The sequence below is a fragment of the Leptosomus discolor genome, chromosome 4 (assembly GCF_034619465.1).
Source record: "Leptosomus discolor isolate bLepDis1 chromosome 4, bLepDis1.hap2, whole genome shotgun sequence".
In the NCBI taxonomy this organism is placed as follows: Eukaryota; Metazoa; Chordata; class Aves; order Leptosomiformes; family Leptosomidae; genus Leptosomus; species Leptosomus discolor.
The window spans coordinates 15,141,716-15,430,073 of NC_141394.1; the positions used below are offsets into that span (position 1 = coordinate 15,141,716).

The 288,358-nt window shown below is 42.3% G+C and overlaps 3 protein-coding genes across 7 annotated transcripts in view; 2 read left to right on the forward strand and 1 right to left on the reverse strand.

Annotated features, from left to right (window-relative positions):
• Positions 1-83,994: 83,994 nt before the first annotated feature.
• Positions 83,995-209,513, forward strand: WDFY3 (WD repeat and FYVE domain containing 3). 3 transcript variants are annotated; one of them, XM_086464756.1, is made up of 66 exons: positions 84,010-84,189; positions 91,159-91,282; positions 100,586-100,695; positions 101,754-101,915; positions 103,744-103,936; positions 109,821-110,007; positions 112,841-113,007; positions 115,897-116,364; positions 117,779-117,877; positions 121,505-121,698; positions 123,838-124,295; positions 126,348-126,431; positions 131,258-131,435; positions 134,067-134,281; positions 135,950-136,062; positions 138,210-138,441; positions 141,133-141,233; positions 142,282-142,500; positions 145,905-146,086; positions 147,639-147,870; positions 153,116-153,276; positions 154,342-154,453; positions 154,856-155,046; positions 156,554-156,706; positions 159,166-159,239; positions 159,342-159,503; positions 160,890-160,984; positions 162,706-162,826; positions 164,409-164,626; positions 167,299-167,534; positions 168,770-168,904; positions 170,821-171,000; positions 172,499-172,540; positions 173,004-173,237; positions 175,179-175,278; positions 176,812-176,972; positions 177,518-177,747; positions 178,607-178,716; positions 179,559-179,741; positions 181,245-181,402; positions 182,862-182,939; positions 183,881-184,108; positions 184,939-184,992; positions 187,328-187,496; positions 187,711-187,874; positions 188,569-188,717; positions 188,987-189,107; positions 189,477-189,562; positions 189,921-190,001; positions 190,542-190,596; positions 190,936-191,055; positions 191,859-191,976; positions 193,096-193,202; positions 193,961-194,114; positions 196,209-196,300; positions 196,635-196,847; positions 199,607-199,754; positions 200,770-200,924; positions 201,367-201,525; positions 203,126-203,305; positions 204,389-204,571; positions 205,403-205,499; positions 206,518-206,847; positions 207,911-208,022; positions 208,355-208,552; positions 209,374-209,513. In XM_086464756.1, exons 1-66 carry the CDS (start codon positions 84,010-84,012, stop codon positions 209,492-209,494), a joined length of 10,626 nt encoding a protein of 3,541 aa, XP_086320882.1. In that variant the 3' UTR covers positions 209,495-209,513. The 3 variants fall into 3 exon arrangements, with proteins under 3 accessions (XP_086320884.1, XP_086320882.1, XP_086320883.1); XM_086464758.1 differs by lacking the exon at positions 172,499-172,540 and having other exon boundaries at positions 83,995-84,189; XM_086464757.1 differs by lacking the exons at positions 126,348-126,431; positions 172,499-172,540.
• A 14,994-nt stretch (positions 209,514-224,507) lies between these two features.
• Positions 224,508-235,903, reverse strand: PPM1K (protein phosphatase, Mg2+/Mn2+ dependent 1K). The gene is made up of 6 exons (XM_009954372.2): positions 235,464-235,903; positions 234,792-234,892; positions 226,972-227,137; positions 226,298-226,442; positions 225,103-225,237; positions 224,508-224,639 (listed from the first exon to the last, which is right to left on the reverse strand). The coding sequence occupies exons 1-6, from the start codon at positions 235,901-235,903 to the stop codon at positions 224,508-224,510; spliced, it is 1,119 nt and encodes a 372-aa protein (XP_009952674.2).
• A 42,219-nt stretch (positions 235,904-278,122) lies between these two features.
• The window catches only part of LRBA (LPS responsive beige-like anchor protein), a 421,265-nt gene continuing 411,029 nt past the window's right edge, over positions 278,123-288,358 (forward strand). For all 3 annotated transcript variants that reach the window (XM_086464075.1, XM_086464077.1, XM_086464076.1), the window contains exon 1: positions 278,123-278,353. In XM_086464075.1, the coding sequence (XP_086320201.1) occupies positions 278,123-278,353 (231 nt within the window). The remainder of the gene's footprint in view (positions 278,354-288,358) is intronic.

Consider the following 288,358-nt stretch of genomic DNA (forward strand, 5'->3'; position numbering starts at 1 on the left):
GGGGGTATTCCCTTCTTTTTAAAAAGCACTTTGAGGTCCTAAGTAAAAAGTGAAGTTTAAGTGCTGTTTTATTAACGTGTTACTCAGCAAAGGCAGAAACTTTTATCTCATGAATGTGAGATAAAAGAGTGCAAGACAGGATGCATGGTTCTTCTGCTGTGCGTTATTTATTAAGAAGATCCTCAAGCAAGCTTGGGGAACCACAGAGGTGTTTGAATGGAGAATTTTTATAGAAAGCAGCTATTCTGTAGACTTAGTGGGGCATATGAGGAAAGCTGATGTTCTGTAATTCTAAATCCTAGCTGTTTTCTACTTTTTTTTCACCATGTGACATATCTTGATGCAAATAAAAATCTAAAGTTTTTTTTGAAATGACGAAGATGACTCCTGTACAAACAGAAAGCACAAATGCAAATTTTGTTTCATTTTACTGTAACTTGATAAAATTTAATTTTTTCAACTAGTTGTAAATAAGTTTCTCTTGTAGTGAACGTACCAATGCCACATATGCGTGTGTGTGTGCGTATATGTAATATTAAAAGATGTTTATGTATATATATATATATAAGATTAAAATTTTAAATAGTTGGTGCTACTTGAGGATAAAACCAAGGAGAAAATCACTAGGGTGTACGAGGAGAAAATCACTAGGGTGGGTGATAAGCTGTATCTGTAAAATTCAGACTGCTTTTTGTTGAACACCATGCAGCTGAAAACACCGTGCATGTTGTTTTGCACTTAGGCCATGGTAGCATGTCTACAGCTTGCGTATGGAAAAGCGTCCCTGTACATGGCTGTGAAACGAAATCCAGGTCTGATGTAATTCCTGTTGATGTCAGGTGTTTGACAGAAGTAAATGACGTCTGACCTGGAGATTGCAGTACTGTATTGAAGGAACACTCCAAGAGGCGAAAAATGTTGCCAGCTGCTTGTCAGTCAGTGGCTATGTGTCTTGGCTTATTAATTGGAGGGACTGAGTTTCAGCCCTTCCACCAGAAGGGCAGCATAGCCTGAGGTTAAAAGGTAGCACAGCCAGGGAGCTGGGCATGTGGAAAGGCGCTTTGAAAAGAAGGGAGCGGAAAATGTGAGGGCAACCAAAGTAGCATACCTGGAAAACTAACTTTTAGATGAGGCTTTGGTTTTGTACAGGACTCCAGTAGGTGCTTATGAAAAAACACAGCCATACTGGAGTTGGTATATCTTTATCCTGGGTATTAAAAAAAAAATTTAAAAATTTAAAAATCGTATATAGTCTCTCTCTATATAAAAATATAATTGTTATTTCAGAAACTTGAACTTTTTAGAGTAATTTTATAGCATGTATAATAAGGAAGTTAAAATATATTTTAGGATTTAATACAACAGAGCATTTGAAATTAATTGCTATCTATTTGCACAACAGAAAGTTCAACACTGCAATTCTGCTGTTCAATGTTAAAATGAAGAAGGGATCACTTGTGAACTCACAATTCTCTGGGTAGAGAAATAGCTCCCTGCTGGCTTAGGCTTGGTGTAAATAAAGCTCAGCAGGACCTGTCACTGTGAAGTGACAACTATGCTTGCTTACTATGAAGTGCATTTACCCCACTTGTTACTTCCGTTAGTTTAAGCATCGCAATGTGATCAACAGAAAAGTTTAACTTTTCACACTACTGATTCTTTTCACTTGCACTTTTGTTCCCGGTTGCTATAATTACCCATTGGGCAAAAAAAAATGTATATTATGTAAATATTGTAAATGGTATAAGCATATAATATCTGTTTTAGTTTGACTGTTTCAATCTTTCATTGAAGCAGGTGTTGTAAAAAAACCTAAAATAAAACTGGGACAGAAATCCTCCTATCTTGTATTTTCTATAGCATGCATGGTGGGTGGAGATTTCTTAACGAGAATTTGTATTCCTTTATATTATTCCCTAAAGTCATGTTCTTAATAGCAAAGCCTGCTATTAATTTCCTACCTTTTGCCCCTCAAAGACTTCAGGCCCTCCTTGGCTGTTGCTGTTCCCGGCCACCACTGGTCCCTCTTGCTTCCGCTCCAGGTATCTGCAAAGAACTGGCAGAGACGGGAGGGTGCAGCTACGCCAAGACTAAAGCTCCTGCTCAGGGAGGACTCAGTGACTCCTCTTCCCACCCTGCCACATTCTGCCTTTGGAAATACGAGTAATCTTTCAGTTTCTTGGTGCCAGGGGTTGTGAAATTCTTGTTTTGGAACCCCACTTTCTGTTTGTTATTGCTGGTGCTGTTGGCACAGGCCCGTCAATATTTACCCTGAGTGAGGTGGTTGGGGCAGCAGCTGGCAGATGCCTCTCCCCTGCTTTCCTGTTCCTTCCCTTTTAAGTCTTGGATCCGAGGCCCTTCACCTCCTGCAGCCTCAAACAAGCCAGGTAATGAATGGATCTCATTTCTAAATTACACAGATAACTGTAACATCTGTTAAACATGCCCCATCAGCAAATCATGTCTATGCTGTGCACCTCCTCAGGCTTTACAAAACTACTGGAGAAGCACAGAAGAAGCTTTCCCATGGCCTGCATCCACTTCTTCTGATGCTTTTCTGAGGAAAGGAAGCGGAAAGCTAGTGGTGAGTTTTCTTCTACTAGACAGGTAATGTTTTGGACTCTTACTTGCACAGAAACAGGAAATTTTTACTTTCAACAGGCAAAACCCTTTCAAGGCATGCTCGCTGAGGCAGTTGGAAGGAGCTCCTTTCAGGGATACTGATAGCAGTGGACTGGCCTGAGAGCCAAAGTAATCCCTGTTTGTGCAGTTGCAGCAGAGGAATTAGTGACTTTTTTTTTTTTTAATGTTGACTTCAGTTGTCCTACATAACATTTAAGCCACACTAGGCACAGTCCCTTTGGCCAGCTTGTACTAACCTGCACATAGCTAACTTACAATTGCTCTTTCTCATGCAAAAAGTTTCCCAATTATAAAATGGGTATTCAATACCATGGTTTGGCAATTTCAAATTGCATAAACTTAGACGTAAGTCTAGTATCTGACAGGATTCCAGAAACAGGTGGTAACATAAGTGTTACCCATAAACATAGAATCATAAAACCATTTAGGTTGGAAAAGACCCTTGATATCATCAAGTTCAACTGTTAACCTAATGCTGCCAAGTCCACCACTAACCACTGAATACTACAGACACTATGATTTGTTCATTGTGTACATGTTGCACCCTGACTTCCCAATACTGATGCTTGTTCTGAGAATTACAGACACGTTTTGATCTCTAAAGTAACAGGTGAGAAAGACTGATATTATTAGGATTTTGTTAGCACAGGCATATCCTTTGCAAGTAAGTATGAAAAGGCAACATATTCTCATAGGGAAGTCAAGGTATAAAGCTTCAGCCCCATTTGTCACCAGTTCACTTGCAATGGCCTAAGTTGAGGTGCTTCCTCAAGTGATTGCTGCTCCCATGCAAAGTGACCAGACCAGCTGCCCCCAGTTCAGCAGGGACTCAAGTTTTGAACGAGTCCCACGTGCAGCTTTCAGAGCAAGAGGATAAGTTTCCGCTTCTGCTGTTAGGACCCTGCGCTTTGATCACAGGAAATTAAATACTTGTGCTATCTGGCAGGAATCGCACACACCTCTTAAAGAAAACATAGTGAGAGCTCTAATTGCCCAATAGTGGCTTGTATTAACTACCTAACTGTGGCTATTCATGGGGTTTGTATGTACCTGAGGGGCGTGGGTAGCTCTGTGTACTTTGACCTTGTTTCTTGTGTAACAAACCATCATACCCACCAAATGTAGGCTATACCAAGATGGTGAGAAGCAAGTTCTGCCAGACTCCATGCTGTGCCATGTCCAGCTACACCAAAACAAGTTTCTGACTTAGGTGGAAGCTCTGCAAAACTACAGGCCAGGTCCTTTCTTCCTGCAGCAACTAATTTGCAGGCAAGCCTCTGGACAGTTAACGCATATTTATTTTGAAGAAGAAAATCAATGTGAAAACCAACATGGCTGAATTTAATCTGATTGTGCCTAGTTTGGTACAGCCTTTTCTTTGTACAGGTAACCAGTGGGCAGACTCCATCCCCTTGTGCCTTCTGCCCCTCGCTACAAGGCAAAGCGCTGTGGTGGGGAGGAGAGGCTGAGCCCTGGGACATAGGGAGGTTCCTGGGCGGTGCAGAGAACATGTGAGAGGGGATGGCTTGGGCTGTGCAGATATGAACCAGGATCTCTGTGCCACGTGGAGTCTCTCAAGGCACAGTGGCTATTGAGGCAGTGGTTTCTCGGCCAACTGACAGCAAACCTTGAGGACTTCTTGCCGAAGGATCTTCTGGATGCATAATATTTACATGGGGATTGAGGCTAATCTGGACAACACTGAGGTTTGTTAAATAGATAATACTGGTATGTGGCCTAGGATGAGCTGAAAATTACAGGAGGCCAGAAGAGTACTTGGAGTATCCTAAATAACTGTCCTGGCATTATGTTTTTGTTGCCGTCTGCTTATGGTCAGTGTTGGACACAGGACATTCAGGTGAAATTTTGGTCAGACTGAGTACAGCCCTTTTTTCATTGACCTTCCTTTTCCTGTCTAACTGTTGGTCTCCCCTTTTAGGCTCAGTTTGTAAGACTCAAACATCCCTAATTGGGTCAGGCTAAATACAAGTGTGTGTCACCCTGCGTACAGCCTTGCTTTGTGGACCAAAGCGCGCAGGTTTATGGATAGCACTCCTTCCGTGATACATGGACATCATTCCCACTGAACTTGTTTTTTCCAACTTTTAAACAAAACAGGCCATGTAGTCCAAAGAAACAGATGTTACTTTTTCCACAAGCATTTCATCAAGTATCTATGCAGAGCAGCAGGACCTAAAATCACGCTTGGGCTCAGCACACTCCTGCCAGCAGGGCCAGGCAGGCCATGAGAGGACTCCACTGTCCACTTGTCGTCATTTGAGCCTATCCAGCCGGCAACAAAAGCACCACCCAGTCGCTCACTCACCCCTACCCAGTCCCCTAAGGGATGGGGAGGAGAAAATACAACCAAAAAGCCTTAAGGGTCAAGACACAGGACAGGGAGGGCTCACTCACCAGTTATGGTCACCAGCAAATGACAGACTCAACTTGGGGATACATTTAATACAAAACAACCACCACCATCAAGGATAACAAAAGATACAACCAAATCTTAAATGCAACACACCTCACCCCCACCCCTCCGATCTTCCCGGGCTCAGCTCTGCTCCCTCTTCCCCCCCAGCAGCGCAGGGGGGCAGGGAATGGGGGTCACAGCCCGGCCGGCACAAGGTGTCCCCGCTGCTCCTTCCCCCTCAGGGAGAGGGGCCCTCGCAGCCCTCCCCTGCCCCACCGCGGGGTCCCTCTCCCGGCAGACATTCCTCCTCCCGCTGCCCCAACGCGAGTCCTTCCCGCGGGGCCGCAGCTCCCCAGAACCCCCCAGCGCGGGTCCCTCCCGGCGCTGCCGCCCTCCCACCGACGGGCGGCTCCAGCGCGGCCGCAGTCGCGGCTGCTCCGGGCCCGGTCCCTGCTCCTCCGGCCCGGGGCCCTCCGCGGGCTGCAGGGCGACCTCTGGGCCACCGCTGGGCTCCAGGGGCTGCAGGGGCTCAGCCGCCACCCCCCCGCGGGCCGCAGGGGAACCCCTGCCCCGGCACAGCTCCCCCTCTCCTGCCTCACTGACCGGGGTGTCCGCAGGGATGTCTCACATCCCCCTTCGCTCACCAACACAAATTGAACAAAGAGACGCAGTCAGCAGTGTGCCCAGGTGGCCAAGAAGGCCAACAGCATCCTGGCCTGTATCAGCAATAGCATGGCCAGCAGGAGTGGGGAGGTGACCGTGCCCCTGTACTCGGCACTGGTGAGGCCGCACCTCGAGTGCTGTGTGCAGTTTTGGGCCCGTCACTACAAGAAAGACATTGAGGTGCTGGTGCCTGTCCAGGGACAGGCAATGAAGCTGGTGAAGGGTCTAGAGGACAAGTCCTGTGAGGAGCAGCTGAGGGAACTGAGGTTGTTTAGTCTGGAGAAGAGAAGGCTGAGGGGAGACCTTATCACTGTGACTATCTGAAAGGAGGTTGTAGCGAGGTGGGTAACAAGTTACTCCCAAGTAACAAGTGACAGGATGAGAGGAAACAGCCTCAAGTTGCACCAGGGGAGGTTTAGATTGGACATTAGGAAGAATTTCTTCACTGAAAGTGTTATCAAGCTTCGGAACAGACTGTCCAGGGAAGTGGTTAAGTCACCGTCCCTGGAGGTATTTAAAAGACATGTCAACGTGGCACTTGGGTATGTGGTTTAGTGGTGGGCTCAGCAGTGTTAGGTTTATGGTTGAACCGAATGATCTTAAAGGTCTTTTCCAACATAAATGGTTCTGTGATTCTATGATTAGAGAGGACAAGACTGCCAACTTAACTAAAATAGTAATGTGGTCACAATTTGGAAAAAAATTTGGCAAGCCTGGACTGTGAAAGTAGCTTCGGTGAGAGACACCACAGCTGGATGGCCAGAGCTGTGAGGTGGAGCCCTGCTGAGTACAGCAAAACCAGTGCCCCTGCTGCACCTCCACCAGAGCTTTGGTGGCCAGCTTCTCAAACAACTCCTCCTGTTCACACAGAGGGATGTTTATGAAGTTTGTAATCGCAAATGCTTGAGCTCTTCGGCAAAAGGACATCTTTGACTTTATGGGGATTAAGTGCAGAGGTTAATGGAAATGTGAAGATTTCAGGAACCAAAACTCTTCTAATATACCCCATGATTTTACAAGGCACAAATTAGTACCACTGCAGGTAACTCCTGCAATGACTGACAAAAGCAATACTATGACCTGCCATGCTTCCAGCCACCCATTTCTCTTCCTCCTCATCCTCCCTTCAGCTTCAGCCTCTACTTCCAGCCTTCTTGCAAATGGACACACCTGGAAGGACCAGCTGTTCAGAGACAGCTGCTGCAGAGCACTGACCCCTTGCAGAGAGCACCTCCCTGCCCCACTAGCAGGGTGCTCAACGTACGACAAAATTCATGTTTCTAGTAGATGACGTGGTTATGGTCACAGAAAAGATGATTTATTGCACTGAAGCCTCTTGAGGTTTCAGTAGCCAAAAAATCAAGAACAAGAACATCAGGGAACACCACAGAGAATATGCAGGGTGTGAGCCCACCTCTGCAGAGCACTGCGGCTTCCAGGCAGACAAAGGACCCTCACCTGCCAGGGGACATGGCAACGCTGAGGGCTGGGACTGCACAACCAAGGGTGGCCTTAAAAGCTTCCTGCTGCTCAGTGCTGAAAAGAGCTACAGCCCTTCAGCTGAGGCAATCTTAGATTATGATCGCCCTGATGGATAAAAAAAACCCCTTGTATAACCAGCTTGAAAATAGAGAAGCTGTAACAGTCTGGAAAGTTGTGGCATCTGTCATCCCAGCCAGTCTCCTATTAATACCAACAGGAGCAAGGACCACACAGTGAGACAGCTGACCACGCGGCTGAGCTGCAGAGCATAGGAATGAGTACTCTAGCCAGTGTTCTGTGCTGCCCATTGCAAAGCTTGCCCTGAGTAACTTGTGATTTTGTTTTACTCCACATTTTCTTACTGATTTGTTGCTTTGAGTTAAGAGTTAAGATTGAACCAGTTTGCCACAGCATGTCCTGCTACCATTTATTTTTTCTGGGTTGAGACTTCAGGAGAAACCCAAGACAACAAGGTACGCCATTAAAACATGCAGTGTTCTGGAAACCCTAATTCAGTAGTGCAGAGTAAGCCACTAAAAGCCAGTCAGCAGTTTCCAGCATTATGATCTGTTTCCGTGGTCTGAAAAGAGGTGACGCTGACAGTCTGCGCATTAGCAGGCATCCTTAGACTGACACTTGTATCGCTGCTGCTATTTCATTTCCTCACACCCTTCTCCTGCACACCATGTGCTGGAGCCACTGACTTCCAGCCCTAGGACCCTCAGCTAATTTTCGCTGTCAGTACTATGCATGTTGATCTTGAAAAAACTGCTTCTTGCGTAGCTGCCTTTCGACCCTGAGACCTGGACAGAACAAGGTTTCACCCAGATTTTTCCCCTTACATTTTTGTAGTTGCCCACAAGGTTTTTGCCTTGCTTAAGCAAAGGAAGAGGCACAAAAAGACTGGTGAAAGGGGATGTGCTGACATGAATTGCCCATTTAACTGCCCACTGTCCTTCAGACATGCAAACCTGCAGTACGAACTCTGCTGTAATTCCTGGACAATGTGCAGTGCACTGCACTTCGTTGTGGTGCTCAGACATGTGTGGTATCCCTTCCCTGCTTCACGTGTCATGACTTCACACAACTGTAGCCTGTGGTGCAAGCTGCGGTGAACGTAGGGTCGCCTGCCAGACCAGACGGGAAGACCAAACCGGAACAGTGTGGCCATGGCAGGGATGGAAGCGGGAGGTGGGGGTTAGTAAGGGGAGACAACATCTAGTTTGGTTTTCCATAAGGAAAATACTTGTAAGTTTTTAATAGTTTTAAGCCCTTCAGAGTGTCCAGTTTGTGCCTTGGTTAGATGTGGGAAGCACTGCTCCTCATCAGCAGGGCTGCTCTGAGTGCTATGGGTGCTGTATGCATGAGATGACTCGTTCATAAACCCTCTGGCAGCAAGTAGCTTTGCTGAGCAGTTGCTTAGAACAATTTATTTTTTCTGATGCAGATTTCCAAACCAAATTTAAAGAAATAGTTGCTTTCTGGATAGAGGACACACATATGGAGTTGAATAAATATCCAAGGCTAAGTTCCTTCACAGAAGACAAAACTCCTGGTACGGGATGGTCCCCACCTGAGGCCTGTTGCTGTTTGTTAGATGACCACTCAGTTTTGCTTCGTTGATGTGAGCAGCAATAAGCACCTGGGCTGTGCTTTAAAAGAGGAGCTTCCCTATCACCCAAATTTGACCAGGAGGGGAGGTGCTAACATATCAGTCTTTCAGGGATTTCAAGGGCTTGCTTCAGGAACTCCAAGCACTAGGTTTTCAAAACATTGGGTATGCTGGCATTTGAAGGCAGCTGAAATGCAGGTTGAAGGCATGTCTTTTGCTGTACTTCTAAGAGTGTGTTTAATCCTCCCCTGTCAGAAGATATGCTGTATAAAACTTGTGGCTGGTTCAATTACATGCTATTAATTTTATTCCCAGACCTGATGTGGAACAGCTGCAAACATCAACAAAGTGAGCCACATGTCAATTTTTTTGTTAATGCCCAATGTCTTGAAGCCAGATGTTTGAGCAGCAGCAGAGGGGGAAAAGTTCAATTTGCTTGGAGGGATATAAGCCTTTTGTCATGGGCTGAGGCTGGGCCAGCCACTAACAAATGACAGACGCTCTCTATTAACCCCTCTCCCCTCCCAAAAGGGAAAAGGAGAGAGAACAAAGGCGAGAGACTTTATGGTTTGGAAAAGAAAACGAAAACAGCTTTAATGAAACAGTACAATAAAAGAAATGATAATAATAAGAATAAGGAAATATATACACGCTATGTACAAATACATACAAATATATACAAATAGATACAAAACCAATACCGAACCCAACTCCCCCCCACCCTGATGACAATACGTCACCACCACGCTGCAGGGCTGGCACTGGGGCAATCCCAGGCTGGACTCGGCAGCAGACAGGAACGGGATGCAGGAGCTGGACTCAGGCACTGAATTCAGGGATGCACAGATCGGGATCAATGACGGAAGAACAGAGTCCTCCTCAGATGTCGGCCATCAAAGAAGAGAGATTGACCCTCGTGATCCCTCAGCTTTATACTGAATATGACGTATATGGGATGGAATACTCTGTTGGTCAGGTTTGGGTCACCTGTCTGGTTCACTCCTCCCTCCAGCTGTGACCTTTTACGTGCTTGTGACCCTTTTCGCTCCCGGCACCCCAACATGGAGTACAAGATTTAGCCGTGACCTTGGTCGCCATAAGAACAAGTATAAGCAAGGGCCTCTCTGCATCCCATTCCTTGGTACGAACTGTAAACACCAGGCCTTATCACTGCTGGGAGCAGTCGCTGTCTGGAAAAACATGCTGCTGTTTCAGAAAGTGCCATTAGTTAGAAGAGACTTAATTGAAAAGTTAAAGCACTAAACCAGAATTAGTTCTGGTTTATCCCAAACCAGGACACCTTTGTATCGTGGGATCTTCTTTGAGCCATCATTTGCAGTGTTCTTGAGTGCTTTCCTCAAAACGAACTGGAGAACCTGGAAGCTGAAGAATGACTATCACATGGAGGAAGCCAAAGCAGATAAAAAGGGCTGACCAAGTATGCTGGCTTCAGCAGATATGCAGACCATCTGGGCTGGAGGGTCCACACCCAAAAAGAAATGAGCCTTGCTGAAGTTCAGCTTCTCCACCCAGGTCAGCAGGAGAGCACCTGAAGAGCAGCACAAAGGAATTCCAGCAGTAAGTCAGCTTCATTGAGGCCCAACTTAAATGCCTCTGTGCAAATGCAGGTAGCACCAGGAACAAACAAGAGGAGCTGGAGACGCGCGCACGCCTGCAGGGCTGTGATCTTATTGGCATCACAGAGACGTGGTGGGATGGCTCCTGTGACTGGAGCGTTGGAATGGAAGAGTACAGGCTCTTCAGGAAGGACAGGCAGGGGAGACCAGGAGGGGGTGTCGCCCTCTATGTCAATGACCAGCTGGAGTGCACGGAGCTCTGCCTGGGGGTGGGTGAGGAGTGATCGAGAGCTTATGTGTCAGGATTAAAGGGAGGGCAGGGGTAGGTGACATGATAGTGGGGGTCTGCTAGGCTGCCCGACCAGGAAGACTGAGCAGATGAAGGCCTCTGTAGACAGATAGGAGCAGCCTCACATTCACAAGCCCTGGTCCTCATGGGGGACTTCAGCCATCACAATACCTGTTGGAGGGACAACACAGCAGGGCACAAGCAGTCCAGGAGGTTCCTGGAATGTGTTGATGATAACTTCCTTCTCCAAGTGGTAGAGCAGCCAACGAGGAGAGGAGCTATGCTGACCTTGTTCTCACCAACAAGGAGGGGCTGGTGGGGAATGTGAAGCTCCAGAGCAGCCTTGGCTGCAGTGACCATGAGTTGTCAGAGTTCAAGATCCTTGGGGCGGTGAGGACCACGCACAGCAAGCTTGCTAGCCTGGACTTCAGGAGAGCAGACTTTGGCCTCCTCAGGGAACTGCTTGGTCGAGTACGGTGCGACACAGCCCTGGAGGGAAGAGGGGCCCAAGATAGCTGGTCAATATTCAAGGATCACCTTCTCCAAGCTCAGGAGCAATGCATCTCAATGAAGACAAAGTCAGGCAAAAACACCAGGAGGCCTGCATGGATGAACAAGGAGCTCCTGGACAAACTCAAACAAAAAAGGGAAGCCTACAGAGGGTGGAAGCAAGGACAGGCAGCCTGGGAGGAATACAGAGAAAGTGCCCAGGTGGCCAGAGATCTAGTTAGAAAAGCCAAGGCCCTGAGAGAATTAAACCTGGCCAGGGACTTCAAGGGCAACAAGAATCATAGAGTGGTATGGGTTGGAAGGGACCTTGAAGATCATCTAGTTCCAACTTGTTGCCCTTAATGTCCCTGGACAGATTTAATATTGACCAGCTATCTTGGGCCCCTCTTCCCTCCAGGGCTGTATCCCATGGTACTCTACCATGCAGCATAAAAACTTCTATAGGTACGTCAGTGACAAAAGGAAGTCTAGACACAGGGTGGCCCTCTCTGGAAAGAAACTAGAGACCTGGTTACTCAGGATATGGAGAAGGCTGAGGTACTCAACAACTTTTTTGCCTCAGTCTTCACTGGCAAGTGCTCCAACCACACCAACCAAGTCACAGAAGGCAAAGGCAGGGGCTGGCAGGATGAAGAACCACTCACTGTAGGAGAGGGTCAGGTTCAAGAGCGTCTAAAGAATACGAAGGTGCACAAGTGCATGGGACCTGATGAGATGCATCCGTGGGAACCGGAGGATGAAGTGGCTAAGCCACTATCTGTCATATTTGAGAAGTCATGGCAGTCTGGCAAAGTTCCTGCTGATTGGAAAAGAGGAAACATAACCCTCATGTTGAAAAAGGTAAAAAAGGAAGACCCAGGGAATTACAGGCCAGTCAGTCTCACCTCTGTGCCCGGCAAGATCATGGAGCAGATCCTCCTGTAAACTATGCTAGGGCACATGGAAAATTAGGAGGTGATTGATGATGGTCAACATGGGTTCACCAAGAGCAAATCACCTGATTAAGTTGGTGGCCTTCTGTGACGGGGTTACAGTGATGGTGGATGAGGGAAGAGCAACCAACATCATCTACTTCGACTTGTGCAAAGCATTCGACACTGTCCCGCATGGCATCCTTGTCTCTAAACTGAAGAGACATGGATTTGATGAATGGACCACTCGGTGGATCAAGAATTGGCTGGGTGATCACACTGAAAGAGTCACGGTCAATGGGTCGGTGTCCGAGTGGAGACTCATGACGTGTGGCATTCCTCAAGGGCTGGTATTGGGACTGGTGCTGTTCAATATCTTTGTCGGCAACATGGGCAGTGGGATTGAGTGCACCCTCAGCGAGTTTGCTGATGACACCAAGCTGTGTGGTGCGGTGGACACACTGGAGGGAAGGGAGGCCGTCCAGAGGGACCTTGACAGGCTGAAGAGGTGGGCTTGTGCAAACCTCAGGAAGTTCAAGAAGGCCAAGTGCAAGGTCCTGCACCTGGGTCAGGGCAATCCCAAGTACAGAGACAGGCTGGGCAATGAGTGGATTGAGAGCAGCCCTGTGGAAAAGGACTTGTGGGTGCTGGTGGATGAAAAACTGAACATGAGCCAGCAGTGTGCGCTCGCAGCCCAGAAAGCCCATTGCATCCTGGGCTGCATCAAAAGAAGCGTGGCCAGCAGGTCAAGGGAGGTGATTCTGCCGCTCTACTTCATTCTTGTGAGACCCCACCTGCAGTGCTGCATTCAGCTCTGGGGCCCTCAGCACAAGAAAGACATAGACCTGGTCGAGTGTGTCCACAGGAGGGCCACGAGGATGATCAAGGGGGCTGGAGCACCTCCCCTATGAGGACAGGCTGAGAGAGCTGGGGCTGTTCAGCCTGGAGAAGAGAAGGCTCTGGGGAGACCTTATAGCAGCCTTCCAGTACTTAAAGGGGGCCTGCAGGAAAGGTGGGGAGGGACTCTCTACCAGGGAGTGTAGTGATAGGACAAGGGGTAATGTTTTCAAGCTGAAAGAGGGTAGATTCAGATTAGATAATAGGAATAAATTATTTACTGTGAGGGTGGTGAGACAGTGGAACAGGTTGCCCAGAGAAGCTGTGGCTGCCCCCTCCCTAGAAGTGTCCAAGGCCAGGTTGGGTCGGGCTTTGAGCAACCTGGTCTAGTGGAAAGCATTTCTGCCCATGGCAGGGGGTGTGGAACTAGATGATCTTTAAGGTCCCTTCCAACCCAAACCATTCTGTGATTCTCTGATTAGGTGTTTCAGAATGAGGGAGGAGGTGGTGCAGCCAGGTACAGAAAACTTTCTTTACATCCTAGAGACCCTTACATTTCTGGTCAGAATACACTGTCTTTTACTACTGTGAGTTACAGTGAGGTACTTGCTGCTGAAGAGAGAGAACAAATTCCTCTCTCTTGAGAGAAAAGCAAGGGCCATAATTCCCTCCCCACACACAGAAGAGGGGCAGAGGTGAAGCTATCATCCCTCCATGTCTACTCCAGCATACAGCAATGGAAGAGTAGTTGCCCAGCTCAGGGTTTGGTCTCCTTGCTGTATTTGAGAGCACCTCTGTGCTATGTAACCCTCCTTCTCTCCCATGGTGGATGTTTGTAGCAAAAACCTTTGATGCGGAGATCGTCTGAGGAGGAAAATGTATGTTTAGTTATCCTAAAGGGCAAGGCATTCACCTCCAAAGCTGCAGGTCTCAGTCCCAACTCCCAGTGCTGTTTCTGTGCTGGGAAGAAAACATATCTTCCCACTTCCTTCTGGAGAGAGTTAGCATTGACATATGCTGCATGCCAAGCACCTCCAGAGGAGAGGACATGGGAGGCCGTGGATGCTGGCTTGGTGTATTTGGATGGGCATGTATCTTCAGGCTAATCCTCAGGCTGAAGGAGATCCATATTTTGAATAGTCCCAGAATCAGAAATTAGAGAACTAGGGGAGCTTTAATTTGAAAGTGTGTGGGCATTTATGTTTTAAAAAACCTTCAGGGTTAGTTAGCAGAGCATAAATCTGGATTTGGGTATTGAAATACCCTACGACCTTCGTGTTTGTCTGAGCAAAGTTAACTTTAAAGTATTTCAAAAATATGGCTTCCGAAACATGCAGCAAAGGCTGCTAACTCTAGTTTTCACATCAGCTGGAATAGGCTTAATCAAAACACATCACGTTGATCTGAAAGCCTTTGGTTTACCTTGATGGATTTTCCCCTCAGGGCTTTTGTACCTAGACACTTGAGCAAAGTGACCAAATTGCCCCCATGCAATCTGTATTACTTCAAGGCTAAATACACTTAGTAAATAGAAAGGAAAAATTTAGGTTTTCAACTTGGGCTTAAAGCAGTCTGATGCCCTGTTATTAAACAGCTCTTCCCACACTTGAATGACCTCCTCTCTCCAGCAAAGACATATTACCAAACCAGTCCCAAGCTAGCTAATTTCAGCCTCAAACAAAACCTAGGGAGGCCACTCGGTGAAGTGAGTGGAGGTGAGGGGAGGTTTTTCCTTCAGCTTGAAGCATCTTCACCTCTTCTAATGCCAGATGTACTTTCAAAAGTAAATTTGACCTTAACCTGCTCTGTTGTAAACCAAAAAATTGTGGTCATTACACAACCAAAGTGATTTCACATTGCAAAAACACATGTCTACAAACATTTCCTATGCAAAGAGAAACAGGAGGCATAGCTATAAAAGAAACCCAGAGACTGACATTCATACAGCTCTTAAGGCCAAGAATGTCACTGAGTGTTGACAGAAGCCTTCACTGAACTAAACATGAAACCAAAAGATCTTTACTAATCTAATAAATCACTGTAGGACTCAGTAGATAACCCTGCTTCTGCTAGGGTGGCATCAAAAAGAGTGCTAGTCCGTAGGTGTTTGTGTATTTGACCTCACTTCAAACCAAAGACAAGGTCCTCTGAAGTTTTGGCTAGGAAAACAACATGGTAATTGCCTTCTATGTTCTAAATGATTCTTCAACATTGAGGTTATCATATTTATCTCATCTGATATAAAGCAAATGTAATACTGCCTCTTTTGAACAGAGACTTCTGCTGCTTGTGAGCTTTTTTCCACAAAGACCCACGTACAGCAGGACAACAGAATGGCCTGTCTGCTGCAGGTGGTGTTGTCTTTACCACCAGATCACAAATGTAAATCTCTAGGAGAAAGCTTAAATGCTTATTTATTTATTTATTTACAGTCTGGAGAAAATCACCGCAAAAGTTCAGACAAGAGCATTTGTCAGAATCAGACAAGGCCCCTCTGTGTACTTCATGGTTGCTTTTTAATTCATGCAGAGATTTGGCATGGCTTTAACACAAGAATGATTTATTCACAGTGGCTCAATAACACTAACTTCAGACAAATTCTTCTGTTTCATGGTTATTCAGTTTGGTGTTGTGGCTGGAGCATGTGTAATACCAGTGTGTGGAAAATGGTCCCAATTACCTGATAATTTGAATGCTCTAGGCTAAAAACTTTCAAAACTTCCTTGTAAGCTAGATTCAATTGACAGCGTTTTTGTCCAGTGTCTTCCACTCCTGCCCCTTCCTTCTTTGAAGGGCTCATTTAAAAACAAACAAACAAAAAGGAAAGCTGTTCAAGAAATGAAGGGTTTTTTCTTAATTTCCTCACTCAGAAGCTATCTGGTTTTGTAGCCAGAAATTACTTCCAATCTACACACATACTCCTATGCTTGAACACTTCCACAGGTGAGCATTTATGTTCAGTTGTAATTGTGATGCCCAAGTATGACTGCTCACTGGAGACCCAGTCTGCGTTTTTGTCCATCAAGGCAGTGAGGAAAACCAGCTGACCCCCTTTGCTACTGCCTTTGAGCTTGCTGCTGTTACACTAGTAAGTTTGAGTAAGCAGCGATTGCAAATCACCAACATCGTGGCGAAAGCCATCAACATAGTTAATGCATTTCTAGGTTTAAAAGCTTGAGGACTTGCAATGGCTTGGAAGTTGTGTGATGAGACATGAGCAAAAGCATAAAAGAAGGCTGCAGTGATTTTTGTTTTCATGCCATTTCCAGACAAATTTCTGGAAATGTATTCCAAGGTATTTGGAATATGGTGGAACACATTCCACCATATACTTCCAAGGTATTTGGAAGTGAGGATTTTGAAAACCTCCCTGGAAGAATTTTAAGAGGTAGGAAGCCAAGCAACATAACTAAGCAATGATTTTTTTTTTTTTTTTTTGGTGATGTAGTCCTTCAGTGTTAAAATTTAAGGCACCCACCACAAGGGTGCAATGGTAAGGCAGGCTTTGCTGTTAAGTGCTCTTGTTCTAAGGAGTCAGATGATGATCTTTACATCAGTATACTGAAGGAAATAATTTAAACATAATTAACTTGAGCTAACACTGAAACTCTTGGGAACATGATGGTGTTCAATGCAAGGGGTTTTTTAACTTGCTCTTTATCAGGGATGTGATATTACTGTTTGAATTAAGACAAGTTTTAATTAAACTTGACCTAAGTGAGAATACAGTTGGGTTAATAATATTACGTTTGCTCAGACTGTAGTTCTAGTATACTCTTAGAGTGGAGAAGGACTAAAATAGCAACTTTTTTTTATAAATGCTGTGCCACTTCTCCACTGCTTATGCCTGGTTCTCACATTCTTGTTTCAGTAATTGTTTTTTTGAGAAAATGAATTATAAATCAACCTTATCAGCATTAAGCTTTGTTCTTTACCTAACAACTAGTAAATGAGTTATTTTATACTTGTGTACGCCTTTTCAGAAATGCTGTAAAGATAGAAAGATCGCTGTCTGTTGGGTTTTTTTATTAATATTTTTTATTTAAAAACAAACACACAAAACACTAAAGCAAAAATCCCTACAGCAAGATTTTGAGAGACAAGTTAAGGAGAAACTTAGAAATGAAGTGCATTCACATGGATCCTGAGAGACTGACAGCTGAATGCAATATTTTGAAAAGCAGTACTTTCACCTGGGTCTAACAAATTAGAATATGTTTTGGTAGTTCAAATGAAACCTGTCTCCTTTTGTCTGACTGAAAGGACCAAGCTAGATGCTATACACCTCCCCTCAGTGTCTTTAGAGTATGGCCCTTAATTCCACAAAACCCAGGCTAGTTTTTTTGAATGCTGCCTGTTTTTCAAGAAGAGAGGAGAGGAGGGAGTTAGGTTGTGTCGCTGCCTCCAGAAGAAGCTTCTTGCAGCTTCAGAGCAGATACCAATTCCCTCCTCCTACGTGCAGTCAGCTCACCCCTTGCTTTGCAAATGGCTGCTGGTGGCAATAGGACATCTGGAAACCATGTGAAAGCTGCAGATGGTGGAAATGTGGTACGTGGGAAGCATGTGAATTGCTCAGTAAGCCTCTAGGAACAGTGATGGAAACTCCTACGTGGTAGAGATCTTCCTTGGGTGTCTCAGGAAGGAGTTTATCATCACAGTGCAAGCTAGAGCTTACACTCGTGCAAAAAATATTAACGTTATTTCTGGATAGGGAGATTGAATCACCCTTCAATTTTAGGTAAATCTGATGGGCAGTTTGTGTGACAGAGAAATGGGAAGAGAATAGCATTTGTAGATCACATAATACAATCCCCTACAGCAGGGACAACTATACCATCAAGTCCTGTTGACACTACAATTGCACGGTGAATCTAGAAGCTATTTTATTACTGGAAAATTGTCACAGAAATGTGATTCTTTTCTCAGAGTATTAGGAGGTATGTGAGCCAATATGATTTGAGGTTTTTGTTTTGTCTTGTCTTCTCTCAGTCTTTAGACAATTATGGAGGAAAAGACAAATCCTGTAACTTAAAATTATGTTGTTTTTTTTCCCCAACTAATATTTTCCATTTAATGTTGCATCATTTATAAAGGTTGAAGTCCGCTAAATTAATCCAATACTGCCAGTCTACCACAGATTCAGTTCTCAGTATGAATTGTGCGGTGAACTCAGGATGTTCTATGCTTTGCTCCTGGTAAATTTGCTTCATTTTTTCCTTTGCACTAGTTGATCTAGTAGAATCTGGACCAAAGATGCCTTCCATGGGAGTCTTACCCTCAAACTTGCAATAGCTATATTTGAGAACCAGCTGTGATTCCCAGGCCAGGGGAGTGAGAAGATAAGCATCTGTAACTGGCGAGTCTGTATCACAGAGGCTGGAGTTCAGCACGTTTTCTCCTGCAGTCCTTATCTCTGACCAAAAGTGACTCATTTTGGTAATAATTCAATATTGTGTCACAAATCATAGAAAAGGCTAGATCAAAGACCTCCTTATGAGGGATAACTGAGGCTTTGGGTAGCCAAAAGTTTGACAGCTCTTGAAGATGCTGAAGAGAACAGAATTACTGCAGCAACTGTTTCTGCAAGCATTGTCTCTTACCTCTCTGGCTTTGACAAGAGGAGCTAAGCAGGGCAGCCTCCTTCACCTAAAAAGGTGGTTTGTGGTTTTCCTTCAAATAGGGAAGAAAAATCTCCTTGCATGATCTCTTACTAGGCGAGAGAAGGAACAGCTGAAGTGTTGTCTGCACATGTCCCTCTCTGTAACATTTAGAAGCAATTGAATATCACACGTATTATTTTCCTTATAGATACCACTCCTTTACCTTGATTTACTTCTTGTAGCATTTGCTGGAAAACGTAATGTTTTAGACATATGTGGTGAATATTCCTATTAACCAGCTAAGAGAGGTTTTTCAAGCTCTATTGGACACTTTCCAGTTCCCAGAACACAGATTTTGCAGGAACAGCCCTCTCTTTGCTCCGTTGTGATAGTCAGCATTTTCTGCTGATGATTTGACAAAAGTATGTCCCCACACCATTGAGATCAGTGCCTGAAAGCGGAAATAAAATCAGTTGCAGGGTTTGCAGTTTATCTCTTCAGAGGGGACAAGAGGAAATGATGGGGAGAGAAAGCTAATCTGTTGAGAGAAAAGATCTGTACTCCAAATGAGGGAACACCAGCAGAAGGAGTTTGTGGGAAGGGACTGTTTTCCAGAAGCCGTCTCCTTTGAGAGAGAAGGGTGGCTCATGCAGTGACAGCAAGCGTGTAATAACACTCAGGACTGTCTTCCATCAGAGGCTCATCAAATTCCAAAGAGTCCAGCACTTGGTTTCTTACTGCTGACAATATACAAAACTATCTAGTGTTTTGGGAAAGAAAGGATCACATAATGGAAGAGAAGGAAGCAGGGTAATATGTGAAAGGGTTAAAATGAATATGCAAGCTAGTTTGTGTGCTTTTTGATCAGTTGATTTAAGGGACAAAAAAGAAAAAAACAACAACAAAAAAAGAAGTAAGCTTAAAATCATGCAGGGAAACTGCTGCCTTTCATACCCAAGTCTTATTTTCAGACATGTTATCCATTAGCAATAAAATAAATCCACGTGTTAGCTACAAACATCATTGGAGTGAACACATATCTGGCAAGGTAGTGTTCAAACCCTCTCCTGTCTGACTGGCCCATGTGTCTGGCTTGAACTTCAGAAGTGGATTGCATCAAGCCACGACCACTGCTTCTGCCTCAGCAGGTACAGTTATAGACTTTGTGGCTGGGGCTCCAGTTCATTTTCAGAAGCGTGCATTTTACATCTGGTAGCGACAATTGGGTGTTGAGAGAAGAACCCATTTTTTTAGGCAGTGTTTATGTATGAAAACTTAAAATAAAGAGCATAAGGAAGCTGACAGCCAAGTAGTGAGCTGGTGGTAGTTTTCCCATGGGACATTCGTGCATGGCTTCTACCAGAGTTTCTGGTTAAGCATTCATTTTGCCTATCAAAAACCCTTTATTGCAAAAGATGGTTGGCCAAAATGATGGAACTACACAAAGCCAGGAGTCACTTCTTTCCTCTCACGACTCAAGGTAAATTGTCATTTTTCACATGTTTGAAGTAGCCTATGCTAAGGTACCAATGCAATGTTGCTAACAGATAATTACCAGTACCAGTCTCTGTAAATCAGTGGAAAGCTAAGTCACGTTAGATCTATTTCTTAACCCTGCAATAGAGGTTCTGCAATGCACACGTACACTGACTGACCATTGTAGGCCAAGAGCTAGAATATTCTGGGAAACTAATTGGAGTTGTAAGGAAACTGCATGATATTGTGGTAACATGGGCCCAGAGGCGAATACATCCAGCCATTTGAAAAGGACCAGGTAACTTCTGATTATAGATAGCATGAACTGTGTTTTGTTATCCTTGAGACCACACAAATATACCAAGGCTGTAGTATACCTCTACTACCATTTCAGCTCTCTGCATACTTGATGTCATGCTTATTCGAACCTGATGGTTTTCCACTTTTCTCAATAGGCAGACTCCTAAAGAATGAACAAGTGGAGATGTGGACCCTGTATACTGGGTTTAAGCGTACAGACAAGTTATGGATTGTTTCCAGTCATGTTTCACGTGGCTTGCTCAGAAGTAGCCCTTAGCCACCTAGCAATCTACTACAGAAAATTCTCATCATCTACTTTTGGAATAGCCAAAAGTTTGGCTAATAAGAAATCTCTTTGGATCACCTAGCCGGTGTGATACAATTATTCTACTTGGAGATAGAGGACACACAGAAAATGCTTTTATGTTTGAAATTAAATGCCCTTCCCAGACTGTAACTTAAAGGGAGACTAACAATGTAAATTGCTGCTAACAAGGCTGCCACGGGCACTGACAGGATTTTTTGTTGTTTCTTAAAACTAGTTGTATATGACATGGCGAATAATATTAGAAGAGCTTCAAGTTGCCTGGTTTGTTCATGAGCAAGGGACTGTCAAAGAAATTACTCCTCTACAGTAAGCTATGCACACATCTAAAAGCTCCAGCCTTCCTCCATGTACCCAAGAGCAATTCTAATAATGTTGAAGAGCAAGGCACTCCAAGTTCTTCCAGTGCAACATTAGTTGTAGAAGGATCTAGCTCCATTTTGAATGAAAATGTAGGGGGTTTTAGGAACAAATATGTACAAAGTGGCTGTAAATACATTAAGGCTAGCAATTAAATGGAAGAAGTATCTTACTATAGAAACAATAAGTTTTTGGAAAAGCCTTTCTGAAGTGACGTCAAGCTTTATATAGCTCATGTAGTAACTCTTCCTTTTTTCCACAGAACTTTGGTAATTTAGCCAAAGGGTTAACCTGGCTTGTTGTTTTCAAAGGTCATGGTAAATAATAATAAACAGGAAGTAATAATAAACACTTTTAACTAACATGTTTGTTAATTACCTGTCCACTCTTAGAAAGCTGGAATAAAAGCAGTCCCCTTGTGATTTAGGAAATGAGGCTGTTCTGAATTTATTTAGTCTCATGATTTTCTGTACTTACTGAAGTCCGTGCCATGGCAGACTCAGGCTATCTGCAGGTATGCGTAACAGAGACCTTCACTGGCAAAAGTTTTGTTTGGCTGCATCAGTTGCTCACTGGAAGAGAGAAAGCATTAGAGTTGCATCGTGATAAATCAGATACCTTAGTTGAAGTGGGAAAGTACACGTTAAGTCAGCTACGAGAAAGCTCTTTTAGTTATAGCTTTACAAAGCCCCTTTTCTTTGCTTGTAAGCATGTTCGCTCTCTTTGCTCTGCAGAACTGTACAAGAAACCCTTTGGAAGACTCTCTGGTCCTTAGATTATTCTGTGAGCTTGAAGCTGTTCTTGGGTTAGAGTATCTTCCTGGGAAATTGACGGTGGTGTGGGAGTTCGTTTATCTGCAAGAGTGAATTGCATGTCTGAGGTTTTGTGACCACTTTGTTCCAAAAATGACGTGCTTAAAAATAAATAAGGTATGTAACCCACTTTACTCAGTTTTCTTCCAGTGGGAAGCTGACCAGCGGACCTCTGATTTTTCCTATGCCTTAGTCAAGGGACTAACAAACTTAAGTTCACAGAAAGAACTGGTTTTATTACTGCTACATCCAAAATAACGCGATGTATGGGGTTTTATTTGATCAGGTATTTCAATCTTTCCAAGCTACCATTATGTCTTTCTGTGAAAGCCTGTAAAAATAAAAATATCTTAGACGAAAATAACACTCCCTCATTCTAACACCATGGAGTGTCTCAGTACATATTTGGCACATCCTCTGAGGCTGTTTCAACAACAATCTGAAATAGGCTGCTGTAAAAGGCGAATCATAAAAATAAGTGGTGTTTAGTGTCTTGTCCGATATCCTCTGAGGTTTCTGGAGTGTACTGACAACGTATAATCTACAATGCTCACAGAGTAAAATAGTGGGCATTAGAGGTTGTGCAGTGACTGTCAAGGTCCAAGTCAGTTCTGCAGAAGAACACATGGGTTCATAAGATTTCAAGTTTCTTACGATACACAGTAGTAAAATGTATACATATAGGATTTGTAGTAGAAGGGCATTTTGCAATCTCTTGGTGTGAATATGCATACCTTTATCAAAATAAACAAGGTGTATGTTATTCTCTGATCTAAGGGACTTTGTTTAAAACCATCTTTGCTAGAGTCACCTGCCTTAAAGACTACATTAATACTTAAAGATATTTCTTTTTTTGGGCAAACCACCGCAAAATGTGGTTTTTCAGCCTGTTTATTTGGAGATTCAACGTATGCTCTTGCAAGATTGCCATTCATACGCCATGCAGAATGGTAACATGACAACCAGAGGTCTGGAAGACTGAACCCACAGCATTGGCATCACTGCAGGTGAAGCATATCACCAAGATAACCTTATTTATTTATTTATTTATTTATTTATTTATTTATTTATAATTTCTCCAGAGGCACCAGATGGCAGCATTTTCCCTTGGTCTGAGTGTGATCTTATTCTCTCGGATTCACTCCTGGGATCATCAGCCTCTGAGGCTGCATAAGCCGCAATGACCTCAACTGAACTGCACCTTCTCTGTCACCACCTGCTCTTTTTTCCACTTTCATTGGACGTGCGGAGTCACATTCAGGTGGCCTGAATGCAATCCTGGCCCTTGAAACTGTGGTTTGCCTTTTGCCTGTGCAGGTCTGAGAGTCTGTAAGAATCATTAGCATAGACGCATGTAAAAATTTAGACCCAGTGAAAACACACCAGCCTCTGTCCTGCTTCTTCCCCTCATCCTCATGTTCTTGCTTATAAATCCAATGCTGTTGTATCAGTGGTTTGTCATAGAAGAAAAAAAAAAACCACATTATGTTCAGCTGTAATGAACTATTCATAAATTACACACCTTTGAACTCTGAACCAGCCAGCACCGGGATGCAAATGTTTATTTACATGAACTATGAGACTAACATCAACAGACAGCAGAAGAAAGGCTGTTTATCCAAAATGGGGCTGGACTGCTGGGCCCCAGAGGGTGAAGGAGGAGTAGCCCTGGCTGCTGCTTTCTCCAGCTGTTACTCCATTGGGTTGCTGGTGTTTCTGCTGTGGTGACTCTGTTAATGCTTTACATATGCTATGAGCTCAGCGGTAGAATATTTGTGGATTATTTAATCTATTAACTTCTGACAAGCAGCTCATTATTTTTCTGAAGACCATATGTGACTAGGGATATATTTTTTTTAATTATTCAAATTTCAGCCAAATTGAACATGAGTGTCACAGGACAGGGACACTAGACCACCCACAACTCCACCCTTCCTCTTATTTAATACCAAAAGCTATCTATAAACAAGCAGGAAGGAGGGAGGGAAAAAGCACTTCTCAAAAGAAGTCATAAGAATCTTGTATGATGAAAACATTGGGCTGCATAAATTTGGAAAACTGCTATTTTTTTCTCTTAAAAAATATTCTAATGAAGAAAAGGTTAAAATTACCTCATTTTTCTTTCACATTCTTGTAGTGATTTCTTTCCAGTTCTGATTTTGCCTGTACTTTGGTGTTAGCTAATATGTGCAAACAGGACAGAGGTAGCTTTACTGCCCAAGATGTACAAAATAAATGCAATAGAAGTATGCGAGCATCTCGCCTGAAAGCTGAATGGCATTGCACCACTGAAAGACAATTGGATTGATTTCACCTTACCTTCTAATAAAGGAGGCAAAGAATTTTAAATATATCTCCACGGTTTTTAATGATTGATGCAATCCCTCGTGCACAGTTGCTTTTGCAAAGTGGAAGAAAAATTAACTGTAAATACTTTCTTTTCCCTAACTATAGCACTTGTAATTACTAACTAGCACTGTCTGGGAGAAAGGTAAGCAGGTACCAGTGATGAGCTTTGCAGGAGGAGAGAAGTTGAGAAGGTAAAGAGCGTCTGGTGTTACTCAGTATGGATCGTTACAGCTTGCCATTATTTATTTTGGAACTGTGACAACTGAACAAAACATGGGGTCTATAAATAGGAATGCAATGAGCATTAACTGCACAAGAAGAAAAAAGCAATATAACTTGGCACGCAGCAAAACTTGTAACTGGCATACAGCTATCTGTGCAACTCCCACTGGCATCCTGGAGGATTTTTGTGATTTCCAACTAAGTTTACCTCTACCAATACAGAATTAGGAAGAGCACCATCTCTGTAAGCTTTGATTCTTACTCAGTAGAGCTGGCTAAGATAGATCTTGTTAATCCTTTGCATATGAAAGATGCAAGTATCCTCCTACACATAAATTACAGAGAGAAGATTTGTTTGTTTTGTAAAGTGTAACTGCTATGTACCATTCAGAGACTGCATCTTGCACAGCAAGGGAAATAACAGTAGGAACAAGCTGAAATCAGTGCTTCCCCTTGCTGCAGTCCAGAATGAAAATTCACTAAAGGGGGCCAAATTCTGCCTAATAGCAGGCACTGCATTTTTGCTACTAGACTGGCATGGCTTACTAAGGAGAATGTACCTGTAAAAATTCAGGCATGCAAAGAAACGGCCATGTTAGCTTTGAATGGACTGAGATACAGACCTTGATTGTTTTGTAGCTCAAACACACTCTCCACCGATGTTGAGCTTAGCCTTCACTCCAGGGGCAAATTATTTCAGCCTGGTATGTGACAGAATGTTACTCAACACACATACTTTTCCTTCTGTGTATACATTACTCCACCATGTATACAAAACATGGTGAGTGCCCTCAAAAGGTATCCCCTGAAAGCAAATCTATAGTTCCATATTTTGACCCTACTCATTTTCCCTTCCTGTTCTTGTAACATTTCTCGTATGGCCTTAGCTGTAGACAACAGTATTTCTTTTCCATAGCAGATAGTGACAATTACTTCTGTTACCGTATGATGTGGAAAGAAAAGGCTGCAAAGAGCAGTTGGGTAGAGAGAAAGTGGTTGGGTAAGAGTTTTTTAAAATGCTCTGGGTCCAAAAAGTGGGGGAATGCAGGCATTTTGTTAGGAGGGACAAAAGAAGATACACATGGCATAAAATTTAAGTATTTTTCCAGGGACACAAGAATACCAACTGTCTAAGAGCTTCTGCCACTGATCATGTTACAATTGCTGTGATAGGAGTACGGCTGACAATACTGTGCATGATTTCTCTCTTGGTCCCTATTCTTCACTGACTACCCTGCACAGAAAATAATACAGGTACTGCAAAGAGCCAGTCAGCCCCATTCCAACACAAACTATAGCCTGGGCTGTTCTGAGTTGGGTCAAATCTTGCTCCTGTTAATACAGTGAATTTAGGGATGTCTGAAGACACCTTTAGCAAGTAAATGCAGCATTCTACTGTGTAGGCAAGGAGGTTATAAACTTGTCCTTGCTTATTTTTTCAGTTGAGAAGCAGGGTTTGCTTGTTTGGAGTTAGACTTTTGTGTTCGGTGGGTGCTCCTTAACAGCTGAACTACACTTACCCTCATACCAGACATCCATAAGTCTTACGCAAAGGCTTCTTCCACCTGAACTGGCATGGGATGATTTCCACTGCCAGCTGAATAGCAGCACATCAGCCAGCAAAAGCACTAAGTGGGTTTACATGTTTGATGCTAATGGCCAGAGAAGGAAGACTGGATAAATGGTGTTTACTCCATTTGTCCTGAAGTACAACAGAGTACACAGCTTCATTTAATAAGGCCCCCTAGCAGAAGCGACAGGCAATGGTCCTGGTTCCTGGTGCTTGTGACCATTTGCCCATGAAACACACAGGTCTTGGATGGGTTGTGCATTGTTTATTGCAGCTTTTACCCCTGCAGCCAGATTTTCCAAACTGCTATTCAGTCTTTTCAGCGAAGACTTCAGAAGGGATTTTGTAAATGAAAAAATACACCAAACAAAACTGCTGGGGGATGAATGGCTGTTAGCAGCTGATTTCTTGAAGGAGTTAAATTGATAACTGGCTGGAAAAAGGCAGAGGGGTATCTGGACACACATGTGTGGACACACCTTTGCACCGGTCCCCAGGAGTCTCTGAGTGGATGAAGCTTGCCCCAGGGTTGCAGCAAACCCTTGCCCTGTGTGCCCAGCATGTGGCTAAACTGACGCTTTGTCCTGCTGACAAAAGGAGTCCTTTGGCTGTTGGGAATTTAACTGGACTTCTGGCTTAATTAAGGAAAGAGTAACTATTTATGAGTTTAAACATTTGGATCGTACGATGAGAATGATCAGCCAGCACAGATATGCAAGTTGTGGTCGATACTAGGGATATCCAGTGGACTTCCCCTAGATGTACACTTGACAAAAAGCTAAGGGAAAGCACCTCAACCCCAACTCGAAGGTGGCTTCTTTGCTCCTGCATTGACCTGCGTTTCCTTCCCCTCATCCCACATGCAAGCTCCTGGCTGGGACGGCTTCTCCTCTTGGCAGCGCGTAGCGTATTAGCTGCTCGGGCCTGTGGTGTCGGGGCTGGCGGCGAAGAGGGAGGGGAGACCGGCTTTCGGTGCCAGAGGAGCGGGATTTCTGTCAGAGAAGGGGAGAAACCAAACCCACCAAGTGTCTGCCTGGACAAGCAACCGCTCTAAAAAGTGAGATAATTGTAAAAAGCCCCAGAACTAAGAAGGGGCCTGTGTGCCTGTCGAGCCGACCTGGTCTGGGTGAGGAGAGTAGCCTCTCGGCGCGCTGCCTTCCCGCTGAGGGGAGGGGGCTGCGGGGCCGGTGCCTGAGGCCGGTGCTCCCGCGGCCCGCCATTACGGACCGGCTCTCCTCAGGCGGCCTCGCCGGGCCGCGGGAGCGGCGGCGACCGCAGCCAGCCGGGAGGAGGAGGAGGAGCGGAGGGAGGAGGCAGCGCTGGCAGCCGGGCGGGGAGGGGGCATTCGGTGCCGCGGAGGAGGAGGACTAAGATGGCCACCAGCCGCCGCGGGGAGCGGCCCCGCTCCCTCCGCCCCGCCTCGCGCGGCCCCCTCGGCCCGGCCCGGCCTTGATGGGGCCGGAACGACCCCAGCGCCCGGACGCTGCAGCGGCGGCGGCGCCTCCCGCCGAAGCCCGCCCGGGCCGCAGCGGGGGAGCCGCCCTCCCGGCCCGGCCCGCACCGCCCGGCCGCGGCCACCCCGTCGCGTAACCCCCCCCCCCCGCTCCCGCTGAGCCGTGCCCGCAGAAAGGAGCGGAGAGAGAAGAGGAGACGAGAGGAGAGACCGCCCGCTGCCCCCACCCCGGCCCGGCGGGACGGGTCGGGCACAGCGGCACCGACGGAGACCCCTGCCGCCTCCCGGTGAGTGCCTGGCGGCCCTGCCCGCCGCTCCCCGGGACCCAGCGCTTTGTTGCACCGCCGCCAGGCCCGGCCGCACCGTGGGGAGACCCGCCGCCGCCCCCCGGGCCCGGCGCGGCGGGTTCCGTCCCCCGTCCCTGCCGGGCTACTGGCCCCCCTCGGCTCGGCTCGGCCCGGCCGCAGGCCGCGGCGGCCGCCCCGCTCCCCGGGGATGCCGTGCGGGCGGCCGCCTCCCTCCGCCGCCGGGTTGGAGGAGGGGGCGGCGGCGCAGGTGCCTCGGGTGATGGATCATTGTCTCTGCGCGGGCAACCCCTCCTGTTTTTTAATGGTTTATTTCAGCGGCCGCTCTCTGGCTGCAGCCCCTGGGGCAGGGCTGCTCGCCGGGCTGAGGGGGCCGGGCAGGGGCTGTGCCGGGGCCCCGGACTGGCGTGGTCGCGGCGGGGGAAGTCCGGAGGGTCCGTCGGAGCCCCGCGGGCGCTGCGGCGGCGCTGGGCCGCTCCGGCGGCCTTTGTTGTGGCCGGGGAGGGCGGTTTTCCCGCGGGAGCCCCGGGCCCGGCGGGGGTGCGGGAGGGCGCCCGCCGGCCCCAGCCCTTGGGTGCGGGAGGTGGCCGCCCGCCGCCCCCGGCCAGCGCGGGGAACGACCCTGGCTCGCAGGCGGGTCGCTTTTTTCCCCTTTATTTTATTTTAATTTTTTTTATGTAGTTAGTTATTTTGGCGGCAGTCCTCGAGCTGTCGACCCTGTGGTGCGGCAGGGACGTTCCAGTTAAAGTACCCGGCGGGTTTGTTCCCGGGGACAGGGAGGTTGTGGCTCCCGTGGGGACCGGAGCATGGTGTCGGGGGATTTGCGGAGGTGCTGAAGTACCTCCTGCTTGTCTTAAACGTGTTTTTTGCCCTGCAGTTTTGAGAGGTGATCTGCATAGATGGAGAGGTTTGCATAGAGGCCAGTCAGTAGTGCTGTGTGCTCAGACCCTGTGTGATGTTCACCTTGAAAGATTAGGACCATAATTTCTAGCTGTGCTTACGTATGCCTGCATAGAGAGAGATTTATGGAAGAAATAGTGCAGAGGGGTAAATGTGTATATTTTGACCTGTAGTTTCGTGAATAATCTTGGCTAACTAGAGTGACTGCCAAGATTTCAGTGTAGACCTGTGAGTCTTGGCCTTATTTTAAAGACTGAATTTTTGGTTACTTGGCAGTCTAGGTTTTTGATAAGGTCTGTGTATGTCCATGTATTGGACCATGAAATTTTACTGTGGAAAACAAATGGTAGATTTCCTGTTAAGAAAATTAATTTTTGCATGTTGTAGCAAACAAATTATCAGCAAAGTCATAAAGTGTGCCAGAGCTGTGTTGCTGCCTGGTGCCTCTGCATGCCCCTATGCCCAGTTATGTCCATACAGCTGTGTGATGTTCTTGAGCTCACAGACTCCCATGGATTCAGGCTGGTTCTGCATAGAGCCAGCTTGATTGCATCCTTGGCACGTTTTGGTGACAAGCTAGCAGTATGTTGAAGTAGGCTCTGTGAACAAACTGTGCCGTTTGTGTGAACTGGCTTTTCTGCAGTATTTTGCTTGTCCTGTGCAGCGTTGGTAGACTTGCAGCATTTGCAAACATGAAACTTGCTATGTGAATTGTTCAATTGCAGTAAGCCAAACAAATCCAAATATGCTTTTAGGTTATAGGCAGTCATGTTTATGAAGCAGAATGCACTGGGTGCTGGAAATTTGCATCTATGTTAATATGGCATTGTGCCTTTGCTTCATGATCCTGGTCAAGAAGTGCTGGCAATTTAACTTTGACTGCATGTTTGGACTTCGAGTGGATGTCTCCTCACTGTGTGGTGTGGGTCTGTTGAGCTCAGCTGGAGCCAGCTCTGGAATACTCAACACCGTTGCTAGCAATGTGTTTTGGGTAGAAGAACGCCTCAAATATCAATAGTGGTAGACTAGAGATCAGTAAATGGTATTTTTCAGTTTGGTATGTGTTTGCTAGGAATGGAACATGTTTGGTTGCTTTTCCAATTTGCTGGGCAGTTTTAGGCGGCTAGACTTGGAATTAATATGTAGTATGTTTTGGGTTATATGGGTTACAATTATATTGCAACTCTTAGCCGGCTGATTATCTATTTGATTCAGATTGAAGCAAGTTAAGCAGAATGCTGTTGTGATTTTTAGTATCTTCACCCATTTAAAAATGTATTGTAACATTTCTATATTAAGGTTTAAGTAAGGGTTAGTATGTCCAGTTGATCGTTTGTTTATTTGCAGTTCAGAGCATCAGGATCAGCTACTTGATAGTATTGGGTGGTATACGTACTATGGGAAAGGAACTCTCATTTCTTTCTTTCAAAACAGTAATGGAAAGATGCTAAGTAACAAAATTAATATAATTCTTAATATTTTCAATCTGGAAATAACTAATTCAGAAGGCTACATTATCTTGTTGCATCTTGCTACAGAATCAACTGAGAAGGTATGCTAACAGCCGTCTGGGTGGGTATGAAAACCTAGCACTGGTTCACTGGAGCTAAACTGCCAGAAGTACACAAGGCAAGCAGGTCTTCAGGACGTGCTGATGTGTGTTGCTGTTAGAGGAATTCAGCAACACGTTTCCCATCTTTACTTTAAAGTCTTTAACTATTTCATAGTTTTCTGCAAGTGTTCAGTTGGATTTTTTTAGCACATGGAAAACTTCTGGGATGCTTCATGTGCAGACCATGGTGTGAGTGTGGGCCAATGTTCTGCTTACCCATTGAAACGCTCAGGGCTGTCATGAGATTATTTGGAAACTTCTGTGTCGGAACATGGGTGTTTCACTTCCCAAATGTTGATGTTAACTGTTTTGTAGCGTTGTGTAGTGGGGATTTACTTGGGTTTCTGAAGACGTGCTAAGCTGAAGAATGTAAAGAAAAGCAAGGAGTTCTCTCTCTGATGGTTAAATTGCTGAAGCACAAATCTGCTGACGCTGATTAGCAGTTTCGCTCATGTTTGTAAGTGATTTTAAGTTCCTGTTGCAAAATAGTGGAAATACTGTTTCAGCAGTGGCCTTTGACTTGCAGGACTTCTTGCTATAAGGAAGTCTTCTATCATTTGTCTAAAATAAACAGATTTTGGAGAGGGCGGAAATGGTATGCTGTGAGAACCCATACATCTTAGTCACAATTTACCCCCTAGTGCTTGCTTTTCTGATAATTAGAACTGTGGAAGTCTTTTCTTATGCTGCGTTACTGGAATGAAACTTGTGTTTTGAAATTGGAAATAGAATCTTTTGTTGGTCCGTAGTACAATTTTTGGGTATGTGAGTAGGGGGAAAACAAATGATTTCTTCATGGCTTTAATACTGAAGCTTTTAACTTCACTGGTTTCCTCCTTGATTCTTTAGTTGTTGTTTTTGTTGGTGGTAGTGTTGCTAATCGCAGTAGTACAGCATTTAAAATGTCCAAGTTGTGACAAATACTTATACTATTAGTTTCTTTGAGTTATTGGCGATGCTCATTGCTTTTAAAAATACCTTTTTGGTTACTTATGTGTCCTGAGGGACCTACAATTGAGTTATAACCATAAGCCTTCACACACCCTTCAGGGTTGAAGGGACTAAGGCACGCTGACGTAAGATTGTCACATCTCCTGGAACAGCTCACTTCTTTGACTTTGTAATTTGGTTTACAGTTTTCATCTTGTAATAAACAGTTTCAGTCTTGCAGAGCTCCTGTTATCTTCTATTGGAGATTTTACATCCTGCTGCTGGGCTGTTCACAACTTGTCCAGGCTGTGGAGGAGAAGACAGGACGTAATTACAAGGCCCCTGTGCACATTTGTTTTAACCAGCTGCCCACGGACAGTTAGGAAGTGTTGCCATATCCTGTATTCCTGTTTGCACTCTCATTGCCAAAGCTTCTGATGTTTTGCACAAAATTCTGCTAGTGGCTTGTAACATTTTAGCTAAAGTCATTGGGGCGGATGCGAGAGCAGCATCGCAGCTCAGGTAATAGCGCTGCAAACTTTGCAAGGCTGAATGTGCATTATTGGTGATCCAGCCTCAAGAGCATCCGCTTGGCAAGCAACCCGTGTTTCGTGATGCAGTAGTGCAAGCTTTTGCTTGTTGGTCGCATCCCTGGTCTTCTGTGATGTTACGGGTAAGTGCGTACAGCACCTTCCTTTTTTTGACAGTGAAGGATAGCACTGTACCTACAGACTCTTTGTGTTTGAGTCGCCTATCTGGTGATTGGGGTGGTTATTTAAACAAAGTTAGATGATCTGTAGCACAGTTTTTGCATATCTTGCTCGATCCTTATGCTAATACCATATCAGAGCTTAACATGTGAAGGAGTAGGAAATACCGTGTAAAACTGTTGGGTTAGAATTGTGTAGCAATTTCTGACTCAAAGTGGCTTGTTTAAACCCTCTATGTTGATTTGATACTCACCTGTAATTAAAAGGAATTTTTGTATGAATGGTGAAGGAGGAACAACCTTTAGCCAATTTGATCATAGTATACATGCCTATAAAGCATTTAAATACGTAACTGTAAGGGTAGCAGGAGCTCAGCTTTTCTGCTTGGTCTTTAAGGTGGCTGAGGGATATTGGGGAATTGTTGGTTGTTCCCCTTGCCCAGCTCAACATACCTCCTTTTTCACGAGGGTTAGTCAGAAGGTACCAAAGATTGCTAGTTGCTCGACTGAGATGGGGTTTCACACATTGGGTACCTTTTTCTTCCTCTCTCCCTCTAGAAGTTGCTATAAAAAGGGACTTGATGACTGCCGTGAGGACTAGATAGCGGCAGCCTGATGAAGAGGCTGTGGCTTTGGTCTCAGGTGCTGGTGTCACTGTTGGGGGAACTGGGTTAAACCTGCTAGGAGCTCTTGGCTGGTACCAAGGCTTTCAAAACACGTGTGAAGAGCAGCTTTGTTCAGTATCTGCAAAGAAGGAAGAATAGGTCTTGTTCCTTTTCTGTTTGCTTTGCTCTAAATGTGCAGGAAGAATTTTTTTTTTCTTTCCCTTAAGTCTTTTGTGAGTGAAGATGACATCTTTTGTGGTTTTTATTCCCATGAACAGCTCTGGGGCAAAATTTTCTCGTTTCTGTTCTATGTGGAAATGTGCAATTGACATAATTTTTGACCATTGTGCTGATGTTTCTGGAATTTTGGATAACAGCAGGGAATCTTTTTGGCTTTTATATGCTGTGGTGTTTTTTTTTTTCTCTCCCTACCTGTTGAGCAAAGCTGTGAGTCTGGAAGTAGAACTGTCTGTATTGAGATTTGGGAAAAAAATTGTTTGACATATCTTTGGAACTGGATTATTCTGGTGAGAGCTACATGTCATCTTTTGGGATCTTTCCCTTTTGAGGGAAAACAGTTTTGATCACTTTGCTAGTTGTGGTGTTTCATCAATGTCCTGTGATAGATTTCTGCCTGTCTTAAGCATGTGACTTCTAATGCTTCTGTCATATTACAGAATGGGAAGAGATTTGCAGAACTTACTGTAGTACATGTAAAAAAAGTATCTTCCAAAATTTCAAAAGCGATAGAAGTGTTATGCTATGAAAGAGGGAATTGTGTGGAAGAAATGAGTAATAGTAAGGGATGTTGAATGGTACACAGAGATGCATAGCTTCATATTTTTGGGTAAACTTTAAGAAATGTAGAAGAAAGATAAGATGGATGCATCTGAATTATAATCAGATATGCATTAAAAGAATGCTTAGTACTTAACACCTTCATGGAAATATTGTTGTTTCCATGTCATGCATTTTATTTTAATACTACAAGGAAAACGCTTTGAGCAGGTTGTCTAGCTTAGTGTACAGACAATAACAAATTTGAAAACACATTGAAGAAGTGGATTTTCCAGATGGCTTGTTTCATCCCTTTCTCTCTTACTGTAGAGAAATTGTGTATTATACTGAAAGTATGTAAGAGTTAAACTTTTACTCTTTCAGGTTGTGTGGGTATTCATCAGTTACATGCCTAACTTAAGCTTCTTATTCCAGTTCTAAGATACTTACCTTAGAGAAGTCAGACCCTTTATAGTTGGCATTTGCCTACTTTTTTCCAGCAACTTTTTCTACAAAATTCCTAGTTGGTGAAGGAAGTTATTCCCTGTCTTGAATCATCCATTTTCTTTCTAATGGCCGTGCCAGTTTTGGTTTTGGATGTGTATTTGAGGCTTTCTAGTGAAGGGTTTCAGAGTAGGGGGAGTTACCAAAATCCATGCTTAACTTAAAGTAGCTGTGTCAAATAAGCAAATGGAGCAAAACCTTTAGAGCTGACAGCTCGGTAGTGTTGAGGTAGACATGTGGCTAGAAAGGGAAGATATTCCTGCATGTTCTTTAGATGTTTTTTTGAGTCCTTCATTTTTGAAACAGTCTGACTTCAGTGAGAATGGGGATCAGGAGCTCTTGAGAGAAATGTTCATCTGGTCGCTACTGGTTTTGTCAGAGGTATCACCATGCATTGGGTATTAGAGGGTAGCTCTACCTGGATTGTCTTGCTGTTACTTTTCTCAGTATCATTCTGCCAGGTGGAGTGTGGGTGCTAGTGAACCATGTTTTATGTTCTTACATTGCCAGATGATTTATTATTTTCAAATGAAGACATGGTAAAAATCTCAGTATAATTCAAAGCAGGGTGGTTTGGTTTGTGTAAACTAATCAAATGTTACTTCAGAAGGTGGATTGTATTTGAATGCCATGGTGATAAGTAGTGCTGCTTGCTGCCCTGAGCTCTTGCTGAGAATGAAAATCTTAACTCACAGATGAGCTATAATAGAAAGAGAGGGTTTGTACATCAGGGGCTTCCTAAAGTTTGTGTTTGGTTACTTGGCACTGTAAGTATATCCTTGTTTGTATAATTTGAGATTAGGGGAATAGAAAGAGAAATTGCAGGGCTAGGAACATGCTTGGGGTGTCCAGAAGGTACGCTGCTAAAACGGTAAAAATCCACACAGAGACAATGCATGTGTTTTTTCCATCAAAAATATAACAAAATATCAGCTTGGCTTGGTAACAAAACTTGTAAAACAGTTTTCAAGTGCTTGGATTATGGACAATCCTGAAAGGAAGAAACACTGTTCAGAGTGCCTTAGGGAGGGTAAAGATTGTTAAGAAAGTTAATGAGATAAAAGCGCACTTGGCATGATCAGCCTCAGCTTTTGTCTGAGCTTTATTAGACTGGCGTGGTGTATTGGCCTTGGAGTTATTCATAGTAGGTAGACTGTACTAGTGGAAGCTTTTTTTTTTTTTTTTTTGATTTGTCTGGATGATACGGAGGCTTCAGTAGCAATAATAGTTTAAGTCGTTCCTGCACCCGAACTGTGGAGAGCAGGGGGCAAGTGTTGTATAGAATTACTGTAGCAAGCTCAGAAATGATCCTTAATTTTTGAAAAAAAGGAACAAAGCAGTTGTCTGAGGACAACCAAAGGACTAATGGGAACCAAGAGCTGGGAATTCCCAGCTCCATCAGGTTTAATGCTGTAAGCCCACGTTATCTGTTAAAGTGGAAGAAACTTACAGGACTTTGGGATTTCCCGTGCATGTTTGTTTTAATGCCAGAAGCTTTTGAATGCCCATTGAATGGGAGAGGGTGGGCTTTAGTGCTCTGACTTTGGAACAGGAGAGAAGAGTGCTTTCACTGCAGGCTGATGATAATAGGACTGTTATCTACTGGTTTTTGCACTAAGATTCACCACTTCATAGCATTCGGGGTGCCATTGATGGTCTTAGGACTTGTCTCTGCAGTTACATTCTTGCCAAGACTTCCAAGGACCTCCATAAAACTCCATTAGATGTTCATGTGAGAGCCAGGGATGAGATCAAGGCCTTGCTTTGTATTTGCATGGGTGCACAGAGTACAGAATGTATTGCATGGCAGAGTGACAGACAAAGCAGATGAGTGTGTTTCTTAATGTGAAAGTTGAGCCTTTTGATGTTCTCAGGATTGCTAACCTAAGAGTTGAAATGTCACGGTGCAGACTGTGAGACAGTGCAGACTGATCTCAGCTGTGAGATTGAGTCAAGTTATTGCTTTTAAAGCATTAAAAGCATGAAATAAATGGATTTTCTTTTTGATTTTTGAGCCTTGAGCATGCAGTTGTCAAATTTTTCCCACAACCGTGGAAGCTACATTATTTTCAGAATCTTCACATGGCAAAGTGCTCAGAGTTGAAATGCCACAAATATGATGAGATTGAGAAGGATGTGGTCAGAGCTGGCAATACTCTTGTCATCACTGTTTTCCTGTCTAATAAAGTGACTGAAGAGGAGTGAAATTAATTTTATTTGGGAGTTTCTTTACACTTGCAGAAGAAAGGATGCATCTTTGAACAGGCAGAAGTAAACATTCTTTATAAGCAGTCATGTGGAATAGGCATAGAAACAGCTTTGGTATTGCATCGCAAATTAAATGCTAATACTTGAGTCAGTAGCAGTTGAGCAGTGAGCCACAACAGAAATGTAAAAACAAAGTCTCTGTGGATATGATCTAAGAGGATGCTAATTTGCTTGTTAATTAGGTTTGCAAAAGTTTCTTTTTCACAGTTCTGAGCGGTGAAGCTAAGCTAGTGAAGAATATTTAATTTATGTTTTGAGTGGGTCATGAAGTAACTAGGGAGTATCTCTTCAAGCTTTTCATTATTAGAGAATGTAAAGGCACAGTAGCAGCATTTCTTGCTTTGACCATAGTAATTTCTGGAGACAGAAATATTTTGCTTTCAGTTTCTTACCAGGAACATAATCATGTTCCTAGCAGTGTTTCACTGGGGAGAGGAGGGGTAGGGGGAATAAAATGCTCCTTTGCTCTCTGCTTGAAATCCCTTGCAATTTCACTGGTCATGTCCCAGTACTTAGGGAGATGGGAGTCTGGATATGCTGTATTAGTAGCTGGACTTTTTTTTCCTAGTTACTTGTAGGAATAGGAATAGCCTACTGGTCAGTTAAACCACCTAAAGCTATGTAACCTATTTTTGTTTCAGTAAAGCACATATGTGAATATATATGCTTCAAATACACACTATGTTCTGAATGTTTGTGGGATTTTTTGTTTGTTTGTTTGTTTTAAATGAAGCAGAGGTGGTATGTGTATATGGCAAATAATGTACTTGTAAAAAAGTTTTTTTTTTTGTCTAGCTATAAGTGTCTTTAAATTGTGATCATTCTTTATGAAAGGAGATTGATATAATTGATGTTTCCCTGAAATAGCTCAGATTGAGTAGAGAATATACCAAGGTGAGGGTTTAGGCGCAGGCAGAATAAATTTGAAAGATGAAAACTCTCCTCCTCTTTCCTCTCCATCCTCTTTTCCATCATCCTTTGATGAATGAAGTTGAACTGGCAGCCTGAGAGTGAATAAACGTTTCAAATGAAAACGTAATAGCACAACACATGAGAATAAACTTATCTAAATAGTTTGGTGGGTTTTTTTTTTTTTTGCTGTCTTTGAATACTGATCTTTATTATTTGTGTGTTAGTTGAGAGCATGGAGTTCAGAGGCCTGACTTACTACAGGAAGGGATAAGAGCTGGTTAGTGTGGGATCAGCTTTTCATGGGCTTTAAGCAGCAAATGAAAACATCAGAATCTTTCAGGTGCACTGTGAGGCACCATGGCAGTTAGGCCGAGGGTGATGTTCTTTCTTTTCTTTTTTTTTTGATGTGGTACTGAAAATAGCAAGATAATTTGTTATTTGATGGGTTATGAAAGTGCTGGATATTTTACTGTAACTGTTTTTCACCATTTGGGTTATAACTGGTCTATTGCTTAGGCTTCTGCTGCGTTTGTTCCTGGAGTGGTAGGCAGCAGTGACTGGTGACAGAGGCCATGAGATCCTGGCAGTGGCTAATGTAAACCCCGTTGGAAAGTTAGCACAGCACATGGAAGGCTTTTAGCTCTGCTGAGGAGAAAGCAGGCTGCTTTTGTGAATTTAAACAAATTAATTATAAACAATGTGGCCTTTGATGCTTTTACTTTGCTCAGGGTGTACCTTCAGAGAAAGGAGCCTGTAGTTAATCAGGGGGAGGGGTGCAGGAGCTTTATCAGGAACACCCTGACTCAACTAAAAGTTTAGTATTAACTTGGAACATAGAAAGAACATTGTTCAGAAGTCATACTTCCTTGTTAAAGCATTAAATAATGTTTGGAAAAAAGTCTTTGAGTAATCCAGGTTTTTAGAAGAAATGTATTTTGGGATTAATGGATGATCTTGATATTTAAAAAAAAAAAAAAAAGGCAGTAGGTACACAGTGTGATGCTTTATTGTTAATGTATGAAGACTCCCTGAGTAGTTTTTGGTATAAGTTTCTCAGGAAGATAGCTTTGTGTACATGAATGGAAAAAAGAGCCTTGATGAAGACTTTGATTATTTGTCTGTTATTTTCTCATTAATCCGAGTATTGCTGCTGTTTCTTTAGACTGGGCAAGGGGTATTTGTCTGCAGATGCCTTGAAGAATTTTGTAGAATCGTTTTGCCAAGAATACTTGAGCTTTTTCTTTTCCCCTTCTTGTTAATGACTACTTACGTGACCGTGGCCAGTTAGCCAGTTAACAAGTAAAATCTACCAATAAAAAGTTAAAACAGCAAAACAGATCCCCTTCCCCTTCCTGCCTCCTCTGGTTGCTTTGGTAACAACAATTAAGTAGGAAAAGAATGAAAAATGAGTCTGGCAAACAAGACGTGAGGATTTTGTTTTGACCAGGTCACTGTGACTTGCTGAGTGTTGGGGCAAAAAGTACGGTTTCTGTGGCCCTCCAGGTACCGTTAGAATAAATGCTTAGGCTGAACTGTGTCAGGAGGGAAGACACATCTTACTGCTATACTGCTCAGAAGTGCACGTTTCTAGGCTTTGCATGTTAGGGCAATAATATAGGGTGGTATGTGGAGCAAGGGCCTTGCTGTCACTCGTGGCCTATCGGGCAGCTGTGAGTCTCATGCTGGCCAGCCCCAGAAGATTCAAGGCTGGAGGAAGAGCAGGTTTTGTGGCTGATAGGTGAAATCCCTTGTCTGTCAGGGAAACTGCTGCCTAAGTAACTGGTCTCCTCAACACCTATGGGGCTTTATAGTTGTGTTTATAATCATTCTTTGGAAGTATCACGGAATGTTAGTATGGCAGCATTTGTTGTGTCCAATGGAGGAATAATGCTCTTCCTTAATTGTAGCAAACTCAGTAAAAGCGGTAGTGAATTTCCTTATGTGAGTTTCTTGTAATTTATCCTTGCAGCTTTCTGCTTCCCATTTTCAGTGTCTTCCTCTTTTATTTATGAACTGACAATAAATGCCAGGACACATCCGTATATGCTTCTGTGTATTGTGTTAATGCCTTTCCTTATTTCTCAAAGAAAGGAAGTGGTGTTCTTGCTCTCTCTTTCTTTTCTCATTGCTATGCATAAGTATTTTGATGTTAGTAACTAAGCTTCAGTCTTCTTTACACCATTTGTAGTGAGTGTTCCTGAGATGGAATTCCTAAGACCTAACAGAGTATTTTGAACAGGACTGGGAAGAAGAAGATGGCAAGACTTCATTGGGAGCTGGAGGCTTGTCCTAAAAATGCAGTACTGTCTCAAAATTTATACCTCTTAATAGGTTATTCTTATTTTCTGCTGTTTGTTGTGCAAGATCTTGTTGATTCACCTTGAAGAATAGCTAGCCTAATCTAATTTTTTTTTTTTTTTTTTTTTTTTTTTTGTATAAAAAGGGGTGGAAAAGGAGGAGGAGAGAAAGAGAAAGGGACCGAGAACATGGATGTTTCAGAGCAGGGTCTGAAAAATGTGTATACTGGAACAGTATAATTACAGTGCCTGACATCTTTTCACTCTCTGTGGTGTCCTTTCTGACTTAAAAACAACTGTCCTTTGAAAAATCTGCTACTTCAGTGGTGACCTTTGGGTGATTGTAATGGTTTTTACAGTAAGAAATTATTATCCTTCCACATAAGCAGTGCCATGTCACTGCATTGGCTGCAACATCTTTTAGTTGAATGGAAGTGTCTCTTTTAGAAAGAAGTCCCATGTAATCAATGGCTCTGAGTTAGGGGCAAGTCTTATGTGGTTAGTAATCTGTTCTCCTGGCCAACTATCACTTTCCTAAGAGATTTTTATTTCCAAACTGAAAGTGAGTTTGCTTACCTTCCAGTTCCTGTTGTAGTACCATTACTGACTAGGTCAAAGAGCCCTGTGTTGTGTAAATATGGTCTGCATATGGAGAAGATAACCCAGTCTCTTTTTAACTTTCTCTTGACCTTCAGTAGTAAATTTAGCTTTCAGTGATAAATGAAATATATTTAAGTGATTAGTAGTCATTATTTGTATTCTGGCCACCTTCTTGAGCTTAAGATCTTTTAAAAAGAGTGACCTTTAGATGTCTCAGGGTAGTCTGTCGGCACACGGAGTAATATTTCTTGCCTGCTTTGAAAGCTTCCCCTCCTTCCCCACCCATCTCCCCCAACTCGGAGTTGCCTCCTGCTGCATCCAAGGTTCAAGTAACTCGTGTTGCCATGGGCTTGGTGATTGATCCTTTTGGAATTTGTGCTTTATGTACTCCGATCCCTTCTTCCCTCTCTGGTTCCTAGCATGTAACTGTGCATTTGACTGTACTAAAATGTCTTCTGTTAGTATATTGGTTGTATTAGCTGGTGTACTTTTAATGTGATTAAAGTGAAGTTGCTGAGCTGAAGGTATCAGTTTAATGATGCTGAGCAGCACATGCCAGCTTTGGTAGTGAATGAGTATATTCATGTGAGGAGACCACATTTATCTCAAAATGATCAATTTAATAATGTGGGTGAGATAGCAAATATAAATGTCTTTGGGAAAGATGTCTGGAGAATCTGAACTAATATAGCTTGTCTAAACAATATTATCGTCGTCAGTTACAATTCAGACTCGAAATGGTAGAAACTTTGTTACCCCGTGGGTGAGGGCTTGGAGGGAGTTGCTTTTTTGGATTTTTTTTTTTTTGGTTGGTTGTTTTTTTGGGGGGGGTGGGGTGGTGTTGTTATTGTTGTTTTGGTGTGTCGTTTTTTTTGTGGTCGTGTATTTTGTTTTGTTGTTGGGCATTTTGTTTTGTTTTTTCCCCAATAGTTTAAGCATGTCAGATGGTTTCAGAATATGAGGTCCTTCCAGTACTAAACTAATTTTTGTTTTTGGCTTCCCCTGTGCTGGTTGTGTTGTCAACAGGGCAGGGAGATAAAGTTAGAGACAGAACAGTGCAATTTGTGCCACAGTAGTTCTTGGAAGACCATTTATCTTCCGAGCTTTCTAGAGAAACTATCCTAGTGGATCTACAAGCCTGAGAAAAGTGCGTTGCAGTCATCATGCAGTACTCTTTTTCTCATCGTCTTTCAGTTTAGGAAATAGCAGTAGTCAGTCTCAGCTGGATGTAGGCAGAGCTTTTCGCCCTGCTCTTTAGTTGAAGAAAAGAGTTCGGGGATTTGGGGAAGGAGTATTTCTTTTCCGCCTCTGACGCTGTTTGCTCTTCAGTCACCCTGAGCTTTTATTCCTACTCTTTGTTTCCTTCCTTCCTTCATCTCACCGGTTAGTGATGCCCTGCCCCCTTGTTACCAGTCCCTTTTGGGCACCTCTTGCTGTATGGTAGAGTAATTGTTCTTGCTTTGGATGTCACCACTGGTTGATAGAGGAGGAGGTGCTGTCTGAATGTACGCTCTACATTATCAACAGCATTATAAGTTTTTCAGCCTCTTCCAAGTGGTATGCTGGCAAGTCTGGACAAGCAGATGGAAGGAATGTGTCAGCTCGCCAGGAGTAAGAGAACCCAGGTTAGTGACCCATCTCTGCTTCACAGTTAGTGTTTCTCTTGCAGTGTCTGTTCCTGCAAGTCTGACACATGTGCTACTGTTACTCCTGGGAGTGCTCTAAATGAAACAAATGTATTATTTCACTTTCCTTTTTTGGTTTGTTTTGATATTCAGCTCTTGCAAAAAGTTCCGCTTGTAATGAAGCCAAAATATTGCTTAGAAAAAGATTGTGACAGTGAATTCCTCTGGTGTTCTCATGGAAATGCTTCAGAGCAGGGGAGAAATCACAAATAGCAGCATAGGGCTGATACACTCAGACCCTTCTCAAAAACCTCCCCTGCCTTTTTTTTTTTTTTTTTTTTTATTTAAAATATGGAGATCTTGGTAATTATCACTGAAAATCAAAGGGAGAATACGCTGAAGACTAAATAGTGGGTTTTTTTTTTCTTAATTGCTTCTGATAATTTCAGTTCATCTAAATCCAGGATATCATTGACATTCCAAATACTGTTGCTTTTTTTAGTCTTAAGTCTTTTACTGTTATTTTTCTTTCAGTGTATACATGCACAGGTAATTTGGGATCGGCGTAACTGTTTCTGATTCAGAGAATCTGGATTGAGTCCCTTTTGTCCATAGGATTGGTGATCAGTGAGTTAAAGAACTTCAGTTTTATACAAGATACCTAAATCCTAATTTTGTTACTTTGTGTTGGTTTCTTAAATCATCTTGACTGGGATGATGTGAGTTTTAAGTTTGTTTGTTTTGCTGGGCAGAGAGTAGTGGTTGGGACTTGACAAGCTTAGGAAGTGGTATGTTTGTGTTTGTGTTCTTTTTAGGCCAAAACACAGTAAGCTTTGGGATTTCCTAGAGTATGCTACTGACAAAGCAGGCAAAAGGTTTTTGACGGTTTAAAGGGAGAAACAAATGACAATTATTTTCATTGCTTTATGCTATTGCTGCTTTAGTTTTTTTTGACCTCTTCCCAAACTGAGCTTTAGGGTTATAAAGCAGGAATAATCAGATTTGAACATATGCGTTTGAGCTCCTGGTGGTTTAAGTAAATACGTGTTCAAGACATGTGTGTCCGCAAAACTGTTGTCTGTCTTCCATTTTGCGTCTCCTTCGTGTCTGCTGGATAGCTCCTTTTTTTTTCCTCCTGCATCCAGACCTCACCTGCTCAATTTTGTCATTTTTTCCACATCACTGATAATTACTTTGTTTATCATTACTCTGCTTTATTTTCCACCTTTTCTCTTTCCTTCTCCTTTGTTCCTTTCTCTCTTCCCCCTTTGAAGAAAGAGATATTTTTAATTTAATTGGGAAGATTTTTCGGGACCCAGAATAAGTCTCAATTATATTTGCAAAGCCTAAACACAAATTACCTGCATGTAAAAACCCTAGTGGTTAGGATGTGTTTTGCAGTGAGTCTAAGTTAGTTGTCTGGCCATGCTTCATTGAAAAAAAGGTCATTACAGACTTGAAGTATTTGATAGTTGGGTGACTGAGGTAAAAGAAGTTGCTCATCACCTGAACCACACAGAGGGCAGAGTTCATCTCTCCTAAGTGTGTGGAGTCAGCTGTCCAAAATCAAGATGGATGTGTAGGATGCCCTCATAGCCTTGGGAGGAAATAATTGCCTTTTGCGGGTGCTTGATTTCCATTACCTTAGATAGTGGTTTGAATATCATACTTCCAGAGAGCTGTTTAATCAGAAATCATCAACTATAGAGCAACCCTAGTCACATAAAAAGTGAGTCATTTAAGCTGATTATCTTTTAGATGTGTAAATTTACTAATAAGACACATTTTTAATGTAAAACATTTCCTTGTGCATTAGAAAGTGGGTAGCACAGTTAGTAGCATTGGAAGTTTAGCTGTGAGCTTTCTGACTTGCCTGGTTTTTTAGCATTTAAGTATCTGTCTCGTCAGTAACTTTGTGAACAGTGCCAGATTTTGCATGTTGGAGTCCTGGAGCACTTTATGCTTGCGGCTTTTCTCCTTCTCCTCCTTCCTTAGCACCAAAACCAAAAAGAATTGGGGGGTGTGGGTGGGATTGTCAGATCTTCTTGTCTTCTTCACAAGGAAGGGTGCCACACTCTTGGTCCACAGTAGCTGTTCCAGTTGCACTTGGATTAGTGTATAGTGGTGTCTTAAGAGTGGGCTGGAGTTGCTTTACTCTTTGAACAGGTTGAGTCCTGAACATGAGAATTGTTCACTGTGTTTGCCAGAGAGTCAGGAGGGGGAGTGAGGGGAGTGCTGCTGAAGTTTGGTGTAAGGGGCACTTGGTGCAGAGCAGGTCGTTAATCAAAACTCTGAGTTGTTGCAGAAGCATTAGGAAAGGTGGTAAGTGGCTTATTTAATTCAGCTCTGAGGCATTACGGATAAAGCTATGCTGCTTTGTAGCGTGTTCACAATAAGGGGCTTTAAGGATTGGATTATTGCCATCTGCAGCGAACCCTAGTATGAAAAAAAAAAAAAAAAAAAAGAAAACAAGTGGGGTTTGAAGCATGCTACTTTCCTGTTATGGTGGTTGCTACTGAAATGCTGCTGTGACCTGGCCACTGCTTCTGAAATTGTAACTGGTCAAGACAGTCTACTACAGATGTAGTGACAGCAAGAGGGTAGTGTGGCAGAACAGCATCTGTATCATTTTTCTGAGGCAAGTTCAGGGCTGATGAGTTAAGTGGAAAAGAGTGGGCCTTTCTGTAATTGCTGGTCCCTGAATATCTCGGATATACAGAATCAGTGTGTGTTGTGGCCAGCATGTTCATTTGCACAGGCTTTCAGCTTAGCAGCTTCTCTCTTTCCCTTGACTAGAGCTGGTTCCATTCTCGTCTGTCTCCTTACCCAGGAGTTCACAGACTGGAGTGGTGGCTTTCGGGGAATACAGGTTAGGTGTCTCCCTTTCTTCTTAAATTGATGTGCTTCCACTGCAATACAGATCCTGGTATTTCAGCTTCTCTTCAAGGGGAACTGCTGATTCCTGCAATTGCTGCTGCAAGTGGTCCATGCTGAGCACAGTGCATAATACTTGGAGTTGTAGGGGTGTGTAGAAGAGTGAATGTTTGTCCTGTCCTTGCACAATCAGTGAATTTTGCAATGGTCTGGACAGTAGCTAGAAAATAACAATATGGCATAAAATGGCCAAAACAGCTATCTTGGCATCATTGTTGTGTTTCTTTATTTTTTCTGAAGTGCCACAAGGCCTCTGAGTTTGATCTGGAAGGCTTTCAAGGTTTGGCATCAATGACATGTACTTCCACATCCAAAGAAATTCAGGCATATTGCTACATCATGTCTTCGCTGACTCTGCAATGGAGTAGCATTGGGCTGTGAGCCCAAGTCATGGTGGGAACGTATAAACCTTCTGACCCAGAGGTAAGAAGGACCAAATGGACAAGACTTACAGCAGAAAAGAGATAATCACAGAGAAATGCAAATTTTAGATGAGAAGCTAAAACTTTTATTCTTTTGGTCAAAGTCCTTAATGAGCAGACTATAATTAGGCTAGAATTATCTTTATGGATTCAATGCTGGCAAGCTAAGATTCAACTGTCTCTTAATCAGCATGCAGCATCTTCGCGGTCTTTCATGCTTGAGTCAAACCTCACTTTCACTCTTTGTGCAGTGCCACAGCGTACAGGTCTGCACAATGCGTAACCACGCAGGAAACCCTCTTTCCTGCTCGCTCTTCAGTGATGTGTCGTTCCTCGTAAGTTGATTTGTCTTTATTTCTCTTGTGAATATTTTGCCAGTTCTTCTGTGAGTATCTGTGAGTATCTGTAAAATATCCAATTGTAGAATTAGAATTGTGTTAATGTTTGGGATTTTTGGGTAGTTTATGATTCTGGTTCAAATGTGGTGATAGCCACAGAATTCACAAAGTTCTGCACCAACAGGAGAGGTCACATTTCATGCAACTTAGCCTTGGAGCTTTCTCCAACACAAATGACTTCTGAGAGCAGGGCTGGAAAAGCCAAGTGATAAATTCTTGTGGCTTGGCACTGGCGTTAGGACATACTGGTTTTAGGGGAAATAAAATGTTTTTAGTAAGGGTTAACATAGAATTTAATGTTTTATGTTTCAATAAGCTAAAAAGTGATGTTTGAAAGTACAGAAGGCCTTCTCTTTAGTAGGATTTAACACATGGTATTTCGTTTACTAGCTGCTGTGTGCTAAAAGGACTTTTTTGATGCTTATTTGTTTTCCTAATGAGGATAAGGGTGGACATTGTATAACTTCTCAGGCACAGTGATTATGCAACTGATCCTGTTATTGTGGGGCCGAAGTCCTTCCTAGTCCCAGAGCACCAGCTGCTTGTGTTCTGGTTGCTGCTTTTTTTCCCCTTTTCTCTCTTCCCCCATGCTTCATTTGTGAGCAAGTTATTTTCTTTCCTGTGTTCTTGTTTCCTTCTCTCTCCAATGCCAGTGAGACAGTGGCTCATTTGGATTTATTCTTCAATTCAGTGTGCTGCAAAATCAAACTGCCCTTGTATATCATGTGAAGTATAAAATGTAGAGGGGAATGAATTTTTTCATGAGAAGTAGAATTGCTTGATGCTTTATGGGTATATAAGAAAAGGCATTTGCTTGGATCTGAATGAAATGTTAATGCAGATGGCCTTTGTTGAAGCTAAGGTCAAAAGTTAGGAGTGCATGTTCTCATGGTATTAGAAGCATGTAAAAAGCAGTTTGGTTTTATTTTTTTTTCTTCCTTCAAAGGGAGCGCCTGAGAGAAATTTTATTTCTCTCCCCTTACCACCCCCCCTGTCCTGCCTCAGGGATCACAAAAAAAAAATATAGTACTTCTGTGTATAAGATGAGGTAGTTGTAAATCTCCTGCTTTTACAGCCAAGTGATCTCACTTCAGTGTAATAAAGGCAGTCGATATATTGTAAAAATGCTGTGCATCTTGCCCTATTCACACTCATTTTTGGTTCACAGTTTTATGTCATGCTGTTTCCATTTCAGATTACATGGCTTCCCATGAGCCTAAGTGACTGTAGAGAGGCTGTTTTGGTCTGTGATAGACATTCGGAAACCTGCCTGTACAATACTGAGTGATGGGACAAGAGATAACAGACTTTTAGACTGTGACGCTGTCGCTGTACTCTGCTTACAGGTGAACTGAGTATGGTATATACGTGTCCCAATAGAGGAGAAATAATAGTTGATTTGTGATACCACACATTTGCTACACTGCTTGTGTTTCCACATCGTGTGATCTGTATCAGTCATAAATAAGCTCTAGTGCTTATTGTCCTATATCAGGAAATAAATTAGGGATAAAGATTTAAGATCCTTATTTAGTTTGTAAGTCTTATGCTAAACAAGTAATAGGGATGCAAATGATGCGTTTTCTTGCTCACTGTCTCTGTACTGCAGATCAGGTATTAGGGGAGATGGCAAGTTGTTTTAGGATTTCTAGAAGTGCTATCATTTGTAAGAAATTGTGGTGCTTTTGGTCTGGGCTATTTTTGTTGGAAATTCTTTCTTCCATGACAATGTGCCTCAGTCTGCTTTAGCTAGACCAGGTGTACGGAAGACATTCTCTTTTGCAGCCAAAAGACTGGATGTGTAATGTGTGTACTTCAATCCTGTCTAACTCATACCTCTGTCCCCTGAATTTCTCATGGCAGGAACATTGAGTTCTGGCTTTGAAGACACTTTTCAAGTATAGCCTCGCCAGCTATGCATGTTCAATCCATTTTTGACAGCCACATTTGTCACTGAATTATTTGATTATTTCCGTTGTTGGTGAAGACTCTGCTAGAGTTTGTACCTCAGCCCTGTAGTTCTGGCACTGGTACTACAAATGCGATTGTACTTTTTCAGAGCTCCTGTTACTGGGGAAGCCCAGAAAGCAATGGTGAAGAGGGAAGGATTGCAAAGATTTTTCTGGAAAAATACTCCAAAACCAACAAAACAGCTAGTTATCATGGCTAGCTGTTTGTTATCATGGTGGTGCAGATGCCCTGGTCTAACGTAGAGTTCCCAAAAGTAATGCTTGTGTAAGGCCCATACCTTCATGCAGAATTTTGAAATTGCTCTGCAGACCTTCTGAGGTGTTCTGTGGTCCTAATCCCAGCGTTCTTCTCACTGACCTCAGAACTTCTCCAAGCCAGATTTCTGTGGCTTTTGGAAACTGTCATCTCTGGCTATGAAATGGATGTGGGGGTTTTGGTTTGGTTTGTTTTTTGTTTTTTTTTTTTTTTTTTTGAGTAATGGAAGGAATTTGGAAGTCAGTCTGTAATTTACTGGCTTGTAAAGGTCAGAGAAGAGCTGCCTTAAAATACTTTGTTTGGAAAACATCAGGTTATGACCCTGCATAAAGCATCTTTGTGTCCGAGTTGTGTATGCGGCATTTCCAGCTACCAGAACAAACACTTGAAGGGCAGTGACATGGAAGTCAATACACATGGTTTAACCTGGACTTGAGAAGTATTTCAGGTGCTTTTTGAAATGCAAACCTGTTAGTTCAGGAATTTGCTCAAGAACTTATTTGAATTCCAAAATAATAATGATTCGTTAAAAACATACAATCGTGTGATTTATAAGGAATCTATCCTTGTCCTGTCTGCTGCAGGAAAAAAGGTGATTATTTGAATCAGCATGTTCCTGAAGTGTTTATTGTTTGCCTTCTTTTCTCTGCTTTGTACATGTGGTTCTTGCAATTGATTCATCCGGCATTAAGCAATATGATACTTGCAAAGGATTTAACAAATTTTTTTTTAGTAGTTTCAATGAATACATGCATAACTTAGTGTGTGACTCTGGTTGTAGTGGTGTGTTTGACAACATCTGATATGGATTAGTAACTTAAAAGGCTTTTTTTTTTCCTTATTACTGGTTTCCAAAATAGTAACCAGTTGAGCTAGAAATCTTAGAAATTGAACAATTTAAGAGAAAGATGTTTCTTTGCTGCTTTGAGGAAAACTTTTTTTTCTTTCCTTTTTGAATCTGATGGTTTCTCTTCCAAGTTGCAGTTGCCCTTTTCTTTTTGAGCCTTAGTGCGCTGTTGAGTTTGGTTATCGAAGTGTTTATTTTCTGTTGAAGGCAATGGAAGATGATGGTAATTCTACACGTGGTGGTTGCAGGTAAGGGTTGTTACCAATTTACAGTCATGGACATGAATGCACTGGACATGAACAGCAGCTCAAGTTCAGTAATTTCTTGAAGAATTTCTTGATCAGTTTGTAATGTCTCTCCTATTAAGTGCTGTTTGGATTTTCTACATAACTACTAAGGACATATCCATGAAATGTTAATTCCCTTAAAAAGAATTCAAACTAATCTGTCCATCGCAGCTTTAAATCTTAATTGTGTTACCTGGTAAGCAGAGACTTGAGAAGAATTTTAATCGGGTGGTACCTGATCACACTATTTAAGGGCTATTTACACTTCAAATCTTGATCAGGAGGAGAATCGAGGTGGTGATGTTTTATTGTAAAAAAGGCAAAGTATTACTGCTGAAATTGGTCTCTTTAAAGAAACTAATTCCAGCTTGAGATCTCCTGACAGACCTGGGTTGCAATATGAAAATCTGTGGCATTTGGAAGTTGAAAAGCATGCAGGTCTAGCATCATGGTTAAGCTTTCAAAAAAAAAAAAAAAAGTAAGTGAAGTCCCTATAAACTAGGAAGGTGGGGACATAAATAAGTTTAATCACTTGTCTTGTGTGGTGTTTCCTGATTCTGTGATACTTTTCTTGAGCTCTGTTTAAGTAAATCTCAGTTTATAAATGTGATTATTCTGTTACCTTGCAGTGTTCAGCAGTGCTCCTCATTTCGTCATAATGAACCTAAAGACTTCTGATTGTGTTGTGAAAAGGCTGATTCCTTAAAATAACATTGTGTGAACTTTGGTTTATTATGATTATTTTAATGATGTGGGCAGCAAGCCAAATGTGACATTTCCTTACAGAATTCTTAGGAATCTACAATCATCAAATAATGATTAGCTAGTGTCTTTAATGATATTTTCAAACTAATTTTTTTTTCCTGAAAAATCAAACAGAAATAAAGAACAGTTTAAATAGCGTTAACAGACAGCTTTTATACCTCACCAGTTTTTAGCTTTCTTTTTACTTCATGTTCACTTATTTCTTATGTAGTAGAACAGTAATGAAATTTTATAGTATTGGGTTGGTTTTTGTTTTGTTGTTGTTGGGTTTTTTTTTTCGTTATGGATTTTTTTTTTTATGCTTTGGTTATGGCACAAATAATTTTAGCTAGAATCATGTTTTCTCTGACTTACTGTGATATTTCTAGTGCAGAATTTTGAAGTACTTTTACTTTGCAATAGCAAAAATAATTGTGACTAACTTAGATTACTTATAGTATAAAACTGGTAGGATTTTTTAATTTGGCAGATAGTCTGGTCGGAGAGTAAAGGAAGAAATTGTAAAAGAATGATATTGTTGGTGGCTCACAGGCAGAGGAAGAAGAGATTCTTCAAATTGTATTTGGGGCAAGTTGAGTAAGAATGTGTTAAGGGGAAGGAAGGATCAAGCTGTATCATCAAGTAGCTGCTATATTCCTCTTCCCAAATATTGTCTTCTCTTCCTAATTATTGTCCCCTCTACCTCCATGAGCAAAAAACCAAAACCAAATCAAACACGCCTCCCCCCAAAGACAAAAGTCCAGCCGGAAGCTTAAAATTCACACATGTGTAAACTCAATAACTACAAATCTGTTAGAAATATTTACTAGTAAAGGTATGATTCTGTGCCCATGGTAACAGGGAGAACTGGATAACTGTGGAAAATAAGGTAAAATTTATGATCTGTTGATACTTTTCTCTTAAGATATTTCTTTATGGTTGACCATAAAAAGACCACTCAAATAGTGAGGTTACTGGATGCATGAAAGGGCATTGCAATTTCATGTTGGCAAGTGACATTTCTTTGACTTAAGTCATTCAGTGTCTTTTAACACAGAGGGAAAAAAATATTAAAACTTACCCATTTGAAATGGTTTGGATCTGAAACTTGCTTCCTACTGAGTCTTTTTACAGGTCTTGCACTTGGAAGGGAAGGCTTTAAGTCACCCATTTTTTATGTGTGAAGACTTCACATCTGAAGTCTTGGCAGGACAAGTTCTCTTTGTGTGGAATACATGCTTGGACAGAAAGAAAACATTGAAAGCTAGATCTGTTATCTGCGTTCTTCTGCATTGAATTCCTTAGGATTGCTAAGCAATACATCAAGTCACACTGTTAATTGGAGGATAAAAATGGGTATTATTTAGTGGTCTGAATATGATTCAAGTTAATGATGATCAGGAGTGTGTATAGATATCTTTGTTGGCTTGTGATCTCTCCTCCTGATCTTACACCTCAGAAGAAAGGAAAGGAAAAAGCGATGAATGAACTGAGGGATTAAGGGATTGTCTGAGGAGACACTGGGAAAAGGTTGTTTGAATTTTGAATGTGAATTTAACAGCATGAGATCCACTGTGTGGAAATATTTTAAATATGCACACGATGAAAATTTAGCTGTGATGCCTGAACAAATTAAAGCCCATGAGCTGAGCATTCTGTTGAGCTTTCCAGTTGCACAGTAAAGTCGTTTTAAGAAACTTAGACAAGCATGTTTCAAGTGCAGAGTGCTACTTTCTGGAAAAGGAGAAAGAAGTACATGATCATAATTTTTGCAGATGACTTCAAGAATGACAATGACTCCATTTAGACACTTACTTCTTTTCTGAACTTGAGCTGCCATACCTTAGTTTCCCATTGGTTCAAGAAAAAGGAAATATCAATTTGTCTGGTATATTAAGTGCCAGTGATGAGCTGCATGGGGAGGTCTGACCAAATGGCTGTGGCAGCTAGTCTTCTGTTCAACTTGAGGGTCACTAAATGAAAAGATGACATTTTACTTTGGACACTTTTTGATTTCATGTTGCAAGGCTGGAAGAGTTATTGGGATATTCAGTATTGTTTTAGTCTGTTAGTATTTGTTGGGATTTTTTTGAACTTTTATTTCTAGCGCTTGTATTAAGCCGGTCAAGACAGGAAAAGTTTGATTCAAAATGAGATCCCTGGTAGCTGCCAGGAAAAGCTGTGAGGACTTGGCAGGCAGTCTGCAGACCAAGCTCTCCTAGGAACATGGAATGTAATCTTGGAGAAATTTAGAAGGTCTCTCTCTTATCAGGATGGTGGTAGTAGTTCAATGGATTTCTTTATTTCCAGGTGGTTGCTGGAATAAGACATCACCTTCATTATTTACCATCAGAAGCTGATAAACTGTGCAGTAAAATAAACATTTGTGGAAACTGTTGTCTTAATGTTCCTTTTCTAACATGCCTTGCTACTTCAGTTAAGTTAGGAATTACTTGGACTTGAAGAGAGCTGTCCAAGTATATGTTAGCCTCATACTCACAGAGTACGAACGACGGGTTACAGATGGGAGTTTGAGGAGCTAAGTAAAATGACTCTTCTGTGAGATGAGAATCAAAATTTTACAGCATTCTTCTGAGAGGTGAAGGTTGGTAAATTGCAGTGAAATGGCTAGCACCACAACAGCTGAAAGAAACATTTTATAGCTGTGCATGTGCTTTGGAAAAAGACTGGGTGCTGAAGATTCCTGGTGTAGCATGTGATAGAATAAATAAGTAAACTTTTATTATTAGGATTTATGTATATCATCACCTTCAACTTGTTCGGTTGCAGTGTTGAACAGCATCTTTAGAATATTCGTAAACATTTAAATATATACAGATATGTACTTTTGGTGGTCAGGCTGCTTATTGCCTTAACTCCTTCTGAGCTGGCAAAATTCTCTAGCAAAAAGAGATGTGACCCAGAGACTTTCTGAGAACAGAAACATTTACTTTAGTAGAGAGGAAACAATTTCTTGGAATCCATGAGCTTCAAGGCTTCAAGTCCAAGGTTGCTGACCAGAAAAGAGTTCCTGTAGAACAGAAATAGCTAGCTGGAAACCCAGAAATGAAACCTCCTCTGCAAATCTGTTTCTTCTGATCCCTGGGGATACCTGGACACCAGCTATGCAGCCTCAAAACGGTGTGCTTAGCCCAGGGCAGGACGACTGGTGGGAAATGTATGCAGCATGGCTGGCCCGTTGCCCGGAGGGCTGCTTCTTATTTGCCTGCTGCCCTAATTTTCCTTTCACTCAACGCACGCTGAGCAAGTGGCTTGGTGCTGCACATGTTGTGAAGCTTTGTTCTAGGCTTTTGGTTGAGGACATTGTTGAGGAGATGTGTGTAGACTAGAGCTGCTGGCCAGGAAGCACAGCTATCTCTCCATTATCTGTGGGGCGATTTCTCCATGTCGCAGCTGGACAAAACCCACAGATTCACAGGTGCAAGAGCTAACTTGATGCAAGGTCAGCTCATGCCCTTATGAAAATGTTACCTGAAGTACAGCACCATGCAAATAGCTGTGCTGTTATCAAAGGCAGCTCACCAGGGCAGCTGCTTTTGGGCAGTACTCTGGACCCAACTTGACTCCAGGCAGGACCACCAAAATGTTGCCATGCCATGATTCTCTGTGATCCTTGTTACGGAACTGTTGTTAGCGCAGGTCAAAATGTTGCCCTGACAGTGGGGGTGCTGGAGAAAAGCTTGTCACAGGACTCGTGCTGCATGGCAGCTGAAACAGCTCTTGAGGAACCTGCTTGGATCTTCTAGGGCTCGATGCGAGTCAAATACAAAAGATTCTGCTAGTCAGAGGTCTGTGTGCTTGGGAAGGCCTGTCCTCTGCCCAACATGTCCTATAGTATGTCTTCATTCTGTTCTTTTCCTCCTGTTTTTAATTTACTGCAGACTTAATGACTGTTATTCTGGCCCCCAAGCAGATGTCTGGAGAGAGAATTATGACCACTGGTGGAAAGGTAACCTTCCCTGTTGTAAGCAGAATAGGCAGGAAGCTGAAGGCTGTTGATCAGAGTTAAAAGAGTCCATATAGCTGAGAGATTTGGGAAAGCAGAGTCTTAAGTCAACTGACTTTGCACATTAAATGTTGGAACAGGATGCTGGGATTAAGACTCGCTATATGTATGACAGTGGGGAAAAGAACCTCCCAAGATCTCTCAGGCTGGAAGAAACCTCGTCAGGCCTGTATTCCAATCTGCTGCTAACAGCTGCACCAGCTGTGAGATAGGACCAAGTTCCACTGGTCTTGATCCTGTTGTGTCTTGAAAACCTCCAAGTCAGAACTCAGCACACCTCTCTGGGACCCGTTCCAGTGCTAGTCTGTCCTCAGTGGGGGGAAAAAGCTTCACTTTATATGCAGTCTCAACCTCTCTTCTATCAATTTATGCCTGTTGTCTCTCATGCTCCCGCCATGCAGTGCTGTGAAAAGCCTGGCTTTATCTTTGGTTTGCCAATAGCCTGTGGCACCTTTTAATATAGGTCAGCCTTCAATCCTTGTTAGGAAATTGTCACTTTGTGATTAATTAAAGTAAATAAAAATTAATATGAGCTTGGAATGAATGACAGGATAGCACAGTGGTATATTGATTATGTTATGCAATATAACATCAGTGAATGCAGCTATATTGAGCAAACTAGCATGCAGACACTAATTAAGAGAGAAAAATCTTTATTTACTTTCGAGTGTATTATTTGGAACAACTTACACACTTCTCTTCATAAAAGAAACAAATAACCATCCCCACCATCCCCAAGGCAATTGAACATAGTACTTAAAATTGTGTTGCAAGCCTCCAAATATCATCAAGGTAGCTGATCTGTTCTTAGGAATGCCAAAGCATCTGTCCTCCAGGGAGGTATCTCACCTTTGGATTTCAGAATTTTAAATACCGGTGATTTAGATAATAAGGGTTTGTCTCTATCCAGAGTGTTTTATTCATTCCTGTGGAGAGCTAAAGGACTAGCAAGGCATTAGCTTCCCAACATAGACAGAGAACCCCTCTCTATTTCCCTAGTTTTTGTTTCCGATTTGATGAAGCAAAATGCTACATTTGTTCATGAAGCTTTATTTTATTCTTTCATAAATAAAATAATAGCTTGTATAAACAATACAAACTCACTATTTGAATGTGTGTTTGACTGATCTGATTCAGGATCCAGTCTTTTGATATTTGATCAACTTATAAAGTATGTACATGGTCGCTAATCTTTGTTTTGGAAAAGATGACCACTATAGAAAGCTTGACTATCCTTTTGGAAACGCACAGGGGTAAGATAAGAGGCACTGGACACAAGCAGCAACAAGGAACATGACAACTAGGATAAAAGTTTACAGCATGAAGGTAGTCAAACACTGGAGTTGGTTTCTTGAAGTAGTGGGATTTCTACCCTTGGGGATGCTCAGAACTCACCTAGACCTCTGAGCAACCTGATCTAAGCTGACCCTGTGCTGAACAAAAGTTACATGGCCTTCATAGATGCCTTCCAGCCTATATCATTCTGTACTTACATGTAAACAACATCCAATATTTCTATGACAGGAATCATAGTGCTGTAAGATTAAGACCCAGTTACTTAATTTGAAAACCCCTATGTAAAAAGATAATGCTTCTTATCAAGCAATTTAATTAATGAAATTTTATGTCACAGATGACCTGCAAGTCAGTTCAGCATATGTATGTACAGAGCATCTTAAGTTTAACGCTGACAGATTGTGACTTATTTCTACAAGAAGCACATTTCTTTGCTGTTAAGAGCAGAAGACTGTTTATGGGTGATTATGGATTAATGTGTCCTTGGCAAAGACTTTTGTAAATTGAGGATTGAGTACAGTAGATGAGAATATTCTGAAGACAACTTGAAATAAATTTTACTAATCTATTTAGATGTGCATGGTTTTGATGGTTCATTTGGAGGAGGAATTAGCATTTATTTCCATTTGGAGCATCAACTTATAATAGTAGATATTATCAAACCATGCAAATTTAATTAGGAAGTAATTAAAGAATGAAGTAACATCAAGTGTGTATGACAATTTTCTTGTTCCCTTTTCAGTCTAATTTTGGCCTTGACTTAACATAAATGCACAGTTTATCAAGCACTTCTTCCCAGTGGCATAGAAATCAGGGGTTGTGTTAAGTCTTCCTGACTATTCCAAATGACTGTGGTAACACTGAAGCAAGACTTGGGCTCTCCAACAGAACTTGCCTGCAGTAAATGAGACTGGATTTATTTCCTTGAATTTCGTTGTCTTTTTAGAAAGCTTGAATTATTGGTGTTAAACTTTCCTTGCTTTTAAATTGTACCCAGTGTCCCTTTGCTGTTTAGTGTGAAGGCATCTACATTTTGAGGGTTGGCATAGGACACGGCACATTGTCTCACAGAATGGGGTATCTTCCTTTTTTTTTTTTTTTTTTTTTTTTCTTCTGCTCTCTAAACATGGTTAGTTGTTGGGAATGTAAGCTAAAGCATTTACATTGTTTTAGCCTGGGTATGATTGGGATCGCCCGCTCAAACAGCATGTCTGTCATTATGTGTGAGAAGTAGAGGTTTCATCTGGTTACAGTGCTTGTATGTTCTTATGTGCATTTCTGGAGCTTGGAGACAGGACACCATCTGTGCAGAATTTTGTGCCCTGAATTGTGCTTTCTTAAATAGTCATAAAGCGGACACATTTGTAATTTAGATCACTATATATAAGGTCTTCCACCTCCAGAAAGTTGTGTTTAAAGTGTGGTAGTGTTTCCTCCCTGCCCCCAGCTGGTATCTTTCCAGTGTTGCTTGCTTTCCAAGCTGTGTTACACGTGCTCTTGGGGACAGCGAGAGCAGAGTTATGGATGGTCATATTCCGTTTTAAGTTGAAGATGGATGGAGTAATGGTTCATGAAAATCTTTTAAGCAGTCTGTGGTGACAAGTGTCGGTAGACTTCTATGTATCATTTTTGCTGTTTTCTACTGTGAACCTCCAGGGCTGATCTATGAGAAAGTGAAGTGTGTGCCTTAATGCATTTCCTTCTTCATCTTTCTTGAGCATGAGGAGGTTAATGGAGTCTTCACTTGGAAGTAGCTATTCATTTGGAAGTATGATCAGAATGCCAATAGTGGATTTAAAAACAAAAAGCAAAAGAATCCAGTAATACCTGTGAGGAGAAGAAAGTACCCAGGTTCTTGGAGTTGTGGACTTTATTGAAGAAGACAGATATGGTAGTTTTGCTTGTCCCTGCATTCAGGTTTATGATGCTAGAGCTAGGTTTAGTAAAAGTGGCAAATAAGAAACAGTAAAGAAAGAGAGCTTTGGAGGGAGCCAGAAGCTGAAGTGCTCTATCTGTTGGTTTTTGTTTGTTTCTTTTGCAAATGAGGTTGACCCTTTTGTGGGCTTTTAAGGTCTTTGTCAAAGGGAAACATCTGGCTTTTTCAACCTGATCCTGCTGTTAAAATAGCTGGAGGTGATTAGACAAGGTATTGTGCCCACATTTGTATTCTGTTTCTCAAATTCTATATACAGCAGAAATGTGTTGTCACCTAACTTACTTCTTGTCATTGTACAGTGTAAATTCAGATACCGGCTCCTGTTGGTGTATGGTCCTGACCTCTTGCCTTATCTGGCTGAAGAAGGACTTTGACTTCACATCCCTTGTAGTGCACCAGTGATCTAGAGAATGTGTACTAAGTACATAACTCTACTAGAAAAGGCAAGAATTGGACTTGGGTCAAGTAATGTTTGTGATCCTTTTGATTTCTTTGAGTTAGAAGCAGGATTTTCTCTCTATCATCTCTATCAGATGTGGAGTAAGTACTGGCACTCAATTACTGTAATTCCTAGCGACAACTGTTTTCGGCTTCAACATCAATACTTTGTTCAGCTCCCACTGGTGTGTTTTGTTTGTAGGTAATGTGTTCCTTGACTTCTCTCTGATATAGCGTGTAAGTGAGTTTTGTAACTTTGCAAAACATGGAAACAGGTAGGAAAATGGCTGGTTAGGTCTGAATAGTTGTCTGTTGAATACCTGTGGTGTGTAGGACAGAAGAAACCTGACGCTACTTTAGGGCTTTCATTTTTTTTGTATTCTGATGGTACCAGTATATTATGTGTAAACTTTGTAAATACAGTTTATCCACAGAGGAGTACTTGCAAAATATCTTAAACGAGGGAAACACAGCTAAGTTGGAAGTCAGCAGAGCATTTGTATTTCTTTTTCAGAAATGAGATGTACAAAAAAACCAGATTTTATGTTTTATTTTATCAATTTGTTTATTTGCAGGAACCAAGTGGTTTGTGATGTGGAGATTTGTTATTCAGAGCTTTTTTGTGGGATGTCTGGTGAGGGTAGCAGTCAAATTCTATTTGATTTGTTAAACTCTAGAAACAGTGCCTATAAGTACTAAGGTATTTAGTCAAAATAAAGATAGAGACCTAACTAAAACTCTTGGTGGAATACCTAGGGGGATGCAGGAGTGCAAATGTTTTATGTTACAGCAAGCAAATTATTTAAATGACAAGGACAAAGAAGTAATGGCAGCTAAGAGAAATTATTCAAATCATACATACATGCATATTATTAGAAATTGATTTAAACTTATCAGCATCAGTTCTGAAGAAGAATGTTTCAATAAGCAGCAAAGTTCAGTTGACTGTGCCCTTTATCTTAACAAAGAGATGTTTATAATAAAAAGTGCATTTATTTTTAAATATATGCTGACCCAATGTATTATGCAGTTAAAAAAACCAAAAGCTTTTATTCATCTGATAGAAGAATAGTTTTTTATAATCTTCTGTAATTATACAAACTAACTAAATAAACTCTTCAAGAAATGCCAGTAGATTGGGACTTGTCTGAAAAAGAAAATGTGTGTTAAACTTGATTGTAACTGCCGTGAAGTGTCACTTAGGTTTTTATTGGTCGTGCTCAAGCTGGCCACCCTAATATTATGTTTTGAAAAAATAGTTGCTAATGACATGTTCTAACTCCTTGAACCTAAGGAAGCCCTTCAGTGCAGCAGGGAGCTTTATGTAAGACATGGGCGAGAGTGCTTTTGGTGACCGAAACTTGTTTTCTGAATGACACTTGATTTCTGGAAAATAATAGATGTGGCTGCTGCCAGAGTTCAGTGGTGGGTCGTGAAAATGAAGTGACTCAGAGGTGGGAGCCGGCAGCATGGCTTCTCAGTTGTGCTGGCGTCTGCTGAATCACATGCTGCCTGTATGTACATCAGTGCAGATGTATTCTGGTGGATGAGAAATCCTGAAGCTATTTGTTTTGCACAGCAAGTGGAAACATGGCAACTCTGTTATATTTGTTACTTGTCATTTAATTTTTCATGAGGTAATTGCCACTTGATATGCTTTTCAAATAGTCATGAGAAGACACCTAATATGAAATGGGTAGTTTGGTTCTTTGCTAAGCTTCTCTTCTATTGTGGGTTTCAGCAGCCTCTGAATAGTGTGGGATCTGCAAATGGGAAAGCCATTAGCCAGAGTGCAAGGTGCTGTGTGTCTTCTCACTGCATGTCTGGAAAGGTGCAGTTTAATTCAGGGTGAACTTATATTCCTTTCTGCACCCTTTCAGCTGACAGAGATGGGTAAGGAAGCCTGTAGGCAGCGCAGCCATGGAGTCCCCTATGTGCCTGTGTTCCACCAGGAGGTCCATTGTCTCTGTGGAGGGTCAGGAACCTAGTTCAGGTGGAGAGAGGGTAAACGCCCTAAGAAATCTTCTAGGAAAGGTAAATATGAGTCTTGATTGTTAGGAAAACATAGATCCTTTCCTCAAGCACGAAGAGGAAGGGTTTTGTTTTCAGCATTTAACACGCCAATATAGTTCCAAGAGGTGTTTCTCTGTTACAATGGAGACTCGATTAAGTGTGAGGTAACCAACCTTATTGCCATCCCTTTCGCACTGACCAGAAAGGGTTGTCCTTTCTCAGGACTTGCAGCATGGTTTTTTGTCTGAGCGTAGCGTAGTTGGAGGATGCACTAGCTGCCATTTCTGCTTGGGATGCTTCACTAGGCTGGGGGATGCAAGGAGACTGGTGTCTTGGGTGCTTCCAAAGCTTTGGTGTTTGTGACCAGTGGGTTAAAAACGAAGCTATTTTGTTACTTAGTTTAGTTATATTTGTTTGGAGGATGTCACTCTCTTGGGATATTTAAGGTTGAAAACTTCTTCCTTTTTCTCATTGTTATAGTATAAATGGGGTGTACTGTTGGCTTTGCAGCCACTTGATAACTCAGCTGATGACCACAGGGACAATTTAAGCTTGGGCAATATTAAAGATTGATTGATGTAAGTGAAGTGGGAGTCATTTGGTTTTGGCACCAAGAAAGCCATTTAGTTCTTGTTACCTATGTTTAAACACCTCCTCCTGCCCCCCCGCATTAATTGGTTTTGAGACTGCAATTCAAAACTTAGATAAACTGGATGGTTCAGGTCCCAAAAGACCCAGTTGGAGGCATGGTTCCTTGATGCTCCCACAACATTCTTTTTTCATGCACCTAGTTTCTGTTAAACCAGGTAAATAATGCATATGAAAGAGGTTTGCAAGCTGTCTTCAGGGTTTCACTTCCTAATGGTGTTTTTTACGATTTTAGCTGGAGAAGATGCTGATACTACCCTTTGATTTCTGCTCAAGTAAGCTTGAGGTTTTGAGTGCTTGTAGTGTAACTGGTCATTTGAGCTTTGCAAATAGAGTAAGTGTTAATTAAGTTTGGCTTAATTGCAGTCTGATCTGATTTGGAGTCCGTACCTGAGACTTCCATTGTCTGTATTTAAAAATAAAATTCTATTGTTTTGAACCCAAGAGGTTGTTGGTGATGTAATAAAGTTCTTAATAGAGTGCAATGCAGTTGAAGGTAGCAGAAACTGCAATTCCCTGATTGTGTTTAGTTTTACTGCTAAGCTGGTCCCAGTAACTGTTCCTAAGACATAAGGACTGTTTGTTTATCCTCGTAGTTTAAATGTTTACTTACTTCTGTAGAGGTAAAAATAAAATGTGCTCACCCTACTTCTTGCATTTCTGAGTTTCCAGGTGCAGTTTCTACTGTTTCACACACTATGCACACAAGCAGTATTTGGTACTGCCTGCTGACTCCTTATTTTTCCCCATGAGCAGATGCATGATGATGAGGTGAAAGTGAGGGGAGATGAGATGGATAGTAGCGGATGATGAAGGCTTTCCACAAGCACGTCATGTTGAATAAGGCGAGGATACTTTAGGGTGGTTCTCTGGACTTGATGGGTCTGTGTGGCAGCGTGGGCCTGCGGTATGTTGCCCAGGCCTGGTATGAAACTGGATTTTGGCACTGGCAACTGCATCTAAGGTACCACATAAATCATCGGCATGAGGCTGGATTCTAGGATATCTGCTGGTCTGAGTTTATCTAGATTATTTTAGTTACATTGACCACTCTAGGTGGGTTGCTGGAGCTGATCTCCTAAGAAAATAATTGTAAGCGGATGCTGAGCGGCCTGTGGGTAGGAGATGTAGGTGAGTTGAAGTAGCGAAGATGCTGTTGAGAATGCTAGTGGGGTGAGCACATGAAGTGCCTGAGTGGATGGATCCCTCTGGAAATTGAACTCCGTAGCCTGTCATCTTGTGTACTGGGGGACATTGGTATATTTTTCTCGTTTGTTGCTCAGATGCCTTTACCAAGTTCCTAGGTTAAACTAGGAGTATTCTTTCTAAAAGCAGGCTTAGCTCAACAGGCAAGTGTTCTTAGTCTTATGATGAAACAAACACAGTTTCAAAACTTCTGAGTGTCTCAAATGGCATACTTTGTTAATTGACTTCCCTTCCCTGTCCTAGGACTAGCAGGGGGTTTGTGTGGTCATGGAGGATGGAGTGAGAAGAGGACTTCTTGCTGTAGCTGTTAATGCTGAACCCTTGCACTTGCCAGCAAGTTACTTAAGTTGTTAGTGCATGCAACAACGTTGTAATAAAATGTTTTATTGGTATTAAGTGCTGCAACATCTCTCTGAGCAAGTTTGTTGCATTACTGCCCATCTCTCTCACAAAGCCTTTCTAAGATGCTTGATGCTGTGCTGCTTTTTTTGAGCTGCGTCAATTTCCTTCCCTAAAATCTTCCCTGCTCCTCTTAGTGTATAGAACACTGACAGCGTTTGTTGTTTTATTATTATTATGAAGTTTTCCCAGTTGCTTTAGGAGTGTTTGTACTGTGCAGTGCACCATAGTGTAGGAACACCTGAACTACTAGTGCCAAATGGGGCTCATGGGCAGTCGGAGGTAAAATAATGGTCTGCCATCTCATGGCTAATTAAACAAGGTGCAGCGTTTCAGCAAGGTACCTAGTTGTTTGCTGGGTCCAGCAGTGAATAGTGCTGGTTCTGCTGCCTCTGCCAGCTGCCTTGGGTTAGCTGGAGAATCTCTTGGTGACGGGTTCATGGGGTTATGCTGAAGTGAGCTCAGATTTGGTGCCCCTTATTGGCTTTTCTGTGTCCACTTGCAAATTCCAAGTTAAGCATTCTATAACTCTGAAAGAAGAGGAAGAAAAACTAGAGCCAGAGAAAGCCAGATGCATTCAGTAGCTGGGTTGGGGTCAACACAGCTTAGTTCTTATTCCTCTGTTGTAATGATGAGAAATCACTTAGTTCCTCAGAGGTATACTCTTGCTGATCACAGGCTGTCATGCATTAATTACTGGGCTTGCACTTTATAGTGACTCTTTTAGCAGTTCATGTGCTGTCAGTGAGTATCATTTAATTGGGAAGATAATGCTTATTTAAGCTTAATGCTCTGAGTCCATTTCTAGTTTGCTACAGCTTTTCTGTGAGCTATTTAAAGGCTTTCTTAGGTTTGTGAAAGTCCAGTTGTCACAGGAGTGACTGATCTTCCATTTCAAAGTGACAAAGCTTTGGGATTTTATTGTCACATTTATATTCTAACCTTTTCACCTTTTACTTTACCTAGTGGAAGAACAGCTTTGGTGTTGAAGAACAACCTCGGAAAGGAATGGGCCCTGTTCTCTTGAAGCTGTTTGCCCTGATCCCAGGAATGCTGTAGAGGTTAGTGATGTGGATGCTTAAGAGCTTTAGTAGAAATTCCATTTTGATTTGTAATTTGCACACTCTTTGATAAATTCTATGTGAAGCAGTTCATTTGCCTGTCACAGAAAAAAGTTAATTCAGATGCTGTCAGAACGTGGTCAGTTTAAAATTGCTCTACCCAAACAAAATTTAGGTTTTTGTTTATCTGTGTAGATGCTGTAACAATACATAGCTGGGTGGTCAGAGAAAGTTGTGTGGTGAGATGCATTCTCAGAGTCAAGCTGCATTAAACTTGGAGGTTTTAATTGGTAGGTTTAAAAAAAAGATGAGTGATCATAATATATGATTATTTTTTGAGTTTTTCAAGTCTCATTTTTACTTTGGGAGAACAATACTCCTGCTCTTCAGTGGAATGACAGGCTGGGAGAGGTCCATTCTGTATCCACACAAAAGTAATATTTTCTCTACTTTTGCCTGTAGTGACTTGTATTTTGCTTTGATATCCTGGTTTCTTTGGATTATGTACAAGCTGGGTAGACTGCTTGCTCTGAGTGTTTTTCCCAATAGCTTTATAGTCCTGCTACAAATATTATGGCCTACATAAGGCTTTCTCTTGCAAGTAGAATATTCAATCTGGTTTGCTTTCACATTTTTTGTAAAGCTAAAGAGGATTAAGTGGGTTTATCACCCGATGGATTTCTCCTTAACCGGTGAAGTCAAAAAAGCTTGTATAGATTCAAATTCAATAATGCTTTGTTTTGCTGATGAAAAATGACTGTAGTAAGTAAAATTTGATGCAGCAGGGGTGGGGGAGGAAGAGGTAGGCATGTTCAAGTGCTCCTAAGCAAAGAAGGGAATTTCCATAGGCACAGTTGAGTTAAAATCTATTAAACTTGTCTAGTTACGGTAAAGAATTTCTAATTTTTGTTAGCTTGCTTTAAAAGCATAGCTGTGTGTGGTGTGGGTACTGAAGAGTAATGTCCAAGCTTTGCTAGGACACCGTTTAACTTACAGACCCTTTTGTAGCAAAAACGAAAAAAATACAGTGGAAAAAAAGCTGCAGCACGTCACAGACACAAAGTAAAGAGGGGACTCAGTGGAAAAAGACCTGTTGGTACAAGGAAATGCTAGTTGGCATTGCTCTTTGAGGTGTGTAGAGCTTAACAACTGTTCTTGTAAATGGTGCCGTTTCTTATGGAGAGCTTTAGTTATTCATGTTCTCATATGTTCTCACCATCTTTATCTTATCTGGTATAAAACTGAGAGTTGTGAAATGTTCAAGGGGAGGTATTTCTTCTAATTTAAAAAAAGCACACAGAAAGACAAAAACCCCAAAATGCATCCTTCTGTAGGAAATCCTGCATTCAAACATCAGTGCTTTTATTCTAGCTCTGTGCTGCTTCTTTAGTCTCCGATGTTTTATTCGTTAACAAAAAACCCAATCTGTCCACAGTAGGATCTGATAGAAGTATGCCTTTTTTTTACTTTCATAGAAGATGCCTTGCTCCCTTCAGCCTATTGTGTTTGGATTTTATTTTTTTAAAAACATTTTCTACTTTATGGAGAATAAAAAAAAGATGAAAGGCTCATCTCCTCTCTCATTAGTCTCCCTCTTGACTTAGTAAAAGCAGTTAGTTTCAAGCAGACTGTTTATTTGTGGATCTGTGAAGACTGTCTTATTAGTATCATGATCTGCTCTTCAGAGACTTCTGTAGGAAATACTTCCTTGGCACTTTATCCATCCTGTTCTTCCGGTTCTAAGGACATGCAAGAACTGGCAGACCTTATTAGCTTGCGTTTAGCACCACTGTGGTTATATTCCTTTCAGACCTGAGCCTTCTGAATTTGATTCGGTCAGGCTCTCTGTTGGGCCATGCTGAGTTTCTTTCCAGCTGGGGCATGACTTACCTGCAGCTATATGGATAATAGTAAAAGTAGTGATGCAGTTTATAAACACATATAAAATAATGAGATAAGGGGAGACAGACAACCAACATGAATTTGTCAGGGAGAAAATGATACCGGGATGATTAGTTTCTTTCCTTGACAGGTGAATTGGATTACTGCGTAAGGGAGGGGAGGGATAGAAGTGATACAACTTGAAGTGCATAGGGTTTTGAAGGATGTTCTTTTAAATGTGATAAATGTAGTGTTTTTTTTTTTTTTAAAATGGGATCTTCTTTAAGTCACTGTACTACAGGACCAAAATTTATTTAAAATGGTTCAGTGGAGCAATTAACAGGGATTCAAGATCGCCTGGAAAGGCATTTGCAGTAGGCTTCCTTACTAGCTTGCCATGCCTGGATTTGTCAATAATGGCATCTGTGATTTAGGTGATGGAGCAGAGCCTACTTAGAGAATGTGCAGATGATGTCAGTTTGGTAGTAGATGGTATGGGCACCACAAAGGGTTTATATTAAGGTGTTTGACTTTTTAATTGGGGTAAGCTAAGTGTTTGCATGTGTTCATTTGACCTGACTCACCCAATGTTTGTTTGTTATACCACAGTAACTCAGTCAGTGTATGTAACCGAAGTATGTTGAGCTTACTGAGTTGGATGGCCTTTTCCAACACTCTTTTGTTTGTGGTACTTTTCTGTTCTTTAGCAAAATTACAGCACTGAAACCTGGTACTTGAATGGAAGTGATTGATACCTTAAAAAATGATGTTTTGAGGTCTTGGGACACCACTGAGTCATGCATGTGGAAGGTAAGCAATGCTCTTGGAAAGTCTCAGGATTTTTCTCTCCTGCCAGAGGGAAGCAGAAGGTTGGGCATTGTGAAGTAGGCAGCTGCTCTCACAGGCTTCTGGCAGTGCCACCTCCCTTCCTTTCCGCCCATGGCATAGCAACTGATCCAGTTAGGCAGCTGACACCAGGGCTGCCTCCCTCTGTTTGGTCTCCATAATGCAGCTAAAGCAGCTTGTGTGGACTCTGAAAGCAGGCTGCTCCTGCAGCCCCTCTTCTCTTTTTGCCTTTCTGTGTGCACAGTCCAAAACATACGCTGCTGTCGGAGTGGTTGTTTGAGGTTCAGGAAGGATGGAGGGGTGGTTGCTGGAGGAGTTATCAGGGCTTCCCGTAGCAACTCAAGCCTTTTTTCTTGCAGGATGTTGCCCTAATGTGGTTTTTTTTTTTTTTTATTTCTTTAGGCTGCCACAGAGAGAAAATGTACAAGTAGGGAGGAGTGACGGTATTTTTGAAGAGCTTTTGTAGAATAAGATATGAAATGTAGAAATAATTGTCATCTGAGATGGTAGAGAAATCTGGCATACTGCTTTGTTTTAACCTCGCTGTGATAGAAAGGTATGTTTGTGTGCCATGCTTTTGCATACACAATGCACTTCCCACAGTTGTCAGGTTATTGTGAAAGATTAGTTTGCTGGCTCCCTTAGAGGTAAACACCAATATTTCACACAGGGTCAATAATTTTTGCTAGCGGCCGATTATCGCCCTTTGGCATGTTCTCGTCTGTTGGTGATGCCATAGTCTCTTATGGATATGAAACATAGTGAGGGGAAAAAATTATCTCCATTGAGGTTGATTCTGTGGAGATGCTGCTCTCTGGTTCGGTCATCCCTACTGCTGTTTTTCTGACTTCTTGGAATATGGCTATGGTATCCTAGCAAAGGTTTTTTTAGCAAAATACAGATTCAGTTGATAATAGTTACACCTTAGCAGCGGACACTTGGTGCACTAGTGGTGTGATTGGAATAGCAAGAATACTGTGAATGTTTGGTGCCCCATCTTAAGGCCCAAATAAAGGGTGTTGGAAGAGCTACTGCTGATAAATGATAGCCTGTGAAAGGCAAGCCTTAGGCAGTCTCTTGGAAAGACTTTAGGTCCCATGAATCGAAACAAACTGGAGGCACAGTAAACCTGGTTTTAGAGCTTTCTCTTGATTGAATATAAGTTCAAAAAGCTGCCTGGGAGAAATCTCAAAGGCATGTTCCTGTAGATTCAGGAATAACTGTTCAAAGTGCTGAAAGACAAAACTCTGATGTGCAGCAATTTTTATAAGTGAGGAAATAACAATGGAGAAGTGGACTGCCATCTGGCTGTATTGCAGCAAGAGTTTGTTAGAAATAGTGTTTACTCTTCAGTGTTGCTGAAAAGGTCGTCTTTTTTTTTTTTAAAAAAAAAAAAAGACGACAATAAAGTCACCCCTGTAATACCTGTATGAGAAGTGCTAGCAAGAGACTACTACTTTCTACTTTGCTCCATGGTTCAGGATGATGAAACTTTTTCTTGTGGCAGAGGTGCGTATCTTACTCCATCTTCTATTTAGTCATCTAATATGGAAGCTTTGCACAAATACTCTTTCTGATACGGGTTGCACAGCTACCGTGAGAGGCCCTGTACCTTACACTGAAGTGCATCTTTGCTAAGGTGACTTGGTTGCTTCTGTGCCATTTGTCAGAGGTGAACTGGTCACTGTTTTGAATGATGCTGGCTCTTGAACTCAGTAACCAGAGTGAAGTCAACTCTGTGACCATGCGGTTACTTTTCAGCGTGCAGGATATGCTCTTATGTCAAAGGCTCCTGTTATCTGGGTGGGTTGTGGGAATGTGTATGTCTGTTCATATGCATGTATGTAATACATAACAGTGCTCGAGTAACTCTTTACTTCAGGTACATGAATATTGCTACCCCTGTGAGCTCTGTGTAAATCACTCAGCTTTTAGACCATCCTTTCTTTGTTCGAGTAACAGCTGTTACCAAACAAGTGGATGTAAAAAGCCCAAGCACCTTCCTCTTTCTCTAACTCCTTGTTCCCAGATTGAGCAACCTGGCCTGTGTACTTGAGGGAACATCTACAAATTCTGACAGACAAGAAATCGAATTAAAGAAAGGAATGTATGGTAAAAATGTGAAGGAATATATGGAGATATAAGAGAAGAATTGCCTTTGCTGTGGTACTATTGTTGCAATTAAGTCCTAGCATTAAGCATTTATTTACATAATTTTTAATGTGTTTTTCTTTGGCTACGTATTGCTGGGTTTCACTCGGTTTATTGCATCGGGTTTGTCTTAAGAGTAGTTATCCTCATTCTGTGCACTGCTTACTGTCAAAGCGTAAAAGGGACACAGAACTAGAGAAAAGGGATAGCGCTGAAAAGTCATGTCTTCTCACTTGAGGAGAGCAAGTTCTGTCCCTGGGTTCTTTGTATACAGAAATGACCAAGCACTGTGCAGGATGTCCAAGTGAGTCCATAAACTTTCACAGACGCACTGCGGAAGCTAGCACTTGTAATAAATAACTAGTAAGTAATTTCTGTAGCTGTAAAGGACATAATGATATTGCAGTGCATTTGATATACAATTACTATCTTTTTTTTTTTTTGGATGATTTTTTTTTCCTCCAGCAAGGAAGGATATTTCCTTAGTGTGTGTATTGTGTGTATGTGTAGATGAATCCAAGGGGAGAATGGGTATAAACTCTGCCTCAGTAGTTGTGTTTTTAATATGTGGATGTTCAGACTTTTTTCTGGGATGAATTTAGTTAAAAAGCAGTGACCACTGTAGTCATTTGAGCATCCTTCTGTGGCACTGCGAAAACTTTTTTCAGATAGCTGCAGCTTCAACCCTAACTTGTTTTCTGTACCTTTGGTTATTGCTGGAGAAAGGGGCTATTATAGTGGTGAGACATAACATGCGAGTAACCATAGTTATTGATAATGGATTTCCTTGGGAAATCCTACCACTTCTGAGTAGTTGCTGTTATTAAAACCCATGGTTGATCTGAACCAGCTGTTCTACATTGTATGGTGCTGTGCGTGAAAATAGCATTGCAAGCTAGAATAGTAAATGCTGTTAAAAAAAAAAAAAAAAGGCAGAAAATTTAAAGTTAATGCTAGGTTAATGCTAGGAATACTCACATTGCATCTGATCTAGATTGCGGTAAGAAGTGTCTCTTGTATGCCTTTGTATTTTTTGAGACTTATTAATTCTGTTATAACTGAAATTTAAACAAATTTACTTTTCTATGAGATAAGAAAAGCAGGAAAAATGTCGTCTTAGAAATTCATTTGTAAGCTGTGATACATCATTTTCATTCGCAGTGACTGTGTTGTAGACCAGATGTCTTTCTACTCGAGCGTACAGTTTTTCATCTCATTCTGCTGCTTGTGTGATTTTGATTTATCTTTGAAAAGCAGCTGTATCTGTTACTGTGGCCTGGGCATTGTAAAGCAGAAGGAGGAATCCCTTCCCTTCAGCTTCGCAGTTCCTCCCCTTCTCGCATCCCCGTGCTGGCTGGGAGGGACCAGTTGCGCCCCACAATCAAACCAGCCTGGGCACTGGTACAGCCGGCGCTGGGGGCTGGCGGCGCAAAGCTCGGGAGGGCCGCCTGACTGCCGGGAGGGTGTTTACTGATGATGGGCTGGCAGTGCCTTGTAGGCAGAGGAACTTGGCGTTTCCTCTCAGTGATATCTTACAAGGTGAGGATTTGAAAACTAAGATGCTTGCACTGAACTTCAAGAATTCGAGGTAGGATGAAACCTAAATGAGTACAAACTATTTGTATTGCTTTGCGTGATACTTTTACCCTCCTAGTCTAACATTTAATTACATGACTAGCTTTTGTGAGGTTGTGCTTCTTGTCAGACTCTGCTGGAGTTATAAAGAGAAACTGAACCAAATGACAAGCTGAGATTTAGTTAAAATATGGTGATATTTTGAATAAGTAATGTATCTGTGCGTAATTTTCTGAGTGTAGGATGTTGGCTGTATAGAAATAAATGAAAAATAGGTAGATTACATTTGTCTTGCATTTCTTCCTTAGGTGGAAGAAAATAATTGATTTTAGTTTGTTGTGTGTGTGGTTTTCAAAATACAGCTAATACAAGCCTGTTCTCAAGTGAGTTCTGCTGTGAAGCAAGCTTGTTATTGACTTCTATTAGACAATGTTCTTGGAAATGTAACAAAGTTGGAAAAGAAGCCATCATATTAAAATAGTAACTTGCCTATTTCTGAGTGCTATAGGCTTCATTTTTTTCTCTTTGAATAAGAGGAGCTCATTTTGGGGGGATTTCTAGCTGTCCTTTTTAATCTTACAGCATACTGCATGAAGTTCTGTCAAAAAAGCATTTATTCACTGTGAACTATAACTTTTTGACTAGAACATGAGTAATGAAGAGGAAAACAAAAATTAGTTTTGAAAGTAATTATGGTAAATAATACATACACCAAACCTGTTACTGGCAATAAAAAGTAAGCTAAATAAGCATGGATTTTTGAAAATGTCACGTTTGTCACTGTATGAGCGACAGAAACTTAACGTCCAAGAAAATCTATGCCCACTCCAGTCATTTAATAATTGTGCCAGTGAACACCAGAAAAAAATTTTCAGCAGTGCTAAATACTTGATTGAAGAACTGGTGAGAACTGGAAGAATGTATTCGCTTGAGTAGTTAATATTGCTTTAAAAGTCTGCAGTTTTACTCTTGTTTGTAGATTTGTGTTTGTAGGTTTTTTGGTTCGGGGTGTTTTGGTTTTTTTTTTCCTTTTCTCTCTGTTTAATCCTTTACCTGACACGTTCACTGCTGGGGGACAGGAGTCTTGTGGCTCTGATGGAGTACTTGTAAATCAGAAGAGCTGTATCCTGCCTTGGTTTGTACCAGTCTTCCTCTGCAAGCCCGGTAGCCCTCTTGACAGATTTTACCTGGCCATCTGGGAGCAGCGGTGTCTCGTGCATGTTAGTGGGGAGCTAGAGCTGTTTTCTCTAAGGAAAGAGTCACAATCAGCTGTTTTGTCTTTACTCTTCACTCCGTGCAAGTCTCCTGAGATGCTGCCGTGATTTGAGCCTACCCAGCTGGCAACAAAAGCACCACGCAGTTACTCGCTCACTCCCTACCCTATCCCTTGAGGGATGGGGAGGAGAAAATGTAACCAAAAGGGCTTGAGGCTCAAGACAAAGGACAGGGAGGCCTCACTCACCAGTTATGGTCACCAGCAAAAGACAGACTCAACTTGGGGACAACAACATCAATTTAATACAAAACAACTACCACCATCAAGGATAACAAAAGATACAACCAGGTCTTAAATACAACACACCTTCACCCCCCCCCCCCCCAACCCCTCCGGTCTTCCCGGGCTCAGCTCTGCTCCCTCTTCCCCCCCAGCAGCGCAGGGGCAGGGAATGGGGGTCACAGCCCGGCCGGCACAAGGGGTCTCCGCTGCTCCTTCCCCCTCAGGGAGAGGGGCCCTCGCAGCCCTCCCCTGCCCCACCGCGGGGTCCCTCTCCCGGCAGACATTCCTCCTCCCGCTGCCCCAACGCGAGTCCTTCCCGCGGGGCCGCAGCTCCCCAGAACCCCCCAGCGCGGGTCCCTCCCGGCGCTGCCGCCCTCCCACCGACGGGCGGCTCCAGCGCGGCCGCAGTCGCGGCTGCTCCGGGCCCGGTCCCTGCTCCTCCGGCCCGGGGCCCTCCGCGGGCTGCAGGGCGACCTCTGGGCCACCGCTGGGCTCCAGGGGCTGCAGGGGCTCAGCCGCCACCCCCCCGCGGGCCGCAGGGGAACCCCTGCCCCGGCACAGCTCCCCCTCTCCTGCCTCACTGACCGGGATGTCCGCAGGGGTGTCTCTCTCCCACCCCCCTTCTCTCACCCACTCACCAACACAAACCAATAAAACAAAGACAGCAGTCAGCCGCTTCTTTCACTCTTACACAGTTATTCGCAGAGGCGCCATTGGCCTGGCCTTGGCCAGAGGCGGGTCCGAAATTGGAGCCGGGGGAGCTTCTGGAAGCCTCTTACAGGAGCCACCCCTGTAGCCCCCTCCCCCACTGCCAAAACTGCGCCAAAATTCTGCCAGACGCCAAACTACCACAGGTGTGTCTCCATGTGCAATGTGGGGCGGCTGTTTCCAAAGCCAGGGCTGGGAGCCCAAGGTGAAGCCTAGCTCTGTGTGAAGTTTTTCAGGGCACAACCTTTGAAGGTTGAAGACGAGAGACTAAGAGTGGAATTGCTTTTATCTGCCATTTGTGACCATTATCCTCGGAGAATCTTCTGCTGCCCAACAGAGGTGGTGGGGAAGGAGGAGCAGAAGAGAGGGAAAGTGAGGAGAAAAGACAGTTTCCAGTCATTACAATACTCGCCTAGTTACATGAAACAGGAATCTTTACTGTTTTTCCCAGTGGCAGTGCATCTGCTGGAGCAACGAAGCTGGTGAAGAGTCTAGAGCACAAGTCCTATGAGAAGCAGCTGAGGGAATTGGGATTGCTTAGTCTGGAGAAAAGGAGGCTGAGGGGAGACCTTATTGCTCTCTACAACTACCTGAAAGGAGGTTGTAGTGAGGTGAGTGTTGGTCTCTTCTCTCGAGTAACAGGTAATAGGACAAGAGGAAACAGCCTCAAGTTTCACCAGGGAAGGTTTAGATTGGGTATTATGAAAAATTTCTTCCCTGAAAGGGTTGTCAAGCATTGGAACAGGCTGCCCAGGGAAGTGGTGGAATCCTCATCCCTGGAGGTATTTAAAAGATGTGTAGATGTGGCATTTAGGGACATGGTTTAGTAGTGGACTTCGTGCTGGACTCGATGATCCTAAAGGTCTTTTCCAACCTGAATGATTCTGTGCTGTATGGTATGCAGTGCTTGGTTCCAGTGGAGCTCAGTGGATGTCTTTGGACTGTCTTAGTTTCAGTGTAAAAAAAGTCAGTTCAAGAGTTGTCCATTAAATGCCATTGTCCACGTACCCAGCTCCCCCATGGTGTTTATAGAAGCACCTCTGCCTCGGGATGTGTAGGGAGTGGTCAAGTCCAGTAGGTTCCTGTTGGGTGCAAAGACACAGGACAATAATGCGGAACTGTGAAGAGATCCATTATTGTCTAAAAGGCAGTAGTGATGTGTGTGCATTTCTATTCCTTTTCCATACATCTCTGGACTGAACTGCTAATTGTAGGGTCTTGGGCTCTTTCGTTTTGTTTTGCACTTAGGAATACTATGAATATGCAACTTAAAAGGTTGTGATCATTCACCCTTATTTACTTCCTATTGCTTCAGAAATAAACAAGCATTTGTGCCTAGGGTTTAATGATGATTTTAATGCTGATATGCTGCTGTTTCTGTTGCAGTCTTTCTGACTAGATGGTAGCAGAGAGAGGAATTTTATTACGTCAGCCAAGCATGTGCTGGTAGGATCATTTTGTTGTTTTTCTTATCCAGATTGTTAGAAACAAGGACAGCTGTATGGAGACAAATTTTACAGGTAATGGGCTTCTCCTTACTACTTTTTCATATGTAAATTTCCTAAAGGCAGAAGAAATTTTCTTCTTTTGAATATATAAATGACTGTTTTACATGTCTGGAGGAAGTTCATGCTTTAGATTGTTGTTGGGAAGAAAAAACACTACCAACACAGCCACAAGAAATGGGGACCCGCATTGCGTAACACCACTCTCCTTTTAAAAAAATCTGGTGGCTTTTTTTAGCTAAATATCAGAGCTGGGCTTAGACTCATTGTGGTCATTATCAAACAGGCTGTTTGGGACCACTGTGTTTAGTGCATGGCCTTGCTGCTGAGTGGTAACAGCCTGTCCCCTCTTCCAAGTCCACAGGTTTCCTTCCCCATCTTTGTCCCCCCGCCCCATTACTTGGAAAGGCAGACAGACCATAGCACTCTTCCCCATTTCTAATAACGGCTCATTGTTTCATTGTTGATTCTAGTAGAGTAACTTGTCTAGGAAGGCTTTTTTTACTTCCCTTGTTGCCTGCTAATGCAAGACCCACCCTCTGGAACAGTGTTTTTTTCCTATGCCTTTGTTGATGTCTGCATGCCAACCTAGCACAGGCGTATCTCTAGTTTACCTCTTCAGATCCCAGATTATTTTGCTTTTTTGTTTGTTTGTTCTTTTGTGTGTGTGTATATGTCCCTTTTTTTTTTTCCCAGGGGCTTCTTAGCAGCATTTCCTCTCCTGAATGGCACGGTTTAGTCATTGTCATGCAGTTCAGGTTGGCAAAGTAAAATTTCAGTTCTGCTCTATTCCCAACGGGCTGTAACTGGCATTCTGTTTGTCCAATTAATGCAAATGAGTTTATTCAGGCCTTTTGAAAACAACAAAAAAAAAAACCCAAGAAAAATGGCATTCAAAGATGCTAAAGATATTTTACTGTGGAACAGAGCAAGAACTCGTTAATTGGAATTTGCTTTCCAAAAATATTGAGGAAGCAAATAGCTTATTCTATTTTGGTTTGGTTTTTTTAACCAGTCGTTACCTGTCTTTAAAGTATTCAGCAAACCCTGACACTGAATAGATCCGTTGTTTTATAAGCTTTTGGTGTAATGTTCTGATTCTGAGTAATCTTGATTCCCTCATTTCAGTTGAATTGCTGAGGTGCAAGTGTTTCTGAGACGTTTCAATTCTTCCAGCATATGTTCAAAACCAGAACGATGTTTCTGTACTTGCTTTCCTCCAGTATGTTTTTCAGCTGTAGGTGTTAATAGCAGTGCAGGATAATTTGAGTTTGTTTTTTTGTTGGCTTGCCAGCTGGCAGGTGTGAATGGGGATCACTCACACCTGCAAGAGCATCAGGTTACAAAGTTCCAGATTAACACTAATCTGGTAAATTTTCGTTTCCAAAAGTAATCTGATGTGTTTATATGTGTGCAAACTGAAAAAATTGAAAACCAGAATTTTTGTCTCTCTTGGTCTGAAACTTAATTTACTAGGCACAATTTTCCTGTAAATGAGTGTCCCGAAAATACATGTCAGTGGAGAAACTTCTGCTATTTTTGTCATTATCTTTTGTGTCTGTGCTCCAGGCAACTTGGACTTTCCTTCTGCCTGTCAGGATTTTTGCGTTGCGTGCATTTTGTCTCCTCAGTTACCATGTTTCTCTGGTAAATAGCGTCCTTTGCGCTGCTTGAACGAGAGGAGGAATCGTATGCCCAGAACTAGTTCAGACTTTGTTGCAGTCCAGGCTGGATTGCCAGCTTGAGACTACACTGGAACAGGTCAAAGGAGTGGAAAAAATGCCATAGTAGTGTGATTGCACAAGCATGAGCAAATAGTTTCTTGGAGCCTGAATGTCTATGGATTAACCACCTGAACGTGCTAACGCAGGTCCCTCCTTTCTACCATAATACCTATATGGAGCTACTACTTTGATCTTTACTGTAACTGATGATTAGGGTTAATGAAACATGGTAAGATTTTTTTTTTTTTTTTTTTTTTTTTTTCTGGAGCAAGCGTTCCTCATCTAAAGCAGAAAGGCTTCTTTTACACATGAAGAGTTTTATTTGGTTCTCAGCACTGCAATGGCAATATATTTTGCCTTGCACAGATGGTTTAAAACCTTCTTCTGGCAGAAATATTACCTTTTTTTTTTCCAGCCTAAGGAGATGCCATGGAGCAAACAGTTTGAGGTATGGATTTTCATGGCTAGCAAGTCCGAACTGGTTTTTGGAGATCAAATCTGTGTTTATATGCAAATGAGGTGATTAAAGACTTTGCATTGAAATTCACAGGTGAAGCTGTGTAGAGCCCAGAAGTTAGATGTGGATTTTGGGTAGCCTTAGGGATGGATTGTATTTCTTATTCTTGGTTTATGAAGAGATGAAGGACCATCTAATCTGTTATAGGTACCTCAAAGATGAGGTTTTCTGCGCCTTGTAGTTGGACGTTGATACAATCTTTATTATATGCTGTTTGGCTTCTGAAATGTGAAAATCACTCATGAAATTTCACTGACCTTTTCCAAAAGCCACTTTTAAACAAGTAGTGGATGTATCTACTCAAGTGCTTGCAAAAGCAGAATTACCTTTTGGTTCTCAGGGTAGCGTGTGGTAGTTCAAGATGAAATGAGAATTTGTTCTTTCATTTTAGTTGAAAAAGATGTAGAGTAAAAAAAGCAGAAGCAGAAAACTTAAATGAATGTTTAGTCATTAGGTCAGTCTGGATAGCCTGTATTTGAGCTTTGTGGGCATTTGCAATTCTTTAGCTTGATTATCTGTTTATTACTGAGCTAAAAAATGGGTGTCCCTAAGTCTTGTTAAAGGCTTGCTTAAAAAAAAAGTGTTACTGAGAATTGTTTGTGCTGGAGACGGATCCTAATGTGTGCTAAAGATGTAGGAAGCAATTTTATCAGCATCCAGCCAAAAATCCCATTATAGATGATACGTGGACAGTTTTGCTCCTGCTAGGAAAAGGAGGCACACCTACTTGCTTTCTTGTGCGCCGTCTCTTTACTCTCTGTAAAACTACCTTGTAGCTCCTTCCTGTTTGATAAAGGTACGAGTTTTGAGCACCATCCCTAAATATCAATGGACAATGATTTTAATCACATCCTTTACCTCCACATGTGCATTGGTAGTCCTTTCATGCTAGGTAACTGTTGTTCCGTGCTGTTGCACTCAAAAATAAAGTTGAAGTGGGCTCTTCAGTCACAAAGGCATAATGGATGGTGGGTCTGCACTTGAGATCTTAAATTTGGCTGTGCTTTTCATGTATAGAAATAGAAGCGAAGAAAATTGATGCAACTTGAACTGTGGTTTGGAGAAGTACTACATATTTTTTTCAGCTGTGATAGGATTTGATATATTATTTTATGGGCTTTATGTTTTGGAGGTGGTGAAAGAAATGTTTGTATCTTGGAAATATTTTATTGAAGTACTGGAAGTAATTTTGGGAAATAAGAGTTTGTGGTTATTAAAGAATTAGAAAATACGATAGAGTTATCTTCTAGACATAAGCTATACACTAGGAAGTCAGGAAAAAATAGGCTATATGCAGAAGTAAAAGTCAGTACTTTATTATCTTATTTGAACAAACAGAAGTGCAAAAACTTGATATAACTGAAGTTCATTTTCATTTACGTTAGAACTAAATAACAAATACATGAATTATTATTCTTTAGCGAGATAACTTTCCTCCATCCCCGCAGCACAGGTCAAAAGTATCCCTGTTGTTTAATTGTCCTTCTTTTTCACTGTGTATAAAACATTAACCTTCAAGAGAGTACAAACCACAGGAAATCTACTCTATCAGCACTTGCTATTATGTGTCATTATCATGAATAATTTGTGGGAAATGGACCTAGAAAGAAGACTGATAGTCTGTGTTTTATATCTGTATCTTTGTCACTAACCAGTTACTTAAGTTTTTCATATTTGTGGAAGTACTGACATCGCTGCAAACAGAAATTCTTGGGGTGTTAAGGTCAGACTGAGCATAAGAATAGCATTGCTAATATTGCAAGTAACAAAGGAATTGTATCTTTAAATACTCATCTAATGTGTTCACTGGAACAGGAAAAACACCCTTAATTAGGATAGCAAGCCTACCCCCCCCTGCCGCCCCTTTTATTTAGAAATGTTAAAGCAAAATGTAGCTGCATTGAATTCTCTGGTTTGGACACTGCCTGTGAACTGACAGAGACACCTCTGTAAGCATCTCCTCAACCTGTAGAAACAGTATTTTATTAAGTTGCCTCTGCACCTTCCTTAATTTATAATACTTTGCTATACAAAAATCGGAGTGTGATGGTGTTTTACTGTTGAGAGGATTTCTCAATGAAACTGTTCCTGTTTTAACCAGATGACTAGCTGTTTAACAAGAGGAAAACTTAGCACAGGAATAGGCACTTTCATTACTGAGGCAGCACGCTGGCTTTGCTCCAGGCCCTGTCTTAGAGGAACCAGGTGATATTCCCCAAATGAGCAAGTGCTAGTTCAGCCCATCAGGGAGAGCTGATGGCTTCCTTTTCAGCAACACAGCTTCCTTGTCATGATTTTCTTTGTGTGCAAGTAGCTGCTTTTTGTTTGGTGGTGGTGGAACTGGAGGAAGTAGTCGTGTTCCTCACTTCCCCTACTGTTGATGTTTTTGCCTACAAAGAGAATTTATTATTGCTGTTCAGTTCTAAGGACAAATGGATGTGTGTCTAGCCTGTAACAGCTCTTTATTGTTTCTTTTGAAGGCCAGAAAAACGTCCTTTTTAATAGTGCATGTTGATCATCTTTGGAATGTTAGTATTAACTACATGGGTAGGGAATCTTAAAATCTGGAAAGAAACAACACATGTAGTGTGGAGGGAAATAACAGGTGTAGAATTTAGTGATCGTAATAGACTCCCATGATTCATTGTAGCAACAAGATTTACCTTAATTTTCATTTTCCTGAGATAGTTGGGGTGGAGGTGTGCGCTGGTGTCCCATTGTAATCTGAAAAGAAAGAAATTGATTCCTGTTTCACTGCTAAGCTGCTGATGTAATACCAATATAGTATCTGGAGAACCACTCATGACTGTAATTACAAAGCAGATAATTATCTAGCTGCTTATTTAAATAACACCTTTTTGGAACTAGATGCACAGCTTGGACCTATAATAGCTGTTGTGAAAATAAGTGTGTCTCACGCAGCTTCTGTCTGTCTACTTTTTTTTCTTAACAAATGTTGTCATAGCTCTAGTAGTGTTACCCATACATTATCATAACCTAACTTGTGTTAATGATTATGTATGTGTGTTATGTTTTTCTTGCAGTGTCTGTCTTTGAGCTTTGTAAGTTGTTGGTATTTTATGTTATGTAATTTATGATTATTTGTCTGAGAGCTTCCACTATCATTAGAAAATACTTTGAAATATTATTTTAAAGGGTAGAAGCTACCTCTTGCACTATCTGCAGAGAAGTTTCTTGAGAATCTTGTGGGTTCATCTTGTAGGATTCTCGTATGAATTTAACAGAAAAATGAAGAACTTGGTGAATGGGTTTATATCGGAACTGCTCAAATGGGTCAGCCTTGCTTATACTCATGGGAATATGTGCAGCCATCTGACAGCTTGTGGAAGAAAATGAAGGGGTTGTTTAAGTAAAGATGCTCATGTTGTGCCTTTACTGCTTGCTTCGTTTCTCTTCACATGGAGACTTTTCTACTTCTACCACTAGGAGAAAATAGCAATGTGTTTCACAAGAGCAACATTTTTATTGTTGCTGTGTTCGTCCATGTTTGTAATTTACTCATCAAATGTCTTATTTTAGTTTTGGTCCATGCAGAGCATGATGATATGCAACTGCCATTAATTTCACCTTTTTAGCTCAAGTAGAAGAAGATGGGTGCAGTGGGTCAAACTGCTTCAACCCTCCAGGTTAACCATGGGCCTGTCACTGTGAGGCTGTGGTATAGAGCTTCCGTTTGTTTAGTTTGCTCTTTCAAATTAACTTCTAACTTCTTACTCGGCTTAAAAAAAGCCAAAGACTCAGCAGCTGGACCATCCAACTCAAAGGTTCCCCATGAGGAGTGTGCCTACTTGGACCTGCTGGGGAAAGTAGCTCATCAGGGCCGTGCAATGTGACTGCACCAGGCTGTACAAGCAGGGAGAGAGGATGCGAGGCAGGGAAGAGCCTCCTCTCCTGGGAGCCAGCTTCTGTCCTTGCATGTTCCACAAAACTCCTCATGAGGTTTTTGGAGTTGCTCTCTAATTGTAGCCTTTGTGTACTTGGTGTCTAGCTTCAAGATTGCAAGCTGACACGGAGAAGGACATCAACTGGTCTCTAAGGGATACAATGGAAGCAAGCAGAAAGATTCAAGCATTACAAGATGCCACTTAGGATTAGCTACTAAAGTTTCTTAAACTAGATGTCCAGATTATTAGACACCACCAATTTTAGTGTGATTGTCTGTTTAGTGTGTGTGTATTGAGGGTGTTAACACACCCATGCTGTGGGGCAGATTTATGAAAATAGTTACAAATAATAATTGATTTATTAGCTGTGAGACACTCTGATCTGGCGTGATGAGCAGAACAGAAGAACACATGAGGAAATGCATCGCTCTCTGTGCAGAGCAGGCTTTCAGTCCAGGTTGCAGTAACCCAAGGTGTAGCATCACGCTCAGAGGGATGAAGTAACAAAATACTGAAAAGCTGCTCATGAATCAAGGGCTGTGTCCAGCCTGTCTGCTGAGAGAGGCAGGAGGCCCTTTGGGGGACTGTAGGAAGTGATGTGCCATTTAAGGCTGTACTGTAATGCAGGCACAGAGCCAGGCCAAGATCAAGCTCTACAAGCAATTACAAGACAGGTGTTCCCCAGCTTGTGAGTTTACTTCTCTCAAGGTTCTTTTGCTGTGCAGGGCACTTGATTGTCATGTGCTATAAGCAAGCAATTGTGAACAGGTGACTTGACTGTTACTGAAAATACTGGAATCCTTTCATTTTTAGTGTTAAGGAAACTGCCAGGCCTTAATGCTGAATTCAAGTTGTGTGGTGGTTACAGCTGACTGTGAAGACTGTGCAGATGCTTTCACTTAGTAGAATAGGAAAGTCCTTTCTTCTACGTATTTTTTGGTTTGTAGGAGAATGTTTAGATGTACTGCTTTCTCTTTTGCAGGTCTAAGGCTAAAGAAGAAAATCTCAGTCAAAATATTTATACAGGACATAGTAGCAACATACCACTCTCCCTTCACTTGGTGATCATGTATAATATTCTAGCGTACTATTTCTAATGTATCGTTCCTCTGAAAATTTTAGTTGGTCGTGGGTTGTTTGGATTTCGTTGGTTGGTTGGTTTTGGATTTATTTTGTTTTGTTTTGTTTGTTTGTTTTTAAATATTAGATAAGCTTAAACATCTCAATGTTTTCTTAGGATAAGTAAGTACTGGTGTTGAGATTCACAGTGAGGAAGCTTTTGCCTGTAAACCATGAATAATTCTTCTTGCATGTCTAAGATTTGGGCTTAATACTGAAGCTTCCAGAGCCCACAGCTATCTTCCTTGTATTTCCATAGATAATCTGTGCTATGGTAATCAGAAAAATTATCACTGTATTTGGACTGGCAAAAATAAATCACAGAAATTCTTTCAGATTTCGTGTACTATATGTTTCAGATGACGTTGCATGGAACCCATGCTAGCCTTTTTTCTAATAGGACAGAAACACAGTAGGACTCAACTCTGGAATAATTCCACAAGTAGTATCTACTCTGAAATTAATATATTGTGTACATTCAAGTTGATATACAGTGAAATTGAGGATAGTCTTTACATGATTCTGAAGACTGAGAATGAGCAGAAAATACTGCTAGAAAAAGCTTATCCAGAGAACAGATAATGTTGTTGAAGAAAAGCGGCATATATCCCAAAGATCTCCATGTGTAAGTGTCAGTGTTACTACTCTTGTCTTTGCTTTGTACAGTGCAACACGGACTCCATATCTGTGAAAAACATCAAGGAAGTGACCACTTTGTAGTAAAGAATATTTCCAAAGCATCATCTTCCAGGAAGATTTTCTTGAGTCTTGCAGGGATGTCTTTGGGACAGAAATCTGAAATACCATGGCTTTGTGGTGTTTTAGTGTGGTGTTTGGGTTTTGTGGGGTTTTTTTTTGGGGGGTGGGGAGTGGAGTTCCAACTGAATTAGGTACATACATGGAATATATCAATTTTGTAGTGTCTTTTGGTTACTTCCGGAAAAAACCCAAAATGAAATTAATTTGGATGTTATTTACACTATGTTATGTCCATTCTTCCCTCCTCTCTGCCCTGTCTTTTATGTTGAGGTTGAATACATGATTGCACTGGGGAATAGGCAGGAGGGTGCACAGCTGCGTTGAGAAAGTCAGGACTACTTTAATTGTTCCCTGCATTTGTCATCCTTCTGGATTAAAACTGTCACAGTGGAGGTAAATGGGTCGCATCTTGGAGAAGAAGCTATCCCAGTAGGCTCCTGTTACACTGGGAAAATAGCATGTAACGTTTGTTTGGGCTTCTCTGACTATAGGAAAATTGTCAAATCTAGAGCTACAACTGTGTGTCTGTGCCACTGCAAATTCCTGTTCTAGATGTGTGCTTAGGCTGAATAAAGCAACAGGATTTAAAAGAAAAATTGGCTGCTCCAGCAAAAGGCTACAGCAGTGGTGGATTCAATGACAACATGCATTTTGGGTGTTGGATTTAGAGTTCTCGGTGTTTTGTGAATCATAAAAAGAAATTTAAAATATTACCTTGAAAAGATTTTATGAAAAAGAAAATACAGAGTTTTTTTCCTGCTGCTTAGGCAGTGAAGTTTTGGCTCTTTGAGCTCAAGTGCGGTGTTCTGTTAGTTTACATGTTATTACAGCAAGAGAAGAGTTCACACACTGAAGAGGTTGGGAAAAGGTGTAGGTTTCTGGAGGAAACACATCCAGAAACTGCTGTTTCATTTTTAACTGCATCATGAATCATGCTGATTTGAAGTCTGTTACCTGCGTTATTTCTTAGGGTTAATACACTAAAAGACAACATCCAATTCTGTCCTTTTTTTTTTTTTTTCTTTTTTTTTTTTTTTCAAATGTGAAAAGCCGGTGCAAATTTCCAGCATGGGCTGACAGTTGCTGGCTTGTTACATTAGCTTAGCTTTTTTGATGACTTCTTGTTTCATAAATTGATTTTTTGCATTGTATCAAAGTGTTCATTAGTATCAGTTCCTAATTTTTCGTGCATGTTAGTAAAATGCTGTTTTATGAACACATTCCAGAAAGGTATTTCATTCTTGAGTTAGAGAGAGAATACTTTTCTTTTGTTAATGCTTCTTCCTAGTGGTTAATTATCTTCAGTTTTAGAAGTGTAGTCCTTGTTTGTAGCTGGTATTATTTTCCTGGCTTTAGCACTCAGCTACTGTCTTTCCTCACAAGTTAGTCACTGAGTTTGATTTCTTTGGTAATGGATATTTTCCCTCCGTTGCTCCAACCACAGCACCTTCAGGATCATCACTTCTCTGTTTAATAATTGACACTTCATTGTAACCTTTCTTTTTGATAGTTTAAATAATTAAGTTCTTTAAGTTTCTTGCTGTGAAGCATTTTCTACCCTTGAATAGTTTTTATAGCTGTTACTGACCTTCATTTTTCCAGTTGCCTTCAAGTGAGAGGAAGACATTACAATTCTAAGGAGTATTTAATTGTTGGTCTTCTTAACTTCATGTATGGAGCTGAAACGGTTTCCCTGTTTCCCCCTTACGCCTTCCCTTACTTGAACGTAGTTGTGAGAATAGTTCTTTTTGCTACAGCGTCCAATTGGCTACGTCTGGTGAAAGATTTATCTGCTCTGACCCTCTCAACTCCTGTGCAAGATCCTGCTTGATAGGTTGTAGTCTCACGTTCAGAAGATTTGGTCCATGTTGTTTTGAAGACTAATACAGGACTAAACACTGATGCTGTGTCATATCTGTGAGATGTTTTAAAACATGTGGGCACCAATGATAGGATAAAGCAGAACCTGGGCAAGATCAAGCAGGACTTCAGAGCCTTGGGGGCATAAGTGAAGGCAACAGAGGTCTAAGTGATCTTCTACTTTATCTTGCCAGTCAGAGATAGGGGTACAGGCAGAGGTCGACACATCATGCAGATCAACGCCTGACTTTGTGGCTGTCACAAGGGCTTCAGCTTCTGTGATCACAGGACGTTCTTTGATGAATACAGATTACTGGGGAGAGATGGGATCCACATACCTAGAAAAGGAAAGAGAATCTTTGCTGGCAGATTGGCTGACCTAGTGAATCATGCTTTAAACTAGCGAGCTTGGGGGATGTGGTCCAAAGGTGGGACACTTGTGTACTTAAAAGCAGCAGGGTGGATGAGTGCACCTACCAGAGCAGTGATGAATGTGCCCCAACCCTCCAAAAAAGTTCTATCAAAAAGGTGAGAGTTCCGACAGTCAGACTGAAATGCTTCTGTACCCATGCACGCAGCATGGGTAAGAACGAGGAGGAGCTGGAAAGCTGTCATCTGACCACTGTCCACTGAAATTTGGTGCGATGGATCATGTGATTGGAGCACTGCAATTGATGACTAGAAGCTGTTCAGGAGGGACAGGCAAGGAAGGAAAGGTAGGGTTGTTGCCCTCTACATTAAAAAATGGGTTGGTTGCACAGTGCTTTTTTTTGAAACAGCAATGCACAGGTTGAGAGCTTATGGGTGAAAGTTAGAGACCAAGCCAACAAAGGAAGCCTTGTGGCTGGTGTTTGCTACAGACCACATACCAAGGGGAGGATGTTGATGAAGTGTTCTTAGTTCAACTACAGGAAGCATCACGCTTGCAGGCCCTGATTCTGCTGGGGAACTTCAGCTACCCTGACATCCTCTGGAAAAGATGATCTTTAAAGGTCCCTTCCAATCCAAACCATTCTGTGATTCTAAAACAAGTGTTTTGTGCTTCAGGAGGGAGAAGACCAAAGTGTTCTTCTGCAGACCCTACAGCTGAGGTGTGAGAGGAACAATAGCTCCATTGGATAGCCTTGACTATTTGCAACAGGAAAGCCAGGAAAAAATTTAAGCATACCTCTGTATGATAAAGTCAATGTCTGAGAGAGTTTGAAGGTCTCGTTTGATTAGATTTTAAAGTACATAACTGGTACTGATTTTATTCTAGAATTATTTTGAGAATACCTTACAATACGTAGATAACAGTGCTGTAAATTCTGTGGAATGTGCACCAAAGAATCATAAAAATCATCTAGTAAAAAGTACTAAAGCGTTTTGCAGTGTTCAAAGCCTGGTCAGTCATGCTTTATGCGGAAGAGTATTGGATGTTTTCTTGTTTCAAGTTGTTGGCTTTAAATCGTCCAGACACACACTAATCAATGCCTAGCATATAAAATTAGCTAATGCTCTTAACTGCAGTGTGGTACTTATTGTGAGAGAGGGTGCTATATATTTAAAGGCTTTGATGGAAGTTGTACTCAGTAAGTTCATTTTCCTTTCTGAACAGGATACAAGGGAGCTTCCAGAAGTCAGTCAAAATGAATATGGTGAAGAGGATCATGGGCCGGCCACGGCAGGAGGAATGTAGCCCCCAGGATAACGCACTGGGCTTGATGCATCTGCGTCGCCTCTTCACAGAGCTCTGTCATCCTCCACGGCACATGACCCAGAAAGAACAAGAAGAAAAACTTTACATGATGTTGCCGGTGTTTAACAGGGTAAGCTAGAGAATCTGCAAGAGATGTTTTCTTTATTTGACTTGACTGCTCATATTTTGTATTTGCAAGTTCTTTGGTTCTAGCACCAACACTAACCAAGAGGCTTTTCTTCCATTGGCATCCTCTCAGTTTTCCCCTTCTTGCATAGTGTTGTGTTAGTGGATAAACCTGCCATTGGAGGTTTCCTTCTGTTATTGCTTTTTCTGAAGGGCAGTCCACAGTTGCATGTAGACTGTCACAGAGCTTTTCTGTTGAGCTTGCTGTTATTACAGTCATCTTATTTCCAACCTAAACTTACTTGTAGCAAGTTTATACCCACTTGTTTGTGTGACAACATTGTCCTTGAGTCTAAATAACTCTTCTCCCTTTTTCATGTTTGTTGTACTGATGCATATTTGGAGACAACAGTCATAATATCTCCTGTCAGACTTGGTTTTACTAGGCTACATGAGCTGAACAATTTTAATCTTCTCGTCTGATAAATTTTCTGTATTTTTATCGCCCTTTTAGCCTTTTTCCTATGTATTGAGTCTGAATCCCTCTTCTTAGACAAGGTGAATTTTTAACAAGCAATCCATAGGGAAGATGTAATATCCCCTTGTACGATGCCATTCTTGTGCTCAGGCACTAAGATTTTCTTTGCAGGCAGAGCTGTAATGACTATCACTGGAATTAATAGGAGCTAAATCCTCCTGCCGTCTTATGTCACTCAGTTACTTTGCCACTTCATTGTGAATAACAACTTTGATGGTAGTTTTAGGGTCTTGAAAGAGCAGTAGGTACAAATCTATCTGTCCTTTTTTTTCCTGCTGTGACATGAACCCTTGCTTCTGAAGCTCTTCTTGGGTGATGGATCTGTGCTTGAATAGCTCTACAGTGGAGAACTGGAATCATCCAAAAACTAAAATGCAAAAACTTAATAGGAAAATCAACTCAGCTTTCTCTTTTTTTGTTGAAAGTATGGTTTATGATGGTGTTAGACACTGAATTGCTAACATGCTGTGTAGGAAAGTTAATCCTAGTCAAGGCATACTATTAACAGGGTTTTCAGTCTAGGTAGCATGCTTCAGTGGATAGATCCCGTAAATGTCATTCTGTTGCCCTAGGTCTTATTCCTAGTCCTACTGGTAACCTGTTGTGTGAGTTTGGGAGAAGTAAGCTCCGTTCATCTGCTTCCTCTTTAATTTGTCTGTTTGGATTCTATGTCCTTTAGTTATGGACTTTCTTAATTTGTTTTTACAAATTAGCACAATGGAATTTTAATCTTGGTTTGAGCCCGTGAAGATTATTTTGATGTAGTGATGCTTAGAAATCTCCCTCTGGTGGTTACAAGTGGCTGAGGCTTCTAAAAGAGGGAACATACCCACTATAGCTGCTTCAGCACTTACTTTCTGGCCCTTGTGGTAGTTACTTGCAGTATCACTGTAACTATGGAAATCGCAGTTGTTGATATAACTGGGTTTAAGAAAAACTACTGCGGCGATGCACATCTTATTTCTGTACAGCAATTTTTCCTTAGACTTTGGTTAGACTTCAGAGATGAGAAAGAGCCGTTAACTTTTAATTTTTCTGTTGTTTCTCCCTCTTCTCTTTTCCCCCTTTCTTCCTACATTTATTTTTTTCTCCTTTACACCACTTGCTGTCTTTGTCCTATTTCTTGGTCCCTCCACTTGACCCTGTTGAAGCCTAGTTGTAGTTGCCTTGTGTCTTTGCACCATTTGTTCTCTCTCACTGTCCTTCATTCAGTTCATGTGTTGAGGCATTCTGAAAAAATTAATCGGAAGTCCCAAGTTTTCTTCTTACTCTGTCAAAATCAGCTCTTGCCTAACTAGTCTCAGGTACCATTTAAATTTCTTGAAAAGGTGAATGATTTCTGTTATTTCCATCTGTACGAACACATCTTGGCTACTCTTTTCTGCCAGATCACAGTTTTCCCCTTGTTTGTCATAGGTTTGTCCTTCCCCAGGTTCCTCATGCCTCTCTTCTTTACAGACTCCATCAAATTTTGTGGATGGGCTCTTTTTCTTTCTCTAAATTCTAGAGACTCTTTTGTTCTCCCAACTCCAGAGGTGAACTTGATGCTGAAGACACATTCTTCTGTGTTTGCCAAATGTTTTGCTTTTGGATCCTACCTATGGTTGTCTCTCTTCCTCTTCCCTCTTGTTCCCTTGTTTGGTTTTAACATCACTACCCTTATACTCTGTGACCTTCTTCGAGTTGTCCTTCTTGCTACAAATACAAGCTGTTGCCAGATGTTGTCACTTCGGTTTCCAACCTCTTTAAAATTTGAATTGTAGTTTGGCACATTGAGGGAAGCACACGTGTTGTTTGTGCTCTTTCACTTCCTTTCTTGCAGTCCTTGATAACCATTATCAGTTGTCAACAAACTGGTAGTGTAGGACAAACAAAACTGATTTCTCTTGATCAGTCAGGTCTCGTCTGTCCCCATTACAAGGGGATTTTTTTTTCCTTGCATTTCATATAAATGCGTTCTTGTCTTCCTGCGTTCAAGAGGCTGAGCAGTTGTGATGTCATCGATTTCTGCTTCCACAGTGTACCTTTTTAGGTTCCTGGTTAATGCCACATGCTTCTTTTGAGGCTTACATCTAGAGTCTGCTGTGGTTTCCTTGGCTTATCTGGTTTTGTGTCTTCTGGAGCGTCAGCTGTCTGTGGTACAGCTTGTATTGGAACAATCCTGCTAGCTTAGTAACTCTGAGAGTCAGAGTTAGACAAACTCTGAAATTGATTGTGATAATGTCCTGGTTTGGGATAAACCAGAACTAATTCCGTTTTAGTGATTTTATTTTTCAGTTAAGTTTCTTCTAAGTAACTGCACTTTCTGAAAATCAGCAGCATGTTTTTCCAGACAGCGACTGCTTCTAGCAGTGATAAGGCCTGATGTTTATAGTTTGTACCAAGGAATGGGATGCAGAGAGGCCCTTGCTTATACTTGTTCTTATAGCTACCAAGGTCACTGCTAAATCTTGTACTCCATGTTGGGGTGCCGGGAGTGAAAAGGGTCACAAGCACGTAAAAGGTCGCACCTGCAGGGAGGAGCGAACCGGACAGGTGACCCAAACCTGACCAACAGAGTATTCCATCCCATATACGTCATATTCAGTATAAAGCTGAGGGATCACGAGGGTCAATCTCTCTTCTTCGATGGCCGACATCTGAGGAGGACTCTGTCTGTTCTTCTGGTGTCAATCCCGATTTGTGCATCCCTGAGTCCAGCTCCTGCATCCCGTTCTGTCTGCTGCCGAGTCCAGCCTGGGACTGCCCCAGTGCCAGCCCTGCAGCGTGGTGGTGACGTATCGTCATCAGGGTGGGGGGGAGTTGGGTTTGGATTGATTTTGTATATATTTGTACATATTTCATTATTTCCTTATTCTTACTATTATATTTTCTTTTATTGTTATTGTTTCATTAAAGCTGTTTCATTTAAAGCTCTTTTCCAAACCGTAAAGTCTCTCTCCCTTGTTCTGTTTCCCTTCCCCTTCTGGGAGGGGAGAGGGGTTAATAGAGAGTGTCTGTCATTTGTTAGTGGCCGACCCAGCCTCAACCCTTGACAAATAAAAAATAGAACAGGAGAAATATTTAATTTTCAGAAGAGTCTTAATATGGGATTTTCAGTGGGAGATAGTAAATCGTAGAATGGTTTGGGTTGGAAGGGACCTTAAAGATCATCTATTTCCAACCTCCCTGCCAGGGGCAGGGACACCTTCCACTAGACCAGGTTGCTCAAAGCCCCATCCAACCTGGCCTTGGACACTTCCAGGGTGGGCATCCACAACTTCCCTGGGCAACCTGTGCCAGTGTCTCACCAGCCTTGCAGTAAAAAATTTGTTCTTGATATCTAAATCTCCCCTCTTTCAGCTTGAAACCATTACCCCTCCTCCTATCACCTCCTTATTTTCCATATGGCCTAGTGCAGTTTCCAGGAGGATCTGCTCCATGATCTTGCTGGGCACAGAGGTGAGACTGACCGGCCTGTAGTTCCTCGGGTCTTCCTTTTTCCCCTTTTTGAAAATGGGCGTCATGATTCCGCTTTTCCAGTCAGTTGGAGCTTAGCCGGACTGCTGCTCTAATTCTTGGTTCACTCTAAATTCTGAGATTGCTTTCCTTTGAGACCTGCTTTTGCTGACAGGAAACACTAAAACATTCCTAGAAGTTCCTTTTTAAAAATATTCTTGTTTCTCAAACATAGTCTTTAGCTGAAAATGTTTTAAGCTGTCAGTTAATATCTTGATTCAAATTCAGACTCTGAATCCCTCAGTTACTTTGTATAGTTTTCTGTATTCTGTTGAAAAAGTTTGAGTGAGATTGGATGCTTTTTTGTTACTGCCTTAAGCGAAGTCCATGATGGTGTTCCATTATCTATTACAAGATTGGGATGTCTGTGTTAGGAGGAGAAAACCCGAAATAAATTGTGGAGCCCAGATGAAGACTTCTGTACCTCACCTTGATGCGTACTTCAGAAAGTCTCTTGTATGGAGTAGTGAACTGTTGAAAGTGGGAGCTGCGTGTGTGTGGCTGGAAGCAAGGAGTGTGTGTGTGTGTAATACGGGAAACAGTTCTGGAAGAAGCGTGATTTTTACTGAATTCAGAGATCTACAGTGAAGAAAGTAAGTCTGCTTCCCATAGGTATTCAAGTGGCCAGCAACATGCAGCCAGCTAAATAACTGGTGTATCCAGGAGCTCTTTCAAGGCTTTCTTGCTTAACCATGTACGAGTTTTGGGTTTTGTTTTTTACCTTTTTTTTTTTTTCCCCCTCCTCTCTCTTCAGAGGTATCTGAAGTGTTGTGTGAAATGCAGGTCCATTTTCTTCCTGATATTTTGGGGGTTATTAGTCAGTAAATTCAGAGGAGCTAAAGCATTCTTAACTTTGGTTTATAGATACCAAACATATAGATATATGTTTGAGACGTGCTGTAGTTTAAACCGTCTTGGTGGTCCTGGTAACGAATGGGTTTACAGACCATTTCTGTTTCCTCATTGTTCAGGCAGGATTATGAAATGATGAATCACATAGTAATGAAAAGCTAAATCGGTGCATAATTAACAAAAGACTTGCCCTCTGGAAGAGTGCTCAAAAGGGTCCTTTCAGAGTTCAGTGCGTTCGCAGAAGCATTGCTCTGCTGGCGCGGTAGTAATGCTTTTGCAGTTATATGAAAAAAGTGAATGGAATTATGAAGAGTCTGGCTTTGAGTAAATGGTACATTGTTTACATTTTCTTGAAAGAGCCTTTCTTTTCATTATTAAAAAGATGACTTACTGATAAAATGTTTTATATGCTATTCCTGGTTTTTGCTACCACCTTTAGTCAAAAAGTATATCAATATCCAATGCAGATCCTTCTTCTACATAGTGCAAACTTGGTTAAGGGGCAGCTAATTAAAAGTGGTTCACCTCAGTCAACCTTTTACTGTAACTTTGAGCTGTCTGCGTTTCCTGGCATCTGCTGACAACTCCAGGCGAGCTCAGGACAGGTAATAGGGCTATTAGTTTTTCTGCTTTCCTTGGTCTGTGTGAAAGAGCTTTAAAGAGTTAATGATGGCAAGATGCTCTGCAGGTCTTGTGAAGGGTTTAGGGAAATTCGGATTGTCTGTATGGGGAATGTTGCCTCTCTCTAATCCAAATGAGGGGTGTTTTTCTTGGTCTGCCAAAACCAGTCACCTGCCTGTAATGTCTGGGCTCCTGATTGCTTTCTTTCTTGATAATGGTGGTTGAAATTTCCTGTATGAGAAATGCTTAAGTTTTTGGTGAAAAATATTTTTATTGTGAGGAAACTAAGCGTTCAATTTCAGTGCTGTATTTCTGGCTCTGTTTCGTCATGACTTTGCAATGCAAGGAGGCAGGAAAAATATTTTCGGCTGTTCTGTAATGTGCCAGAGCAACTGATACTAAGGGGAGCGAGAAGTCAAATTTAGACAAAGGTTATTCTGTCTTCTGCCTTTTAAGTTTTCTTCAGTAACTTTGGGGTTCCAAGGTAAGTCGGTGCTAAAATTATCTTGCATCCCTGTTGGCTGTAATGTGTATTTCACTGGATGTCCCTATACTTAAGAGTGACCTCAGTCAAGTATGTCAGCAGCTCAGCTGTAATAGCATAACTGGGTCACCCAGGGAGACAAAGGCGAAGCAGCTGTTGAGTCCAAATCATGTCTCATCCTCTTTCTGAGAGGCAAATGTAACATGTTGAACTAAAGTTTTGTTGAGAAAATACTGTAATCTTTTATGCTTCCTGGCTCATCGGTGACACATGAGGGAGAAAAAGACGAGTATTGAAGGCTGTTCAGGTGTTTAGCAGGCTATTCTGTTTTTCAGCACTGACACAAGTGGTGATACCAGAATTTGGGTTGCATGCTTTGCTTGATAATGAGTATCGTGGTGTTACTGTGACCATTTTAGTGCAAGGTTTACATCAGAAGTATGGATGGAGACCCCTTTTTGTGTGCAGTCTTGAATGAAAAATACATTACCTCAACAACTAGCTAATCCATTTTGAGATAATGTTGTGTTCCATAGCTTAGTGCAATACCACAGAGTTAACACATTTCTCCCTGTTAAATGTGATTCAGCAAATGATTTAATAACTAAATTAATGCTCAATCATGAAGAATAAGTTACTAGAATTAAGTGACAATTTATTAAAAAAATTCCCTAGTAACTACTGCTTATATGTTCAAGAGGATCTCAAGAGAGGAGAGTAAGGCCTTGGGATGCCAGCAATGTGGGAGGCTTCCTGGTATCGTCAGTTAATCGGCGGAAGACTTAACAGGGCAGTTCTACTTCCTAGTCCCTTCTAGAAGATTTTACACACATTGTTCTGTACATGAAGTTCACCCCTTTTGGATATTTAGGTCCATCAGATAGTAAAGGAGTTGCTCTTAAAAACAGAACTCCTGTTGGAGAATTTGCTCTGAATAAACTGAATGACTTTTTGATGCACCCATTTTTCTCTCGTTTTAGGTCTTTGGAAATGCTCCTCCAAGTACAATGACAGAAAAATTTTCTGACCTCCTGCAGTTTACTACTCAAGTGTCAAGATTGATGGTGACTGAAATTCGACGGAGAGCATCGAATAAGTCCACAGGTACCGCATGGGGCACATGTTTGGGCTTTGTGAGATGTGCATCATGAATTTCAGATCAGTCAGAATACTATGAGCTGCCATCCTCAGCAACTGTGCAGGCTCAGAGATTGAAGTCCTTGCAGCAAAAATGCATTGTCTTTGTTTCTTTGGGCTGAGAGGGAGGAGGAGGAGGAGGCTGCTAGAATTTTCCTCCCCGCGTTACACAGAAGGCAGAGTTCCACAAACTTGACAACACGTCAAAGAGAGGAGTGAGCTAAATTGCGTCACCTACTAGTAGAAGGAGGCCAAGAATGTGTGTGTGGACAGCTGCTGTATCTTGCCTGAGGTGCCTGTTGGTTGTGCGTTTTGTTCCTCGGGTATGTTAACATTCCAAAAACATGCATTTTACATTAGCTGTTGGCCTGGAAGCTAATAAGATGTGAAAGTACAATGAGTCTCACATTAGGACCAACACTGCCACCCATAGAAAAATGGTAGTGGACCCCTCTTTTGCTCTGTTTATTAAACATCGGGGTGAGATTTGGTTCTGATGAACCCTGAATGTGTCAGGAGCTGACGGTGTACTGGGAGTTGCGTAACTGAGGACAATGTGCCAAGAAGACATATTTCATTAGCTTTCTTCTTTGATTCGTCTTCTGAAGAGGAGTGCTTCTGAGAAGTATCAGCTTTTTTGTCTGCTAGATAATTTTAAGATCTGTGCTGGTTTCTCAGTTTGGATTTGGTGATAAATAAGGAAATAGCAGGCTGGAAAAGGCTCTACAAATTATTACACATGAAATCAGGAGTCACAAACTGTGCCAATTACAATTTCTTTCCGTTTTAAGTAGAGTGACTAACAGTGAAACATTCCAGATGGCTAAACAGATATCGTAGACAAAAACCTGTTCTCTATGGGTAAATGGGTGCAAAATGTCTTTTCTTTGGGTATTTGGGGAAATGAATGTCCAACAGCCATGCTGTCAGAATGGTGGTGTTTATTTGACCTTCTTTTCTGGGGAACATATGTTATGCCTGCTAGTCAGTTGGATTCTACTAAGAATGGCCATTTTTGTGTGTTTATTACTTAAGCAATCCAGTCGTCATCCTTGAAACCTCATAAGTCAGAGGTATGTTTTGTTGGTGGTGGGTTTTGGGGCTTTTCCTGTTTTCTACCCCACTTGGAAACTTAACCACAGTGACTTAAAAGATGGTTTGGTACTCTTCTAAGCTTTAACATAATGAGTACCAGTGTTTTTGTTAAAACAGAAAGCAGTCATTTTTCCTCTGTTATCAAGATTGCTGTATTACTTTGGTCAGTAAACCCTTTTTCAGACTTCACGTAAGAAGACCTGATAGGTCTGTGTTCTGCAACTGCGTTGTGACTCCTCATGGGACCAGGGAGTTGCAGTTTGCTTGCCAGAAATGACCAGGAGTAACAACTGGTACTCATTACATTAAAGCTTAGAAGAGTACCAAACCAACTTCTGTGTTAAACTGTTTAGAGCTAGATACACATTCCCTGTATACTGAAAAAAATAACAGCTATCCTTGGCTTTTTAGAATACACTTTATGTTAAAGAAATAATATTGTGTCTATGGATTGTGAAGGCTCTTGCATTTTTTTTTTTTTTAAACTTCCATTCTTTTTGTGTACCAAACAAAAAGATAGGGCGTATCTTAATGGCTAACATCATGTAATTATGTCTCCTAGCATGTTTTTCAAAGTGAAAAACTTCAGTAAGAACTACATGCAAGAAATGTCTCTGGTAATACCCAAGTGCAAATTCTTGATGGTATGAAGTTCTCCTTTTAAGTCAACAAAATTGCTGAGCTTGTTTTAGAGAGAAGCTTTCCATACAAATGTTATCAAAAGCCAACTTTAGATATTTAAAGAAAGGGAAGAATTTTTACAAGAACTTTCTATCTATAAAGAGATAAATGCATTGGCAGTATTTTACAGTTGGGAACATGGTATCATTAAATATGACCTGTTGGTGTGGTGTTTGGTTTTTGCTTTTTTCCCCCTCAATCTTATAATGGAGCACAGGGCAATTTTTTTCATCAGGCCTTGGAATATTTACACTAATAGCTATGTGAGTAATGCCTGCCATCGTGGAGGTATATCTCAGTTATTCTTGGCAGACTGTAGTAGTTTTCTCAGAACAGTGTTTTGTGATTCAGTAGTAACTGTGCCAGCACCCTATCTTAAGTAATCTCTGACCATTGCCGTTGCAGTTACGTGTTCAACTACAGAATCAGCTGTCTTATTTCTCTAGTATCGATGTAACCTTGGAGTAAGAAAAACGAAGCAGGTGAAGTTGAGTTAAATTATCTTGTACATTTAAGTCTTTGCTGTACAAAAGCAATAATTTTCAGGTGACAGCAATAACCATATCTATGAAGATTAGTGCATGGTTTCCCTTGCCCTGGGGTATCTAGTCTGTTTTGGAAGATGGTGGGATCATGGTTGAGATTGCTCTGTATACTTGAGATTTTTAGCTGCCAAATTTTCCACAAATAAATCCAATTTTGTTTCTGAATTGATCAAAAAGTTATGTTAGTACTATGCTAAAATATATATTTAAACATTCATTTCTAGCTTAGTAGCAGTTCCGAAATGAAGCTTTCCTTTGGAAACAAGTGCATCTGGCTCAAGACTGAAAAAGACACTTCTTAAAAAAGGGACAACTGAAATCTTGGTAGAATAAATGTCGCTACTAATGGCTACTTTGGCTAGTGATGCTGAAGGGGAAGCAACGCTTTTATTTTATGTATTTTTCAAAAGACATACCCTGGATACAACTGGTTCCACTGTGATTTTGCAAGTATTTCAACAGCATGTCCTAGAGTGTTTGGCACATCATCATCATTTAGACCCAATGCAAAGATAAGCATATAGCAGGGAAAGTTAGTTCAGGTGATCCCTCTGGTACAGACAGTGGGACTTGTGAGCCGTTTCAAGGTGTCTAGCCAGGCTGATGTGCGGTGGAGCATGATCCCCAAAGTCCTCTGTGTGGAGGTGGCTGGTGTGCAGGTAGGCAGGAGGTCCTGTGAGCTGAATAGCCTGCGACCTTTTGGTTTACCGTTTCAGTGAGTACCTGTACCTTGTACATGAGTAATCCCGACTGCTGAATAGTTTCACATTGCAAACTGAACGGTAAGTGTATAAAGCTGTCCTCCTCGGATCAAACCATGAACCTGCGTAACCTAGCGGTGGGTTCCCAGCTGCAGTCACAAACAAACAGAAAGCAAGAAACAAGGCAAGTACAGAGTACACCTCTCTCTTTCACTCTTAACAGCTTCTCGTATTTCAGCAGTTGAGGGTGTGCAAACCTATGGTTTGGTACCTACCTTGTAGTGGTTGTTGAATGTTTACTAAAATTGGTTTCTAACTCAGTCCTATTGTTGTCCCACAAGCAGGGTCCGGTACCCGGTGTGCAAAATTCCAATATACGCACAGAGTTGAGGTATTTTATTTCATTGATGTGCATTAATGGGTGTCTGTCCCAAGACAGCACACCTGGCCTCAGTTTTCCATAATTATACACTTAACTAATACATATTCACAGTTACTCCCTTCAGTGATTGGTTCTTTTTCCTCCCTTCTAACACAAATTAGTGTGCAGTCTCTATTGTGTTCTATTGTCCTTTTTGAGTAGGTGGTATAATTTGGGTAGGTGGTCAGTGAGTCAGTAGTCACAATCTCCCCTTGCTGGAATTACCTTTTACCTCCTCCTTCTCTGATCTTGGCAGTCCCAAGTAGTTCTTCATGGTTTGCTGGCCAGACTACAGTCCATCACCCTTTCTGACAGAGCCACATTGTCTGGTAACTAGTTCTAGTTACTGTTTTACCAAAGTAGGATTGGGACTATTCAACGGACTTTTAGCGGCTTCCTAGCTGCTTCAATCACATTTTACATTTCATTAATACCAACGATAACACTATGTTGTCTGCATCTCAGGCACACCAAGTGACATAACTGACAGCTCCCATTGTTTAGTGCATTAGGATATATAAACACTTGGTATCCCGGGGAGGTTCAGAATGATTCTCTTAGTGATGGGCAGTCCTGCAACCCAGAAGGTCCTTCCCCAGTCAGAATATGAATAAGTGGTTGTGGTGACAATCGATGAAACCTGTGCAGGAGAGGAAATTGAAGAATGAGAAAGCAGAACTGTTCATCACAGGGCTGCAACATTTTAACCTCCTTTCAAGGTCAATTGCAAAAGTTTGGGTTTTGTGTTGGTTTTTTTTTTTTTTAATTATTATTGTATGTGTGCTAGTCTGTGTACATCACTGTTTTATGCACCTTTTAAATTCAATTTAATTGGATCTTGTTCGTTAATTTCAGTCAACATTTCATTCCCTATTTACAACATTTTCTGCGTCTCAGTGTTTACTATTTAATGCTAAATTTATTTTTACCATACCTCTAGACTGTTCAGCTAATCCCTCCTACCCCAGAAACAACATTTTCAGTTACTGTTTAAGCCCTCTAAATGTTGTGATGGATTGGCTTTTTGTTTCTTTTGTTTTGTTTTGTTTCTTTGTTTGGGGTTTTGGTGGTATTTTCCCCCCCTTTCTTTCTCTTCCTCATAATTTCACTGATTTATTCAAACTGTTTCACCAGTGAAAAAGCTTTTAACCTCTTTAAGCGTTTTTCTAACAGATCTGCTGAAAGACTATCATTATGTCATCTTCAAACCACTTTGGGAGACCGAATTGATAAACCTTGATTGTCATAATGTTTTACCATTGCAGAAAACCACATCAGTGGTTTGTGTTTGGCCTCTGACAATGCCACCTTTATTCTTTTCAAAATTCCACTGATCCGCAAACTGTGCTTTTATTGTTAATTTTTATTGCACTTTACCTCTATCACATCAGTAGAACTAATTTTATGTTTATCTTAAATACACAAGTTAACGGTGTTTGTTCAAGTGCATCTTGCATTTTGGCTAAGTTATGGATGGTAGTTAAAGGAAGCTTCTTATCTTCTACTAGTAAGTAGCCTTTTGGACTCCTCCCATAGTGAAGTCTGAAGTTTTCCTGATCATGTTACTTGTAGTGTCTGCTTCTCTGAAGAGCTGAGGATCTTTCTTGCTAAAATAAGTGGACTTACGGGCTCCTTTCAGCCTTTTTTGTATGTTAGTTAACTTTTCTTCTCTTGAGAAGAGAGTATGTTGGAAATGATCTCACATGCTGTGACTACATGTGTCTTGGTTTTTTCCATTATGTATCTCTATCTATTTTTCCTGTCCTGTGGGTGGCTGCTTTACAAGGTGATTCTGTTTTGAATTTATTGAAATCGCTTTGAAAGGGAAGCAGTGTCCTATCAACAACGCGTCAGGAGTCAGTTCTGATCAATGACTGCTATATCTTGTTACTTTTTGTTAACCTTCAATTTATTTTTAATACTCTTTGGCAGATCTTATGCAAGGCAAGTGTAGTGCAATATAGTGCCTTCTCGAGATCCTAGAAAGCCTGTTCTTTTATTGGCTGGGTTAGTGAGGCTAAATGCTGGCACGGTTCAACTGTTTATCTTTGGGTGAGCAGCCCTCCATTTCTGCATACTGCAAAGGCATCAGACACTTCATATCTGTGGCTTGTGATGACAGCACTGCAGTGTTCCTGATGACTGAGGACTTTTGCCATCCCATTTTTGTTTGGGTTGATACTTCTGTCTTACTACCTAGGCAGTTGGGACAATTTGTATTCTTTCGGTATCTGACTGTGTTTCCAGGCACTGCCCGTGAGAAGTAGTAGAGACTTCTTGAAGGCTTGACAAGAGAAGGGGTCCTTGACTTCAGCTTGCTGCCCACCACCACCCTGACACACCCACCCATACACCACCCCCGCTCCCCCTGCCCCCTTTGGCAAATGCACAGATATTTTTTCACTAATATTCCACTCTAGGATAAGAGTAAGCTATACAAAAGTCTGATGACACTGTTATATGCTGTTTATGATACTAGAACAGCTAACTAAAAGCTTCTTGTACTGAATTTGTCCTTCATGCTATTGCTATAGGCAATAATGTTGCTTGTAATGCCCTGCTGCTTTTTGCAAGTAATCTGAATGTGTCTAATCCCATTGCTTTCCATCCGCTGCTTTTCTGAAGTCTGGGACACAAAGCACCTCTGTCATCTCTTATGTATGAAACAAATTCTGGTGTTTTATTCTACCAAGCCTCTATCTCATGTATACTGAATCCATACTGAAAAATCTGGCTACTGTGTACTAATTGTGTAAACTGCGTAATTGTGGTCATACTTATGGGTACGTGCTTTCACAGCTGTCAAGATATGTATGCTTATGTATTAATTTCTAGATTTTTCTTTACTAACTAGCATATCCCAATCGTAGATTTAGTGGTTTGTTCTGCAGAAGTCGAAGGGCTAAGTACATCTGGGTGGGGTACATAGAGGATGTTATGTTAAAAAGAGGACTTGAGCACTTCAAAACCGGGGAAGAGGTACAAGAAATAAATTAAGACTAGTGCTGATGGTAGAAATTAATCTTAAATGATAGTGCTATCAAATTTGCTCAGAGCAGATGACAAGAGAACTCTTCCTGCACATAAAATGCTGTCTGTGTTTTAGGTAGTGCTTAATTAAAACTGACAGTTTTGAAACTGCTATTTATAGAGTTCGACTGCTATGCCATTTAGGATGCCAGCTGCATGACAACTTTTTCAGAAGCATGTATTTAACCCCCGAGTCTCACTTTCAAAGATGGCTGAAAAAGCCCTGTTCCACAGGTGGCTTTTGGAGACTATGCCCAAAAGAGGCTGTGCACACCCTGTTTTGTACCAGTCATACCTGCTTACAGTCAGAGACAGATTGACCAGTTCTGTCTGTGGTCAGATAGAAAGAGAACAGACCCATTAAATAACACCTAACGCTTGGGTGGTGGGGTACTGTCATTGTAGAAGCAGCATGTGTTTTAGACACACTTGACACTCAGAATTTAGGAAAGTGGCTTTTGCCAGGAGTTCTGGCATATCGCGTATGCCTCTAGTGTAGAAACTATGGCTGTGACATGGCTGTTATGCTTTCTAAGTTGGTCTGCTTATACAGCCAGCCAAATGCAGCCAAACACCTGCATTTGCGTGAGTTTTAAAAATTGCCTTACATTTTACCTTGGTTTTTCAAGCTTTGTTTTAGCTGTTGGTCATGTGCGGGGATTTGGCAGGTGCCTCTCCTTACTTTGGCACCAAAATTGGAAAAGCCAGTGGTTTGTACAAAAATTTGTTACGTGAATAAGGCTGCAAAACAAAAATGTGGGAAAATATCCGTTACACAAATTAACCGAATCTGGTTTTTCACCTGAAATCCGTCTCTTCCTATCTTTTTTCTAGGATTATGACTATAAAAGGGTTTTGGGGCTTTAGGGAAAAGTACGTTCTCTTTGCACTGGAAGGGAATGAAACTGACAGCAGCATGGGTGTCATGAAATCCCTGAGTGAGACCTTTTTCCTTGTAAGAGAAAATCATAGAATCAGAGCGGTTTCTTGTCCGATCTCCTGCTCGCAGCCAAACCAGCTGTGAGATGGGACTAGGTTGCTCGATCCTGTCATGTCTTGAAAACCTCCTAAGGCTGGAGACAGAATAGCTTCGCTGGGCCCTGTTTCAGTGTATCTCTGTCCTTGGGGTGTGAGGAAATTGCTCCTCCTATGCAGTCTGAACCTCTCTTGATTTAAGCCTGTGGTCTCTTGCCCTCCAGCTATGCAGTGCTGTGAAGAGCCTGGCTCTGACTTCTTGTTAGCTCCCCCCACCATGGGCACCGAGGCTGCTGTTTGGTGCCCCTGAGGCTGTGCCCTCCTGGCTGAGCAAGCCCTGGTTCCTCAGCCTCTCCTCACATGGTTGGTGCTCCAGCCCCCAAACATCTCAGTGGCCCTCAGCTGAACTCCTGTTGATCATTGTTTTCACTGTATTGTGTTGGGACCGAAATGGGACATGGCATTCCACATGTGATCTAACAAGTGTTGTGCACAGGGGGGCAAGCACTTCACTTCATCTACCAGCTGTCCTCCTGTTGATAAAAGTGTTTCTTTACACCTCGATTTATGTTATCTTATTCACCAGCAGCTGATGGCTTTGACTCTGTATGGTGGTAGTCTCTTTTGGGAAAAGTTAATGTTAGGAATGTAAAGCAAACAACTGTAGATATCTTCTAGGATCATCTGCTTCACAGGTTTACTAGTCCAGCTCAGCTTACAGTCTGGTGCTTCAGAAAATTATCTTTTCAGTGTAGTAAATGCTAGAAGTTTGAGAAGTACTTTGCCATATAAAATGTGTTTACTTTAGAACAAACTCCTTCACAGGTATGTGCTGGGGAATCTTGACAATAGATGGAGCAAACAAACCAAGATTAAAATGGAGATTTCTCTTCAGTTGCCGATTTAGCCTTCTGTTAGTAATTCCATTGTAATTGCTTTTAAAAGCAATATTATGCACCTTCCTCTTCTATCCTAGTTGACACTAAAAGCACTGAAGATGATTGATATGCATATATTAATGAAAAATGGTTTTAGATTTTTCCCTTACGGGTAATGGACTGTCATCATGCTGGCATTATAGATTTCTTAACATAAGTGTGTATTCAAACATCAGTGAAATAGGATTGCATTTTCTGTTGATTAATTTATTGATGCTGATAATTTGTTTACTAGGCTGAATATTTATCTTTGACTCTCACTGATACGGAATAGCATCTGATTCCAGAAGTGGTCACTGAATCATAAGAATTGGCCATAAGTTGTTAGCGTTTTCATTTTCCAAAAAAAAAGTAGGGTAGGGGTGTGATAATTGCTGATCTTAGTCTTAATTTTACTTTTTATTCCTGTTTTTTATTCCTTTTGTCTTTCTGCACCTCTCCTTCCCTCCAGTCTTTTTGCATTATCCTCTGTATTGTTGTTTCAGTGCAGTGCTTTTTTTCAGAAATTGAGTATCAGCTTTTCCCACAGAGACCACTAAGCAATGGTGACTTTGTGTCTCTGGAAAAGAGTATGCGGTATTTGATAAAGCCAAAATACTCAAACAAAAGTTGCTGCATGTTACTGAAATCTGTCTGTTGGTTTAAAGGATGATGCGTGACCTAAAAACATACTTTTTGCAGCCTTGCTAGTGTCAAAGCCAAGTGCATGTGGAAGACTGGAATGTGTGTCTGGAGAGTATAGGCCTGAGCCTAGTTCTTTTTTTCAAGTAGTGCTGCAGAGGTGAATTCATGCTCAGAGCTTGGGACTGCTGAGAGGACGTGTTCCCTTCTGCAGACTACCAGACTGAATTCTTATTTGCACTTTTTGACTGCTTTCCCTACAGAGGCTGCAAGTCGTGCCATAGTCCAGTTTCTGGAGGTTAATCAGAGTGAAGAAGCAAGCAGAGGTTGGATGCTGCTCACCACAATCAATTTACTAGCTTCATCAGGACAGGTTAGTCTTAAACAGCAAGGCTAAAAATAAACTCTGGGGTGGGAGAGACAAAAGCTGTAAAATAAAGAACCGCATGAACACGCACTAAAAGATGTTGTAACTATTTTATGTTTTCTATGTTAAGATCCTTTTTCTGTTATACTGCCACAGAGCTCCAGCTCTAGCTCCTTGTGGTTTCAGTTGCCTAAAAAAAAATTAAAAAATCATTGTTTTGGAACTTTAATTTGTAATGTTCTTCTGATATCATATGCTCAACTTTTATTGTTCCACAAAGGCTTCTCTTGCATGGGGCTGCTTAGTGCCACATGAGATGCATGTCACATAACACCTAAATCACTTGGACTTAGAACTTGGGCTCCCCATTACAGGAGGGCAACAGCAGTTGTGAAAAACAAAGCCAGCAGCAGTGATGAGCGGGTGGTATCATGAATCTTTACTGCCTCTGGTTTTGGTGCTGCCCTCCCAGTCTCTGGCAATGGACTGGATAGCTGCGTAGTTTGTTCTTTCTGCTCTAATCTGCCATTATAATTAAGCACATCATCTTGTCTGTGTTTTGTATGTCATCATCCCCCACCTCAATTTGTCTTATCTTCCTGTTGATGCTTTCGTGTTTTCTACTACGTTGTTCTTTAGGCCTGCTTATACCTTCTTGCCAAGTGAGAGCAGAAGTTCAATGGTCCTCCTCCCACTTCCATTTCTACTGCCACAAAGAATAGATAGCTAATGAGGGCTTGGCTGGAGGTGTTGTAGTTGACTTGTAAGCTTCTGCTGCCAGAGTCTGTCAGTTTTTGTTTCTGTCCTGTGCAGTGACTGCTTCGAACTGTGGCTGTTAGATGCTGTTGTAAGTAAATCATGATCCTATTTTTAAGGTTACTGTTTAGGTAGGCATTCAAGAATAGATGATGAAATCTGTACTGCCATGTGGACACCTCACCAAAGGTGTGAGAAAGAAAAACCAGCATTTGAGTCAAATGCATTGTAGGAGCCTGACTTTTTGAATATAGTAATATACTGAACTGTTTGTTTTTTTTTTTTTTCTCTGTTTTATTTTTCCCCAGAAAACTGTGGACTGCATGACTACAATGTCAGTGCCTTCCACACTTGTTAAATGTCTGTATCTGTTTTTTGACCTTCCACATGTGCCTGAGGTAGTTGGAGGAGCACAGAATGAACTACCTCTCGCAGAGCGCCGAGCGCTACTACAGAAAGTCTTTGTACAGGTAAAAAAAGTAAAATACGTCTTGGAATTTGCAAGAGGAATGAAAATGCTTCATGTGAGAAAAGTCCAGAGACTTTTCACTTGAACCAGGTTTGCTTTTCCTTGATTCTTCACAAACTGATGTCTCAGAGTAAGATGGATTTTCCTGCAAGCACAGCTGAGTTTACATTTCCACTCCACCTGTGTTTTTGTCCATGGTAAATATCTCGTCCACAAAAATGCACACAACTCCTTTGTGCAGCTGCTTAAAAGGAGCAACATGTTGACTATTACTCTGTTTCAATCAACTGGTCCTAGCGTTTGGTATCTTTGGCTGTTACTGATTGAAATAGACATAGTAAAAACTATTAGTAATGATAATAATCTATGAATTAACACATGCTATTTTCCCTTTAATTGTGGAAATAAACCATAATATGGAAAAAAATAATTTAAATATGAGAACCATCTGAGCTTGCAGTTACTATTACAGTTATTTCCCAGGGAGACCAGGAACTCTATCTGACCTGCTCCTGCTTTCTGAAGTTTCAGTTGGAGATCTTGCAAAGAAATTCCTGTACGTTCTCCTGATGAAACTTTAGAAGAAGCTGACAGTTACTGTTGGAAAGAGGTCAATGGTCTTACTACCAGTTTCCATGTGCAAATTGGGTGCATCTCTGTGTAGGGTTATTTTAGCTACATATGCAAAACCATAGAGTTCTGTCAGCATTCACATCCTTCAGGGATTTGAAGGCAGTGCTAGGATTTAAAAGTATAATGTTTGAGAGACATTTTGGTACCTGCACTACAGAAATAAAGATGGGCCTTATTCCCACAATTACTAGCCACAATGTCTTCCCAGTAACAGTCGCTGTATGAGAACATACCCATTTGCCTCTTTTTTTAGTCTTAGTACTACAGGCTGTCTTCCAAAGCAGAAACTGCAACGTGCTGTAAGCTATCTTTCAGAAATTGCTTTACTGTGTTTCAGTCAGCAGAGTTAATAAATGATCAGTGTTACTACATAGGGCTCCCCCCAACGTACTACCATGCAGCTCTTTTCTGTCCCTCTTCAAAGGCTGTAAAGTGGTGCTTTCAAATGAGCTGGCTGGAATGGGTGAGGTTTCAGTTAGCTTCCAGACTTCCTTCTCCGGACACAATCAGCCTTGCAAAGTGTTCCTCCAGTTTTCTGAGAGGAAGCCTTAGCCTTTCCTCCACAAGACGCAAAATGGACTTCAGATGACCTCAAAATGTGCAGAAGAGGGAGTGCAAAGTAGTAACTTTGGTTGCGTGGCTGCATTTTGTCTTGTTTATGATAACCTGGAAATTCAGATCCAGGTGCCAGTTATCCAGGTAGGTCTACAGTGTTGCTGTAGCCTTTCTTGCCACGCTGTTTTGGCCATTTTCATTTAGCCAAGATCTAATGGATGCTGCTCTGCCAACAACCCATCAATAGCCTTCTTCCTGCATTAGGAAGGGATACAACAGTTTGCTTTGCCAAGCTTCTGCGCCCCACTGCAGCATTTAGATCTGTAAATTAGGTTAACTGGCAGATTTTCCAAAGATGGAATAACCTGGTATCCATGCAAGTATGCTGTGTCAGCCTAAGAGATTTAAACTCTACTGCTTTTGCTAGTCGTTTTAAACTGAACTGGGACTTGAAATCAGCATGTGTTGAATAACCTTGTCTTCAATTCAAATTACAGAAACAACATGCAAAGGGAAAACAGCACGTTACCTTTTTTAATGTGTATGCTAAATCAAAGAATGTTTTGCCTTTTACTAAGTCTAAGCAAAAATAGCAATGGTCAGCTTATTAATGCTAGATGTTTAATGGCTTATTATTTCAGATCCTAGTAAAATTGTGCAGTTTTGTGTCCCCGGCGGAAGAACTGGCTCAAAAGGATGATCTCCAGCTTCTATTCAGTGCAATAACCTCGTGGTGCCCTCCCTATAATCTGCCTTGGAGGAAGAGTGCAGGGGAAGTACTGATGACCATATCGCGTCATGGCCTTAGTGTCAATGTAGTGAAATACATTCATGGTATGTGTCTTTATCCAAGTTGGTGGGGGTTTTTTCTGTTCTTTTTTCATAGTTTTCTTAGTTAGGAAATGGGCATGAAAATAATAGATCAGTGAAAGCTTCCTGGCTTTTTGTTTGGAGCAACAAACAGGGGGAGCTTGAAGCCATGCTGCGTCAGGAAAACTATGACGTAGTGGCTATCACAGAAACGTGGTGGAATGCCTCACACGACTGGAGTGCCACAATCGACAGCTACAAGCTCTTCAGGAGGGATAGACAGGGAAGGAGAGGCGGTGGGGTGGCCCTGTATGTTAGGGACTGTTATGAATGCTTAGAATTGAAGTATAGTGACGATAGGGTTGGGAGTGCTTGGCTTAGGATAAGGAGCAAGGCCAATAAAGCTGATATTGCTGTGGGAGTCTGCTATAGACCTCCCAGTCAGAGCAGTGAGGTAGATGAAACATACTATAAGCTCTTGGGAGAAATCCCACTGTCACTTGCCGTTGTTCTTGTGGGGAACTTCAACTTCCCAGGTCTCTGCTGGAAATACAACACAGCAGAGAGGGAACAATCCAGGAGGTTCCTGGAATGTGTGGAGGGTAACTTCCTCACTCGGCTGGTAAGTAAACCGACCAGGGAAGGCACCCTGCTCGACCTCCTGTTTGTGAACAGAGAAGGTCTTGTGGAGGATATAGCAGTTGGAGGCAGTCTAGGGAACAGTGACCACAAAATTATTAAGTTCTCTATTCTTAGAGATATTAGGAGGGGGGGCAGCAAAGCTGCCACTTTGGACTTTTGAAGGGCAGACTTTTACTTGTTTAGGATGTTACTTGATAGAACCCCTTGGGAGTCAGTTTTGAAAGGTATAGAAGTCCAGGAAGGCTGGACACTGTTTAAGAAGGAAATCTTAAAGGCACAGGAACAGGCCATCCCCACATGCTGTAAGATGAGCCGACAGCAAAGAAGACCGACCTGGCTCAATAGGGAGATTTGTCTTAAAATCAGGGGAAAAAAGGAGAGTCTGTGGCCTCTGGAAGAAGGGACAGACCACTCATAATGAGTACAAGAATGTTGTTAGGTTATGCAGGGAGGCAATTAGAAGGTCCAAAGCCCAGCTAGAAGTTAATCTGGCTTTGGAGGTAAAGGGCAACAAGAAAAGTTGCTATAAATACATTAACAACAAAAGAAAGACCAGGGAGAGCCTCCATCCCCTACTAGTATTCCAGGGGGAAATATGGTAATAAGAGGCGAGGATAAGGCTGAGGTGCTTAATGCCTTCTTTGCCTCAGTCTTTAGTAATAGGACCACTTGTACCGGGGAAAGTCAGCCCCTCAAGCCAAGAGACAGGGCTCAGGATCAAAATGTCCCCCCCACAATCTAGGAGGAGATGGTCAGTGACCTGCTGCTCCACAGCAATGTGAAAGAATCTATGGGGCTGGATGGTGTACATCCTAGAGTGCTGAGAGAAGTGGCAGGGGTGCTCACCAAGCCACTGTCCATCATTTATCATCAGTCCTGTCTGACTGGGGAGGTCCCAGCAGGTGGAAATCAGCCAATATAACACCCATATATAAGAAGGGGTGGAAGGATGATCCGGGAAATTACAGGCCTGTCAGTTTGACATTAGTGCCAGGGAAGCTGATGGAGCAAATCATCCTGAGTTCCGTTATGCTGCACGTGCAGGACAACCAGGTGATCGGGCCCAGTCAGCATGGGTTTATGAAGGGCAGCTCATGTTTAACAAACCTGATCTCCTTCTATGACAGGGTGACCCACTTGTTGGATGAGGGAAAGGCTGTGGATGTCATCTACCTCGACTTTAGTAAGGCATTTGACACTGTTACCCACAGCGTTCTCCTAAAGAAATTGACTGCTCTTGGCTTGGATGGGCATCAGCTTTACTGGGTGAAAAACTTGCTGGACGGCCGAGTCCAGAGAGTTGTGGTCCATGGAGTTAAATCTGGTTGGCAGCCGGTCACGAGTGGTGTCCCCCAGGGCTCAGTACTGGGTCCACTCCTGTTTAACACCTTTATCAATGATTTGGATGAGGGGATGGAGTGCACCCTTGGTAAGTTTGCAGATGACACCAAGCTGGGTGGAAGTGTCGATCTCCGTGAGGGTAGGGAAGTTCCACAGAGGGATCTGGATAGGCTGGATTGCTGGGTCAAGGCTGATTCCAGGAGTTTCAATAAGACCAAGTGCTGGGTCCTGCGCTTTGGCCACAAAAACCTCCAGCAGTGCTACAGGCTTGAGGATGAGTGGCTGGAGAGCTGCCTGGCAGAGAGGGACCTGGGAGTGTTGACTGACAGCCAGCTGAACATGAGCCAGCAGTGTGCTCAGGTGGCCCAGAAGGCCAATGGCGTCCTGGTCTGTATCGGGAATAGCGTTGTCAGCAGGAGCAGGGAGGTGATCATGCCCCTGTACTTGGCTTCGGTGAGACTGCACCTCGAGTGCTGTGTCCAGCTTTGGGCCTCTGTCTACAAGAATGACTTAGAGGTGCTGGAGAGTGTACAGAGGCGGGCTGCCAAGCTAGTAAAGGATTTGAATCGTGTCTCATATGAGGAATGGATGAGGGATCTGGGGCTGTTTAGCCCGGAGAAGAGAAGGCTGAGGGGAGGCCTTATCGCTCTCTACAACTACCTGAAAGGAAGCTGTAGCGAGGCGGGGGTTGGTCTGTTCTCCCTAGTAACAAGCAATAGGACAAGGGGAAATGGCCTTAAGCTGCACCAGGGGAGGCTCAGGCTGGATATGAGGAAGAATTTCTTTACTGAAAGGGTTGTCAGGCATTGGAGCAGCCTGCCCAGGGAGGTGGTGGAGTCACCCTCCCTGGAGGTGTTTAAGAGACGGGTAGATGTCATGCTTAGGGACATGGTTTAGTGGTGTTGGTAGAGCTAGGACAAAGGTTGGTCTCCATGATCTTGAAGGTCTCTTCCAACTGAAACTGTTCTATGATTCTATGACATGTGAGTGTTTACTTACAGGTAAAATTTCAGAGCACTTGTGTAGCAAGAGAGATGTTTGTAGCTGAATCTGCCTCATCCATATTTCAATTTAACATTGGAGGATAGAGTTTCCCCTTATATTTTGGTGTAGAGTTTATGATGACCAAAAGGAAAGGCTTTCAGTTACTTCAGTAACTGCCTATATTGAAAAATATTCACTGGGAAGATGCATAAATTTGTTATTTTTACTGTGAGCATGAATTCTTAATGGGAGTTACTGGCTTTCAGTCCTGCGTTTGAATTGGCAGTAGCAGCCCCTTGTAAAGGTCCGTGGCAAGCTAGCGGTGCACTGCTTGCAGCTGCTTGGCTGGGTACCTCTCTAGCTGGCAGTAAAAGCGTAGACGTCTGAGGAAGCCACAGGAAAAGGAACCAGCTCCATGTGTTCTGCTGACGTAGTTTGAGCTATTAGAAGCCCATGAAAGCTGCTGCCCTGTAGTAAATACTGGTGCATTATGCAAACCACAGAGAGCTAATTTGAGTATGCTGCGAGAAGATTCTCCCAGACATCTTGCTTTTGCGGGAAGAGACTGTTATAAGCACCACTGATTTGCAATGTACTCTCCATTATCCAGGACATCAGGGGTGACATAGCCTGGTAACAGCAAAACCTGTGTAATACAGACACTAGGAAGCGCTTGAGGGAGCGTGGTGTATGGGCACAGAAACACTTGAGCACAAACCTCCCAAGTGGCGATTGATGGAACAGCCAACTGGCTTCTTCCCTTGTGGTCCAGCCCTATGGGGTCCCCAACCCAAGGACATTGTCCCTAGGGCCTGGCCTGGCCCAGGGACACTCTCTTTTGTGTGGCTGAGAGCCATGCCTATGCCCGAAGGAGGCGGTCTCTCAGTACCAGTGCTTCTAGGAAGCTTACATGTGCCAGTCCTAGAGCCTGTGTCACAACCCAGCTACACCCCAAAAATCTCTGCAGTTGGAAGAGCCTGGCTGCTAGATAGGTTTGCAGCCCCTATGTTTTCCCTGTTGACCGATTGACTACGTTGATGACCATTCAGCCAGCCTGTGTTTCTTCTGCCAGGTCCTTGTCTTCCCCACCTTGCCATGCAGCTTGCAGGTTAGAGTTTTGTGCATCCTGAAGGCCAAAATAAAGTAATCTCACAGGACTGGTCCAGCCTGTGAGCCACCAAATGACTGAAGCAGCCAGAATTAATTCCATTTTATCTCCTGTCCTTTTTTGAGACAAATACAATCCTGACTGTTTCAGGCATGGAAACTGTAGCTTACAGGGGTATTTGTGTAGCTGGTTACAGATTTTTGTAGCTAATATAAGAAGTACTTTATTCATCATGTATCTTTACAAGGGACTGGTTACAGTTTGCATAGCAAGGGTGGCTGTCAAGCTGGTTCATGACAAAGAAATTGTGAGAGCAAAGCAAGATAAAAACCAGTGTTGGAGAGGATATTAGCTGCCCAGGAATAGCTTTGCGTATGAAATACTTGTGTTGCGTTAATTTAAAACTTCACATGTGTTTAGGATGTAGGATTTGAGGTAGGAAATGCGGTAGAATATTTTCCAATGTTACATTTAGGGCTTTTAGGCTGTAGGACCACATAGAAGCATTTGTAGTTTTTAAACTGGAACGACTGTTGAAGTGAACTAACATCCTCACCATACATTTTAGCAGTGTACACTTACTGGAAAGAAAGAAGCCCACAGCTTCCTCACACCTTGGGAAGCAAGTAGTTACAAGGCTCCACAAAACCATTTTGACAGTTTATGAAATACGTCACCCTGCTCCCACATACCTCACAGAAAATTTCAGTCTGTGTTTTTTTCTTGTGTTAACAGCGTGTTTCTAATTCCAGTCAGAATGATCTGGATGTACAGTATTACTTGGAAGCACAGAATAGTCATCAGTTAAGTATTTTCAGATAGGACTTAAAAGAAAAGGTGATAGTTATTTTGCCTTCATCTGTGGCAGCCTTCTGGTGGGTTTTTGATGAGTGTAGAAGGTGTATGTGTATATGAGAAAACATTATGAAGTGCAACACAGAAAATAACTGAGTTTTGACTGTGTCATTTGGCATATTGCAACTACTACCATTATTGCTTCCTCGTAGGCTTGATCCACAGAGGAGCGAGGCTGGCATATCAAAAGATATTCTAGATTCTTTAAAAAGTGAAATGAAATCTTAAAAGAAAACCAGTCGGCATTCCCTCTTGCTTGTTGATTAAAAATGAACCTGACTTAAGAGTTAACAACATCTGTCAAGAGGCTTATCTTGTATTCAGGAAAAAAGTTAAGACATTTTATCATATGTAAAGGAGCATCCTTTCACTATCTCGTGCTTTGATTTGATCTCTGGGAATTTTTTTAATCAGTCTGGCTAGGAAGATTTGCAGTTCTGCCGCGTATGCTGTGAAGTTAAAATAGCAGGTAGTTGAAGGGAGTCTCTTTAAAATAGGAGTGCAACCTAAAATCTGATGATAGATTTGGGAAAGCTTTTTTGAACTGATGGAGTGTGAGGTGTATGCAGTATAAGACAAGCTGTCTCTCTTTGGTCAAGATTTATCAGGCAAGAAAGTGTGCCAGCCAAAGAAGTGCTAACCAGAGTAACAATAAGAAGACATGATGTAAAGGGTTATTTGTAGGGTTTTACCTAACATCAGTAACAGTTTAAGTCAGTACTTTGTATAACTTTGTGTTTTAAAAGAAAAAAAGATGTTTTAGAATTATTTATAGTTGAACCCTATTTATAGGGTTCAGTTCCAAAGCCACTTCGGGATCCTACTTGTCTTTGAATGCTCTGTGATATTAAATGTTATGTGATAAGAGATAGTTAAATAACAGTTACCTTATTGCCATGATTCTTGTACTAGTTATGCTTCTTGCTGATTGATTAATGTCAATAAAATCCTAAATTTCTTAATTGTGGTTCTTTTCAGAAAAGGAATGTTTGTCCACATGTGTTCAGAACATGCAGCAGTCTGATGACCTTTCTCCCCTAGAAATAGTTGAGATGTTTGCTGGACTTTCTTGTTTTCTCAAAGACTCCAGTGATGTATCCCAAACATTGTTGGATGATTTTAGGATATGGCAAGGATACAACTTCCTCTGTGACCTCCTCCTCAGGTATGCAAAAGTGCTTGAGGGAATACAGACAGATCAACGTGAGCTTTTTCTGAAAAGATTTCTTAATAAAGAATAGGCAAATAGGTTTGAACAAATAACTGATTATAGGTTATTATGAAATGAAGATATTAGAACCAATATATGGAATTATGTGCTTATCTCTGTTTATGAAACTAAATTGTTTAACTCTTTATTCATTGGTACTGATTTATTACTAAATGTTTCTGTATGTGCTAAGAAAGCTGGTACTAAAAATCTAGGAGGAATTCAGAAAATAAAATTTTGACAGCAACTAGTCAAATTTTTGGGTTTGATTGGTAGTTTGTTTTGTTTTACCATACTAGCGTAATGAAAAATCATGTACATAAATGTGGTGCATGCTATTTAGTATGGAAGGCATGCTGCTTAGTACTGAAGAGACATTTTTGTACATAAGCTCTAATACCAGAGTGCTGGAGGGAAGTCTCATGTTACTAGTGAATTGGTGTATATATGTATTTTTTTTAATTTGTGTTTTTTATTAAAGCTACTGCTAACCTGCATCACAAAATATGGTAATGAAAATGCCTGCCCAAACAAAACTTGAATGTGTGATCCATCCATGATTTTATTTCTTTCTGTGAAAGAAACTTCATTCTTTTCTTTCTCAGTCAGCAAATTAGTGTCTGCTGCATTATTTGTGTAAATTTTGTGGTCAGTCTGTGCTACTTTGTTTGGATGTGAAGTTCTGAAGAAGCATGCTTAGCTGTTGACATACACATGCATTTCATGAATCTAAGACGGAAACTGGGAAATGATGTCTATGAGTGTACACGTTCTGAAGCAAAGAGACTTGGAAACAGTGCTGTACTGGCTGTTGATGAGAAGCGTTAATGTTATCATCTCCGTCTTTCAAGCCATTCATTTTGGGTGCTAGGATACGGGGGTTTGGCACACAAATATTTGAACTAAATTTTCTACTGAAAAGTATGTTTTTAGGGTTTGTTTGTTTGTTTTGAAGGGATACCAGGCATAGACATGGCATTTGAAATTCTTAATCACAGTTAAAATTATTCCTAAATTATCTTCAGTGCCACAAAAGCTAAAACACCTGTTAAGGAATTGTTATTGTTCTTGTAGGGTAAATGGTGGGTTTGAGTATGTTACATTTATTCATTCAAAGCGATGTAATTCAAACTCAACTGTTTTCCAGAAACTGTCAGCTGTAGTTTAGGCGGAATTTGAGGGGAACACACTATCATTAGCAATTTCATTTTCAGGTACAAAAGCGATCCTCTGTAGGTCAAGTATTTTAAACAAACACTCTCTTAAGCTTACTCATTGTTTAAATCAAAGAATGGGGCATCCCTGAGAGAGGTAAAGGAAGACTAGAGGTTTCCATGTCTGATTGAAGGAGAAGGGCACCTTCAGTTGACATCAGTAAAGGTGAAAAGCATAGGAGTGCATTATCCTCACTTCTTCCTGGGGTGGGTCTAGAAAACTTGATAAGACTCTTGCAGAAATGCCTGGGATTAAGGTGAACAGTGCATGCCAACATGTGGTGTGATTGTTAGGATTTGTGTATTTTGGAGGAGATGGGTGATGGTTCAAAACATGACTGCTGGTTTTATTCCCATATCTTTTGCTGTTTCTTAAAAGTTCTGGTTTGTTTGATCTTCAAACCAAAACATAGTTTATTTAAAAAAGTTATCATCTTGGACAAGCCTATATATTGGTCGATGATGAACAACAGCAATGTATTCTCTATGGACATGTTTTGGCTCAAACCTACTGACAGAGACTTGTTCAGCTCTATGGCACTATTGTGAAGATGACTTTACGTGGGATTATGAAATATGGACACTGGGCACCAAGCTGCAAAAAAGAAAGGCTTTTGAGCTGGTAATGCAGAAGAGCGTATGGAGAAGGTGACTTAATAAGAAATTGAAGGAGTTGTGTGAGGACCAAAGGAGCAAGTGTATGATTCCACCTGATGATGTGAAAGGGCAGGACATGTGGAAGATTAGTAGAATGGCAGTAGGTGAGCTAAGTGTTTCTGTAATGGCTGTTTGAAGGAGGTTCAGTTGCACATCTGACTGAGAAGAAGATGGAGAATGAATGAGCTGCTTCTAAGGGCTCCCACAGAAAAATAAAGCTTGCATTGTGTGAGCGAACAGGAGATTGGTCCCCGGCTTTCTCCTGTGATGTATAGAGACTGTAGAGTTAGTAAGTAATTAAATATGGTTTAATTCTTGGTGAAGCAGAAGGAAAATTAGGATTGTTCTAGGATTTGGAGTTGGTTTTTAAGGTTTGGTCTGATGCTATATTGCTGGTGGAAAACAGTGGTTGGAATTCCCATTCTCTTGTGTTCAAAGGTAAAGGTCTGTAATTGTAATGAAGATGCTTCATTGTGTGCTTCTAAGTGTAAGGCTTCTACCGTTTTGTTAGCATAAAATATTAACTCAAAAGTGGCAGATATAATCTAGCAAGTTAATTATGGATTTATTTCATGACAGACTGTCTAGATATTTTCCTATCCAATAGCTTCATGTTTGTAAGAGGATTTAAAAAGTAATTTTCATGTCTGTGCTGCATTTTAGGAGACTATTGAGTTCAAGGTGAGGTGAATTTCTATGGAAAATAAATGTATGCTGTTATAAATCCAATAATGTTTGCCTGACTTAATGGTATGACATACCATACTTTTAAACTGGACATGTACAATACTGCAGGGACAGAGAAGTAAAAGTGTGGTCTCTAAATTAATAGAGTAAAATGGAAGAGATACCTTATTGAAGTGATTTGTGTTGAAATAAGCTAGTGTTGCTAACTTGGTCTATTGTATTTTCTTTAGATTGGAACAGGCAAAAGAGGCTGAATCTAAGGATGCTTTGAAGGACTTAGTTAATTTGATAACTTCCTTAACAACGTATGGTGTCAATGAATTAAAGCCAGCTGGTGTCACCACTGGAGTACCTTTCCTATTACCTGGATTTGCAGTCCCACAGCCTGCAGGCAAAGGTGAGTCTGCTTTCTTTCTCCCTCTGTTTGTGTTTTTTTAAATGTAAACAACAAAATACAGAGAAGCTGTATACTACACAAACCATTTGCAATTGTGTCTAGGTTATCTTACTAAGATTGCATATCAAACAAGTACTTAGTTCTGTTGGTCTCAAAGGTTCTATTTTGGGGTTGGCACCCAGACAAGAAAGTGTAGGCCTTTTGTCTTTGAAGACTAAAGGCCAAGTCAAACATATCTCACTGCAAAGCTGGCAGTTTCTATGTGGAGATTTTAAGAGATTATCATAATGGAGAGGGGCACTGATTCGATTTATGGTGTTCTAAGCAGCTCTTACTAAACTGATGTGAAAGGCTGATGTGCTGAGCTGATGGGTTGCTTTTTTTTTTTTTTTTTTTTGGCCAGATTTGCTTTCTGTTACCTTTTGTCAGTTTAGGCAAGTACAACTTGTGAGATGAAATCTGTTGTTTCATCGCCACTGATCAGAGTGGTGAAATCTGCGCTGTGCTCGCAATCACAGTCAGTTATGATATGGAGATAAGGTTGAGGAAGTCTGAGGAGAGAAAGGATTTTATAAAATTAAACTTATTTTTCATGACCTGTGTATAAACTTAAAATTTGGGTAAGTCTTGTATGTAACTAAGGAGTTTGAAATTTAATAGTGACTGTGGACTTGTTTGTTACTTGGACTCATTATGGTATTTAGTAATACCAGGGATACAAGAAAAATTTTTGTGATAGGGTTACATTTATGGATTTATACGCTAATGGATTTACTTTCACTGTTTCTCTTGTGTATCTAGATTCCTTGGACAATGAATTCCTTTCTCTGGTATTGAGAGGGTTCATTGTTCCTAGGAATTGTTTTCCCTTTGCACTAAATAGAGAAAGAAGGTGATAGTCACTCTCAGAGCTTAATTTCTCCATGTTTTGATAATAACATACTAAGTTTTGCTTAAACTAATCAGCTTTTCTGATACAATACTATGAGAAAACAGTGGCCTATTGCAATCTCCAAAAGAATTCTTTTATTTAATTTTCTGGTATTTGTCACGACATCTCTCTTTTACCTGCTTTTCATTATGTTGGCAAGTTGTCCTTTTATGAAGACCATATTAGCTCATTTTCTTAATTGCTTCTATTTAAATCCTTGTAGTTCTTGAACTCTAAAGAGCTGGTTAAGATTTGATTTCTTCAGGGGTCCTCATAATAATCAAAGCTAATTTATTAATCTGCTTGATTGCCTGGAACAACTGTTGATATTAAATTAGAATATAAATAGTTGTATCTGTCACTATGTATGTTCCTGTCACATTTAATAAGCTCTAAATCCCCTTTTCAACATTTTTCATTGTAAAGAAAGCATGTAAAAAACATCGTTTTAGAAACAAATGAATGTGACTTCTAATGTAACATTAATATTCTTCCAGTACGTGAAATTGTTCCTTGTTAGCTTTCAAGGAAGTTTCCTGTTGTCTTCTGAAGAAATACTGGCAGGGAAGGTGATATGGCTAGACATGAAGATAATTGAATTTACTTTTAAACTGGACAACTTAGTTTATAAACAATGAAGAGAGTAGCATTGTGCAGAGCATATGTAATAAATAAAGATTCTTTGTTTATGAAAGGGTTTTTGAATGAGGTTAATGGTTTGCTTATAGCTTGTTTGAAAATAAGATTTTATTGTTAGAGCATTCTAAATGCTTTGTTTAGAATGTTCCAAGTTCTACTCTTGATTGTTTATTTTTTTATATTAGTTTTACAATTAGTTTTCTGTATCATGCGATTTGTCCACTGTGACTTGTTCTGTTTCTACAGAAGTGAAAAAAGTTGGCTTTGAGGCATCTTTTTAGTAGAATAAGAATAATATCTGCCTATAGAAAATTCTGGGTGCTTTAGGGAGCACTTACAAATGATGCATTCTTTGGCTGAATGAATGAGATTTTATTCAACTTGAAGGCACTTAGAAGAAGAAATTTGATCGAGCTTTAAAAGATGTGAGGTCTTTGGGTGCCAATGTTATAGCTACCTTATGTTTTAATTCCCTAACCGGTAACAGCGCTGGACCCTACCAAAGCTTTCTTGTTCCCAGACCTGGTCCCAAAGCCAGCCCTGCACCACCTTCCGATGCTGGTATGGTTGTTCACGCCACTTAATCCAGACCTGAGCAAGAGCAGCCTCTCTATGGAAGGCAGGCAACTGCCGGCCTCATGCTGCCCTGTGGAGTTTCTCTACACGTAGCTCTCTTCTTCTCACAGGCTATTGCTGAAGAGTGGAAGCAAGAGGATGATTTGGAGGCCGTGCATGTTGTCTAGCTTTGAACCTGGCTGACAAGGATTTGTCAATACTTATTGCCCTGTTGGGTGAGGGGATACAGATGGCTGTTATTCTAAACTTAGCCTGCTGAATACTTGTAGAGGGCAAAGCTGCGTTCTCTGCCCTCTACAGATAATTCCATAGTTCTGCATTATGGAATACAGAACGTGTTATGTTGCTGTAATGAGTTTTCTTATGGCCTGGGTAGGTGACAGTCAGGCTTTATTTTGTCTCTAGAACTGTATCCCGTTGCATGTTTTAACAATAGGTCAGGTTACTTACCTATTTTTAAAAAATTATCTTTCATTTAGCTGCTTGCGTAAACCCTTACTTTCAAAGATGAAGACGCTGTCTTAATGAACAGTAGATTTTAAAATTTGCAACGTAAGTGATCATGCAGAGACTTTTTTGAAGAATCAGTTTTAATGAAAATTTTTATTTTGTGTGACATACACTGTTATTTTATTCACACTTATTAAAATGCATGGATCATTATTAAGTGTCCCCATTGTTTATGATGATTAAGAACTGTCTCTTTCTTTTTTCCTCCCATCCCACTTTGTTTCCTGATTTAGGTCATAGTGTGAGGAATATTCAAGCATTTTCAGTCCTCCAGAATGCATTTTTGAGAGCAAAAACCAACTATCTAGCACAAATCATCCTTGATGCCATCACGAATATTTATATGGCGGACAATGCCAACTACTTCATTTTGGAATCGCAGCACACATTGTCTCAGTTTGCAGAGAAAATTCCTAAACTTCCAGAAGTGCAGACCAAGTACTTTGAGATACTGGAATTTGTTGTCTTCAGCTTGAATTACATACCCTGTAAAGAACTGATCAGTGTGAGCATCCTTTTAAAATCCAGCACTTCTTTTCAGTGTAGCATCATTGCCATGAAGACGCTCCTTAAGTTCACCCGTCATGACTACATATTTAAAGATGTCTTCAGGGAAGTGGGACTTCTGGAGGTGATGGTAAATCTTCTTCATAAATATGCAGCCCTACTGAAAGATCCCACTCAGGCACTGAATGATCAAGGTAGTGTGTGCTCTTCCATTTTACTAATGCATGTCTTTTTTTGGCTGGGAATGGTGGAGGCTAACACTTAAGAGGTGGAATGAGAGAGTCTGAACATGTATCTCAAGGGTTGAGTTCTGCTGAGGGCTGCCGTGCCATCTTTAAAGCTCATTGGAATTGCTTTATTCTTAACATCCTGTGAGAAGCTCGAGGCAAGCTTTAATGAAAGATGCTCTATGAATACAAAATAGTAGGAGTTTATATTTTCCTTTTTAGACGTTGTTTCTTGATATATTAGTTTAGTATTTGTTACCTAACATGAAAAGAGCAAGTGAAAGAGCAATACACAGTATCTGTACTCTTCTTCATGAAAGGTACTTGTGCATTTCATTGTGTTTAGCCTTAGCTTTGAAAAAACTTAGAGTGCATATCTGAGCTCTGAATAGGAGTATGTATTAAAGTTTGCAGACTTTTTTGTAAGTTGGGTCTACTTATAGAGTGTTTAAAAAAAATATTAAAAAAATTTGTTATCTCCAGAATTGAATATCTAGGAGATAAGCTACATAGCTGCTTAGCCTGCGAAGCAGGTGCTGCCAAGTGCAATATGTGTACATACACACACAGAGAATTTTTTTTTTTTACATTCTTTATTCAAACTGCAATTGAGTTAGTGTGCATCAGTGACACTTATTTTTTAATCATAATTGTTGGATGTTTCACCTGGGTTTATTGTCTGAAACTTCATCAGTAAGCGGTAGCAGTTGGTTAGGCTTAGAAAGCTTTGTTGCCAGCAACTCCATTGAGAAACACATCAGTTCTCCTATTCTTCTATATAAACGGACCAAGCTGCCATCTGATTAGGGTGCTACCTGGGTACACATGCCGTTGTGTTGTGGCTGGCTTGCTTATTAGAGTAATTAAAAACAAATTTTCTTTTCTGGTGTTACTTAGTGTTTGAGGTGCCACTTTTGGTGTTGGTTCATCTGCTACACCTGTTGAATCATCAGCACATTTACTGTAATTACGTGAATGTAGTTTTGTGCTTTTGTGTGGATTTTCTCTTTTTAAGTACAGAATAGTGAACAACAGGATCTGTTCTCAAGTCTTCAACTATGGTGTGGTTTTGTGGCTTCAAGAAACAACAGTTGGGAATATGAAACTACACATACAGCTGCAGTGTTAGCCACTGAGCTCACAGTGCTCAAAAGCTTCTGTTTAAATTCTTGTCTTTATAAATTAACTTTTCAAATGACTCATAGTTAAGCTTTCCCAGGAATGCATGTGGAGACTAAATCTTAATTTTTTTTGGAATATGGTTAGGCTGTGTGTTCTCTGGGGAAGCAAAGCAAATAAAAGTGTTGGTGGAAAGTATCAAGAAGTATCTTAGAAAAGGGTGATTCTTTCTATCACTTTGGCTTCTGAAATTATTTTCTAGGGGAGTCAAGAAACAGTTCATTTGAGGACCAAAAGCAGCTGGCTTTATTGGTTATGGAGACCTTGACTGTACTACTACAAGGATCAAACACAAATGCAGGTAAGTAGAGACACCGCTGTCAAAATACTTATAAAAAATAACTCAAACAGTCACGCCTGAAAGCAGTCGTGAACTTCTGTCTTCAGGCAAGTGATCAGACATACTGGAATATACTTTTTCCCTTGCCAGGTTTTTCCAGAAAAAAGAATAGGCAGCGTAAACTAGAGTGCATAAAATAAAGGAGTGTTTCTTAAATAAAGAATGTTTCGTAAAATAAAAATACTCTTTCTTTTTAACTTGAGTTTCTTTGCTATTGTTTACCTGAAGGCAACCACCACACCCCATCACTCTCCAACAATACTATGATAATTTGTTGTAGGGCTTGTAACACAGGTTGTATGTCGAAAAATTTAAGCATGTAGTTAGACATGTAGTTTGCTGTTAACAGTGTCATGTCTACTTAAATAGGATTAATAATGCTTGCATCTTTAGTGAAAGGTGGCTTTTTATTTTCGAAGGCATATTCCCAGTCAGTGTGTATAAATAGGGCTCTGTTATGACTGTCCTTTTCTAAATGGGGCAGGTTTATATTATGCTTCATTAGCCAAGACTTGGTGACATCAAAATAGACAGTATAAGTATTTCATATTAGTAAACTCTGTCTCTTGGAGCTTGAAATAAGAGTGAGAGAGGTGGATAACTGTTTTTAAACCTTTTTTGTCTGTTCTGTTAGACAAAGAAGAAAATGAGGCAGGGGAGGGAAGACATAGACACCACCTTGAGGAACCAGGAAGTTTCTGGCCTTGGAGGCCATGAAACATCCTTATTTCAGCAGGTTTTTTTCCTTTTTCTCAATTCTGACTGGCATTTTTGCACTTTCTGGATTAGTTTTTGTTTTCATTTAAGTAGGAGATACTGCAATTGTGACAAATGCTTAAGAACGAAATCCTGAAAATTGTCCAGCTTTGTTGACAGCTCGCTGTTTAAACATGAGTTCCTGATCTAAAGATGTAAAGCTTGTAACTTGTTTCTTTTCTGCTTTTTCCTGGGCATCTTTTTAATTTAAATTTCAGCCCAGTGTTGGAGTAACCTCCTGTGTTGTCTATACCATTTCACTGTTGTGCTTGTTTTCAAGTTCTGTTGCATCTCAGCTTGTGGTTTCAAACCCCTTTCAAAGATAGCTTTTGAATTCTGCCCACTGAGTGTTTACAACATCTGCCAGCTTGGCTATGTCCACATGCTTGAGAACGAAGTTCTTCATTAGGAAAGGCATTATTCATGGCAGTCAAGAGAAACCCCAGTTGCATGCCCTTAGTCAACACAGAAAGGCACTGCAGCAAAGCAGAGGTTGCTCCAAGCTGATGTTTTCAATTAGTTGTACATTCAGTTTGTCATGATTGTGTTTTGACCATTTTGTCATATTGCTTATGAGAAAGCTGTGGATGACACTGCCAGAAGCTTTGCTGAAATTGGGATGTGTCTCCTTTGCCACTTCCCTTTTGTCCGCCAAACTACCTCTCCTGTCAGTGGAAAGGAAAAAACTATGATCTTTGATTTACTAGATGAGTCTGTTCAACGATGAACGAAGAAGTGAAGAATTAGGCTGAAATAAGGAAGTTTTAGAGAGGAATTGGTATAGATTACAGATTTATTGCATTAATCAATTACACACTTGTACATTTATCACTCAGCTTTGGTTTTGCCATGTAAGAAAAGGCAGAATTAGAAATGAGTCAGAAAGGAGTGGCACAAGGCTATGCGTGGGATCTTCCACATAAGGAGAAACTGAGGGCAAAAAAACCAAACCCCAAACCAAAAAATCTCAGGATTGTTTGATTTCTAAGGATGAATGAGAGGAGGTGGTGTTAAGTGTGATGATAACATCTCTGAAGGACTGGAACTGCCTCATATTTTAGAAGTGGCAGGTCTTGGTTCACAGGACTGGAGTGTATGTACCTGTGTGGTGTCAGGGTCTGTGGTACTTGAGCCTTGCTCCTGTGAGGTATGAATTATGATGTGACCATGGTACCGTCTACCTGACTCGTGTCAAGTCCTTGGCTCTGTTAAATGGTGTTCCTGACCTCACCTAGAAAGCTTGAAGCAGCCATCAGTACCTTATTGCTACTTCTTGGTACGGAGTTAATCTCTGAGTATCTACCAGAGAAACAACAGAGGATAGCGTAAAACACATCAGCACTGTGGGATAACACCACAGATATTGTTTCTGAGGACTCCTGGAGAGTTCAAGGGCCTCATTTCATCAGTAGCTCTTCAAGTTCAGGAGTATGACAGAGCTTTACAGGAGGAGTTAAGAAACCATTTCTCAAAGAAGTTATGGTTGCTGTCTGTGCAGCGTGACTGGGATGTGAGCCCTGTTGGCACTGTATCCAGAGGTTTTGGGTCATCATGGAGAGGCATAAATAGGCATTACGCAGCCTTGCGGTGCTTCAGACCACACTCAAAGCTGTTTTTTGATCCTAAAACAGTATCTCTGATAAGTTTTCCTGAATATTGCATAACTGATAACCGAATTTCAAAGAAATTTGGGTGTCCAGACCCAGACAGTTTCACTGGATAGTAGTGAATCTAGACTGAGTGGGAGAAGTATAAAATGTTACCTCAGTCTCTCTGAAAACAAGAGACCTGACCACTGAAGAGATGCACTTTGCCTGTAAAGGGATGCAACCAACTTAACTGTCTCAGAGTCTGAGGCCTCTCCTTTTGCCTGGTCCAAGTCCATATCTCATCTGAAGAATGTCAGAGAAAGCAGGATATGGATAGTGGGACTAAGGTGATATATAATAAACATTTTCCTGACTAGCTCACTGAACTTGGTCATTTAAACTGTTCTTTTAGTTTACAGTTACAAGGAAAATGATCCCTTTTGATGCAGTAATGCAGCATTGATGCATTTCCTTACTCTTGTTTTAATCTTCAGTAATTAATGTACTCTAGGTGCTTGCACTGTACTAAACACACATTGTAGGTGCCATATATATTACAGCTTGGTTTTTATGATGCTTTCAGAATTAATTTTCATTTAATTTTTAATTATATTGTACATGTTCTTCTAGGTATCCAGTAAGCTTGAGAACCAGTATTCGACTTAAGCTTTATCTCTACAGAGATAGGTCATGCCACAAGAAAACTTCTGCAGAGTCTTACAAATCTTGTGGATAGACCAAATCACTTCTCAACCAGTGCTCCTAGTTTGTTGACCTTGTCCGGAAGCAGCCTACTTATATTTTTGGCAATGAACTAAATGTAATATAAATGCTGTCCTTAACCAAAACAGCATATAGTCTTTGCTAAAGATGGAGGGTTTGCTATATTTTTTTCTGTTGTTTCATCCTGTGACTCTTTGAGCTCTAACATGAAAAGAATAACTGCTGTTGGGTAGTAGAATTATTGAGGAAATTCTTAGAACCGACATGTGTTGTTGTACTCAACATCTTTAGTGAAAAATATTGTCAGAAGAATATTGTTCAAGTTCTATTTTCATTTGTGGTAGGAGAGGAAAAATAGTAGCAAGTCATTAAACATCCCTAGGGCTAAAACCCTGCGATTCAATCTGTAGAAATGAAAATAAACACCTTTCACGTTTTGTTGTTGTCATTATTTGTAACTGATTGATTGTATTTTTCATGCTCCTTATGCATGTATCCCCCACCCCCCTTTTCTGAGTAGGTATTTTCAGGGAGTTTGGCGGTGCGAGATGTGTGCACAACATAGTAAAGTATCCCCAGTGCCGACAGCATGCTCTGATGATCATCCAGCAGTTGGTGTTATCACCTAGTGGAGAAGATGATATGGGCACTTTGTTGGGACTGATGCACTCAGCTCCACCTACGGAACTGCAGCTGAAAACAGACATCTTAAGGGTAAATGAAGTACTGCTCAAGACTCTTGCTCCTAAGCCACTGTTTTAAAAAAGAAAACACCAAGAAGGGAATTGGGTTGGGTTGGATGGATGGTATTTAGCTACTGAATGTAGGTTGTCTCTGGTGATAAAATGTGTACATTTGATGTATGTTTTTTACTTTCTTCTGTCTGCCCTTGGTAGGTTTCAGAATCAGAGATGAAAGCTAGTGAGTTGAGTATGTGTTTTTAGCGTCATCACTTGTAGTCAGCCTCAGTGAACAGGAAATGAGGTCATCTTCCCTGGTGGAGTATTATTCATTTAAAATTACTGAGAATACATGGGAGGAAAAAAGCAAGCATGTAACACATAAGTTTATTTTCAGTGCTGGCTTATGTTTTCCTGTGACAGACTTACTTTATTTTACCAATTTATTAGTTATAAATGCTGACTTAGGTAATATAAATGTAAATTGCGGTGACTGTAGTAGAAGATAAAGCCAAAGAACTTGCTTTCTTAAGCAAAATAGTGGAAAGGTAGGGAAGTAAGGCTGCGAGTGGAGGAGGAAGAGAGAAGACTCTCGTTTGCTTTCTATTGTGTTACGTTTTTTGGCTGCCAATCTATACCCACAATTTTTCAGAATAGCTAATATTATATTTGGAAATTGGCATGATCCTGTTATTTTAGGGCAGAAAAGCTGAGGCAAGTAGTAATAGGTAAATGAATCTTACCGGAGAGAACTCTGAGACATCTAGGTTCATCTCTGTTAAAAGGAGCTGTAATATCTCTCTGGCAGATAAGAAGCTTCATATTATTCCAAAAGACAGAAAGGAAAGCTAGTGATGAAATGGTTCATTTGACATGTTTTGTCTATCATGGTCTTCAGTCATTTTTGAGCATGTCTTGTTCACAATACTTAAGGGGAAATGATATTGCAGTTCCCCAATGGATTTAACATCCAAATTCGGGGTTTCTGTCCCTCCTCTGACGTGTTGTGTTTGTCTTCCATCAGTGCTGTTTTCAGAAGTTTTGGTTATGGAGCTGACAGCCCAGAATGGTGCAGTGATGTGTCTCTTACTGTTTATTCAGGTTTGTCAGGAAATAAGATACTGCCTTCAGAGGAATGACAGTCTAACTATTTCACTACCCATCTTCTGAGTGCTTTAAAAAAAAAAAAAAAAAAAGCATGATTCTGAAGAAGTAAGCTCTTGGTCATGACAAATTCCACCTGTCCCCTAGCCTGTTTTTCTATATCAATAACATTTTTCTGTTGTTTGTGATGTTTTGTGTAGAGAGACTTTTTCTTCTATATTACATTTTCTCACATGAGTCAAACTTCCTGTGACAGCTGTTGTTTGGTTTTGGTTGGGTGGATGGGCTTCCCCACCACCTGATTTCATGCATAAATGAGTATTGTTCTCTAGTACCTAGATTCATTTAGTTTCCTCTGTTTATACTATGGCTTTATATTTGTTCAGCAAGTAAGGTTTTAGCCATTTCTGTTTCTCTCTGTCAGGCTTATTTCTGAACAGCAACTCTTAAAATGAAGTTTCACTCGGTTAAGGCATTTATGGGTTTCATTATAGAGGAAGGCTAAAACTAAGTGGGCTTTTGGGGCTAATTCTTTGCTCACTGTTGTTATCCTTGAGTGCTGTTGTGGCTCTATAACTGCTGTATGCTTACACATTGTAGATTTCTGGGAGACCTGTCTTAGTGTGCTCCAAGGTTTAATTCTCATTGATACAGGCAGTCATTTGTCCACTCTTGTTTAAAATGGTGGAGTATGATGACAGAGTAGATTCCTTTCCAATAGCTATATTCTCTGCCTTATCACTAAGGGAATTACCTAGGGATTTTGGTTTTCATTCTAGGCTTGATCAAGTCTTTCTGTTGGCAGGTTTATTTATCTCCTTAATTTGTTATTTCTAAACTAGGGGCAATGCTTTACTTCTTTCCCACCCTTTTTATTTTGTAAGCTCTTGAGGATGAGGACTCCTGCAGCACGAAGTTGGTCTTTGGAGACTTCAGGCATTACCAAATTCTGAAAAATGACATGAGGATTTTGCTAGCATATCAAACACAGATGTTCTTACCTCTTTTCAAGCTGTTTGTAATGCCGCTGATATTTTTAATTCATTTTGATTATTTGTTTTGTCCATAGGCCCTACTCTCAGTGCTGAGAGAAAGTCACCGCACAAGAACTGTTTTCAGAAAAGTTGGTGGATTTGTGTATGTCACATCTTTACTCGTTGCTATGGAAAGATCTTTGTGCTCACCACCTAAGAATGGCTGGGAGAAAGTAAATCAGAATCAAGTGTTTGAACTGCTTCTCACTGTGTTCTGCACATTGACTGCAGCAATGCGCTACGAGCCAGCCAACTCTCATTTCTTCAAAACAGAAATCCAGTATGAAAAACTGGCAGATGCTGTTCGATTACTTGGCTGCTTCTCAGACTTGAGAAAAATAAGTCCGTTGAATGTCTTCCCTTCAAATACACAACTATTTCAAAGACTTTTGGAAGATGACCTAATATCCCTGGATTCTGTGTCGCCTACACTAAGACACTGCAGCAAACTTTTTATTTACCTCTACAAGGTGGCAACAGATTCTTTTGACAGGTATGAACTTTGACTTTTTTTCTTAATTTCCTCTTCCCACTCTACCTGTCCCCCCTGTTCTGGTGTTCCCAAAATAGTTTTCTTCAAATATGTTCATTGCAAGCTTTTGTATCTCCATTTAAATCTATTTCTTTGTTCCTTCACTCCAGTGAATGGAATATAAGGTGTCAAAGTCTAACCAAATACTGACTTAGCTTGTTGGTGTTCTCCAGGGCTTGCAGCATTCTCTCCGATGTTCAATGTTTTTGTCATGGCATCAATTAAGATAGAGATATCAGTTTATGGTTATATTTGATGTGTTGAAGCAACCTGTTGGTTGCTAGGCACACTGTCTGGTTGCTTTATCATACAGAACTGCTAGATTTTCATGCTTTTATTAAGTCAAATGAAAAATTGGTTGTTAAACATGTTTCCCTTGATATGGGACTTCAGATAATACCATGACGAGTTTAGAATATAGAATCAGTTAGATTGGAAAAGACTCTTTAACATCATTGAGTCCAGCTGTGAACCTGACACTGCCAAGTCCACCACTAAACCGTGTCCCCAAGTGCCAGGTCTACACATCTTTTAAATACCCCCAGGGATGGTGACTCAACCACTTCTCTGGGCAGACTGTTCCGATGCTTGACAACCCTTTCAGGGAAGAAATTCTTCTTCATGTCCAATCTAAACCTCCCCTGGTGCAACTTGAGGCTGTTTTCTCTCATCCTATCACTTGTTACTTGGGAAAAGAGACCAACACCCACCTCACTACAACCTCCTTTCAGGTAGTTGTAGAGAGTGATAAGGTCTCCCCTCAGCCTCCTTTTCTCCAGCCTAAGCATATCTAGACTAGGCATCTTGTTTTAGATGGATTGGCATGTTCTTTAAAGTTCTAGCTAGTCTGTAAACTATTGTTTTTTAAATTTAACTGGAAGACACTCTCAGAGTTAAATAACTAGAATTTAAATTATACTTGAGATTTTAAATGAACAGTAGAAGTTGATTCAAAATGACAACAAAACTTAGTGAAGTATCTGTTGAAGATTGGCTACCTTAAGTAGTCCTCGCCTGTAATTTGAGGTTCAAAAAAGTAAAATACAGACCTAAGCTTTGTATCTGGGACCTTGGAGCTTCTGTACCCCAGCTATTTAATGCATGTGACCCTGTTTTAATAAGATGGGCCACTAGTTAGTCAAACAAAGTGTGGCTGTGTATGTTGAGATAATACTACTAGAGCTGCCAGTTGGTCAGGTTTTCTTAAACTAGATGACTGGTAAAGTACAAACTTCATGGTTTTGTTAATGAACATTTTGCCTCCAAAGCAGCAAATATTAATCCTTTTCTCTGTTTTTTTTTTTTTCTTTTTTTAAAAAAAAACCACCACCAACCCCCCCCCCCCCAAAAAAAAAACAAAACCCCAAAAACTAAAAGCCAAGTACAGAAATCAATTTACTTGATCTTATTTTAAAGTAATATTAAGCATTCAGATAAGGGGAGGAAACTGTGTATTAAGAGTGTGTTGCACATACTGTAGAAGTTATAACACTGGCTAACAGTGGAGTATGAGGAATCAATGGGGTAAGTAAATCCCATGGTGGTGTTGCATAAGCTCCCTCATTAACTTCCTTTTTTTTTTTTTTTTACAGTCATCTTCAATGACTGCATACTTCCTTCTTTCTTAAATTTTCTGATCATCATTCTTTGTAAAGTTGATTTTATTTCTTACCAATGTGGTTATACTTAATTACTGATACTTTACTTTCTTCTCTCAATTTCTGCTGTTTAACATGGAAAGATGTTCTGTTTTGCTAATGTGGTCGTATCGATAAACCTCTGCAGAGTAATGAAGAAGCACTGCAGAGTCGTGCCATAAAATAAGTACATGCTTTGCATGTCTGTGTGTTTGCCTGATGCGTGTTGTTCAGTAGCGTCCTTTGTCATCCTTGTTGTTTCTGCAGATTGGGTCCTGGTAACGATTTTATTGGCGCTTTTGTAGAACTAACAAGCTTATGGTCTCTGGTTTCTTTTCTAACCTCTCTGTCCTACCCCTGTCTGTTTTGTCTGTAGTCGTGCAGAACAGATCCCTCCTTGCCTGACAAATGAGACTTCTCTCCCCTCTCCCTGGGGTACGCCAGCTTTGTCCAGGAAAAGGTACCGACCCTTCAAAGAGAAGCTGATCTTGCTTCTGATTTCTTTCTCACTGTTGTGTTTCTTAGTTTTGGGGGTGTGTGTGTGTGTTCTCTCAAGTTGTATTTTTTCCTGAGGTGTGCATTTCACTTGTGTGTTTACTGGATAGAATGAATGTAAAGGTATGTTTCATAGTGAATCCTAGGTCATGATGCTAATGGGTGAGATTAGAGAGATCTCCAGACTCCTGAGGCACTTAACTTTAAGTTCATGATTCAAAACCAAATAAGGTCTAGTATAAGAAATTATCTAAAGGAGGTATAAATAACATTTTCAGGAGCAGTTCAAAGAAGTCCAGACTATTCTAGTAGATTAATTGCTACAGCAGGATTTCTTTTTCCTTGACTAATTTTTCAGTACAAGGTACTTGCAGTAGGAAGGTGGATGGCTTGTTAAGGTGCTCATTTGTTAGTAATTGCACAGAATAAAAAATAAAGAACTTGTCAGTACTTGACTACCAAATGATGTAGAGGCATGCTAAATTAAAAGGTTTGGAAAGAAAGCGCAGTGGCACAATTTAGATATCCTAGCACTCACTTCCCCCCCCAAGCTACTAGTGTCTGGTAGATTATTTTTTCTTTTGGGGAAAAAAAAAAAGTTTACTGATTCAACAACAATGTCATTTACAGGCCTGTGTGAATAATGGGAAGGAGATTTTTCCTGGAGCCCCTAGGAAAAGGGGCAGCCATTCATTATCCGAGACGCAGATTAGGCAGAGATTTGCTTTTGAAGGCTAAAAAGACATTTGAAAGATGGTGGGTTATCTGAGGTGCAGGTGCCATGTATGGAAAAAGTGTTCATTCTTGCTTGGTATAAGCCTTAAAATACGGCATCAAGTTTCATGTTTGGAATGTGAAATATTTTGCAAAAGGAAGAAACCAAAGCTGCTTTTGGAAACTGCTTTGAAAGGAAATGTTTGTACTTGAGGAGGTTAGTAAAGAGAAGTCTTTTCCTGGCTTGCTGAGTGACGTCACCCAGGTCATACCTGGGTATTCTGCAGGGACTGGCTTGGACAAGGCTGCTTTCCCAACAATCCAGAACCACTTAGACTGTTGTTTCCTTTCTTTTCTAACAGTGAGGCATTTAGGAACAAAGGTAGCAGCTGCAGTTCACAGAGAAAAACCTTAGCTGCCAAACTCCTTTCCCTCACATTTGCTTTGAAGAGACTTGAAAGAAAACAGTATTTCCTTTGGAGGCTTTTTATAGCTTCAGCCCTGGTATTAACCCTCTAGCGTTATGGATTGCCCTTTCCTTTACTACATGTTGCGGTTCCCCCAGGTGTAACTGGCATGGCTGCTGAGATGCACCGAATTATCAAGCACACAGGTGTGCGAAGGCTTGCAGCAGAACACATGCAGTGCCTGCCAAACAGGACCTGATTCCAGAGTGTAATGAATAAAAGAGTGCTAGATGGGTAGTTGACACAGCCTGGTGATTAAAATATAAATATATGTATGTATGAATAGATATGTTAGGCTTCCTTTGTTTGGTTTTTTGTAGTACTGAAAATGCAAGCAGTTATTTGAAAACCATGTGGTATAAGGCGAGGTAAAGGTTGAATAGTTTAAAAAGTGTCCCTCTGGGGTGCTTTGGGCAATTCAGGGAAGCACCAGTATAGTAACGTGGGCACTTGCTGATGTGGATCTTCACAAACAAAAATGCCTTTGGGTGGTAACAAGTTGTGTAAGACTCAAAGCAAAAGTGGACAGAAAGAATGTTCATGCTGGCCTGGGTGACTTTTCAGATCCTTTCTGTAAAAGCATGTTTTCAAGTGGAAAAAAAAAAAGACAGGGCTAGGCTTTTCAAAAAGTCTGTTTGAGCAGCTGTCTGCTTTCTCACGGTTTTTCAGTGTCGTGTTTGTCATTCCTAGTGAATTCAGTGCCAGTAGCTAGGATCTTCCTACTTTCAAATAAGCAACTCGGGTTTTGCAGCCCAATATTATTTGATTTTCTTTTTTTCCTCTTTTAAATGTCAGATACAGTCAGATTCCGTTGAAGTTGACTCTTCTGAGAGAAGTGTTTGCTCTTCTCTTATTGTTTTCTGTCTCTTTTACTTTGCTTCCCCAGGATCTCCCTTGTTGCTGTGGCCTGGTTTTCTGCCTTTTGACTCGTAAGACAGGTGCCTGAGGGAAAGCCCTGTGTTGTTTGGCTGAAAGAGCAAGCAGACACTGTGGACGCAAATAATTGTTATAAACAAAAATAGTACAGTTCTGGTTTTGATGCAGACAGTCTAAAATGGTTCTGGGTATATACATATGCTAATATTCTCTCTCAGACATGTCTGCCACTTCTCAAAGCTGTATTTCCCTGAGGAGTGGTGCCCTCCAAGAGTTATCCTTTATGTAGAGAGTAGGTAGGACTCCTTTTGCATGTGCATTGGAATGGCAGTACATAGCTGTCCTCCCTGTTACCTGGAATGCATTGTTCTTCCACCTCTCCTGTACAGTTCGAATCGAGAGCTACAGCTTTGCCAGTTCTTTGATTGCTGTAAATTTTGGCAGAAAAAACTTGTCTTGACAGGATGTTCCCATAATTTTTTTTTTCTTTGAGAGGATGCTTTGGGCCTGACAGGGTGAAGTGGAGGATAGAATGACTTTAAAATACTTTTAGCCATTGTTTTTACAAAGTTTGGATGGCGATCAGTCTTGGGGAATGATATGCAGAGGGTTTACCCACAGTAAATCTTACTTCTTTCCAGATGAAAATGGTATTATATTTCTCATCAAGAGTCGTACTTAATTATGTAATTTAAGTTTGAATTTTTCATCAGTTTTATTTTATGTTAAATTAGACAAATCTCTGTGTCATCTTTGATAGACTGCCTTTTTCCATTGTCCACTTCTTCCTTTCTTCTCCCTTAAAAGGATCGTATAAAGAATGTATAAGCATGGCTAAATTAATTTATTGCAAGTTCTGCACTGACCCATAGACCTGTAACATTTGATGAATACTTTGGCAGGATTTTGTAGCATCTATTCTCTTTTGCCTGCCTGGAGAAATCTTTTTGAACTGGTTTTTTTTTTTCTTCATTGTTTTGATACAAGTACATCATATATGGAAAAACTAAATACGGATGGTATTTTGAAGTTATGTGAAAAACTTTCAATAATATATACTTGAAGGACATAGCTTTCACTTAGATTGCTAACAGAAAATCAAATTGCCAAGTCTTCACTGGCATACCCTTTTCAGATTGTGGTATGTGATGTTAAAGTCCAGGCCATTTGAAGGCCAGGATCACGTGCTTGTTCGTGAATCATGCTGAGCAGTGGCTTCCGTTTTTATTAGGCTCTCCCTGTACTACCATGTTATAATGTTAGAGTTTACCTAATTAGGTGAATGTGATAGTGCAGATCAGGATGCTTAGAAGTAAAATTTGTTCTTAAAAGTAGATGGATGGGGAGTAGAATTTCAATAGACTGAAGAGGATTCTTAAATACAAATGGATATTTAGTTTTTAAACTGTATCCTGTAAAACTTGCATTGAGATGTGCAAGGTGACATTGGAAAGAGATAGCGGTTTTCTTCTTCAGATAAAGAGCAGTGCTGTTAGGATACGTGAGAAGCAATTGCCTGTGTTTCAATCTCTGCATTAAGACAGAGATAAGGTTTGAAATAACATCTCTCTGTGATAGTATTACCGATTGTTCTGCTGTTTCTAATTCCATTTAATTTTAAAAGATACAACAAAGCTTTCCTCTACCTGGCAGATGTTTCAATCGGTAAGTCTGCTAGAGAAGTTTAGGGAATTGGTGGTTAGAGAATTTGTAAAAACACTAGAAAAATTGATTCGGGCAAATTTTTTTTTCTTAGTGTTTGGCTACAGTAGAATTGCCGTACTATTTCATGTTTGCTATAAGTATTAGCTGAATACTTACCAGTATTCATCACCACCGGTAATTTAAATCTTTCTTCAAAAATTCTCTTATATAGTTTGTTTTCTTTCTTCTTGCAAATAAGCATATATGATAGATATGGTGAGAATATGAGTGGTTTTGATTGGGGTTTTTGTTGGTTTTGTGCTGAGCATGAGCTTTTCGAGATAGCTTTTGCTTCTAAAGTACCATCTTGAAAACATACGTTCAGTAAGCTGCTCATGCTGTTTGTGTGTTGAATCTTGTGCTTAAAGAAGAATGATATCAAGCTGATACCTCCAAGAGTTTCAATGAGAAACGCGCAGGCAGCTCTCGGCACAAGTGTTTGCTTCTAAGTCAGTAGAAGCCTGTTTTCCCTGCATGAGACTAAATCAGCTTAATGTAAAATTAAATTGCTGTAGCAGTCATGGCAGGACTGAGAGCGTACAGACTGCTGGCATGAGTATACACCAAGACCAACTTTCTGTTCCTGTAGGCTAGTTAGAGATTGCTGAGAGTTTCGTGATAGCACATTTTATAATCAGTTTTTAATGAAAAGCAAGTGGGGAGAAATGTATTCAAAGCCAAATTCCTCCCCCAGCAGTGGTAGCTTGGGTGCTGCTGTCGTTGTGTGCTGCCACTGCAACTAGAAAGAAAAGGAGGAGGCAATAAAGGCAAGCTTTAAGTTCCTCAAACTGCATAGCACCTGGGGAAAAGACTTCTGAGTTCAAGCATAGTTGAGAAATTGAAAACAGTCCAGGTTGTCTTTGGGGAAACATGTCCAACAGGTTTGAGAATGGGAAAGCACTTAATCTGTCTAACTGAGGGAAGAGAAAAGAGAGGAGAGTAATGTCTGTAGGCCAGTTCATCTTTACAGCTGTTTGAAAAATGCATAATAGATGGGTGTTGTAACCATGGGATGTTTTCTGTCCTGCAGGCACGCATATCATTCTGTTTCAACGCCTCCTGTTTGCCCTCAGAAAAACATAGCTGATGTGAAACTCCAAACAGGACCCACATCTGTACAAAGCTCTGATGCAGTCATTATCCACCCTGGTGCTATGCTTGCAATGCTGGATCTTCTGGCCTCTGTTGGATCAGCTACACACCCAGAGGTAGGGAAGAAAGATCTGCTGTCTTAAGCTTGGAGAGTGACTGGGAAAGGGGTGACTATGGGAAATAGGAAAACAGGTGATGTCCCCTCATTTTGTTCTGAGAAACTAACACATTTCACAGACTGAGTTGAATAACTGGTGACATAGAGTTCTGATAGAAGTTGTTTTATTTCATAGGCTTTGTTTTGTTTGTCTCTTTCAAACTCCTGGCAAAAATGTAAATTTAAAGAAATGTCTGAAGTGGCCATTAGATGAGTTTCCAAGCACTGTGATTAATTAATGTTTTCCCTGATGTATCGGGTGTAATGTGTAATACAAGGAAGACGCGGAATTTGACATTATAGCTCAGTGTATACATGCTGTTTGAAATAGCTGGAATGTGTTCTAGATACAAAATTCTACTCCATCCTTTGTACAATTTCCAACCCAGAACCTCTACTGAGGGTTTGTATACAAAGGATTTGTTGACATTTTTTGAAGTTGCTTAAGTACTTTTTGTTTGAGATGTCTTCCCTGAAGAGCACTATGTATTTTAAAAAAAAAAAGTTCCAAAAGCTTACAGGAATTACTCGACTTGATTCCTCTTTCTTGTCCTCTATTGGTGATGAGTGTGGCAACTTTCTGTCTTCAGGGCATTAATCTGACAGTTATGTTGCATATATCTTAAATTTTGTTGAGATGATGATGGGGAACAGAATGAAGCTCCCATAATCCAAGGGGAAGTAGTTAGCGACCTGCTACATTACTTAGACACACACAAGTCTATGGGGCCAGATGGGATCCACCCAAGGGTACTGAGGGAGCTGGTGGAAGTGCTCACCAAGCCGCTTTCCATCATTTATCTGCAGTCTTGCCTAACTGGGGAGGTCCCAGTTGACTGGAAGTTAGCAAATGTGGCACCTGTCTACAAGAAGGGCCAGAAAGAGGGTTCGGGGAACTGCAGGCTTGTCAGTCTGACCTCAGTGCTGGGGAATGTTGTGGAGGAGATCATCTTGAGTGCCAACAAGTGGCATGTACGGAACAACCAGGTGATCAGCTCCAGTCAGCATGGGTTTATGAAAGGCAGGTCCTGTTTGACTAAACCTAATCTCCTTCTATGACAAGGTGACCTGCTTAGTGGATGAGGGAAGGGCCATGGACGTGCCTAGACTTTAGCAAAGCCTTTGACACCATTTCCCACAGCATTCTGTTGAAGAAACTGGCTGCTCACGGCTTAGATGGGTGTACTTTTCACTGAGAAAAAAACTGGCTGGATGATCAGGCCCAAAAAGTGGTGATGAATGGGGTTCAATCCAGTTGGTGGCCGGTCACAAGTGGTGTTCCCCAGGGCTTGGTATTGGAGCCAGTTCTGCTTAATATCTGTCAATGATCTGGTCAAGGAGATCAAGTTCACACTCAGTAAGTTTGCAGATGACCCCAAGTTGGATGGGAGTGTTGATCTGCTTGAGGGTAGGAAAGCTCTTCAGTGGGATCTGGATAGGCTGGAATAATGGGCCGAGGCCAAGTGCCAGGTCCTGCACTGGCGAGTCAACCACCCCATGCAGCACTACAGGCTTGGGGATGAGTGGCTGGAAAGCTGCCCAGCAGAAAAGGACCTAGGGTTGCTGGTCGGCAGCCGGCTGAACATGAGCCAGCAGTGTGCCCAGGTGGCCAAGAAGGCCAACAGCATCCTGGCCTGTATCAGCAATAGTGTGGCCAGCAGGAGCAGGGAGGTGATCGTGCCCCTGTACTTGGCACTGGTGAGGCTGCACCTTGAGTGCTGTGTGCAGTTTTGGGCCCCTCACTGCAAGAACGACATTGAGGTGCTGGAGCGTGTCCAGAGAAGGGCAAGGAAGCTGGTGAGGGGTCTGGAGAACAGGTCTTGTGAGGAGCAGCTGAGGGAATTGGGGTTGTTTAGTCTGGAGAAGAGGAGGCTGAGGGGAGACCTTATTGCTCTCTACAACTACCTGAAAGGAGGTTGTAGTGAGGTGAGTGTCGGTCTCTTCTCCCAAGTAACAAGCAATAGGACGAAAGGAAACCGCCTCAAGTTGCACCAGGCGTGGTTTAGATTGGATATTAGGAAAAATTTCTTCCCTGAAAGGGTTGTCAAGCATTGGAACAGGCTGTCGGGGGAAGTGGTGGAGTCACCATCCCTGAAGATGTGTAGCTGTGGTGCTTGGGGGCGTGGTTTAGTGGACTTGGCAGTGTTAGGTTTATAGCTGGACTCAATGATCTTAAAGGTCTTTTTCAACCTAAATGATTCTATGATTCTATGTTAAGTTACCAGGTATGGCTTAGCAGTTCCAAAAATAAAAGTTCTTAGTCTGTTCTAAGCCAGTAGAAGTTCTTAACTGGCTCACTGCTGCTGGTGAGGAGGAGAGGTTAGTTTAACCAACCCTACCTGAATTGGTTTTATTTACAGTGGTTGTGGTAATCCCTCGTATAACTTACTATCATTTTTCATAAAGAGATGGAAGTGTCACTTCACAAACTTGGATGCACGCACCCTCAACACACTTGCACGTACAGTATAGGATGTTTTGTGTATATATTGCTAATGGTAGTTTCCTTTTCATTATTATGCATAAGGGCTTTCTTTTATTTGCCTTCTTAGTTTGTGTCTTTTGAAGTGTGTGCTCTTCTTTTTTTCAGCATGCGCTGGATCTTCAGCTGGCAGTTGCTAATATCCTGCAATCTCTAGTGCACACAGAGAGAAACCAGCAAGTCATGTGCGAAGCTGGACTCCATGCACGACTTCTACAAAGATGCAGTGCTGCTCTGGCTGATGAGGACCACTCACTCCATCCGCCACTCCAAAGGATGTTTGAAAGGCTGGCCTCCCAGGCACTGCAGCCGATGGTGTTGAGGTCAGAAAGATCCCATTGAAGTCCAGTTGAGCTGAGCCGTGCTGCCTGCACTGTCGCTGGCTGGCTGTAAATGGCTCACATTGGTAGAGCACAGAAGTGACCTTGTGTGATAGTGATCACACAGGATCCCATTTTATTTCTCATCAAATTAGACTGTCAGCATTTAACCCTGGAGACGTTGGGAGTTGGCAGGCAGGGAAAGAGGGAGAAGCATGGAGTGGGGAAATCTGTTCGGTGTTTTTTCGAAGTGATTGTAGTGAAGTTGAATGCTTGCTTTCTTCCTGCAAATCTTGAGAGGCTATCAAAAATGCCATTCCTTGCTAGATCTTCAGGAAGAGGAGACATGAGGATGGGTTCCTTGACTTTTCTGTGCAATGTTAAATACCTCAGATTGGAAAAGCTTCAGGCGAGCAGTTTTATTTCATGTTTGTGTGAAGGAAATACAGGAATGCGATAGAAGAGGTGTCTGGAAAAATCTGGGCATGCATAGCTTTAAAAAGTTGATCTTTCTGCATATTAATGCAAGTTAAGTTTGTATGTCTATGCTAGTACTAGAAAAGTAAGCTTGAAAAGTTCTGAGCGTATTTTGAACCATTTGTTAAATACTCACACAGTTATATGATGGTTTGGATTGCTTGCTAGATTCTGGGGAGACCTTCTTGTGGACTTTCAATATATAAAGGGGGCTTATAAGAACGATGGAGAGGGACTTATTACCAGGGTCTGTAGTGACAGGACTAGGGGCAAGGGTTTTAAACTGAAAGAATGTGGATTTAGATGGGACATAAAGAAGACATTTTTTACAATGAGGGTGGTGTCTCATTGAGGCCCAGAGAAGCTGTGGATGCCCCATCATTGGAAGTGTTCAAGGTCAGGTTGGATGGCACTTTGAGCAACCCAATATAAGTGAAAGATGTCCCAACCCACAGCAGAGGGTTTGGACTAGATGATGTTTGAAGGTCCCTTCCAACCCAAATCATCCTGTGATTCATTCTGCGATGTCAGCTGGAATAAGGAACTTAATTGTATTATCTCCTATGGATTGCTGACTGGCTGACCTGCAGCCAGGACAGCTGCTTGGTTCACTTCAGTGGTATGTAGCCATGTCAGAAATGATCCTGCAAGGAGCATGCTCGCTGGTAGTTGCATCACAGGGACTTAAGCTTCCTTAAGCATAGATACCGATAGCCTAGGTAGCTGTAGGTATGGATACTGTAGTTATCTATAGATATGGATGTTAGTAGCTGTGAAACGATCTCCCAGCCAAATAGGACACACGAGTAAAACAAAGCTGAGGTCACTTACCTCAGCCTGTGGTCTGCCTTTCCAGAGGAGTTCAACTTCCTGAATGTGCATCAGCGAGTGCTCTGATTCAGCAGCCTCCTGCCAAGTCTTTGGAACTAAGCGAAGGGAACTGGGAGCTTTATCAAAATCGTTTGATTAGTTAAAATAATGTCAACTTTTGACAGCATGTGCTCAAAACTTAATAGTTTCGAATAGATCAAATGTGTTTCTTGTAATTATGCATTAGTTTGTTTATTTTCTTAGTTAAAAGTTATGTTTACAACAAGTAATTACTGTCTTTTTAAAAAACGGTATTAGATTTGGTGCCATTCTGGGGAAATAAATAGACAAAATGATTTGTAAATTTTTTGTTCTCTTTCTTAGGGAATTTTTACGCTTGGGAAATCCTTTGAATTGCGGAGCTTGGGACAAAAAGCTGTTGAAACAGTACCGAGTACACAAACCCAGCTCACTGAGTTTTGAACCGGAAATGAGAAGTAGGTGCTGAAGTGCCAGAAATTTACATAAAGAACACTTCACTGACATCCCCCAATTGCATACTTACATAAAATTTGTAGATAAGCATCTGTAAAAACCTAACTTTGCCCCAGCTTTGTATGAATGTGGAATCATTAGAACAGTTTGATTGGAAAAAGTTCTAAAAGCAGAGGGAATGTAGTACTTGTATTTAAAATATATCCAGTGAGATAATTGTATTTTTTTTTCTTTTAGGAAGAGTAAATATTACATATGATAGTAGTTTGCTTTTAAGTCTTGAGTAGATGCTGAGTTTGTAGATATTTAACAGTAAAACGAAAAATATTTTTCTCTGATACTTTCATGTGCATTTCACATGTCATGAAATCTATGTAGTGTCTCTCATCGGTTCAGTAAGGTGTCAGATAAAATAACTGAAGTTCCTACACTTAAGCGTAATTCCATTTATTTCAGTTAGACCCAAGAACATTGCTCATCATCAGCATCACTAGTAATGAGAAAGAAATAGAAAGAAAAAGAAAAAAAAAAAGCACAGAAAAAAAATCTGGCAGAAACTCAATCCAATAATGTTTTCTGTTATAAAGAGGTAAAATTTGGAGCTGGAACACTCACTCTTAATTATTTAAAGTTCAGCAGTCCCTTTTTAACCATTCATTAATTTTTCATGGTAGATATTTACAATGATTTTACTCATTGCTCACTTTGAATATATTTGGTTTTCTAGCATATTAGAATCGAAATCTTTAATAGTATGTGGTAAGCATGTGTTGAATTGTGGGTGCATAGTAATTTAAAATTTTTCAAGAAAAAAGGACAGACTTATATCAGCTTTAAAAAAAAGTGGGGGGAGCACACACACCTACACAACATCATGACAGCTCAGTTTCAGTTTTAGTTCTGGAATTAACACTGTGGGGAGGTATTCACAATGTATTTTGATAGGATATTCACTAGATGTTCCTAGATTATAGATACACACATGTATGCATATGCAGTGGAAACTCGTTATACCTTTGTGTGGCATCCTGTCATGGAAGTTCATCCATCTAATAGAATACTTCATATTCTATCGGCTATTGCACATCAGCTCCAATTTTCACATGGGACATTTACATCTGTTTTCCAGCCATTTAATGACTCAGTCTCATAAACTGCAGCGAATGTTTGTAACCGATGGATTCCTCCAGCTGATCCAAACCTCTCTTCCACATGCGCTCTTTCCTACTATTATCCTTCAGTTGTAGAGCTTGGGAATAGCTGTTCGTGTAGTATAGGAGAATGTCGGTAAATGGTAATACAAAGAAATTATTTATAAGTTTCCAAAGCATGTGATTTTTATTTCTACATGTCAGCTGAGTCGTTGTATGGCCAATTGTAACACATAGTTAAAAATACCTTAGTTGAAACATTTGAATTACTTAGAAAGAACTAGAAAGTATCCTGGATGGTACTGAATTAGGAACATTAAATAATGAAGTAAATTAACAAAATAAAATAACTGAATTTATGTTATGTTGTCAGGTTCAGTACATTTAAAAAGAGGAAAGATTCAACTTATCTCTCTGCAAGTGCTTTATTTATTTATTTACTTATTGATAGTAAAGCGTTATCATGGGGGAAAGTAAAGAATGAAAATTGCGAAAATGTGAGTCTGGAAAGTTTTTAACCTGAGAAGGCAAAGCTAGCTTCTGAATATCACAAGTTATGTTAAATTTTCTAAGTTAAGCTTACTGAGCCTTTCTGTTCATTGAGACCTCCTTTTAGCTCAGTTACTGCATCTGAAAAACATGAAGCAGAGTTTTTCCTGCCTGTTAAGTCAGCTGTCAGGAATATGTCTGAAACGGAGTCTCCAGGAAGGGGCACTTCCCCAGTGTTAGGTAATGAAGTGGCCTCTTGGCACAATTTTTTGGCTTTACCACAGACTTTCTGTAATACCTTGCACAAGATGCTCAACTCTGTGCCTCGGTTGAACATTTTTGTAAGGAGAGCAATACTTCCTAACTCGTGATCTTCTGAGAGGCTGCACTAGTCAATGACGATTGATAATTCAGCTATTGCATTGGAAGCAGTACTTGAGAAGTCCAGATAATAGCCTGAAAATGCCTCCCTTCTGCAATGCTGTGTTGTTTCTTGGCTTCTACTGTAGATAGCATGGTTACCTCAATGGAGGGTCTGGGTTCTGACAGCGTCTTCGGTGTGCATGAAGACAGCCACTATCGGATAAGCAAGAGCCTGCTCAAGCCAGCAGAAGGGAGCACAGTCCCCCTGACGAGAGTGAAGTGTTTGGTCTCCATGACAACACCACATGATATCAGGCTTCACGGATCATCAGTTACACCAGCATTCATTGAGTTTGACACGTCTCTTGAAGGGTTCGGGTAAGGTCCTACAGGGCTCTCAAATAACATGGGGCACAGTTCAGTGTTTTCTTACTTTCTTTTTCAAAGGAATATTTGTAATTTTTAATGGATTGTTTGCAAACCAGAAACCAATGAATTCTTTAAAGAAGAGAAAGGAATACTTCAAGCCACATAAATTTCAACTCTGTCATTCATTAATGCCTTGAAACCAAATGCTTGCTTGCCGTGTGAGCGTAAGTATGTATCTAAATGTTGGTAGTACCCCCAGTTCTGGATTTCACGTGCCTTTTAAAAGGAAGGAATGCCAAAGTACCCTTGCAGAAACCCATTAGTTGCTAGGATTTATGTGTGACATTTGGATGGTCCAAATGCTGTGAAACCCACTTAAAATTGCTGAAGAACTTGGAAATGCAGAAGTGGGTAAATTGGGAATACAAGTAAAGCAGAGAAGGCAGCTATGTGGAGTCCAAATAACTGCAAAAAAAATATTATTAACTGGAGGTGTAGTCTGAATATAATGCTTGTCTCATTTTTTTTCTTTTAGCACCCTGTATCACCTTCACTTACTGTTTTTCTCTCTCTAAATACCTAATGAGTGAAGCACTTTATGAGGATCATGTAATAGGATTTAACTTGACATTCAGAAGATGAAAACATGACCCTATTCTTAGCATCTGCTTAAGGAGAAAGTTTTGTCTTTTTGGTTATAAAAATATGATAGAAAAACTTCAAAATGCTCATTTTGTTCTGTGTTAAGGAGTAAATAACTCAAAAATTGCTATAAAAATTCAGACCAATAGAATAAGGAACAGGTATTCCTTAACTGCCTGCAGACTGGTCCATAGGCAGAGACTCACATATAGGCTGAAAGCCACTATCTCAGAGAGGGCAGTGTTGCAAGTACATGCAAGTCAGACAATTGTGAATGGCACCTTGAATGATAATTGTTCAGAATTTCCCAGAAGCTTGGTTAAAAGCTTAAAAACCTTGACTAGAAGCTTAATTTTAAAGGGTTTTAGTGACAGGAACTACCAAAACCAAAAACTGCCTTGAAGACAGAAAGAGTGTGACACTTTCTTGTATGAGATGAGTAGCTCCTCAATGGTTTATTTTTTCAGTCTCTCTTTTTAAAAGAATTCTGAGAAGAGGTAGAAATAGCCTGTTGTGCCTGGCTGTACCACAGTTTCATAAAACCAGAAACAGCTCCACCTGATAGAATCATTCATCTTGTTTTTTTCTTTCCAGACCTAGTATTTATACTACTGTGTTTCTTAAATCTGTTTTTGTTCTGACATGGCCTCCAACAGAGCCACTTGCATCTTAGTGTGCTTGTTCCAGTTTATTTGGGTTTACTGGTCTGAGAGCAGAGTCCAGCCTGGATATCTGGGAACTCTGCTGCTCTGCACTCTCTTTCCAGCTTTCTGAAGCAAGGATGAAGTGCCCGTTTTACATCTAGCCTCCATATCCAATATAGTTAGGGACAGACTTTTCTTCGAAAACAAGTGGTGCTCAAAGCTCTGTTCTACATCCTTCATAAGAGAAAATAAAATGTTTTGGACCTAAGGAGAACTTGAAATAAGCTAGCAAAATGAATTGTCGCTGTGGTTGCTCCAGCAGATTTGTAGGTGCTGGTAACATGTCCAAAAGTAATCCACATAATGCAGCTGTGACTTCTTGCAGTTTCAACAAGTGACCTAAGAAGGCTGCTATAATCAATTAAAAAAATATAAAACCTTTTTGTTCTGATTTAAATTTTCAAGGTGTTTCATGAACTCAACAGTTGGCAGACGCTTACAAGTTATCTGCTTTGAGAAAACATGCTTGTAACACCATTGACCATGGGGGATTCAGCCAGAGAAGAATATTTTCAAGTAGGAAGTAGTATATAATGAAATCTGTAATGAAAAGTAGTGACCAGAATCACAGACTGCTGTTGCTTTCAAGATGGGTTGCCAAGTTAACTCTTTGTAGCTTACGTGAGAACAAAGTAACTCCTAGCTCTATCAGGCAACTCAGCTGCAGTATACTTGAACTAGCCGGCTCGAGTGTAAGTGTCAGCAAAATTATGATTCTTCAACAAATGGAAGAGCCATCATTTTGTCTTCAGTAGGACAGTCTATATAAACTGGAAGCTCAACTCCTGTGGGGATTCACTCCACCTTGGGTAAGCTGGTCACTGAAACTGTCTGGGCTCTTAGAATCTTTTAACACCTAAGGGAGGTACCCCTTATATCTGTTTCCATTGTGTCCACAACATAGGTGGCTCTTCTAAGGACCGAACGTAGCTAATTTGACGAAATGTTGTGTTACTGTGAGAGCATTCATACTTAAAGTAAGAACACTGGAGTATGCAATTACCAGATCTTTTAAATAGTTAGCTAATCCAGTCTCTTTGAGAGTCCAAGACATCTCAAAAGTCTGCAGCAAGTTATGGTTGCCCACAAGGGAGCATCTTATGCTATGGAGCTACGTGGGCATAAGCCTCTGCACCTTTGCACCAAAGACGTACACTGCCAAAGCGCTTTGTACTGGAGATAATTTAGCCTCACAGGGAGAAATCTTGAGAATTCATTTCTACTTTTTGTTTAAGTCAAAGAGAGTGATGGTGTGCTTATGGTATATTTTCCTAGACTATATTTTGTTTGTAGTGAATTCTGGTTGTATTGGCTTTCATGAACTCTAGTGTGTTACTGGTCTTCTGTTTAACAGCTGCCTATTCTTGCCAAGTTTGGCTCCCCATAATGCACCTACAAATAATGCTGTTACAACAGGACTTATTGATGGTGCGGTTGTCAGTGGAATTGGAACTGGTAAGTACTTGAGTATGACCATTAGCAATGTATTGTATCTGACGTTTAGTTCTCTTATATTTCCTTGTTAGCCATGAAGTGATACTGTGGTGTTGGACGTTGTACATCATAATTGAGAACTTCTTGTGTCTTTTTGTGTGTGTGCATGTTTCTGTTGCTTTTTGCCCCCAAGTCAGTCAAAAGCAATATAAAACACAAATGTGTGACTGCTTTAAAATACAAGACTTTCAGCAGAAGGTTAAGTTGTACTCGAGAAGCATATGACAAATGAACCTGGATGCATTAAGGTAGTAGTTCGAAGAGCATAGGAAAGGTGGAATGAATTGTAGAGCTGCACTTGTGGCTCTGGTCTGCTGAATTCTCGACAGAATTTATTACAGGTGTGGTTACACACAGCATCGCAAAAATCCTATCTAAATTGTTTTCTCTCTCTTATGCTTGTTCACTGTAGGCTGTTCACCCTACAGGAACCTGGTGTGCTGCAGGGCTAACTGAACGTGATCACTTCATTAAAAAAGCTGTTGAGTTTAAAAGCTAAGTTGAAGGTTTACTGCAGTAAGACAGAATTAGTGTTAGACGGTACTTGAAGTACTTGAGATGGAATGGAGTCAGGTGTATGTGGTGGAGAGATCTTCAAGGAAGGTTTCTTTCGTGCGTCACACCTATGGAAGAAGCATCTCGTAATGGTATTAGCAGTTTCTGAGGGCCTGATCCATTTCCAGGTTTTTTTGGTCTAGGAAACTTAAACTGGGTTGTTCTGAACAAGCACAGCTTCAGAGTTGATTTTTACTTTTAGAATAGGAGGGAATAGCATGAAATTTTTACTTTACTTTGTTTCAAAAGAAACCCCTCTGAGCTAGCTTTATGTGGCTTTTCCTCCAAGCTTGAGTCAGAAATGAAAGAAATAACATTAAAGTCCCTGAAGGAAAAGTTTGAGAAAGCACAGCTGGTATCAACTGAGCTAATATTAAAAAAGGAACAGGAACAAGTAGGTATCCTAAGTACTAGCTACTGCAGCTATATAACGGGCTTTCATTTTTATTTTTAGGTGAAAGATTTTTCCCGCCGCCATCTGGTTTAAGTTATTCAACTTGGTTTTGTATTGAACATTTTAGTACGCCTCCTAATAACCATCCTGTGAGACTTCTTACTGTAGTGCGGCGTGCAAACTCCTCGGAGCAGCATTATGTATGCCTTGCCATCATCCTCTCAGCAAAAGACCGGTCACTGATTGTCTCAACTAAGGAAGAATTGCTTCAAAATTATGGTAAGAGTTGTGTCGTCTCATCAACTAATCCTGACAATATGATTGGTGTGTGACAGCAAGTTTATTTTGAACCTAGTATCTAGAAGAATTGTGTGTGATGGAACTTTAATTGCAGCTTCATCAGTTCCTAATGGGCTTTGATAATGGAAAAATGCAAAATGTAAACATTCATGTAGAAATTAAGGGGCTTTTATAGTTTCCAAAGAAGATTCGATATCTGCATATAATGAACATTTTTTTCCAAAACCTCAAGTATTATAGATTTGAAGGAGGGATTATGTCGTTGGTTTTGGAAGGTTTTTGCCTTTTATTTATCTTGTATCATTCATTTTAGACATCATGAGGTGCAAATGTTAACTATCTTTGCTTTGAAGAACTTTGGAAATAGTAGACTAACAGGTTGTGAAGTCTTTTTCCATCTGGATAGTCCCGACGGCTATTTGAAGGCAATCAGTCATTCAGTTCATGTTTTAGGTTTGTAGCTTCGTTCGGTATCTGGGATCAAAGGTGGAATTACAGGAGGTGCATTGAAGATCTAAGTGAAGCTGGAGAGGCCAGTGAATTTGCTAGAGAGGGATATCGGTGCAGTCAGGGGCTTCAGGCTTAGTCATCTCCTGTTTCCTGCCATGTTCTTCATCGGAGCCTCCAAAAATGGTTGGTTTTGACAGGCTGTTTATGCACCATGGCTGTGGAGGAGCTGAGAGGAGCAGGGCAGCCTTCTGCATGTGTTTCAGGCTTAGCTCTTCACCAGACTAATACGCTGGGTTACAAGTGGTTATCAAAAATCTGTTACTCCTTCTGTTCTTTCCTTTTGAGTAGTAGGCACTAATAAAGAATTTATACAACTGTCATTATTAAAAAAAAAAAAAAAAAAAACAAACAGCTAAGCAGACTGTTATAGAATATTCCTTATTTCCATGGTAAGCGGACTTTCCCATCATTAACTGCAGCAGTTTCTCTTAGTAGAAGTCGGGTTCAAAACCTAAAACTTGGGAGTTGTAGACCCATAGCATAAGGGAGGAGCTAAATCTCTTAAATTACAAAGATACTGACAGTATTTTCTTTCTCCAGAAGACCAAATTCTTATAAGAGAGACTTAAATAAGTTTATCTTCATATTATTTTATTTTGCCTGCACTGGAGCCATAGATCATATGGTTTTAGTTTGTTAAGCCCCTATTATCTAAGTCTTTAAAAGAGATTGGATTTGAAGAGGCTTTGTAAGAGAGGAACTGAAGGTCTCTGGCTACAAAGATTGGCTTTTAATTGAAGGGGATACTTTGCTTTACTGGAGTGCCATCCTGTCATAGCTAAGTCATAGTTGGTGGTGTACCATCAAGTGCTGAGCTGGTAAGTACGTGAAGAACTGAGATGGCAGGCCCACCAGCGCGGGGACTGGAAGTGCTGACAGTCTATTGTAAGAATAAGTGGGGTAGTTTAAGGATCCTGCTTGTGAGCGAGAATTGTGCTCAAAGGTGTTTGGCTGAGAAAAAGAACTTGAGATTATTTTTATATCTTAAAGTTAGTTCCAAGTACTCTGCTTTTATTATTTTCCTTGTGCTATTTCTAAAGAAATTAGTGTTCTCCCTGTGCAGACAGTCATTGAGGTAAGAGGATTAGTGGTTTCTTGTCCTTTAATGTGAAAGAATGAAGAGAGATCTGAAAAGCCCACATTTTCTGCTGAAGCATTCCCTAATGGAGAATTTTTGAGCTTTGTCTTTTTTTTGGGGGTGGGTGGGGGAGTGCTTTCAAGTACAATGTGGGTCATTCTGCCTTGCAATGGAGAAGCTAATGCACCTGGCAAGCTGATCATGTGTCTAGAAGGCAGGCATTCGTCTCCGACTCCTCTCCCTGTTGGTACAAGGGTGGCTGATGGATCTGCAGGTGCCTCACCCCATGGCAGCTGGTGCTCACACCAGGTCAGCGGCTTTACGACCCAGGTTCCACTGCTAATTCAGTGAAGGGAAGGCAAGGGTGACTCCCTGCAGTTACAGGACCGAAATGGAATGGACGAGCCATCATGAAGTCTTCGTTTTGACTTGGGCAGAAATGTCTAAGCCCTGAGCTACCCCTTCAGTAGCAGCTCTTCAGAAAATCAGTTTTCCTTAGAACTGCAAAAAGGGAAAAAGAGAAGCCACTGTGCTGAGGCTTGAGTTACGAGTACCCCTGGTCTGTGCTTGATGTGTGTCTCGCTAGCCAAATGTCGTATTTAAGACTTTTATTAAGGAAAAATGTCTTAGGCTCTCAATCTCATGTTTAACTTCACTTACGCTTTGTAATTTAGCATGATTCTGATGCAGACACTTTGAAAGGCAATCATTTTACTTGTATCTTCTTTTGTGTGTGACCTAATTGTTTAAGCGAGATAATGGCAAGCTTATACTGAGTGTCTGTGGCCAGGTGCTGGGGGCACAAGAGAGGGCTTCTGTGGGAAGAGGCCAGAGCTGCTCCATGACAGACATGTCTGGTTCTGGCCAGCTCTGCAGCAGACCCTCTTCAGGACACAACTGAGCCTGGCAGCTAGGCTGGTTGGCACCTCTGGGAAAACACATGTAAGAGAGGGTGAAACGCTGCATGGAGTGAGGAATAAGGGGGGAAAATGTGAGAAAAAGCACCCTGAAGACACAAAGGTGAGAGCAGAAAGAGGGGAAGGGGTGCTCCAGGCATCGGAGCAGGGATCCCGTGCAGCCCCTGCAAAGGACCACGCTGGAGCAGGTAGTGGGGCCTGTGGAGGAGACCACAGTGAAGCAGGGAGAAGTGAGAGGAGAAAGTCTGGGTCTTTCTCTCCACAGTGTGACAAAAATGAAAAATAGCTCTGTAGGTTTGGAGAGACGTCTGTGATTTCTTGCTGACTACTGCTGTAAAAACTTTTTAAGAAAAATGACAGAAGATCTTTCTGTGACTTGCATGGTGGCATGAGAAAGTTGGTAAAAAACTGAGCAAACTAGTAATTTCAGCTAAATTTTCAAAGGGAGGGTAGAAGGGAATAAGTAAAATGTAATTGTCAAAAGTATTGTGAGAATTTTCTTAGAGAAGAGTTAAGGCAAAGGAAGACGAGAAACCTGTTGTTGATACTACCAAAACTATACTAGTTTTTTAATGTGCAAATATTTAAGGATGTTCAGCCTGTCAAACTGACCAAACAATTTGGTCCAAATACTTTCCCAAAAATACTGATTTCATTCTTTCAGTTCTTGTATTTGAAAGTCTAAAGTCTTTGTTGTTAATCATATGACTTTGTTCATATATTGTTAATTGTATTTTTGTTAACTGTGTGCTTTCTAAAAATTTGGCTTTAATGTATTGCCGTAGGTTGTTTTGCATAAAGTCTGATGAGGTATTTGTCTGTTTTAAGCTTCTTATAACATTTCTACTGGTGCCCACTAACTGGTACTTTTCCTTTAGTCGATGACTTCAGTGAGGAATCATCATTTTATGAAATTCTTCCCTGTTGTGCCCGTTTCCGCTGTGGTGACCTCATTGTGGAAGGCCAGTGGCATCACCTAGTTCTGGTCATGAGTAAAGGCATGCTAAAGAACAGCACAGCTGCGCTTTACCTTGATGGACAGCTTGTTAACACTGTTAAGGTAAAATAAACCTTTAAATTCTTGGTTTTACTGGTTGGAATGATTTCTCTGTCTCTGCGCATATATATGCGCAAAAACCCACGCCAAACAACAAAACAAACCAACACACTCATCACTCAAAAAAAAAAAAAAAAAAAAGGCAACAACAAAACCCCCCCACAAAATCAGGAGCCTTGCAAAAAGGGGTCTTTGCTCCCTACACAGGTCAGAGCAAGCCTTAGTCCTGTTGAGAGAAGATAACAAATGCTTTCTCAGGCATGAGCAATAGTAACGCTAAAAAGCAAAGCAGACGTGTTGCACTGAATGTGAGGCAAGTGTGGTACCGCTACGCTGCTGACTAGATTAATTAGAAGGATCATAAAAAGCTGAAGACAGCTTATCCCAGGACCACGTAGCAGATCTAACTTCGAATAATAGGGAATTTAGAGTGAGACAGCTTTGCCAATTTATTCATGTTGTTACTTTCCCAACCTTCTTGCCACCCCAGAATAGCACCCTTTTATCAGTGATAGCCGTGGAGATGTCCAGTGTTGTTATCAGGAGATGTCCAGTGTTGTTATCAGGAGATGTCCAGTGTTGTTATTAGTTGATTGTAGATGAAACCCATTTAGTTGTAAAGGTCAATACATTGTTGTTAGGTGGAAGAAACTGGGAGGCCAAAAGCAGAGAGCAGTGAAGAGCACTGTGGACCTGTCCACCAAGCAAAAAGTATTCCTGACCTGTAACCAATAACCAAAGAGCATTTGGCACCTGGCAGGTGTGGGCCTTAAGGGACTAAGTGAAGCTGTGTGTGGGGTGTAAATTAGCTAGCATTACTGTACTGCTATAGGTAAAATAATATTTTGACTTTCAAAGCTTACCCTTCAGTATTCCTTCTGCAGAAAGAGGGCTACAGTAACTTTACTTGTTATGCTAATAGCTGTAATAGGTGAGCATGTATCTGGCCATCTATCTGGCCATATATGACTCCATTCAATAGCTGGTAAAAGGGTTTTTGCAAGGTACATAGAAAATGCCTGTGAGTTTGTTATTATCATTGTATATAGGCCAGCATCCTGCTCGTGTATTTGTTTTATTGCCATCTGAACGTCTTACCGAATTGAGTTCATCATGTTTGCACTTTAGCTCAAAACAGTCTAATTACCTAAGGCATGTTTTCACAGGCTTAAAAAGGACAAGAAAGGACGCAAGTTTATGAGATCGTGGTATTGCATTTGAAAAAATAACCGTCATAGAGCACCATGCTTTTAGAATCAGGATACAGCCTCGTTCTTTAGCATTTTTAAGCACAGAGCTCATATGTTTTGTGTCATCCTGTGTTTCTGTAAACACATTAATCTTTTGAAAGTCACTTCTGATCTTTGTATTTACCTTCTGGTTAATGTTATTCACTGACTTTTGCTGTATGGTGTCACAATACCATGCGTTACATAGCAATCATTTGATACATCCCCTGGTTTGCAAAATGCCTTCCCAAATTTCTGATCTTCCTGCTTTCTTTTGACAGTACCCATGCTCTGTCAATAACTTCACATGTTTTTCTCCCTTACAGCTTCACTATATTCATAGTAGTCCTAGTGGGTCTGGTTCTGCTAATCCTCCTGTAGTGAGCACTGTTTATGCCTACATCGGCACGCCACCCGCACAGCGTCAGCTCTCTTCGTTAGTGTGGCGTTTGGGCCCTACGCATTTCCTGGAGGAAGTCTTGCCTGCCCCAGGTATTAGCACCATTTATGAGCTGGGACCCAATTACGTCGGAAGCTTTCAAGCAGTCTATGTACCATGTAAGTACAATTCAAATGGCAGCTAGTAACTTGGCCCGGGTGCAGTGGAATCTTTTGCGTACATATCAGCAGAAGAGGTGAAAGGAGAGTATGCGGTAGCAGAGCAGGAAAGCTAGCTGTTCATAGGAAGAAAATTAGTAGCTGCTATTGAAGAGGATGATAGAAATCCAAATTACTGTTTTAACATACTTCTGGTAGTACTTGTACTGAGATGTAAGTGCTTGTATTCCTCACTTTGGTTTTAAACCAGTTAGAAATGCTTAAAGCTGTCATTATTCATACTGTATATTATATTTATCTGCAGAAGGTGAAATTGGAAAGGCATTTTAACTTGTCAGTTTCTAGTGATAGCACTCATTTGCAAATCTGCAATCTACTCTGTACTTTAAACACAGCTGTCTTGAAATGTCATTGTTTGTAGGGCCTAAATAGGTCAACTGAAAAAAAAAAAATCAGAGAGGGATTGTGGTGCTGCAGATAGTCTTTAAGCATTTGTTGCAAACAAATATGAGCAATTCAGGCCAGTCACTCTCACCTCTGTGGCTGGCAAGATCGTGGAGCGGATCCTCCTGGAAACTATGCTAGGGCACATGGAAAATAAGGAGGTGATTGGTGACGGCCAACATGGCTTCACTAAGGGCATATTGTGCCTGACAGATTTGGTGGCCTTCTATGATGGGGTTACAGCATTGGTGGATAAGGGAACAACAACTGAGGTGATCTACCTAGACTTGTGCAAAGCATTCAACACTGTCCCTCACAACATCCTTGTCTCTAAACTGGAGAGACATGGATTTGATGGATGGACCACTTGGTGGATCAGGAATTGCCTAGATGGTTACACACAGAGTCACAGCCACTGGTTCGATGTCACAGTGGAGACCAGTGATGAGTGGCATTCCTCAAGGGTCGATATTCAGATCAGTGCTTTTTAACATCTTTGTTGGCAACATGGACAGTGGGATTGAGTGCACCCTCAGCACATTTGCTGATGACACCAAGCTGTGTGGTGCAGGGGACACTCTGGAGGGAAGGGAAGCCATCCAGAGGGGCCTTGACAGGCTGGAAAGGTGGGCCCATGTGAACCTCATGAAGTTCAAGAAGGCCAAGTGCAAGGTCCTGCACCTGAGTCTGGGCAATCCCAAGCACAGAGACAGGTTGGGTGGATGAGTGGATCAAGAGCAGCCCTGTGGAAAAGGACTTGGGGGTGCTGGTGGATGAAAAACTGAACATGAGCCAGCAACAAGCCAATTGCATCCTGAGCTGCATCAAAAGAAGTGTGGCCAGCAGGTCGAGGGAGGTGATTCTTCCCCCTCTACTCTGCTCTGGTGACACCCCACCTTCAGTGCTGTGTTCAACTCTGGGGCCTCCAGCACAAGAAAGACATGGACCTGCTCAAGTGTGTCCAGAGGAGGGCCACAAAGATGATCAGGGGGCTGGAGCACCTCCCCGATGAGGACAGGCTGAGAGAGCTGGGGTTGCTCAGCCTGGAGAAGAGAAGGCTCCGGGGAGACCTTATAGCAGCCTTCCAGTACTTAAAGGGGGCCTGCAGGAAAGGTGGGGAGGGACTTTATATCAGGGAGTGTTGTGATAGGAGAAGGGGTAATGGTTTTAAGCTGAAAGAGGGGAGATTTAATTAGATATTGGGAAGAAATTTTTCACTGTGATGGTGGTGAGATACTGGCACAGGTTGCCCAGATAAGCTGTGGCTGCCCCCTCCCTGACAGTGTTCAAGGCCAAGTTGGGTGGAGCTTTGAGCAACCTGGTCTAGCAGAAGGTATCCCTGCCCATGGTGGGGGTTTTAGAACTAGATGATCTTTAAGATCCCTTCCAACCCAAACCATTCCGTGATTCTATGAATTCTATTACTTTTTTTAAGTGTTCTTGTTTGAAATCGAGGGAATGCAACACAAAAATGTGAATAGCTATCATGGTTTAAGCCCACCCAGCCGGCAACAAAGCACCACACAGCCACTTGCTCTCTCCTTCTGTCCCCCTCTTCAGTGGGATGGGGAGAAGACAATATAACCCAAAGGGTTATATAATGGGGGTCAAGACAGGACAGGGAGGGCTCACTCGCCAGTTATGTTCGTAGCCAAAACCCAGACTCGACTTGTCGAACAACGTAAATTTAATTTAAACACCACCACTACCACCAATTTACCAATCAAATCAGAGTAGGATAGTAAGAAATACAAAAAGATCTTAAAAACACCTTCCCCCAACCCTTCACTTCTTCCTGGGCTTACCCAATCTCTCTGCCTCCTCCCCTTCAGTGATGCAGGGGGACAGGGAATAGGGGTTGCAGTCAGTTCATCACACATTGTTTCTGCCACTTCTTCCTTCTCAGGGAGAGGGGCCCTTGCAGTCCTCCTCTGCTCCAGTGTGGTGTCCCTCCCACGGGAAATAGTTCTCCAGAAACTTCTCCAATGTGAGATCTTCCCATAGGGCTGCAGCTCTTCACAAGCTACTCCAGCATGGGTCCCTTCCATGGGGAGCAGTCCTCCCAGCAACAGACTGCTCCAGTGCAGGCTTCCCTTGGAGTCACGGCCTTCTTCAGGTGCAGTCACCTGCTCCTGCGTGGGGTCCTGCACACTGCAGGTGGGCATCTGCTCCACCGTTAACCTCCATGGGCTGCAGGAGTCAGCCTGCCATCTCACCATGGGCTGCAGGGGAGTCTCTGCTCTGGTGTACCTCCCTCTGTCCTTCCTCACTGGCTTGGGTGTCTGCATGGTTGTTTCTCTCACATCCCTCTCTTCTCCACTCTCAAATCAAAAAGCTACTTGAGCAACAGGTTTTCCCTCCTTAGATCTGTTTATTCGCAGAGGCGTTGATTGACTTAGCCTTGGCCAGAAGGGGGTCTGAATTGGAGCGGGGGGGAACTTCAAGAAACCTCTTAGAGGAGCCACCTCTGTAGCCCCCTCTGCTGATACCAAAACCCCTCAGACACAAACCCAACACAATAACCTTGTCAGAAATATGTGTCCATAGCCCTGTTTTTAAATATTCAGGTGACAGATTCTTCATTAGCTCTGGCAAGATGCACTGTCCCTAGCGAGATTTTTCTGTCCTGTAGAGCTCCCTGTGTTCCTGTGCAGTTAGAGTACCTCCTCACTAACACCAGTATTATGTCGGAAGATGCTCTTTGCTTTACCTGCCTATCACAGGGCTTTTCAGTGAAACATAAATAAGAATGGGGAACGTACCAAGTCATCTTGTCCTTTCCCTGTCTCTCCCTGTGAGGACCATAATGCTCTCTAGTTCTTCTGGAGAGAAACTGTCACCATCTGAAGGAATGGAGGCAGCAAGTGATGAAAGTGGTAGGAAAATAAAAGTATGTGCAAGCAGTGCACAGAGTCTTAGTTTTCGTGGTGAAAGTTTTCCCTAGAGTGGTGACAGACAGCCCCACTCATCCTCAAATGTAGATGATGTTCAGGCTGTGAAAGAACAAAAAGTTATGAAAAAGGAGGTAGCTTTCCTTGCCCATCTTGAGTGAAAAACTTTAGGGAATTGAATTTTGTCATGTACAGATCAGTGTCACGCTTTCACAGACAAACCTAGCAAGCAACTCTGAATTTAGGTATCTGCTAGTCAATTATGATTTCTCCTGGAAGGTGTTTTGACTGGCAGTGTGCAAGTTTTAAGTACCAAATTAGCCGAAGTAAATTCTGTGAATGTGAATTTGTTCGTTCACTTTTGAGAACTGAAGATCTTCCTGCCTTTATGCTGAGGACATGTTCACCAGGAAGCCCACAGTAACTTAAAAGAATTCCTTGTTTCTTATCATACCGACTTTTTCCAGTGCAGCCCTAAATTTCTCCTGCACGAGCTTTGCTCAGTTCATTGTATTTCAGGAGCAGTCTGCTCCAGAACAAAGGGCGTGTTTCTATTTGGGGCTAAGCTTCTGTTCACATCGTGTGCACTGTGCCAGCCTAAGGAGACTTGAGAGGCGGTGCAGCATGAGCTCTCATTCTTACTATTTTATCTTAGCCCGTCTTTCCAAAATGCTTGTTTTTCCTTGATGTAATGGCTATTTGTGGGAGTGTTGGAGAAGGGAAGAGCTCTTGGAGTCTTGCACTGTTGTCTTTTACAGGGGAATCATGTCTGACTTGCCATTTGCCTATGCAATGCTGCCTTTGGAATTTTTGACCCTGTTTTCAGTGAGCAGGAATGGCATCTTCTGAGAATTTGTCTCGTGTTCCAACAAAATGAAAAACCTGATACTCTTTAGATCTTGGAAAGACCCCTCACACTGCAGTTACTAGTTCAGGAGAAGGAATTCCTTTGTCTGCTCACTGAAATGGAGGAATGTTCTCAGGGCATCTGTGGGAGCAGAGGATCCAATGAGGATTTCGTTTATGGGGAAACCAAGACTTCTGAAACTCTTTCTTAAGTGAGACTTGACAGAGACTGACCCTGGTTCAACAAGTTATGTAGACACCCAGCTTCTCACTTGTGGTGAAGAGGCTTCGTGCCTTTTTAATTCCATCAATGAGTTTCACTGGAGTTGAAGACACCTTTTGACCTAGAATGATGATGCAGAAGTGAATCTCTACGTTGAGCTTTCAGGTGCTGAGATTTGCACTTGTTGTAGACAGCTGTCAGTCATAGTGTTTGAAGTGCCTCACAAGAGACATCAACTTTTGAAGCAGTAGATACAAAATATTAAAGATACAGTTATATATTCTCTTTGATGCCTGGGCCTTTTGGTCTCTATTCAATCTTGCATCTCTTGTACCATTCTCTAAGGCAATTTTCCTCGCAAACCATTGCAGAAAGCAAAGATGCAGATGTACCAAATACTTCTCTTTTCTTCTGATTGCTTTGTTTTTCTTCAGGTGGGAAGGGAAGTGAACAACCTTTAGGCTGTATCCAAATTGAGTACAGGAGTAATGTTGCCTTCCAAAAATTCAGATGAGGAAGCACCACATCTTCTATTGCTTGGCCAAGCCACAGGCTGTCAGTTGCCATTACAGATAAATACTGTAGACCTTCTTGAAAGAAAATTTTTTGCTGTATGTTACCCTTTTATCTTAAATAGATTTATTCCATGACTCGTATGCCATCAGATTACTCTTCAGTACAGCAAGCAAGCAAGTATGCAAAAACAGTATCACATCTCAGCTATTTGTAAAACCTTTCTTCTATACCTAGTCTACAATATAATTTGCTTAAAGTTTTTGCTCTTGAAACTGAAAAGAAAAGCAGTGCTATTACTGAAATGAACTTTTATTTTGTCCTTAAGGCAAAGATTCGAAGTCTGAAGGAATCAACCCGTCTCCAGTATCTTTGGTGCCAGAAGAGAAGGTCTCTTTTGGTCTGTATGCGCTGTCAGTTTCTTCATTTACAGTGGCAAAAATAAGAAAAGTTTACAACAAGTTGGATAGTAAAGCTATTGCCAAGCAGGTATGTTGGGAAATGAGTTGGTTAATGTGTACTGGTTTTCTGTTCCTTTCTTTTAACTTCTTTCAAGGCAATTTGCCCAATGCAACAAGGAGCAATAACATACTTGTCAGAAGAGTTGCCCATAATCACTTTCATGTTTTTTTTTTAAAAAAAAAAATAGAATTGGTGGAGATTGTACTCCTAGATTTTATTCACATTCTTGAAATTACTAGTAGTTATATATCTTAGCACCTTTTGGAGGTATTTTGGCTTTTTAATGTAGATGGCAGTTGTAATCCTGTTGAAAAACAGTCAAGATTATATCGTTGAGCAATATTTCTGCTGTTGCAGATGAACAAAGCTGATAGCTTAGTGCTGTGACTGCAATTCAGATTTGGAAACTAGAATATTGTTTTACATTTTTATTCAAAGTACATTAAAAGTCAGTGAATTATTTGTCCAAAGGGCCATCTGTGAAGAAAGTCTGAGACTGTTGGGGTTGTTTAGGCTGAAGAGAAGGCTCTATGGAGACCTTATTGCAGCCTTTCAACACATAGAGGGGCTTACAAGAACAATGGAGAGAGACTTTTTACCAGGGCCTGTAGTGACAGGACAAGCAGCAGTGGTTTTAAACTGAAAGAAGGTGGATTTAATGGGTATAAGGGTGAAACTTTTTACGTTGAGGGTGGTGAGACACTGAAGAGGTTGCCTAGAGAAGCTGTGAATGCCCCATTCCTGCAAGTGTTTGAGGCCAGGTTGGATGGGGCTTTGAGCAACCTGATTTAGTGGAAGATGACCCTGCCCACAGGAGGCGGATTGGACTAGATGATCTTTAAAGGTCCCTTTCAACCCAAACCATTTTATGATCCAGTGGGATTATTTTTATAGTTAGATTCATCTTCCTTAAACTTTGAAGACTGGAGGTTTCTCTTTAGTTTAGAGAATGTCTTAATGACTCTAGCATAGTACTGTTTTGTTATATGTTACTGACTCTTTATCACAGGAGGAAAATACACAAGTTATGTTCAGACTTGCATAAAAAACCCTCTTCCCTTTAGCCCCTGCTTTTTTCCTTGTTTTGTTCAGCTGGCGATTTCTTCTCATGAAAATGCCACACCTGTGAAGCTGCTACATAACTCAGCAGGGCATTTGAATGGACCAGCACGCTCCATTGGTGCAGCTTTGATAGGATATTTGGGTGCGTACTTGAGGCTTACTATGTTTAAGAATGGTTAATTACTTGTCAATGAGAATTTAGGTCTGGAAGATAAATCATGTAATTGATGAATGTTAATGATACATTGTTAAATTTTACGGACATACTATTATCTTTTCTTTTTCCTAACATGGGATGCTTGTTGCATTTTATATGAGTTATCATTGTGAAAATATACTTAATTACTGTATCTTAAGTCGTAAACTATTTTCCAGTGCAATATTTCCTTCACCTCCTCTTCTGAAGTGTCATAGTTGTTCTACTAATATTATTTTCATAATTCAGGCAATGCTAGAATGCAGATTACTTGCCTATATTCACAATGATTTCCTACAAGAATTAAATTTGATCTTATTTTAATTTACTTTCTCTGCCTATGCTCAGGAGTAAGAACATTTGTCCCCAAGCCTGTTGCCACTACACTGCAGTACATTGGTGGAGCTGCTGCTATTTTGGGACTTGTAGCCATGGCATCAGATGTAGAAGGGTTGTATGCAGCTGTGAAGGCCTTGGTCTGCGTGGTAAAGAGCAATCCACTAGCCAGCAAAGAAATGGAAAGAATCAGAGGTTATCAGGTATGTAAGAAACTTCTTAAAACAGAGTAGGCTGATTGAATTTCACTGTCTGTCCTAGCAGCTCCTGTGGAAGTTCCTTGTTATGTTGTGGTAACCTCAGTTTCTGTTCATAAGTTTACTGAGCTCTTGGCTAGTTAGCATAGGTGATTTATTTAGGATGGCTTTTAAAGGAAAGGGTGCAAAGTTTTGCTAAGCAGTTGTGCACGTTAAGCTGCTTTGCTCATACTGAGCCTTCATTAATAGCAAGGAAGAGCACAACTATGGCACTTAGATGACTCCTTTCCTGTGATTGTGAACCCACCCCTGCTAGCCTGTGAGCTTCTGTGTCCATGATCTGCCAGCAAAAGAGGAGGATAGGGACACATGAAGAAAACCAAACAAGTGGACTCCTAGAGTCATCATTTTGAGGAGACTGCCCAGACTTTATTGTTGGTGATGCTGTTTGCTTTCAAGCTGAAGACTTCTTAATTCTCCATCGGGATGAGGAAAATACAATTTATTATGCAGAAGGATTGGTTGACTGACTTGAGAAGATCTTCATGTGACCAATGCATTTTACATTTTTCATGAAGACTGCTTTCCTGAAACGGAAAGGTCACACTGTGGTTTGAGTGGCATATTTAAAAACCTTGTAATGCTAGTGGATAGTATAGTTACATCAAAAGATATTCCATGTAGCCTGTTGCAGACCTTGGCTTACTTTGACCAAACAAGTCTAGACAGTGTCCTCCTTGCACCATAAGCAGTCAGTGGATCATCACATATGACCTTATGTTCCACTTGTATTCCCCTCAGCGAATAGCATAGTTTGAGAGAGGTTCCCAGAAATCCCTATTTCTTTAGTAATGTTTCAAGGAGGATGGTGAAGCTGAACAGGCCAGTATGCTGAGAGTGTAACAAGTTTGCATCAGAAGACAGGAAATAGTAATAGTACATCTGGTAATCGGTTCTTTCCCAACCCAAATTATAAGAAATCAGAGCAGAAATGAGGACAGAAAGGATGACATCTACAGTTGTGCCTAGGGCAACAAAGAAAAAAGAAAGTCAGGCTTATTCAGATTTATCTTGTCATGGACACTTTTCTCCAGTGCCAGAATACCTCTTGTTCATGCATGCGATACTCTAGGTGTGCTCTATTTAAGTCTGCCATGTCCGCAGTTTCTGTCCAGGAACACAACTGTCTGAGAATGTGTCATGTGCTGTCTTAAACTGGGTCTGACTACCAGAGAGCTGAGAGGGGGAAGGGGGATGTGTGTGTGCCTAATCCTCAGGGATACTGTCTGCAGTGTAGAACAGATGTTTTCTGAGCTGAGGGTGTCCTAGATGTGCCCCTTTTCTAATCATCCATAATGCCACTTTCAAGCTTTTTCATCAAGAGTATCAACTATCAGACGTTCTTGAAGGGCCTTCTCAAAAGGGACACAGACAGTTCATCCATGCTTCTTTGTGCTTAGACAATGCTGTGTGTTCATAGGCTACTAATTCCTTTTCTATTTGGTTATTCAAGCTACTGGCAATGCTGTTAAAGAAGAAACGATCCCTTCTGAACAGCCACATACTCCATCTGACCTTTTCCTTGGTGGGAACTGTCGATAGTGGGCATGAGACGTCCATTATTCCAAATTCTGCTGCCTTCCAGGATCTGCTCTGTGATTTTGAAGTATGTAAAGCTGGACATAAAAGTGACGATGATGCTGGATAGTGATGAAGTCAGATGCCAATAGCATACCTTAAATATTGAACAACAGCAAAATAGGTTGTTATCCTGAGAACTTACTATTTCGTATATAGTATAGTAAAGCAACCGAGCAGCAAGATTATTGGTAACTTTTCCTGATGAAATGGCTTGACTCACTGTAGAAACAATGAATGGGTACCACAGATGTTTCTGCTTTTTGTTGTTCTAGAAGATACATTTTGTAGTTTTCTGTTCAGCAATTTCTTTTAACCCATGTGTTTTACTGCAGTACACATTTCAAGGCATGAGAGACATACTGAAAATAATAGTAGGAGTAAACTTTCAACATAGCACATAGGAATCCCTTTATCATACATCTCCTGCAAAGTTAATAGTAAGGCAGTTAAAATTCTGCTTGCGTGACCTATGAAATATCTAATTGTTGTGTTAAACTAAGGAAAGTAGAGAAGTTCAGAAGGAAATGCTAATGTAATGGGAGACTAATAAACAATGTGTAGAACTCATCATTAACTGTTTGCTCCTTTGGCATTGTCTGTACCTGACACAGACTAAGTAAAAGTATTCTGATTCACATACATGAAAATAAATAAATAAATAAAATTCTACTGCCACTAGCAATGCAGCTATAAGATACTGACTTAATAGCACAAGTCCATCTTGCACAGATGGCTTTATGGAGTTAACCATTTCCTGGTTTTTAGTTGTCTGAGTATTTGAAAGCACTCCTAGAAACTTTATTTAAGGGTCTTGTCTATGAAAAAACTCTTGCTGCTTACTATAGCCTTTATTTTAATAAAATCAACTGGCCTTGTTAACTTTGTTTTTTTTTTGTTTTTTTTCGAGAGCTTAAAGGTCTTTAATGCACCCAATCCCTCCCTTGCCATCAACAATACACTGTAATTATGGCACAAAGAGGAAATGAAAAGGACAGACCTGAGCCTCTTTTTTTTTTTTTTTTTTTTTTTTTTTTAAACCTTAGTGGGATTCTAATACAGAGGAAATTTGTCATCCACAGAAGTTTCCTCCCTTTTTTTGAGGCATAATGTTAAAACTAGGCATAAGTTTGTGCCATGTCTAAACATAAAATCTTCAGTAGCGTGTAGCTAGTTATTCCTTAACAAATTTGAATTACAGCAATGCTTCCTTTTGCTCACAAAATTAAGCATAGGCTTAATAGAAGTTATTACGTCTACAACAGGTAATGCTTGTGGTAGAAGTCTTAAGGTAAATTAAGGTTCAGCAGAGAAGAGTGAATCACAACCCATCTGCTTTTACAGTGAGGCGTGAATTCTGCTGAAGAATACTCTTTTTTGTTTCCCCCATAAAGGAACCAGCTGAAAAATTTCATCAATATAGTCATTCAAACAGCAACTACAGTACAAAAGATCCAATTCTGTAGTGTTTAGTGTCTGTCTTTTTTTTTTCCTCCCCTGAAGCCCAAGAACAACTGGAAAACTAATATACTTAAGAGACTGAAAAATAAAAAAAATGTGCAAGTAATAGGTCTGTAAGTCACTAAGAAGAAACTTTACAAAAGCTTGGTGTTTGTGGGTTTTTTTTAATTATTTATTTTATTTCTGTATTCAGAAATCAGTGACCGAGACATTTCACTTAAATTGGATAAATTAGATGTTCTTATTCTCATACTAAACAGGGAAAGGAAAAGATTTGTTCTGGTTGTTTTAGATGAGGAGATGAGAAGAAAAGCAAAAGATAGAAGGCTTTTCGTTTAAGCCAAGTTTTATACACCAGAGTACAAGTATTAATTATGCTTTGTTCAATAGCAAGCTAGTTTTAAGATTTGTAGCTATAACTGCAAGCTTTCTGGCTTTTGTATCTTTTATTACTTCTATTGATTGAACAATTGATTTTTTTTTTTTTTTTTTGGTAGAGGACATAAATAATTTTAAATGGTGTGCAGGAAATGCTGGGTAAAAATAAAATAAATTTAAAAAAAAAATCAAAATCAGAGAAGACCTTGAGCTTAAGCTTGACTGAAGATAGTAAGTTAATTTTACAAAGAGAAAATCCTCACTTAAGTCAAATAAACTTAACACAGCATTTCACATCAGCCTTGTAAACCTCAATAGCTCCTTTGGAGTCATTGCTCTTTAAAAAGAAATTCCAGATACCATGTAACTTTTTTGTCTAGAGCATCATATGCTTACAGAGAATATGTTTGGTACCAATGTGTGTTTCTTTAGTCTTCACTAGTATATTTAACACGTGTCTAAAGTTGAAGAGTAAGAAATTGAGAACCTTGCAATGCACTTTTCAGCGCAATGCTCAGGTGAATAGTCATATAGACAAACAGTTTTAATCTCTTCAAGCCTTTCATAACCTTTGGTATATGAATGCCAGTTTTTAATCTTAAAGTGGATTTGTTTACAAGACACATTGTTGTTTATTCTGTATTTCAGGTCTGGCTTCATGCACCGTATGAGCTTCATCTGTCATTATTTGAGCACTTCATTGAACTTCTCACTGAGTCAAGGTATGAGCCGATGCCAGCCTAGTAATGAGACTCACATCGTTAGGTAATATGTAGAAGGTGCTCCAATTTTAAATTGCAACCTCCTTTCTTTCCTTCTTCCAGTGAGGCGGCAAAGAACGCTAAGCTGATGAGAGAATTCCAACTCATCCCAAGACTGCTCTTGACTCTTCGAGATATGTCTCTGTCCCAGCCTACTATTGCTGTGATTAGTAATGTGCTGAGCTTTTTGCTTCAAGGCTTCCCTAGCAGCTACGACTTGCTCAGGTAGCCTCACCTGTGATAATTCTGGGTTTCCTGGTTTTATTATGTTGGTGATCTTGGTCAAAAATACTTAATGGTCACACTGCTGTAGAGTAAGTAACATGAAATGCTCATGTACTGAATTTTTTCCTCTAAGAACTAGACTGTACTAGACATATGCAATAATTGTTAATGCCTTGATTTGCATATTAAATTCCGTTTGTATCTAGGTTTGACTGATTAAAACTGGCTTGACATTCAGCACGTGAAAAGCAAAGATGCTGTATTGCAGCTCCCTTGTTCATGTGAAGCACGGGGCACTTTTCTTAAATACTGTTGAATATTACTTGAGATGGAGTATAATGATACTTCTGGTTAAAATGCAGAATTGGTTACTCTCCTACATGAAAAATTTAGTTCAAGATTTTTTTGTAATCATCACTGTGTAAAAGAAAATATTTAAGGCTGTCAGATATAGTACAATTAATTCTGACTGATGAAAGTTACATAAATAATTGCAATTTGTATGTACAGGAGTATTTGAAATGCTTTTAAATGAGTTCAGCTCCTTGATAACACAGTTTTTCTCATCTGCCATTTCATTATAATGGAAATGGATAAAATATTGCAGGGCTTGGGAATTCTTTGCATACTGAGTGGTCATGTTTCCAGCTTCTCATTTTAAGTACAATTAAAGGTATCAGAAGCATCAACCTGAACATCTTACCTGGCTTTATTTTAATTATACAGGACAAAAAAAATGATTCAAGAATAAAACTGTTGAATTTATGCTTAAATCGTTACAGAAGAGATTGCACAATGCCTGTCTGAGTGTTCCTTTTTCTCCTTCATGGAAGTAAAAATAAAAATATCGTATAACTTGGGAAAAGTTATACAAGCTAGGGACTGTTTCAAGTTAGTTCCAGAGGAAAGAGGAATATATTGCATCTTCTGTTTTGAGTAGCACATAGACATCTTGTCTTGGAAAACCGTGACCTTGTGTTACATCACCTCAAGCTATAGGCATAAATGTTACACCAGAGTCGAGTAATCACTAGTTTTGATGTAGTATTTGTTCAGCTTTAATGGTTTGAGAATAATGTTTTGCTATGCTTTTACTAGGACTTGGTGGTATCTCCCAGTTTCCTTTCTTGAATCCTAGCATTTTCAGGGTCCCTTACCTGCAGACTTGTCTGCAAAGATTCCATTAATTACTACGTGTTAATTTGGTTTTTGGCTAGTAACTTCAGATGGGGAGACAATTTTCTTCAATCTTCGGATGTGAGAAAGTTGACATTTTTGGGTGTCTCCCTCTCACTAGTGTTATGGTTCTATATTTAAGGCAAATTATTGATAGATGGGACTGCATCTGTCATATCAATGACTTATGTTTTTTCTGTATACATAAAGGTTTGGACAGTTCATCTCTTCCACTTTACCTACGTTTGCAGTCTGTGAGAAGTTTGTAGTCATGGAAATAAACAATGAAGAAAAGCTTGACAGTGGTAAGTGATGATGTGGCTTAGAAGCAGTAAAAGAGAAATGCTTTGTGATCTCTTCTGTGCTTAAATATGTAAAATGTAGAAATAGTATTAGCAATATTGTAAGTGGTACTTTAGTTTTTAGTATTGCATGCAAAGCAGTGCAAGACCCATGTACTCTTGTTTTTCTTCATTTAACACTGCATGGTTTTGTTCAGTTTCCTCCATTTGCTCCTTCAAATCAGCTGTGCATCTCTGCTTCTTTGTGGGGAAAGAAGACAGACAAAAATGGATTACTAGGTGCATCTGCCCTCCAGGGGTGGAGGAAGTGAAAGGATTAGCTAAGACAGCCTAGTTATTTTTTTAGGCTAAAAAAAAAAGTTTTGCTGTCCTTCAAGAATGCTTATGTTGCTGCTTTTTTTTTTTTTTGAGACCATTTCTACCCTTGTTTTCCTAAAGAAAAGTCTTATGCAGTTGCGTTTTCAATCAGTCTCCCTGAACAGAAATGTTTTAGCCTCATAGTGGATGTCACCCAAATAACTAGAAGGGAGTGCCCAAAGATCCTATGTTTCTATATCTCTTGGGAATATACTGGTGCACAGGGACAAGTGGGAGAGAAGTGTTTCTGCTTTACAGTTAGCTTTATTGGTCTCGATTCCCAAAGAACAAGGTTTAGGCAGTCTGCACATTCATCATTATCCCCCTGTGCCTCTCTTGTTCCTTCTGAGTACTTTTGCTGAGTCCTAAAGATGATTAAATTCAAGCTTTTTAGTGAAAAAGAGGGAGCGGGTATTGGAGAGAGAGCCAGGCTGGTGTTCTCACTGCAGGCCAGCACTGGTTTTTTTCCCAGGGTAACCGCAGCCTGAGCTGCTTTTTGCCTACCTGGGGGACTGAAGAACCCTGGGGAGAAATTCAGGCTGTGGCAAGAATGAAGAGAGAAGCTTTTGATGTGCAAAGCACATGAGATTTTTAGGTTACTGGTCTTCACCCGTTTTGCTGTATTTCTGCCATAGACAATGCTTTGTGTTTGTGTCTGTGACTAGTGCACAACACCTTGGCCCAGAAAGTGTCCGTTTATCTGTCTTCATTTTTGCACATCTCGCCTCAAGTTTTGATTTTCCTATTCTTAAATAGTTCTAAAAACATGATCCTTCTTTGACAGAGTAAGGTACAATAAGAGGGATTTGCAAAATACCTGTAAAGCCAGTCCTGAGCTGCATGTATTGACTTGTTTTGGAGAACTGATGATGAATTTGGGGATCTGTGGAAAAAAACCCTAATTTTTCTACTCATTTCTTAGATTTGGAGGGAGTTGGGAAGTTTTTTCCTTGGGATTCCCACCCCACCCCATTCCTCACAGAATGTGTCATGGAAAAAGTTTACCTAACTACCGGGTTTGGGGTTTGGGAGGAGGTGTTTGATTGATTGTTTTTATATCTCTACCTTCCAGGAGTGACTAGCTTAGCTAATTTGGACCACCTCAGTTTAGATAATTGTCTGAGAAGCTGTGATTCCCTTTTACCTGTTCTTCAATCTGACCAAACTCTGTGACGATAATGGGGCACCAGGCATTTCTCAGCAGCGTGTAGCAGGCTGCCTGCACTTGAGCATGGCTTCCTTGCAACCTGAGCAGCATCAGGTTGCATTTGCTTATGTATGAAATTTATGAATAGCCTTTAAAATGTCCACGTTCCAAAAGCCTAATTTTGCCTTTTTTTTCTTTTTTTTTTTTTTAATACGTTTAGGAACAGAGGATGATTTTGGAGGACTTGTTTCAGCTAATCTTATACTACTGCGGAACAGGCTTTTAGATATCCTTCTGAAACTTCTATACACATCTAAAGAAAAGACAACTGTTAATTTGCAGTAAGTACAAAATAAACTTGAGGTTGAGAAAGGATATAATTTTTTAGTTCAAAGGGGAGAATTATACAGCCCCCATTCAGTTCACTAGTTGAATTGGCTAATTTTTTTGGAACTTTTGAATGATTTATGCAGATGTCACTGAATTAGCTTTGGGTAGGCTAGCAGAAGCGGAATGCATGATTATTGAGTTGTCTGCTGTCTGCTAGCAAGAATGGTAGTACCAAGTGGATACTCATGTAACTAACACATATCTTTCAGCTATTGCATTAACTGTTTTTTGTTTTGAATCTTTGAAATAAAAAGTTTTAGAACCATGATTGACAGCGTTAGTAGAAACGTGTTTCAATGTAGGAACAACAGAAGTATGTATCAGCAGGAGAGGAAAATACATAGTAGATTTGCGGGGAGATTGCTTACTTCTTATTGTTACTTTAAGGAAGAAAAACAGTGTTTGTAAAATTGTTAATTTTAAAACTTTGAGGGGCAGAGGATCACAAGTGAGCAGAATGCAGTGGGAACAAATGTGGCTGGCTGGCTACTTTGGTTTTTGGTTTGTTTGTTTGTTTTTTTTGTCTGAGGTTTTGTTATCTGGAGAGCCAGTTCTTTAACCCTCTGCTCTCCTTGCATACTTCTTGGTGCTGTTTTCTCATAACTTCACATGTGGCTATAGAGAAAATAAAATCTGTCAAAAGAGAAAAATTGTGTTTTTAGAGAAGTGGGATAGTCAACTTCTCATTTGGTTAAGATCAAATGACTTTAGTAGGGATTATCATTGGCACTAAAATGCTCATTAGTTCCTTAAAATTGCAGGTAAGGGAACATGATGTTACAGTTTAATGAGGCACTAGAGTCACACGGTGAGTTGGAGAAGAGACTTAGAAACACTGTCAAGTTAAACCTTGACAAAATAAAACTTGAGCAACTGCTGGGTAGGCTGTCTTGAGTCCGTTGGAGGCATTTTGTGGACTTATTGCATATGTAGGTTATGTAGTGATTGACTAAGCATTGGTTGGCACATACCCCGAACCTGTTTGAGCTTTTCAGCAATGCTGCTTTTTTTTTTTTTTAAAAAAAAAAGGGGGGGGACACACACCATATTCTTTCAAATATTCACAAGCAACTCTTCCCTTAATTAAAAAACCAAACAAACAAACAATGAACAACCTTCACTTTTTAATACCAGTTTATTAAAAAGGCTTGTAAAAACTCTCTACTTGTTGTTTGGCTCAACAAAAAGTGTTTGGAAATGATAATTTATGGACAAGCGTTTCCATTCAGCATTCCACATTTGTTATCAAAAGCCGCAATTGAAGAAATCTCAATGGAAATCACAATGGAATAGTCCCAGGAGCTGTATTTAGTCTTCGCTTTCTGCTAAACAAATACACTGTGTGTGTTCCATTTAACAAGATGTGGTGAGCAACATTTCTTGTTTTATGACAAACTTAAGAACTCTTCCATATATTTGAATTTTCTCCAGTCTTGAAGTTTGCCCTGTAGTTGAGGACACTGATTTTAGCTGCTTAGTAGGAAACTAAATGCTGTAAATCGTGCCTTTTTTTTTTTCTTTCTCTTTAATTAGGGCTTGTGAAGAACTCGTCAAGACACTGGGTTTTGATTGGATTATGATGTTTATGGAGGAACATCTGCATTCCACCACGGTCACAGCAGCCATGCGAATTCTTGTGGTCCTGTTGAGTAATCAGTCCATCCTTATCAAATTTAAGGAGGGTCTCAGTGGTGGAGGCTGGCTCGATCAGACGGATTCTGTCTTGACCAATAAGATTGGTACTGTGCTAGGTACGAGATCTCAGCCCCCTCGTGACTGAAGGATTGCATGGGAGTGTGTGTGCATACATGCCAAGGTGGGGGTTGTTGTGTGAATGCTGTCCTTTCTGTTACTGTTGTCTGTGCTGTGATCAGCTGCCTCTGCACTTCTTTTTTTCTTACAACTAAGATTTCCTAGACAAGAGGGAGCAGTTACACAAAACTGCCCTTAGCTGACATTACACAGATTTCATTGTAGTTCACTATTACCTCATCATCTGCATGAAGCTTGTGTAGCTAATCGGATTTTTTTCCTGTTACCATCATGGTAAGGTGAAGTATGTCCTGTGGGCAGGCACATCTGAGGTGGATGCAGAGGTAGCATAGCATAGCACCTTATGTACACAGCTAATAAAGATTCCGTAAAATTTACTTGTTTCTTTACTTTTATTAGTTAGAGCTTCATGCAGTGTTATACCTGAGCTGCTTTGTCTAGTGAGTTCTGTGCCAATTAAATTTACCTGTTTGGTTTTTTGCTGTCTTGGGAATTTCTGTGTTCACTGTGTCATCTCAGCCTTTCTTTTCCTCTCCCTCTCCTGCATTCCTCTACATGCATGCATGGACACTTGCACTGTGTCTGTTATTAAAGACTTTCTTTGCAGGTTCTTAAGGCCTCGTTTATCTAGGTTATCAGACCTTTCCATTACCCTATGTGATCTAGAATTTGGTGAATAAGGCTTTAGTGCTACAGGATGCATTTTGAGCATCTCTAAGCTGTTCGAAATGCATGTCCAAGTGTCTGAAGTAATGGATGTCAATTCTATGTAGACAGGTGCAATGGGGATTTCCCATGGACCTGTTTTTTTTTTAGTCAAAATAAGATAGTGCTTCAGGTCCATTCAGACCCTGATGCAAACTCATTGACATTAAATGGAAGTCTTTCAAGAGCTTGAGTAGGCTTTAGATCAGGGCAGTGGTATTAACAGTACTTTAAACTTAATTGTTGTTCCTAAAATGACTGTATGAAGAACCACCTCTCTGTGTTGCAGCAGTATATGATCTGTTTCTGTGATAAAGATTTTTCCAAATTGGTTTATTATAAGGAAGTAATTGTGAAGTATTGTTGAAGTGATCTTACTTCAGGAAGAGGGCTTTTTGTGAAATGAAAATATAAAGTCCATTTTTTTTCGGCCTTGTCCTTTGAAATCTGTGAACGTATCTTATGCTATCTTGTTATTTTTTGCATAAATAAAATTGTCTATTAAGTCTGTCTATTTACAGTGGTTTCCCATAATATATTCCTCAGGACATTCAGCTAGGAACACATAATGGTTCTTTGAGTTATTAATGAATTAGGAAGGTTAAGGAAAACAGGTTTTCTGAAACCGTATTACATGTGTGAACATTTATTGTTAACATACTATATAGCATGTGTTGTTTGGCTAATTCTGACTAAGGTCCTGTATTTTATTTAAGAAAGAATTTTTGAACATGCATATGCCTTGCATATATGTGCCTTAAAATTCGAAAACCATTGGTATTTTAGGGAATTGACTGTTGTTTAGTCAGTATCCACTTTAAATGTCCAATAGCATAAAAATTTTCTTTAGTCTAAGTAATTTACAATTGCAGTTGGAGAGCATTTGTAGAGTTTTCCTATTTTTCTTATTATAGTATCACTTTAACTGAATCCAAGCTAGACTGTGACCAAACAGGTATTTTTAAGCTTGTGTCTCAGGAAATGATAGTGACAGATTATCTAATTTTCATACCCTGTATTTTATTAACAAATTACAACACATTGGTGCCAAGATTTCTCATGAAACCAAATATGAGCCATTTTTGTTCAAGATTATTGATGGAATTCCTGCAACTTTGTAGCATAGATTTCATTAATCTGATTCCTGGTAGAGGTTTTCTGTTTAAAAAGTCAATTTCTGGTGGAAAGAAGGTATTAGAGCCTCAGAAAAACAACCTGATCTCTGGCAGTGTCAGAAGAATGGCTCAGTGTGCTGATGCGGAGACAGAACAGGCAGTCTTCCTGCCTCCTTCCTCACTTGAAAATAAGTGCTTCTGCCTTCCCAGTGTATTTATTTTTTTTTTTTAATAGGAAAATGAAATACCTAGGTAGAAGCAAGGTCACAAAAGGTGAGTTTTGTGCCTCTGGTATGGCACTTATAAAATAAGAGCATTTACTGCTTCATACCAGCTGATTAATCGGTAACAAAATAGCTGAAACAAAGTGCCCCTGAGACACCTTTGGAAACAAATTAACCGCCCATTGACTTAAAGGGGCCATGGGATTGCTGCTGGTAATATAAATCTGTAGCTGAGATTAAGGTGGTACTTCCCTCTCAGCCAGCGAAGTATCTTTTTTCAGAAGCTTGGGTGTTTTAAAAGTCTGAAATGGTGGTCACTGTCAGAAAATAGATCTGTCTGTGTATGCAGTAGCATTAGGCAGCTGTATGGAGCGGTGTCATCTGTGTGGTACTGGAAGGCGATAGTTTCTTTTTTTATTGATTAAAAAAATTAGACCTCTCAAGCAGAATTGCACAATATGTGTGTGATGGTCTGTATGCACACATTCCTTTTTTACAGCGTTAATTTCTGAGGAGCTACCCTCTTGAGTTCACTGCTTGCGTACGAGTGAGCTTCACAGGCGCTTCCCTGTTAACGTTGGCTTTTTGTATTTTTTTTCATCTTAGGGTTCAATGTCGGCAGGAGCGCTGGTGGCAGATCATCGGTGCGGGAGATTAACCGGGATGCCTGTCACTTCCCGGGCTTTCCCATTCTGCAGTCCCTTCTCCCGAAGCACACTAATGTACCTGCGCTCTATTTCCTTCTCATGGCCCTTTTCCTGCAGCAGCCAGTCACTGAGCTGCCGGAAAACCTGCAGGTCAGTGCACCTGTCGTCAGCAGCCAGTGTAATCGGGGTTGCCAGGTAGGGATTATCTAGTAGGATGTAAATGTAATTCTGTCTGTCATGAAAGAAAATAATGGATTAACCAGGCTCCCTCCTTCTCTGCAGCTGACTCACAGTCACGATGTGATGTTTTGTGCTGAGCTGTTTGGGGTGGGAGGACAAGGTACCATGGGAGTATGTGGAAATTAGCCTTTTATGGCATAGCTGTCGCTGGTGTCTTTCTGGTCTGTTTTGGAGTCAAATGAGAAGCAGATCCCTGCTTCAAGCTGGCATGGTGTGGACATTGAAGGGGGTGTAATTTCTTGCTGCTCTCTTTGATTTTTTTTTTTTTTTTTTAAAAGAGTGAGGAGTTGCTGCATTAAAGAATGTTCACAAGCTTACAGACAAAACAAGGTAGCTTTTATTTCAGAGTCTCTGTGGTTTTGTAGGAAGGCATCTCAGTTATTGCTGGAAAACGTTTATTGTTCTTATTCTGAACAGATTGATTTTTGGACTTGTTTTAATTGTATGTAAATGAGTAGCTATTATGGTCTACAATGGAGTCCTAGGAAGCCTTAGTGTAGTGCTTTATGGAGAAAAGCCACACTCCAGATAGGCAAGGTGCCTGTTCAGAATGGATGCAGTGCTAACATTTGTTTATCAGTGGGAACTAGGAAGTGAAAATTTCAGACTGGAAGGTGTTCTTCCTGTTTTTTTCAAGCATAATTCTTGTCACCACATTTAGCACTGTGCTACAGTGAAGTAGAGGCACGAAGTTCACCTGCTGCTTACAGCATTGGAGTGTGGCACTGTTAAATTGAAACTAAATTCAACTACTTGAAGTATTTAGCAGTAACACTTTTAATGCTAGAGGTTGGCACTTCATCCTTTTTTATTTTTTAATTGATTTACTTTTTTGGACTTACTGGAAATTGTAAATTTGTGTTGGTTGGGGTTTTTTTGTGGGATAGCATGTGGGTTTTACTGCTGAGTAAACAGGTGATTGTGCAGCATTTGTGCTGACACGTCTCTTGTTTCAAAACACTTAAATACTTTGAGTTGCAGTTACATTAGCCCGTGGTTAGAAGGAGTTTTCTTCAGTGACACATGACCTTCATATGAAGCTTTTGGGGGTAAAGTTTGGAGGATGTGAAACAGTTAGTTTTTTAGATACTGCCAAATGAGCATATTGTAGGTATAATAAAAAGCAGTATCAAGTTGCACAGGAGAAAGGGACTATTTCATGTCTTCTTTCTTCTCTTTCACCTTTACAGTTTGATTTGGACTCTATTTGGACATTCATATTTGGAGTTCCTGCCTCCTGTGGCACCATTACCTCTTCAATACACAGTGTTTGCACAGAAGCTGCCTTCTTGTTATTGGGAATGCTGAGAAGCATGCTGAATTCTGTAAGCATAAAAGACTTTGCTCGTATTTGAAAATACAGAATTGTTCAAGTTTGCCATGTGGTAAAAAGCCAAATTAGAAAAGTTGAGGTTTTGTTAGTGTCACAATAAACCCAGCTGTGAGTTAAGCTCATACTCGGATGAAAACCGACATTGTCATAATGTCAGTGGGTTATTCTATCTTACTTTATTTTTCAGTATCTGTAGAAATATTAGTGGCAACAAAATTTTTACAGAAATTCTCGGATTTGTGTTTTGCTGCAATTAAAACAAAACAAGAAAGCAGGAAGACAAAATGCCGTTGGCAGAGATCGTTGAATTTCTTTCCTGATTAACATCATGGGGGAATGTTTGAGACTCTCTATCCCATCTGCTCAGAGCTATGCGAGTTGCAGATTTCGTGCATGAGCCTTCCACACTCAGAGAAGTCCCCTGGCTATTAATAGACACATGCTGGAGGAAATTAATTTACTGCCAGAAAAATGTGTTGTCTTCTCATCTTTGAATCTAACATCAAGAGTGGTGAAAGTTGGTTTCTCAGTGTGAAAATTGTGTATTTCCTTGGAGCCAGAGTGTGTTATCTGCTGAAAATTATCTCATTAAATGTTTGAAAAGCATCTCCTGTTTGATCATTGTGTGTTTGCAATATGCTCTGAGAAGCATTGCTTGCATGTCTCCCATGTTAACATGTTCAGAAGCATCTTCTGGATGCGTGTACTGGTTATGTGTTCGTGACCTGCTGCAGTACATGTTCCTGTTGTGACATGCGCTGTCTCTTGCTAGTGACCTGTTCTGTCGTGTGTCTGGTCCTCACCTGTTTGGACACATTTGTGACGTGCTCAGAGACATATGCTGTCTCTTGCCTTGCTGTCTTGTGCTTTGTCATCAGGTGTATGTTCTGATGTGCTGTCACATTTTGGGTTGACATGAGACAGGTCATGTTTACCAACATGTTTTGAATCATTACATGTTAGGATACATGTTTTGTCTTGATGGTCAGTCACGTGTTGTAAATGTGGTCAGTCTCCTGTTTGTGATGTGCTCGAACACATGGTCAGGCATAGGTTACTGTCATCTGTTAGGCTGCCGTGTGTTCATGCTGTGGTTTTATCACATGTTCAGTCATATGTCTGGTTACATTTCATCGTGTGGTTGCAACTTGTTCCAGCCTGTTTTATCATCACATGTCCTGTTGTAATGTTGGTCACGTTCAGCTGTATGTTTCTAATGTGTTTATGTTATGGTGACATGTTGCTATGTGTTCAGTCACATGTTTCTGATAGCTTGGGCGCATGTTCTCTTATCACATGTTCTGTGGTCACCTGTTGCAGGCACATGATTTGGACATGTGGTTTATGTGTTTGTTAGAAGTTGGTGGTTTCTTCAGTTGTCACACATTCTGGAGGCAAGATTAGCCATGTGTTTGGTGACATGTTCGGTCAGGTGTTCATCATATATATGGTGACATGCTCAGACATATGTTCTGTCACATTGGGTCGGGATTGCCCCATGTTGGGATGTGCTTGAACACATTTTCTGTCACTTGTTTGATCAGATATTAGGTCACATGTTCAGACACTGTGTCTTCAGTTGTGTGTTCAAAACACATGTTTGGACATCTGTTCTGACAAGTGCTCCAACATGCATTTGACATGTTCTGCATGTGTTTTTCACACTTGGTCATGTGCTTGGCCGCATGTTCAGTAACTGCTGCTTTGCTTGAAAGAGTGCTTGTCCGCAAGGTTGGTCACATTGGCCCCATCTTTGATTATGTGTCACGATCACATGTTTCATTGCACATTTGACAATGTGTTTGAATATTTGACCCTTCAGCTTCTCTTCCTGCAGCTCCTTTCTGAAATGAGCGTTCTTCAATTAGTGCCATCTGTGCTAATGTGCTGTTCGTTTTTTCAACCCAGCCTTGGCAGTCGGAGGAAGAAGGCTCTTGGCTTCGAGAATATCCAGTCACCTTGATGCAGTTCTTTCGATATTTGTATCACAATGTGCCAGACCTCATTTCCTTGTGGATGAGTCCAGAGTTCCTGTGTGCACTGGCAGCAACAGTGTTTCCTTTCAACATACGACCTTACTCCGAGATGGTAGGAACTCCAACTCGTTAGCTGTTTTTGGTTTTCCCTGAAAGTAAATTTTTTGAGGATTTATCAATTAACAGTCATACAAAGATAAAGCTCTACTTAGCCTGCAGAAAGAGGTTATTGTAAAGGCTGGGCTGGACCTTTTGTACTTGGGATTTGGAATGGAGAGAAGTGCATGTTCAACTGAAGGGCAGTTGCTGTGCAGTGACCTCTGAAACTGCGTTTTAGGGGGAATGTACACAGTTTATTTCTAGTGGACCATTATTTTCAGTCATATGAATAATGTTAGCTGAGATTTACAAAAGCAAAAGAAACAGAGTTGGCCTATGCTTTCAGTGCCCTGCTCTGGACGATGTGATAAAATTTAAAACTTCTTTTTCCTCCTGCTTCCCATTTCTTCTTTTGTGGCTTAACCACAAAATGGTGTTCTTGTATTACCTGGAACTACTGAGTTCAAGCCAGGAGAGGGTGTGAATTCAACTTTACTTGCATTGCTGCCTGAAGTATTCTTTGAGCTTAGTGTCATTTACAGATTATACTGTTTCTAGAATAAGAATGGAAAGGAAACAGGGTTGGCCAAGTTCTAAAAGTAATTTTATGAAGAACGTGGAAGGATAGTTAGGCTACGGGTTGGCAGATGTTAGAACTAGGGAGGGTATGATAAAATACTTAAGGAAATACTGATGGCATGGTATCTTTTTGTTGTCAATAAAAGTGAGAGATCAATTTTTAAAGGTGCATGCTGATGAGTCTTTCATAAAGATAGTTTATTTTGCTTTTAAGTTAAACTTGGACTTGAAGTAGATGCTAGCAGCTCACTCTCAGGAAAAAAAGTGCCGAATATAAACTGGTAGTGCTGATTGGGCATTCATCTGTATAGAGTTTTTGGACGAGCCTTTTGTCTCTGAACAGGTCTTATTTTGACCACTAGGTCCCTTGAAACTTTGTGTAGCTGTCTGACAATTTGAGCTCTTCACTGTTTGGGGGCTCTCGTGACTCCAAATTGGTTTACTCCTCCAGCATGCCTCTGCCCGCATGTGTAGAACTAATCAATCCTTTGTGAAATAGATTAGTAACAGCCAGGTTCCCGAAACAAAACACTAGCACCCAAATTCAGCCTTGAGAGAAAATTCTTAAGCTTTCTTTCTGATCTTTCAGCCTCTCTGAGATTGCCATTAAAAGCAGAAGGAGTACACATTCAGGCTTCTCTTAATTTCTTAGGAAAACTCTCCTACTGAAGCAGACCAAATGTTTAAAACATTTAGTTACTTCACGTGTAAGCTGTGATGCAGTAAGCCTGTTGAGGGAAATCATAGTCTCCTCTTTCATTTGGAGAGGAGGGCGTTACATAAAAAGTCAGCCTTTTGGATTTGATTGCTTTCTTTTCTTTTTGAAAGCTTTTTATTTTGCTTTTGTTACAATCTTCTTTAAGAGCGAGCCCCTCAGATGTTCTGGTTCATCAGAAGCAAGAAAGCTGTAGAGACTTTTTTTTTTTTTTTAGAGATTTTGGGAAACTCTTGCCTGTAACTGCACTCTGATGAAGGTATCATATTAAAAAAAACAAAAGGCTCAGTTCCTTTTTTGTTTGCTGTCATGTAAGCTTGATAACCTTTCTTAGTTGGCTTCTATCTTGATTTTATTTTAACTGTTAATAACTTTTTCAAAACTCTTTTTTGCAATGAGAAAATTTATTTTTGCAAAGTATCTAGAAATTGCCCAAGTACTTCTTGTTGGTAAGTGAATGTGAAATATGATCTCTATCTCATGTAACTCATACCAGTCTTCACTAATTGTTGTCTGCCTTGGGAATCTTAAACTAGAATTTGGATGTTTCTCCTGTTGTATATTAAGGAACCGATCCTGAACATAATAACCTTTTTAAAAGGCTTCTTAAGAAGCAAAATGTGAAGTGAATAGCCTTGGAAAGACAAGTAAAGAATAGACTAGTGAAAAGACAGCAGTTAATTTGCTGATCTCTTAGAATTTTAACATGCTGGTTTTCACAGGTCACTGATCTTGATGATGAAGTTGGGTCCCCAGCTGAAGAATTTAAAGCCTTTGCAGCTGATTCTGGCATGAACAGGAGCCAATCAGAATACTGCAATGTTGGCACCAAGACATACCTAACCAACCATCCTGCCAAGAAGTTTGTGTTTGACTTCATGCGTGTGCTGATAATTGATAACTTATGTCTCACACCAGCCAGCAAACAGACTCCACTGGTGGATCTTCTGCTAGAGGTACACTTTCTTTGGATTTTTGGTTGGGTTTTTTTGTTGTGGTTTTTTTTTTTTTATCATTTGAACTTCCTGTGACACTTTATCCCCTAAAATGTTTTCTTCTACTTAGCTTCCTAAGTTAGAGGAGTGATGACCTGGAATTCAGTAGAATCCTGTAAATTGTCATGAAATAAGGGCGGGGGGAGGGGGAGGAACATTCGTGTCTCATAAACAGTAGTTTGCTGACTTTTCTTTAACAGCTTGGAAAACTGTTGCTAAGAAAGCAAATGCAGAGGCATTACCTCAGCCTTCCTTTGAGGATATCATCTGGACTTCTCCCTGCGCCCCCCCCCCCAGCATTTGTGTATATTGGTGACCATCTCAGGTGCTTGAGCTGACAGTCTGCGTGCTGGTTACCTGGCTTTTTTCTCGCTGTGCTCTATTCTCCCCTCCACAGCCCTACTACTGCTTTTGCTTGTTGCTCTTTAGTTTTCATTTGGTCAGTCAAATGGCTCTGTTAGTTGCTGAGCACATCGTGTCAATGTTTTATTTCTATTTTGTCCTCTCTTTAGAGCAGCCATAATGTTGTTTTAACATCTTAGCCCATAACTCCTTTTGTCTGAAAACACAGATAGTGGATCACAGCACTAGATGTTCAGTAGTGCAGCATGAGAAGTTGTAGCTTTCTTCATGTTTTATTTTTGTGGAGTATGATTCATTTGTTAAACACCTTTCAGACCATGACAGCTGTATTGGCTTTGTTGAAAATATAAAATCCCTGCAAATCCCTGCAGAAATATTAAGGTTTCTGTTTTATTCATACTAGATAAAAAGAACTGGCAGGACATATGCTATAAAAATTCACAAAATAACTGTGTTATCTTCCTGTAAATTATCTTCTAAAGTTTATGACACCTGCAGAAAGCATCCTTCTGTTAGTGGTGAGGGAGGGAATGAGGAGTTCAATTACTGTTTAACTTCTCACACCTTCTTGTATTTTAAAATGTTCAGTTCAGGTCAGTTTACATTCTCCCTTGACCTACCTATTTGGTACCTCACCTGTGTGTTGCTGAGTCTCCCTGATGGTTTTTTTGGTAGCTGCAGGAATTTTGGACTGTGCTTTTATATTTCCGAACAAATTTCCTGGGGCAGTTAGGCATCTCTTTGCTGTCAAAAAGCAAAAAATGAATTGTCAAGAGATGCAGTTATACACAAACATCAGGAAGCATATTTGAGGCCATGTTCAATTGGTTGCAGTTGCTTTACTGCTTTTTTTAGTCTGTTATCGCTCGCCAGTGTTACTGGCCCCTTAGCAGAAACAGAGAATTGGGTATGTATGCAGTGCTAACCTGTTACAGGGCAAGACAAAGCAGGCTGACTTAATGTTTAATTGCTTTCTAGGACTGTTTAAGTGGATCATTCAGTTAGGTATGATTATGTACTGAACAGCACAAGGTAATAAAGTGGTTTTCCCCTTTAAGTGCAAAGGAAATTAGAGGGGTTTAGCACATCCATCTATTATGACTGTACGAAGGCTGCTGTATTAATATGTAGAACCCCACAAAGAAGTGATGATCAACTTATGTGTTGGATCTGTCCCACTTACTCGGGTTATTTTACTGAAGGAGATGACTGTGTAAACTGAGGAGATCAGAGTTTAACCATATGTTTAGTTAGAGATTTGTGCACCTTTTCAGAATGTGTTCTTTTCCAGTTCCTATTATGGCAGAAGATAAATTTATTGGATTTAAATAGGAATAGTGCCTACTCTGTAAGACTGTACACTACTGTATACATGATGTACATTCTTGCCAAGACTTTTTATTCAAGACAGAATGTTAAGAGAAAAAAAGCCATAATCCATAAGAGCTGAGAAAAGATAAATTCACCTGGAACACCCTCCCCTTCCTTATTGCTCACTCAGAGATATTAATTATCTTAACCTTGTATTTCTTTTATCAGGCTTCCCCTGAAAGATCAACACGAACGCAGCAGAAGGAGTTTCAGACGTACGTTTTGGATGGAGTGATGGACCACTTACTTGCAGCTGATGTTTTATTGGGTAATATAGCAAAGTTTAATTATCAATCTGTTGATTTGAGCAAAAAGTTTTAACTGTTTTACTTTTTTCTTTATTAGTGTCCTGTTTTGTTACAACTTGATTGTCTTTTTTTTCTTTGCCCTTTCCCTTGATGTGTAAATGGTGTTACTGTGCATGCATGTTCCCTCACTATCTCGATTGTGCCAAAGCTGTAAAATAGGTTATTCAAAAAAAACTATACAGCATGAATCTTTTGGATATGTAAGCCAGACAAATTGCAATCACATCAAAAAGAACTCAAACTGGATCTTGCATCATCTCTCTTGTTCTTCTTGCGTTGGTAGAGGTTTTGGAGCTTTTGTCAATTTATCACAGTGGGACTTTGATTTTTAAAAGTTAGCTTTGTTTCCATTTCCTCCTACTGTGGTTTTATTATGAATGCAGCACCCCAGAAAAAAAACGCTGGCATTAGCACTCCATTGATCCAGTTAATAAATGGGCAGGAAGAGAATTAGAAGCTTGTCATTTGGATGTCAGTAGGGTAGGCTGTCCCACCAGAACATGGGTTTAGAAGATCGTGAAGTAGCCTATAGGAATATCGCTGCTCAGGTGCCCAGTCGGTGCCCACGGTGGCCTGATGGACTTTCCAGGACCTCTCGATCTGCTCCATCTCCATCCTAGATGTTATGGGGCAGCATGCATTTCTGTTCAAAAGTGCTTGTAAGGCTCCCCTTTCTTGCCACAGCAAGATTTGTCTTTCTCTGAATGCAGTGCATTAATAAAATAAATCCAGAATCATGTTACGTGAAACTTTGGGTCAGGTTCTCAGGAGAGTCTCCTGCCCGTACATGTGCAGCCCAGGAGCAGGAATTTTGTTTCCCCAGGTGTTCCTTCTTTGAGGTTTTGCCGGCTTCCTCCAGGTGCGATACTGTCAGTTGCTTCTGAGCAGATGAGGCAACAAGTGAATAAGTGTAGGTGAACTTCCAGCAAAATCAACACCACTGATGATTTTTAATTTTTTGATGGAAGCACTTGCACTTTTCAAGTTTCTCTTAATATAGCTAGACTGACAGTTACATACACACAGACACATGCAGCTGATGCCAATTGACTCTCAGTTTTACTGAGCAAAGTACAGTGAGGGAGAAATGATGCTAGCTGGTATCTCTTGTCATCTCAAGGTGTTTAAAAAGGCTCTTTTCTTTTTGAGAAAGAAGAAGTATAATTTTAAAAAGCTACAGGTGGTTCTACACCCGTGCAGCTCCAGTTGAAAAGGAGGACCGTACATATATACGATGCATCAAGATCACAGGAGTACCGTTTCTTCTGGACACTTCCCACTCCAGCTTCCCCTCTTTTGGTTTTTGTCACTGTTCATTTCAAATGTTTGCTTACCATCAAAGAGCGATGTAGAGAAGCCATGAGGTTTTTTAGCTTTTTCTTTGGCTGCGTCTTTTTTATAGATGTCTAGAAAGCATAGACTAATGTGAATGTCTTTATGCAGATGTGGGTTTTTGATAAATGAAGAAAACTTCGGGGTTTTTTGTTACCTAGGTGAAGATGCTTCTCTGCCTATAACGAGTGGAGGAAGCTACCAAGTGCTGGTGAACAATGTGTTTTATTTTACACAGCGTGTGGTAGATAAGCTTTGGCAGGGCATGTTCAACAAAGAATCCAAACTTCTTGTGGACTTCATAATCCAGCTCATTGCACAGGTAACAGTGTTCTTCTATTAGCCTGCTTGCAAAAACATTTCTGCAGGTTACTTTAAAATCCATGGAGTGATGTCACTAAGCAACCTGCTAGTGATGCATGTCAGGTCAGCATAGAAGTACATTTTTCTTCCCCAGGCTTTCTGTTTCTTTACTGAGCTTTCCTAGCACATCTTGTCAGTGTGGAGTGCTTTAATATGGGGCAATTGAGTAAAAACTGCCTTCAGATGACATTGTTTTTTAGAAATCCCCTAAAATAAACAACAAAATTTGCCTCACATGAATTTTGGGAAGCTTCCTCATGCACTTTTAGTGGAGATCGTTAGAAGACTTTTACTGTTAGAAGTCAGCATCATCTTCATAGATGTTAAAATTATAAGTATCATCGTATATTAATGTTATTTCAGTCCTTGAAATTAATGGAATTTGGTGCTTTTAGTAAAACACAGATTTTGAAAAATTAGCATGGGTCAATGCAGTGGAAGATTGTGTGCCAGTAAATTGATTTTGTGCCACTATCTGATCATGTTTTTTTTACTTCACGTCAGTCAAAAAGAAGATCTCAGGGACTATCGCTGGATGCTATTTATCACTGCCTGAACAGGACCATCTTGTACCAGTTCTCAAGAGCGCACAAAACTGTTCCTCAGCAAGTGGCTCTCCTTGATTCTCTAAGAGTCCTTACTGTGAACAGAAACTTAATTTTGGGACCTGGAAATCATGATCAGGAGTTCATCAGCTGCCTAGCTCACTGCTTGATTAATCTGCACATGGGAAGGTAAGTATCTGACAGAAGTTCATTCCAGAACCAGGGCTGTGAAGTATTACAATGACCTGTTGTTTCTCAGCAATGACGCTCAACCTTTGTGAATAGGTCAGCAAATTCTGGATAACTGTTTGTAACTTTCCAGCCAGTGAAATGCTAGCAAGCTTAAGTGGTTCGTTTTGAAACAAAGTTAGGTTTGAAGAGCCCAAGTATAGAAAACATTTTTGCCTCCTTTTGCAGAGGTACTTTAAAATACTGACACAAGTGTTTATCTAACAATTTCAATGTCATGCTCTGATAATCTGAAATGTTTTCAAGGTAGAAAGAAACACTGAGGCTAAGTAATTCATAGTCCAAGGGATCTGCACTAGATTTATTGTATGTTGAAACATTTCATACAATTTCTGTAGCTTAGTACTTGGATGTATAGCATTGAATAAGTCCAGTCAGGCGTTAAATCAGATGCCCATCACAAATGCTGCAAACACCCACTTTTCTGCATTGCTGCAACTGCCTGCCTGCGTTTTCATTTTTTCTTTCCAAAAAGATGTACAACTGGTGTTTCATCCAAAGACGCTTGAGAAGCAGCAGCAGCAGAAACCCTAATGTTCTTCATTTGTGGCCTTGTCGTTTGTGTTTCTTCAAATATTACCATCTTCCTCTAGTGACATCAGTGTCCGTGGCGTGCCATTTTTCATAAACCTTCAGTTCAGCTTGTGACTGCAGATTACCAGAAGTCAAGTGGACAGAAGTGAACATACATTGCTGTAGTAGAACATATTAATCTGTGTGATACTATCACAGGGAATCAAATGCTGTAGCTTGTTTGGTTTTTTCTTCTGGTTGTTGTTAATTCTCTGTGTATTTATAGCAACGTTGATGGGTTTGGATTGGAAGCAGAAGCCAGGATGACAACTTGGCACATTATGATCCCCTCTGATATAGAACCAGATGGAGTCTACAATCAAGATGTCAGCGAAGGTAATCTGAGAGTAACAAAGCCACAGATGTCTGCTAATGCCATTTCTGTATTGTCATCACTAATCTTTTATCCCAATTACTCTTCGGGCTGGAGAGGGGTGGTGTTGTATAAAAATATATAAAAAAATACATGAAAAAATACTTAGAAATACTGAGACAGAGATCTCCAGAGAAAGTTATTATTTTGTTAAAATAGCAAGAGCTCTTCATTGTTTTCTGGACACGCACCAGAATTAGAAATACTGCTTTATATGCGCTGTGTTGAATGCAATAGAAATGGCTCATTTTAAGTGTGCAACATGGTTTTGTATCATCTGGATCTTACACGAGCATAGGTAAGGAATAATTGGTATAAGCTGTAACATTATTATTCAGTGACATCCTCAGGGTCTTTCCTTCAAAGGAAATTTATGAACTAGTTGCAGAAGAAAGGATTCAGTGATTTATTTTTTTTCCTTCCGTGTATATTTAATATTTATGCACACAATCGTAAAAATATTAAAGTGTAATGTATGAAATTACGTATGTGTTTATAGACATATACTTCTATAATATTTTTTAACCTCATTTTGTTAATAGATGGATGTAGGAGAAGAATCTCAACTAATCAGAGCTGGTGTTTCAGATTCAGAGAAAAAAATTGCCAAAATTAACTGTTAGATACTTTCCGATAGCATATAAATGGCAAAAAATGACAGTGTGGCCAAAGGCATTTCACGAGTTGTGCAAGAGGGAAAGAAACTAGAGTATAATTGCAGAAATTATTCAGCTCACTACTGTAAAAATACCAATTCTATAAGCACTGTAGAGAGCTTGCTCTTTTTCATCTTGTACCTCTGCAGGTCGCCAGCTTCTTTTAAAAGCCATAAACAGAGTGTGGACAGAGCTGATCCATAGTAAAAAACAGGTTTTAGAAGAAGTTTTTAAAGTGACGCTACCTGTCAATGACCATGGCCAAGTGGATATAGCTGTTGCAAGACCTTTTATTGAGGAAGCAAGTTTAAAGTGTTGGCAAAATCATTTGGGTAAGTGTAACTGAGGATTTATCTGTCCTGAATGGTAGATTTCCCTGAAGTGAGCCATATGCACGGGATATTTTAATATGGGCTTAGCTTTTGTGTAGCGATAAGTACTCTAAACTGTCACCGTTTAACATCTCTCCTTCAGAAACGGTACCGTGTACAGGATATACTTGCACTCCACTGCAGACAGGGCATTTATTCAACACTGTCGGTGATCTGAACAATGTCCTGTGTTTGTGAGTCAGCATGCACCAAACGGCCTATTGTGGATTACTGTGACGGAGTCATTTACCTCCTTCTCATGGACAGTTGGATTGGGGTGACCTGTGTTACCATTCTCAGGATTGAATGTGCCAGGCAGGGAGGGAGACCCTTCTTGAGCATGTCTGGGTGAAGCCTGCTAACTCTCAGTCTGGTGATACGACTGGAATTATGTGACTGTGCAGTCCTCCTTTAGCAACAGTGATACTATGACTTCTCCTTCTTGGCTGGGAAATCTGGTCAGCATAGGAAGCAGCTTTGTAGGAAAAGGACCTGGGAATCCTGGTGGACAACAAGTTAAGCACAAATTAGCTCTGCGTCCATGTAAGAAAGAAGGCCAACTGTTGCTGGACTGAATTAGCGAGAGTTTAGACAGCAGATAATAAAATTCCATAGACGTGACTCGTTTGATTATTAGATGGCTCTAAAGAAATTGAGGTTAACCTGGATGTACAGAAAGCATTTTTGGAAACTTGGAATACTTGTTTTTGTGGTCTCTCTATTTCTGAGTAGAATGAAGGATCTTTGGAGAAATTATTGCTATAAGAAAGTAGTAGTGGTTTTAAAAAAAGAAAAAGAAAGCTCAGAGGTGGAGTGAATTAAAGAATCAGTGAAGAACATGAGCATGTAGTTTCTAAATCAAAGGTAGATAGATGACGTACAGTATGATCCATTAGCTGAATATCAGGAGAATGTTAAACTGTTGAGAGAGTTGAACTAAGCTGTGATTTTTATTTTTTTTTTTAACTTCAGTTTTAAAGTAAGGACACAAGTCCTGTGGACTTGACTTTCAACTGGGATGGCTCTTATGTGCACAGAAGGGTGCAGTAAGCCCACCTAGCTTCTCAGCTCAATATAACGTATTTTGCTGTCAGATTGGTTAATGAGGTCATGTTTTAGCTCCTTTTTGGGTGGAGATACGGTGTTCAGCTGCATTTTTCTTCACTAGTATCTGCTGTTTATAACAAATTACATGAATTCTGTTATCTTTTTAACTGTTTTGAGAAAAAAAATATTTCCCCAGATGCTGTCTCCCTTGTTCTTTAAGGGCTATAAATCAGCAAAACTAAAGTCAGCAGGGGTAGAGGGAGGCTAGGTGATGATTTTGTTTATACACAGCTGGTTTTCACCTCTTCGGATGAGGACAGAATTCATAGCTCATGGACCCCAATAAAAGGAATTACAAATCTGTTTTGCAGAACCCCACCTAGGAAGTTCTCCCAACACTTTCTCTTTGTTTTTCAGCTCATGAGAAAAAATGCATCAGCAGAGGAGAGGCTTTGGTTCCAACCACACAGTCCAAACTTTCACGAGTTAGCAGTGGGTTTGGCCTCTCTAAACTAACTGGTTCCAGGAGAAACCGCAAGGAAAGTGGGCTCAATAAACACAACCTCTCTACACAGGTAATTTCTGTCAAGTAGTAACACACAGCCTAAAATCCAGCAACGTATGTTCAGGGTTTGTGGTAAATATCCTAACATAAGGAATCCGGCAGAGTGTGAAGTGATATCTGGTGCTTGATTTTCTTTCCCCTTTTTGAATATCCAAAGTGGGCATCTTGCTTTTGTGTGTCCTAACCTAGTAGGTGCGTCTGTGCATCTGTAACATTAAGCCAAGAGTTAAACTCTTCGTTGTTGGTGAAGCTGCTCAGCTGCTTCGGGTTACATATATGCCTTATTGCTTTGCTAGTCTGTGTCTTAAATTCATTTTGCAGTACTACTTTGAAATGGAAGCTGTGAGATAGATACTTGTCCTTTTTTCCATTATGTGGTTTAGGAAAATCCCCATGTTAATGTGTATGTATCGTGGCTAAACAAATGCAGCTTTGCACTGATTTATTGTGCTATAGAGAAGAGTTCAAAACACTATGTGATGGTAGAACTGGACATTCACTTTACAGGCCTGCTTCCTTAAAAAAAATATTTTTTTAAAAAAAGTTAGACCAGAGTAGCACAGCAGTAATGTTCTCAGTAGGATGGTACCTGGTGGGGCATTGCAGGGTGTTAGTACAAAGTATTTGAGGCATTGAAAACAAAGGAAAGAGAGGGGTTTGAATGTTTTGGAGGAGTGAGTTCTTACTGCATTTAGCACTTCAAACACTGGGGGCGTGTTGGGTCAAGGGGGGCGGGTGTGTTCCTGCCACAAGGAAATTTATAGCTTCTGTTGACTTAATTAGGAGTTTGTGGTCTGTGGAAAAAAAACCCGTTGCCAGTTCTCTTTCTGATCCAAAAATTACTCAGTGGCTTTGATAAAAATAAAGAATTCTCAGTGCTCTCAGTCCTCTTCCTGATGAGCAGGCATACACGTTAAAATGAAGAGGAAGAAACTCGCAAACACCTGACAGGAACCGTTGCTGGCTGTGTCAGTAGAGGGAGCAATAAGTGAAAACAGGTATATTGTGGTACAGAGTGAGGCGTGCTGGGTGTCTTGAGAATTTCCAACAAACTAGGCAGCATCCACAAAATATTACTTAAAAGGAAATAGGGAAAAGTAGTAATACTTGTGCCAATCTTTAGCTGTTTAGGAATGTTCTGAACTGTTAGTCATGTGTTTGGAATATTTTCCAAATGTTTGCCAGTTTCTTCTAAAGGATATTCCTATACATGAATGTACTGCCTTTAAAAAAAAAAAAAGGGGGGGGGGGGCGGGGGGAGAAAATACCAAACAAAACCTCAAATACTGTTGCATGCATTAGTTTGTAATTCATCTTCTAAGTTTGTTGTTGGAGTGGGTTTTTTGGTTTTTTTTCTAATAAACTGTCCTTTGTAAGCAACTTTAACAAGGAATGTATTCATAGGCTTTTCATTCAAACAAAATCTTTTATAAAGTGTCATTCTGTCTGTCCTCTTACTTTTATATTAGGAAATTTCCCAGTGGATGTTTACTCACATTGCAGTGGTTCGGGACCTGGTTGATATGCAGTATAAGGAATATCAGGAGGTATGGTTCAGAGGATTAATTACCTGACACTGATGTTTCGACCTGTTAGATTATGCCAGTCCCATTTCTTTCTCAGTGTGGGGCATGTAAAATATTAGGTTGTCATTGGTGAAATGCTTGAATGCTTACATACAGTTGGGGTTTTTAATGGTTTTTAAAATGCAGTCAGATAAACAAATGAGGAAACTCATTTTGATCAGTTCGTAGATGAAGCCTCTTGTACCAATATTACATGTCAAATCTTAATTTTCTTTGAGAAGCTTAAGTAGTCTCCCTAGAAGTAGGGGGGAGGAAAAGAAAGAGAAGTTGCAAATATTGTAGAATGTGCTGTTTTCCTAAAACATTGTACAAAATCTTCAGAGCAGAGGAGCATTGTGTACAAACATACTTTTATAGTAACACAAAGAAAATTGCGGTTTCTTCCAAACATCCCCAAAGACTTGTGGTGCAAACTAGTTGCTGAGCTGAATGCTATAAATCTTAAGAAATCAGCTTCCAAGAGAAACAAGTCAATGAAAGCAAAACAAGGAAAAAAAAGAACCAGCCACCAAACTTTGCTTCTTTTAACTTCTCTCTTTGGAGGCAGGGAAGGCCTCCAAAACAATTTTTGTTTTCATTCTTAAAATCCTTTTCAAAAATCAGTGGATTAGTGTTTCATTTCTTTCATATTTGCCATTTAGAAATACATTCAATGAACGATACAAACCAAAAGCAGAGCTTTTACCTTATTTTTTTTCTTTATTTGTTGAGAAGATTGCAGTATGAACCCTGCTTTTATTGTAACTGACACCTGAAATCTCATTAAGGTGTACTAGAAAATGCTGCTAGAATTATGAATTATTACACGCTTTTCTGTAATGTAGTGAAAATGTCTCTGCTCATATCGGAGACAGGCTTAAAAGCGTCACTCCTGATGCATATACAAATGTCTTTGTATTCAGCGACAGCAGAATGCGTTAAAATACGTGACAGAAGAGTGGTCTCAAATTGAATACGAGTTACTACGAGAGCGAGGTTTGTGGGGTCCCCCCATTGGCTCCCATCTTGACAAGTGGATGTTGGAGATGACTGAGGGTCCCTGCAGAATGAGGAAAAAGATGGTGCGAAATGACATGTTTTATATTCAGTATCCCTACATGCCTGAAGCTGAGCAAGAAACAAACTTGCAGGTAAGTATTCAAGATTTCTGTGATGAGTAATTTGATGCCCTGTTGTAAAATATGTATTTTTTAATAAGTTTTTCTTAAGAAATGTATTTTACACTGCCTGTATTACCTGGTATTCTGTTTATATGTCTCTAAATGGTTGGTAAGGTACAGCTGTTCCTCATAGTGTATTTAGGGAAGGGACTGAATCACTTGGCTCAGGACTAAATGAACTCAAAGGCTAGCAGTTGCAACATAAGATGAGGTGTGCTTGAATCAGCTAAGTGATCATGCCAGTGAACAGCAGTGGCGTCTTCACAAGCCTCTAGAGGCTGAGAAGTACCATAGTGATGGGAGGTTTCAGTCTGAGTTCTCAGCCTTATGCTAGGTAACTGATAAACAGTGATCTGAAAAAAAAAAAGAAAAACCGAACAGGCTCCGGGCGTTGGTTTGGGTGCGTTTATGAAGTGTGCTTTCATCCGTCTGCGAATATGAACATGGGCTATGTAGCAGAAATGCACGTGGCCTTTGAGAGCCTGACAGTTAGTTCCTGTTAATTTTGGTACACGATTTTTAAGAAATGGAGCAGTCTTTATTGTGTTTTTAGGCATGCATGTATGCATGCATGATTTTTTTCCTCAAATTAAACTTGAGTGTCAAAGTACTTAAAACAAGCAAGAAAAAAATAAACATTCCAGCAGTTTTAAACCATTAGGTATATTTGTCTGCTTGTGATCTGACACGCAGTAGCTGTAGTGACAGTCTAATTCACATGAAGTGGAGAACATGCCATCATACATTCTTCTCAAAAGTGTTCTTTCTCTGATGCTTATATAATTGATGACCTGTTTCAGTCTGACTTCTCAAGTAGACTTCCCGAGACATCTGATGATACCATTCCTCAAAAGGTAAAGAAACAAGTACACTCACTGACAGAATGTAAAATAAATACAGCTTTTTTTCCTCCTGCATGTTAGGCAGTCTTAACAAGGCTTCTACGTTTGGCTTTCAACTTGCTCTTTCAGTAAATATTTCCAGGCCTAAAGGTGTTTTCAGTAATCACGTTAGAAGATGTTGCTGTGCTCTCCTCAACCTTCACCTAATAAAACTTTCTGTAGATCTTACCTTCTTTGCTGCACACTAACAGGCTGTGTTGGGCTGTGCTATCACTGTTCTCACTGTGTGAAGTGTTGTGGCTTTGGGAACTGAACTAATGGTTGGTGGAACATGTTTAGTAATGGGCAACACAATCACTTGGAAGCACTTCCTGGGAAAGTGTTTCTTTCTAAGAGAGAATCCGGTGAGCAGTTTTTCTCCTTTTTGGCTGTAACGGGCTGTGACAGGCCTACTTTCGTTAGAGCCCAGATTAATTTTGTCTTAACTGACTCTTCTCATTTTTACTGTTAAGGAAATATACGCATTTGTTCAAAAAATATGAATCCCGCCTTGAAAATAACAGACTTATTTGGAAGTGGCTGCTCTGCAAGCGTTCCAGTATTACACTGCTTCTTTGTTAGTTACATCTGCAGTCTTGCCCATCACTAAGTATAATGTGTAATGTGCTTTCACTCATTTTGAATTGCGTTCAACAATAAACTAATACATATAAATGAAAATAATTCTATTAATCAGGATAGCTAATATAAATTGTTACTGTTTTCCTTTCTTCATGTTAGCAGTGTTAGTTAGGATTTCCCTTTGTAGGCTGTACATAAGTTATTTTCACAGAGGTTTTAAGCATTGTTTAATGTCGTTTTTGTGGTGATAAGGAGTGAAGACTTAGTTGAATATAAGTGAGTAAATTAGATAACAGTGCCTTAGATTTTTTTTTTTATTTTGAGGGCAGCCAGTTTGACCTGAAATAATAAATCTCCATGTTGCTGGTCTTAATCAATTTGTTATCCTGAGCATCCGCTTGTAATAAAGCTAGTATAATTTTATGGGTCACTTAGTTTCCTACTATACTATCATACAGAAGAACCAAAAATGTTTAACAAATAAAAAATCAAATTTTGTGTATTTCCAGTTATTACTGCAAAAGTGGACAAGGGAATCTTGACTGAAATGACAGTGATATTCTACAGTTCTACATAATGTAAAATATTGAATTGGATTTATAATAATAATATTTTGTAATAATCCAAACCTAATTTTGACATTTGTGGGAAATAGTGCTACAAAACAAACAAATAAAATATTTGTGATGGAGAACTGAACACATTCACTAAGCTTTCTAGAGTTGGAGGGTGGGGTTAAACAGTAGTTAGAGAAGAAAATTTATAACTGCAATATAAAATCAGTGTGCATCAGTGTGTTTTAGTTTTGGAAAGGTTCTTGGCTTTTCAATACCGCTTTCATCTTCACCTGTATCTCCTGTGGTCATTCTGACATATTTATTGTCCTTATTTAGTGTCTACTTCTATTTCAAATGCTACCTTCATAATCAAGTGATAGATACAAGAATTAGCTGTGATGTGGGATGGGACAGACAAGGGAAAAAAAGAAACCACAACCAAAAAAAGCCTCAACAAAACCAACCCAAAACAAAACAAAAACCCCAAAACTAAAGAAACACCACACCACCACCATGATGAAGTGTGTCATAATCCGTTGTCATCACCCAAAGGTACAAATGGTGCTTCAAGAATTGCTGTGGTTAAGTGGATACCCTTGTGCTGGTTTGCTGCCCACAAACAGTCAGAATCTTTACTAAAAAGGAAACAACTGAATTAATGGAGAATTTCTGAGCCTTAAAGCCAGTCTGTCACTGCTTTTGGTTCATATCAACTTCAACATATCTGTATCTTTCCTTGAGGCAATTTTTTATTCAAGCTGTTGAGTAGCAAAGAAGTCAATTGCGTCACGAATAGGCTGCCTGTGTTGTAGGGAATTATGAAAGATGATAAAATGGCCATCTGATCTATCAGTCTTAAGCACAGGTATCCCAGCCTTTTGTGACAGTTCATAACATACTGGCCATACTTCTGATTTCCCACATTGTAGGTTTATCTGCAGGCATTTCTGCAACCCCATTATTACTTGAATGGCTGAATAGCTCCCTTCCAAATTAGCGGAGAGATTAGATCTACGGAAGAGCCTCTGTTTCTCTATATGTTGGTCTATGACTGGGCACACACAGAACATTTGACGGGCATGCACTGTGTGGCACACAGTGTTCCTGAAACGTTCACTGAAGTGAGTGTGGAGTTGACTGACCAAGCAATTTCTTCAATTATTTCTAAGAAACCTGCTCGTTACCGAAGAGCTATAAGTTATGACAGTAAGGAGTACTACATGCGCCTGGCTTCTGGAAACCCTGCGGTCTTTCAGGATGCTATAGAAGAGAACACAGTGGGTGAAACAACTCAACAGGAGCCAGAACACGGGGAGGACACTATTGCAAGAGTCAAAGGTTAGATCATTTGTTCTGTCCTGAACTGTTTTCTTTAAATTTATCTGCCTTTTTATCTTATCATGCATTTGCATTAAAATAAACATAAAGATTCTGTAGGACTCTTGTTTTTCTGTCTTAGCATTGGATCAGTAGTTCCACAGTTCAGTAGGTTCTGTGAAATGAATTTTTTGTGTCAGGTTTTTATTTATCTATCTCTATTCTTCTTTTCCAGGCCTGGTGAAGCCTCCCCTAAAACGGTCTCGCTCTGCACCTGATGGAGGAGATGATGAGAACCAGGATCAATCACAGGATCAAATTGTTGAGGGGAGTTCAATTGATGAAGAGGAGAAGACCGACAATACAACTTTGCTTCGACTTCTCGAAGAAGGAGAGAAGGTACTACGTACTTCAGACACACTAAGCACTTACTCTGTTGGAGTTACTGCATTACATGTCGCAAGCATGAATAGATGTCCTTCCTTGAATAGATGTCCTTTCTTGATCTACAGCTGAATTTGCTTAATATTTTGGCAGCTTCTTCCTTTCAAGGAATGTGTGCTCTGGTTCAAAGGGATCCTGAGCTGAAAACCCTGTACTGGAAGCATTTTTTTCTTTTCTTCTGCCTGCTAGGGAGAAAAGAACCTGTCCTGAAATGAAAGCTACAATCTATCCCATGCTTGGGTTATTATCCTGTTGGCTTAATGAGTCCAGATGGAAAATAAGTTGAAAATACAAATACTGACCTTGGTGGACTGTCTATAATTAGTTGTTCCCTTCATTAGAATGAAAAACCTTGATAACTAGTATTTTATTCCCAAGAACAGGTTCTAAAATATGCTCAAGAAGCATGGTGCAAGTGAACAAGTTGGTGAATATATAAATCTGTATCATACAGAGGAGGCTTCATTTAACTCCCTTCCCAGTTGCTAATCGCAGGCCTTAGGTATATCTCTTATTAAGGGAGAAAATAGGAGAATTTTTGCTGTATCTACAAGTGACACAGCAGCGTCTGGGGCTTGTTCTAACAAAGCAATGATCTGAACCTAAGCTTGTTAACTTGCTTTTGCCAAGTGTCTGCTTTTTGTTACAGATTCAGCATATGTACCGCTGTGCTCGGGTTCAGGGTCTTGACACCAGCGAAGGGCTGCTTCTCTTTGGGAAAGAGCACTTCTATGTCATTGACGGATTCACCATGACAGCCACCAGAGAAATACGGGATATTGAGACACTGCCTCCAAAGTGAGTAGATTAACAGTTTCCTCAGTTTTTAATAGCTGAACAAGAGGTATTTAATGACATTTTTGAGGATTTAACTCCAAAATAATGTCAGATTCAGAAAGACCTCAGAAGCAGTTTCCTCTGTGCTCACAAATTGCTCAGTGTAGTATGGTATATTCTGAAAATCAGCTGTTTCTATAACTGGACTCTCATATGAATTAAGATGATAATTCTTTTAATTTATCTTCTTTTTAATCACTTCTCTCATGCCGGTTTATGCTCATTTGCAGGATGCATGAGCCAATCATACCTAGGGGAGCAAGGCAAGGTCCAAGTCAACTCAAAAGAACATGCAGCATTTTTGCATATGAAGATATCAAGGAAGTACACAAAAGGAGATATCTTTTGCAGGTAACTTGAACATTGTATTTGGATTGAGGAGCCAATCTTTCAATTTTTTTTACAATGTTGTCACTTTTAAACAGCAAAATAAATACATGACTAATCAGTATTTGGAAAGTGAAGCTATTCACTGTGTTGAAACTGAAGTGCTTAAGCTGGGCATCCTTGTTTGAATACCATGGTTTACCATGGTTTAGTTTATTGGGTGTATTAGTGAAATAATAAAATAAAACATTTGGCCACACTAAGCAAAATCTGCTTCACCATAACTTGGTGTCAGATGTGGTACAGTATGACTAGAATGGTCTGTGCCTGACCTTCAGAGGTGGCAAGCAAATGTGTTAAGTGTTGACATGGGTTTGTCCTCTTTGTTTTCAGCCAATTGCGATTGAAGTTTTCTCAGGAGATGGACGGAACTATCTTCTAGCTTTCCAAAAAGGGATTAGAAACAAAGTTTATCAAAGGTATTGTAAAATAAGTTAAACGTTTAATCTGAATATTTGCAAATATCTGTGTTGAGCCATATTTGAGCCTACAGTGACCTAACAACCAGAAGCAGATTGCAAGAGTGATGGGTGTTAGGTAGTGGATAACCTGATAGCGACTTAGTGCTGCACAAAAGAACCACTAGGAAGCACTAATGCCGGCAGGCGAAACTTGTGGTATGTGTTTGGTGAGAAAAGGTCATGCTCGTTTTGTTGAAGGTGTTACGTAGCTGCTCAAAATGAAGTCTGTAACTGTACTAACTGCACTCTGTTTCTAAGGAGAAGGCATACTGAGGACAGAACACTAATGTTAATCTCCTTTTAACTGCTGATGCAGGTTTTTGGCTGTGGTGCCATCTCTAACTGACAGTTCGGAGTCAGTGTCTGGGCAAAGACCAAACACCAGCGTAGAGCAAGGGTAGGTGACTCTGTTCCTAACAAGCTCTGTAGCTCATCAGTTTCAAATTAATGATGCTTGCATTAAGGTCAGAATTCACTGGATTAGTATGGCAACTCAGTTTAAAATTGGGCATTAGCAAAATAAATAACTAGTGATGTTGTGCTCCAGTTATTTTAAATGTACTAATATCGTTGGCAGCATTGGAATATCCTCTTACTAATTATGCTATCAGGATTAACGTCGTCAGTATACAGGTGCGTTCTGAAAAGAAACAGTGTCAAAGCCATTAGATTTGTCCAAGTTTTTAAAGATACTTTCCTTATCGGCAGCCTGTTGGATACATCTGTACTTGCACTGAATTGCATAATTAATGTGCATAATTTTAACAGTATGTGTTTAGAAGTTAAAAAAGGCACTGCTAAAGCAAAAAGGAACAAAGCCCTGTTTTTCTAATTGTTACAATTTAGAAGTTTTAATCTCAAAACTTTGGATTGTCTTGTGAAGATGTAACCCAGATCTTGTGCCAAGTCAGAAAATGTACTTCCTTCTTCCCATTAGGTCTGGCTTGCTTAGCACTTTAGTGGGAGAAAAATCTGTTACTCAAAGATGGGAAGTAAGTATGAAAATCTCTGGGTTTTTTTGTATTAAATTCCACATTTTGTAGTGATGCGTAATTAGTGCATCCTCGTATTTGAATAGGTGGAATATGCTACTATAGAAAGTGTATCTCAGCATTTTATTTTGTAGTATTTAGTGATATCATCAAATAGGAAATGGTTCTACCATTGAAAATGCAAGGGGAGCAACTCTAGTAAAAGCAGAGTGAGCATTGTAATATTGAAGTAAGTTTTGTATGTTTGGGGAGAGCTGAACACTTTGATAGTCTGGCAGCGTAGACGTTTGATTGTTGTAAAGTGAACACTTCACAGTGCTGTTATCTGTCTTCCTTAAGAGAGGAGAAATCAGTAACTTCCAGTACCTGATGCACTTAAACACTCTGGCGGGCAGATCCTATAATGATCTCATGCAGTACCCTGTCTTTCCCTGGATCCTCGCAGACTATGATTCAGAGGTAAGTACAATATCTTGGTAGCCTTGTCAGTCATGTTTTATATGTTGGAGGTTTTGCAAATATTACAGCTGACTGATAGTGCTTTGGTAAAACTGAGGCTTGCCTTCATCGCCAGTTGTTTGATTTCATCTTTTTTGTAATGTTCCTCCCACTTACCAGTGGGTAGGATGTTAGAGGTTCTGGTGGTCCCATGCGGACAGGTCCTTGTCTGCACTGGTTTTACGGATGTTATTGGGCTGTGCACAGGTGAGAGCCGGGATACGTAGCTTGTTCTGAGGCAGTTACCTCTATGTTGCAGCAGTTCCTGTAAGTCTTTGCATTAGCTTGCTACTGAATATCCTGAAGGACATTATGCCACAGAGAAAGCATGCTTGTCCAGAAGACTGTGGTAGGGGCTACTATGAAATCTGGCCCCACAGTGAAGAATTTGCTTTTGAAAAAGATGAAATATCCTATTGATGCTATTGTGAGCAGCTGTTATTACCAGCCGGACCATAACATAAAATATCGTTAGGGTGCATGTTGAGTATTCAAGAATGGAATTGGGGGACAGGATGAGGGGAGCAGGGCAAAAATTATCCGGAGCCCAGATATGACTTAAAATAAAAACCACTGACTCTCTTAGATCAGACTGAAGGACTGTTTTAAGCATATCCAACATTGCACCTCCTGTGTGTGTAGAAAACAAAGATGACAGCCTTAGGGGGTGTGTGGTGTTAAATATGGTAGTCGGCAGTGTTGAATGGGGTTTTGTTTGGCGATTAGGTTTTTTTATAAAATTGGTGTCTGTTTTGTTGTTAAAGGAACTGGATCTTACGAATCCCAAGACATTCAGAAACCTGGCCAAGCCCATGGGAGCTCAAACAGAAGACAGGTTAGCCCAGTACAAGAAGCGATACAAAGATTGGGAAGATCCCAATGGTAAGTAATGATATATCCTGCAGGAAGAGCAAAGGGACATGTGCCTGTCACATCATGGGAGGGAGTTGTGGATTTTTATGTTATGGGTCAAGAGGTCTGGATGTGGATATGCAGAACTTTACTGTGGTTTTTAGTGACTCTCCAACAAATACTAAATTAGAGCAAAGGGCCGTTGGTTTTTCTTGCTGTGTTGTTTTAAATCTGAATGACAGCTTTTGTTTATATGTAGAAATAAAGACAAAACAGTTGCACATTCAGAATAGTTTAACATTGTCTAAAGGCTAGAATGGGCAAGCACATGAAGCACACAACCAGCTGTCTCTACTAATACAGTTTGAGTGCTGCTGCAAGAAAATAAGTTGTGCAAGGGAATGGGAATATTTCTGCATTAGCAGTACTCCAGCTTTTTAATTTCTTACCTTAATGCTTGTTTTTTTGCTAAGGAAACAGCATTTTCTTGGTTAAAAACCCTCTCAAAATAAGATGCAATTAAGTTATATATTCTTGATTTTAGAGCTTTCTTATATATTGAAAATAGAATTTGTGTGTTTGGCGAAGTAGCTATTATGTGATACGTTTCTTGTGTGCTTTTATTGAAGACACAAGGTTGTTTAACTACTGCAGTCCTGTTCTGCATCAAACAACAGCAGGTGGCAAAGATGTTCATTTCTAGAAATGAATCAGTATGTTCTAAGTGTGTTTATGCAGACTTTTTGCCAGGAAATTAAGAAAGTAAAAGCTGTACAAAATCTGTAGTCAACAATTCTGAGACTTATTTCTGCCCAAGCCTTTAATTCCACAGTAACCACTAAGACTAAATATAATAGTAAAAAAAAATGTTTCTTCAGCAGAAATCGCCATAGCTGCGCTGCAACATTTCAATTAGTTAAAATAAAAAATTACTAACATTCAGTATTGCTCTACAGAAGCCCATTGGATTTGGGCTACTGGACTGCAGCCAGAACTCAAGTGGTGGCTGTGACAAAACAAAGCTTTCAGATTCCTGAGAACAAAAATTGCAACTTCCAATTTTAAATGTGTCCAAAGTCACAGAATAATTAAAATGCAGCACTAATTGATTTTTTTTTTCCTATGTTTATGACTTTTAATCTTCTGCAGGGGAAACCCCAGCTTATCACTATGGGACCCACTATTCATCGGCCATGATTGTGGCTTCGTACCTTGTCCGGATGGAGCCTTTTACTCAGATTTTCTTACGGTTACAGGTAAAAATTACAGCCCCTCACTTTGTGTTTCTTTCCTGCTCTACATTTGAGACCTAAGTGAAAAAGACGATCAATTGGCTTTGTTTTCATCAAATATGGTAGGAGAAATATTTTTAGCAGAATTACTGCCTGGGAGGTTTTTGATGTTTCTTTGTAAAAGATGTAATATAATTCACACTTTTATTCTTGTAGTTTGAACATTTTTCTAAATGTATGCGGAACAAAATATCATCAGACAAAAACAAAAGCAGGTTTTATTGTAAAAAGTACTTTGCTCGTTTTGCTTTATTTGTCTATTGTTGAAAGAATCGTGTGCCAATTGTTTAGTTCTGTGCTGGAGGTGTTGAAAGATTGTTATTTTAAACCTATATGGCCATCCAAAGAGCCATTTTAATACTGAGAGTTAAAATAAACAAACGTTTGCAGAGCCTGGAATTGTTTTTCAGTTTGATGGGTTTGTAAGATTACATGTCCAATATTTTCCTAGACAAGAAGCCATTAGGCAAAAAGACTTGTGTTTCTGTGGAAGAGACTAAACTTTGACACAAGACTATACCTGTATCTTGGTGCTTTATGTTTACTATTATTGTGTATCAAAAAGTAATGCAGCTGTTTAAATCTGTTGTGTTGGAGGAAGAAACATGCTACATTCTATAGTGTCTTTATTAGGCAGGGGATGTTCTGGTTTGCTGCCTTGGCAAAATCTGCTGTGCTGAGAGATACTCTGATGCTGACATGCTTCTCGCTCTGTCCCACAGGGCGGTCACTTTGACCTGGCTGACCGAATGTTTCACAGCGTACGGGAGGCTTGGTATTCAGCATCGAAGCACAACATGGCAGACGTGAAGGAGCTCATCCCAGAGTTCTTCTACCTCCCTGAATTCCTGCTCAATTCCAACAATTTTGACTTAGGTAGGCAGAAGGGTCTTGATAGCATTGCTACGGGTGTGAGAGCAGTGCCAGATAGTCGGCCGTGAGAAAAGTGTCTCATAATATGGGCAGAAAAAGATCTGTGTAACTGCATGAGAGAATGGTAGAAGACTTGCACATTCTGACATGAAAGCATAAGCAGGACTACCTCTGATATTTCCTGATACTACATGTTTATTCAATATTGTATTTGAAATTCTGAACGATTCAGAACTCATTGTTTCATTGGGAAGAATGTAGCAGGAATTCCTAGTTCCTCTGTGATACCTCAGATTTATTTTTTCAGATTTATCAAACTTAAGATATTTTCTCAGTGAGTATTAATTTTAAACAGTTAATGCAAAGGTTTTTTTGAGAATTGCTGAATAAGATGCTGAAATACCCAAAAGGAATTTTTGTTTGGAGTGGCGTGTTTAAGTTGTTTTTTGGGTTTTTTTGTTTACCAGTTCAAAACGCACTCATAATCTATGTTTTCCTTGGAGTTTCTCTGGTTTGCTTTTTTCTCTGTGTAACTTGCTACTCCATGATGGTGTTCACCATCTTTTTTGCATATTTCTTTGAGCTTTGCAAAATCTGTTTGACAGTCTTCACTTTTAGGACTTCCTCTTAAAGTATTCCTGAAGGTTTTGTTGAAATGTTGCAGTTAGCTTTCGTGAGAGTGATTATTCAACAGGAGTCAAATTTCATACCTATTGGCTGTAGGAGCTATATGTTCCTTAGTATGTATGTCACTCTAACTGTGGCATTAAGTTCTTGTTTTCTGAGCTCTGTGCTGTGAATCTAATAGCAATAGTAGAGATTAATCAAGTCATAGGTTTTAACAGCCTCAAATCCTTTATTCAGAATGTATTGTAAGAGATTGGAAGAACACCCCACAAAAACCTCTCTCAAGTATATTTCACACAGAAGGGTATGGCCATTACCAGAAAAATGCTGAGGTCTTGTTCACTTTGCTCTGTATTGAGTAATTTTGGACTGTGACCATCAGAATCCTAGAAATTCTTCATTGAGCATTTGGAACAACAGTAGAAGAGGTTTGGTTATGAACAGCTGTGAGACACTGTGTGATACTTTTGATTGTGTTAATTTGGAGCAATGCCCCTCCCCTTCCCCCCAGATAAAATGAGAGGAAGATTCAAAGTCTGGTGATGCAAGCAATGTACTTAGTACTTGTGTACCCCTGTAAACTTGGAAATATGTTGGTGTTCCTCTGACCTAATAGGAAGTGTTGAATTGTCTCTTGGCAACAAGTGACAAAACAATAATATAACTGGGAAGTCTTAACAAACATATTTTTAATAATTGCATCGTGCCACCATTTAATGTTCAGAGTGGGGAGGGGGCTGTCCAGGACCCAGATGAAGGTATGGTTCCCCATGCCCCAGGGGGAATCACCAATGTACTTGAGTGTGAAGTTTGTGGGGGATACCAATTGGCTCTTCAGAATTATGAAATTAATATTTGGCCTATACTCCTGTGATGTGTAGCCTTTCTCATGGATAAAACAATAACTTAATACAAAACGTTTGTATTGTGAAGAAGATAAATCCTGGGATGAAATACTGTTCCACCAAGGCTTCTCAGTAGAGAAATGGGTCTTTCCCATTGATAGGGAGAGAAAAGCAGAAATTTACTTAACTAGAAAAATAAAGACAAAATAATCATGTTCCAAGAGCACTTGATGAGCAAACATAAAGGTTTTGAGTTCAGACTGTACATTATGAAATTGTGAAGACTGAGGAGGAGTCATCTAATCAAATGCCTCTAGCTAGAATGGCAATGTTTGTTTTGAATAGCGTATGCTGAAACACTATCATCATCTTCAAAAGTCTTAGCAAGGAATATTTGAATTCTTCCTCCTGCGAGCAATCTTACGTGAACAACTGAGGCAGAATTTTTAATGTTTTATTGCCTGACATTTAAAAACAACACAGCATTTTAAAGAAAAGACTGAAATTACTTGCTTTATAAAGGAAAGGTGTTAGAATTTGATTTTTTTAATATCATTTTTTTTCACTGTTGCAGTGTGGTTTCTGTGCTTCTTTCCAAATTTTTTTTTCTTTTTTTCTATAATAGGTTGCAAACAAAATGGCACTAAACTTGGTGATGTAATACTCCCCCCATGGGCAAAAGGAGATCCTCGTGAATTTATCAGAGTTCATCGGGAGGTAATCTGCATTTTAATAATGACAATAGAAAACGTCAGTTGGGGCTTTCCGCTGCATATCAATCTAAGCTTGATTCGTGCAGTTACAGCTGCTAGCCAGTCCGTGAGTTCTGGGTTGATGGGTAACTGTGGCAAAGGCCTGTAGAACTGGTGTTTCCTCCCCTTCCTTTTTGACTAGGGAGTACGTTGAGGCAAGACTTGCTTCAGTGAAAAGCTTTATCAAAACGTAACAAGAATATGTCAAAATATATTCTGCGGTTTTGTTTGTGGCAGGTGTCGTAGACTCAAGCGATGACCAATACGGCTAGTTTTAATGCATGCCCTTTGAATTTCAGGCTCTGGAATGTGACTTTGTGAGTGCACATCTGCATGAGTGGATTGACTTGATCTTTGGCTATAAACAGCAAGGTCCTGCTGCAGTAGAAGCTGTAAATGTCTTTCACCATCTCTTCTATGAGGGGCAAGTGGACATATATAACATCAATGATCCATTGAAAGAGACAGCTACCATAGGATTCATTAATAATTTTGGACAGATACCAAAGCAGGTACACCCTTTGTAGAATTCTTATTTGCCAGATGGCACTCAAATTCATATGTATTAATATTGAACAGGAAAGAAGGAGTAAAACTTCCTGGAAGTGTTTTTCCATAAATATTCTTCCAGTGATGTGAAATCACTTACGTTTCCGTCATAAATGCAGCAAAGATCAACTTTGGGCTTTGCTTGTGAGATTAGAAATGTCTTCCCCACCCCACTTTGCACCCTTAAAACAAAGGCCCAATGAATTATGGTTCAACTCTAAAAATTGGCATCAAAAACAAAAAAAAAAAAAGTATGTTCCTTCTGCAAAGTCAGAGGGGAGCAGTGAGAATGCAACTTCCAAGAAATGCTTAATGTTTAGGTATTTTAAGATACTCTGTAATAGAATAATTTCTGTAATAACTTATGCTTCCTTTTTTTTTAAACCACCAGTCTCTCGGTGTTCTGCAAGGCTCGGCCATGTCTTTCGTTTGAAGAATCTGTTGGGAAAAAACCCTCAAGATTTAAATTAAGATTGACTCTCGTAGAACAGCTATAGTTAAGGAGCTATATAGACATATTTTTGGTGTAGCTTTAAAGTTTATGTTCTCTTTAAGAGAGTACGTTAAATTATTAAATGTAATATTAAATCTAAAGTTTTACTTTGGGGGATTTTTAGGTTTTGGGAGGGGTTAAGGATTTCTTTGTTTCTCTCTTTTTTTTTTTTTTTTTTTTTTTTTTTTTTTAAATTAGGCATTTCTTTAGGGTTTTTCGCTGTCCAGTGAAACTTAAGTGTCATTGGTGAATTTTTCCAATCCTAGATCTGGTGGAAACCACAGATACCTTCAGCAGTTCACTGGGAACCAAACCCATGTGTTGGGAACTCTAGACTACAGCAGCACATAACATTTCAGGACAGCCACAGCGTGTTTCCTGTGGGGACCCACTAGCAGCTGTCTGTCTCTCATTGCTTGGAAGGAAGGCTAAGAACTGCTCATATGTCCTCTGTGGTTGCTTTTCTCCTTTTCCTTCCTTGCACTCTTTCGACCTAGATATGTAGTGGCTGTGGGGTTTTCTCCTCTTAAGTAGTACATCAGTCACTGGGTCGTGATGATAATCAGACATGGCCCAGCCAAAGCCGGATGAACAGCTGAAAACTGGGGCTGAGAGCAGGGCAATGGGAGAGCATTGAGCTGAGTCCAAAGGGCTGCCTGAATCTTCAAATGCCTGTTAGGTACAAACTTATGATGAGATTTTCTACCAGAAATTGCATGACACTTTGCTAGAGGAAATAGGCAGACTGCAATAAACTCTGGAAACTCAAAACTCCTTCCTTAAGTCATTTCTGGTGGCAGGTGCTCTTGGACCACATTTTTATGTAACTGTAGAGTTTTGCTGTGACCCTCTGTGACTTTCCACAGGGGATCTAGAGCAAGCTATCTCAGTGACATGGCTGCTGTGCACTTTTTCACTCCTTTGCTGCATAGAGATGTAACATGAGGGCTACATCTTCTTTATCCTATCTCTTCCACCAGTAAAGTCTGTGGTAGTTCTGTTTTGCATTTTAAAAAGTTGTGCTGCAAAACATTCCAGAGCTGGTGCTGCATTTGCAAGAAGTTTCTCTCGGACTCCGCAAGGGTCCCGAGATGCCACAGCCTTGAGGGGCAGAGCAGAATGAGTATGCAAGAGGAATGGTTGCTCAAAGGAGACCAGTTTCTTGCCGGAACTGGTATTTTTTGAGATCCGTTGTCCACGTGAAGACTATATGAGCTACCTTCTCTCTCCGTCTTCTCATAGTCCAGCCAGAGGGGAGGCATGCTGTAGTTCAGGGAGAGCTATGGCACGTAGCCCTGTTGTTAGCCTTTGTACCTAGAACGTAGGTCCAAGCAGTAGGCACGTGTGCATGCTCATAGCTCAGCTACTTCAGGCTTATGCATGTTCCCTCTGCTTTGGATAGGTGAACAGGTAATGCGTCTCGAAGGGCTGTGAGGAAAATAACTTTCAGCCTTGGAATTTCAGTGCTGTAATAGCCTCTCTGTGAAAGTGTAATCGAAATTAACAAAATATCACTCAATGTTTATATTTGTCAGTTACATATTACAACATATAGCCTCTACCATCCAAGATGTTTATTATGAATTTATCACGTGATAAACCTTAGTGTATGTCATTGATGATCACAGCTTATTAGAAGCGATGATTAGCTTGTTTTACGCTGTCTGAGATACCAGGAATGATCACTGAAGCAGTAAAATGGAAGTTCAGTTACTCATAATGAAAAGCTAGGTAGAAGATAGTCAGGTTGTGTTTCTGGTGTGTGATCGGCATATGTGGTCCAATTACATGCCCAGCCATGCTCTCACTCTGTTCTTTGGTAGCCTGGCTGCCCCCAAGAGCCTGAGCTGCTGTTTGTGGGACGGCATTTGTTTCAAAGCCAAAAATTAGCTTTCAGTTTGTCCTAGGATAGAATTTAAAACCGCGTTATGCACAACTTTGGGATTTTTACTTGCTTTACTTCAACTGCTTTTGCAACTGGAGGTAGCTTTAAAAATACTTTGCTCATAATATCCTTGTTGGATTTCGTATTATTCATTGAAGTCTTATTTAAATGGTTGCCATAAATTAATAGTGAATACTGAGAACAGTTAAGTAACATTTGGTGACCTGCAGAGTTTTTAGAAGGTAAATCAGACATACTGATGATCTTGTTAAGCTTATGCTCATGTAAACCTGTGATTTTTATTTTTTTTTTTTAATGATAATTAATTCCATGGTGAATTTCAGCTCTTTAAAAAACCACACCCACCGAAGCGTGTTAGAAGCCGACTGAATGGAGAGGCTGTGGGAATCTCTGTGCCCCCTGGTTCCACAAGTGACAAGATTTTTTTCCATCATTTGGACAACCTGCGGCCATCACTTGCCCCAGTAAAAGGTAAACTGTAAAACCACGGTAATTATTCCTATTTCTTTGCCAGAGCATTTAGAGTTTCAGCAAGATAGTCCTTTTCCACGTTTCGCTTAGTTCTAGTGTTCTTAATGCCTGTGCTTTTGTGAGAAAGACAAATTTAAGATATCCTAATGCTGTAAGATTATGTTCTTAGCTACCTTAAAGTGCACTTGGGAAGCAGCAAATCTGTGCTGGTTTAATATAACTTTTTTTAAATAGAGGGATAAAACTGGGGCCAAGCACCTCTTTTAAAGTTTTAATTTGACAAACAATATTCGGGGTACATTGCTTCTGGGCCTGCAATAGCCTCGATTTTTGTGATTTTCATAGCAGAAGGGTTATTTGTCACAGTGGCAAGAAATACTGAGAAATATTAGCAGGAAAGGGTGGTGTTGGTAGCTACACTGAGACAAAGAAACATGAGGTTTGACTTCATATCTGTCATTGGACCGAACAAAAGTTAATTGTCTGTGAGACAGGTAAATGCTATTTCTTAGTTGTTTATAAATGAATCTGTGCCTGCCTGCTGTAAAGCAAGAAGGAAGCACCGTTACACAGGACATAGCAGGGCTACGCTCTAAGACAGGAAATTAGAAAGCTCTAATTGTATTTGCAAAGCTTGGCAAAGAACAGGTAGGACACCACAGGCTGTGGTCAGGAATGTAGCCTGTGGGAACACTTGGCCAAGATGTTGATAACAAAAACTTATTTTTACTTGTGCCGAAACCAGTGCGATCACTTCGAATGACCGCAAACAGCTTGTCTAAACGACACCTTGTGCAGCATCACAGGTGGGATCAGGGGTCTCTCTGATCCTGGGGGCGTTCTGGCCCTGCCTTCGTTAGGAATGTACGAATTTCCCACTGTTCCAGTTGAAACAAAGATTTGTGTAGCGCAGCCAGTACAGACATCCTGCTTTTGCGGAGCATCAGGTATCCAACAGGATGAGATAGTATTTGTCTGTGCTAGCAATAAGACATAACCCCATCTTCTTTTTTAGAGCTCAAGGAGCCTGTGGGACAGATCGTGTGTACCGATAAAGGCATTCTGGCAGTAGAACAGAATAAGGTTCTCATCCCACCTACATGGAATAAAACTTTTGCTTGGGGCTATGCAGACCTCAGCTGCAGACTGGGTACTTATGAGTCGGACAAGGTTTGTAATCTGAAATTTATTTCAGTGCTGAATGTACCAAAAGCAGTTACTACTCAGGAGTGAAAAAATATAACAATGGAAATTTATTTCACGTGTGAAAGAAATAATCTTGTACTGCGTATGTTTTATTGCTCCCTATCTGGTGGTCTTCAACAGAACGCTGGCAGAATGACATAAACCAATTAATAATAATTTTTTACCAGGTCTGCAAAACGTGAATGAATTAAGTCTATGCAGTTAAAGCTCATCTCTTGTGTGCTGTTGGGAGGCATCTTATGGCAGAGGTTGGAATTGCTTCTGTTTGATGAAAAACTGCATCAGGGGTAGCAGTGCTATCTTAGCTACTTAATGGTGCAGCATGCAGGGTGGCACTCAGGTTTTTATTTTTATCCTACCAAACACTAATCCTGCAAGTAATTCTTCTTTGTTTCTGTATTTTTAGGCAGTAATTGTTTATGAATGTTTGTCAGAATGGGGTCAGATACTGTGTGCCATTTGCCCCAACCCCAAACTAGTTATCACTGGAGGAACAAGCACAGCAGTGTGTGTGTGGGAAATGGGCATCTCCAAAGAAAAAGCTAAAGCCCTCACACTGAAACAGGTAAAATACAAGAATGGTGCCTTTTACATAAATTATGTTACACAACTGGAGGAATTATGAAAGGAATATTGTTCACATCATAAGCTTTGAAATCATGAGTCCAGCAGGCCTTTGGAGAACTGAGTAGTCGAGGTACTGATCTGCATTGAAAGTGGGCAAAATGTGTCTTTAAAATTGCATCATTTTTAAGGATAGTTGATCACCAGCGGCTTTTTGGAGAGGTGGGGGATTTGGTAGTGATGTTAAAATTATACAGATGTGTTTTGTGAAATCTGCTTTACTGTAGTGTTGTATGTAAAATAGTTCCATCTGAGAACTGTGTCAGGGAGGGCAGTGAAGGAGACTGTCTTAAAGGTTCATTTCCCTTTTTAATTTTTTTTTTAATTACTTTTTTCTTTAAAAATGTATATATTGAAATTACACTTGTGCACAAAACTTTGCTCTTTCTGGTAGTGGTGTTTGTGGAGCAGAGTATGCTTGTTCAGGATTGCCTTAAGTTGTTCTTCCTTTAATTCAAAGCATCAACTTTTAATCTAACAAATGAGCACCCCTGCTTTAAAGTCAGTTGCAGCTAAGTGCAGAGTAAGTCCTGTGTGTTTGCTAAAAAAAAAAAAAAGGCTAAAACTCAAAACCAGCCCCCCCCCCCCCCAAAAAAAACAAACAAAACCAACCACAACAAAAACGCAAAACCCACCCACAAACAAAACCGTCCCCCCACTCTACCCCAAAGTGTTCTAGAAGCTGTGTGTCACTGTTAGAGGTAGCTAGGTTGTTAAGTGTTACTGTTGGGTTAGCATCTTAATAGCAGGACTTTTTCTGGAGGAAAGATTCCACCCAAACTTAAGAGAAGGAATTTAGAGAATTATTTAATAACTTCCCTTGCACGATCTCCAAAGCTGTGTTTCCAAAGTGTTTTGCTTAAGAACAGTGCAAGACAAAACACTATATCTTGAATTTCAGGGCAGCATATTGAAGGCCAATTACTGTACTTTAGCCAATGATTTTTAACTGAGTAAACTGCAATAGTCTGACTGTATTCCAGACTCCTATTCCGATCGTTAGGTTAAGCCTAAAATGAAAGAGCAGGGTCTAATACAAGTAGATGCTTGTCATTTTCTCCCCCTTCCAATTGACTTTGCCTTCTTGGTTGCAACTCTTTCTTGTCTCTTTTTTCTTTTCTCAAACGAAGTTTATTATAGGAGCTGGTTTATCTTTACAAGGAATATATGTTTTCAGAATGTAATTTCAGGTGCAGCCTGGAACACATACTGATCCTATACATAGGCTACTGATGCAGATGGAGGATGCAGAATGGGCTGGAAACTTATTTTGGTGGTTTGGGTTTTTTTGGTTTTTTTTTTTTTTTTTAGTAGAAGGCTTGAAAATGTGTTTTGTGAGAGTACTTTTTAAATAGAAAAAATATTACTCCTATCACTTTCAATTATGAAAATAGTTGCCCACTGAATACTTGTATGTCAGTTATACCTGATAAGATATTCATGTTTACATTATCTGAATCTTTTCAGGTAAGTGGCTTTAAGTAGTAATTTTTGTGCTCTCTCCTGATTGCAGCTTGTTCCTCCTGACTTTTGTTTTGCAGGCATTACTGGGTCATACTGACACTGTCACATGCTTAACAGCATCACTAGCTTATCATATAATTGTGAGTGGATCACGGGATCGCACCTGCATCATCTGGGATTTGAATAAACTCTCTTTTCTAACACAGCTTCGAGGTCACAGGGCTCCAGTTTCAGCACTCTGTATAAATGAATTAACGGTAAGAACCAAATACCATTCGCCAGTGTGCAGTGGGAACAGTAGCGAGAACAACAAACCAGGCTCTTCTGCTAGTTTTGACAAACTCATCTGAACACTAATTAGCTGGTTTAGGGAATAATTTGCTGCTTTTGTCCAGAGGCGCAGGTGGGTTTATTCTGTGCAGAGCAGCTTGAGCTTGGAAGGGCTCATTAACAGTGGCTGGCAGCAGGGTAGCTAGTGTGGCGTTCAAAGTGGATTGTCAAACCTGCTGCAGGAGCTAAGAAAAGATTTTGATATGTGACCTTGGTTGACTTCTGTTCTCTTATGCTTAATTTAAAGGAAGCAGAAGATACCTTGGATGAAGCTGCAGTGACAATTGTAGCAGAAACAGACTTATCCTAAAAGCTTGTCTCCCTGGCGGTCCTGGGATTTATGGGTTGCCACTTATCCAGCACCCATGCGCGGCAAAGAATTTGCCTGGGTTGAAACTTTATGTAGCTGGTCCATCAGGCTGGATGGACCATGTTGCAACTGGCACAGATGTGGCGATTGAAATCAAGACAAAACAGGGCTGTAATGCAAGGAAGGGGTAGCAAGACACACAGTTTTTTAGCTGCTAGTCATCTGGTGGTTGTAGTGTTGCCAGTGTTTTAGTCCGCAGCTCCTGTTTCCCCTCTGCACTAGTTTGCATCATCGCTTGCTCTTCTCCCAATAAGGAAACAGAAGAAATTTAAGGTGGTACATGTTTGTGAAAAAGAGCAGAGTCAGTATGAACAGAGTCTTTGGAAACTGAGAAGGGGAAGTACTGAAAATACACTGTTGGATTGTTATGCTGTGAAAGGTAGAGGAATTGGTCTACTCATTGTATGCTGTAAATACAACAAATAGGTTGCTACTAAGACTGATTTTCTGTATACAATTTTAAAAATCACCTATCATCCTAAAGATTTATTTAGGTGGCCAAACTCAGCTTGAATAGAACTTCCTGAAAAGTGCCAGCCTCGATGGCTGAACTTGGCTTATAAATGAACCTGGCTTATATTTTTGCTGAAGAGAACTTGAGGCTTCTATTGAAATATGGTGGTGGTGTTTGTCTTTGCAGGGCGATATTGTATCCTGTGCTGGCACTTACATCCATGTATGGAGCATTAATGGCAGCCCCACTGCAAGCGTAAACACTTTCACTGGCCGAAGCCAGCAGATAATGTGTTGCTTTGTGTCAGAGATGAATGAGTGGGATACCCAGAATGTCATAGTCACGGGGCACTCAGATGGAGTTGTCCGGGTAAGTACCAGGAATCACTGCTGGGAAAAATATGTTTGTGCATTAGTAGTAGTAGTTAGAGAAGTCATATCTACCCAACGGAGTGTCCTGGCCAGTACCAAAAGCAGTCCTGTGATACTTGGGTGCTCCTCCTGAACAGTGAGTCCTGCAGGAAGGAGGGAGTGCAGGCTGGGCAGACTGCTTTTGGTGCTGGAACCAGCTGTGCCATTTCTGCACAGGGTGGAGCACTGTATCCTGTCCACAGGTTAGTTGGACACTGAGGATTCATGGCAAACTCTTTCAGCGAGCTGACCTTCCTATGCAGTCTTTCGGTGTTCTTTCTCCTTTTCAATGCACCCGTTGTGACGTGGTAACTAGCAATAGTCAGCAGCATACATTTTCCTTCGTTTTGGTCATCTTGTTTCATTCCTGGAGATTGTAGCTTTCGTTCATCATTTTTGTTCTACACACCTTGAGACAATTCATTTTGCTGCCTAGAAAGAAAAGAGAAACTTTGGTGGCATCTCTGATCCCTGTGAGTCTAACCCAGTTTTCAGTACTTTGCTATGTGCAGTCCTGGGTCTGCCTTAACCGGAGTCTACTGGTCAGATTGCTACATGGAGTAGTAGGTAACAGCACAAGACTTGCTCACTTGTGATTCAGGCATGAACACAGATGTCCACTTATAGTATCTAGCCCCTGAAAGCAGGGCTTAGTATGGAGACGTGAACTGCCTCTCATACTAGCAGGGCAAACCCATAGTTTCTAATAAGCCAGTTCAACTCTAGAAGTAGCTCAGAAGAAAGCTAAGCGTTCAATATGTGCCACTTTGCTTATCCCCTGTCCCTGCAGTTCTGGCGGATGGAGTTTTTGCAAGTACCAGAAACACCAGCTCCAGAGCCTGTGGAGATGCTGGAAATGCAAGAGGATTGTCAGGAAGCACAAATAGGTATGTCTGCTGACAAGTGCTTTACCTGATCTTTGCTGTGCATAGGTAAAATCCTGTGGTTATACAGTGCAGAATGGACAATGGGGATTTTGTCTCAAAAGACAGTAGACATCCAGTGGGCATAATAAATAGAGCATCCGAGTTCTTTGTTCACCAACTTGCTTGGGGTAGTTTCATACTGCTATGAGTAAGAAAACATCATGCCCATTATAGCTTTTTCTCTGCGAAGATTGAACTTTTCTCTGTGTGGTTGTTTCTGCTATTGGTGAATCCAACGGATGCTACCATAGTCCAAAAGCTGGATTTTTTTTAAACTTTTTTTTTACATTATTTTAAACAGTCTTACAGCATAACAGCAGAGTTAAAAAATCTACTGATGGAATAGCATGCTGTTTGAACAAGCCGTGCTGGCCATATCATTTTCCTTTGTCAGAAGATGCTTAAGGGGTGTTTCTGTTAGCCATCTCATTTCATCTTGCCCTCTTCATACTGAAGATATGCTCTGGATCACATGATACTCACTAGTAATTATTATATAAATACAGCTCTTTTTTTTTTTCAGTGTCACTAGGCATATAAATATCTTTGGCAGTTGCTTTTTCGTATTAACAAAACCTGTTATTAACAGATCTGCATCATGTTTCTCAGTCTGGAGTTTCAGTAGAGCTGACTGTGCTTACTTGTGTAAGTTTTGCTGAACAGCACCAGGATTTGGTTTTGCTAACTTCAGCGTTTTTGAAAATTTTACTCATCATAGCTTACCTCAGATGGTCTATCGTAGGAAATAGCTAAGGAGTGCTGTCTTCTGACAGACCAGCATGAAAAAGATGAACAGTGTGATTCCTGGCAGGAGCTGAATCTCTGCAAAAGTTTTGAGATACCTGCATGTGGTTTCCCTCTAGTCATTCTGTGGTGGTACCTGTTGGGTTGTAGGTAGAGCAGCAGCAGAAGAGGGGAAAAAGCTCAGGCTATAAGCAGCCTTGCTAACAATGTCTTCTCCTCTGTTGGGTGATTCCAGGGCAGGAAGCCCACGAAGAGGACAGCAGTGACTCCGAGGCAGACGATCCATGCATAGGCCAGGACTCAAAACTGCAGGAAAGCCAGAGTCAACCAAGCAGCACCAGCCACAGGCCTAGGTCATCATCAAACAGAGCAGCGGCGGCGTGGTCAGCAGACAGCGGCTCTGATGATTCCAGGCGTTGGTCAGACCAGCTCAGCTTGGATGAGAAAGACGGCTTTATCTTTGTGAATTATTCTGAGGGACAAGCAAAAATGCATCCCCATGCTCAGGTTAACCACCCACACCCCAGCTATGCTGAAGCACGGCACTACAGCAAGCTTAAACCAGGTAAAAGGAATTTGGCACACTGCCTGTGTCAGATAAATGTGCTGTGTCAGCACTAACCCATAAAGCCGTCTCCCGCTGTCTATGTGGCTTTGAGCAGCATTGGCTGATAAATTCCAAAATGGTCAGTGAAAAGAAAAAATTGTGTGCAAAGGTTGCATGTTGTTAAAGCTTTTCCTGAGAAGCTGTGGTCAGATACCCTGGCCGGCAGCTAAGGCACTCGCTCACCACCACAACCCCCTGCAGCGAGATGGTGGAGAGGATAGAAAGAACAAAAGCAAGGGAACTCACAGGTCAAGATAAGGATAGTCTAACAAGCGAAGGAAAGAGGAAGACAAAACAAGCCGTGCAAAGGCAAGCACTTGCCACCTCCCGCCAGAAGAATGGTGACCAGCCAGTCTCTGAGCAAATGGCTGCCTTCCCTGAAAACCCTGCACCTCAGTTTGATTGCTGAGCATGATGTTCTACAGTGTGGAATATCCCTTTGCTCAGTTTGATCAGCTGTCCAGCTAGTGTCCCCTCCCAACTTACTGCACTCCTCCAAACTCCTGACACAGGTTTGGGGGGCAGAGCAGAGTGGGGAAAAAGAGGCAACCTTGATGCTTTCCAAGTACTGCTGAACAACTGCCAAAACACTGGTGTGTCATCAAAACTGTCTTGGTCACATATCCCAAACACAGCATCGAATGAGCTGTTACGAAGAAAATTAGTGACAGCTGGAAATCCAAGTCTTGGCTTTAAAAATAAAATAAATTAAAAAAAAAAAGAGGTTATCCCAGTCCTGTCAGGCCTTGATACAGGACTTCCCAGTGTATGTCACCATTCTCTGCCTCTCCAGAGAAACTGGAGGCTCCGTGCGTTGTTTTGTATCCTCTCCTTGCTTACGTGCATTGGGGAGCAGTTGAGAAATGTTTTTTCCCTGAGTGAAACTTGAGACAGTTCTCTCTGGGGTTAGATTTTTTTTCTTTCTACAAAGTCACACGTACAGGTATGGTGGGGGAGGAGGGAACAAAAATAAGAACAAGCAAATTCGCTTTTTCATTTCCTTCTTCCCTCTCATTTCTAGGATACAGATGGGAGCGTCAGTTGGTGTTTAGAAGCAAACTAACTATGCACACGGCATTTGATCGCAAAGACAACGCCCATCCAGCAGAAATCACTGCACTCGGCATCTCTAAGTGAGTAGCTCCCGCGCCGATCGCTTAGAACATTTCTCCGGTGTTGTCAGCAGGAAGCAGTACGAACCAGCCGTTGTTCTTGGCCTCAAGCTGCTTTGTAGTGCTTCTGTTTAGGGCAACCTTGTTCAAGGAGTGAGATAAAAAAATACTAAAATAAGCAAGCTTATTCAGCTGCGTTACAGGGAGTGTTGTTGTAGCTCCGTTTCTCAGTCAGACCAGGCTATGCCAGAAGTTTAACGTGCTACGTATCCTGACACGTAAAATCGGTCATCGATGTCTGCGTGTTACTGTGCCAGAGTTGTTGCGGCAATGCTTTTGCTTTTTTCTTGCAGGGACCACAGCAGAATTCTTATTGGGGATGGTCGAGGCAGAGTGTTCAGCTGGTCTGTAAGCGATCAGCCTGGCCGATCTGCAGCTGATCACTGGGTGAAGGACGAGGGGGGAGACAGCTGTTCGGGCTGCGCAGTCCGTTTTTCACTCACTGAGAGGCGACACCATTGCAGGAACTGTGGACAGCTCTTCTGCCAGAAGTAAGACAGCCAACAGCCTCCTTTGGGCTCTTTTCCATACAGAGTTTTAGGCTGGGTAAAGCTGTTGCATGCCACAGAGCTCTGCTGAAAGACTGAGGTTTCCCTACCAAAACAGACCTGATGAATTAAAAACATCAAAACTCTCAAAACATCCAGGGAGGAATTACAAAAGACAGACCAGCCCCTTTAGAAATCCAGGTAGCAAGACAGATATCAGGAGAGAATGAAATCTGCTTGCAGCTTTGAAAGCTGTCACCCATCTGGGAAAAACTCTAGACAAATGAACTTAGTAAAGGAAAAACAAAACAAAACAAAAAACCACAAAGAAACAAAAATACCCAAACAAACTTCCTTTGCAGCAACGAGTTGTTCACGTCAGTCTACAGGTAACCCAGTCAAAATGTAAATTGTGTGCTGGCCTGTGAGGGTGCTGATTTAGGTGCCAGTAGCGTGCAGGCTCAGATAGAAAACTGTGTGACGCAGAGGATGTACGTGAGCTCCCCTTACCCAGGAACTGAGGTGGGAGTCTCTTCTCTGGTCCGCGGGGTCAGAGATGGTATTTCTAGTTTCATCTCCGTAGCTATACTTTGAGTCTAAACTGGTGGCAGCGGCAGTTTTTAAGCTGCCTCTCATGCAGGGTCTTTGATTCTGTGATGATCACGCAAGTTACATTCTGCTTCTGCCGCACTGCGTTGCACTTGTTCATTCGGATAAGTTGGGACAGTTTTGTGAAGTCATTGTGATGGTTTCCACACCTGGATAGGAAATGGCCAGGTCAGGAGAGGACCCCTGTTCACAGCAGTGTTTGTTCTCCCCCACAGGTGCAGCAGGTTTCAGTCCGAAATCAAGCGTCTGAAGATTTCGTCACCAGTCAGAGTCTGCCAGAACTGCTTCTACAACCTGCAGCATGAGCGGGGTTCGGAGGAGGGGCCCAGAAATTGAGAGGGTCCTAGCAAACAGAGACCCCATCCAGCCCCGCCGTCACTCCAAGAACTAGTGAGAGTATCGTGCAGTGATCAGAAGGGATTAGAATATTGTCTGTTTACACTTAAGTTTATACTGAGTTTTAAGCACTAAAAGTAAAAAGGGATCATTGAATCGATTGGTGTTGACAGAAGATAAATGAGGCTAACGGCATCATTAAGTGAAGAGCAAGGCCCAGGAAGACATGATTAATAACCACAAGTCCAATAGAACTGTCAACCCCTAAACCTATGTTGACGTGGCTACTGAGAAAATCCTCACTTATCCTAAACACCCGTTCTTGTCTTGTTTTTGTCATCTTTATCGGGGGGAGGGGGAGGGGAAGGCTTTTTAGAAGATAGTTGTAAATCTGCTTTCTTCGCAAGCAACTGTGTATATTGTAAATAGGTATAATGGCCTTTTTATCTAAATATGAACTCAACTGCCTGTTACATGGGACTTCAGATTAACCACTATACTTTGTGTGGCATCTTTAGCTCATCTATCGATTTAAATACGAATGTTTTAAAAAAACAAAAACCAGAAAACTCGGAGGCATTATGCGTATTTCTGTTCAAAATCCAGTCTGTGCATGTTTGTTCTTTCAGTTGCCCACAGTATCTTAATTTAAGTAAGGCTATTCATAAAATTACATGGATTTTTTCAAAAGAAAACATTTTTGAGAATAGGACTTGGAGTATTTTATTCTAGCTGTAAGATAACAAGGAACTAAATTGTACACTTGCGTTGCATTTTATACCAAACTATTTACCACCTCAGTGTTGTTCATATTTAATAAGGCCTCTTTTATACATATGTCAGAGCTGCAGTTTTGTTAATTACTTAATGTTCGTTAGCAGCTGATTCATGCAGTGCAAGAACCAGCTTTTACCTTCTTTAGTCAATAGCAATTGGCTTGCATATAGGTACAGAATGAATTCCTTGTGCATAAAGCTTAACCGCTGATGTCCTGTAGCTTGTTTGCAAAAAAACTTTTGGAACAATAGGCATTGCTCTAAGACAGGGTGATATTAGTCGTGTCAGAAATGCTTCTAAGAGCTACCTTCATGTTTCAGCACACGGCATCAAACTTGAGGACAGCAGTAGATTTCCATTGTGGTTTTTAAGTTCCAATATGAATTTAATTGCAGTATTTTTTTACTCTGTCATTTGTTTTGCACTACATGTGGGATGAAGTAGAGACACTGATAACCACTGGGATTGGAACATGTGCATCGGATAGGCCCGTGGACTTAATTTCTGAATGAGGTCTTGCCAGTGGGTTTTTGGTTGGGCTGGGGGGGAAGGGGAGGGCAGGGGGCAGGCTGGTTTCGGTTTGGTTTTGGTTTTTAACGTATGTGTATATATTTTGTAAATGGGTGACAAACTGATCTAGATCTCAGTATATTCACAGTGGATTATTTTAAGTAGCGGTAAGGATATGACCCAAACCAACAGAAGACAGGTGGCCTTGCGTTTGCTCTGCTAGCACTTCAGTGAGTGTCTTAACTTGAGACGGTGAGATTATCCTTCGCCTGGGATGATTTGAGCGGGCTCTGGCCCTGGGATAGTAACTGGTTAAAACCAGCACTTTCATTGGAATTGCACCATCGAAAACGTCAGACCCTCTGTGGTGGTGTGAGCTCCTCCCAGAAGGTCCTTGGCACGGCAGGGCCACACCTGTCCTCTCTTGGTTTGAGCTTCTAGCGGTGAACAATTTGTTAATCCTGACCACTTACTATTTACCCTGTTATCACATGTTTATGCACTGAAGGTTAAATACGTATTTTGATACATGTTTGTTTCTTATGTATGTGCTGGTCTGTAAAATGAGATATATTCCTGTTTTGGTATGTATACTAGGTCCCCAAATGAACAGAAAGGCTTCTCTAGAGCCCTTGCACACTGTTGAGTAAATGCAGGTTTGTTGAGACTAGCTGACCCAAATAGATCCTTCGGATCCAAAGAGTGATGATCATGTAGCCACGCTGCACGGCTACCCTGACGGATTCATCCCGAAGAGCAAGAAGAGGTCCTCAGTAAGCATGTGCGGAGCGCTGGAATTTCTGTGTTCAGCCGTTCTCTGTAACGTTGCCTTCACCCTTCCCAAAATGATGCGAAACCAGCATAGTTCAGAAGACAGGCTAGTGGCCTTAACGTTTTCAGTTTGAAGAAAAGGCTCTTTTAACAGCTCTTAAATGGCTTTGAGTCCACAGAGTTTTCTTCCCCTTGCCTCCAGTTTTCAAAGCAAAATCAAATTTAAGGAAATCTTCTTTTCTGCGGACTAGAACTTGTACAGCCACATACTTAAACCCTGATAAAAACAAGGTTTATGACAATAACAGTGATATAATCTAAACACTAAAGCAAACAGTTGGCATATAGTACTAATGCGGGGTCATGAAGATAGCAGGCCGTCAGTGAAGAGGTAGCTGGCTGTGCTCAGCTGCGTAAGCACGTTGTACGGGTGGTGCTCCGAGGTTCTGGTGCTTGGCAGCACGCTAAAAAAATCAAGGTCGTTATTCCTTACAAATTCTGTAGTGTAGAGATTGGTCCCAGTTTACATTTTGCGAACTTCACCACAGCCCTCTGACTTAATCCTTCGGTTGCGCTGTTCCAAAACCCACGTTCTTGCTTGTAGGAGGTGGAGGGGAAAAAGCACACCTGCTCGTGTTTCCTCTGGCAGCTGGTGCTGTGGGCAACTGTTTTGTTCACTTGGGAGTGGGGTTTTTTCCATTTCTTTCAAGCTTCTAATGCAAATACTTGCTTTGTTTTCCATGTAAAAAATCTGTTGAGCAAAAATATATTCATGTACACTAACATTAGTAGACTGTGTTCTCTACAAGTACCTCACACGTCTTCTCCTGCCTTGTTCTCTGTAGTATAACTTACTCATGTACTCCTAACATTCGTATGTAGTGTGCAACTGTAATGTCATGCTTATGAGAGGGGGTTGGCTGCCTCCAGCCGACATTCATCAGTCCAATAGCAAAACACTTTAGATAAGTTATTTTGCACTTTCTTATGTATAAAATTGGTAGAAACTTATATTTGCTTTGTATCATTTAAAGACTCCTTTTGTTTCAGTAAATGAACTGTGTATAAAATACTTATGCAGTTAAAACTGTTTTTAGAAAGTATTTTTAATTTCAGCAAGTTTGGTTACTTGTTGCATGACTATTAACACAGCTGACTTTTTGTGTCAGTGCAATGTATATTTTTTTTGTCCTGTTATTAACTTGTAAGCCCTAGTTAAATGGCCATTTATTTGTACAGCATCAGGAGTAAATTGAAGATAACTGGCTAAGACTGGAGTGTGGAATTTTGTACTATATTGCAGAATCCAATATCTGTTTTTTGGTGGTTACGTAAAAGGCCTGACGATTTACTATCTAGTGTGCAATCTGTGATATCTGAATGTTCATTGTATATTTGTCTCCAACGCAAAAAGGTAGAGTAACACAATTACAACAATACATGATTAAATGCAATAGTTCAGGTACTGAAGTATTTTTTTCATTTCAAATAAATACCTGCTATTTACCACCAAAAAGCTGTTTTGCATTTGTTGGAAAGACACAACATTTGCAGCTGAATAAACATTTTTAACGTGGGAATGATAACTAGTGAGTAACATGTTTCTGTATCGTCACGAGGAGTAACTTTCTAGTACTTGTCACAGTTTTGCTTTCTGAATGTGAGTACGGTCACCCACGATGATGCAGTGTGAAATCATGTCTTTGTGTGTTCTTTTTTGCTTTGTAAGTGTCATTGCAGAGTGCAAAGCCAGCAGAATTTGGCAGTGTGTAGCAGAATAGGCTGTACCGATACAGAGAAGGCAGACAGAAAGGAGTGGTTTAAGTCATGCTGGATGAGGACAGTGGAAGAGGAGGAGGTATCAAAATCCAATTGAAATTTTTTCCCCGAGGAGAGAATGACTGCTAGAGCAGAACTTGACCTTATCTGGTGAGAAACAGCCTAAGATCCCCAAATGTTGAAATATTTTACTAATTTCTCAATCCATTTTTGTACCCTTTTCTGAGCTGATAATGCTAAAGAATGTGATTTTTCTTGTGGGCAGTCAGTCACATGCCAACAGTGGTGGCTAACAGGTTTTTTCTAACTGAAAACCAGGCTGTGGTGCAGTTGGGCAGCGATGAGCACCAGAACCAACACTGTGTTCTTGGTACTTGATTTCTTCACTTGTAAAAGTGAAGGAACACCTACTGATGAACTTAACGGTCTGTGCTTACTGCATTTAACTCCTCCTGTGAACTCTTTGGGGTTTTTAGTTACATTTGAACGTGCTCTCAAGCAGCAGTTACAGAAGCAATTTTCATGGCCTTCCTAAGCCATATCTTGGTTATATGGCATTGGTAATGTCCTCTTTTCATGGGTTTCAAGTATTTCTTGCTCGAGGATTTCCATATTTTAAATCTTTCGATACACTTAAAAAAACATGTTTTCTCATTAATATGGGGGAGTTACTGTACTTCTCAGCATACCTGCAGACACTTGACAGCTGCAGCCTGCCGTGCTATCCTGCTGTCACGGACCTGGCCGTGAACGAGCTTCATCGGAGCACTTTGAGCCACTAAACCGCGCTGGCTGCCGCTATTAGGGTCTGGCATCGATGCCCACTCTTTCGGGTGAGACACGCCTTCCTAGCAGTAGCTCCAGGCTGGGCTGTGCAGCTGAGTCATTCAGGATGCAGTATTTCAACCTCATTTTCCCATGGGCAAAAAACGTGTTAGCCACCTTCTTTGACCTGTGCCGTATGAAGATGGCCAACTCGTGCTTAACTGGGTACAGGATTTTGAATGACGCAAAGAACTTGCAATTAGTGTCGCATCCTGCCTACAGGGTGCCCTGCAGGGCCTCGTCTGCGCAGCTTCTGGGGTCTGACGGAGGGCATCGCTCCGCTTTGGGCAGGTGAACCAGCCTCGGGGTCGTTCTGTGGCCCTCGTGTGCCCTCAGCGCCCCAATGCGCAAACGCTCCTCTCCACCTCTGCCAGCCCGTGGCGTGTCCAGGAACGCCCCTCCGCAGCTCGCTGGGAAGCCTGCCCTGCTGAAACGAAGAAGAAATTGCCCTTTGAGTTTTCCAAGCAGGCTGTGGAGCCGGAGGCCGAGTGCCATGGCCAGAGCCCGGCAGGCAGGGCTGCACGGCTGCTGCTGGCGCCCCACAGGCGTGGTGCAGAGCAGAGGTGCCTGGAGCAAGCACGGGCGAGTGGTGGGGGCCGCAGTCCCGACAGACCTTTTGACCAGGAAAGTGCGGTTCCATTCCTGCCCCACGGAGCGCAGGCTTCGGTGTTGACATTACGGTAGGTAGTGCAATTTAGAGTCCCTGTTGCAAATCAGGTGTTGGGAGAGTTAGTTCGGCTCCTTTCTGTCCAGACAAACGAGAGTGATTAATGAGGAAAGCCGCAGCCTTTTGTGAGGTGTCTGCGCTAAACCTGGGTGTGGGAGAAGGAAGAACGGTTCCCTGTGAAATTCACGGCAGCTCAAATGTCAGCGTTGGAGCCATAAAATCCCCCGCAGGATCAGACGGGACAGCAGCCAGTTTGCAGTGAAACAAGGTAGTTGGTGAGTGACAGGGCAGCTCGCTGCAAGTGCACTGGCCTTTAGCTCCACCACAGCTCCTGCCAGGCAAGAAGCACCTCCTGGGGCCAGGTATTCCATTTAGCAGCTAAACCAAATGGGCAGGTCTTCCAATGCATCCCTTGAGTGTGCCTGTTGGTCACAGAGGGGCTGCAGCTGTCTGGTTTCAGGGTGGGAGTGTTATTACGAGCTAAAAAACAAGGCATTTCATTCTGTGGGAGTGCCATAGCCTTGTCTGTTGTTACCAAATTTGTGGCCAATTTGTGGTGATCAAATTGTCTTTCATCGTGGTTGTGAAAGCTTTGACAGCTCAGAAGGGTGAGGTTTGGAGCCTGCTTTCTGGGCTCAAAGTGGTTTGTGCTGTACACCATTGTAAAAAATGCATATGTGTGTTTAAAGAATCATTGACAGTGGAATACGTCTGTCTCCATGCCAGGACATGGTGTTGATCTCTAGTGAGGTCTGTGTGTCACACAGTGTAGGGAGGACAGGGCAAGTGAGGACAAAACTGGGACTGATGTTTTGGGAGCCAAATCCCGCCCTGCCTTCCTGAGGGAGGTGAACGATGGTACGTGGCGTGCGTGCCTGGCCCCAAAGAAGGGGAATTTGTAAGAAATGGCACCAACGCTTGAACACGGTCACTGATGAATGCAAACACAATCGTGCCTGCTCAAGAGTCCGCCGCAGCCCCTGGCATGCTGCCCCAGCAGAGGCCCTTGGTGCTGTGGGGCAGGCAGGCCAGCAGGAGATGCGACAGTTTTTCTCAGTGTGAACGTCTCGGAAGAGCTGTCAAGTCATTCTTGCACGGAGGGGAACGACCAAAAAATGTGATAACCACAGTAAATAAGTAAAGGGTTAAACCAGGCTGCTGAGAAACCGTTCTGGCTCAAAACCTGGCTCACATCCAGCCAGCTTTCCAGGTGCTGGGCCTTTGGCTGTCCCACCAGCACCTGCCCCCGGGAGGAGGGACTGCTCCCTCCCCACTTTTGGTGCCACGGCGGCCTGTGCTGCCCGCTCTGCTTTGCTGGGCAGAGCTGCAGGGAGGTTAAAGGGCTGCAGCGCTGAGGAAGAGCAAAGCTGACCGCTGGGCAAGAGAATGCTACAAACGTAAATACTGATGTATGGGGGGGTGCAGGGGTGTGTGTGTGTGCGACAAAAGCTTTGTGCAACCAGCCACGACCCCGCCCCGTGCAGGTAGGTTGCCGGGGTGGGGGGTGGGGGGTTGACACAAGGTGCCCTCAGCTCCGGGAAAGCTTCCAGCCCTTCCCTGGGGAGCAGCTTCCGTGAGCAAGGACTGCTTTTCTTAAAGCTTGGCTGCTCTGCCCAGACCATCTCCTGATGAAGCTGCACAGGGAACCACCACGGTGCTGCTGGGATGCAGCCACCCTCTCCCGCAGGCAGGCGTGAACCGGCAGGTCTCGGGAACACCCGTTACAGGACAAATGCACCGATTGCAGAGTAGCCCAGGAGCCAAAAGTTTCAAACAAAAAAAGGACTCACTTGAGTCCTAAAAAGAAGGGCTGGGGCTCAGCTGTAGGAAACTGCTGGGACTTCACTGAAGTCAGGGCTGCTGCTTTCCAGGGAGAGAAAGTAAAAGTAGGTTTGAGTTCATCTGTAAAAGCAGTCGTAATTGAAAATAACGGCGATCTCAGGGTTATTTCTGTGGATGAATTAAAACCCTTGGCTGTTACTTTCTCCTTATCATTTCTTTTAGGGTAACTGAGAAGCCTTGAATCCGTGCAGAAGCCAAAATACATTCTTTTATTGAGGAGGCCGTATTTGTTACTTTCCACTGTCTCACAGGATGACATTGCTCACATGATAACTACCCAGGGTGCTTTCCCGCTTCACGAAATAATAATTTTTTTTAAGACAGACTTGTTTTAGAGAGGGCTTTCTGATTTCTTCATACTGTAATTATCAGCATATAAAAGACAAAATAGCAAGTTAGACCATGTTGCCCTGCTGCAGCAAAGCCCGCGGACGCTGACAAGAGCACAGAGATAGCAGGTACTTTGCACTGGTTATCACTGGGTGGGTACCTTTGTGAGCAAAGCCTTGGTTATTAGAAGCCTTTTATGGCAGGGGCTGAGGCCCAGGGTTAATGGGACAGTCAGGACACAGCTTGAGAAACAGAAACTCTTCTGGTAGTTTGCAATGCGGTGGAAAAAGAAAAATCCATTTGTAAGGACACAAGTCTAGAAGCCGGTTCTTTATTAAAAGATCTTTTAAGCATTCCGGTACAGACTTATCTGCTCCACTGTAGCTTTGAGTTGATGAAGATGAACAAATGTTTTAAAAAAAAAAAAAGACAAAATGGCCACCTCCATAAAATTGAGAAGTAGGTGAATTATGGACACTGATTACACCAAACATAAACATCAAACCACATGAATTATACACAGTCCTAAGGCAAACTAAGTAACAAATGTATGCAATTGCACTTGAGTCTGTAGACAGTTATGACACACACGCTGCTGCCCGACCACTCCATACCCTGGGCCACGAGGACACCCCGCTGGACACCTCTGCATTGAGAACAGCAGCTTCGGAATAAGGAATACCCGGAGTGTTGCTATACCATACATTTGTTGGGTGGGTGACCAATGGACATAGCAATGGTCAACCGAGTTTATTTACAAAAAGTTAATATTAAACCACTTTCACTGGTATCTGTTGCTCTGTGCTTCTCCCTTAGCTAGAAATCCCAACGCCTTTGACCACACATCCACCTGCTGAGACAGAAAAGGCGACCCGATACCCTGATCCTGCGGAAGTCCATGGAAATCCTGCAGTGAGTGTACACTACTCACAATTTCCGTTTCCCTCAAGTAAGTCAAAAGCAGTAATGCTGCTGATTTCTCTCCACACCCCCATTCTCAACCACAAACTGTGCTCCATGATTATTCTCCAGCCCTGAGTCCTTCAACCAAAAGGGACTGACGGCATTGAGGACCCTGTCCTTAAACGAACTGTTGGATCTCATCCCCATTTCTATCTCTTGTGCTATGTTCACCTTCCAGAGAATCAAGGCTTCAAATGACATTTTAGTGAGTTCCCCCTACAAAGCCCAAACCCCCCCTTTCTGGGTTGCGGAGAGACCAAGCTGCAGTTCCAGTCTTGGCACTTCTAGGAAATCCTCGAGCAAGATGAGCCCCCACCCCCACCCCGTGCCTTCCACATCCGAACAGTAAAAACGAGTATCTAGCTGGACAGCATTTTTCGCCTTTCTGCACCCACAGCCCACCCTCCTGCAGTGCCTGTACAGTGAGAGACACCACTGCTCCAGGGGGAGTGCTCAGGTAAGAAAATACTCTTACCAGATCCAATGGAGTTCAGAATCCATCCCTAAAAGGCAGGAAAAAAGCAAATGGTTGTTAGGGTTTGCTCAGTAGGTCACCCTTAATGTTCAGTTCAGTCTGTAATAAACATTGGTTTTCAGCCTTTCTATATATCATTCTTTTTGTTGAAACAAAGAGATGCATGGGAAGGACAGGGAGCTAGAGAGCAAACTGAGATTCTGTTTCTTTTCGTTCAACGTGTAAGATACCTCTAGTGATCCCTCACTAGTAAACCTCTCCGATGACGGGCAACTGCTGGTTTGGGGACAACTTGCACTTTGTCCTCAAGTTGGAAGGCGCTCCCTGCTAGGCAAGAGAGTTCTGCGGGTCCCTGGGGTGTAACGCTGGTGGCTTGCAGAGCCGCTACGGGCAGCGGGAGGTTTATTGACCAGACAGAAGAAAGCCCAGGTGTGCGCATCGGGTCAGGCTGAGCTGGAGTTAATTTTCCCCACGGTGCTGTACTTGGTGGCGGCAGCGGCGACGCCGGGGGCTGAGGACGCGCCCGCGGAGCAGGGCTGGCGCGGCACCGCGACCCGGGCTGGCCCTCCAGCCCTCCCTCCTCGCCAGCCGCCTGGGGCGTGGCCAGGAGAGCTGACCCCAGCTGACCAATGGGATAGTCCGTGCCGTATGACGTCTGCTCAGCAGTAACAGCGACGAGAAAAGGGGCGGGGCATTCGCTCGTTTGATGTTTGTCTTCCAGGGCGGCCGCTGTGCGCGCCGAAGCCCTGCTTCCCGGGAAGCGGCTGGACATCGCTGGCTGGTGGGACGTAGAGAACAAATCCTGTGTTTTCCTTTGCTTTCGCTTTATTAAACTGCCTTTATCTTGACCCACGAGGGGGTTTTTTCTATCTTATTTCCCCTCCCCCCCACCCCAGCCTGCCAAGGAGGGGCCTGATAGAGCAGCTTGAAGTACAGCTTCATCCCAGCAGGGCAGCACCTAGCTCTGGCGGAGAGCCCTACACCAAGGGGTTTGCTGGCCGGGCGTCACCGTGGCGCTGCTAATTTGATCCCCTGGTACCAATGTCAAACCACTTCCCTTTTCCCCCACGTGGCTTAACTCCACTGACTTCATAGCCCGTGCACTCCAAATTCAGTGCCACACATTTACGTCCCACTCAGCACACGGCAAAGCTCATTCTGCCAACGCGGTATCGGTGTCAAAACAGCCCCAAAACGGAAATGCAAGGGCAGGGACTTGTTCTAATGACTTTTCAGTGAGAAGTGTCAAATGATGCAAAATCCATCACCCAGGAAATTGCAGGGGTTTCTTCCTGATTTCTTGGAGAAAAACAAGGTTTGGTTCAGTTGCCACTAAAGCTTAGGGAAGTTCACTGCCACCTTGGTATGAAAAGCAGCATCGTGGTTCAGGAGGCAGAGCCCAACGGTCCTGGTAAAGGAGTGTTTCTACAAACTGCTGTGTTTTTTAAGCTGGCACCCAAACTTCACAGAAACCTGTGTGCAGGTACCTCTGTTCTTAATGGAAGGAGGAACAGGCAGACCATGGGGCCACTTGGCCAAGCATTTCATCTTCATCAGTAGCTCATTTACTTCAGAATTAGATGCAGAAAACTAGAGGGGGCAAGGAACAACCTGTGCATAAGAAATGCACCTCTGTAATCTCCTGTCAGTTATTGATTTGCTTTCGCTTAGAACAAAATGGCTTCTATCTTAGTTCTATGTATGTGCTAATTTATTTCTGAAATTTATTGGTAGCTAGCTAAAGTGCCCATTTCTTGGGGATTAGAATAGTTCACTAATAGAATATTAGAATTAATTGTGTCATCACTTACATTGAGGCTGAACTGAAGTGTGTTTTACTTGGATTAGCATGTGTTAAGGAATTCTAGTCATTTAGCTCAAGTGAGCATTACATGGAACGAATCGCTTTGCGTGACTGGGTACAGTAGTTAGCGCAACTCGCTTAGCATGAGTAGCTAGAGTTACCGAAGCCTTAGGCCACAAGTGGTCAACTTATGCTGAACGTGTACTTCATATATGAAGGGAGGCCTCAAGACAGCTACATCCTGGGAAAAATACGGCATCCTCATTGTCAGCAGAAACTGCATCCTCTGGAAAAATAAGGTGTTCATATTCTCAACAGCAGCTGCATCCTCAAGGTAAGAAAAGCTGGAGGCAGAAAAAGCATCCAATGAAGAACAAAAGAACCCCAGACCCAAATATTGTTATTGGACTGAACCATTGTGTGAGGGGAACTTAGATTGTAAGAGTATAAATACCCAGGGATTCTTTGTTCGGGGTCCCTCTCAGAGGGTCCCAGCTTGAGCTGAAATGACCCGACCCTCGGGCCTGAGCTGTCCTAAGGCTGGAGCCAGCCCCACCTTGACAACGCTCTGAGAGGCAGTTTAGAAAGCAAGGGGCTCCCTCGCGACCCAGCGGAGGGTCTTCCCGGACTCCTCTGTAACACTGTTAAATACTGGTAAACACTCAATGCGGTTAAGTGGTTCCACAGGTGAACTGCGCTGCGTGCTCAGGCCTTTCTCTCTCCCATCCATTTTCAGGCACTGCATTTCTGTGTCAGGAGGCGGCCCTCCGCTGCAGCGTGCCGTCCTGAAGTCAGCCCTGCTCTGAGCAGGAGGCCAGGCTTGGTGACACCCAGAAGTCCTTTCCAATCTAAGTTTTTCCGTGACTGTACGAAGGCTGTAACAGCAACTGCCAATACATCTGTATCAAATCTCCTTCTATTTTGCAAAGCTTTGTCTTAATCCTTGCTTTATAAAACTTAAAAAGTTATGGATGGCTCCTTCCTCTGAGAGGGTAACCACTCTGTTAGAAGAAATAAAAGCCCCCAACGCTTCCAGACTCTATGCAATCAGGCAATCACAGAGAGGTAAAACAAAAAGTGCCCCAAAACCTCCAATGAGAAGAAAAACTAACATTTCATGTTACATCTGGGTCAGTGTTTCGAAGCTGCTCTAACTGCCGGGTCATCCCTCACAGCAACTGTTCTCCATTTGCAGTGTTTTTCATCAGCAGCCTGCATTCAATATCACGTCTTCAGCTTGGCAAGTATCCGGCACTGCTCAAAAAAATCATGTGTGCTTGGCAGGAACCCCAGCGCCCTTGATCTGTTCTGTCTGGATAGATGGTGTTGTGGTTTAACCTGGCAGGCAGCTGAACACCACACAGCCCTTTGCTCACTCTCCCCCCTCCCCGCCCCACTGGGATGGGAGAGAGAACTGGAAAAAGGAAAAAAAAAATCATGGGTTGAGATACAGACAGTTTAATCGGACAGAAAAGGAAGGGATAATTATGATATTAACAATGATAAAAGAATTAGACTATACAAAACTAGTGATGCACAATGCAACTGCTCACCGCTTGCCGACCGATGCCCAGCCAGCTCCGGAGCAGCAGCCCCCGGCCAGCCTTCCCCCAGTTCATATGCTGAGCATGACGTCATGTGGTGTGGAATATCCCTTTGGCCAGTTTGGGTCAGCTGTCCCAGCTGTGTCACCTCTCAGCTTCTTGTGCCCCCCAGCCTCCTCGCCAGCAGGGCAGCCTAAGAAGCTGAAGAGTCCTTCACCCCTGGTTAGCAACCCCACAAACATCACGTGCTATCGTCATTATTCTCATCCTGCCTCCAAAACACAGCGCTGTACCAGCTACTGGGAAGCCCGACCAAATCCCGCTCAAGCCTGTCTGACACTTGATACCAAAGCCACCCCCCCCAGCAACTCCCTCTCTAACCCTTGGCTGTGCCCAGAGTAAGACTGCTGCGTGCTGTGGTTAACCCTTTGCTGGGAACTAGTGGACTCGCTGTTTTAGCTGGTCTCTTCTTTGGCAGGAGGAGCTCTCAGCTGTACACGCTGCAGCACAAACCGGTCATGGCCACAGTCCCGGAGCAGCTCGCTGAACTGCTGTCAGGTGCCACCTCTCCTCAAGCGCTCGGGAGAGGCTGTGTTTTGCCATTTTTTTGCCACAAACGGGCTGTGGGACTCTTCAAACTTGCCGCAGACTAAGAACCTGCTCTCGCTGGTAACAACTAAAAGTGCCCCTCTGCCTCAGGTAAGCAAGGCTGAGCTCAGGACCAAGACCAGCAAACGTTCTGACCTCAGACAAAGACTGAACCCCAACCCTGGGGAAAATCTGGCGAGAAAGAAGGGATTATTCTTGTAAACCAGTGATGTGCTCGTTACAGAGGCCTGGGCAACGGCACCCAATACAACAGAGATTTACATACACTGACTCACAAGCTCTTTGTACTTACAAACCAACACGCACATTGCACGCGCCCTGTGACACAGCAAGCGATGGGACAACCCAGCGTACGTGCTGAACGCCTCGTACGTCGTGCTGTCAGCACAACGCCGTCCTCTGCCAGGTGCTGCCAGGCCTTCTGCCAGAGGCAAGGAAGAACACATGGAATGACTGCCTAAGGTGTAACCCTGGGCTAAAAGGAAAGGGCTGAAAGTAATGAAGATGCATATGTCACACTGGAAAATGAGGATCAGGCCAGGCATCATGGAAGTATTTTTCATTATTGCCAGGCCATTTAGTATTAGGCAACACCTCTTTCACTTTTTTTGCGCTTTCTTTTGTTTTTACAATTGTGCTATTGGAAACATGCATAGAATGAAAAATACTGTGGCAAACCTGAGAAGAGCCCAATTCTTCTCTGCCCATATTTCACTGCAACAGGGCAACTCAGAGGCCACAGGAGGTGCACACCTGACGTGGGGGAAGTAGGCAGTCCAAACGAGGCACGCAAGGACAGGCCTTCACCTGTTGCCAACACGTCACCCACAGTCCGTGTCACAGCAGCGATACAGGCTGGCTCAGAGCTCTGCCCCTCTCACGCCTGACTGGATGCAGACTCCATCCGGAAAGGGAAGTGGAAATGCTTCCTTTAAGTATAAAACTACCTTCTGGTGTCTGAATATCTGACACCTACTAGAAACAATACCTAAAACATATAAAAATTATGTTACTATAACGGTCTCTCTCTAGCTTGCTTGCTTTGGGCACTTTACAGCTCCCTGTATGCCATGAAGAGACACAGGAGATATGGCTAACTGAAAGAAACCTTCAGCAGAGGGCAAGAAAATCCTCATATATTTATGAAGAAATAAAACTCTCCTGTCTTAAATATCCAAAGAATCTTGATCAGTAAACTCTTTGAAATTAGCTGGTTTTCTTTTAAAAACAAAACAAAAAACCCCCCAAGAAATTCAAGTTGATGAGAGTCTCTGGATATCAAAACTGTGCAGCTTTCTCTCTCCTCTGTGCTCCTGTCAAGCACTGGCACACCAAAGAGAAAGCAGCGCAAGGGGGCTGCTGCATGGTCCACAGTGACCATACAGGCTTTGGACGCCATGGAGAAACATTTCCACCTGTCCAATGGCACATGGCTCCAGCCTGCTCTGTCTCCTTGGAGCTAGAAGATCATGGCTGATGGTGGTGAGAGCATAAAGCCCTGCAAAGGAGCACTGTCTCAGGACGTTGTTCAGCTACACCGAATGCCACCGGCATCAGAACCTAAACACTTCTGAAACTTCTCCCTTATTTTTCACCCACTTCTCCTGAAGCACAGGGGAGTTTTGGGCGGCTGCACAGCAGAGGGAGACAACAAACCCGCTTTTTGTCTGCCTAAGAACACTGTGCGTTTGTTCCCCTGTGTATTAAAGTACAAAGAAACCAGCATGTGGCTCAGAGACTCAGACTTACACAGCTGCCAGGTAACTACGGGTCCTGCGTAATCCAAGTAGGTATGAAACAACCGTGCAACACCTCCAGCCTTAGGTGAAAGCCCAGAGCCTCGTCTATGTGGACAAAGTGATGTGCAGAGCTGCTGGGACTACAAACCCAAAGAAATAGCTGCCTCAATGCCGACTGGAATAAATAAACACAGCAAACCGCTATCAGCCGTAAGCAACAACGGGGCACTGCACACCGAGGGAGCAGTGACATCTTCTATAACACTGGGAACAGAAGAGATGGACAAGACACTGAGTCAACCTATAAACAGATGGACATGTTCTCCTGTAGCACGCTGTGTCCAGATCACGGCAGGAAAAGATAGCTGTGGCAGGTCTTCACGCCCACCTCCCGCTGGAAGCAAAACTGCGGCTGAAGGAGAAGTTGATCTCACCATTTTTGTACTTTCCCCACGCTCCAAACGGCACTATGACAACCGTGCTGTTGTCTTCAGTGCCAAATTGCATTGCCTGAGAGAAGAAACAAATTATCAGCATCAGCATCTTGCTTGGGAAACAAGCGCCTGGCTCCAGGTGGGACAGCACACCCTGAGGCCCAAGAATTCCTTGCCCCTTCCCAGCCCTGATGCTGCATTCTGGTGTGCCCCACAGCTTGCCATAGGACATGCCACCATCCAGAACCCCAGTGAGAAACCAGCCGTTTCGGTCTATGATGACGACATATTCGGCACAGGAATAAACTGCAGTTACGGTCCCACGCAGTTCAGTGGATCGTGAGCTGAGAGAGCTAATTAAAGTGATGCCTGCCAAGGATGCAGCAAGACCCAGGCCGAGGAAAAGGCCAGCTGGCAGGGCTAGTGAACGTGCCTAGTTCAATTCACCCGAATTTGTGGTTGTATACTTGTTTTTTCAAAACCGAACCAAACAAAAAACAACGACAAGCATTTGGTGCCAAGAGAAGCCCTGGCATTACCTGCTCAGTAACAACGTGGGCAGCTTCAGCAGGATCATGGCACTGGTTAATGAAGTCACAGATCTCCTGACTGTTCACCATGAAGTTAATACCGTCTGTAGTAAGGACGAGGAAGCTGTCATCTGCATGATGCAACTGCAACAAAGGCACACAGTATGCACAACGATGGAGCGAGCGCTGCAAGGCAAATGAACTGCCTGCATTTTTTTTTACACTCTGTCGCAAAGCACTTTTTCTGGGTGCTGCGTGCCCTCCTGCCTGCTGTGTAAGGACCACCTGGAACCCCCAACCCTCGACTAGCCAAAGGCTGCCCCTTGAATCCTCAAGCACATCCATCAGCCACACAGACTGTGTTCCCTGGACTGGAGGAGTGTCTTAAGGTGCTTCCAGTTCTAGGAAGCAGCCCTCTGAATACACCGAGGCCAAAAGACCACATCCATACATCACCCAGTAGACAAAACGCTTCCTTCAACTGAGGAGTTCAGGGAAGACATGACAGCACTGCGCTCATCTCCCCAAACCCCTCAGGCCCAGTGGGTGGCATTTAATTAGGGCTGACTGAATCTAAGTTCCCTGGGCGGCGCACTGGGGAAAAAGTCACAAGCAGAATAGGAGCTGAGAGGAGAGCCTTCCTGCAAAAGCAAAGCCAACTGTGCCGAATACCTGCTGGGTGGTTAATTTGTTTTCCAGACAACTACAGAGCTACAGTAAGATGCATGCGACTGCCCTTTCCTCCCCCCCTTCCTCCCAAGTGAGCAAACCTCTACATATTCCACTTTTTTTTCCAACGACAGCCCATCCATAACCCACCCAGTTCTCAGTGATGGTTTCGTATCAGCGTTAACATCACTCATCTGACCACAAGCCCCGAACGGACTAACACCTTTGTATTTCAGTACTGGATATCACGTGTATCTTCTTCCCTCATCCTATATTGCACTGTGATAAATGGGATTTAGAAGTTGATCTGGTTGAATTTCGTATCAGGGCCAGATTCTTTTCTCTCCTATTAATGTTAATCTGAAATGACTTAATTAGAATTGGTCTCCGGTTACTTCACCACAAATAGAAGACAACGCTTGGCCATCAGGCTTCACTTGGGCACATGCCATGTAGGTACCACCACCTCCATCAAACACCTATGATGCCCCTTAGTCCGAACGTTGCTGTCCCCATTAACCAGGCCCTCTTTTACCTGAACCCGTTTTGTTTCTGGCTGGGCTATCACACCACTGTTTTTAAGATCCAAATCTCCTATGCTCCGTGTCATTGCAAGTCTACCATTCACATGAGGTTGTCCCAAACTGTTCCAGGCAACGAAGCCACCGCACTTCCTAATCCTGTCCAGAGGCACAAAAGAAAAAGCGAGTATGAGTTACTGCTTCACACCATCACCCCTGTCTCTATCTGCAACTTCTGTCACTAGCTACTGATGCGGAATGGGGTATGGAGGCCCTAAGCTGGGAGGCTGAGGGTTGGACTTTGCTGTTTGAAGGTCTCCACGGAAGGGATGTGGTTTGGTGGGCTGAGCCCTGACCTGGGAACCATAATGCATTTCCTCAGGTGTTGGCTCTAACTTGGCAGTCTTGGACAAGCCTGAACATGCGGTCACGGCTCTGTACCGAGTCCTAGCTACACTGATCTTACTGGCAAGACAGTTTACGCTCACGCAGGGCTTTCCACATCCCTTGTCCTCTAAATGGAACCACTTTAATTAACTGGAGCTGGGTTGCTTTCTGCCAGCTTGGGGGTGGTCTTGGGGCATTATGTTCAACTCTGCTTTCTCCCAGGCCCAACCCAGCAGCAGAACACAAGCACATCCTGACCAAGGCCGTGCCCTGGGAAGCCACATCATCAGCCAACAGGTACCTTTCCTTCTCCTCCTTTCTTTCTGGAGTATGGTCAATGGTGAGTTTCATGGCCTTTCCCTTTCGACACAGTAGAGCACGACTGTCTCCCACACTTGCCACAACCAGCTCAATACCGTCCCGGAGCAGAGCCACTGTTGCAGTGGTCCCAGAGTTCATCAGAGTTGCTATAAACATCACACCAAAGACAGAGGTTTTAGCACTGCCTCAAAGCACGGAACCATTTATAACAGCAACAGTTTCAATTGGTAAAACAAAGACAACTTGTGCTCTACATTACCAGCAAATAACTGCTTTTAAGTTTAAACTAGATCTACGTATTAAAACAAAATACAGCAAACATGCATGCATGGAGGACTTGGGAGAAAGAGAGGAAGTGGGAAAAGGTAAGTATTTCTGTGCAACAACATGGCTCCATGCAAAGAGGGCAAGTGGAATAAAAGTGGTACAAGGTACAGTGGCCTCTTTTCAGCTTGTAGCAAATAGTTCATCTGTCCCACTAGCTTACCTCAGGTTACATGGTTATCATCCTTATCCCTGGGCACAGCGACTGCAGGGGTAGACCACCATAAAGCTGATGGTTCTTCCCTTCTGTTAGGTGAAGTGGGCAACTGAGTAACAGTAGTTGAAGCTCCACATAGTTCACCAGAAGAGAAAGACAAGATCACTCCTTTACACCAGTCTGTGGCATCCTCCCATTGGTGTTAAGAGTTGTAACAATCTCCCTCTGCTTCCCCCAGCCTCGTCAAGAGACAAAAGGTTCACCCAGAAGGCTGCTGGCTTTTTTCAGAAAGGGACGCTGCTCCCTTTAGACCCTGTCAACTTGCTGGAGGTCCCAGCGCAAAGGTGAAGCTGGATTCTGCCTTGCCTTGTGCCTGCAAACCGATGCAGTCAGCTGGCAGTGGCTTTCTGGGCAATCTGCCCTGGGCACTGGTAGGATCACTTGACAGGGGTGTACTGTGACTGCCTAGAGGGCACACCAGAGCCCAAGGTGCCATCTTCCTTCTTACAGGGTCAGGGAGTGAGCTGAGCTGACTGACTGTGTTCAGGGACCTGCTTGGATTAACTGGTGAAGGTAAATTTAAGGTCCTCGCATTTCAATTTCTACAACACTGGAAAAAAACCAGAAATGCTTGAAAAGGAGAAATGTGAGTCTGCCTATTTCAGAAAAGATCTGTAGTTTTTATCTGCAGTGAAGTAAATGCCAGAAGAACTGTCCAGCTCTCCTTTTCTATTTGCTTTTTGAAAGGAGCATTTTACAGTTGGTATCTTCCCTTCCTGCAAATTATGCAAAGGTAACCCAGTGAGAGGTGCCTGGAAAGCAGTAACTTCTGCCGACTTCAGCTATTACAGTAAAACGTCCGGCCAGCACAAGCTATTGCCTGGAATGCATTTGCATTCACAGCCAATGCAAATCCCCTTGAAAGGCCCTCTGAAGGGCTGATGCATTCTGGGATTCTCCTTTTTTTTCCAGGTCTTAAAAGCAAGCCAGTTTGAGAGGGGGTCTGGGCTAACTTAGGAGTGAGAATCCCCAGTTTTATTCCTGTTTTCATATGACTACCAGTTAAAACATCTTTCCACCACCGCTTCTGCAGAGCTCAGCTACAGCTACACGCCCTCCTACCCCTGGCCCTGCAGCCCTGACCCCGGGGAGGCAGGATGGATCTGAGACAGGACTGCGCATTTGAGCCTGAGGAATGCCAGCCAGCCCCAACTCTGACCGGCTGCCAGCAAACGGCACACACGCCACACGACCCGCTGCAGAAAAGCGAGTGCTCTGGGATCTTGGCGACCTCTTTCCCCAACCCTGTGAGGTCTCAGCACGCCGTAAGTAAAACAGGGTTGGGAGTAAACTGAAGTGCCCAAAGCCCTGAAAGATGCATTGAGCCTTGTTGTGCAGCAAAAGCAGTGAGCTGATGAATCAAAAAAACCTCACAAAACAGTCTAAACTAAGCTTGTGTTATTATTTAAAACAGGTATTATTACTGCAGTGAGGACTTGGTTTAGCCATACACTTAACCAACATGTCAATCGTGAGCATCAACCATGGTGACCTCAGTGAAATCTTGGACTACATTATGGCTGCCATGCAGGCTACAATATTCAAAACTATTTAGATGCCAGTAGCTTCTGACTGTTCAGGTAAGCACTGACATCCTGTTTCTAATTTGAAGCAAGGACTAGTCCAGTGCAGGCTCACTTTGAGGCACATTAAGTAAGTAAGATGCTAACAAGTACCAGTGTGATTAGAAATTTTAGTAGGACCAGTAAAATACCTGTTTTAGCCAACAGTTAAAAGAAGTGAAATGAAGAACCTACGTAAAACTACCTTTTTATTACACAGAAAATACATTTTATTTAGACATTAAAATTAATGCAGAACAACTGCTGCTCTCCCATTTCATTCCTTGGTTTTGGAGCTATGCCGACAAACATAAGCAGTTTCTGAAAAAGTTAAGATCTGTAGTCTTTAATTCATACATGACTGGAAACATTTGGACATTCAGGTGAAGCTGCAACTTTCAAGTGCAAACTCTCAAAGGAAAGAGCCGCCATCACAAAATCAAGGGATGGTACTAAAGAACAAGTCAAGATCTTGTCCAGAATTGTGGTAAAGGTAATAGTGACATGAGCTTTATATACATTTATTAATTAAATAGCACTCCCAGAAAAAGAAATGCTGCTCACACTCCCTTGCTTGGAACCAGTTCATGATGTGGGTAGGGGTGCAAGAACACGGATGTAGCTAGGCTACAAGCATTATGTGATTTCTAGCACAGCTCGAAAACACAGGAATGACGACAGGATAACATTTCTAATGTTTTACTACAACTGCTGCTAGGTTATTTAATAATATCAAAGTATGTTGCATGAGCACATATAGTGGTTTTAACAATTAAAGAGTTTATTTTGTTTTCCTAACAACATCACTATAAAACTAAGATCTTTCAATAGGTTCTTAACACTCACTGGACAACTTTTACTGCAAGTCATCTCAACTAATGTGACAAAGAGGATGTGGGAACCTTCCAGTAGTCCAGGCTAGGAACCGCCGGACTCCTTCACCTGGGACAAAATTAAGCAGATCTCTCTTTCCACTGAAGCCCAGCATATAGTGTCCAGGGCCTCCAGTTCTAGAGCTGCTGACCAGGTACAGTGTCTGCCACAAATAACACGCACACAGAGGCAAATAGGAAATTCACCCAGGGACTTTGTTCAAACAAAATAAACCTGCAACACTGGCGATGAAAGAGTAAGGGCTGCAGAACTGGGATCTCTTGGGTGGGTTTGCCTGTACTGTTTTTGCAGTATAGGAAGTACCTGAGGCTTACACGTGCATCTTTGACCACAGATAAATCAGCCTCGGTATTGCTGGGGAATTGCCACTGTTCTTGCCTTCTTGCTAAAACTGGGACAAACCCACTTTAAATTCAGCCAAAATAAAAGCTACTTTTTTTTTTTTTTTTTTCCCCTGTGGAGGCAAGTGACCAACCAACAAATCAACCAAAGAATTTTATCAATGCTAGAGGACCAGCTGTCTCATACATGGCAAGAGTGGTCACTCTAAAGAACATCTACAGTACAGAATATGGCCCACAGTAATTTATTTATTTTTACATATAATGCAAAAACGGGGAGTTCAAACCAGTGCCAACTAAAATGTGGCCATCTTAAAGGCACTGAATAGAAGTATATGAATTGTTCCGATCCATGGGAAAATACACAAAATAAACACCCCTTTTAATATTGTGATTAATACCTTCTAACTTGATCAGGTAATAATCGGGGGCCCTTGCGTAAAAAAAGGCTGCCTTTGTAATGTTGATGGATTTATGAAATATTTCAGTACAATTTCTGCAGCTCTCCCTTTTCCTCAGTGTTGCAGGTTAACATATTCAAAGAAATAAAAATCATATGTTTGAATGGTAGCTTAAAAAAACAAAACCAAAACCCACTACTCTTTAAATTAAATTATTTTTAAATCACTTTTGCTGTTTGCTCAGCATAGTAAGACTCCAGGAGTGCCTTTCAAACAGAGTTACATCAGTGAATACCTGGCCACATTTTAATAAGATGGCTATTCCAGAAGTGAGTGCCCAGTGTGTTTAGAGCTGGATGCACTGAACATGGCGGTCGATGGAAAGACTCCCTGTTGTTTTCTCCGAGTAGCGGCCTGCAGCGAACAGAAGCAGCAGCAGTACTTTGTAGGACTGCACTAGGCCAGGAGAGGCATTATCTTACATTTCTCCAGAGATGCTCAAATTTCTTCAAGCACATGATTCACTTCCTTATTTCTGTCCTTGTTGAGCAAAGCTACTCAGCCTTTTTTATTCCTGTTTTTATGGTTGGTCAAATATATCAGAAATTCTGTCCATCTGTGTTAACAGTTCTCCCATAGATAATGACATATTTGTTGGACGTGAGCTTCCTTTACTGTGTCCTATGCCTAAGTTTAACAGTGATTTAAAAGTGACTGGATATACTTAAATGTGTGGAAGTGAATGAAAATGCATTTTTGAGGAGATATCAAACACCATGCTTCAGGCATATCTCTAAGCCGTTAATGATTAGAAAGGATTTAGGTGGAGGACAGATTACCCAGATCTGCCTACAGCAAGTTTCTTCTGCTTTTGTGTGAAACAACAGCTACAGATCACTGTCAGAGGGGATACTGGACCAGTCTCCAGCAGGCCAGTACAGCACTAGTGAACTGTACACCAGACACAGTAGCACAGGTACCTGGAACACATACATAGACCTTTTTTTTTTTCTTTTAAATCAAAAGCTCACAGAGAGATGTGGTGCTTGGAGATACGGTTTAGGGGTGTACTTGGTAGAGTAGGGTTGAAGGTTGGATTTGATGACTTCGAAGGTCTTTTCCAACCTGAACGATTCTATGATTCTACGCTATGCATTTTCCATCTATAATTTCAAATATTCTGTAATTGTAAAGTGACCTACAAAGGGCTGTGCCCCTGAAGACATAGCTAGGTGCTCCAACAAGGCACATCTCTAGTCCTGTTAAATTTATGCCATTATATGAGGTTTTTACCCCTTAAATAGTACTATATACAATGTGTCAAACAACATCCATGCAATTTTGGCTACAGGGATTTGTCCCAGGACTTATGATCCTTCAAACACCCAGGCACACAATTTCAAAACCGGTCATGTGTTAGTAGAGACCTGGACATCCTGAACATGCTTTTTTTTTTTTGCAGATACAGTGAAAGGAGTGAACCCTGGCAGGGTCATCTACTGGAACAAGACTAAGCTATTATTTTCCACTTTGTCAGCTATGGCCAGGTTTCCAAAGGAGGTCACTCTTGGGGAGCATCCAGCGTATCCCAGATACCCAGTGTTATACAATCAGCCACCATTTTCAAGATACTTTAGCAACAGTCTTGACTGTCACATCTAGAATAGCCACAGTTAATCAGAAATTTTGCTGGCAAACTGAATCAGTTTGGAAGTAGGCTTCTAACAAGGATACACGCCAAACACTGAAATTTTATGTAACTTTCAAAACAGCAGCAACAACAAAAATATCCACACCGAGCAGTCAACATAGTATTGAATTATTTTAACAACAGATATGCAAAAAGTTTATTTTGTTCAGAAATCCACACTTGTCTTGGCACCCTGTTACTCCACTCTCTGCCTTATAGCTCGATTTTCAGCCGGACAACCAGTCAAGAGCACTGGGCACTTCTGGATCCTATTGGTTCTTGCAAGAGCTTGCAGGTGCTCAGCCTACCTGAGAAACACTGAGTGCTTGCCAGAGCACAGCCCCTGTGGGTGTTTGACAACACTTTTGCCTTCTACTTTGCTTGAACTCAAGCTTTTTTAATGAAGAGGGTTTGTCCAGTATCTTGGTAACTGTTACGTAAATTTGCTGGCATTTGCATTATATTTCATTAAGCAGCACCAGTTAGTTGAGTGATATGAAAAAAAACCTGTCACCAGTTCCAAAATGTCAGCTAGCTGCACAACTTGTCCATGAAGTATTTTTGTTACCCAGTTCTGTAAGTGTCATGTATGAAACACTATAATCAGAAACTGTTTTCAGAATAAGAGGAATATACCAAGTGCAGTTCCAAATCCTTCTCCTCAAATTGCTGCTCTCGCACTTAACAGAGGTCACTTCAACAAGTCAAACCAAGAGCTGTCCTACTAACAAAGGGGCAGGCAGATAGATCTTCACCTTAGTGAAAATGAAAGGTCCTGATCCAGGGAAGCGCATAAGCCTCTATTCAGATGCTTTCTTGAATCTGGGCTTTTAAGAAAACGTATTTGCAAGGAGGCTCTTACATAAAAAGCATATCTGCTGTACTGATGTGTCTCTCATGAGCTCAGTTAGAAGTCAACCCGTAGGCCAAAAGTGACTCTGGACTTTTTTACTTTTTTTTTTTTTTTTTAAAAAAGGATTTCAATATATAAAAAAATAAATGGGATATAACAGGAGAAACTAGCTTTATAGATTTAATCCCCCTTTTTTAAGGGCTGCATTTCAGAACTTAAGACTTTTTTTCCTGATATGCCTATACCTTAGTTTGTACCAGGTAAGAGGAAAGGTGTGTATCTCTCACAGTGCTGCAACAGTCAGGCTACCTGTCCTGCCAGGAGATAAATTTGAGTCTACCTAAATTCATCTAACAGTTAAAGTGCAGGAAGCCACTCCATTACTTGATTGCATTCATTTATTGCTTAAGAAAAGTAGCTTGAGAATACAGTATCACCTCTGTCCCTAGAGGGCTTGTTGGTTTCAAGTCTTTCTTGGAAAGAAAACTTTTACAATTTCTGTTCTTCTGAAGTTACTTCAGTCATTTTGCCAGCACCTACACCAGCACTGGGACAGTGTTTTTGGTGGCTTTTTGTTTCGTTTTGTTTGGTTTGGTTTTTTTCTGTTGTGTTGTGGGGTTTTTTAATTTGGTTTGTTTTGGGTTGGTTTTTTTTTGTGTGTGTGGGGGTTTTTTTTTTTTTTGAAGACTGGCTAAACTGACTCTTAAAATTGTATCACATGGCTGAAGAAACTCCTGTGACAGAACTGGGACAGGGACCTCTATCTCTCTTCCCAAGTTACACTCTATAAGCTCCAGTTGCTGGAACTGGAACTTCAGATGTATTAAGTCTCTAGACACGTACAGAAGAACTTGATTAACAGCCAGGACTGAAGTCTAAAAGGGCTGGTGCCAGCTTTACCACAGCCTTACCAAAGCCAGCCTTGTTTTCCTCTTCACTGCTTTTTTCCCTTTCACACTCAGCTACTCCTGTGATTCTGTTTGTGCAGAAGCAATATCAATTGCATTAATTTTGGCTTACGCTCCTCCTCAGGTGCAGCAGCCAAGTTAGAAAGGGGAACTTTTGCCACTGTTGCTTTTAACCCACAGGAATAAGAGCTTTAAAACAAAACACCAGAAAACCAACCAACCAAACCCAAACACCAAAATCCCCAACAAAAAAACACAAACCAACCCCCCCCTCCAGGTTTCTTGTACAGTAAAGTTACACTCCTTGCAAATCTACATCACTCTTTGCTACCGTGACAAACACTTTCCTTGACAGAATCACATTAAGACAAATTCATTGATTATGCTAACATTCACATTAACTCCCCCAGGAAATTTAGACTTTTTATAGCTTTTTCATTTTAAGGAGGTAAAGCATAATTGTTTCATTTGCAGTAAGTGATCAGAGCAAAATCCTATGTTAAGTAAAACTTTTCAAGCATTTTTCTGGACATTTTACTACAAAACTACTGAGCAAATAAGAAAAACCTTATTCTCCATGCCCATACCAATAGAGTATTTTTTTACCTACCATCAGCAGACAGATGAGCGTGCCTTTCATATGCTTTGTTTATTTCTAGAAAAGCTTTGTTCAAAACATTTTCCAAGTTCTCCTCCTCAGCAAGAAATTCTCTGGAAACAGACAAGCAAACAAAAAATTAAACTTCTTTCCATAGAAGTCTTGATAGTCTTGATCAGTCTCTTTCATAGCCTTATCTCCTCCCTGCATACACTGAATAATGCTGGATTTCAGTGAAAAGGGAATAGGACTTACTAGTGACCTGCACTGGAAGCATAATCCTGTACCTTCGCAAATACATAAATTCCTCTTCCAACACCCAGGGGTGACAGAGATACAGAAGAGTATAAGCAAGCTGTAGGCCAGCAATCACAGTGACCCCATCTGAAAACAGCCAATTCACACTCTCTCTGTGTTCCCAGTCCTTCCTGGAAGGTGGGTACAATCCTACTTTCTTCTCATCTTGGTGGGCTTGCTCAATGGGCAGGCACCAGAGCAAGTGGTTCATAGCATGTTCACCATCATGGAGTGTTCCAGGCCAGCCTTCCTGCTGTCCTGTTGGGCTAGGCGGCTATATAACCTAGGAGGGCTAGTGACAATGTGCAACCCACCGATTCCCTTTCAGTCCTAAGGAAGGAATCTCCACTAACTCATTTGACACTGATTCACTTGATGCATACTTACTTAATATATTTTTCCATGTACTTATCACAGAAGTCTGCTGCGGCTGCCCCGCCATGTCCGTCGTATACCGCAAAGTACAGGACATCCTCCGTCAGCTGAGCATAATCAAACCGGTCTTCATTTTCCTTACGCTTCCCAATATGGCTAGCACAGCCCACATTGGCCAGGCTGACTTTTGGAATCGGCTTCCCATACTTTATGCTTGGTGGGAGGAGAATAGGTTCATCAATGCGATTGTCCCAGATGCCAAAGGTATCCCATGTGGTAGGTCGTCCGCTGCCGTCTGAATCGAAGCGCGAAGCACGGCGCTCGGAGGTGGAGCTGTAGCAAGCGGCTGTCGGACGCTTCTCGTCTTGCAAGAGGCGGGACGTCAGCACGGCTCTCCTTCGTACTTGATACCCTCCGTTTCGTACCAAATTAATTAAAGTAGCTGTTGACATAACTTGTCTTCACAGAGATTCGTAGGAATAAAAGATCAGGAATAAAAGATATGCAGCTGCTGGAATGTCTTCGAGAATAAAGAGAAAACTGATCAGGAAACAAGAAGGGGAATTTTCAGTTACATCATTCAGGAAACAATGTCACCTCGGAGCCCGCTAATCATGCCTAGCATAGCACTGCCTAGAAGAAACTACAGAGCGATCTGCATGACTCACCGAGAAACAATCCTACACAGACCAGCCCACACCTAATGGGAAGTACTGCAGAAAAATCAATGTAAGGCATTTCTGCTGGCCATCTGCATAATGATATCCTGAATTTTCAAAGGTTGAAGAGGTTGTGATGGAGCAAATGAGAGTGATAATGATTTTGTTCCATGTCAGCTACATTACAAGTATGTGAAAACAGGAGGTAAAGTCATGAAAATGAGCTTATCATGCATGCTCTTCAAACAATTGCTGAAATACTCGCACTGTGCTCCCAGAGGGAGAGGCAAGAGATATTTGCTTAGATTTTAGGGTTTTATCTGCACACGATATTCAGTTCTGTCACATTTATTGAGGATTTGAACAATACTTTTCAACACAGACCTGTGAAGCGAATTGTGATTTTCTTCAGCTAGCTAAGAACAACCACTGAGACTGTATCCATGAACGTACACAATTGCGCACACAAACCTCCCCGCCAAAAACCCCACGCAGCTCTTTGCTGTTTTGTCTGGCCTGAAGTTCTCTGCCACCTAACCCTGAAATGGACCTCCCTTGGCTAACACAGGAAAGCAAGATCTTCTACCGGCTTCTCAGATCTCTTTTCCAGCCCAGATAAATGGCCCAGCACAGATAAAAATTCACTAATGATGACTCATCTAGCATGCTGAAAAATGGAGAAAGCCTGGCTTATTTAACCTTTTGTAGAGTAACACCCAATTTGATGAAAGTCCAACAGGCCGGGATGCAGTTTGTAGTAAGTCCATGTTGGTGCACCAGAGTAATTTGAACTGGACCATCAGATCACCATAACTAACCACACTAAAATTTAAGTGAGCAATTTCTAACTTAATCACTCAAAGTTTGCTGAAAGCGAAATTACAAGTGAAAGGTATTATATGCCATAATAAAGGAATTAAAAATATGGAGGCTCATGGTGAACGAAAAAAAAAGACAAGACAGCAGGGTGGTCAGACATAATCAAGCAGCAAAGAGCAACACGTGTACCCTAGAGACACTGTAATTCTGGGCAGAAGGAGTGCCTTGCCATTGTATTTTCCCCATGCCAATCACAACTGCATCTGTAGATTTGAAATATTTGTTAAAACTATATTTTTTAATTACCATACAAAATCCAGGTGCTTGCAAAAACACGCAGTCAAAGGTAACTTAAGTGGTTGCTTTAGAAAAGGGCTGTGACATGAGCTTCCTGGGGGCCTCCATTAAACCTGTCATTCACGGCTCAAAGCATTTCCTTTAGATTCTCCTGGTTTACTTCTCATGCAACTCTTAGATGAAGAGAGGTTTCTCTGCTTAGCACTTAGAGAGTAACTGTCAACTTGATAAAAGGCCAAACGTGCTGGGAATCCCCGTTGTTGCACCAGGCAAATGTGGGCTAGGCTACCAGGTGAGTGGAACTGACCACTTGGAATTTTAAGATTTTCCATTTTATTGTGGGGTGACAGCAACACCACATCCTTATTTCAGTATACTTACAGGTATTTTAAAACTGATTCACATTGAGTTGCTTTTTCTCTTCTGTTACCCTTGACTCATAACAAGAGTATGTTAACCTCCTTCTGTGAAACACAGCACAACCAAATGGAAAGCCTGCCAATTAACAAAACCCACACGTGGTTTCCCTTCGTTCAGCTTGAAAGAACATGAAATGTTAGCTGTATTGATTTCCCAGTATTGACAGCATAAATCAGAGGATTAATCCAAAATCCAAGGTAATGAATGCATGTGTTCCCTACCAAATTCAACTCTCAAAAGGCCTTTTTTTCCAGGTAAGTGTTATACTGACAACTGTTTCATTTTTCAAGCGTCTCTGCAAGTCAGGGGTAGAGGAACCTGATCTTTAGTTTCTGTGATGTCAGTAGTTGTGCTTTCAGTTGAACATACAACAGTCTGTGCTTTTGTAACTGCTGTTTGCAAACAAAGGGCAAGCACTATCTGGGCAAAACACGACAGAGGTATTGAAAAGGGGGGCACTGGTGTTAAAGCCAAAGTCCAAGATAGCCAGTTGTGGATGGAAATCTGTTTTGAGGTGCTCCATCTGCTCCTGTTAATCTGTACACAATTAACTTTAAAAAATAGCTCCTGAAGAAAGACACAGGAATACAATGTTTAAAGGAAATGAGCTGAGCAATTAAACTGTAGTTCAACATGCATGGTGTCCCTTTTAGAGGCTGGCTGCTTCTAGGCAGATGGGAATTTTCCAGACTGCGAGAAGGGGAAAAAAAAAAGAAACCCGGAAGGAAGAGAAGGCATGCCTGCTGCCCCAGGGGATTAAACGTATTTAAAAAGGAATTTAAAGTGCTGAACACGTATAAATGCACTTGCCTTGCATGCTTTCCAAACCCCACAGATGTGGGCAGTACTTACAGTATGTTTCTGTATGTTAAACTCCTCTTAAATCAGGAGTTTTTTTAAATCTGTGGCAATATAATCTCACACCCTGCCTGGATAATAAACTGCACAGACAGCAGCGATGTAGAGGTTTCTGCCGCTGCTTACAAATTACGGATTAGTACACAACGGACCGGCTGAGCTAGGACGGGTTTATTCCGCGTATACAAAAGCCGTGCAGTGACGTTAGGCAGCGCCGCTGGCGCCTCTGGGGAAAGGCGGGTGTAACCCGCACACATCTCCGCTCCAACGCCAGCCCCTCCGCGGTGGCAGAGGTGTCTCTGCCGCGGTCTTCTCCTCCCAGCTGCGGCGAAGGGGTCGGCAGAGCCGTGCGGGCAGGTCCGAGGCCGCTCCTCGCTTCCCCGCCGCCGCCTTTGTGCACGGCGGCCGTGCGGCCTAACGGCGAGAGCGCGGCCGGCCCCGGCCCCGGCCGCCACGCCGAGGCGGGCGAGCAGGGCAGGCGCCCCGCGCAGCCGCCGCGGCTGGAGGGGAGGGACGGCGGCGAGGCGCGGAAGGCAGGTGAAGCCCCCAGCCCCGCGAAGTGGCCCGCGGCGCTGCCACTGCGGCCGCTTGCCCGGAGACCGCCCGCGTTCGCCGGTTTCCTCCCTCCCGCCCGCTACTCCCGCCGCAGCCGCGCTCGCCGCCCTCCCCCGCCGAGGCTCGGGAGGCTGCACCTGCCGCCGGAAGGGACCGGTGTCGGCAAGCGGGAGCAGCGCACGCCTCCTCCCCAGGCCTGGCTCGCTGCCAGCCGCCGCCCGAAGCCCCGCGCCACCCACCCCGTTCCCCTCGGGAGGGAGAAGTTTCCGAGCCCCACATCCCCACCCCACTCCCCGCGCCGGCCGGGGGCGCCCCCCACTTCCTCGTCCCCACTCCAGGCCCCAGGCAGCCTGAGCCATGAAGGGGGCCCGGCGCGAAATGGTGTGGCATGGCGTGGCCGCCAGGCTGCCTCGGGGGACGGGATCGGCCCGGGGGTGCGGTGGCCCTTACCTCCTCCCGCTCCCGGACAGCCAGCGGCGAGCTGCGCCCTCAGCGGTGCGAGAGCGGCGCCTCCCCCGACCAAGGCTCCCGAGGCGCGGGGCCCGCTGCCGCCCGCTGGCTTTTCCCCCGGCCCCGCCCCGCCCCGCCGACCGGCCGGAGCCCCCCGGGCCAATCGGGCGGCGGCGGGGGCCGTCCCGCCGCGGCCCTGCCCCCCGCCGTCCCCAATGGCGGACGCCGTGGCGGCCGAGCCTCCCCCCCCGCCCCCGCCCCGCCCCGCCCCGCCCGCCGCGAAGGAGGCCCGAGGCGGGGGGCGGCGGCGGGCAAGGCAGGAGAGGCGGGAAGCGGGCGGGAGGCGGGCGGGCAGCCGGGGAGCAAGGCCCTCGGGCGGCTCTCGCTGGGGGTGGTGTGGCGGCCCCGCGCCTGCCTTTCCAGCGGAGGCGGCTCTTGCTTGTCTCCGTCCTCCCCCTCGCAGGGGTGAGGGACCGGAGGAGGAGGGAGAGCGGTATGGCCTTGGCCGAGGCGAAGGCGTCGGGCTGTCGGCGCTGCCCTGGCGGTGTCCCAGCACAGCCCCCTGTTCACCCTCCGCCGCCTTCCTCACCCCGCGGAGCCGGTGCCGGCCGGGGTAAGGCGGGCCCGCAGGCTGCCTCCGCAGCGGCTGTGCCCGGGCTTCTCCAGAGGGCCTGGGCAAAAGGGTTTGTGTTGTTAGGTGAAACCGGGGCCTCAGGTTTAAAATACAGCTGGGTGTGCTGCTGCAAGGCGTCTGTTCCCGTGAAAAAACCCTGCCGCCTCCTTCGCAGTTGACCCGTGTCCAAACGGCAGTTTAAAGAAACCATTTGCATTCGCAGGGCGCTGTGCTACTGACAGTCTCCGACCTTTGACGCAATTTGGCAAATCGGATGACTCTAATTACAAAGCCTTTCAAGCGCACTGTCCCATTGACCTCATTCTGCCCACTAGAGACAGGAGTGCTTGAAAACAGGAACCTGAAGAGAAAAATGTGAGCCAGCGTAGTTTCCCTAAGAGCTCAAGGATGTCACTGTCAAGTTTATCCCAGATATTCGTGAAGTAAGGAAGTTTTGGGGGGGTTTGTTTTGTGTTTTGGTTTTGTTTTGTTGGGTTTTTTTAATTTCCAGAGCATTATCTCATCTAACTTTTCTTTGTGATTGATGTTACCTTATAAAAAGCCCTTTAAACTGTGTTACTGGACCTGTAGGCCTGACGATTTCAATTTCCCGACTACGGACTTCACAAAGGCACCAATATTTCAGGAAACCAAGTTCTTTGGTCTCCTGACTGAGTACAGAGTCTTAAAAACTTGGACCTACATATCTATATCTAGCGCTGTTATTAGGTGGCATCTGTAGTCTGTCAGAGACACCATTAATATTTATCATCCACTGCAGTGTCATATTCACGGGGTTCTGAACAAAGCTTGATGTCAGCTGTCTCCCTTCTGTATTCAGTAGGGGCCAGCCAAGCTGTCCTAGTGCCCACTGTATGATATGCCTTGACTGCAAAATCCATCGGCTTCTGGCCAGAAAAGCAGCAAGAAAACCCCTTAGAGCTCTCGATGTACAGGTCTGCTTGTAGAAGAAGGGGTTAGGTAAGCACGGTATCACCTACCAGATTGTTCTGGTTTGCAAATGTGTGGTGTCCCACTCAACATGTGGAATGAAATTTGGCTCTGTGAGCAACGCTGTCATTTGTCACTGCAGACTGTTCCCTGGTTCACGTTTGTCCTCAGTGAGACAAAGGAAAAACAATGCTCTGTGGAAACAGCTCTCCTGGCATCGGGCAAAGAGCGGCAGTTCTCCCGAGCAGAAGTGATCCATACAAAAGTGTACCCAAACCAGCACAGTGATTTATCAGGAATGAGAACAGTACGTTACCCTCTAAAACAGGTATTGCTGTTTACAGAGCGATACCAGCAGGGGCTTCCCAGAAGTGCCAGGGACTTTTAGGCACAAGTTCTGAGAGACAATTTCTGCCCTTGATAGTTTGCAGTGAAGGCCAGCATGGAAATTATAAATGTTTCATGCTGAGCCTCCATATGCAGTGGAGCCACTCTTATATCTGCAGGGTTTTGGAAGTAAGTGGAAGGCAGCTGAAGACGCAGCAGCAGTAATTTTGAGGTGGCAGGAGAAAAGAGGCAGCAGGCGTAAGAAGAGCTTTGTGAGAAGGCAGCAGGGTTGAGGATGAAGCCAGGGCACAACGGCAAGTATCTGCAGGGGAATAGGTGGTGGGGCAGGGCAGGGGGGAGAGGCAATGGTGCAGCACTTGGTACTTTGAGGGGCCTCTGACAGCACGTGGAAGACAGGAGGCAAAAAAATTCAGGAACAGCAAGGCCAGGAACTTGTATTATGCAACATTTGTTTTCAACTGCAAACAGTTAATTTGGACATTCCGCTTGCTTTTTTTTTCCCTAAAGGATGAGTTAAGTTTTCTAGATTCCAGCTCTCCTAACAAGGAATTTCTGCTTCTGCAAGATTATCTTTCTCGCTCTTTTCTGTCTTACTGCCTCTGGTTTTTCTTCCCCATCATGTTCCTGACACTTCCATCCCCTGCTGCCCATTCTGCTTTATTCTGTTATTTTCCTTCACAATTTGCACGTATTTTTCTGTGATTATTTCTCTCCTGCTACCTCTCTTCCCTTTTTTACTCATCCTTCTTTCCTGCATGCTTCTGTCTTTGGATTCTAAAACCTTAATTGACTGCCTCATGTGACTGGAAAACAAACCAAACTCAAACTGCGGAGGGCAGGGGGAGGTTGGTTGCCGGTGTGCTAGCATGCTGTCCTGCCCAGCATTGTAACTGAACACACAGCAGCTGTGATTCTTGGGTGGGTGGAAAAGAAATGTCCATTGTAATCCCCATGTATTAGATTTCAGATCAAGCTAGAAACGCAAAATAAACTGGTTCTGAACACTGTGCTTTTCTCACCAGCACGATGCGCTCTGTAACGCCTGACATTATGAGTGGGAGAACTTTACTTCTTCACTATGCTTTCTATCCTCGTAAGTGAAGAATTGTTCTCTACGGTACACTCCTAGCTCATTATCTCTCTGTACTCCCTAGGTTTGCCAGCAGATCACAAGACACCAGAAAACATCCTGTGGCTGTGCTGAAGGGAAGCAGCCACCCTCTTAACACTGACCTTAAATAATTGGCAATAGCTGTCATTTTTTGCGGCACTTTTCAAAGGCAGCCCTTCAAACTCAGGTGGGCTAACACGGGCGAGGCATGCGTGGCTGCTGTCAGGCCCTAAGTGCGCTGAGAAGCTCTGCAGGCTCTGCCCCTGCCATGGGCATTTGGCTGCCTGTGCCCGTGGCCAGCCCTGGCACGGCCCAGCTGTCAGCACGGACCTTGGTGCTAGGAAAGGAGCTGTGGGAAACCTTATTGGGGATCTCTGTCCCTTGGCTTGGGAGCCGAATTTAAGCTCAGGCCCTTGCCCAAGCTATGCTGTAGGTACGCCCGTGTCTGGCCCTGTACCTCGCTGATCCTGTCCTTCCCTGGCTGATGTAACTTCCTGGCTTGACCTCGAACCTCTCTTGTCTCTGTGGTCAGGCTTGGTGGTCCTCGGACCATGGCTGATCCCTGTTGCTGTCATCAGCTGGCCTGGCTCTCCTTGTTTGGGTGCTGTGGGGCTGTCAGTGAGGTCCCTGCCTGCCTCACCATCACTGTTATCCCTGGCTTGCCTGCCCTGGCGGAGCAGCCGTGCTTCTCCTTGCTGACAAGGACTGCGCACAGTCCTCAGGGTGTGGGTGAAAAGTGGCTTCCTTCTTCTGGGGAAACATGCTTCTTGGCACTCTTGACAGGTATTGCCCTTGCATAAATAATAACGGTGTTAACACTGAAACACGACCAAGAAAGCTAATAAGCTTTCTGATTAGAAACAAGAAATAGAAAAGTGAAACCACATTATTTTTGGCACTGTTCAAATGACAGTTGACAATGCCTAATTCTCAAGCTTGTGCTCTATACTTGCACAGGTGATGTGACACCCCCTGTGTGCTTAGACTTTAGGATATGATAGCCTTGTTTCTTCCAGTTATCTTACTCAACAAGTTTCTGTCTGATTTGGGATCATGACTTACACAGAGACAGAAGGCATTCTGAAACAGGGTGGTTACGGTGCAACTTAAGCAGATTCCCAGGGGTGCCCAGCTCAGAATGCTGGCTCTAAACCAGTTCTCATTCAAGAGTCAGCTGCACATCTGTTGCCACAGGACTCCTCTCAATTCAGATGACATGGCTTGCTTCTGTCCTGGTAAAGATGGAAAATAAACTCTTATAGCTAAAATGCTACACATTCTGGAAAGGTCAGATCAAAAGCATGCCTAGAGAATTGGGTGTAGTCATTAAAACAAAAATCGTGGTTTTGTCCTTAGTGATCCCAGGTGTGGTGAGTTACTCTTGGCTGGCCACCAGGTGCCCACCAAGCCGCTCTGTCACTCCCCCTCCTCCGTGAGCAGCGCCAGCACTGCTCAGCAGTAGCCAAAACACTGGTGTGTTTTCAACACCGCTCTGACTACAAATAGAAAGCACAGCACTATGAGGGCCACTATGGGGAAAGTTAACTACATCTGACCCAGACCTAATATGCCATGTTTTCTGAAAGTAAAAAAAACAGGTTGTTTTGTTTATCCTAAAACTTCAAATGACTTTTGTGTATTCAGGCAGTTTATTTGGAAACAGAGAAAAGGGTTTTGATGAGCTTTTTGTGCCTCTAGCAAAGAATCTGTTCTCTTAAATGCAGGAAAAAGTGAGTTAGAACAGAATGTTCTTAGCCTTCACATTGTGCCTTTGGCATGCTCCATTTGCAGCATTTTAGCTGTGCAAATTGAATTTGTCCTTGAACAATTGTGAAGTATCATAAATTAGAAATTGTGATACTTCAAAACATTAGGATGTCAGACATGCTAACTTTGTATTAGAGATACCTAGTTGGAAAAGCTGATCTCTGGAATGGCTGCGCAGCAGCACAGCCGATTTCATTTCAGTGACGTGAATTCAGTTTTACAGAGATAATATCCCAGATCAGAATTCAGTCGTCTGTCTGCTGAGACGAACCCCAAGCATATTTCTATCGTAACAATTAAGGAATGTTCCCATTGACCTTTGAAGAGCTGTCGTAATTTGATAGCAGGAAATTATTCCAGCTTTTGAATATGTGGCAAATATTTTAAAGCAGGCTTTAAAGTGGTTTCCTTAGCAACCACTCTTCATTAGCGATCGATGCATGCTAGTAAGTATCCTGCTGGGTTTGGATCAGCTTTGCAATATTAAAGACACTTGCTTAAAACACTGCCAGGTCATGCACAGTTCCTTGCTGTCCAACAGCCCTGGAGCTAGAGGGAGGCTCACCGCCTGCCAGGCTTTTTTCCAGACGTACAAGGACACACCTCTCGGTGGAGAGCTGCCATAGGCGTCCCGATGGGTGGAGGAGCTGGCCCCGCTCACTATTGGCTGCTCTCTCATCCAGCAACTGTGAGGAAGGGGGTTTATTTCTCATTCATCTACCCCTCTGCCCCCTGCCTCCAGAAAATGCTAGTGAGTTGTGATTCCCTTGTAAAGATGTATCAAGCACAGCTCTTAACTGAACACAGCTCGTATTCTTTTTTTTTTCTTTCTTTTATCTCAAGCATCTAGGGCATCAGATAATTTATCCTTCGATTCCATATTCAGTATTTATGAACAACAGGAATGTAAAGCCATTAGCAGGGTTAATGGTGGAGAATTGGGAGGTGTCATTGATATAAAGAAGCACCTCTTCTGCTCTCCTTCAAAGCTTTACAGTTATTTATTTGTTCTCATTTGGATTGCCTTCCCTATTTGCTATGGACATCTGGGACTTAAGGCAGCTTTAGCAGAACTGACCTGAGAATCTTAAAGAAAAGAAACGCTGCTCCGGGGAAATGTATTTAACAGTGATCCTAATGGAGGGCATTTGCCTGACATTTGTCATCAGCTCTGTGAGAGCCTGATCAGATGCCCCGGCACCACTGGGGTCTCTAGGGACAGACTTCTCTCTGTTTCTGGCTGGAAGGTCAGAGCTTGTTCCTGCTGCCGTAGAGTCAGAAGGAATAAGAGTCATATTCACCTGATGCTTTCTCACTTTGTGCCTTTGTTACCTTGGGATTTGGTTGCTGCAAAGCCTCTATGTGAGTCTTCTCTCTAAAACTGCTCAGAGGCACAGAGGCAGATCTAGTGTAGCACGTGAAAACTGCCCACCGTGCCCTCGGGGCGGACAGTGCTGAGTATGGTGAGTTCTTTCACTCTGCCCTGGCACCCAGGAGGTCTGTGTTTCTGTGTGCAGTGCAGGGGAAGTGCCAAGTCCTACTGACAGACTCCTAAACGAATTAATACGGGTGTTGCTTTGAGAGACAGGCAGCTTCTCTGGCTTCTGTGCCTGAGCTAAAATTGGAGCAGGTATTCCAGAGGGAAGAACAGGGACTGCTAGTGCCCGTGTCTCTGACAGTCACTGCATTATTGGTCTGAAACAGCCAATGTCTGTTGACCTTCAGAGCCGGGCTGTTGTGGCCTTCCTTGAGTGACTTGGAAAATAGTGTGGTAACCCCTGCCAAGCATCCTTTAAGAGTAAGAGTATTCTGATACTTGTGTTTCTTCAGGAATATTCCTGCTCTGTAGGAATATCTTCTTGCTTGACCGTGCTTTTCTTTCTGTAACTCTCAAGAGAAATGCTTTTCTAGAACTTACAGAGAAAAAGAAAGCGCTTTTTGACAGTGGTTGCTAATTTGTTTTTAAGGCAGAAATCAGCAGAAGTTTCTGAAGATAGAAATCACAGAGAAGTCAGCTCACGTGACCCAGTCTGTGACATTACTGTACTTAGTAGCAGGTTTTTTTCCAGTTGATGCTGTACTCCTCTTTGCTTAGTTGTTGTCAATACAACCACTGCTTGCTATTATGGAAAGGGTTACTACTACATCCCTCAAACAGGAAGAATAGGATAATGGGCATTCAGCACTATAAATCCATGCCTCTTCTGTGAGACAAAAACGGAGGCAATATTCAAGTTAAAATGCATGTTTGTAAAAAACCAAAAAGCACAGGGCCCATATGCAAAACAAAATCCTGTAGCATCATTTTGTAATGTAGATGATTTCATTAAATCTTGTGTTTACAGGTGAACCTGTCAGCTTACAGGTCTGACTCAAAGTGTATAGAAACTTCTGAGAATCCTCATGTTGACCTAGCGCGGATTGCATTGGGTCCACAGGAAGAGGGATGTGTTCAAAGTCACGTCCAGCACTGAATGAAAGCTTCAGCAGTGTGTAATCTTTGTTTGGTTTTGGCATGCGAGCGTCACATAGAAATACCGTGTGTAAGCCACATGCCGCTGCATTCAGCGTGCGACCTTTGGCTACTTTGCCATCTACCTTCTGTATGGGACCACTACAGTTAGTGGGAATGTGTGGTGCGGTGTAGTTGCTGTGATTCTGCACTTGCATACTATCTGCCGCTGACATCTGCCATTTTGGGTTGTTTTAAAATTCAGATCAGTTTAGTGCAAGAACTGTATGATTATCCCTGGGGGACAGGGCAGATGGTAGGGCAAACAGCTGGATGCACGTGGAGTACAGATGCTGAGAGCAACCAGAATCGAGTCGACAAAAGAGCGAATATTTATGGGGAATAGCACTTTTTACTGATTAAGGTAAGATGGATAGGTTATTTTGTCAGTTCCGTTGCGGTGACGAGCTCTTTTTCTAGGATATCAAACATTAACTTAAAGCTCCTTCAGCTAGATGACCCAAGCCTGTGGCTGAGTCCTCATCTTAATTCATAGTCATGGCTTTATCTCTGCTTCTCATCTGCAGAGTGGGGGCAAGAAGACTTCTCAGCGTCAGCGGGATTGTTGCGAGGGTGGTCACAGGAGCAGTTGTGACGAGTTCAGCAGAGGCTGGACTAGCTCCTGGGCTAGCTGTCAAGGGGGTTACCGGTCCGCGAGCAGCGTAAGGCTGAGCAGCCAGCTCGTTACTGCATTATACGTAACTCCATACATTGGCACTGGTGTGTGTGGCTAATATGAAATGTGAGGGCACCTTCCTTGCCACTGTTGGTTTCCTTCAAGAAGTGAGGAGGATTACAGGAGCGCCCTGTCTAACATGTATGGCTGCCCTCTGTTTGGGCTCCCTGGAGCACCAGCATTTGTGCTGATCCTCCCTTGGTGCCCACTGACACAAAACTGTCCCAGCCTTCTCCAGCTGTGGCCTGACAGACAACCCGTTCCTGTTAGAAAGGCATAGTGTCACATGGAAAAAACCTGACAAAAAGGAGCCGCTCTCATCCTGATGTATGACGGTGAGCAGGCAATAGCTTGGGATTTATTCCAAGGGGCTGTCTGTGCAGTGCCGAAGACAATGTTCTTCCAGGTCTTCAAGGTGTTACGGTAATTGTGGTAGTAAGTAACAGTGATTGTTTGTGGGCAAAGAAATTCCTGAAGATGTTTTGAAGCTGCAAGGATTTGCTGATGGCTAGGCCAAGGCATCAAGCCCCATGCACTTAGTTACTTTTCTATGGAAACATTTCACCTTTTTCAGAAGATCAGTTTCATCTTCAAAAATGCATCTTCAGCTTCAGGTTCAAATCCCCCACTGATGCAAGAAAGCACACAACTCAGCTGAAATCAACAGGACGCCATCCCCTTACCTCAGCGGGAAGTTAATCCTGCTTCTGCCTTTTCACCCAATCTCTTCAGCACAAACAAACGAATTACATTGTCAGCATTTGAAGGAAAGAGCCTATCTAGTTTTCAGGGCAACACAATACAGGGAGGGGAAAGAGATCGTATTTGTGTTTAGCTTCATTCAAGAGTGGAGGTGCCGTGGTTACACTGTTAAATGTCACACTGTGCTTACTGTGCTTGCATCTATTCACCTGAGCAGGATTAACTACCTGGGACAATATTTAGGAATATTATTTGAATATTTTCAAGATCAAGTGGAGGGTAATTCAGAAGCCAGTTTTGAAAAGAGTTGCACATACAATAGTAAATATTGATGAAAACAAAAATGAATTAATTCTTGGCCCTACTGTGACAAGAGGTGGCAGAGCTTTCTGCATCTAGCTAAGGGAATGCTCATTTCCAGGAGGTAAGCACATCCTGATTCAGTCTGTCACCGATTGTATTCTGAATCTGGGCAAGCCTGGCCCAGATGTGTTCCCAGGTGAATACCGAAACACCGGAGGTTATCTGATTGGTTGGGAAAACCTGGGGAAGCAGAAGTGTTCCCTCACGGGTTCTCACAGATCCTAACGCCATGCACCTCCCGTCTCTGCTCCTGGAGACCCCTGTGAGCTGTTCAGCGTGATCTGTCTTTGTCTTGCTGGTGAGTCATTTTGTGCAGTTGCATCTGCACATGATTATGTTCTCTCTCTCATTCAGAGTTTCAGGTTGCCCCTAGCCTGTATTGAAGAGCTCGTCTTTTTCTACACCACTGCGAAACAACTGTTTTTCTAATATGACTTGTTTTTCTAATATGACTTATTTCCACATATGGAAATAAGCAAAAACATGTTTTATGCTTGGTACCACAAAAAAGAAAATGGATGAATGGGTCGGCCCACTTGGAGAGGTGCAGGACCTGCGGAAGTGCAACCATTCTTTAGCAAAACACAGTACTGTCAGGCACAGTACCTTGCTCAGCTGTAAGCATAGCGCTTTTATTTAGCGCTTCAGTCCACAAGCCATGATGTCTTCAACAATGCACTTCCATGGGAATTAATGGCATTCAGTACCTCCTGTTTTTTTCCAGGACTTTCTTTTTTTGGTGTGGGGGGAGTCGTCTCATGGCAATAAAATCAATGGGAATTTTCTTATTGATGCCAGTAAAGTTTTTACTGTAGAACAGAACCAGCCAAGACGCTTCATGAAAGTACATTTAACTTTTATTAAATCTCCCCCCTCTCCAGCCCCATTTCCTTCCTCCCTGCAGTCATCATGCTCCAGCTATGGTTGGACAGAGTTCCCTCTTACACAGAGCAGAGTGCGTTGCGGTTGCGCTCTGCCATCACCACTGTTGTTTGAGGATTTACAAGGTCTGTTTTTAAACGCCCTTGCAACAAACAGAAACACGTACACAGGCTGCCTCTGTCTTAACAGCTGTCAATCAAAAACTCGCAGTGTGAACAGTGAATGAGATGCTAGAGTGCATCTTTTCCAATAAGCTCTTAGGGTCACCGTTAATACCATATTCGAGGTAAGTTGAGTTGTCTGCTGTTTCTGCAAGAATTATTCCTCCTCTTCTCCACAGGCGCCTCTTCTCTCTTTTTCCTTGGCCTCTGCACTGTCTGAGGCCTCCACTTACCACAGCAGTCACAATGCACCTGTTTTTGAAGTCACTGTATTACTGTGTGAGCCTTTGGAAAAGCAGCACTTTTAGACCGTCTTTTAACTAACTCATTTTAAATGGCACATCATTAAACGTTGTTTATCATTTGTTGACCATGTAGGAACACTTGACCTTTGCACAAACTACATTCAAAATATTTGCCAAAGCCATACAAAATATTATCCTTATTTCTTACTGGAATTTCTAAAACATCTGACTAGAAACAACGTAAGGGAGATGGAAATTAGCAGGACTCCTGTATGACCTGCATGGTGAGATGTCACTTAATGCAGACAGTACAATACCATCTTCTTTCAATGAATGCTTTGATGTCATAAGGCTGGAATAAAGAAAAGGCCGAGTGCCCAGCAGCAAATTTAATTTGTTTGTCTCAGAGGGCAAGGTAATGCACTTAAGTAATTCTGTAGTGCAGCAAAGCTGAATTTCACAGACCTCAGTCTATGACAGTAAGAAATCAAGATATGAGACACCTGTTTCAGATGTCCCAGCTCCTTGTTGGGCACTTTTCCCAACAAGTATAAATCGGGGAGGGGCAGGTATCAGTTACAGACAGACAATCCAGCTGACAGAATAGACTGTCAGAAGTTTTGAAGGCAAAACGCAATGAGTAGCTGTAACACATCTGATAGCTTTATGTCTGTGCATACATCTGCATAATAATATGAAATGCATTCAAGTTAATATCATATCTGACCAATGAAAGCACAAGCAGCGTCAAGAAATGTTCATAATACTATTTTGAAGATTTAAGACTCATCCAGATACCTGAATTCAATTTCTGACTTACTCTCTGACAAATCTAAACGAGCATATTCCAGAAAGATCCAATGTTAGTAAACAGTAGAAACAGGGAAACATAACCTCCAGCAATGTGGTTGTAAGCTGGTGTTTTGATTCATACTTTGATAGAGATTTAATTGCCCAACACCAAGAAAACCTGTCTGTGCTGTGCAGGTGTTTATCTGGAATGACAAGATTGCTGTGGAGATTTTCAGGTAACTTACCCACATTTGGTTTTATTTGCAGGCTTGATGGGTGAAGATGTTTATTGCCTTTTGGCTCTCACACTGTGTCTCTTCTCCGGTGCTAAAGTAGAGTAGGTTTGGTTAGGTTGCTGTAGTTAGGGGACATCCTTGCACCTTCTCAAGAACTGGGGCCTTTCATAGGACCAGGCATAGAATTACAAACGCAGGACCATGGTGGCATTGAGTTATCTTTTCATCACGTGCCTCCCTACCCATTCAGCAAGTGCTCCCTGGCTAGGCTGAAGGCTGGTGCTTCACCAAAATGAGAGTGCTGGGTTTACCTGCAGTCCGAGGGCAAAGCAGTGCCTCAGCCACCCACTTCACGCCTTTGGACAATGCCAGCTCGCTGCTCACCTCTTTACAGAGAATCACAGAATGTGAGGGGTTGGAAGGGACCTTGGAAGATCATCTAGTCCAACCCCCCTGCCAGAGCAGGACAACCTAGAGCAGGTCACACAGGAATGTGTCCAGGCAGGTTTTGAATGTCTCCAGAGAAGGAGACTCCACAGCCTCTCTGGGCAGCCTGTTCCAGTGCTCTGTCACCCTCACATTGAAAAAGTTTTTCCTTATGTTAACATGGAACCTAAAATGTGCTGCAATCAAAATTGCAGTTTATGGGAAGTATTTTATGTGAAGACTGTTTGAAGGCGAAAGTGCCTGGACAAGGAAGAAAGCAAAAACCACCCAGAGGCCAGACCAAGGGCTATCTGAGTATTTGCAGCTCGTACACACCTTGGGCAATAGCAAAAGCTGGGGCTGGGATGGCAGATGGGCTGCAAAGTTATTCTAATGCCCTTTCCCTGAATTATCACATGAGCAGCAATCTGTCTCCCCACAGAGCTATCCCCCCTTGCGCCCCTGTCCGTGCAGGGGAGTCACCACCTGCTCTGTTGGAAACAAAATATTTTTGTAAATGCATTACTCACTGACAGAGTTACTTTTGTCTCACTGCTAGTCGCCTCTGAAAACAGCAGTTCTAAGACTTCTGTCTGCTCATCTGCCTTCCTCATTCCCAGCGAGAATCCAAAGGGCGCATTAAATATAACCTCGGACTCTGGTACAGCAATAAATCATGTAACATGACCTCCATGTCAGTTAAATAAGTCGCATTGCAATTTCTGTTGCACTGATTCGTACTAGAAAGTATTTTCCTTTTCTGTGAATGCGAACTCCACGAAGAAAAAGAGCACAAAGCACAAGTACTGGCCACATCCTGCTGAAATTCTCTGTGGCCCGTGGGTGCCACACGAGATCTTTGCTGTTGCAACCCACACCTCGCCAGGGCTGTGGTTTCCACCCCCCAGCAGCTCCCATAAGGATTGTCTATGCAGTGCCACATGAGCCAACAGTTGGAAAACCCAGTTTTAAATTCCCTGCTCCGGTTTGGTCTCTGGGGGAAACCCCCAGGGTGGCGCTGGAGTAGTGCTGACCGCAGGCAGGAGTAGTTCAGGCATCTGGGTTCCCCACGTATCCCACTCCCAGACAACTCTGCCTCAGCAAAACCTGTGCTTCAGGTCTCCATCTGTGCAAGGGCAATCACTAGACTTTGCTACTGCCCCAAGCAAGGTGGCTTCACCCGAGGCTGTAAGAAGCGGTGGTATTTCTGTCCACTGGGGCACCCAAATACAGTAGGTGGGCTGCTTCACACCGCATGTCATGGGACATGCTCAAGCCTGCCCTATGGGGACAGCCAGCCCAAGTCAGGTAGCAGGACGCTTGAGGTCAGCTCAAGGCTCGATGAAAACTCCTGGGCAAGTCAAGTCCAAAAGGGATCCCTCAGAGAGCGCATACGGACCCAAGGGAGTCAGAGACTGCCTGGTCACTCTTCTCTGTGTGAGCTGATTTTTTTGAGGCACTCAAACATGCTTTTACTTCCTTGGGTTTCCTGCACGAAGGGAAGATGTCCAGCATTCGCTGACACTGCTGGCTGCTGCTTCACTGAACCAGGATTCATTTCATGATCAGTTTTGCAAGCCTGGCGAGAAGCGGTATTGCACATTGACCTGCTCCCGCTGCTTTTCAGGTGTGGCAGAAACATCTCTGACGTTCAGCAGCAGTGCCTTCTGGTGGCACCAGAGCTTTGGACCACTGCCTGGGTAAGTGCCAGCGCAGTCAGGGAGACATTTGCCTTTGGGTTTGGGTTCTCATAGAAGGCGACTACTTGTCTAGTGCTCAAACCCAAGATTCTTCTCTGGGATATTTTGATGTAAACATTTAACATCGTAGAAGTCCGGTATTGTTCTCCTCCTTCAGAGCAGCTGAAGGTGATACAAGTTCTCCTTGAGGGGAGTCAGACTGTGATTTCCTACCAATGTAGGCTGATGACATGTGGTCATGAAACAAGATCTGCTGAGAAAGGGGAGAGCTGCGCACCAGCTGGTGGTTGCTGACCAGATCCCACTCATCCTGAGGAAAACAGTCCAAGAGAAAGACATGCCAACATCATCATGCCTCCAGATGAACAGCTCCATACGGTTGGACCAGGCTAGGTCTTTATTTTGAGACTAAAAAGATTTCCTGGCCTGAAGAAATGAGGCATGTCACTCGGTACAGATGTGCTGAGATGGACTGTTAGGGGTCATTAATACACACCTACCAGCCATTTTTATTTAAGGAATATCAAGTAGTACTGCTACCTACCACCTGTAGTTACTTTCCATCTTTTTTTTATGGTTTAGGTTGAAAAAAGTTTCCTTCTCTGGACTGCAGGCCCAAAGCCATTCTCACAGGCATGAGGAGGCTGGAATACTGTGCCAAACCCTGGAGATGTATGTTTGACCCAGAGGCATAGATCCCTGTACCACACCCAGTACTAGCAAGTACCAGTCTAAGGACAAGTGAATGCATAGATGCTGCATAGCCCAGGAAGAAGCTACTTGAAGGTCAGCTGCCGCACGGCCACCTCTGCATGCAGGCTTTCTGGTCTGGGGGAGGCACACTTAGGGTCCACATTGCCACACAGCTGGCTCATGAAGACAAGAGGAAGCTGCAGTAAGCCCCCAAAAGTTGCTTGAATGGCACATCCTGCGCTGCCTGCTTTATGGAAGAAAGGTGGAGAGTAACAGGACAGAAACAACGTGTTTCTGCAGCATTGTGGTGTAGCAAGCAGCAGTTTATAAAGCATTTGATGATACTCTAGTAGAAACAGGAGTTTTTCAATGTCTTAGATGTGAAAGAAACTAAGACCATAACAGTAAGTTGATTTAAGTATCTCGGAGTAATTACCACGTAAGAACTGCCTTTAGCGCTGTAACACTTGCCTGCCTTGCTTAGGTATTCTGAAGGAAAGAAGAAATAGCTGAGATGCTGCTTTTCTGTAGTGCCTCCCTAGAATGCCAGAGTAAGCTTTCCCAGTAACTTGTTCATGTGGGATGAAAAGCAGCATCTTTCTTCCTGAGAAACCAGGCTGCATTTATTTCCCTTAACACTGTCCAGCAAAGCTACCTGGAATGTACTTGAGCTATGTGACCACCGTGAAACCTCTAAGTGACTCACTTCATTCTTTTCGCCTCCTATCTTGGCCTTGGGGTCCCGGAAGTTTTTCCGCCCCGACGAGGTGGTGAAATAGCATAAATTGACATTTAATGTCCTGTGGTGGGATGCTGGGACCAGCTCCTTGCGTCAGTTCTCATCCATAATGCACTTCTCCAAGTCAGGTTAGTGCAGGACAATCTAGAGGCTGTCGCAGTTCAAATTGTTGCTGTTACCGACCAGTTCCTGACACTCTCCTTCTCACAGGAGCAGCGGCGGGAACGGGTCGGGTCAGCAGCGCAGCGGGCGTGAACCGTCGGGCCCCGACCGGGGCTGACCCCTGGGCCGAGCGGCGCCGAGGGAAAAGGCGAGCCGGGCCAGCCGGCCCCTGGACCGTCGGGAGGCAGCTCGGGGGGCCAAGGGTAGGCGGCAGAGGGTGGACGGTGCCTCAGGAAGGTCAGCGGGCAGGGAGGCTGCGTCCCGCGGCGTGCCGGGAGCCGTAGTCCTGGGGCGCGCAGCCCCGGGCGGCCATGCTGGCAGGCGGGGCTTGCCGGGAGGCGTAGTTTCCCGGCGCCTGGCGGCCGCGTCGCTCTCGGGCGCGGGCGGCGAAGCGGAATCTCTGCTGCCGCCGCAGCCGCCGCTGTAGTTTTGTGGCCGGTTTCGTGGGGCTTCCCGCCGCGCCCAAGCCCCGCCGACAGCGCATGCACACTGCCGCGCGCCTGCCCTGCCCCACTCGGTATTGCAAGCGGGGCGCTGCGCACGCGCAGAGGCAGCGCCGTGCTCTACGCCGCCGTACGGCCACGCGGTGCTGCGGTTCCTGCCCGGGCGCCGCCGCCCCCGTTGGTGCCTCCCGGTGAGGAAACGCCGGCGCCGCCCCAGGCGCGCGGTTGTCGGCGGCCGCTTGCGGTGCAGCGCGGGTAGGGGCAGCGCCGGCGGCGCCCCCGGGCAAGCGCCGCCTGGTGGCCGGAACGCGGCACTGCGGCGCCGGGCCCGCCCAGGGGCGCAGCCGCCGCCGCTGCCGCCGCCTGGTGGCGGAAAGGCGGCACTGAGGGGGCGAGTGTCGCGCTCCGCGTCTCCGCAGCTGCCGGCGGTGCGCTTTAGTGCGTAGAGTCGTTTCCGTTGGAGAAGATCATCGAGTCCAACCATAACCCAGCACCGCCAAGCCGACCCCCAAGCCATGTCCCCAGGCCCCACATCTACACATGTGTTAAATACCTCCAGGGAGGGTGACTCCAGCACTTCCCTGGGCAGCCTGTTCCAATGCTTGACAACCCTTTCAGGGAAGAAGTTTTTCCTAATGTCCAATCTAAACCTCCCCTGGCGCAACTTGAGGCCATTGCTTCTCGTCCTATCAGTTGTTACTTGGGAGGAGAAACCAACACCCACCTCACTACGGCCAGGTAGGTGCAGAGAGCAATAAGGTCTCCCCTCAGCCTCCTCCAGACTAAACAACCTCACTTCCCTCAGCCACTCCTCATAAGACCTGTTCTCCAGACCCTTCACCAGCTTCGTTGCCCTTCTCTGGACATGCTCCAGCACCTCAATCTCTGTCTTGTAATGAGGGGCCTCAAACTGCACACCGTACTCAAGGTGAAGCCTCACAAGTGCCAAGTACAGGGGCACGATCACCTCCCTGCTCCTGCTGGCCACACTATTGCTGATACAGGCCAGGATGCTGTTGGCCTTCTTGGCCACCTGGGCACACTGCTGGCTCATGTTCGGCCACCTGTCGACCAACACCCCCAGGTCCTTTTCCACCAGGCAGCTTTCCAGCCACTCATCCCCCAGCCTGTAGCGCTGCATGGGGTGGTTGTGACCCAAGTGCAGGACCTGGCACTTGGCCTTGTTGAGCCTCATAGCTTTGGCCTCAGCCCATTGATCCAGCCTGTCCAGGTCCCTCTGCAGAGCCTTCCTACCCTCAAGCAGATCAACAACTTCTGCCCAGCTTGGGGCCATCTGCGAACTTACTGAGGGTGCACTCAATCTCCTCATCCAGACCACTGATGAATTCTTCCTGCTATGTCCTGTTGCCTGTTGCTTTTTTAAATTTTCTTTCAACATCTCCCTCTATGTGGTTCAATGACTCTGTTTTTTAACCCTTGCCTATGTTTCTTGTACCAGCTCACTTTCTGCGCTTCTGTAGTGGGTTTATGTGTCAAGGTTTTGGGAGCAGTGGTGCTGCAGGGGTGGCTTCTGTGAGAAGACACCAGCAGCCACCCCCTTGGCGGACAGAGCCAGTTCCAGCCAGCTGCAAGGGGGTCCTGCCGCTGCCCAAAGCTGAGCCACAGTTCTCTAGGTGTGGCCTCACCAGTGCTGAGTAGAGGGGAAGCATTATTAGACTTTGCTACCGCCCCAAGCAAGGTGGCTTCGCCAGAGACTGTAGGAAGTGGTGGTATTCCTGTCCACTGTCCTGTCAGACTAGCTCATGAGAGAGATGCCTGGCAACTGGCAGGTGAGAGAAGAGGAGCTGAGCACTGCAACATGGTTTTTATTTCCATGTAAAACGAAATGATTTCCTATGGCCAGAACTGGTTATGAAAGACATGTCCGACCGTACTAGAACTGGGTTTGAAAGACACGTGGAAAGAAGTTCTCACTTTCATTGTGAAGGTCTAGCATCTCTGTTTGTAGCAGGAGGCTTTGTGGGCAAAGGGAGTATTTGCCTCCTTATAAGGGGTTGCAGCCCCCACCTAGGAATAAATGTGGTTTCATTACTCGGAAGGCAGGGCATTTATGGAGCTCCCTGTAAATCTTTGGAAACATAGAGGAAGCAACAGCTCCTGTCTTACCCTCTGTCTTTCCCATGAAACTACTTAACCGTTTAGAGATTTTGTCTCTCACACCCCACATTACTGGCCTTTGCAATCAGTTTCCTCAGCATGAAGGGGCTCTGTTGTACCCTTTTCTATTAATTGTTACATAAGATAAGTATCAGAAACTTGCCTGTTCTCAGCTTCCCTAAATCAAATCAGTCCCGAGGATCTTTCTACAGGTCAGAAGAAAGGAGAAGTCACTGTCCTTATCACAGAGCGCAGAACCAACAGCGTACAGCGCCGTCAACACTTCAGGGCATGACTGTTTTTTTTGAAAAAAGAGGGGCCTGAGAGGCTTGTGGTCTTGTTGTTTCAGGTTTCCAGTCTAAACAAAATGAATTTCTATTAATTCTATTTAAATTATCATCCTTTTAATAACACTTTCTTCTTGCTATGTGTGTCAAAGAATTTTTTTAAGTGTTCCTAAGAAATTTAACCTTGCAGTACCTTTTTTTTATTATTTTTTTAATGCACCAGTGAAAACTAGCAGTTCCTACCAAAACAGACTCTTTTATAGAAACCTTCAATTCTTTCATACACAGATGGTACAAACTATTATCAAGTAATCAGCAGAAACTATGCTTTGTTTACATATACTTTTAACCCACGAGAATAAAACCGAGAAACTTTCTCCAAAAATCTGACTGTAGTGGTGAGCCTTTCTTTCTTTGGAAGATCTATGCAGGCAATTTATTTAAACATGTTGAACTTCTGGACATAAATTATTTTTAAGAATGTAAGCAAGGCTACTGATTTATTTTAATAAAAGGAAAAGTCAAGAGACACACTAGCTTTTGTGGCTTTCTGTAAGAGATTTTCTTCCTATCATATTTATTAATATACTGCACAACAAAATAAGTACTCTTGTATAACTTATTTGTGTACTCATGTTTGAGGAAGGAATTATCAGCATTTTACTGAGTATCTAAATCAGGAAAACTATTCTTTCTAGATGTAAAAAAGCAATCTTCCCTTTTATTTTAGTTGTCATATATAATACAGACTATCCCCAAGTTTCCCTTTGCTTCACTTACAGGCAAAGTAAAACAGCAGCTCTTTGTTTTAAATTCCCTTCTCTTCTTCTCAGATAACTCCTACAACTGTTTTTGCACTTCCAGTTTAGCAAATCTTGTAGATAAGGTAAATCTACAGAAATAACTTGCACAGCAAAAAAGCAAAACCAACTCTGTGTCTCCCCACAACAGCTCGAAGTCCTGCCTCTATGGCAAATTCACTTAAGTTAACTTTATACATAAAAGCCTCTAATTTAGGAAAGACATTCAGGTTTGTTCTGTAGAACTCTACTTTTGCCTACCACAAGCAGATATTAAGGAATAGATTAATTACACCTAAATTTCATTTGGAGTGACATTAGTCAACAGTTCGTGTGTAATTTGGGCAGAAAAAATCAGGGTCTGAGTGCTTTGCCAGGCAGTGTTCATTCTTGGCGAGTATATGCTTTTTCATAGCACTGCTATAGCCTGTTTAATTTTCTGCTTTTGATATTACTTCAAATTCACATTATTTAGCTAGCTTTAAGTATTCACACCACAGCGTAGCGCAGATGCAGGCAGCCTTATGCCTTGTTGACAGTATTTTCCTTAGAGCCCTGCCTCACACAAGAGCCTCCATGTTGTCCTATTTCCTTGTACGAATGCAGCTTTCTTCCTTTGTGGGTCCTCGTTAATTAAAAATACTTTGAACAGTTTGAATCCCACTGTAGCAAAACGTTATGGCATAACACAAATTACGAAGAAAAAAACCTACTGCTAGCATGGGTGCCTCCCCCATCCACAGTAACAGGGCAGCACGCGGCGTTTCCAGCCCCTCAGAGCCTTGTGCTGCGGCTCTGCCCCTGACCCAGCAGTGGGGAACGGGCAGGGAAGGGAGGTGCCAATGAGCAATACTTGCCGTCCCCCCAGAAAATCACCATCCGTTTCCTTCTGCTGCTGCTTTAGAGGGTGGATTGGAGAGATTCTGTACAGGCAGAGCCAAGATACCGAGAGTGCTAGGGTTGGAGGTTTTTAAAGAGCAGAAAGCTGTTTAGGCAAAAATTATGGTCTCTCTATAGAAGTACAATTAAATCTGGTCTCTGTAGGGAATAGAGACCAGATGTTATATGCTGCCTCTTAATTTTTCACTTCTGCAACTTAAATAGGGTGGGAGGACAGACAGTGTCTGTACTTTATAATCTGCCCTTCTAGTTTATACTTCAGTGGATTATTCAGATTTACCTATTTTAGGACATTTCTGTGTAAAGTATTTGCACAGCAAAAAATTTATTCTGTCTTTTTTTTTTTTTTTTTTTTTTCCTGAGCAAATAATTCATAGAAAGGTTTGGGTTGGAAGGGACCTTGAAGATCATCTAGTTCCCACCCCCCTGCCATGGGCAAGGACACCTCCTACTAGATCAGGTTGCTCAAAGCCCCATCCAGCCTGGCCTTGAGCACTGCCAGGGAGGGGGCAGCCACAGCTTCACTGGGCAACCTGTGCCAGTGTCTCGCCATCCTCACAGTAAAAAATTTCTTCCCAATATCTAATCTAAATCTATCCTCTTTCAGCTTAAAGCCGTTACCCCTCGTCCTATCACTACCCTCCCTGATCAAGAGTCCCTCCCCACCTTTCCTGTAGACCCCCTTTAAGTACTGGAAGGCCACTATAAGGTCCCTCCCGAGCCTTTTCTTCTCCAGGCTGAACAACCCCAGCTCTCTCAGCCTGTCCTCATAGGGGAGGTGCTCCAGCCCCCTTGATCGTCTTCATGGCCCTCCTCTGGAGCCACTCGAGCAGGTCCATGTCTTTCTTGTGCTGGGGACTCCAGAGCTGGGTGCAGTAGATTTTATTTATCTGTGTGTTTCTCAATTCTCTGATTTTTTTTTCCTGTGTTTTGTAGAACAGTCTGAAATTTATCCATAAAACTGGTAATCTTCTGACTGCCTTAAACTGGGATACCATGCATCTTTTTCTACAAGCTTATTTTACCTCTTTATTATGCTTTTCTTAAAGCTCTGATTCTTCTATAAAAGATTATTTTGTAAAAGTGCTTTAGTGAGGTAATTGAGCATTTTCTTTATCAGTTATTTCCTACCAAATTTGCTTATGGTACAGGTTAATGTCTCTCCCCCTCTACTGCCAACTCAGCTATAGTTAATCATGCAATTTAATCTGATGATAATTTATTCCAGCTAATGACACATGAGATGTAAAAAGCCCAAAGGAGGAGTTTGGAGGACTGGAAATTAGGAGGGGAAAAATTCCCAAACCAAACATTCCCACCTTTTTTCTTTGCAAACTCAGCATATCTTATGCTGAGACACCATGGAGCTCTGCTTTTTTTACAGTCTAATGGTGGTAGAATCACACTTTAAATCATTCTGCAAAAGCATGACTTAGTTAACACTTCATTATGCAAGATTTCCACTGTGCTGTAGTTGGCAGAAAAATCTGACTTTCCTCATGCATTTTATCCATCACCCACTCCAAATTAAGAAAATGTGACTTTAAAAGTTTTTGTCTAAAAGACATATGGCTGAATGTCTTATTTACTCAATCATCAGTTGTACTGGGTCAATATGTTAACAATATGAAAGATCAGATACCACAGTTAAATTAAGATATTTCTGTGATTTTTTTTTTCCCTTCAAGGAATAAATATCTCACTGTAAAGCATTATTTGAAGACTAACAAGTTTCATCTCAAGGATCATGAATGGCTTGCAGTATAATTTTACACTGTGTCTAGTTAAATTAATTTAGTAAGTGGAGAACGTAGTTATTTGCTCACCTAAGGGTTTTAAAATTGTGATCTTCAGACTACAAGCTGTCTGAAGTGTCATAGTAGCTGGTGCGTATGTGGTCCCAGGGCCAAATCACCCCTTTTACAACCTGTGTTAAGATGATGGGAGCCTCCAAAATATTTGAAGGTAGCAAGTGGTGTAGGAAATCTGATAGTCATAATCTTAGTGGAAAATTCTTTTTCGAAAAGCAGAAAATAGACTTTTCACTAGAATAATGCTACATCCAGTCCCCAGCAACATTCACAGTCTTGTAACACTGGGATTCAAGCCTCTAAAACATGTGGATACTTATGGTTAGTTTCTACTGCTGAATCCCAAAACCTTTATTCGATTTTTGCTCCTTTCTTTAAGCAAGATTTCAATTTGCAATATTTATAAATTCAAACAATGAGGTTATCTGCCACTGAATGATAACATCTATTTTAATTTTGTATCCTTTTGAGATAGAAACTGGAGTTGAAAAGGAGAGATCCTTCTGAAGTGGATCAATACCCTTGCCATTCTACTGGAAGTGTACTCAAAAAGAGGGGGAAAAATCCACCTGTGACATTGTCATCAAAACCAGTCTGCACTACCAGAACATGTAAACCTGTATTTCTGCACCCAGTCCTTTGATTTTGGATCTTTTTCAGCTAAATATGGTGTTCTAACTAAAGATACCTCAGGGCACTTCAATAGGCCTGGGCTTATGCAGAAAGACTTCTCAACCCTGGGCTCAAGTCTGTAATAATGTGATATCCTGACAAAGAAATTACAGAAATATTTTACAGGAAGTGCCATCAAGAAGTCATCTAGTCCACTTCCCTACTATAAGTATTTTTAGACCTGTTTATATAATTTGTTGAATAAAGAGTGCAGTGAATGTTGTGGAAAACCCCTGCTACTCTCATATAGTGTATTTTTCTTTATGCTAACACACTAGCTTTTTTTTTTCCTCTGATGTGACTGGGTATCAGAAAATATTTGTAAACATCTTTTTTTATAACTGCCAATGTTCAAAATGAGACAAATTTTAACAATATCCTGAAGTACCTCTCATTTCAAGATATCACATTATACTTTTACAAACTGCCTATACATGTAGAAATAAACAACTAAAAGGGAGCCTCTGGTCTGTATTTCTTTAGAAAAACAATTTTAGCCTACATTTAATCAGTCTGTTAATTGATTGCATCTTTAAAATCCTCATGACAATGCAGATTCTGCTTTGAAAACTGACACCACCTCCAAGAAAGAAACCCACATAGTGGTACATAAATTTCACACAATTTGAAAAGACTGCCAGAAATGAAACAGTAAGGATGAAGTTTAAATGAGGTTCAGGGCATATGGCTAAGTTAAAATTGCAAGTAGCCTTTCTGTAGAGATAGTAAAAACTCAGATAGACAGTGCCCAGACAGTGCTAGAGCAAACTGGTCTAGGCTGGCCTGTACGACTCTTGATTCTATGAAGAATATAGAGTTATTGAGTAATTTAGGTTGGAAAGGACCTCAGGAGGTCATCCGCTTCAACTCCCTGCTCAAAGCAGGTCTAGTTTCAAAGTTCAGTCAGGTTGCTTAGGGTCTTACGCATTCAAGTTTTTTAAATTTTCAAGGCTGGGGACTCCACAACCTCTCTGGGCAACGTGTAAAGCAGGTAATACCCAACTCCATCCCTGCACATCCACAATGCTTCCGGTTCTGCTGTGCGGCCCAGCCCCACTTCCAGCCCCGTACGCTTCCTTTTCACATTTGAACTCAGGAGTTTGCTGTCCAGCCGCTCTGCCCGTCTGCTAGGTATGTCCATTTTCCTGCAGTTCAGGACGGGCTGTCCTTGTGCTTTCAGGAGGCTGGCCTCGAAGACTGACCAGCTCCCTGTGGCCCTTTGCCCTTCAGAGCACCCTCCCATGAGATCCCGCATGCTAGCTGCACGAACAAGCTAAAGTTCAGAGTTTTTAGTCTGCCACTGCTGCTTCTACTCTCTGCTACTGCTACTACTACCTGCCTTCACTTTGGAGAAAAAAAAATTGTAAGGCAAGAGCCAGTAAAGTAGAGCTCAAACTATGCAAAACCATTGCATTTTAAAAATTGCCAACATTGGATTAGAATTTTAGTTGACGCATAGTATTACATCCAGTTGCCTTCAGACTGTAAAGGTGGCATAAGCTTACTCCTGTTTTTTCAAAGTGTCAGTTTCTTCAAGAAGAGAAAAGGGTGAGGAAACAGTTGCCACTTCATGTCTGTGAGTATGCTACATGTGCTTATAAGCAGGGAAAGAGGAAAAAGTGGCCAGGCAGATTCAGAAAGAAATTCGCTAGTCTTCTGTTGCTGTGCTTGAGACAAGGTTATGGGTATTTATTTTTTGTCTGAATACTTTTAGGCTGCCTTTGAATGTCTAATACTCTGAGCTCTGTCAAGAGATGTGCTGGCCACTCCCTGAGTTGTAATACTCCCCAGCTGAGTCTTTACCAGTCTCCTCCGTGGCATTTCAGTGGGAGTAGAGTAGAACAGTTTCCGTCTTCCAAACGGAGCACCCCAAAAGTTGTCATCTGCTTTCTGTCATGTGATGTGTCACAACATAATTCCAACTGCTTGCTCTTCTTTTAATCCTCTCTCCCTCCACATATGATCTAGAATTGTTGTTCTTCCTCTCTTCACTGTGGTTTGTGTGTTGCCTGTCTCTGCGGTTACTTCTAGTGAGGAAAGTTGTTAGAGGGAAGATTTCGTATATGATGCAAAGAGATTTGGTTCTCAAACCAATGGTCAGTGCTCCTCTAAAAATAAATGTGCTTTCCATCACCATTGAATGGTCTTTACAAAAAATTCTCCGTATGCATAAATCTACTCATCTCAGGATTTGAAGACACGTATTTTATTTTAAATAAAAGAAGAACCAGGCAATAAAAAAATTATCCAAATGCTGAAATTGTCAGTGATAAAACTGGCATTTTATCAAATATAACCTATTTGGAACTTACCTAAGTGACTAGTAAAGCATTTAAAACATATTCAGTATTTCAGCTATTTACATAAGCTTTGACTGTGTATTATAGAAGCCTTCTTGTTGTGGTTCCCGGGTATAGCACAGTTACTGGAATTCATTCCTTGGGCAGTTCTGCAAAGGGTCAGTTTCCAATAGTTTCCCCGTTACTGGTAGACTCTGAAGGCACTGAAGAAATTCCGAGGAAGATAGCTGACCACATTGCATCATCAACTGACTCTGACTTCTGCAGAGCGACGATCACTCACAAGAGAGCTAAGCTCTGGTCCCTGCGATAAAAACAAAATGTCAGGGAGGAAAGGTCACGGACAGACTTCAGAAATTTCCCCTGAGGAGGATCAGTCATTTCAGCTCTCCACTTTAAACTTGAACTCAGTAATATTCTTCCCTACAGCGTGGGTTTTCCATAGGATCTCCCCGTTTCTTGAAGGAATAACCAGGCTCGAGAAGGAATGGTTGAAGGTGGTATAGCACCATGTCAAACCCCTTTTTCCCACATTACAAATTCATCTGCCTAGGAGGAAACCACCTCATGACTTGGAGCACTTTAGGACAAACATTAATAATAACAAATTCTAATTGGTCATTATTGCTTGAACAGAAAATATCAGATTTCATTTTCACCAGGAGGAAATGAAAATGTCATGTACTGTAATATGACAAGCATGGAATTTACAGTAGTGGTATGTACTTGTAATTACCTTTAGATGTGTAAATGCACACAAAGCAGAACACCAGGGAGGCCGTTTTACAACAGATTTAATCAAGAGAACATCTATGTCTCCTCATAAACTTATTCAACCAACTTTGAAAAAAGAGTGGAGTTGATTAGACAGGTTAATGGGGTGATGTCTTTATAAATGACAGATGGCCATGTTAGAACAGAAAGTTGTTCACTCTCCATTTTTTATTTTATTTTACTTATGAGACTATTTTACTATTTTTTTACTTATGAAAGCATTGCTCATACATTTTTGATTAGCAGTGGTTCACTGAAAAAAAGAAATTTCCAATAAAACTGAACTTTTAACTAGATGGATGTTGTCATTATGCTTAAGTGGCAATAATCAAAACTAAAATACAAAATGAATTTTTTGGAATTCCAGGTCCTTATAAACATCTCGACCTCCCCACATTGGCCCACAAATGGAGAAAAGTGCTTACAGATTTGCAAGCTCATAAGAACATAACAAAGGAATGGAAACATGAAGAAGAAAGCTAGCTTTTTTATGATAAAAAGAACCCATTAGTGGTGAATTTGACAGATTAATTAAAAAATTAGAATTCAAAAAAGGCAAGAGTCTTAATGAAGAATAATAAAAAATATTAGCTATACTTGGAAAAAAAAAATCAGTCCACCTTGTGCATAATGATTTTACCTCAGAATTGTCAAAGTGTAGAATGTGGAATAGACTAGATTGTTAATTTTCCTTCAGATGTATGAGGTATCTGGAAGTGGATCACACATACAGTGTTAACCGAAGGAGGGTTCACTAAATACCTACACAAGATCCCTGGCAGTGCGCTCTGGGGACCCTGGCCAGCCATGAAGAGGAGAAAGTGCAATAGCTGAAGTTGCTGAAAGCCACCGCAGCGGCAGCAGCTCTTGGCTGTTTCACAGGAACACAGAGTGGTTTGGGTTGGAAGAGACCTTGAAGATCATCTAGTTCCAACCCTCCTGCCATGGGCAGGGACACCTTCCACTAGACGAGGTTGCTCAAAGCCCCATCCAGCCTGGACTTGGATACTTCCAGGGAGGGGGCAGCCACAGTATCTCTGGGCAACCTGTTCCAGTGTCTTGCCATCCTCACAGTAAAGAATTCCTTCCTAATATCTAATCTAAATCTACCCTCTTTCAGCTTAAAGCCGTTACCCCTCTCCTATCACTACATTCCTTAATAAAGAGTCCCTCCCCACCTTTCCTGCAGGCCCCCTTTAAGTACTGGAAGGCCACTACAAGGTCTCCCTGGAGCCTTCTCTTCTCCAGACTGAACCACCCCAGCTCTCTCAGCCTGTCCTCACAGGGGAGGTGCTCCAGCCCCCTGATCATCTTTGCGGCCCTCCTCTGGACCCGCTCAAGCAGGTCCATGTCTTTCTTGTGCTGGGGGGCCCAGAGCTGAACATAGCACTGCAGGTGGGCTCTCACCAGAGCAGAGTAGAGGGACAGAATCACCTCCCTCAACCTGCTGGCCATGCTTCTTGTGATGCGGCCCAGGATGCGACTGGCTTTCTGGGCTGCGAGTGCACACTGCTGGCTCATGTTCAGGTTTTCATCCACCAGCACCCCCAAGTCCTTTTCCACAGGCCTGCTCTTGATCCACTCATCCACCCAGCCTGTCTCTGTGCTTGGGATTGCCCTGACCCAGGTGCAGGACTTTGCACGTGGCCTTGTTGAACTTCCTGAGGTTTGCACGTGCCCACCTCTCCAGCCTGTCAAGGTCCCTCTGGATGGCCTCCCTTCCCTCCAGTGTGTCCACGGCATCACACAGCTTGGTGTCATCCACAAACTTGCTGAGGGTGCACTCAATCCCACTGTCCACGCCACCAACAAAGATGTTGAACAGCACCAGTCCCAATACTGATCCTTGAGGAACACCACTCATCACTGGTCTCCACTCAGACATCGAGCCGTTGACTGTGACTCTTTGTGTGCAACCATCCAGCCAATTCCTGATCACCAAGTGGTCCACCCACCAAATCTATCTCTCTACAGTTTAGAGACAAGGATGTTGTGTGGGACAGTGCTGAACGCTTTGCACAAGTCCAGGTAGATGATGTTGGTTGCTCATTCCTTGTCCACCATCACTGTAACCCTGTCATAGAAGGCCACCAAATTTGTCAGGCACTATTTGTCCTTAGTGAAGCCATGTTGGCTGTCACCAATCACCTCCTTACTTACCGTGTGCCCTAGCATAGTTTCCAGGAGGATCCGCTCCATGATCGTGCTGGCCACAGAGGTGAGACTGATTGGCCTGTAGTTCCCTGGGTCTTCCTTTTTCCCCTTTTTCAACATGGGGGTTATGGTTCCTCTTTTCCAGTTGTTGGGAACTTCGCTGGACTGCCATAGCTTCTCAAATATGACAGACAGTGGTTTATCCACTTCATCTGCCAGTTCCCTCAGGACCCACGGATGCATCTCATCTGGTCCCGTGGACTTGTGCACCTTCAGGTTCCTTAGACGGTCTTGAACCCGACCATCTCCTACAGTGAGTGGTTCTTCATTCTGCCAGCCCCTGCCTTTGCCTTCTGCGACTTGGTTGGTGTGGCTGGAGCACTTGCCATTGAAGAGTGAGGCAAAAAAGTCATTGAGTACCTCAGCCTTCTTCATTATCCTGGGTAACCAGGTCTCCTGTTTCAATCTGGAGAGGGCCCACATTGTCTCTAGTCTTTTGTCACTGACGTACCTACAGAAGCTTTTCTTGTTGCCCTTGATGTCCCTGGCCAGGTTTAATTCTCTCAGGGCCTTGGCTTTTCTAACTAGATCTCTGGCCACCTGGGCACTTTCTCTGTATTCCTCCCAGGCTGCCTGTCCCTGCTTCCACCCTCTGTAGGCTTCCCTTTTTTGTTTGAGTTTGTCCAGGAGCTCCTTGTTCATCCATGCAGGCCTCCTGGTGTTTTTGCCTGACTTTGTCTTCATTGGGATGCATCACTCCTGAGCTTGGAGGAGGTGATCCTTGAATATTGACCAGCTACCTTGGGCCCCTCTTCCCTCCAGGGCTGTGTCGCACCGTACTCGACCAAGTAATTCCCTGAAGAGGCCAAAGTCTGTTCTCCTGAAGTCCAGGCTAGCAAGCTTGCTGTGCATGGTCCTTCCCGCCCTAAGGATCTTGAACGCCAACAACTCATGGTCACTGCAGCCAAGGCTGCTCTGGAGCTTCACATTCCCCACCAGCCCCTCCTTGTTGGTGAGAACAAGGTCAGCATAGCTCCTCTCCTCGTTGGCTGCTCTACCACTTGGAGAAGGAAGTTATCATCAATACATTCCAGGAACCTCCTGGACTGCTTGTGCCCTGCTGTGTTGTCCCTCCAACAGGTATTGTGATGGCTGAAGTCCCCCATGAGGACCAGGGCTTGTGAATGTGAGGCTGCTCCTATCTGTCTACAGAGGCCTTCATCTGCTCAGTCTTCCTGGTCGGGCAGCCTAGCAGACCCCCACTATCATGTCACCTACCCCTGCCCTCCCTTTAATCCTGACACATAAGCTCTCGATCACTCCTCACCCACCCCCAGGCAGAGCTCCGTGCACTCCAGCTGGTCATTGGCATAGAGGGCGACACCCCCTCCTGGTCTCCCCTGCCTGTCCTTCCTGAAGAGCCTGTACTCTTCCATTCCAACGCTCCAGTCACAGGAGCCATCCCACCACGTCTCTGTGATGCCAATAAGATCACAGCCCTGCAGGCATGTGCGCGTCTCCAGCTCCTCTTGTTTGTTCCTGGTGCTACATGTATTTGCACAGAGGCATTTAAGTTGGGCCCCCGATGAAGCTGACTTACTGCTGGAATTCCTTTGTGCTGCTCTCCTGCTGACCTGAGGTCCCTCTCCAGGCTCTGGGCATCTATTGCTGGCACTGGCATCGGACTGGTAGGAGCGGGATGGATTGAGGTTCCCTTCCCCCTGGGGCTGGGTTCCTCTCCCCCTTTTCTGGGTGGCATGCTGCTCAGCAACGGTCTGGCATGTGCCACCACTGGTGTGTGCCACAACACTAATGTGAAACTCTGCAGCAGATAGCAGTAATGAAAGATACTCTAGATACTCGATCAGGACAACATGGCTGCAGCGTTATCAGTCTGGCTCAGAATTTTTGCAAGCTTTCCAAGTGCTAGCACACTGCTAATCTTTTAAATAAAGTACAATAGCATATCACAAGTATTTATCTGTACATATGCAAATCAATAGTTTCCATAGTCGTGGCTGATCCTCATCAGGATCGACAGATCAGCTTATCTCTTCCATAGGCAAGTAGGTGGCTGGCAGCTGCACAGATAGAGTGCCCCAGCTTTTACTAGTAACGCTACAATCGTCAGTTTTGTGTGATAATTTGACATCGTATTTAAGTCACTACACAACTGAATTGACTTGTCCCACAATTCACCTCTTATTAACATAAAGAAAATAAATTTCGTACAGAGTATTCACCTAGGTAATACCCATGGCTGGCTTTGTGTTCCATATTGGCATTTCCAACAGGTTAATTGCTGTAACGTCAGTAGCCCCACTTATCAATCTATTACTATCTGGTCAAGTGTTACCAAACAAAGATGGACATAATGCCATGGCAATTGTTTAGATCCACCTTCGCTCAATTAATTTCTTAAGGTCAGTGAAAATTTTGCCGTGTCCTGATACCACAGCCAACTCCTGCTGCCAGATTCCAGATTTTCCCTGGAGCTCCTGTTTTCCCCAGAGTTAGCTAGGTGCTCACAGCATTTTGAGGTGGAGGTACAATTTCTTGTTTTCAGTTGGTGCTAACTGGAGTAATTGGATCAGTGGTGGAGCTCTGGTTTCACAAAGGTAGTGGGAATAAGATGTAGGGCATAATATAGAAAAGACAATGCAAAAGATTTGTATCTTCAGGAAATACTAACTTCCACAGTGCCTGATGCTTAACAGTAAGCTACTGTCTTACCAGCACCTGGCTGCCTTGCAGTTTGAGTGCCTTGATATGCAAAATACCACAGCTAACCTATTCGGACAATCTTTGACCACTTTATTGTGATTTCTTAAAGTAAGTAAATACATGAAAGAATGTTCCTTGGTACACAGCTATTGTAATATTCTAATGAAAGACACTGCAGTCTGGAAGAGCCTGGTAAACGCTGCAGTTTCCTCAATCTTTTCTTTCAGTTTTCCTTCCATTCCTAAAACGCTGATTCCCTTGATTCTTTACTGCTCTGTATGGACTGTCTCCCTGTACACCTCCCTGCAACTGATCCCTGTTTCTATTAGGACAGTCTCTCGGTCCCCATTCACTTTCTGCTGTTCTATTCTCTGTTTGATTCACCTCACTAGTTTGATACAGTCCCTCTCCTTCCTTCCAAAACACGAAGGTCGCCTTCTCTTCCTTGTCCTGCTCATCCTCCTCCACACAGCCCTGTGGAATTTTCTCCATCTGAATCCTACACAAGTATCTCTTCAGGCAGAGCTATACTAAAAAGCAAAACGAGATAATAAAAGATATGTGCGACAGATTAAAATAAAAGTCAGTTAGTAGTTACAATATAAAAGTTTCAGGTGAGCCAAAATTAATACAGAATCCAAAATGTATAAAAGCTATTTAAAAAGAAGAAAACCAAATACAGCATGCGTTCTCAGACACTGCCCCCCACCCCCCCGTTTGTTTTCTTTTGGTGTAGCCACCAGTTACTGCGCGGTCTCTGGGAAACAATGACTTAGCCGAAATCCGCAGGCTTGTCTGTTCTCATCTAACTGTTTTTACTTCGGCGTTGTGATCCAGAGAAGTACTAAGCGCCAGAGGGAGATTATATAGCTTAAGTGTTCATGTCTAATCTTTGTCGTTGTAACTACACCACAGAGCTGGAAAACTGAAGCATCACAATATGTACCAACAGTGAGCTGTTTCAACAACAACAACAGTAATAATATTTCGAATATTTTTTGGTTTTGTTTTTGTTACTCGTTCCTTTCTGTAATGTAGCACAGGCCAATAACTGCATTTACTCCACAGATCTTAATCCAGCCTCTGTGAGAAGCGATTTGTTGGGGATTTCAAAACATCCTCTGAGATCATACTAGAGTTTTATGCAGAAAACCTCTCATAATCCCTCTCAAAACTCGAATATGGAGCTATTTCTTGGTCTTTTGCTTCTTTTGGACTCTTTGTGTTCAACTCTTGCTTTTAAATAGCAAAACCAGGTTTGGCTGGAGAGTTTGAACAGTACGTGGGAAATGACAGCAGCGCAAGCTGGGTGGGTACAGCTGCTGCTGGGCTGAGAGCAGCTGCTTCCATGGACTCACCGCATCCTTTGGGTCCAGCACAGCAAGGCAGGTAAGCGCCGGCTCAAGGCCCGCTCCCTCCAGCACACTGTGCAAGCATGCAGCTACCTGATCTGATGAACGTGGCATTTAAACTCAGGTTTTGGTGAATAGAGCCCTGCTGAAGAAACACGATGGGTACGCTAGTGTCACATGCCTTTGTTTTGCCCAAACACAGCGCAGGGTCTAGTACCAAAGCAGAAAACAAAGCAAACCTTACAGAGCTGCCAGAAACTGGATTCTCAAGAGGACTTTCACAACAACTACTGCATCTTTTAGTACGAGTGAGGGAGTGGAAGAAAGGCTAACAAAATAAGGGTGTGACTCAAAAGGAAAAGTAAGGAGTGCTCATTAAAAGCAGCACACAATGAGTTGTTTCATAAGTTTATTCAGAATTTGCTGTGGTAAAAGGTCATATTTCCTTTGGTGGAGATGAGCTACTTCCTGATAGGGCTCGGATAGTGTAAGGAATTACACTGACATTTTGAAGACCCTTTCTAAGCTAAAGGAACTGAAGAAATGAACTGAGGCAGCTTCTTCAGCTTAGTACCAGCATCATTTCCTCAGAGAATGGAATGCATTTTCTAATGACACCTAGCTGAGACTCATTAAGCATTCGTTTATTAATTCAGTGCTTTTAAAAACACTGACAGCAGCAATCCACCAATCATGAACACGTGATGCAGATAACACTGATTACACTTCTAAACAACAGTGAGCAAAATTCACCATACACAGTTTAAAACATGCTTTACAAAAAAGTAAAATTCTACATTATAAAAAAGCACTGACGAATGTTTAAAAAAATAATACCATCTAACACGTACTGCAAAAGCCTTCACACCTAATCAAAAGAAAACAACTTCTTCAGGCAAAGCTAATCTTTATTTTGGGATTACATTGCTCTCTTGCAAGTATTATGCTGTCTGTAGAAACAGAGAGGATGCCTCATATTTAAGGTCAACAGTATTTATAAGCAGCTTTTTTATTTGGATTTTAATTTCTAGCCAAGGATTTTTAGAGCAGCTCTTAACCATAGAATCATAGAATCATTTAGGTTGGAAAAGACTTTTAAGATCACTGAGTTCGACTGTAAACCCAGCACCGCCAAGCCCACCCCTAAGCTTTGTCCCCAAGCCCCACATCTACACATCTTTCAAATGCCCCCAGGGAGGGTGACTCCAGCACTGTTCCAGTGCTTGACAACCCTCTCAGGGAAATTTTTTTTCCTAACATCCAATCTAAACCTCTCCTGGTGCAGCTTGAGGCCATTTCTTCTCATCCAATGCTCAAGATCAAGGAGCATTTTGTCATAAAAAGTTATAAAACCATATATTATTTCTTTTCCATCATTTTGCTTAAAGGCAGAGTATTTTATTGCTAAAATGTACTTAATTCAAACCTTTTTCTGACATTGCTGGATGTCATGAGCCCCCCTCCAAATCCCCAACAAAACTGAACATATCAATTTAGTTGGACTGTCTAAGCAGAAGGAAGTTACGAGTTATTATGGACATTTTTTATCCCACATGAACTAATTTTTTTTTTTTTTTAATGTAAAAGATCTCATCCCTGAGCACTGTTCAGATTTAGCTGCAGCAATTAAAAAGGTTACTGACTCCAGCTGCCAAAAATTACTCTTGCAACAGCTGCAGAGAAGCCAGCAGTGGGTCTGCTCCTGAGCGGCTATACTTCACTCCCCCAGTAGCTATTGATGCATGCTGGAAAGGTACCCCCGGGTCTTCTCTCCCCGCAGCTGAACAGAACTGTGTTCCATTCTGGGCTCCCAAGTACAAGAGGCACACGGGCACACTGCAGTGAGTCCTGTGACGGGCCACAAAGGTGGTGAAGAGACTCAAGCATCTGATGTAGGGGCAGAGGCTGAGGGAGCCCAGAATGGAACACAGCATCCCAGATGGGCGTGATCCGTGCTGAACAGAGGATTCAGAAGATTCCAGTAGAGCTTCCAAACCAGCACACGTGGTAATACTCTGAAAGGTTATTTAAACAGAAAGTATATTTTTCTTAAAATCAAGTTCAGAGACTTTACTGGTACTTACCACAGAATCTTACAGAGTTCATTCCAATCTGGGTTTTTTTATTCCCTTAGCTCAACACTTCCAGTTTGACTGTGGAAGGCAGAACAAGGTTAGACTTGGAACTACCCTTGGGATGCTCAGGGAAAGGATTAAGACAGGGTTTACTCCCGATTTTCGGCTATACTTTAAATAACTTTCATCTAATGTAGTCTGTTTCTACAGATCTTGGGCGGTGGGTTTTTGGCAACTACCATGGTTGCTTGAACATAAAACCAGCCCAAATGGAGAAGAGATCACCTGGAGAATTTAATGTTGGTTTCACCTGGCTGAAAAATCAAATTAAAACAACTGTCTTTGGAACCCTAAACTGGCAGTCTGCTGAACAGCACCTGCCTTGACTGATGCACATACCCCACTACCTTTAACAATCAAGACCTGTCAAGAAGTATTTATTTATCTGTAAGAAAATTTAGGAAGATCTGACAGGATTCAACGCGACAGTGCTGTCCTCACTGGCAAACTGGATTTGCTGGCTATTGGAGTATGCAGTTTAGATGAAAACATCTGAAATCCATGAAGCTGGATTTTAGCAATTAATTTTATTTATTTTGTTTCTAATGTCATGTTGAAACAAAGAAGAAAGCAGAAAAAGATTAACAACAAACGTTGCATTCTGCACAGATAACAGGAGAGGCCACAACTAGAACTCATACCCCAAGTCAGTAGGTACAGAAAAAATTCCAAACACTATTTCATTTCTGCTTTTGCCTGGTGGCAGATAGCCTGGTGAAGAGCCTAAAGAAAAAGGCCAGCCATGGAGGGACGGAATACTTAAAAGCAGGCAGGTAAAACTGATGTGTGAAACTGTGTACTTAGCCAGTTTAAAGTCTCAAATAAAAACTGTATCTTCCTTACAGGAGGGAAGGGAATAGTTTAGGAAACTACAATTGACTCAGAAAGACAGGGAAGCCCAAGCAATAAATGTGAGAAATGGCGTCAAGAAACTCTAAAATGTCAAGATTACGCAGCATTTATACCACCACATGGGCTCACTGTAGCTTCGTAGAGACTGCGCGTGTCAGCTTTACAGTTCTAAACATTTCTAATTCCGAGGAAGAAACTGCAGATGTTTGCTACTCCATTTAGAGATTATCATCTCTTCCTAACAATGTATGTATGTAACTAAAGAAGATGAAAGGAAAGAAAGAAAGGAAAGAAAGGAAAGAAAGGAAAGAAAGGGAAGAAAGGAAAGAAAGGAAAGAAAGAGCTTACTCCTTTCTTAGGACTTGGAAATTCAAACAGGAAGGCAGCTACAAAATATTCTAGTCTCAACATACATTCCATAGATAAATGTAACAACGTAAGAAAATTATGCAGGAAGGGAATGGAACAAGCATTATAATGGAACATGTTCCACAGAGTCTTTTATTTATTTGCCCAAAAAACATGGGAAAACCAACACACGCAAAGTACAGCATTCCCAAATCAGGCCACAGGCAAGTCAAAATATTATTTAATAATAGATTCAGCTAGAATAATAGCTAATATTTAGTAATTACAACCTTCTCTAGCATCCTTATCAGGAACATTGCATGTCACTTCAGAAAGCCATTTTCCAGAAGAGCTGTGATTTGATTTTGTTTGTACCATTTTTGCGTAAACATAGTCAGGGAGGCATACATGCAAACAGTTCTGTCCCAAACTTGGTGCAATATCAAGAATAAGGTGCAGTTTTTATTTCCCAAACAAAACACCCATTGGCCTCTTTGGAGTTTCACTAGTGTCAGATTTCAATACACAGAAATTTTTACGGATTTAAAGAGTCAATCTCTTTCCCTCCATAGAATTAAATAACAGCTTTTTGTATCACAGAAGATGTTAAGCATATTTGTGAAGCATTAACACGTACATATATTTATGATTTTTCGTATATCTGTCTACCTGCAAGTTATGCCAACACCCCTGAAATAAGCCTACCTTTGGAAATCTTTGATGCTGTCGTGTTGCTGCAATTAACTTTGTTAACAAAACTCATACGCTTGCCTGTCCGTTAAACAGATGGTACGACATCCTGCCATCCTTAGAAGGATCTATAATCCTCATTAACACAGGCAGTCTCGTTAGAAGTGTAGAGTTGAAGGCTCGTTGAATGAAGAGTCTGCAGGAGCAGATCCTCTTCTGTATTAACCAAATATTCAGATTAATATAAAATAGGTTAATTTCAAAGGTCAAACAAAAGGTTCCTTGCATCTGAGATAACATACACGAGTATTTGTAGTTCAAGTCACCTTAGAAGCACAGAAAGGGCACTAATTCTCGTGCTTTACAACTACCAGGAAGCAGGACCCCCAGTTGCACGTGGAGGTTACCCATGGGATTCGCATGTGCAAAGGTGTGCATGCCATGGCAGGTACAGTTACTCCACCCAGACTTGTCCCCACGTTTAAAAACGTGACTCTCTTCCTTTTTGTAGCCTGCATCCAACTTATCTTCGGATGCGATTTGATCGGTATTACCAGCTCACCTTCACGGCAGGTCCCTGCAGAGGCGGGACGGAGGGCCAAGAGGGGAATTTGAGGAAGCAGGTGTTGTGGGAGCAGCGCCCGGGGCGGCAGCGATGCCAGGGGGGCACCTCGGGGCCAGGCCCACCCGCTCGGCCTTCCCCTCCGTGCAGAGGTAGCCACAGGCTGGCCGGCCGGCCCCTGCCACCTCCGCTCGCCCGCTCCCTTCTGACGGCCCGGCGCAACGGCCGCCCCCGCCCGAGCAGCGGCCGCCGATCGCTCAGGCCCCGACCGCTTGGCGGGAATTCCCTCTCCGCCCGTGGCCCCCCGACCCGCCGCCGGGCGAGCGCAGGAGCGTCACCACGGCCTCTCACCCGACAGTCACCCACTGGAAATGGCCACCCCGCGGCGCGGGAGCCCGGCCAAGGGGCGGGGAGAGTGAGGAGGGCGAGCCGCGCCTCCGCTCGCCCGCCCGCCGAGGACAAGACCGCCCCACTTCGGGACACGGCCTCGCTGCCAGCGGGCACCGGTACTCGGCTGGGACCGGGAGGACGTTTTGAGCGGGGGACCGCCGCCTGGGTGTGACAGCAGCCCTCCGGCGGCTCGAAGGGGCCGCGTCGGGCCCTGGGCCGGCCCTGTTGGGCTTTGACAGGAGCGCCTCTTTCCGCCAGGCTGCCGAAAAACCGGGTGGCCGAGAGGACCCCGCTCTGAGCCACCGCCACCGGCCAGCCCGGGGGTGCGGCCCGCGAAACGCCTCCTCGGGGGCAAGCCCTGGGGACGCCGCAAGCCTTTCAGTAAACCGGGTTGACTCCGACGCCAACCCGAAATGACCAGCGTCACCTCCAAACCCGAAGGAAGAGCGCGAGTTTTCATCCCTCCTCTTGCACACGTTTTGCCTCAGTTCGTCAAGTCCGGGCGGCGTCTCGCATGACCTATATTCGCGCCCCCCCCGCGCTCCCCAGAGAGCAGCGCCTGGAGCAGGAGGAGAAGGGATACCCGCCCGCCCAGGCTGGAGGTTAGGGTGGGGAAGGGGCTTACCCGCCGCCCCGGGATCGTTACTGACGGGGCAAGGGAGGGAGCGGCGCCCCGGCCGCCCCGCTCCTCTCTGAGGCGGCAGGAGCTGTAGCGGGAGCCTTTAAACCGCCTCTCCCTCGCCCTGCAAAGGCGGTACCTGCTATGCCGCCCGCTTGCGGTTTTCCTCCGGTTTGGGGCCGTGAACGCAGAGCGCGCAGCGAGTTTCGCTCCTGCACGCCGGTTCTGCGGCTCGCGTACGGCCTCTTTTATTCTTTAAACCCCCAAAAGACAACCCACCCCTCAAGAGAAAAACTGCTTCAGGATCGGCAGACTTCAAACAGTTATAGAACAGTCCAACAAAGTTCGGGGCAAGTTGCCGTGTTGGTCGTTAGGACCAGCCGGGTCCCCGCAGGGGCTGGAGCCCGCAGGGGAGCAGCCGCCTCACCGCAGGCGCCCCCTCAGGAGGGGGGCGGGGCTGAAGCCGTTGGCGAGGCGCAGGGGAGAGGACGGAGCGCTCCCGCCTCGCCACCACTCCCGCGCCGGCCGCGCGGCTCCTGCCCCGCCCTCGCCCCGCGCGCGGCGGACGGCGCGCACGCCGCTCACCTGGCGCACCTGGGCGCACCTGGGCGTGCGCGAGCCAGCGGCGCCCGCCCCGCGCGGCGACGGCCCGCCCCGCCCGCGCCCGGCCGCGCAGGCGCACGGCTCCTCGCCCGGCAGCGCTCCGGGGGCTCAGCGCTGTCATGGCGGCAGAGAGCGGCAGCGTCGGCAGGAAGCGATGGGGCTAATCCCGACCGCGGCGTGAAGCGGCAACGGCTGAAACTTCGGGCGCCTTTGGGAAAAGAGGGGCGGCCGGCGCTGCGCAGCCCGTCCTCCGCAGGCGGCGAGCGGCGCAGAGCAGCCGCTTCCCGGCCCCGGGAGCCGGGCGTCAGGGCAGCCCGCGCCCCCTCCGCGGCAGCGCCGGGCAGCGAGCGGTGAGTGCGAACTTGCTCGGCGGCGGCCGCGGGTCGCTGCACCTGTCCGCGCCGGCAGCTGGGGCGGCGGCGGTGCAAGGGCAGGAGGGGGAGACGCGGCGGACTAGGAGCGGGGCAGGAAGGAGGAGCGTATTCCCTTTAACAACAACAAAAAAAAAAAAAAAAAAAAGATAATTAAACCCCTCACGACCGTGTTCGGAGCGCGGCTCTGACCGTGCGGCGCGTCTGCGGGAGAACGGGGACTTCTGCGGGGAGAGGAGTGAGCGCTGCCGCCGCAGCTGTTGCCGCCTCCCCGGCGCGGGGCAGGGGCCGGGGGCCGCTGGCTGGAGGTGGGACCCTCGGGCTTGTGGGGAGCTCCTGGCTCTCCGCGAATTGAAAATATCTCGGGTTGTCCTTCAGGGCTGTAAATACCTGCCTTAGGGCAGAGAGCTGCCGACAGACGCCTCCTGCTGAGGAGAGGGCTGGGACTCTGAGGGCACGTCCTGCCTGCCTGCCTGCCTCCCCCGCCGGACGCGGGTTTCCTTGGGAGCCGGAGGTGAAGAGGAGGAGTGGGACGCCGCTTACCTTCCCGGGAGCCCAAGTCACTCCTTCTTCCCGGGGCGGCGAGCGTGCCGCTGGCGTTTCAAGTCGTAACCTGAAGTGATCTAGCCATGGCGAGTGAAGACAAACAAGTTGTTCAGCCAACAGGTGATGATGGAGGAGGAGGTAGTGGAGGAGGAGCGGAAAAAGAAGGAAATGCTGGTGAAGGGGGAAGTGTGCTGCAGCCTTTGAATCCAGGAGTCCCCATCCGAGGTATCAAGATGAAATTTGCTGTGCTGACAGGACTGGTGGAAGTTGGCGAAGTGTCCAACAGAGACATAGTCGAAACTGTCTTTAATCTGGTAAGTTGATTGCCTTTTTGGGTGTGAGAGAAAAGAACAGCATGTGTATGCAGGAGAATCCCATGCTTTTTGATGTTATTTTTCTGTCAATTTTTTTTTTTTACATTTACACTTCCACCATACTAGATTTCAGCTAGGTTCTTTTTACTTGTGGATCTCAAAAGCTGAAAAGAAAGCGTATGAGCCTCTATATATACCTTTAAACTTGGAACAAGTTTGAACAGCATCCTCCTTAGTTTGCCTCAGAGAAATTACTGCTTTGTTTAGAACTGAGAAGTGTATTGTTATGTTTAAACATTCAACAGGTGTACTCAACAGGAAAGTTAAGTGTTGATTTAGTAACTCAAACTGTCATCAAAACACACACGTTGTTGTTTTAAGCCAAAACAACTTTTGCCGTGAAGATGTTTACGTCCCTTTTTGCTTCCCATTTACTTTGGAAGTAGGCAGAACTTTCGTGTTCTGTCTGTGGGGGGTGGTAGGTGTCAGGGAGCAGCAGTTCAAATGCTTTACTTCGCTTAGTGGGAGGAGTAGTGTGTGATTTCAGTGTCCTTTTTTATTAATGAATTAGGTAGTCAGCTGCTATTTTTTGAATACTGTATGGATGTGTTTAGTACTTCGTAACAGATCTCGCTAAAAATTGAGGATACAACTGTTCCTGTTGTATGTAAGCTGCAGACATACACTGTTGACTTTTTTAGGCCACATTTAAAACAATTAGTCTAGTTGTTAATGTTTGCTCGCTGAAGGAGGCTAAACATTAGTAGAAAGCCTGTCTTTAAGTTTACAAAGATACTCTGCTAGTATCAGAGGTCTCAAAACATGTCTAAAAATACTCGTCGTTCCTCCTCCTTCCTTTTAGTGAGCACCTTTGACTTTAAAACAGTGTGGTTTCTGACAAACCAGGAAGTGAGAGCATGTAATAGTATAAAGCTTGATAACAAGGAAAAGGAAAGTTAACATAAAAGGCATACTGCTTTTTAAATGCTGTTTGCATTTCAGTTGTTTTGTTAGTAGTATATTTTGCTCTATGTGAGTTTTAATGGTCACTAAATATTTGTGTTCTCTGTTTAATATGTTTTTATGTTATCTTCTTGGGTTATGATAAATGTTTATTTTTTGAATATTTTTGTGTTAACAGAGTGTAATGCTCTAAATTGTTTAGATAAAAGTCTCAATACAGAGGAATTGCAGTACTGGCAAAAACAAAGTGCAGATCAGAGGTTTCATGGATGCTTCAAGTATGAAAAAGTGATTTAAGTTATTTTGAGCCTAGTTGACAATTGTCCTTGACAAAACCCAGTGCTCAGATACATAGACATGAGGTTCCAAGGGAAATTCTGGTAAATAGTTTACGATTTAGGACACTTACGTGAGGGGAAATTGTTCATGGGAGTGTTAAATTTTACTTTGTTTATCGCATTGTCTTTTGAGTGGTGTAGTGGAGGTGTACTTTATGGCAGCAGTGGAAAGACGTTCAGCAGAATAATTAACAATGTAAAAGCTCCTTGATCCTGGGATTCCTTTTCTGGTGCATTTTGGACAAGAGAGGAAGGAAAAATTTGTCTTGATACAGAGAATCCTCGGTTTTAGATTTAAGAGGTCTGGAGAATTTGACTTGTGGATTGCATTCTCCTGGGTCTTCATTTCTCAAATAGAATTAGGGGACAGTTTCTGGCCCTGTTTCTGGAAATTTTTGAAACTGTGTTTTCACTTTTTTTCTGCTAGTGAAACAACACTGACCTTTCCAAGAAGATCCTCCAGCTGTTCCAGCACACATGCCTACGATGTGTGAGGCTGAAGTTCATGTTCCTGCACCACATTATTTTATCAGAGCAGAAGCAGTCAGTGGATAGCTATCATGAAACAACTAATAGTTTGGTAGTAAGGACACTTCGCCTGGATTATGTGAGAACAAAATCCAAATTTTTAGGCAATATAGAAAAAAAATAGGTCCCTTGGTTTCTCTGGATCCCAGGAAAACAACAACTACTGGTGACTAGTTTGTAAGGTGAAGATGTCTCAATGTTCTGTGGTTTTATTAAACTGGAATGTTTAAAAAACCAAACCAGCTAACAAACTCATAGTTTTTGTTACAGAAAGCATCTCTTATTTTTTTTAAAAAAACTTTTAAGCTGGCTTTTTAGTACAGCTTTCTGGGATATGAGATCTCCCTACAAAGCAATACTCATCCGTCTGTCCTTGAGTTCTGCCTCCATTCAGTCATTAGCTGTGACCTCTTTGTTTTGTTGATTAATACCTCTGAAATCACGCTGATCAGAATTTAAGGCATGTGAAGTATTGGTTAGCAATGGTGTACTTCCTTTTCTGTGCGTGTATGCAGAAAATGTTTAACTTGTATACAAAAAAGTGATTTCTGGTTATGACTTTTCTGGTAGTTTGTTTCCCAGTAGCTTTTGGAGCAAGTTTACTTATGTGTGTGCAGGTTCACTTGCAGGTACGAAAATCGTGCTGTGATCTATTTTTACTGATGGGGTTAAGCCCAACGTATCCCCTGCTATTGGGTTTCATTCAGTTTGGTGACTCATAACTGCACTACCTCAGTGGTGCTAGCAGAAATCAGCTAGCTCGCTTCTTGTACTTTGAAAGGAAGAGACATATGGTATTTGGGGGATTTTTTAATCACTAGTGAGACATCTTTAGGCCAGAATGGAAGGAGGGCTAGACAAATCTGTGTTGAAAGGTGTTTTTACATACCTACTCTTCATAGCATAACCACCCTCAAATGTGAAAGGTTTATCTTTTAAAAACAGAGGTTAGCTGACCTAGTTTTTATTTCTTGAGCAAACATGTTGTTCTTAATTATGCTCTTCAAGCTTGCTGTAGCATATGGAGGTTATGGTAAATTCCTTTGTTTGTGATGGAGAAACAAGAGAAGCCCAAAGTGCTGTCTTGATGTTCCTTATCTTTAAGGATTTAAGAGATAGTCATGCTTTGTATGTGAAAGACTTAAAAGGCCAAAAATCTAAAGTGCACAGTAATTGACCTGCTGCTTATTAAAGAAATTTAGCTTCTGTAGTCTTGATTTCTTGAGCAAATAACTTGTTCAGTCCAGCAGTGTTGGGTCTTGGAGCTGAGAACCATCTATAACATTTTCTCTGTCCAGCAGTATAACAGTGCTTAGTGAGCTCACTTCTAGCATGCATCAAAACCCTAGTATTCTCATTTTATTGTCTTTAGATATTCTATTCTTAGAAATATTCTAATTGATCTGCTTTGTTTTAATTGATATTGTCTGAGAACCTAGTTTTCCAGCCCATGTTGGAGATGGCTTTGTGTGTTTCAGCACTTCTTAAAATTGAGAAGGAAAATCCTGACTTTAAAGAAGCTTATTATTCTGGGAAAAACTTCGAAAGTATATTCTTGTTCAAGTATTAGAATCATAGAACAGTTTCGGTTGGAAGAGACCTTCAAGATCTTCGAGACCAACCTTTGTCCTAGCTCTACCAACACCACTAAACCATGTCCCCGAGTACAACATCTACCCGTCTCTTAAACACCTCCAGGGAGGGTGACTCCACCACCTCCCTGGGCAGGCTGTTCCAATGCCTGACAACCCTTTCAGTAAAGAAATTCTTCCTAATATCCAGCCTGAGCCTCCCCTGATGCAGCTTAAGGCCATTTCCCCTTGTTCTATCGCTTGTTACTGGGGAGAACAGACCAACCCCTGCCTTGCTACAACCTCCTTTCAGGTAGTTGTAGAGAGCGATAAGGCCTCCCCTCAGCCTTCTCCAGCCTAAACAGCCCCAGATCCCTCAGGCATTCCTCATACGGGACATGCTCCAAATCCTTTACTAGCTTGGCAGCCCGCCTCTGTACCCTCTCCAGCACCTCAGTGTCCTTCTTGCAGAGAGGGGCCCAAAGCTGGACACGATATTAATCTATTCTGTTACTTTTCTGACGGACCGTAAGCTAAACTATGGGTATATATTTCTCATGCATTGTGAGTTGTATTTTTAATTAACTTTGGGCAGCAAGAACTCCTTGAATTTCCTTTGTATACAAATCAGGTGATTTCCTGTTTATTACCTCCTATCTGCTTTCATTCGCTCTTAGTTTATTAAAACAAAAAACCTCCTAGTAGGAGAAGATGATAGAATGGAAAAATAAATTATTTGTAGTGGAATCTGTTACTAACTTAAAATAGCTGTGTGTTTTTCATACTAAAACAGAAAGGCAAGTTAACCTCCTACTAATGAAGAAACTTTCAGATAGAGTAGTAGAAATAATTCACCTATTGGCAATTCTGTGCATTTCTTAATATATGCAGTCTTTCCTAGTAGATTCCCAGTGAGTACACCTCTGGCTACAGTTATCCTAGTTCAGTCACTTCTGTCCGTTTCCAGTATAGATGATAAGGTAAGACTGTGGCTTTAGCTGGGTCAAGCTTGTAGTTTTTCTTAAAAAAAACCCAAACAAACAAACAAACCCGAAACCCAACAAAACCAAACATAGTAAATTGAAGAGTCAGCTGTCTTGGTGATCATGCATGGTTTTGCTCTTGGTGAATGAGTGGAATTCAACAAAAGATCTGTAGTGCTTCCAAATCTGTCTCAATGTCCTTTTCATAGAATATATCAGGTGCAAACTTACTTCTTGCTGGCCCCTTCACAGTGGGAGGCTTGTGCCCAGTTTGATGAGTGAATTTAGACTCCTTGATTCAAAGTCATCTTCATGGTTTTGAAGACATCTGATTTGGGATTTGGTAACAGTAAAAGGTGATTTTGGTAAGTTTAGTTGACTAAATGAGGATGAGATGTCTTTTGCCAGACTTTACCTGGTTCAAAATTGTTGAGTAATGGGAGTCACCTGTCCTTCACTTAAAATAAGAATTACAGACCTCCATCTTGTTAGAATGTATTCTGAGTAGTTGTGGGTACACTTACTGTTGAAGTGGCATGTATTGTTTTTTTTTTTTTTTTCAGGTATTGATGCAACTTGGCCATTACTTTGTAGTTAGTGGAAATATCACTGTATATAGTAAGTGTAGGAATTTAGGGGAATTTTGTGGTTAGTGGAGAAAAGCATGGAATGTAGTTAAGTGAGATGGTAATGGCAGTCTTGAATTGGACGTGCTGACAGTTTAGAATAAAATTCTCTACGCTCTGAAGAGGAGCTTATTTGTACTTTGGATTGGGTATCAACTCCGTTCTGTGACTGCAACTTAAAACACACTGTAGGATAACAAAATACGGAGAACAAAATCTGAAGACCACCAGGAAAATGTTCAGTTTTTCTCACTGTTCCTCTAACTGGCCAGTTTTTATAGCTTCTCATGATCAAGCGCCTCTGAAAGCCTGTGAATGGCACATGCTTTGTGTTTTCCAGAAGTGTTGGCATCCTGTACTGCCATTAGTAAGGTCTCTACAAACCTAGAATAAAGCTAAAAAAGCAAGGCTGAACCAGGCATTTACATATATCATGTTTTAATAATGCAATATTTGATAGACAATTTTTAATTAGCAGTCCATTCTACGAGTAAGCCCATTTAAGATGTGTTCATAGCTTACTTTAGAATTCCCTTTTAGAGGGGAACATGTAAGTTCAATGGCAGATTTTTCTAGTTGGTGTCCTGTAACAAAGGAGAGAGCGTCAGGTATCTGTTGTGGTTGCTTTGCTCTCTCTAAGTAGTATTTTGTATCACCTGTGTCAGACAATACGGGCTGGATGGGCCTGACCCCAGTGGTGCAGAGAGCACAGTAACGTAGTGGCCATATGGACCGGCTCAGGAAAAGCATTTGCGGATTAGGGACTAGAATGAAATTAGTCAGAAGCATCAGGGAAATGGGCGGATGGCATGTCAAGGTTGCTACAAAGGCTGGATATTGCAGAGTGAGATAAAAATAGATAATTATTCATGTGTCTTGAAAGAAATTATTGGAGGGATGAACCAAAGTGTGCAGACTCAAGAGGAGTGTGAGTAAAAAGAAGGTTTTTGAAGTGGCTGTATTGGATGAATACTGGAGGTTGAGGAAAATCAGAGATGAAGTATTTGCTCAATTCTTTCCTAAGGCAGTGTTGGTTTGATATGGTGTTCAGTGCTCAGTGGCTGGTCAATTGTACATTCAGATACTGAAGCTTGGTGAGAAGTCCCAGTCTTCTGAAAATCATCAAGTGTGATTATTTTTTTTTCTTGTCTTAAGTTTTGAAGTCTGATGAAAGATAAAAATGAGCTTTCTGTGTGGCGTCTTTCAGTATCTGTAGATTTGTTTTACCGCCTATTGTGAACGTGCAGTCATTCTGAACTGTATTCCACTTGACATAGTGTTCTGACTTTTTTATTTACTAGGTAAGTTGGTAACTTACAGGAGTTACAGCTTCTGTGGTCATGCAGTTATGAAGTTCTTTATGAACCTTAAGGAGGAAGACTTAATCTGTTGCACAGATTAAATAAGATCTGCTGTTCAGTCATTGGATGTGAAATAGCTACTTGCTACCTTTGGTGCTTCTGTGTCTAAAACCCTTCAAGAGTCTTTTCTGGCAAATTCGGTCTTGTATGCATTAAATTTATGCATATCTTTAAAAAGAACTTCTATTTATTTTAAATGGGTCAATCTGGAAGAAAGTTTTTATTCATAATCACTAATTACATTTATCTAACTTTCTGCCATTCAAGTGTCTTCCCCAGCCCTGGAGGCTTTGCTGGCCTCTTCATAACATTTTGCATGATGGTTTTTGGTATTAGCTTGACCTAATTACTAATGTCCTAATTTAGATTACGTTTCTGCTTTAACTAATTTTGGACTTTTCTGTTAGACTTGATATCGTGCTAGAGCATATTATTGACTGTCCAAAAACTGGTGTGGTCATTTTTTTTCCTGTGGGAAACCTTCAGACTGTCTGTCTGGGAGCTCTGGCCATTTGCCAGGTATCTGAGGGCTCTAATTAATTTGCATAAAACAGGATACTATTGCCACCTGCTTTTTTGATTCCTCGCACGGCCAGTGGAGGCTGTAGTTTCCAGCATGCAGTGCTCCATATTTAGAGCAGATAGCAATCGAGATGCATCCTTGCACAACTACTGTAATCAAATTTGTTAAATAGTGATGCTGCATGAGTGGCAATTGCACCTTTTCCAGTGACACAATAGTCTTTGTGCTGATACTGCAAGCTGCTTGTAATTTGTGAAGAGCTTGCATTGCTACAGTGCCTTAGATTCCAGAGCTTCCCAAATAGGTATAAGTGGTTTCTAAATAGAAACTAATTTGTGGAGAAGAAAACCTAATGCCTTCTATTGCACTGGATTCCTCTAGTAGTAACTGGAGAGCTGGGAGCAGCTATGTCCCAGGCATGATTTTCTTGTTAATAGCTGCCTGGAGATGATATTTAAATGAGAATACCTAGTGGGAATAGCATGTGCTCTGTTGCCTTCTGTAAAGTGCTCTGCATGTTTGAGCTGCAAGTCTCTTTACTGCAGCATGCATATGAGTAGTTCTGTTGCTGTGTTTGTGTTCTACGTACATCTAGCCAAAATTTCTTCTGCACTGTACAGCAAATTCAGATTATTTTTGGTGTGACTGAAAAGCTCGAAGTGGTTGTTCAGGCAAAAACCTGTTCTGTTTTGTTGATGCAATTGAAGAAAGCAACACCTAAAGAGCTACTAGGTTAGCTTTCTTTTGCAACTGAAAATCAAAACCAAAGTAACTGCTTCAGACTCGTCTGTTCTATGGAAGTGTGTTATGTGTGTTTTTGTTGCACCCCCCCCCCCCCCCCCCCCCCCCTTGCCATCAGCAGTTGTTCTCTATGGTGTGGGCAGAAATTACAGAAATAAATTAATGCAGTGAAGCCTGTTCTATTTGCCCCACTTAGATACTCCAGATTTCTAGTTTTATACTGGATTAGCCGTGTAAAATAGTAACAGTGCATAGTGTGACCTGTAGCTTACTTATTCTCTCTTTTGGAAATGCTGAAAGGCTAGAGGCACCAGTGGGCAGCAGGTAAGATGTCACTGCAGCGGGAGAGCAATTTCTCTTATTAAAGAGCAGCAAGAGAACTGGTAGCATCTTGCAGTGGACTGGGAAGTATGTGGTTATGGAGTCCAGGTTGCTGAATGTTTCCTTGATAAATCTCTCGCAAATTGGTTCCTTTCTCAAACTGTGCAGGTTTGGGTGGGGATTGTGCTGGTTGCTTTTCCAAATATGATTGGGATGAGGGTGGGTGGGGAGCTGTTTGCTAGAATAAGGTAAACCCTGTTGCTACAGAATTGCTGAATAAAGGCTTTGCAGATCCTGCAACTTTTAGTAGTCTGTTATTAGAGAAATCTTTAAGTTATGCTGTTTGCATATCTTGGGATTAAAACTGCGTTCCTAAGGACAATTACTTTTTACAGGATTATTAGTGATTCAGGCAGACCTTGGAATCAAGTAGTGCTTAAAAAAAAAACCAAACCAAAACCCCAAACAAACAACGAAAAAAAAAAAACAGAGGTTCTTTATGTGGAATCATGGACATAAATTAAAAAAAATGGCCAATGATGCAGAAGTAGAATTGCTGATAAGCCTTAAAACAATTTAATCGGGGCTAGAATAGGAACCAAATGACTAATGTTGGTAATGGTGCGTGCATGACTGTTGAATAAACAAATGGAAACTATCAGTCCAGTCAGCATCTGCCTCCTGATAATGTTTTTGTTGAAACTAAGCATGTGATTTGTCTAGTTTTGGTTGTGAACTTCATTGAAAAGAACTTGCAAGCTTCCTTTTTTTTCTCTAATGGGAGCTTAGTTATACTGTAGGATTTGGTTCCAGTGTATAATAATTTAGGTGCCATGATGCCTGACTTTTAGGTATCTGATATGGAGTATGAAACAGAGCAACTGTGACTGCACAGTTAGAATATGTTTCAAAGTAACTAATGTGAGATGGGGAGCTATGTATGTTTATATATTGCTGATGCTACAGAATGGGAGAACACTGAGATGCTGGGAATGGATATTTCAATTTGGATTGCAAAAAGTTCTCTGTCCACTTTGTAATCTACAGTCAAGGGTCACCTTCTGAAACTACAATGTTCTCAGCACATAAGATTTCCTTGATTTAAATGAGGTAGCAGTGGTGCCCAACTCAACAGTAAAGTGCTGTGAAAAGGGTTCTCAGGCACAGAAACTACCAGTAGCTTCCTATCTTTATGCAAATCAGTAAATGCTCATAGGGAAAAGATTTCCTTGTTTTCTTGCCCATTTCTTCCTCAAAAGTAAGGTCCCAATCTTGTGCTGTCCTAGATTATTTACCATTTAATCTCACACCAAGAACACTCTGCTTTGTCCTTTCTGTGCTCCCCTCCCCTCTCTTCTGTGACCTGGTGCCTGCTGGCTGCAAGAGTCCTGAGCACTCACTGGGTTTTTTAGTGGGCTGGGGAGCTGGGAATGACACTGTGTGCTGCAGTTGCTATGGATGACCTGACTGGCAGGGGTATTGCTTTTGGGAAGATGTTTATTCCATGACTCATCTGAGACCTGGCACTAAAGACTTGTGGTCTGCCTGTCTGCTGCTTTTAAAGTGAAATGTATATTGCTCTTCGGGAATTTTGCTGGCTTAAAGTCTCACCTATGGAGGAAATGAAAGCCACACTGATTTCTGTCCTTAGTAGGAAGACATTCAGATTGCCATTTGTCAGGAGTGCATAGCGATGGTGTCATGACTCGTAAGGGAACATTTGTAATACCTCTTCTGTGAAGACTAGGCTTGTAGACAATGAAGAATGCCAGATTCATGGGTATGGAGAGAAGGCACAGAAAGAAACAAATCTCAGACCTTGTGGTTAAGGTGTTTGAATAAGGTTCTGGAGTCACTCATACGTGACAGGAAAGATTTGGAGATGGAAGACTGTGGATTTCTTGCCCACGTGTTAGGGCTTTAGTAAAGTTTTCTTTATGGTGTGCAGAATCATGATTTCTTTCCTGGAAGGTGAATTATCTTCAGGTAGAGGGATTTGTCCGGTGACTGAAAGGTCACTAGAGTTGGCTAGACATACTGCAAAAAGACA

Bases quoted from the DNA above. Each gene is read 5' to 3' on its own strand.
- PPM1K (XM_009954372.2), bottom strand. From the start codon at position 235,903: ATGTCAACAGCTACTTTAATTAATTTGGTACGAAACGGAGGGTATCAA. The intron at 227,138-234,791 runs GTAGGTAAAAAA...TGATGTTTATAG, and splicing joins CGCTCATCTGTCTGCTGATG to CAACTCTGATGAACTCTGGG. The intron at 225,238-226,297 runs GTAAAAGAGGGC...CCTTTGTTGCAG, and splicing joins CAGAAACAAAACGGGTTCAG to TTGCATCATGCAGATGACAG.
- WDFY3 (XM_086464756.1), top strand. From the start codon at position 84,010: ATGAATATGGTGAAGAGGATCATGGGCCGGCCACGGCAGGAGGAATGT. The intron at 156,707-159,165 runs GTATGTAAAGCT...TCTGTATTTCAG, and splicing joins ATCTGCTCTGTGATTTTGAA to GTCTGGCTTCATGCACCGTA. The intron at 203,306-204,388 runs GTAAGAACCAAA...TTGTCTTTGCAG, and splicing joins TCTGTATAAATGAATTAACG to GGCGATATTGTATCCTGTGC.